Raw genomic sequence first — 288,358 nt, 5'->3', positions numbered from 1 at the left:
AGAATTAGAAAAAATTGATTTTTCGAAGAAAATTTTAAATTTTTTAGGCCTTGTGCAGGACACCTAAATATTTTTTGATTCGGATAAAAATGTTTATGTAAGATGTGGGTCGGTAGGGGCAACTTTTTATCAACATGACAAATTGAATTTGGAAAAAAAATATTTTTTTCGATACACTCTAATGTGCGTATGTATGTATGTGCGTATATGCGTATTTGCCTCACATGACTGAAAAACGGTATGTCCTAGAAAGTTGAAATTTGGTACGTAGACTCCTAGTGGGGTGTATTTGTGCACCTCACCTTATGGTTGCAATCGGATGTTCCTAAGGGGGTCTAAAACACCTTTTGTGGGAGAAAACATTGTTACTATCAATACAAACTCGAGTGGTGTTATAATTTGCTAACACTTGGCGACATATCGCCATTTTTTTGGTTGCCAAGTTTTTGAATCACATTAAAATGTCCAATATTGGGAAAATTTACCTGTATAAAACGTTTTTTTGCTCCAGTTCGCAGCAAACAAGAGGGAAAATATTTAAAGTGTTTCTTTGATTACTCCAAAACATCTATAACTATTGTCCTTAAATTGGCGTAAAAGGAAATGTAATGCACACATCAGCACGTTTTTATACAGAATTACAATGTGATGACTTGAAGCGGAACAAGATGTCTCAAAAATGTAGTATTTGGACTTGCGTTAGTCTGGCTTTGAGGTGCAGATATTATACACACAAAATAATAAAGAGAAACAATGTAAAATAAAAAGTATTAGGCTATCAATAAATTCCGATAAACTATTTTCTTTCAAAGTTCTGGAAAATGTATGCTATTAATGATGTGGGAAAAACATGTGGCCAGTGAAAAGATTAAGCTAAAGATCAGGGTTGCTCAGCTTTTTGTAGCACTCCATCTCAATCATTTATTCAATTCCTGCTCGTATTTCACTCTCAAATGCAATTCATTACCAGCATACGGAAAAAAAAGTTCTTTGTTTAGCAATTAACTTAGGAGAGAGCCCCTTTGGTCTCCAAGTATCCGCTCTTCTCCAGACGGCTGGTCTCACCACCGATTGGAACGCTTGAAGACATTTGAGAAGCAATTCACCTCCTACCCTCTTTTGACACCTGAGCAGCGCTCTTCACTCAGCCCCCCGGAGACCCCCAGACTTTCGTTCCAGAAGACGCCTTTTTCTTCTAATCCCCCCTTTTATCCCATTTTGCTTCTTCTCTGAGCTGCTAACGAACTTGCTTGATTCGGCAGAAAAAGTAGACTGTTAAAAAAACCAAAGTCCTTGTGCTCATCTAACTTCTGAAAGGAGGATTTTTTTTTACATGCATACATGCCTTCTATCTCCTTTTCTCAGTTTTTTGAGAGGTAAAGAAGGGTTTTAAGGGGAAAACGGGAAATGGTAAGTTTAATGATAGATGAGGGTGTTGTTACCCGAAGCTCAATTTACTTGGAGGTGTTACTTTTTTTTTTTTTTTTTGTAAAATTGTAAAAAGTTTTTATTACTTACTGTGGTGAAGATTTTCGTAAGTAATTTCACATAATTACTGCATTTTGAAAATCGCAGAGATTTTATAGTTATATTTTCCTACTTAGTGTGCTGATGCTTTCATAAGTAATTCCATAAAATAACTCGTAACATGAAAATTTTAGGGATTAAATATTAAAGGTTATTTTTTCTTATTGAATGTGGTGTAGACTTTCATAATCAGTTTACTAGAACTACTTTGTACAAAAATTGTAGGGATTGCAGTTCCTTACTTACAGTGGTAAAGATTTCCATAAGTAGTTCCAAGAAATCATTCTTATATGAAAAAAAAGCATTATATTAACATTTAAGATGAAGCTAGGAGAGCTTGCGTACACTTTAACAGAATAGTATAAGGCGCTCTAATTATCCATGTTTTGCTTTATCGTGCTTTATACTTAGTTGTATTTTCTCTTCAAGAGACGTTACTTTTCCAATTTTTAAATTATCTTCTTGTGCAGGGTATGTTTGTGTTTTGTTTAAAAAATTTACGATGTTACCTTTAGTTTGAAATTTAAGATGAATTTAACTAAATTTCATCTTTTTGTTTCCTTTATTCGTTTTCGTTTTCTTTTTAAAAATATCATTTTGCAACTTTTGTTCCGCTACTTTTGTGTAATAATTTTCCATTAATTGGTGATTTTGAAGCCAAATTTTTCATTAATAGAATGATGTTGGTACTGTATCATGGAAAAATCAATGTGCATTTAAAATAAAATTAGGTAACTAATAAGCTAAATTGAAAACTCTTAAATTAAAAGTTTTAATTATTTTCGGATAATTCCGAAAGTACCGGTATTTTACCTCAGTAAATACCGGCGTTATGATATTTTTGTTGATTATAAATTTTCACTGCTATTTTGCTTTAATATGTAACAGTTGTAACAAAACCAAGAGTACGTTTTTGTGCAATCTGGTGACAAACTATACTTATGCTAACATTGTTCGTTTACGGAAGTAGCTTCAAGAGAGACCGTTTAAAACAAAATTATTTTACTGTATTGCCATTCAACGATATTTGGAGAAAATGCATGAACATTCACTCTTTCAGCTGGTTAAACAATGCAAAGTTGCAATATTTTATCGCAATCGCACTGAAAAACCAAGCAGGCTCTTTATCTGCAGACTCGAATACCACTGCTTTTGTACCATAAAATGAAGTCTATACGCACTTACTTAATTCCTCCAAACCCACTCGCGCGCAATTTCTCCACCCGCGCTAACTCAATGTGTTTTAAAAGATGCAATTTAAAAATATAAATAAGATAAAAGAAATCTATGACTATTTACGCTTTCTTCAGTTTTTTTTTCACTTTTCCTTGGCCGAAAAGCAGGTAATTGCAAACCATGATAACAAAAATCCTGATTGAATGTTGGAGAAAAAATGATCATTGTACGTAGAATTTTCCACTTTTTTTGACAGGTGGAAATTAGTGTATTTCAGAGATGGTACAGTTCAACTGCTGGTTGCAATATAAAATAAGTGGCTTAAAATCAATTTATCTCGTCTTGATGCCGATTCATTACATTTAATTCGTGAACGCGCTATGTTTAATTTTTGTTTATTTTAAACTCGTTCATCGTGTACAATTATTTTATCATTTCAATCAGCTTACTTTTTGCAAATAATATCGATAATGGCAATAATAATTATTAGTTTTAAACAAAAAGAAAAACGTAAAAGAAACCCTGAAGTTAGTTAAATATTCTACAACTCTAATTAAAATCATATATAGTGCAATCAGAAAACACAAAACAAATACTTATAGTTAAAACCACTAATTATAAATACTATTGCAATGTCAAAATATTCTAAAGGCATCGAAGTCATACCAATTTTCATTTACAAAAAAATATTTACAGCATTTATTACAGCATGAGCATTGAATAAATTACTAACTCAAAATAAAACTATATTGGTTCAGTCTTTTGTAATAGCATTTATTGTCAAATTCGTTTTCAAAACATTTCGCAAAATAAGAGCACAAAGAGTGGAGATTCAATTACCTAAACTTTTTATTAATATATAATTGCATTTGTCGTTTGAAAATATATTAGAGATTGAAAACAACTCAATTACAGAGCATTGGTATTAATTTAAATTAGCTGAAATGCAATTTCCAAAATTAATTTCCATCCTCCTTTGTAATTTACATTTTTTTCTTATCCTAGCACTATTATTGTTCCAATACAACAACTGAATGTATGAATTTCAATGGTTAACATATATTTGTCATTGGAAGTATTTCCGGAATAGCGGAATATAACTTTGCTCTTTCCCATTGTTTAAAAATTAATAAACAAAGGAAAAATCGATTTCTGAGACAATCAGAGGTTCTACCATTTCAAGCTGTTCTCCTCAAATAAAGGTTTTTGATTAAAACCCATATTCTCAACGGTATGTTACTCTGAAACTTTCGTCTCAGGAAAAAAACCCAGTAAACTTGGCGAAGTCACTCATTCGAAGCATGTTTGCTTAAAATAAATCTTGGTCAAGCATTCCTTTCAACTGCAATCGATTTTATCGCTGTTAAAAACGAAAAATTATTAGTCTTTCGATTTTAAATAAAGATTTACTTTAGTTTTTCAACTTTCATTTTTTTCAGACATGTTTTTCTTATTTAATCCAGCTTTATTATTAGACAAGTTGTTAAAAACTATTTGAGGTTTAACAGTAGCTTTGTGTAATTATCTCTATCTTCTGCTATTTCTTAAAAAGCGATGATCCATGTAAATGCCCGAATTTCAGTTAGTTCCCGAAGATAGCTATAGTGCATTCAGGGAGAATGGATAGCGGAAGTAAACTAAGAGGTTACTGTTTAGACAACATTTGTCACTTACATAAATTACTCATTAGATGCGGACTAGTCGAGATCAGCCAATCAGACAACGTTGTTATCAAGTGCCACGTTGCTTCCACTACCAGTTCAGAAACAGTTGTTTCTCATCATTTAACATTTGTTTCAGTAACATACAAGTTTTGCATAAAAGAATATCCCGATTTTAAAAATGTTCATTTCATAAACTAGTACAATTACCACTATAAACGATACATAAAAATAAAGATAAACTGTCCAAGTTTTTTTGAACGAACTTAACTTAAACTTGCACGTTTTGCACTAGCGCAGCCAGAGATATCTTCCGGAAGGGGTTCTTTGGTCACAAAAGTCCTTACGCGCGTAATATTACTTATACTGTATCTCGGGGGGGGGGGGGGGGTTACACCCTCTCCCTTACTTCGCTGCACTGCTGACGTTCCGCAACGCTGGATTGGTCGTGCATGTGATGATCATTTACCCTTAATGAGTTGGCCAGCCAGATCTCCAAACCTTACCCCATGTGATTTTTTCTGAGGTTTCGTCAAAGACAGTGTTTATACAACACCATTGCCTACAACATTTCAAGAACTGAAAGATCACATAATGTTTAGCATTATGAAAAATTGACAGTGAAACACTCCAAAATTTATGATATAATGTGTGTCCCTTTACGAAAGGCGCTCACATCGAATGTTTGTGAGGGGGGGGGGGGACTTTCACGTTTTATTTTTATGTATTATTTTTGTTGGTGGTGGTAATAGTTGATAGAATATAAATTTTTAAAACCTAAGTATTCTTTTATGCTAGCCCTATATTTTAAAAAGTAGTTCGCTTAATGGTGCATATACGGGCATTTTTATTTTCCATTTGTTTTTAGTTTTCTTTGACTATTTCGTTATAATTATGGTACTTATCGTTTCAAGTAGATTGTTTACATACGATTTTAAAAAAAATATACATAATTTGAAAATTTCTTTACACTTATTAAATTTACAATTTTTAAATCAAAAATGTAAGTTATATGTAAATTATAATTCTTAACTCTTGAAAAATCTACATTATTAGTTAAGATGCTTAAATGTTGAGCTGAAGAGTTTGATGTGAAACCATTCAAACTGTCACATTCAAAGAAGTTGTGTTGTGTTTGCTATTTTTCATTTAATACAATATTTTTCCATCAAAATAATTTTTAGCTTGCTTTTTATAAACATGTTTTGTGTAAATTAGAATTAAAGTACCTAGAAGCAAAAGGCTGTAAGCAGTAACTAAGTTTAAAAAATGAATACATAAAGTTTACAAATAGATTTAAACCATTCATTTGGATTTATTTTTACTCACCTCCGAAAAATTCCCCATTACTGAAAGCGTTTGAAACAAAGTTTCTATACATCAATCGATATCAAGTATTTTCTTTTTCAAGAAAATAATGATTGTCTTTTTCTAAAGTTCGAATATTTTAACGGTTTCAAGTTGCGAAAAAAGCATTTAAATGTCAATCTTGATTCCCCACAGAAACTTTATTTTTTCAATTAAAAATTTTCCCAAATTTCCTCTGAAATGCGTTTTTAAAAGTAGGAATGTCAAACGATTTGAAGGCAAAAGAATTTTTATCTGGCACGTAAATTCGAGTATTTCAGAAAAAGGAATGAGAAAATAAATGAAAATTCATTTACCGATTAAACATTTAACTGATTTGGAATTTTAGAAAACTGTAGTTTGAAAACACTTTTAGTGCGGAAAGAATGTGAGCAATTTTTAACCAGAATCATTTTATTCTTTTCAATGAATCTGTAGAAATTCTTGGAGTTTTATTGAAAATAATACAACAATTGAAAAGGATGGTTTGAGAGCACAAAAATATTTCGATCTTTTCGGAAAGTTAAATAAAATGAAGCTTTGATTTTCGCAACATTTTTCTATCAAATTTTATCTACAAATCAAGCATGAACAATATTTTTACTTAAACAAAATGGGTAAATACTTTCTGTTCTTCCACTGAGAGCATTTTGAATGTATTTTGAAGGATTTATTTTTAAATATTGAAACATTTACTCTTTTTTGGTTGCATAAATTTACGATAAATATTTCGGAAAGGTTATTTATAGGATCAATTGTTTTTTCTTTTTTTTTTTTTTTCGTTTATTACTCACCGAGCAAGTAAAAAAGTTTAAAATTTCCGAAAGGGAAAGTAAACAAAATAGTTTGTTTTGGTTTTAGATTTCAATAAGTATAACTTTAAGGACACGAATAAAAATTTGGAATCAATTTTGCAAACAATTGGTCTTAAATCAAGAAAAACAATGAGGAGGGTTTTTTTTTTTTTTTTTTTTTTTTGTTATTTCAGTTGAAGTAAATTCAGGGTCACTTAGAAAATAGTTTTGACTCCACCTGGAACGAAGTAAGTAAGTAAACGAAGGATTCAGAGACTTCAAACACCCTCCTCTGAAACGGCCCATGCCATAATCTGATAGTTAAACTTTTGAAGATAGTAAAAAAAAAAGACTAAGTATTGTGTAGTATAGGGGAGGGTGGCGCAAAGCGGGTAGGCCTTAGTATGCCCCCCATGGTGTGTTAGTGGCGACGCATACGTATTTCGTGTTTACATGAACACCCCCGAGTTTTTATCAGTCACAGCGAAGCAGCAGTGAAGCGGCATGGCGCAACGAGGCTCAAAAAAAAAAAAAAAAAAGATACATTTCTGAAAAAAAAAACTCTAAAGTTTCTGAACTTGTGATTAGTCGAAGACCAGCTTATTTTTTTGATTGTCAATAATATTACGTTATTTTGACATCATCCACCTACGAACTGCGATGGTCATTTCGTTTGTTTCTTTTTTAAGTTTAGGGTTATAATTAATGAAATAAAAAATGTACTTTCGGGCAAAGTGGGTATAGAATTTAAGCATATATTTATGTATAATTTCATGACTCATAAGCTGACCTAAATTTTCTATTTCAATAAGGTAAGTATAACGTTAAAAATTTATTTTTTAGGATGGCAATTAATTAGTCTATATATTTAATCAGTTATTTCTTTACGTTTGATAAAAAAATGTGCTGACTTTAAGTTAGGTAAGTTCTTTTCATAATGGCATTCGGCTAGTCAACTATTTTAACCATTTAAAACTTCATATTTGATTGGCAAATGTTCCAAATAACAATTAGTTAAGCTTACTCGCTTTGGGCTTCCTAGTATCGCAAAGCGGGTTTTTCAAATGATTGTAAAGTTTGATATTAAATAAATAATAAATTTGAAATAATACTAAAATCACTTTTTATTTTGAAGTTGAAGAACCCTGCTAGGAAATAAAAACAAAATTGTTGCGATTAAAATCCGAAAACTACAATTTTCGAGCTTTCTTCGAAAACCTACGCGTTTTCGACCACCCTCTCCTAAATATTTCACAAAATGAAATATTTAATTTTAAAGAAGTATTGAAAATTGCTCGTTATGCTTGTACACGTTGTTTAGAGATTTCACTACCTTCCCTTCCCTTCTGTGATTCTACTAAGAATTACTTGGGATTTTTGCTGTTTTTCTAGTTCTACCTGTAACTGCAGAACGGATTCCATTATGATAAATGAAAAAATTACCTTTGTGTTACAAAGTAAAAGTAATAGAAGCAACGGAAAAGCTCAAATTTGCAAAGATTTGCGGAAACATAATTTAGGGTTTTGTTAAAAAAAAACTAAATATATTTGTGTAGTTTTAAAAGATAATGCAAAGCATTTTTTCAATGAACATTTACATCATTATTTCCAAATAATTGAAAATAAAAATCAGTATTTAAAACTAACTCACTTTTTCTTAATTTAGGGTATATAATACCTTAAAAAAAGAATGGCATAAATGAGAGCAAAGACAGTTCTGCAAAACACCACCTCATCCATAACGTTACTCGCATTTTACTCGACCGCAGTCTTTTTAATATTTTAAACAAATATTAGAATTAGGGTAAAAAAAATAAAATGTTTATTGTAAGATTCCAAAACAGTCAAATATTTTTGGGGGAAAATACTGGGAGGAATTATCAGCAATATTTAATTAAAAAATAAAGAAGAAGATAGTGACATTGCTAAAAATGTGAGACAATAGAGCGTTCCAAAACCGAATGCCTTCCATTTACGTCACATGGTTGCTTAAAAGCATGGTTTTAGAACTTCGATAGCGGCGGAAATGCGGAAAAGATTACCCGAACCTCTGTAATAATTATTATTGTAGATTGTCTGAAATTTATCTTTTTGATTTCAACAAAACTTTTGCTGGATAATCCAAAAACCCTGTCATTTATTGTGACGTCAACAAAGATAACTTAAAACAACGTTTCAGGTCTCGAACTCCGAAAGTTTCTAAGGGAGAGTCCCGAGCCCCACCTCTTACTATCGCGTCGTCAAAATCACTATGCAATCAACAATTCCGTTTCTCAGACTTGAATTTCTAAAGATATATTAAGGAGATTATCCCCTCCCCTCTTCCCCGTTGATTGCAGATACTCTAACATTTAGTGATTTTTCCAATTTTAATTTCGCCAATATTTCGGGGTGAACCCTGCAATCAATCCTCACCCCTTTTAACATCACAAAAATTCCTATAAAATTACACTTTTAGAGTAACAATTTCGAATGATTTCAGGGGGAGAAAGAACGAACCCCTAATTATGTCTAAATGTTACACCTACATCTAAATTCACAAGGCTAATTCGCATTCTCCGCGTATGTAACATATATTTCTACGCATGTTCTTGTAATATTTCTACCCATGTACTTGTAATATGTTTTGCAAAGGGGCCATGTGCTTAAATTAAAAATATTATGACACTATTTTTTTGAATAATTCCACTAATTATAATGTCCTTATTAATTTTAGGGATCGTACCAATTATTGATAATTGTTAACAGTTACCGAAAATTTGTTATGACCTGGATTTGTGATTTTGAATCTATTTTAAACTAGAAAATCTCCCGTCTAGGTATGACGGGTGAAACTTGCTTCATTCGGACAAAGTAATTGCCTGTTTGGTAATATTTTGAGAGCTAAAATTTAAACTCCAACTACAGTGAATTTACCCTAAACTAAAGCAGACAGCATGAATTGTTGACCACTTTTTCGTATCTACGTGTCTACATTCTACTAACATTTTAGTCTAACAGTTAAACAGTTAGGTTACCGGATCCAGTTTAGCCTTGTCAAAAAAAAAAAAAAAAAAAAAATTAAAATAAAAAACATTTCCTCGCTTGTCAATATTATCAAATTATTACACCACTGCGCAAATTTCATTGTTGGTGACGTCAAAGCATTACGCAATCAGTGAACTGGCTATTACATATATGAGGTTAGAAAAAAATCTCAGGACGGTATCATCAGTAACATATAAAGAAACAGGTGTGTCTCAAACATACGAAGTGTAATTATGAACGATATTGCATGCACTGAAGATTGGCACAAAAAATCATCACATTAAAAACTATGAAGTTTATTTTTCAAAACATTATGTCAGATGAAGGAATGGAGATCGCGTTCTTAAATATTGTGAATTTGAAATTTTAAAATTTCAGTTTTAGTCAATCTTTGACGGTTTTTATGAGAAAGTGACTAGATTGGAAAGGGAAAAACTCAGGGCATCTCCATGAAGAAACTTTCAAAATGTACATTAAAAATAATATTTTTTTGCAGTTTTTGGAGAAGAGGACCATATTACCATCAAATGTGTATTCATTCGATGCACTTATATTTTGCTAGATAACACGTTTTCTAAAGAATAAAAACTGTGATTATTATTCTATAATTATTAATTTCGCTTGCATTGCTTTTATAAAAGATAACAGTCTTATTAGGAAACACTTTTAACTGCATCGTACTATTGAAGCCATTGTCGTCATTTTTCGTCTCCGTGTGAGAAGGATCTATTCTTCCGATTATAAAGTGCCACAGAATAAAATATAAGATTATTTTGCATATGTTCGACTTTTCAAGACATAAAAGTTCCTGAACAAGATTTCAAAAGTAAGTCTGAAAAACATTCAAATAGCTATCTCGAAACAAATAGTTTTACGTCCAAAGTTATCAATTCATTAAAATAAGAAATGAAATCGTTAAAGTAGCAGAATTTGCATATTATTGCTAAAACGTGCGTGGGCGTTACAAGAGGCGTGTCTGCAGCAATATGCAGTTTTTGCTAGTTGACACTGTTATTTCTTATTTTACTCTTTATATACAATGTATTAAGGAAATTTATTTCATTATTTTATAAATTAATTTTAAATTTAAAATATTGTTTATGAAATTGAAATGAAACCGCATTTTTTGTAGTAAATTAAATTGTCATTACCTGAACTTTGTTCGTATTAAAAAATTACAGCATGAAAATCGGAAAATACTAATGGAAAAGGTAAAAATTTTCTTCCCCTGGGGAAGAAGTAAACAACTTTCAAAAATATTCTCTTATCGCCAAGAAATACATGGAAATAAAGAACTGAGGCCTTTTGAAAACTTGTTACTGTATGTTACTCTCAAAGGGAATAGTAGCTAGTTTCCTGTAACAACTGTTTTTGAGAGCATTCGCACAATGGGGTAAAGTTAGTGTCAGGGGACATAAAAGCTAATGGATAAGTCGTGAAACTTGATATGAATTACTTTAGAAAATAGAGCACTAAAGCTCTTTCTCCTGTTGTTTAACTAAATGTAACCACCATTTCTTTAAAGCCCAAACAAGGCTTAAACTATGGTTGTTTCTTTCATTTGAAGAACAGGAAAGTAGTTTTTGGATGTGTTCAAAGTTTTAAGATACTTTGGAATTTTTTTACTGCTTGAAAACCAAACAAGTTGGTTTAAGTGAGAACAATTTCACGTTTTTTAACTTCTGTTTATTCTTTTAATCGTATTACGTAATAACTAAATCTACATTTACTGCAATGATTGTTTACATTTTATTTTATTAATTTAATTGGTGCAATAAATTAAAAAGCGCCTATTTTGTATTCGAGCGTTTAAAGAAATGTAGTTTATTTAAAAAATCCTATATTCTCTCTAACATAGGATTTATCTAAATTAGAAGCTTAGTTACTTGTATTTATGTAAAATTAACCTTAATGTAAAAGAAATTTTTAATTGCATACACAAACTAATACACAACTTCTCTGGTATATTTGTCTCTGCTCGACCGCGCGCGAGTGTGGTGTGTGTGTATTATTTCTTGTACAGATGTTCAAAATACTTACATGCAAGGAAGAAATTTTCACACTTTTGAAAATAATCTACCAGCTAAGAGTTTAAATATTCGCAGAACGATTGCCTTTTGAAATGCTTTTCCAAGCATATTTTTCTACGCTATTAATTATTGAAAGTTATGACATGCTTTTAAATTAACTCTTCGGTTACAAATGCATTCTTTTACCGTATGATTTTTTTTTTTGGAAATTCTAAAAGTGTATTTCGTTTGAGAAGATTAAAACTTAAAAAACGATTCTTTTCTTTTTTTGCTAAGATGGACTTAAAATTACTTCAAAGCTTTAGCATAGAATCGTTCTCAGACTCAGTGAAGCAAGAATGTTTTTTGTAAGAAAAAAAAATCGGAAGTGAAATACGAGTAGTTTCTCATAACTTTTTATTTTGTCTTGCATTTTTATAAGTTCGTATTTTGTAACATTTCAAAAAAAAAAAGAGGGTAAGAAAGGAAAAGAAATATATATACTCCTTTCTTCCATTGCTCTTTTTTTTCTTCTGAATTTTGCATAAGTGTCATTTGATGGAAACTCACGATTGTAAAGTTTCGATGAAACCGATCTTTTTTGAGTTATAATTTATTATCTTTATTTCAGTTATTGAGTAAAAACGTTATTAAAAGTACTGCTGTATAAAAAATAATTTAATTTTCCTTGTATCAAATGGTAGATGTTTTAAGCACGCAAATCAGTCTTACATATTTTGTAAAAGTGAATTGAAAATATTCACATAACTTGATACACAGACACACACTTACATACATACGTACACACACACACACACACACACACACACACACACACACACACACACATATATATATATATATATATATATATATATATATATATATATATATATATATATATATATATATATATATATATATATATATATATATATGTATCGAGTGTCCCTTAGCTATAGTAAATTTTTCAATTTTTCGAAAATTAACATTATATCGCTCCCGGCCTCTTATCTGAATGAAATGAATGAAAAAACAGACTGCACAAAATTTCCCTTCATTTGGACAGTTTCTAGGGGTGCCTCAAGTGCCTTGAAGTTCAACCAGGCCAAGAAATTTAGTACATTTTTTTTCAAAGATACATTTTTCTTCAATAACGCAACAATTCCTAGAGAATAAATACATATTACTATGTTAAATAATTTCTATAGAATCAAAACAAAATGTTATTAAGCGAAAGTTGAGCTTTTGTGAGAATATTATGGTGCTCCTGACTTAATTTTACACCTTTCTGCATTATCATTTACAACAATCATTTTGTCATGTTTTCCAATTACGCATGTATAACCAGAGTCATGTTTCCAAGTTAAAGGAAACATGACTCTGGCTATAGTCTATGTTTCTTGCTGTTGTATCTACCAAAACTGCTCGAATTTCTTTGGTTAAGCAATGTTTTCCAAGTGCTTGATAAGCAGCCATGACTTTTGATCCCCCCGATGATAGTGGGATTTAGGGAACTCCCAAAAATTGCTCCATGCCTTGAAAATTTATTATAATTTCCAAGCTATTGATCCTCTTAACTCCTGTGAATGCTGAGAGCAATTTTCGATTCCAGTGTAACACTAATTCTTGGCAATCGTTAAGGTCAAATTTTTATAGAACTTTTTCATGTCTCTCTTCTCTAAATATTTTTTGAAGGCACTGAAGGCAAATTCGATTTATGATTCAAATGTGCGATTAATGTATTCAAAATATTCACATAATTTGATACACAGACACACAGATGCATGCACGCACACATACCTCAGTATCATGCCCAAACGCTTCTGTGGCAGCGACCAATATGTTAATTTCATGTCTATCAATGATACTTCAGAAAAACGAGAAGTAATAACGCAATATGCCTCATGTTTCTGTTCGAGTCGTAATTCCTGTGCTTGTAATGTCACTGCCGGTCAAAACCGTTAGTTGCCGGTTTTTGCTTATCAATGACAGAAGAACTTACTCTTGTCAAAACTATCATTGCTTGGGTTGCTTAAAAATAAATCATAAGTTTTTTATGCGACAAATTGTCATTTCATTTCCTTACAAGTTCATTTCTTTTGAATAACTTCCTTCTTTCCCCATCAATTATTTTCTCCTCCTTTTGCGCTATTTTTTAGCACTAATCGTGGAGCTCGGAAGTCCTTTTGCTCTAAAGAACTAACAATTTTCTACCCTCTTCATGTTTAATATCTTTCAAAGCATCCGCAGGCACAATGTCGAAGAGACAGTCCATAATTTCAGGTCTGCCTCCTCAAAAAGATCTCTTCTCCCTATTTTTAGATAGAATTCTAGAAAATATTCTGTAACTAATTGTTTGCATCATGGAGTTTAGACTAATTTATCGATTCAATGGTATTTTCTTCTAGAATGAATTCGTGCATTTTTCCAGAAAACAGAAATTTCTTGAACCTCTAACGCTGCACTTTTTTATTGTTATACCTACAGCTTTATATAGTAAAAAAAAAAAAAACCCAAATATTTCCTATTTGACGGTAGTTTCCCTCTAATAATTTGTTTGGAACCCAGAAGATCAATATAAAAATCACTTCTTGATTAGCGTGACATTCGAGATGTTGCTGCAATTTTGCACATTAGATACTCTTTAAGTTTCCGTTACTACAGTTAAAATTACACTCCGTGGACTATGAATATTGAATTTAACTAATATACTTAACTACTTTACGTTTAACAAAATTTGCTCGCACTTAAGCTAAGAAGAATTTAAAACGCTAAGAAAAAAGACCTGGCAGTTTTTTTTCCTCCCTCGGAATAAACTTTAGAACAGAAAGACAAAAACTGGGGTTGCCAAGCATTCGTCTAAGGAGAGGCGTGGATGAATGTGTAAAAATAGTGTAGGAGGGTGAAGAAGAAAGAGGAATAGCTCTCAAAAGGGGAGGACGGATGCATCTCACTGAAAGAATGAAGTGGAGGTTTGGCTAATCTGTTGAACAAATCGTCCATTTTCTCGTTATCCTCGATCGCTCACTCTGTAAGCTTAGATTTCGAAGGGTTCTTTTTTCTTCCATGCATTTTCCGCTCTAAAAAAATTAAAAAACAGAGTTTGTTGAAACATTTAGGGGTTTGCATGTGCATTTCAGTAACTAGTTTAACCAAAATAAAATAATTAATTGATACTTTTCAAGTTTTAAGTTGAACAAAGAAGACAAAAATAGAAATAAAATACATTAAGGGTATGTCCATTGAAAAAAAAAATCAAAGAATGATATACTTTCAATATATTTTTTTTGCTTCTTCCTTATGTTTTTTAAGTCATTTTTCCAGTAGTAATACATGTTTCGCTGCTTGGACGAAATGGCTAACATTTTTTGATTATTTAAAAACAAATAGCTTTGAAGTCGAATAAATACCGTTGAGAATGGAACGTAATAAAAAAAATAATAAAACTACGTTTAACTGCACAAAACTGCGTGCCAGTTGTGGAGAGTACTGTAATGTTCCAGAGATAAAGGAGGAAGTTTCAAATAAGGAGCCAGACTGGGAAACTAACGGTGTAATTTTGGGGGCTTCGATGGTAAGGGAGGTGGGTAATACTGTGGGAAGAGTAAAACATAAGGTGGCTAGGTGTTGTTTATCAGGGTTTCGGGTGAAAGACGTTAATAAGGTTGCTGAAAAGAAGGGGGTATTAAATAAGGAGGATATGGTTACTTTGTGGGTGGGAACAAACGATGTAGACCACGGTAAAAGTGAGGAGTTTTCAAAGAAATTGGAGTCCATGTTGGCCAAAGCAAATAACAGTTCGACAAATGTCCAAGTGGCTGGTTTGCTTCCCAGGTATGGAGTGCAGAGAAGCTGGTTAAATCAACGTGCTAGGTGTATGAACCTGCTACTTAAATCAATTTGTGAAAAGCGTAGTATCAGATGCATTGATGTATGGCGTCATTGTAAACGGGACTGGGTTGCTAGGATAGCCTGCATCTAAACTCTACAGGAATCAAAATGGTTAGTGGTTTAATTTTAGGGGCTTCGGAGTCAAAAAACTAAGTTTAAATAGGGGGCGTGGTTTAAGCATCAATTTACGAGAGGAATAATTTTTTTTTTTTTTTTGGTATTGGTAGAAATGGAAATAACGTGTCGAACAAGAGTAGTAACTTTAAAAACTGTGATTTAGGAAATTTCAAGGTGTTAAATAAAAGCAATTTGGGCATGATTTGAGTTTACTATACCAATGCTCGCAGTATTAGGCACAAGATGGAAGGTTTGAAAAGCATAATTATAGATGAGACGTCGGATGTTATTGGAATTACACATACATGAGCTATCGAATTTGATGTAGATTTATTATATATTGCTGGGTATAATTTATTTAGGCAAGATAGAATAGGCAAAAGAGGTGGTGGGGTTTTATTTTATGTTAGAGACAATTTCATTTACTATGAATTGGTCATAAATGATAAACTTACTGATATTGATATGGTTTAGCTGGAGTTGATGAGCAACACGGGCAAAAAATTGCACTTTGGAAATATTTATAGGTCACCTAATTCAAGCCAGGTACAAGATGAACAGATGTTTCGTATTATTTGTGACATGTCCAGTAATGGATCCGTCATCATAATGGCTGATTTCAGTTTTCCGACTATTGATTGGAAAATTTTTTATCCTAGTAATGGCAGAGAAGAGGCATTTTTAAAAGTAATTGGCGACTGTTTCTTAGCTCAAGTTGTAACTCAGGGGCTCGAAAAGGTGTGATTTTAGAACTAGTTTTCTGTGATGTGGGAAGTTCAGTTCTGGGGTTGTGTATAGGGGATCATACTGAGATAGTGATTATAATAGCATTAGGTTCTGGATTGAATTTGAAGTGTACAAAGTTAAAAATTTTATGCTTGTGCTCAATCAACAGAAACTGATTTTGTTGCACTTAGGCAGAGCTTGAAAGAAGATTTTTCGTCAGGATCGGAAAATAGGGACGTAGATCAGCAGTGGGCGGAGTATAAGGAAAAACTAGCAAAAACGGTTGGGGATTATGTTCCATTTAGGAGAAAAGGTGTTAGTGCAAAAATTTAGCCCATGCGGTTCTCCAGGGAGGTTACAGAAGCTCTGAATTATAAACAAGCGGCTTTTCATCAGTTTAAGGAAACTGGTTAGAATGCAGATAGGCTCCAGTATTGTAAGGGGAGACGAAAATTTAAGTATTCGGTACGGATTTAGGAAAAGGGAGTTGGAGCAAAGGCTAGCAGATAAGATTGATGGGATTCTTAAAAGATTTTTTTGCTTACGCTAATTCTGGGAAAGCTCGAAATAGTCAAATCGGACCATTGGTTGATGAGCATGGAAATTTAATCCAAAACGAGAAAGATATTTCAAATGTTCTTAATGACTTTTTTTCCGGTATGTTTAACGATAACTGTATCTCAACAGTTGACATTAGCAAGACAAAAGCTATTATGCAGCTTGAGGATTTTGTGTTTCCCAGGTAGGAGGTTCTATTTCATTTGAAAAATTAAAGCAACTAAAGCTCCGGAACCAGATAATATTTATTTAAAAATTTTAGTGCAATGCGCAGAGGAATTAGTGCATGTTACGTTAAACATTTTTAATGCTTCATATCATTTAGGGTCAGTTTCAGCGGACTTGAAAATGGCTAACATAACACCGCTCTTCAAGAAAAGGTATAAAAGTAATGCTGGGAATTATAGACCTGTAAGTCTGACTTCAGTGGTTTGTAAGATTTTCGAAGCTTTGATCAAGATTAATATGAATTTCTTAGAGACTAATAGGAAAAACTTTACTTTGAGTTGGAAATTGGCTGACTGGAAGCAAACGAAACGTAGTTTTGACGGGAAATCATTCTAAATGGAGTGATGTTTTAAGCGGGTTCCTCATGGTTCAGTTTTAGGGCCTCTCTTGTTTATTATTTTTATGCATGACATCAATGAGAATATTTCTGGAAGAATGAATTGTTTTGCTGATGATGTAAGAGCTATGGGGATTGTAGAAAATGAAGAACAGGTAAAACATTTTTAAGAGGATTTAGATTATATTACTAAGTGAGCGGATAAGTGGGATATGGCAGCTAATGTAGGGAAATGTGAAGTGCTACACTTAGGTCATTGAAAAAAACGTACGAGTTATCGTTTACAGGGTTCAATCACTAGTCAGGCAGAAAATGTTATTAATATGAGTATCTTAATAAGTCAGGACTTCAAGTTTAGTCAACAGTGCATCATTTCAAGTAACAAAGCCAACAGAATGCTTGGGTTTATCAACAGATCTATTTCAAACAAATCTAAGAAAGTACTTCTGCCTTTATATAGGAGTTTAGTAAGACCCGATTTGGAGTATGCTGTGCAGTTTTGGTCGCCTCATCTGAGGAAAGATATTTTTGTATTGGAAAGGGTTTAAAGAAGGGTAACTAGACTATTAAGGGGATTTTTAGATTTAGATTATGATACCACATTTAATAGCCTTAATATGTATAGCCTGGAGCAAAGGAGGATCAGAAGAATCATGATCGAGTTGTTAAAGTTTATCAAAATGAATGATGTTAATGGATTAAATTTTTGCACCGAAAGCAGGACAAGGGGTCGTTGTTTTAAGCTATTCAAGACTCAGCGTAACCTGGAAATACGGAAAAACTACTACTTTAGTAGGGTTGTGGACACTTCGAACAACTTTCCGGAAGAGGTGGTAACGAGCAAGGACGTGGATTAGGGGGCCATTTATCATCACTGAGGACTAATAAATTGACTAGGACCAGCCTAGCTGGGCCAAAAGCCTGTTGCTGGTCGTAACATTTGTATTTGTATTGTATTTGTATAAAAGCCTTTTGTAGAATGTCTTTTCATCTATCAAATCACTTATTTTGCGATAAAAAATGGGTTCACTGTAACCCCAAAACACGTGTATATAGTAATCTGCAATTTTGTGAAATTAAACGTTTTTTATTTGTTTCTTTATAAGCTATAATAAAATAGTTATAAATATAGCATAATTTTCAAATGGGGTCATATGATTATTTAAACAATTAAATCACTTTATATACATACACACTTTATAAAAACTACAATCATTGGTCTAAAAATGTCTAATTTTTAAGGTGTAGCTACTTTTAGTTCTACAGTTAAATAAGTTCAACGTTGGTGCATTTATTCATGCACGTTTTATTATGTTCAGGAAAAAAGGAAGTAGCATTTTGAAACTTAAGCCTTCTAAAGTTGATGTGAGGGAAGTTTGAAAAGAATATACAGATCTAAAAACCATTAATATGAATAAGAAGAAAACACAAAGCGTTTACTTTATAGATATTTTTCTCTCCTTCCTTTTCTTCAGAAGAAAAATCTTTGCAAATGAGAATGTTTGTAGTTCTAAAGCACTAAATTTGACTGAAATGATTTTTTTCTTCTACTTCAAAGGAACAGAACTTTAAGCATTAAAAAACGCGGAATAAAATACACTCGAAGTCATCAAAGTCTCTTAGTCATTTGTCATTCCTTACATCCCCCACAATCACCAATCACATAAAATACCGGTATCGGGATTTTCTTTCCAATCCCGGAACCTGATTCCCGCCGCGTGAGAAATGGATGGGACTGGTTCTTTCCTCCTGGAGAGTCAGAAAGGGGGAGGGCGGGATATGTCAGGTAAATCCCAGGAATTCGTCAAGGGAGGGGGAAGAACGATTGCAAAAAGATGGGATAGGGAAGAAGAAAAATTCCGGAATAATGGAGATTTTGGAGCGATCTGCGGAACAAATAGTCGGATGTCTCATTAGTCACTATCGCTCAATTCGATAGCTAAGGGAAGAGTAAAAACCATTTGTTTCTAAATTCCACTCCTAGGTTTCGAAGATGTGTATAAAACATTCGATTAAGCAAATTTCCTAAATTAGAGAACGGTACTATTTTATTTTGCTTATTCTCAAAATTTTCCTTGTTTGTTAGTTCTTCTATAGCTTCTTGAATAAGTCCATAGTAGGTGTTTGGAGTACTTACTTCATAATTAAATCTCTTACTTACTTTATAATTAAATCTTTTACCTTTTTACTTTGTCAGGTATTGATAAATGTTTTTCAGGCTGTTCATAGTAGGAATTCAAAATGTATGGAAGAGTAAGGGCACAGTTTTCAACCATATTTAATAAGATCCCTGAACTTTTTATAGTTAAGGGTAAATAATTTAAACTTATAATTAATCTATATGTAATAGCCAAAACCACTGATCGAGTAACGCTCTGACCTAACCAACAATGAAATTCTTCCTTTAAAAAGGTAGTGGTCCTACAACATGTCTTCAAATTTAATAGCTGTAAAATAGTAAAATAAATTTTGCGATCTATTCACACGAAATTTATATTGCTGTGACCAGTAGTTCCTGAGAAATCTTAAATATTATTAATCTTTTTCAAGAGTTCTTCGTATAACACGGTTAATTTGTACAGGGTTTATCGAAGGCATTTATATACAAGGCTTTTTTATTGGTTTTATTTTAAACTACTGTTTTTATTTATTTATTTTTATGTATTTGCATAGCACAATTCACAGCAATATGTACCGTGTTGTATCGAAAACGTGTTTTGTGTTATATCGGAACTGTGTTATACGCAACTCTTAAATAATCTCTTTATAGTATATAAAAATAAGTTTTCAAAGAAATTCTGGAAGGAAGTCTGTGACGGACGTGCGTCCAGGAGACCGCGTTGCCCCTACAGCCTTGAAATTTTGTACAACATTACTTCGAGCCCCGGGGGTCTGCACCTGGGGTTTTGTTTTTTTTTTTTAAACTCGAATTAGTATTTTTTAAATTTTTTTAAGCTCAAATTTCGCGTAAATTGCCTATTATTGTCCATTAAAGAGGTGAAAAATTACTTGCTCATATTTATATTGTATATATTTGGAAAGGGTAGAATTTTCCACGTTCTACGCAATTTGTTTCAATGTTCTAACTTAGATACGGCGGGAGTTATTTGCGTTTTTAGCACGACCGTGTTTAGGCTTATTTAAAATTCAGGCACTGCTTTCTTCATCAAATCTATTAGTAAAATGCGAAAGAATTGTGCTACAGTTTTCTTTTTGACACCATTAAAAAAAGCGGCTTTTTTTACTCCAGATCTAACTCGACCCGTGGTCGAAAAACTAATCTCCAAAGGGAGAAAAAAAGTTACAAGCCGTTAAAAATCAATTTAGAATAATCTCATCTCCTTTAAAATTATTTATGTTTTATTTGGCGTTGACATAGTTACGTCTCTTCGATTCGCATGATTCTTCTTTCTTATTCACAAACTTTAAGGGTTTCGATTTTAACGGAAAATCTTAGACTCAACTCAATTCAAGCCCCGAGCTAAAGAGCCAAATATATTACTAGAGTCCACGAATAGGAAAGCGACTTTTCAAACGTACAAAACTGCAGTTTTTAAATGCTCATGAGCCCCTTAGCCCCTACGGCTCTGCAAGTTGGTACAAGTTATTTTGAAACCCGGGGAAGGGGTGCTTTTTGATCCAAAGTTAGCTCATAATGCGTTTTAAACTGTTTCTTTCTAATTGACGATTTAAATCTTTGCGAATCAAATAAGACTGCGAAGCAATCTTCGGGGGTTTGTGAGCGTTAGCGGCCCTGGGGGCAGAGCTCCTAGTGTAGTAAATTAAAACAATGTGTACCGTAATATATCAAAATCAAGTCTAAAGGTGTAAAATTTGATAATTGCTGAAATTGATTTCGAAAAAAGCATACAAAAAAAGCTATTTAAAAGCCGTCAGCCGGGTTTCTATGTTAAATATGCCCTTGCGGCTTTTTAGACTCGCAATTGGGGGGTCATTTTATTGTCGAATAAAACTAATTTAGTCAAATTTTCATTTCTTTATCTCAAACCCCATTCGAGTTTTTCAAGAAAACCTATTTTTTGGATTTTATTGTTTTTTTCATAGTAAAATTCAAAGCTAATGAATGGTATTTTTTTTTCATTATTCTTGGAAATGAAACACATCAAAACCATAAGATAATTAAGACATTCTTAATGAAGTTACTAGGAATGTGAAAAAAAAAAACTGATTAGAGAGCTTTTAAATAAATATTATTTAATGCTAAATTGTACATAAGACGGTTATATAATTTGTCTATGCTATTGGAATAATTCTTCAGCCTTGATCCAATAAGGACAAACATTTCGTGCATTAAAGTAACTTTATTATAATTTAGACACCGTTTAACTTAGTTATGTTAAACAACTAACAGTTGATATAATAATTTATGATGATTTTTTAAGTAAGTTTAGTCTTCGTTACTGCCTTCATTCACAACGACGTTGAATTTTTCATCAATGAACTGATGACTCAATATTTCGGCAGGCTTTACTATTTTTGCCAAATATATGGCATGAGACTGAAAATATATGTCAAAATCAAATGTCTCAAGCTGTATCATGTAAGCCGAGTTGACGAATAAAAATGTAACGATTAAACTTCATTATGTCAAAATCACACCTAATATTATAAAACTTGGAGTGAGATCACGACATATTATGTCAAAAACATATCGTTAATTTCTTGATTATCAGTCAGATAAGAATGATCTCACTGAGATTTTTCGATATTATTGTGACTGTTCTAATGGTAGGCGAACAGTCGCATTTTGCTCACACATTGCTGCGATCATATAATTTCTGTCTCATGCTCAATATTTGGCAAAAATAGTAAAGCCTGTCGAAATATGGAGTCGTCTCTTCATTGATGAAAAAGTCAATGTCGTTGTGAATGAAGACAGTGACGAAGACTAACCATGCTTAAAAAATCATCATAAATTATTGTATCAGCTGTCAGTTATTTAACATAATTATGTTAAACGGTGTCTAAATTATAATAAAGTTAGTTTATTGCTCGAATTTTTTGTCCTTATTGGATCAAGACTGAAGAATCATTCCCAATATTATGTAACCGTTTTATGTACAATTTAGCATTAAATAATATTTTTTAAAAGCTCTCTAAGATTTTTTTTTTTTTTTTTTACATTCCGAATAACTTTAGGAAGGATATGTCTTAGTTTTCTTATGGTTTTCTTTATGTTTTTGTCTGGTAAGATAGAATTTTCGAAATTAAAAAAAAAATATATTTTCATTTTATTTTTTATTGAGCAGACGATTTTTACTGACATAATCAATTTTTTTTTTTGGCAATAAAAAATATTTAAAACTTGTTTAAACGCAAAATTATGAAAAAAAATCTCTTTTTAATTTTTTTCGTATTGTTTCACCACTTCAAAAAATTCAAAAAAAAAAAAATTCTGAGTGTGAAGGAGTATAAAAGACATTTTCTGACCATATTTGGTGAGTGACACTTTTCAGAAAAGCATTGAAAAAAAAAAAAAACAATAAGTTTTTTTTTCCGTCGCCAAAAATCGGCTTTTCGTTTAAAAATTATGACTATAAGAATTTTTATGTGTTTTATTTCTAAGAAAAAGGAAAAAAAAAAAAATCCCATTCATTAATTTTGAATTTTACTATGAAAAATAAATAATAAAACCGGAAAAACAGGTTGTTTTGAAAAACTCGAATGTGGTTAGAGATAAAGTGCTGAAAATTTAACTAAATAATTTTTATTCGACACCAAAATGATCCCCAAGTGCAAGTCCGAAAAACCGTAAGGGCAGATTTGACATAGAAACCCGGCTACGGTCTTTATGAAAAAAATATCAATAAAACAAAAACAAAGATAGAAAAAGGGAAAAAACAAGAAACAAAAAACTGTATTAACTTAATTTACAAAGAGCAAAACGCATGCTACCAGAAAGGAAACATGATAATTTTTGCAGCAAAAATGTTTGTCTGAGCAACAACAATGAAAAAATACAATAAATATAATTATTCTATTGCTACATTTTGTTTTTCTTTATCGTTTGCAAATGTAGCTCTATGTTCTCTTCTACACTGTTAAAAATGGGTATTCAAAAATAATGAAAATTTACTCATTTTTGAATACTTTCATTACTCAATATAGCTCCGAATCAATAAGGTTCAATTTTGAGAAACTCATTCATGTACTCATTTCATGACTCGTATTTCCCGTATGTTTGTATTTGATGCCACATTTACTCATTTTTGAATCAATTGTATTCAAAAAAAAATGAATACATTCAGAGTTTCATCTTTGAATACATTTTTTTTAACAGTGTATGTTAACTTTACTATCTTGTCATGCAAATACATTGGTCAGTGATGGACGTATCTTAGAAGATATGTACGTGACTGAGCAACATATAGCATTTAAATTCTGTTTCTGGACGCCTTCAAAGTTCAGTTTCACTTAATAGAAGGGTTTTTAATAAACTCTTGGTTCTTCATAAAGTTCATGTAAAGTAAAAGTAATTGTAACAATTGTGTACTGTTTGCAGTGTGTTACGTCCAACAAATAATAATTCTATTGCAATGGAATTTCCCATTATTCCTATTTTTTAAGGTATTTTAACGTCTTTTCAAAGATTTCTTTGTGCATTTACTATAAGCATTTACTTTTTACCTTTGTTGTTTTGTGAGAATTCCGAATTGCTTATAATCCTCCCTTGACCGCTATTAATGTTCCGGTTCATTTTTCAATGTTCCCACATAATGATCATCTCTAATAATATATAAGGCAACACCTCAATCATATTTCTAATCTCTTTCAATGGTTTAATATATTTATTTATTTCATTTCACACAAACTGCCAAACGGCAACACCTCATTATTGAAAAGTAAAAGACGCATGAGATCGTGTTCGATATATTTTTAAAAATATAGAACGACGACTACTTGAGGTGTAACAACGTTATGAGTGATGTTAATAAAGTTAGATTAATTTGTATAATATAATGGAGTCAAAAAGATATACGAAATTAGTGAGTTGGTTTATACCTTCCCGACTTCCTCGTTAAATTAGGTTGGTTTATACCTCATACTTTTGTCATTCCTTAAACTAACTTATTAAGAACGTGCTATCGCACTACTAACGTGCCAAAATGCTATTGCAATTCGGATTGCGAAAACATCTTTAAAATGCAACTTGTCAAACAGCATTCAAATGAAAAGGGCCCGAAAGGCTCATCGCTTTTTTTTTTTTTTAAGTCAGCTTACATAACTGGTGCGTGGTGGCGTAAAAGTAATCTAGTTGATCTGACACGTCATTAAGCTTTCCCAATGGGGTTTTTTTGTGAAATTTTAAAAGTATTTTTTTCCGAAAGAGCATGCTTAGAAACATAGGTTTTTACCATTTCCTAAAAATAATTTGACAATGTTTAATATTTCTTAACGATTACTTTAAACGCTGCGCAGATTAAAATTACTTTTTACGTTTCGGCATATGACATCAGAAGTGATAAAATGTCATTCACTGATGTCATTCGCGCACAGCGCAAATTATCTTAACCGGACAATGCGGTTGACAGCAAAGCGTCAACATTTAGCGCAGCAATGAAGTAGCACGCCAAAGTACATCATTTGTGACGTCATAAAGACACGTTTTTAAACTGTATTATTTTTTCACAATAAAAACTAACAAATAAAATCACATTATAATTATTTTTGCGCGTAATGTAACATTTCAGACTAAATCGACTATTACGTAAAATCTTAATTTTCTCCAACGCTGTTTTTTTTTAGTTTCGTCATTTTTTTTCCGGGTTGCGATATGGTACGAACAAAGCAAACTAGATATGAGACACCATATTTTAAAACTCTTAGAACGACACACATTCAGTTACTCATTTATTAAATGTAAAGGTTCACCATCAACACTGTCATTTTAAAATGAAACTTCCACGTTTGTTTGTGACTTCGCTCGCATCGAAAATGATAAATTCGCCGGTGGTCTACTTTTCGTGATTCATGGAAGAAAGGTCACACGCGTCTCCTATTCGGTCATTAATTTCCCGCTATTCACTATCTCAGCTAACTAGAGATACTTCCCAGTGCCTCACACCTTTTTTCTTCATTTTTCTCCTACATTAGCTATGAAATGTAAGGAAATTACGTCATTAAAGCATGTTTGATTATGAATTCCTTTGTTTATTCATGAAGCAGGTCCATAATTTATTTTTTTACGACGAGCTTCTGTTCGCGGTATGTGAAGGGTAAGATTAGTCAATATTTTCCTGTCTGTGACACGGTCATAGATTTATGGCTTCTTTTTGTTCGCTGTAGTTGTTGTGACGGGTCCTGTTTATCTTCATAACTTCAGTAATTTTTATATATCAGGTTCCTTCACAAAAGCACTCAAAGTATTTCAACGACACTAAAGTTTCTTTTTCAAGATTTAATGACCTCTATTCGGGAGCAACATTATATTATACTCAACGAAAAGAAAGAATGTACGGCTGCTCTTTTAAGTAGTATATAATAAAATTTCCGTCATATTTTGTGTAAAGTTCTTTGTTTACTTTTCTATTAAACATGGGAAAAAGAGTTAATAAATTGGCACTGGTTCTACATATAATGTAATAAAAGTGTTGATAGAAATAAAGTAATAGTTATGTAAAATATTTAAAATAATATGTCCTAAAACAATAGGAGTGATTAGACGTATAGTAGGTACATTATGTTTATGTGATGCTGCTTAAAAAGCTTTTAACAAGTATCTTTTAGGTTAAAAACACCACACTCTCGTTTGGGGATTATCCTAAACAAGAGTGAAACTACAGTCTCTCAAAGCCGCAACGAGCTTATTGGTATTTGCATGTGTTACGTTACGCAAATGTTGCAAAACTGTCTTTAAGGGGAGTCTACCCTAAATACTTTCAAACATCCAGTTTTTTTATTTCTATATATTTTGAAACTCTATTTCAATATTTTTTTAATGATACAAACTTCTTGATCGTGTTCAAATTAGAAGTAAGTTAACTTAAACTTTAAAAAAAAGTGTAAACCTATTTTGATGATGCATGGTTTTTCCCTTTATATTGCAGTATCTCGAAATGGTATTTTTGAAACTAAACGTTCCTTTTTCTCAGAAACGAAATTGTATTAGGGTTTGAAATTTGTACCACCTATTCTATACATCTACTAGTATATACTGAAGTAATTTTTTTTCTAATATTCGAAAAATATTTTTTATAGAGCTTATTTTGTGTTGCAAAATGGCATTTTTTTTTTTTTTTTTGAAAAAAACGCAGTGACTTACACATTTGAATTAAAAAAAAAAAAAAAAAACCTAAGCTTTTTTTCTGTAAATATTTATTTCAGTATAGGGAAAAGGCTCTACTTAAGGTAAGGTACACCGGGGCACATTTACGAGGATTTTTTCCAATGAATTTTCTAATTTTTAGGTTTGAACCAAGGAAATTTAAGGCTTTGCGGTGTTATGAAGCAGTTAATGAAGTCAAAATTTGTATATGCAGTTGTTGCTCAGCTTGTGTTTTTAACAGTAAAAGGAATGTTTTTTTGAGTCCAAGTCGGATGCGTAAACTTCCCCCGAACACGGGGCAAGTTTAAGCATCGAATGAGGCACGTTCACGCATATTAAAAATGATACCAAACAGTAAGTGAAATAGATTTTTAACAAAATTCAAATATTTTATTTCTTTTAAACCCCTTTAAAAATAAGAAAATCACAAATAACTATTTAATGATCATTTTGTAGGCTAAACTAAAATCATAGGACTTACTGCTAATTTCACCCTTGTTAAAGTTTCTTAGCAAAAATTCACGCATATTAAAAATGATACCAAATAGTAAGTGAAATTGATATTTAACCAAATTTAAATATTTTATTTATCTTAAAACACTTTTAATATAGGTAAAGCACAAATAATTAATTAAAGATCATTTTGTAGGCTAAACCAAAATAATAGGATTTATTGCTTATTAAATACAGAAACTATTCAGTCAAATTCTTCATCACTGTTAGATTTTACTAACAAAAATAAAGTATTTTTTTTCGCATACTTGTCATTGGACTGTGTTTTGACATTTAAGACGTTGAACCCTGTCTTGTCCTTTTTTTGATTGGTTATGTGCTTTCAAACAATAGATGCAAACGCAAGTCTCTACTTCATAAACAGAATTTTTCTTTAATTTCCTTTTTACAGAGTGTACTAACTTTTCTCTGTCGCAGGTTTTGGTTTCATACTTTTTCCTATGATATCTACTATTTCTGCTTCAATAGAAACTGGTACATTTTAAAGTAATTTCTCCTTTTTGTTTTGTTCTGCCCATTTTGTTTCTTTCCTTTGTTACTTCTAACTGCTATTCTGAGGGCTTCTTTAATCGGAGTACCATGATCGTGAGCTTCCTTTTTTTTTACTTTCCTAGATCCTAAGCTTTGGTCCTACTTTTTCAAATTAGCTTGTTGGGGTAGTCCATATGTGATCATGTGAAAGGTTTACTGGTAAAAATACTCGAATTATTGATAAGATTTTTCATTATTTTGACATCTAACGTGGTTCGGTTTGAACATAATGTCTTACCATCTTTAAAATAAAGAAAATGTATCAGTGGCTCTAAATAGTGTATAAAGTTAAAGCTGAACAAGCATGACGACATCATTCTATGATTGTAAGCTATAAGATGCGAATCTTTTACTTAATTTAAAATAAATGGTTATTTTTAAAATTAAATAACCTGAAAATATTAAAGGTTTGAAACAGTACAGAGCGAAAAAAGCGTCCGAGGCACGTTTAGAAGTAAGTAACACAGTAAGAACGTGCGTAAATGTCCCCGATGAAAATGCGTAAACGTGCACCGTCGGCAAGTTCGGATTAATTTTTACCGTGTAACAAAATTTAATAACTTTTCTGTCCATACAAATACAATTCTCAGAAAAGTTTAAAATTTTGCTACTTTTTATGTGTTTATTTGTTTTTAGCAAAGTATTATTCTTTTACAATAAGCGTCAAAACGTTCAGAAGAAAATTTACTCGGCTCGGTAGAAAACAGATTTTCCTATCCGCATGCTAAACCGAAGTTCGACTGATGCTCAAAAACTTGTGAGAATATTTGCTAGGAGGCAGCATCAGTCTGCTATGACCGTTGGTTCTAAAGTTATTACTTATTTTTGAAAAAGGTCTCTGCGAAAACGTGCCTCGGTGTACCCCACAGAAAAAAGTTCATAATTGTATCTTTAGTAGATTTTCAGAAAAAGGTACATGAACCTGTGCAAATTAACATTGACGGTAAAGGGGGTAATGACTCCCCTTAACACATCTTTCGTTTAAAGTTTGCACTATTTAAAAAATACTTATGTTTTTTATCAACTGCGAGTGTGTCTCCGTGTTTGCGACTTGTTGTGAAATCATGTTGAACTTTCGTACGAGTGTGCTACAATTTGATTCAAATCAAGGGTGAAGCATGATACTGTTCAACAGGAATCTTTTTTAATGATATATACAAGGGAAACAAAGTATGTTTCACTTTTTTATACTGTTTGGAAGTTTCTGCACATGACTTAGCTTCTTTGACGCTTCTGAAAAGAATTAGGATAGGAAGGATGCATATTTAAAAGTTAGAAAATTCAGTTGTGAACTGGATTGTATGTTCCTAAAGTAAGTTAGACGATTTTTTCACATTAAAAAAAATAATAATAGTTTGATGTCGTCACTAAAACAATAAAGTATACAATACAATATTTTCAGGCTAGAGTTGCTGAGTCTGTTTATTTCAAATCAGTTTCATTTAACTTTTTAAATATTTCAATGCTCTTTACTTATAGATAAAGCTTATATGCAGTCTATTTTTCCCCCATTAATGCCACAGGAATATCGTTTTCATGCATTTCAACATTTAAACTATTTTTTTTTAAAAAAAATACATAAATAAGCGTGGAAGGATTGCAATACAACTTGAAAATCCTCTCAGTCGACTTCTAGAAAGTTTTGTCGTGGGATGCGTCAGAGAGGAATAACTCTTTGCGCACGTATAGATGTAAGAAATGCGATATTTTTTTTATTTTTTTTAAATTTCATTTTTAGGAAAGATTTTCCTACATAACTGCATAGTTGTACTTATGAAGTGAAGTACACAAACGTATGATTGTTTTCACCATGGGCAGAGTGTTTTTGATGCATTTTTTGCGTAGAAAACGGTTTAAAATAAGGTTTTTATACTTACATAACAAAAGCAAATATTCTTCGAATTAAAAAAAAAATCATTCCCGGTAGATCAACGCTGTAATTCGCTTTAATTTTTTTAAATTACGATACTTACTTTTGCAAAGCTGTGGCTTCATAATGACAAAAATAAGCATAAAGTCATTGAAAAAGTAAATAAATACAGCTGATCGTCATAGTCGACACGAAAAATGCAAAATTAGACATATAGTTTTGTTGCATTTAAAGAAAAATTAACTAAAATGTTTCGATAAAAGTTTGAAAGAGATACCTAACTGAAAATGTTTGTTTCTCTTTAAGCGGCATCAGATCGATAAGAGGGATAAGTTCAACTAGTCAAAAACTATTGGTAAAGCCTCCCTCCATCTCTAGACTAGAGTAGTATAAATGTTATAGAGGATGTGGGGCTCACCTTGGCAGAATTCTAAACAACGATAAGAGTTTATGATTCGGGACTCTGTTAATTTCATCTCTTTTTTTTTTTTTTTGAGAAACAATTCGTTTTTTTCCAATGAAAAACAAAATAGAAACCTTTAGTAGTTGGGAGATTTTTTTTTCTCACTTAAAAGTTTTAAAGACTTTAAAGGTTTTCTAATTGTATCTAGCGTAGAAATTTAAATGCCCTTTTCCTATCTTTAAAATTATCTGATTTACATAAATTTCTTTTAAAAAGCATTCTATCACCGATTTGTTGACAGTCTTAATACTCAAAAGTTAACCGACTTCCTAAACATGCGGCGCACACATAATGCATAAAATCTTTAAATGTAAAACTCGTATATAACAGCGACATGTATACAATGCAAACATTTTATTTTTTAATATAAATTCAAGACATAAAAACTCACAAACATATCATTAAATTAAAAAAATATAATAAATATATGTTTCTGCAATTACTGTCTGTCTGATTCTGTCAAAAAAAAAAATCCACATCGAAAAAAAAATGTACGTAAATAAAAAGAAGTAAAATGAAAAAAAAAATAAGAATCTTATGAAATATTGGCTAGAGACTGTTAAAAAATAACACAGTATTAGTGGAACACAACGTTAAAAATTAACAAATTTCGAATTATTCAATTTTTTATAGTTTAAAAAAAATCGTATGTAATATTTAGCAAGTTATGATAATTTTGTAATTGGAAAGAGAGTCCTATAGTAATAATCGTAATAATCGAATGAATTTCAGTTCTGTTGGAATAAACAAAACTCGTTTTTGTTTTTATTTTTCATGTAATAAACAAAAATATTTTTGTGAAAATTAAAAAGTTTTGAGTAGTAACATAATTCCCCCATATAATAAAACTATCGATTCATTTGTACTAGACTTCTTTAAAAGAAACGATGTTAACCAAATTAAATGAATAAAATATTACAATGTAGAAACCATGGCAAAGATATGAAAAACGCTGAGCAAACAGAATTCACTTCAAATTAACTTTAATACTTTTCAGGATGACTCGCTGTGTTGATGACATCGTGTAATTACCAGAAGCAGTTGCCAACCAGCCTCGTTCTAACTTACACCATTAAGAAAACAATTCACTTAAATAATAAAGCATCAGTATAATTAAGCACTTGAAAACTCAAGAAGATAAAAACGTTTAGTCAATAACAGCCCAAGGCAGAAAGCGTAATAATTAGCCATTTCTAACTGCAATCATCATCCCCTCATAGCCAACGGGCAGACATGGGGATTAAACTTGGTAAAGATTTTTTTTCTTTGCTCTTTGCAAATGGGGATTCAGCAGAATAAATAAAAGGGCATTTCGATAATTAACTTAGTCCAAATATTTCGCGATTCGTTGAACTTAATAGCACACAGTATAATGGTTTTCGCATCTATAAATATGTATCATGTTCTTCAAAAGTTAGCAATAATATAAAATCTCAACAATATTGTATGATATTTAAATCTGAATCTGAGATAAAAATATTCTGATTTTGAGATAAAAATATAAAAGCTTTTCCAACATCTCAAATGTAACGTGCAGGAACATACTTTGATCTTAAATGCTTTGTAAAATTTGTATCTCAGAGTCAAAAGAATGTAAGTCACGTCGCCTTAGTTGAAGAAAGATATTTGTGTATTGGAAAGGGTTCAAAGGAGGGTAACTAGACTAGTAAAGGGACTTTTAGATTTAGATTATGGTACCAGACTTTTAATAGGCTTAATATGTATAGCTTGGAGCAAAAGAGGATCAGAGGGGACATGATTCAGTTGTTTAAATTTATCAAAGTAAATGATGTTAATAGATTAAATTTTTGCACCGAAAGCGGGACGACTGGTCATTGTTTTAAGCTATTCAAATCTCAGGCTAACCTGGAAATAAGGATAAACTACTACTTTAGTAGGGTTGTGGGCACTTGGAACAGCCTACCGGAAGAGGTGGTAACGCGCAAGGGCGTGGATAGCTTTAAGAGGGCCATTGATCTTCATTGGGGACAAATAAATTGAGTAGGATCAGCCTAGCTGGGCCAAGAGCCTATTGCTGTTAGTCACATTGATATTTCTTTTTAATTATCATATTTTTATAGGAGAGAGGAAAAACTTTTTTCCGCCCTTGCACTCTTTTAAACCTGGTAAAATATGAAAAAGGATTTGCTTAAAATAATTACGTTCGCACGGTTAGGTTTATACATACAATGCACTAATAAATGAAAAATTGCAATTTTTGAACTTACGTCCTTCTGGCGCTGAGGTACAGAATTAAAAAAAAAAAAAAAATCTCATCATTTTAACCTTTTGTGAATTAGTAAACCATCTCGGATGCACTTATATAGTAAGATGCTGTCCATTAATCACGCCACACATTTTACAACATATTTTAGACCCCCCTTTTTTCCCAAGTGTCACACCACATCCCCCTGCCACATGACATGCTATTCGTTTGGAATTATTTCTTGATGCTCTGTCTCGGAAACCATTAGAAGGGCAAGTCCCTCACTATTTTCCCCACAGTAGGACCTTGGCAGTAGTCCTCATCAATGAACGGGCACGTCAAAAAAAAAAAAAAAAAAAACGTGCGCTTTACTTTTTTAACACACCATGTACTGTACATTTCCGATTATCGGCAGTCGGATTATCCACTGTTTTTTCACAGTTTTTAATTTTTTTAACTGTCAATAAATGTTTTTTAAACTAACGATTGGTTTTGTATGATTTTCAGCTTTTACATATTTATATATATTTTTCTCCACCTATCTCAAGAAGGTTATCTGTTCATGGGTACATGATCTCGTCCCTTGACTTCAGTGTTTTATATTTCGTGTGTTTACTCGGATATCATATATGATTATCCAATAAAATGCCTAGCTACCTAAGTTTTACCTTAGAAAATTTGAGACGCTCACACCTTCCCCAGCGGTTTTTTTACTGGCTATCCAGAGTTCTATCGTATTCTGTAAAGGTACCTCTGTTCTCAATTACTTTTGTATTGTTGTCCAAACATTTAAAATGTATATTTACTCTCTCTCTCTCTCTCTCTCTCTATATATATATATATATATATATATATATATATATATATATATATATATATATATATATATATATATATATATATATATATATATATATATATATATATATATATATATATATATATATATATATATATATATATATATATATATATATATATATATATATATATATATATATATATATATGATGTCATGATGTTTGTTCGGGGTAAACTCCGAAACTACTGAACCGATTTTTATCAAATTTCATACGTATCTGTAATTTGGTCCAACTTAAAAGATAGGATGGTTTTTATAATTTTTTACTGCTAATAAAATGTTTATTATACATTAATAATGTGTATTGATTGTTTGGTTCTGTAAATTTTTACTAGATGGCGTTGTAAGTTGATTCATCCTCAAAAATTTTATTCTTAAGTTAATATTTACAAATGATACTATGTTACGGATATTGATGGTTATCCACAACATCGCCGCAGAAAGGAGGAGTATAGAGGCCACACTTTTCAATCTAAATGTCAAATTCTGCAACGCAAATTGAAATTGAGAAGCAGCGGGTAGTTCCATACTCACCACTGTTTTTAAAAACGTATGAGGCTCATATAACTATCGAGTTTTGCAGTTCTGTGAAATAAAGTAAGTAATTTTGCCAATACGTCAGTAAAGGCTCTAGGTAGATCAAATTTGATGTAAGAAACATGGAAAAAAATGACGAAATAACACGATGAGAGATGAGTAAATTATATTAGCAGCAAAGAAGCTATCTGGCATAATTTCAATTCGCCATTTACGAAAGAGACCCTTCTGTACAGCATCTTGCAGTACGAAACGAAATCTCGAAAACGACCAACGGGTATATTTTACCAAGGTATTTTCTACAAAGAGCACTTCAACCACCAAAAACACTTTTTTTACATTGTGTCAAAAAACTATTATGTTCAGTCGATTCTCAGAATTAAAACTATTTACCAATTTCACACGCTATTTTACATAAACTGTAAAAAAATACGAAATGTCACTTATTATTTCCGTGGAACGTGTCTGGTTTTTATAGGTCCTCAACAATGTCCTTTCCAAATCAAGTATCTGCGTCAAAACGTTTCCTCAATTGCTACAAATATCCTAAATGCAGACTTCTCGCTGTTGTGTAAAATATTTTTACCTCCCAGTTTAAATATCAACTGAGTATATTTATTAAGTGTATCGGCTTCGGTTTGAATTCGTTCCGTCTATAGGATCTAAGCTCCGCATGAGAGTGAATGAGCTTATGGATTCCGTAGCTTTGCAGAAGTCGCTGACGAGTAAGTCTGTCTTACTTTTCGTCATGCTTGCAGTAATACTTTTATAGCTTTCTTGGGAAAGTAGAGCTGTTGTATTAAACTTGCCGAAGTTTTCTCTGCAGGGGGGAGGGGGTGTCCAGAAGCACGACTGACTTATAGCCAGGGAGATTACTGAATACTTCAAAAAGATTTCAGGATAATTTTCAGGATGTTTAATGAATTTTAGTGAGGAATTGACTTCATTACCTTCATCATTGCCCGTCCAGATTGGCTTAACTAACAATGAGAGCAAGTGAGTCTTTGGATTCCGTAATTTTTCAATAGTAACAACAAGTAGAATTCTTTGTGCATACTTGCAAGTCCTTCTTAGCAGTGACTATGGTTGCGATTATTATTTTGGTACTTTCTCAGTGAGATGAAAAATGTGCCTTAGTTACTTAGTTACATTTGTTACTTAGGTTACCTCGGAAGGTTTTAGTGAAATGATTGTTTAGAATCGGAGAGGTTTCGGATTTCCTCAGAAAGATTTCAGGATAATTTTAGGAAGGTTTCTGACTTTAAGTTTAAAACGTCCCTATTTTTTGAAAAAAATGTTACTGGCAGAAATTGGGCCTATTCGCTGCCAATTATTTTTCAGGGCGATTCTTAATTGTTTTAACAGTGTTGAATTAAATCAGAAAATCACGGGAACCACGTAAATAAAGAATACAACATTCATCAATCTCGGGCGTAGGCGAAGACATTGGGACTAAAACTTCATCCAAAACAAAGTGATTTTTTTTTTTTTTTTTGCATTTGTTTTCGGTAAACATTCCCGAACAGACATGATTATTTGCGGACCGTTAATTGTCGAGCGTTTAATATATATCACGATGCATGTCGCAAACTGTATTTATTTGTCGCACACGGTCATTGGGAGTTAACACTTACTAGCGCAGGTTTGACATAACACGAAACAGTATTCGTCAACTATTTAAAACAATTTTGACGACATTATATCTAACACAATCATCATTTCTGTGCGGATCCTATATAAATTTGATGCTTGAACATGTACTCCATAGAGTTAAACAAGCATTCCGAGGTCCAAATTTAGATTTTACACCAGAGATGTGTAATGAAGTTTTAATGTTGATTGAAGATTTACGCATTTCATTTTCAAATTCGTTATTTAGCCATTATGGTGTGCTATCACCAGATCGATTTGCCTCCAACTTAGTTAATACTGATTTGCAACGAGAAAAATCAGTGCAATGACGCTGTCTTAGCTAAAATTATTGCGAAAAATGAGCAATTACTGACCGTTGAAACTGAACAAGGGTATAGAGTTGTCGATGAAAACAAAGCTATAAACATACCAACTGAATTTTTAAATTCTCTGGATACACCAGGATTGCGACCACACGATTTCCTGTTGAAAATTGGTTCACCAATAATTCTTTTTGGCTATATAAACATACCTAGATTATGCAACGGGACACGTTTCTTTATTAAAAGTCAACAATTTTGACGGGAAAGTTTAACGGAGAAATGTTTGTGTTGCCACGTAATCCAATAATAGCTTCATTATTTTCAAACACATTTGGAAGGCTTCAATTTCCAATTCGTTTAGCTTTTTGCAAAGACCATAAATAGATCTCAAGACCAAAAAATGCCTACTTTTAGTTTGGACTTGAAACATACATGTTTCTCTCATGGTCAACTATCTATCGCCTACTCACAAATGGTAAAGTTATCATACCTTTTGCATCAGCAAAAGACAGGTTAAGCAAGATCATTGTGCACAACTTATTGCTTAGATAATTTTCAGTTTTCGAATAATAGAAACAATACTTCCAAGAGTCAATGTTATCTACCTCATTGATAAAATTTCATTTTTATATGTTTTTAACTTAGTGTATTTTGTAAAGAAGTTGATGGTTACAAACTATAGATAAATTGAGATGAATAAGAGTTAGTGTACATTCTAAAAGTGTATGTTGGTTTATGTTTAATTTCCACGTTCTGATATATTACAATCAGTTTCAATATTTACTATTACTTTCAAGTTATTTTGCTTTTATTTTTGGCCGAAGTCATACTTGCAAAATTTACTAAGTGTAAGTACAGTGCTTTAACCATTGAAAATTTAGTTAGTACTTATTAAATTCAATAATTACTTAATTCCGTTTAACACGTACATTACCAATCTCATTTGTTTTAAAATTGGCCAGATTTTTTTAAGCTTTACTAAAAATATTAATTAGATTCTATCAAAATATTGAGCAAAAGAACATTTTAATCTAACTACTTCGCCACAGCAACGCGTGGCTGGGTCAGCTAGTATATATATATATATATATATATATATATATATATATATATATATATATATATATATATATATATATATATATATATATATATATATATATATATATATATATATATATATATATATATATATTCTTTCAAAGTATTGTAAACAAAAGAGTATTTTACTGTAACTTTTTTTTTACTTTTAACAATTCCTGTAACTTGAACTGAGGCGGAACTCTCTCCAGGGCCCTACCCAACTGGTAAACTGCATCTGTGGTAGGTACGGGTTACCCTGGGGTGTAATGTAATGTATAATTTTTATATTCAATGTCAGTAAATGCAATGTAGCAATGTTTTTTGCTTTTATTTTAATGTATGTATGAGAGTTATTTATATTTTTTAGATATTGCATATGGTAGTACTTTTTTTACTTACTATTCGGATTATCCGCGGTACCTTCCTCATAGCGCAACATGTCATGGCGACGTTACAATGACGTCGCTGTGAGTCGCAATGATCACAACTCACTGTGTAACAAGTTTGTGACGTCTTACGGTAGCTAACCTTCTATACACTTGTGAAATGTTTCCTGTTATATCAATGCAATGTCGAAGCAACAAATAAAATGTGGTATGTCGATTTAGGACATTTTGAAAACTTCACTGCAACATCACTTTGTGAAATAGCAGCAAATTGACATTTGTATGTAGCTGCAACCTGCTGATCACTTGCAAATGATGATTTAGTATCGCAAGCAACATTAATAAATGATCCCATATTAGTAATCATAGTTTCTTTTCAGTAGTAATATTTCTCATGCACGAGTTGATATAATACTACGAGAAAAGCAGCCCTTAGTATTATTTCCTAAGGCTAATTATTTTGTCATATAAATCACTGTAATTGTATAACTTTTAGGATATTAGAAACGTAAAACACATAATTTTTGTTTTGTATACATACTTTTTGAGACATTTTTATACATGTGAAAAAAAAAAGAAAATCTTTTGTCACGTAAAAAATTTGAGCTTTTGTACAATCTGAATATATATGCGAATTTCAGTTCAAAAGAAAAAAAATCAATTACATTTATGTTACCATAAATTAATGTCAAAATACTTTATTCTTTCTATTAATTCTTACTTTGCAATTCATTTACTGAATGCATACAGAAGAATTGTTCAAAAAGATTAAAATTCGAAGGGAAATTCGAATGGAAAATTGACGTTTAGAATCGAAAATCTAGCTTTCGTTTTCGTTTTCTCTGTTCAAATAGAAATGCATAAAATGGGGCAAACGTAAAAAAGAAAATTAAATATGAATAGAAAGCTTGAAGATTTTTCTTTTCAGACACTATATCAAGCATCTAGTGCGATAATAATATCTGATGTTTAGTTTCTTAATTCTTTTAGAATAAAACGTAATTGACATTCCTTTCAAGTCGTTTCTAAATGTAAGCTCAGTGGCAATTTATTGTCTTTTGTATTTATTCCCCTGTGTTCATTTAATTACTCATGTGTCAGAAAAATCTGAATTTCACAAATGCTTTCCAAGTATTTTTTTTCTAGTGAATGTTTGTGTGATTTTTTTTTCCTTTTCGAAAAACAATTCGTTTTCAGTTTAGCGTTTATTTTAAAAACGAATTTCTGTTTCTTTTCTTACTGGACAAATAGTTTTGGAAAATATTAAGGTTCTAACGTGTGTGGCTGCCTTTTTGTAATTAAAATACACTTCCTGAATTTTAAAGCTAGCGAATTATTTTCTTATACCCTCCTGCGCTTATTGTTTGCTTAATTAAACTTAAATTATACCTCAATGTAAGCTAGGAAAATGAAAATAAGGTTTTTTTCACATAAATCATTATATCTGGTACAAATGCATGTAGACAGGAATACTGCATTAATTTTCAACGTACATATCTTACATCTTACTTTTAAGGTAATAAAATTAATAACACGAAATAAGAGTATTCCTCTACTAGTTTATACAAAATCGGTTTTGCGCAGACGGGTCACCCAAACAAATTTCTGATACACTGGCAGTTATTTTGATATACTAAACACTAAAAACGCACAAAAAATCCGTCATAACTTTTGAAATTTTTGCAGACTGTTTTATAAATAAAAATGAACTGATGAGTTTAGCAATTTATAACTGACACAGTTTAAAGCGTCATCTAACTTGAAACATTTTATATATATATTTAAAAACTTGTGAATAATACCAGTCAGAAAAGCGACCTCTAAAGATTAAGGTTTATGATGCTTTAAGTGAGTTTCAAAATGTCATACTTATATTGAACGATTTTGTGGTATCTCATAAACAACTTTAATAGTACAAATTGATAACGCTATTGTCATTAACATTTCGAATACTAATCAAGACTAATTGAAGATCAGAAATTCGGTAACTTATTTATTACTAGGCATGTTTTTATTTTAAACATTGAATACAAATTTTAAAGTGCATGCAGGGAATAGTAAAAGGGGGAAAGTCAAATAGTTCAGCTCATATATGCAGTCATTCTATTCTTGAACAATGAAGAATTCTTCGTCCAATATTAATTCTTAATTATTCATTTTATCTCTTAATATTTGATTCCTTCTGTTTTTTCTCCCTTGATTATTTACTCATTAATCAATTAATGTATCTATTTATATATGCATGTATTTTTTTTTTCATTTATTGATTCAATTATTTTTTCATCAATTTTAGCAAACATATTTTTAATTGTACAATATCAACTTGATTTAATAAAAAAATATTTTAATCATTATTTGTTTTGTAACGTCACAATGAAAATTTATAGTTAGCACGCTTTTATGTTATATTAAATCTGAAACATAACAGAATTTGAACCTGAATTACATTTTACCGGTTTAAAAGAGTTAAATGTGAAATATTAGTAAAATTAAGTTTACTAAAAGTAATTCAAACAGCAAAACTTGTATTATTAGTTTTGTACAATTGTTCTGCTCTAAAGTTATTACCCAAATACATTTTTTCCAGATTTTGTAAAACATATAAAGGATTTTGAAAGGAATGACATTCATGATAAAAAAAAAAAATGTTACCTGATTTATGCGAAAGAAGAATTAATTAGAGAAAAGAAAATGAATCCAGTCAAATAAAAAATTGATACATATTTAAGCTGATTCTTTTCTGTTTGTAATAAGAACTTAAAAAATATAAACTGACTGTATTTTTTTTATAAATGCATAACGCTTGAATTAGCTATATTCAAAATTAAATATTTTTTAAGATAATCAGATTCAATAACATTATCTCTTCTGATTTCTAAGTTTCCGAATGAAAAAAAAACATACGAAATGAAATAACAAAGATATAAACCTTTAAATGCTCAAACAAAATAAATAAATAAATAAATAAATAAAATAAATAAAATAAATAAATGAATGGCGAACATTTATCAACCTAGCATCTTAAAAACTAACTAACACTAACGAAAATGTTTTCTGCAAATAGAAAACTGTTTAAATTAAATTTCATTGAACTGTGATAGAGTTTAGTGCGGATGTAAAAAATGACTACTATCAAAGTATAACGAATACTGTAACTAAATTTGTATATATAAACCTGAGGATTATCTATCATCGTTTGTCGTTAAGAACACCCATTGCAAAACTGTTAAGGCTTTTGCAAGCAGTAATTTTTTTTGGTCAATCATAATTAGATAACACTGAAAGGAATAAATGTTAGGAAATGAACCAGATTTCTTTAAAATAAAATATTCTTTTCCGCTCATGACATTCACATGTACTGGTTGTGTGTTCGATTGAAGATATGCCTCATGTTCTTGTGTCGAGGACCAGAGGAATAATTGTCAGACTTAAAGATATTCTATGTTCAGAATTTTTGTTCTAAAATTGGAGATCGTTAAGATATTATGTTTGAAAAAAAAACCTATTACGTATTCTTTTTCTAAATTGTTTTTACTTACTCAGCTGTTTGGAGGGAATTTTATTTCTAAGGTTTCCAAGTAAAATTTCTGAAAATTTAGTTCACATACCGGTCAATGGGAAGGGAATGGCATTCTGGTGTAGGACGTTAATTATATTAAACCAGTATATTTTAAACCTTTAGCTATATCAGAAAATCCTTTAACTATATCGGATGACTTATTATTTTTTCAACTCTCAAGAAATCCTTCTTTAAACTGACATTACAAGAAAAATGTTTGACGAACTTGTTCAGTCAGTAAAATTAGTTTGATGTGATGTCATGTCTTAAAGACAAATGTTCTGACCTCTCTAAAAAAATGAGATTTCTATATCAATTCTGAGTCAGATTTCCGTCTGATTTTTCCTTTGGTTAAATCCAAGAAAAAAAAAAAAACGTTTTGCTATTCCTTTCAAAAATAGAGAACCCAAGCAAAGACATATTTGAAATATTTAGCCTGCAGCAAGTTTCTTCTTCTTACAGTCGAAATGAGAACTATTTTTCAGTTAATTATGTATTTTTCCCATAAATGAAAACCGTATATTTAGGAAAGCTAGCTTACGAAAATAAGGTGAAGTCTGCCATGTAATATCTTATGCACTTATGTGAGCCTTAAAGATAGATAGTAAAATTTTAATTCCCACGAGTTACGGTGTTGCTATGGTTACATAAAAGACAACCAGATGGAATAGAGAATTTGGTATCCAAAGAAGGCAGCTCGAAAGTTGTTGGACACAAAAATATTGTTGAATACTAAGACTAGAAATGTAAGATGATGAACTTGTAGGATCTATTTTTCTCATAATAAATATAAAACTGAATGAAACCAAAGGCGTAGATAAAAGATAAATTATACTAACAAAACCATGTTTTCAAGAGTAAAATTTTTTTTCAACCACCAATACTTAATTCTAATTTGATCATTAGAGATTTTCACCTTTCCTGATAAATGTTTCATTATTATGTTTCATAAGCTTATTTTTTTTATTACCATCTATATTTTATGTTTGTTTATATTTCTACCAAACATGCAAATTGAAATTCAAACTGCAGCAGTTTGATCAGGATATTAAGATCTGATTTGTATTGTGCAAAATATCTTCAATGTTTTAAAAATATGGTTAGCATTATTATTATGTGAGCAAAAAAAAAAAAAAAATAAATAAAGTGAACTTTATTTTTTTTAAACTATCCTTTATTTTCGTACATTTAAAACCAGAATTTTAAAACGTATGATTTTTAAGTAAGTGGAACTTAAAAAGGAAAAAAAAATCTGACAAAAATTTATTATAAAGTGGCTTGGGTGTATGGGATAGTAGAGGATTTAAAAATGTATTATTATATAAAATTCATGATCTGCTAGTTTTTAAAGACATTTAGTACATACATTTCTATTTCCTTTTTTTACATTAGAAGAGTTTAATGTAAAATCAAACACACTTACATTTTAATTCTTTTTTTAAAAATATATTCCGTTCTTATCGGTATCCGTTCTTAACAGTAAATAATTTCATAAATAAAAATATTGCTATGTTTTATTTATTTTAATTTCATACTGACACAATTCAACAATGTATTTCATGTGTGCATTTTATTTTTCACTAAAATATTTAACTTTGCTTGATTTGAATATTTTTTTCCCATTATGAGCATTTTTGATGAAGATGGAAATTAACTGCGTTTATAGATAATACATTTGTTTTTAAAGTCTGAAAGTTTAATCGTGCGGTTTTACTTATTTGAAAACCTTTTTGTAAATATACTAGACATTTCTTTAAATCAAGAATAGCTTGAATAAAACCAATAGCAAACAAAGGGCAAATGAGGAGAATTACTTCTAAACTTAAAAAGATTTGCTTTAAAAATAAAGCTTCTATTAAGAGATAAAATGTATTATACTATATTATTTTTCTTGCTAACAAAAAGAGGCATCTTGTATGCATTGCAACTAAACAAAGATTTAAGCACAAGAAAACATTTAGTGTTTTATGAATAAATACGATATTAAAAATAAGAAAGCACGTATTTTTCAGAGAAAATATCATATGTGCTCCTTATTTTTCTTTCCAGAATCTTCTCTTCCGAGTTAATTACGAAATCCAGAGTAAATAGTTCCATATTTTACTAATGAAGAAACGTAGTAAAACAATTCATATAAATGACAGAATTATGAGTTTTAAGCTTAAAGGAATGGAATTTTAATGTTGTTTATGGAACATGCTTACACAAAGAAGAGCGGTAAAACATTTAATTTTACGAATAACAGTTGTTTTATAATTCTAAGCCTACCAATGGAAAGGTTTCTAAAGCGATAAAACCTATTTCTTTCACCATTAAAAGAATAGGATTCAAGGAATCCAAAATGGGTAATTTAAGAAAAAACTGACTGTTATTAAGACACAATTTTATAATATAGTTCTGGGGCTGTTAAAATGTTGCGTACGCAATTTCAAAGCCCATTTCGCAAACGGTCTGAAATGTTAATGAAGATAAGCTTAGAATATAGTTAAAAATTAAACTTTCAATAACATATTTTAAAAATATATTAGGAAATATAGTGCAAAGAATTTAGTAGTATGGAACTCAGAAAAGGTAATATACGTTGTATGTATTTTTTAAGTGAAATTTTAGGAGCCATTTCGTACTATATATTTTAGTAGAGGAAAAATAATCCTAGAGCATTTCTGATATTAAAAGCATCAATCTGTTTCTTGCGTACTCATTTTTTAAATAGAATTTAATATCCCAACTGCATGCAGTCTCTTGACCAAAAAATGTAAACAGTACCGGCTGATGACGTAATTAATGTAATTCTCGTAAAAAGCACTGAATGTGATTTAGTGATTTTGCTTCAAACAAAACTCAGGCACTCGCTTGTTTAATATGCAAGTTTTCAATATTGTTTCACTGATTGCACATAAATTTACTACATTGAAGTTCATATCAAATAAAAATTAGAGCAATTGATCTGATGATTAAAAAAACAGTGGTTTTAATTCAACATTTAATTGTTTTATGCTGAAAATTTTGGATTTCATTATCAAAGTTGACCCTCTTTGACCTTTGCAGCTTAAAGAAAACACATATTAAATGCGAGTAAAACACTTTTAAAAAATGTAGTCCTTTTTTAAAAAAATCTTTGAACAAATTTTGACAATTTTCATCTCTTTTCCACGCATGATGTCGATTCAATCTTTTTCGGGTTTTAGTATTTATTTTCGTCATGTAATACGCAAGATCATAGTTAGAATTAATTAATTTACAAGTTAGTTTAATAAGCTATTTACTACATTTCTTTAACCACGCTGTTTACACAATCCAAGAACAAAATACAATACCGTACTACATAATATATTCATCTCAGTTTTAAAATATAAATATATTAACTTTAAATTATTAACAAATTATTTCTGAATTAAAAGTACTAGTTTTTTTGTAAAGGTCGAAAAAATCAATAACAATCTACTAAACAAGAAAAAAATACTGAGACAATGTATGATAGTAACTTGAGAATCTAGGCACGTCCATTACTTCAATTACTCCAATAGCTTCATTTTAAGTGTGGAAACATTTTTTCTAAAACATAATCAAGAAATAACTGACGATAGCAACGTAATTTTTATGACCTCCAATAAATAACCCCACTTTCTAATTAAAAAAGTAATTTCTACAATGGAAACAATGATATGCTGTAACACAATAAACACATCATATCTTATTTACGTAATTTCGATCCCAAATAAAATATAATTATCCACAAACAAGAAGATAAAATAAGGAAATAAGATACAAAACTCTGCAATTACTTTCAATCTCGATAACGGCTATATCTGGCCAGCCATCAGTGCTTCATTCATGGAGCAATCTAACCATTCGATTGCGTTAATTACATTAACAGTTTCTCGCGGTACAATCATTAATTGGAAGCCGATACAATAAAGCCGAAAGCATTTTATCAGAAAAGCTAATGAAAACAGCAATGAGACGAGAAAAAATGACCGAACTATATTTCATAAAGAGGAAGAAAGGAAATGTTTTATCTCTTTGTGACTACGATCAGGTGCCGTCGCTAAACTTGTTAGATTAAGTTATAATTGTAGCTGTGACGTTCAAACAATAAGCATTTTTCTGTTCTTGATTGTATCAGTGTAATGTGTTAGTTGAATGTAGGTAGTAGATAGGATTATTGCTAGATATTTATTATTCGATATTTGTAGATAGTTATGAAATATTGTTATGTTATCTCAAATTCTGCGTTCTAAATTTTTTTAAATATTGTTTTTTTTTTTGAAATTTTTAGAAACATTTCATTTCATGTTTTATTGATATTTCAGCTTCTTATATGTACTATGACTAAATTTTGAAAAAAGTTAAATTAAAATATCATTACTCGTATTGCGTTTATGAAACCCGTTCTCATAACAATGAAAAAAACTGGTTTTCTGCAGAAATATTATGTTTACATTTGGAGCAATGAGAAACAAATGGATGTAAGTGGACATTTTTAAGTTTCGAGTAAAACGCGTTTATAGATAACGTTTGCCCTAGGTGGACTTTGATTGATTTTTTTTCCCTAAATATTCTACAGCATTCACTTCTGGTTACTATTTGTACTTGTTATCTCTTTTAATTTTCCCCCTTACATCTCTTTGCTTATCGCTGCTTTATTCGTTGTAAGTAATTGTGCTAAGTCCATCTTGAGTATTTCTGAAATACTGACGGAATTTTTTTTTTCCTTTGCGAAACTTATGTTTACATTTTTGTGCTTTGCATTCAAGGCTACACTGTTTGAGAGTAACTCCGCAGGAAAACGTTATGTTTGTGACTAGTTTTTATTAAATAAATCATGTTTACTTTTGCACCAGAGATTGAGGGCAGATTGAAACACCCCATTTATTTCCCCCCCCCCCATTTCAGCCGCTATAACACCCCATTTATTTTGGGGGGGGGATATAGCGGCTAACAGGTGTTTGAAATTGTATGTGTACATACAGTGTAGTTTTTTAAATTGTTCAAGGTTTTGTAGTGTGTTTTTGCGTATCATGGCATAACATTTGCATTTATGTTAGAATAGCAATGAAAAATATAAATACATTGATTTTATTAGTTTGACGACATGTCATTCTTCTGAAAGGGCGAAAAGTTCCAGTCTCATCTTCTGTATGGCCCAATAAAACTTTAAACTGGTATATCTCCTTGAGTTTTGGTCATGCAAATGTCAAGTTTTTGTGTCAGTAATAGTTATTAATGCATATTATTTATCTAAAAATTAGTTAGGGGACCTAGGGCCCGCATAAAAAGTTAAATTTTGTATTTTTTGACTAATTTTTATTTTTGCTTCAAACTTTCAATATCTTAACTCTGCATCTGATTTTGAACATTTTTGCAATTGGAAGTATGCATCTAGGACTAACGGTTGCGAAAAAAAAGGTCGTGCAGGTTCAAACGGAACCCCCTGAATATGTATATATATAAACTTATTAAAGGGTCTGTGCTGATGACATTTAATTTTCACAGGCAAAAAATAATAGCTTCCAAATAATCGCCTGTTAAACATTCAAAAAGTCAAATAGCTGTTATAAGCGCATAAACAATACAGGAAATGATACCAATTTTGAAATAAATAGTTGAAACAGCGAACGTGTATCTGGATAATGTTATGTGACAGCCAACGCCCGTAGAGGGTTTTGCAAATGCATTAGAATAATCGAAAAAGAGGAATTTCGGAAAAGTTCTCCTCTAATTGCCGACCCAGTGGGTCGTGGCGGGTGTTCATTTTCAAAAGAGAGCAAAGTTTTTACTTATTAATTACACAATTTGGTGAAAGTTTGAGTCTTGCTGACACTTTTGTTGGGATATAATAACCAATTTCATATTTCACTCACAAACGTTTTACAATGATTGTCTTCACAGAAACGTAATGTCGTTGTGTAGTCATTCAAGACAGTTAGGATACACAGTTATTTTGTTTTGGTGTTTTAATACAAAAATGAAGAAAATTGTTAAATTATTTAAGTTGTTCAAGGAAGTTGAAACTTTCTCATAAAACGCGTGATCTTTACTAATAATAAAGCTGAAAGTCTCTCTGTCCGAATCTCTGTCTGTCAGGATCTCTGTGACGCGCATAGCGCCTAGACCATTCGGCCGATTTTCATGAAGTTTGGCACAAAGTTAGTTTGTAGCATGAAGGTGTGCACCTCGAAGCGATTTTTCGAAAATTCGATTTTGTTCTTTTTCTATTTCAATTTTAAGAACATTTTCCGAAGCAAAATTATCATAAGATGGACGAGTAATTTGCCAAGTTAACATAACGTGGAACCGTAACACGGGCAGGCCAATTGGCGAGAAATTCATCATACATGATTTGTAAATATACAGGCGAACCAAAAGACCTTTTAATTTTCTACTACGGGCAAAGCCGTGCGGGTGCCACTAGTAATCAAAAAGAACGTTATTAAAGAAAATTATTACTTGCTTCACCGATATTAAAAATGTCAATACCTCATTTAAGATACCTTTTTTTTTTCCTTTTTTTCCAAAAACATAACCCTTTTTTTAAAGATTATCTTTTAAGACGATAGTTATGTCTAGATTTGGTCGAAAAATGAGGAATACACGTTCTAATAAATTAACATTGACAGTAAATGACACAATGTAAAAAGCACGTCATAGACCAAAGAAGAAAATACCTAACTCAGGCACGTATTTTGGGTGAAGAGGGGGAAGGCAATTGCCCCTTCTCCCGACATGGATTTCAGAAGCATAATGAAAGGAGGCATTTTTTTTACGTATTTTGCTGTTTTTTACGATCAAATGTATTATTGAACTTAAACCTCCTCCCACCCCCTTCCTTGAAAATATTGAAATGACTAACCTGATCTTTGAGGCATAAAATACAAATGAAAACATTGTTTTGAAAACGAAATAAAAATACTAACACAATAGAGCGGAAGCATTTCAACTCAAGATATACCTTGTTGCTAAAAGAGTAGAATTCAAGTTACCCTTTTTGTAAAATTATTAACCATTAATGCTATTTCAAACTAGTATTAAATCGATTCATATTAATATTGCTGAAATACTTAGCACCGTTATATTTTAATCAGTTTTTTCTTTTCCCCATTCTGATTTCATTTTGAAGTGTTAGAAAGCTTTCATTTTAAGCAAGCATTTTCTTACATGAAAAATTGAACTAACTATATTGTGAAAATTTTTAGCACGCACGCGTGAAATCTAACCATACCCATTTTAATTTATCTTCATTTTTAATAATTTGAAGAGAAATGTTGGTTGAAAGCGAACAATCTGTTCTACTTTCTTTGTACTGCATTTTGCTTTTAGGCGAATGAAATTTTGCTGCTGGAGAAATGCGGGATGCATCTGTGTTTCGTTAGCGAATATCATTTAGAAGGAAATGATAGCGCACATATGAGACATTTGGAGCTTAAGGGGTTAAAAATGACTGTTTTCGACAAGGTGTTCAACGCTATTTATCTTTATGAAAAATGATCTTTGATTTCAAACGCAGCAAAAATATCCACTGCACAAAAGAGGAGCCATGAAAGTTAAGTTATAATTTTAACACTAATTGCATTTAAAATTTAAAACAACATTGTTTTGGGATTCATTTCAAATGTTGGAGACTGCTGATACACATACAGATATAAATATAAAATTTATTTTTTATTCACGACAGCATTGAATGTAACACCATTTAAGCAGTTTTCTGTTTCACGCCCATTACCGTATTTTACGTCTAAATATGAACTAAATATATGGTAATGGTGAAGATATGTCTTGATATTTGACTTGTGCATTAAGGTTTTTTTTTCTTTTTAATATATTTCCGCTACCAATTCAAATAAAAAGCGAATCTACTTACTGTTTCAAATTTGGCTCAAAACATTTTAGTTTCACACGTTAAGTTAAATAGAGAAATAACGGAAATATTTAAACTCTCTTTCAATATCAGAAAGACTCAGATTTTTAAAAGTTGATTTTTACTTGCTAAAAACAAAATGAGTAAAAAATAATAATCTTGTGCAAAAGACTTTTGTGGTAGCCCCTTGGGTTGAAAACGGAACTTCATTTTTAAAAATGCATTTCATCAATATTAAAGATGTAAATATCACCTTAATTTTTGAAATAAATGCACATCAATCGGAATTTTCAGTAATACAGCAATCCTATTTCCGCCACATTCAATTTGTTGAAAATAAAATGAAAGCTGTTAATTAGTTTTGACAATAAGAGTATTATTTTCTCTTTTGTGTTTTAACATATATGATGAATTATCAGAAACATGTATAAAAATTCCTTGCTTTTAGCGAATCTTTCATAATGTTGTTTACATGATGACATTTCCTGTCAAAGGAAGTTTGCTTTTTTAAATTCAGTTTTTTGAGTCTACTTTGAATGTCAGTTATAATCAACAGCAAACTCGTCTTGGAAACATTGTTAATTTTTAGTCACTTTTTTTTTAACTAAAAATATTGTGGTAAACTTAAATTAAAAAAAAAAGAAAATGAATGAAAGATTTTGTGGAGGAAAAAAATTGTGAACGATAAATGTCTTTTATCTTACGCTGTTTCTTATCTTTAACTACGTTCCATCTTCCTGATAAATTATCAATAAGTCAAAGTCAGTCAGGCAGGAAAGTATAAAGAAAGCAAAACAGGATTAGATTTTGCTGGAAATATTATTGACATATGCGTTCAAACTAATCTTAAAATGCGAAAACAATTTTAGGGGATTAATACAATTTTTAAAGTACCTTTATTCGTAAAAAAAGTTTCATAAAAGGAGACGTTCGTCAATATTTTTATATATCTTTAAAGTTTCTTTTTTTTGAAAGTCTAGAGAGTTTAGTCACTTTTTTTAACTAAAAATTTTGTGGTAAACTTAAATTAAAAAAAAAGAAAATGAATGAAAAGTTTGGTTATACCTGTATGTTATAATAAAAACAAAAAGGTTCGATATACAAGGCTCCGGCGTTTAATTTGATTTTTTACTTTCATTTTTCTTACAGTTAATTAGTAATTGTTCATGTATTTTATATAACTGATAATTAAGTAAGACAGATCGCTGATAACGGAGTAAGTCAAACATAACCTCTTTTTACATCACACGATTACATTTTACATTTTCTTTAAGATGAAGAATATGATATTTCTTCAATAGAGTTATGATGTTAGGGGAGAACAAGTTTGTATTCAGTACCACAGATAATTATAGTTATTGATGCAATAATAGTGATAAATCTCCTACTCATTAAAACGATAAACTAGCAAAAAATTAAACTCACGAAAATGATAAACTCGTTAAATATTTCGACACTTTTTCCACATGTTTCACTAAAAAGGTATTTTACATAAATGTATTTCTTAGAAACTAATACATGGAGCATTCAGCTGCCTACTGTTAGACAACTGAAAAGAAATTACATAAAATATCTCATTTAATATTTTATTAAAAATACTTCCGATATCAACCGCTACGGATGTGGAACGACACGTCATGCTTTCGAAATCTGCACAAAAAAGTCCATTGATCAGAAAGTTCCAAACTTGCCAAAATAAAACTCACAATAGTAAAAATAAAACTCTCGAAACGAAAGGAAAATCGAATCAAATTCTGTCAGAAAGTGCGTTAGTTTGTCATAATGTGACAAGGAGAAAGTGCTTCGTGAGAAAAATGAATTAATGTCACACAGAACTTGAAGTATAATTCTACATTTTCAATGTATCATGCAGTAGGAGCTATTTTAAGGGCTTTTCGCTCTAGTTAGTTAAGAAAAAGAATGGAAATAGAAAGTCTTTTAGATTGAAAGACATAATTTTTTCCATAATTCGTTTTTGCTCCTGTAAGAAATTCAGTATGACTATTTAATATTTTTCAGTATTTAAACATGGCATGTTTATTTTACGCATATGTATGTACATGATGAAATGCATTTTGAGTCCACGCAGGTTTCTGCTTGTGGCTATAGAAGTGGATTATCTTTAAATTTAAGAGAAATGTACTTTTGCAAATAAACAGTTCATAAAATTATTCTCTTTTCTGCTTTGTAAGGTAATTAAGAGTGCTTAATTTAAAAAAGGGTAATTTAGCATGCACATTTTTAAATAATGAAATTGCGTGCCGAAAAAGGGGTTCAAAAAGGCATCTAACAACGTTATTTATATTTAACTTGTATTAATGTACAAATTCAATCATACATTTCTTAAAACTTCAAGTTTTTTTGTTATTTGATACAAGCAGGTTCTAAGAATCCCATGTAATTAAATATGGTAATTATTTATTTATAAAAAGGAACAATGTACAAACTTTAGAAAGGGATGAAAAAAGCACACGCGTTTCAAAAAAACAAAAACAAAAAAACAAAAAACAAAACAAAACAAAAAAAAAGAAAGAAAAAAAATATGCTGCTATTAAATTACAATTTACAAAAACAATGAATATTCCATGAAATTTTTAACACATTTAAAATCTTAAGACCTTGTAAATTATAATTTATAGCTTAACGAATGGACTGCCAAAAATTTTTGCAAGTAAAAATATTAAAATAAAATTTTATTAATAAAAATATTGCATTTTGTTTCACAGTAACTTGATAATTTTTATTTTCAACAACTATAACATTTTAAATTCTGTTATTAAAGGAGTGAAAACAATTAATAGGCAAAGTTTGCAATTATTTACATTTCAATTATTTCTATCTCGACGAAAAGCAATTTATTTTAATAGCAATTTGCTGTACTCATTTCCATTTCATCAGTTATATTTTCCCTTTATTTGTCTCTTCCCCGGGGTCCATTTTTTTCTTATTCTGCAACCGTCAACCACAAATGACGCTTTTTCATTTGTTTTTCAGATACTTGAGAAAAGATTTATATAAGAGGTGAGGTCCATTCACGTTTCTGTCCTAACAAAAGAAAAAGTTTGGATAGTTGTTATTTTATGAGAGCGGATGATGTTTTCCTCTTGGCAATGATTCAGAGAAACAATGCGGGTTTTTAGAAGGGGTTTATGTTGATTTATTACTCTAAGGCTATGGAAGTAAAAAAAAAAAAAAAACATACACTTTTGTGATGATGGAGATTTAATCGCGCAAAAAGTGTTGATAACAATGAAATGGGGTGATTGCAAAAGCTTTACTTTTGTTACAGGAGACGATATATCACTGTTGTGACGGGTGTGAGAAAAGAAACTGCTAGAGAAACTTTTCAAAAAAATGTATAAGAAACGATTTAGTGTTGTTTTTACGAGATACTTTTTTTTAATACAGAATTATGGTTGGTTTTCGTGAGCAAGTATACTGTATTCCTTGTTTTTATTTTTGCAATTGATACATGTTTTTTGAAAGAAAAAAAATGTAAACGACTAATTTGCAAACGATTATTTTGACAAACACTGTAAAACAGACAGATCTAAGCTATTAAAATTAAAGTATTCCGTTGAATTATGATTGCACGTGCTTTAGTATTGTAATGTGCTCTGTTTGACTTTTTTTACTTGTAGATTATAAGTTTAATCTTCTTGGTTAGTTTTTTCGAGAGTTTTTAAGTTTATTTGCGTCAAGGTTTTTTGCAACTACAAGATACATTTTGTAAACTTTAAATTACAGCATTCATAAAGTATATACATCATTATTTTGTTAAATTCTAAAAATAGGGTCTGACCTAATGAGATTGAAAAATATTAAAATCTAGTACATTCAGTTCAATCAAAATATCTTACTAGTTGAAATAAATTTGAGATCTTTAACATTTTTGTCAGTTCTGCTACTATATGACAAAATAAAAGAGACGCTCAGAAAAGTAGGGAAAATGTCCCGTCATTAATGGACATTCCCTTCATTGTAGTTCATGGCTGCATAGCAGTTTTACTTCATCATGTTATCCATCAAAACCAGGCTTTCTGCCATATGTCTATGATAAGAACACACAGTGATTGCGATGATAGTGAATTGAATATCAAGAGAGGGATTAATATTAGGATTGAGAAGTGCTAAATGAGAATATATATCGGCACAATGATTTAAATCACGCATTTGAACAAAGAAACATCCCTTTTAATTACGTAGTATCCACCAGATTTTCAAGGGAATAGAATGTTGTATAAAAATATAGCAAAATCTCGCCAATCGCATCTACGAGGGCTGTTCAATAACTAATAAGACTAAATTAATTAAAAAAATACAGAAGAGCTTTGTCGTAATTTACATGGTTTTTTTTAAGCATAACTTCTGCGTGAACAAATGCATTTATTCCAAACTTTTGTCCACTTCATAAAACCTGTGAACGTTAAAGTTGTGGGAGCGTTTTCAAAACCGCCTTCTCAGAGTTTAGAAATGCTTTGTTGCTTTAAAAATGTTTTCCTCGTAATGGTTTCAAACAATTAACAGCAAGAAATAACTGATGTAAAATTATTCTGTGATGATAATTGATAATAAGAGCAGAAGTGTAAATCATTGTCTCTGTGATGGACGTTGAAGGTTGTCCCTAACGCTCAATATCTTCCATATTTTGCCTACCTTCCTTAAAAGCTTTATGCCAGCAAAAAGGACTGACGCTTCCATTTTGACAACTGGCTGCGTCTTGTAGGCACTGCCATCAGGCTTGAATTTAATCACGTGATATTCAGGAAAATGAGTCCGTATCCACCAACCAACGGTAGCTTTTGTTACAAGCTACCGATGGTTGGCGGGCAAGCAACAGACATTTTTCATGCCGCAGAAATTAACGTTCAGATGAATGGTTTGCGACAGTAAAATTTGTCTTACTACTTATGGAACAGCTTACTTAAAAATAACAGAAAAATTATTTTTAATTCACCAATGTTCCTTATCGATCTTAACGTATTTCCCAAATTTCAGGGGATGATTTCTAGTTTTCAAAATCTGTAGGTCTTTAGCATCTTTTTTTTTTTTGTTTATTTTCCCTATCATTTTCTACTACAATAATGTCCGCCATTTTCTAAATAACATTAACAATGGTAATTTTTTTCTGTTATTTAACGACGTATGAAATAAAGATAGCATTTATTCGTTTTTGATCTTTAAATTAAAAATGTGTTACTTGAAATTTAATTAATACATTTATAAAAGTTGAAAACCACAAGAAAAAAACATAGAAAAAACAACCTCCGATACATAAAGCATAATAGTAATTAACTTTTTAATTAGTTGATAAAATATTTTGATAACAAATGAGACATCATGATACGTAATCTAAAACTTCGTTAATAAGGTATTTCTTTTAAAACCGATTAATTAGTCTAAGATATCAATTAAAAAATTTCACAAGAAAACCTGTCAAAATATTTGGGATTTAATTAACAATTCCAAAAAATCTTTGCCAAGCGGTAATTCTCTTTGAGTAATTCATTAAAATTTTTGAAAGGAAAACTTAAAATAAAAAGAATAGATTCTAATATTTGAAATTCTAATATTTTCACATGATCGATTTTTGTCACTACTTTCTTCAAGAAATCCAAAGAATTGATTTTTCTTGTAATTAAATTCACAATTTGCAAGGAATGAAGTTAATCACACGCATATAGTTGCATGTAGCTATTTAGAAATTTTTACTACGAAAAATATTATTATAAATTTCAATTTTTATTCAAAACTTATATTGCCGTAATCTTTGGAAGAGCATGCAAGTAAAACATTATATTTAAATGAAATATACAGGGTGTTCCGTTTTAACCTGCAATACCATTATTTTCGCAACCGTTAGTCCTTGATGCATACTTCCAACAGCTAAAATATTCCAAATCAGATGCGAAGTTAAGATATTGAAAGTTTGAATTGAAAAGAAAAATGAGTTGAAAATACAAATTGCCACCATTTCTATAAGCTAGTGTAGCACGTTACATGCTCTTACTTGTCCACTGCTCATATTTTACTAACTTTGGATTTTTTTTTTTTTTTTTGGAACGGCAAAAGTATTTGAAACTGTATTATTACGATTTAAATTTTTAGTTAATTTTATGGAAAAAGTTGCCTTGAAATTATAATTATGTATAAGAATTTTCATGAATTACTGAGATTATTTTTTTCATTGTCATATTTATTTTAAACCAATTGAGGAATTTTCAAAAGTAATTGAGCTGAAGTTGCAACAATATTTGAGATTTTCCATGAATGAACCACTTCGTCAGGTGGTCCATTCGTGGAAACACCTAGTGGTCCAATGATAAAAACTGCGTCATTTGAATATTCTTATAGGTGTTACTGCAGTGACGAATCATTATGAAACATGGGTATGGGTAATTGTACTTGAAAAGGCATTTTAAGTCATTGTTCACGTTTGATTGATTAGTAATTTTCAAAGCAGGTTATAACTAAATGAAAATCTCAATAATTAGTAAGACAATGGCAGAAATCTTTTCTGACCGATTAACAATATGATTAAATAATTTTAGCTACTTGACGACTCTGCAGTTGAGTGTTTTCAGACAAAGGAAGGTACTAAAACTAATTACGCGTCTGCACAAACTCTGATACGGGAAATATCTTCACTGTCTAGTCATGGCATTGGTTCATTGACGGCAACCTTCCCCGACGGTTAAGTGAGCTCAATAGGGCTCAAATAGTCAAATGCTTTTTGTTAAGTATGCAAATATTAAAAAGTCATATTTTAATGCATGGAATCTTGATGTTAGAAAACATTTACACCATGGATGCAATGCATGACAAAAGCTGAAGGTTGGACACATGGAGTCATGCAAATCGTTAAAACTAATGCAAACAAAAAAAAACACTAATGAATTGTTCATTGGCACATTAATTATAAGCTAAACTAAGGCTGTTAAACCAGTGATGAAGAATGAGCAAATGATCCAAATGCTCTTGATTCCAATAACACCACCTGCATTAGTTTGACATCAATCACAAAAGGGTGGGTACTCTTGGTAATCAGAAATCACGAGCATCTTACAAATGTGCACCTCATGGGGTGTGGAAAAGAAATATTGCATTAATATAAGAGTAATAGGCGTAGTTACTACGAACTCACACGATAAAGGAAATAGGGGAAGATCGCCTATATTCGATCACAGCTTTAATTGGACTGGGGGCTTAAAATTTAACTTAGAGATCTGCACTACACTCTACCGGTGGAAATACAAATATTTATGTCTGAAACCTTTGAGGATGAAGTTTCGTCACATTTCGATCTGCATAGCTTAAGTCACTATGTTATTTGTGTTGAAAACGTGTTTGATCTTATTTTGGGAACTTGTGTTTAATAAAATATTATTAAAATTTTCGAACTGAGAAAATTGCTTTTATAGTATTATAAATATTAATTAATGGGGATTGCATCAGTAAATTCACATGCACGATTGGGAAACTTGTTGACAAGGCATAAATAAAAGAATAAATTATGGCATGTTTTCCTTTATTGGACCGAAGATATTTTCCTTTTTTGGACCAGTAGTCAGATTTAAGAATATGTATTTCAGCATGCTTTTTACTAGTCACGTTATAAAATAATTGATTAGTGTAACTTAATCACGTTGTTAGGATTATTTTGAGCATCTTTTAACACTAATGCAGGGATTTTTTTTTTTTCAAGTTCACTTTATAGAAGCTGCGATCGATAAAACTAGGTATTTATCCAATAAGCTTCAATTTCAGTTTTGTTAAATATATTTTTTCAATTTGACTTAAATTTGTGCTTGTTCACGTTACTTGTTTACTGGTTATTTTATTAATTACAAGGATCGGTAGTCCAGTTTAAGAACAGGAAATTGAAACAAATTTTTGATGTTTTTTTATAGAAAATAGTTTAGTGGCGACATTTAAATGCGCTTTTAGGATTTCTTAAAATAAAAATTATGGCTTATTAAAGCATTCACACTGGTTTTTTTTTAAGTAAGTTGCTTAGAAATTTCAACCACGTAAAATACACTTTTTTCCTTTCCCTTTCAGTCAAAAGCTTCATTTCAGTATTTTGTTTATTTTTATTTTATTTTATTTTTAATTCGACTGAAATTTGTGCTCGTTAAACACTTTTTTAAACTGATTTCTTTATTAATCACAAGTTGCGTTAATTTCTATCATTCTTGGTTTTAGAAGATGTCTAAAAAGGGAAATGTGGTTCTTAGGCGGGGAAAAAAATGGAAAGAGCTGTTTGTAGGAATGATGATGTGGGAATATGCTATAAACCTGGCTAACGATAACGGCGTAATAATAATGCTTCCTCTTCCAGCACATACTAAGCTTCGTTCACAGCTCTTAAACGGGGCCTTTTTCAAGCCTCTGTCCACATATTTTGACCGAACCTGTGATACGTGGATGCAAGAACATCCAATGAGATTCATTACCTAATATAAAATAAGCGACCTATTAGGTGACTCTTATGGACAAACTGCAAGTGTGGCTAAGAATTTTGTGAATGGATTCTCTAGAACAAGAGTTTGATCTATTAGTACAATTGTGTTTATTGAAAGCGACTTTGCAGCAACCGAGTCAGAAGTGTGTAGTTCAGATGAGACTACCAAAGTAAACATGCTACATGTTCGGTGTCAGCTGTTCAAGATGCGCGAGAACAATGTACGCATAAAATTAATACAAGTTCCGAGGAACCAGTGGTTAGTTCTTATCAAGTTAAGATCGTCAGTTCTATTGATGATTTTCTTAAGGTGGCCCGCATATTACACATATTACCTTTGCATAAAAAATGGAAGGCTGAAGAAGGAAACCTACTTCTGCATCACCACAGAAAAAGGACACAAAACAGATAAAGGCGCAAAAAAAAAAAAAAAGGAGCAGGAATCGGCTGGAATGACTGAGTTGGCGGTGTCTTTCAGGTATTTCTACTTAAGCCCTGGATACAGGGCGGTAACTTACTGAAAATACCATGCCTTGCCTTCAATCTTCGAGTTGAACCGAACCATTGCTTCGGTCACTGGTCTCGTCAGTACTAATTCTGTATTAGCAACCAGTTTGTTTGGCCCTATTGTCTTCCTTAAGATGTTTTTCACCTTGAGCACTGTCAATTCCTAAGCCGGGCTTATGAGTGCTAATAAGCACGAAACTGTAGTCCTCGACTGGAATGACTGAGTTGTCGTTGTCTTTCATGTACTTTAATGTACTTTTTGTAGATGTAATCGTTGATTTTGTGATGAAACTATGTACCAAAAATGCATGGTTGGATGTTTAAATCTAATGGTTAATCTAAAAGACAACTCCAATGCTTTTTATAAAAAACAATGCAGTGTAGAAAATTCAAATGGCAAATTTAAAAATTTAATTGGAAATTATTAAAAACACGTATCGAAATAATTTCTTTTCGTAGCTGAACATTTGTTGGTGCCAACGTAACTGAGAAAGAACGTGCCAGTGTTTTAACAGCAAGAATTAACTTAAAAATGATAACTAGTCGTGTTTTAATCCCCTTTTTTAGTATTCTTAAATAAATGTTTTTTTTATTTAGGTGATTTAAAATTCACTACTTCGCGATTTACTTACTTCCATCCATAAAAAACTTATCAAAAAAATCTAATATGAAAAGAAAAATGATCTTTTAAGTAAAAACTAAGTACTTTTAATTGAATAATCAAAAATAGATTTTTAGCCAAGGATAAACAGAAAATGAAAATTTATTTTCATATCTTCTGCAAAATTTTGACAGGGATGATTTATCGAAGAGTTGAAAGAAGTAGTTTAAAATTAAACTTAATTATTTTTCCGAAAGTCATCCATCTTTTGACAATCTATAGGATATTTTCTATGTATCTTAAAATGTGTTTAAATAAAAAGATATTGTTTGAGAAAAAATTGAGAAAATGATAACGTTTGTTAATATTAAGTTCCTCGTGAATTTAGGACGTGCAAAATGTATATACCAATTTTTCCATTCAAAATTTCAACTAGATCATTTCTGCAAAACATAAATAAACATATTTTTTTGGTAGTTTATGCTTTTGGACTTTACGTACTAAACTTAAATTGAAAAATTAGGATTCACTTTTTGATGCTTTAAATGATTTATTCAAACACAGACACTGTAAGTAGCACGTGTTATGGGTACTATTTGGTTTAGATTTATGGATACATTCATTGTAATTCAGTATTGCCGAATTCCACGGTAATCTTCTAATCTAACTGTTCACACATGCACAATGTTTGTTTCATTTTTGGGGACCGTTTTATTTTATTTTAAGGAGAGGTTTTTTTATTTAATTGATGCAATAGTGACTGAAATTTTTTATCATATGTAAAAGGATTTTTAGATTTTCAGAAAATAAAGAATCATGTAATGGGAATTTTATTTGCTGCGTAACTCACTTGGGTTGATTAATCATGCCTTATGTTATATAACCCAATTATTTTTCGAAGAAATTAAAGTTTGCGTTAAAAAAAAACTTAGGATTACCATGAGCAGTAATATTCGTGGTAAAAATCCAGTGAAGACAAAAATTGCAAACCATTAACGAGATAGCACCATATTTATCGAGCATTTTTGAGGAGAAAATGAAGCTTCTGCATTTTTTTAATAAATTGTTGTTAAATTTCGAAATCGTTATGCATAGTTAGAAAACAAAGAAGTCACATATAATTGTATATATTTCAGCTGTAATTTCTTAGAATATATATATATATATATATATATATATATATATATATATATATATATATATATATATATATATATATATATATATATATATATATATATATATATATATATATATATATATATGTAAACGAGAGGCCAAAAAAATAAAATTATTAAAATTTGACTTATTTTTCCCTAATTCATAATTTATTCCCTTTTGTCCCGTTCGAAAATCAATACTCATGTTTTTCTTCTTCTAATTTTTGCGAAACGAACATTTGCAGTAAGATTCAAAAGACAAAAAAAAAAAAAAAAAAAAAAAAAAAAAAAAAAACGTGAACCTAAGAAAATTTATTACAATGAAAAAGATGGAAAAAGCTTCTGCATTTGATTCATAAATAGTGGTTTAATGATGAAATCGTCATTAATAGCCAAAAAATAACGAATTTACATTAATTGTATATGTCTCTACTGTAGTTTGTTAGAATATGTATACAAGAGGCCAGAAAAAATAAAATTGTTATCAAAATTTGATTTTTTTCCCTACTCATAATTTATTCCCTTTTGTCCCATTCGAAAATTACTACTCATGTTTTTCTTCTACTTTTTGCGAAACTTACATATGCAGTAAAATTCAAAATGATGCATGAACATAAAAAAATGCATTACAATGGAAAAAAATGGAGAAAAATAATAGCGAAACTATAGTAAAAATGAATACAAAAGGGAGGAAAAAAGAATCATTTGAGAAACCAAAGTATTCTCCTACTTGAGGTAAAACAATGAATGGAGAAAAGAGCAAAAAAAAAAAAAAAAAAAAAGTTCACGTTTGTGTGGTTAGAACATTTGTCTTGTCAGCACAAGTAGGGGAGGTAACGAAAGTTGATCGCTTCTTTTAATGTATCGAAGAAGCAGTTTTTTTTTTCTTTGCTTTCTTATCTCTTCTACTTAGTCATGTATCAAGTTCAGCGTTATCGAGGAGAACTCGAGGATGTGTGATTAATGGAATCCGTAAATGGTGGCCACATGCGATCTGGCTACTTAGAGTTTGCATCTTAGGTAGAAGAATAATACGGGATTTAATGTAACGATGAATGGTCTTTGGATACATATTTGTCTACTTCAGCATATAATTAAATTATTGTGTACTAGCCAACTACCCGCACAGCTTAGCTCGCAGTGTAAAATTAAAAGATCATTTGATTCGCCTGTATATTTAATGAATTTCTCGCCAATATGCTATAGTTAGTTTGTTCCTCCGTGTTATGGTAATTTGCTCGTCCATGAGGTAATTCGCTCAGTAAATTGGGCTTTGAATTGCGATAGAAAAAGAACAAACTTGAATTTTTAAAATTGTTTTGAGGTGCTCATCCCTATGCTACGCAGTAACCTTGTGCCAAATTTCATTAAAATCGGCCGAAAGGTCTACGTGCTATGCACGTAACAGACATCCAGAGATTCCGACATACTGACTTTTAGCTTTATTATTAGTAAAGAAAAGAAAATATTGAAATCATTAGGCATCCAAATCAATGCATTCAAATTAAGTGATAAAAAGGAATTCAAAAGTAAATTGAAAGGAGTTTCTCTAGTAGATTATGTCGTAGCAGTCATAATGTTGAGCAATGACGAACTGCTTATTACAACGAACTGCTATTTTTACATTCCTGTAATTTCTCAGATTACATTAAAGACAATATTAAGTCAATTTCGTTGCTTTTAATATTTAGTGAGAAAGAATAATTTTCGTCTTTACGTGTATTGTTACAAATCGTCTCCCTTCCTTCAAGGTCTGCCTTCATTCAGTAAGATTTTACATTAAAATCATGATTTTTGTTTCGCGAAATCACGTTAAATTCAGGAAAAACACCTATATAGATGAACTTAACAGTAAAATTTCATCCAAATACAAAATTTTAAAAATTCTAATTATCATCAGTAAATATTAATGAATAAATAAAAATCCCCTATAATTGTATACGCTATAAATATAAATCTTATGAAAAGTTGACAGGTGCCGTGTTTCAATATATGCTTAATAAAGAAACTAGCAGTGTATTAAATGACATGTTGAACATAAAGTGGTATACTACATAGCTTAAATTTAATAACTTATTTCAAAAATATATTAAACACTAGTTAGTTTTGTGAAAAATATTTATAAAAATTTATGCGGGCTTTTCTTTCTTTTCAATGTAAATTAAATTTCATGGACAATAACAATTAGATTTTTAACTTATTTTTTATGGTTTAAACCAATTTCAGTGACTGTGTAGTATTCCATTTGTATATTAGTCTATGGTCCGAGAGAAAATATCGTTCAGGTTCGTTTACCAATCTTAGGGACTACGTGAACTTGCTTGAAATCTATTATAAATGATGAACACAATAGAAAAATGCAATGTTCACAAACTGGAACTGTCTCATTAAGTTTTAATATGTAATTGAAATATGAACTATGTTCCGTGGACTGCTAGCACTTACACAAATAAATTTGTCTCCAGATGGCGCTATTAGACGCAATATTTATAATCAAAAAATTAATTAAACAGTTTTTCAACCGTATATTTACTTTTTTACTTGCTTTTTTGTTGCAAAATATATTAATACGTTTTAAATTATTTACTATATTTGTTTTGTGATTAAATACAAAAGGGAAACCGAAAATTGTATTCATCCGCAAGTCTGCGTGCTCTTCATCTCGGGGTTTCGGTTATTACTCTAGCGCAAGCGTAGAAAAACATTGCTAAGTACAAAAACGTTACTGCACAAAAAACATATTTGTAGATCGCCGAATAGCAGAAACCGACGTACAAAATCTTTAGAATATAAACAACAACTCTAATCGATGCCAAGACATGTTTAGGAAAGATAAAATTAAACATTAGCAGACGATAAAATCAAAAATTAAAAAGCATATTTCATTTTCTTATCAATTTGTTTTATACCTTTCTTTTCTAACAATATTGCTTTTTAGCAACAGACGATATTTCAAGTTCATTTTGATGAGTGTTTTACAAGTTCGCATACAACTCTATTTGACATTAACACTAAATACAATTAAATGGTTTTAGTTTACACCACTTTGGGCTTTTTGTTTCATTGGATTACAATCATGGATGATGAATTACCTTTATTTTGTTGTATTCATGTCACGGAAGACACGAATGAAGGTATGATTCTTATTTCAAAAAAAAAAGTTTTGAGAAAATAAGAGAGTACATGCAGAAATGGATAGGTCTAAGTGAATGCAAAGAGAAAGATGCAGCAGAGCAGTTGAAGGAGTTGGAAGGATTTCGTGGAGATGCATGCTATGAAAAATGTTATGAAAATCGCTACTCTTACCACCGAAAATGTTACATGCGATTTACAGATAAAACTAGAATAGAAAGATACGAAAAGAAACCCTGTGAAGGTGAAGTTCAACCACCAAAAATACCGGATCGTCCAAAACGGCCAAGAGTTAAGACTGCTGACCGAAGAAACATTTTCCCCGATCTGTGCCTGATCTGCAGTAAAGAAGAATATTTCTCTGAGAAATGTTCTGGGAAAAAATGCAAGGAAAATGCAAGGTGTGTGCCAGACATTCATTGCAAGTAAGTCTTTACTGGAAAATGCTTTGAAAAAAAATGATCAACGACTTCTTATTCAAATTCAAGATACTGATCTAATTGCAAAAGGAGTAAAATATCATAAGAGTTGCCATAGATCTTACACTAAATTGAGCGTTCAGACCACTTCTAAAATTGACCAGCCAGCAGCATATTCTGCTTTCTGTGACATAGTAGAGAAAGGAATCGTAAGAAATTCTGAAATTCTTTCTATGAACAAACTATCACAGTAATATTTAAGCACTTCAGAAAGTTTAAATACAGAAGAGCAAAATATAAGTAACAGGCAGCTGAAAAGATGGTTACAGAGGGACTTTCCTCAACTAGTGTTTGTGAAGCCAAAGCAACGAAATCTTCCTGAATTAGTTTTGTGCAATAAATATGAGCAACCTGTACTAATTGAAAAAAGTTCATTCTCCAATGACTCAACAGATACCGATGAAGATATAATTGAACCATCAAATGGTTTAACAAATGGCAACAGTACCGAAATTAATATTCTGTATAGAGCAGCATTAATTCTACATAATATAATAAAGAACTCACCGGCTCTTCAATGCACATGACTTCCTACTGCCGAAGATTTAAATGAAGCTTCTGTTGAACACATGATTCATCCAGTGTTATTTAATTTCTTAGCATGGTGTGTTGGTGAAAGCAAAGATTTGGAAACTGTCGAATTTATTAGTGTATCAGAAAAGGTTAAACGTAAACTTTTTTCTATTTCTCAAGATTTGATATATGTTACATCAGCAGGAAGAAAACAGACTCCGAAGCACATATCACTGGCACTGGCAATGAGGCATATAACTGGATCAGCACGTGTAATCAACATTTTAAATGGGTTGGGCCACTGCATTTCACATTCAGCTGTACTTGAGTATGATACTCAACTAGCAGAAATGCAGTTAAACACAACAAATAGTCTTACCATAGGTATTGTTCCAAAAATGTTTGCAACTCTGGTTTGGGATAATATTGACTTTTACGAAGAAACAGTAACTGGACACGGCACTACTCATAGCACTAATCGTATAATTGTACAAACAGATGCACAAGATTCCTCCGAAAATCCACAAATGTATATTAAAACAGGGAAAAAATCGAAGAAAAGGAAAATTGATCCACCAGCAATACATATATCTAACTATTCCATTGGACAACGTTGTTCTCCTCAAATCTCTCAAACCCTCTCATGTAACAATAAACGAGTAAAATTAGATAATGCAAGACTTGCAGATGCTGCTTACATTTTTTCGAAACTCCCTATGAAAGATAAAAAAAATTTTACCGGCTTGGACTGGTTACAATTGCGCATTGAATAACGAAAATATACTTTCTCAATCAACAATACGATATCTCCCTGTGTTAGAAGCAAACCCAACAGAATATTCTACAGTTAATGCTATTCTGGAAAAAAAGCTCGTATTTGTGCCAAAAACTGGAATTACAAGATATTGTTCTAGTATTTGATCAGGCAATTTATTCCAAGGCACAACAAATACGTTGGAAGGAGGAAAAGTTCAAACATTTAGTAATACGTCTTGGTGAATTTCATACTTCACTGTTCTTTCTCTCTGTGATAGGCAAACGCTTCAAGAATGGAGGACTTTGCAATATTATGATTGAGTCTGGAATCATTGCTGAAGGATCAATAAATGGTGTTCTGAGTGGTAAGAACTATAATCGTAGCATACTCTGCCACAAAATAATCTTTGAAGCATTAAGTAGACTTCTATGGTCTGAATTTCTAAATTCATTATCAGTCAAAGAGCAACTTGATTGTTTGAAGATATCTTTTCATCTCTATCAAAGTTTTAAACTGAAAATTTAAAAAAAAAAAAACAGTTTCCTGAAGATTTCCTTCTTACTATGAAGAAGTTTAATGAGTTTGTTGTTGAAAACTGTGAAAACAACATGACATTTGCATTTTGGATATCATACTTGGAGATGGTTGGCTGTCTGTTGATTTTTACGAGCAACAAGAAACGCCGACTGGGATTTATATCTTGTTACTGTTGAAGAATTAATACCTTGGTTTTTCAGTTATGATCATATCAACTATGCTCGTTATTTACCTGTTTATTTACATGAGATGCTGAATTTGCCTGAGACACATCCATATGCACACAATGAACTAAGTTCTGGTAAATTTGTGGCTCAAAGACAAACAAGCTATGGAATTTGTGGCATAACCATGGATCAAGTAATAGAGCAAACAGCTAACCGAGACTCAAAAACAAAAGGTGGGTTGACAGGATTTACCAGAAATCCAGTTGCTGTGCATCATTGGATGCTATCGCACCATTTGAGGGCTCATGTCTCTTCATCTTGTGAGCAACTCGCTGGGAGAACAATAAAGGAGTTCATGAAAAAAGATTTGCAACCCGCACAAATTCAAAAACATGAGGCGATGGTAAATAATGCTATGAATACTATAACTTCGATGATAAATCCCTTTACGTGGAGCGAAGAAGCATTAGTGAATATTTCAAGTGAAGCATATGCACCTAACTCTGTACAATCTGATCTCACTAAATCAAAGTTTATAGGAAAAGAAGCTTATGAAAAATACTGCAGAGAACGTCTTTTTGAAGAATGTGATTCAGTCATATGCTCTCCAATCAAGCTGCAAAAGCTGTTGACATTTTCAGTTTCGAAAAAAACCCCATACATTAAAAGAGCAGTCTGAGAAGAAGTTTCTTAAAAGTTCCACAGATCTTTTAGCTCGCATAATTGTAATGGGACAATCCTCAGAGCTCGACATGAGAAGTATCATGAAGTATAACTTAACTCCACACCCACCTGCAATTGCAAATATTGACGGATGCCTTGTTAAAACAAACAAGGCATCCTTGGTCCAAACGGTACTGGATCTGGCTGACAGTAATGCCGACCTAAGTCAAATTCCAAGAAATGGAGTAATAAAATTGGATGGGATGGCAGTGCTGCAGCAAATGAAAGATATACCAAATACAATGGGAGAATTAGCAGTCACTCTTATCGAATATGTCGTCAATATAAGCATAAAATATAATTGTACAGCTGCACATTTTGTAACAGATACATACCCTCCGATTAGTATTAAAGCAAGTGAAAGAGAAAGAAGAAATTTTGGTAGCGAAATTTTTATTAACATCGGAAACCCTATTTAAAAAACATCGAAACAGTTTAAGAAGTTCCTTGCACATGGTCATAAAAAAGAAGCCCTAGTGAATTTCCTATTCAACCAATGGACATCCTACGATTCTGCTGTCTTTAAAGGCGTGTCCATTTTTCTTTCACATGGACAGGAATGTCACCGTCTAACTCCTACAGAGAGCAAACTAGATGTGAGAGAAGTTACAGAATTAAGGTCTGACCATGAAGAGGCTCACACCAGACTTCTTTTGCACGCTTTTTATGCATCGAAAAACTCTGCTGCTACTGTTTTGATAAAGAGTTCAGACACAAATGTTTTCATTCTTTCCTTAGCAATGAATCAGTATTTTGCAACTGATACCTATTTACTAATGGGCACTTCATGCAGTTTAAAATTAAAGAACAACTCTGTCATTGCTAAGATGTTAGGTAACGATCTTTGCACAGCATTGATCGGGTTACATGTATTTACTGGCTGCGACACATGCAGTGCTTTCAAAGTCAAAGGCAAAAGCAAACCTTTTTCCTTAATGCAGTCTAAACAGAATAGCCTAAAAATGTTTCAAGAACTGGGTTCTTCATGGGAAGTGAATGAGTCGTTGGTTAAAGATCTTCAAGCATTTGTTTGTGCACTGTAGGGATATCCTCATTTGAAGCACATTGATCAAGTTCGTTACCTGATATTTAAGTTAAAATTTAGGCTAGATGTATCATTACCTCCAAATTTTGATTCTCTTCTGTTACACATCAAGAAAAGTAACTATCAAGCAAATATTCATCGCCGATGCTTACAAAATTTAATTAATGCTCCTACTCCATCAGAACATGGTTGGAGTGTAAATGCTGGCAACATCGAAATACAATGGAACACTATTCCAATTGCACCAGATATTATACAAAAACAAATCTCCTGCGCATGCCAGAAAACAAAGTGCTCCTCGAAGAGATGTACATGCAAAATGAAATTTTTTTCATGCACAGAGTTTTGTTCTTGTGACAGCAGATGTGTTAACTCTCAAGAAGAAATCAGTTCTATGCATGAAGACTGGATGGATGAAATAAGTGATTCTGACGATAATACTCAAGAATAAAGGACGAAATTTTCTAGATATGATAATCCATTTATAATTAGTTTTTGATAAATCTAGTATGTATAAAAAGTAGATTTAAATTATAAAATATATGCCTTTTTTGGTCAACTTGCTGGACTATTGGTTTGTTGCTCTCCTGCTGTATGTACTAAAAGAAATTGTAAAAAAATAAATTTTTACTAAGGACGAGGGCAGGGGTGCCCACCCTAAAAGCAAGGGCATATCCCCTCCCCTTAAGTTTCACAAAGATCCCCGAAGAGCAAGAGCCCCCCCCCCCAAGGAGAAAAATACCCCTTAAAACAACCCGCCTCCTAAAAATTTCAATGGCGCAGTTTGCGCCATGACCCCTCCCCTAGGTCCCTAGGTTGACACCCCTGATGAAGGAAATGTTCGGTTCTTGAAAAAAAAATATTTTAAATGTTGTACAAGTATAGTATTTTTATTGTAGTTGCATAATATTTATGATGTATTTAATTCTCGTCTTTAATTAATTAAATTAAAATTTTCACTCATTTTGTCTTGTATTTCTAATGGTCTGTAAAAAAATAGTGAGACACTATTTTTTTGTGAACATTGGGTTTTTTTCATGTGTAGACACTAAGGATTCAGAAAAATATCACTTTTCGTAGTCCCCGAAGTTGGCAAACGAAACTATGTTTTTAAGCATCTTTTATACCTTCGTCCCACAGCCTATATCTAATAAAACTTTAACTATTAAGTAACACAAGTAGTCTATGTCTGTCAAGAAAAGGCTTGGTTTTTATAATAAAGACAATAATGAAAGTAATTTTCAAATATTGGTTTTAATGTTGCAATATTTTGTTTAGGACAAAAATTACTTTCGTTGATCTAAAATTATAAGGTGGTTTTCAGTATTTTCAATAAGTTACCGCCCTATAGCCGGATTTAAGGCATAAATGCACGGGCTAATAAGGCTAATAAGCACGAAACTGCAGTCCTCGGCTGGAAGGACTGAGCTGACGGTGTATTTCATGTATAAGGTGCTGTTGTTAAAATTTTAAATACTAAATTGGACCTATTAATATTCGGTGTAGTTTCTTTTAAGTTAAGCGTACTTTTATTTTAAATGTTTTTACAATTAATCAAGTGCGTACGGGGCAAACTGGATAAGAGAAAGTGAAAAAGTTCATTTCGTTAACTTGTTTAGTCAGTTACTAAATTACTTTCGTATTTATTTATTAAGCTATTAATTCTTTATTTTGGTGCATCAGAGCCAGAAGGGCGTAAGGCCATAAATTGCGATTTTCCGATTATTAATGCGTTGTTTGTAGTAGTCTTTTCCACATCGAGCCATGTGAACATAATTCTTAAGAAAAAATATTTTTTAATTATTTAACAGGGTTTAAAGAGCTCTTGTAACATCCTTTGCATGCGCCATAAAAAAGTGTTTCCTATTTTCTGTGAAATTATCATAGTGTGACTTACGTCCTTCAGGCTCTGAGGTACATATTTAATGATTCACTTATTTATTAATTCATTCAATATATTTATCATTTTTATTTTTTTTATATTATTATGTTTATAATTTATTTATTTATTTGTTTATTGTGTAATTATCTATTCATTTATTCATACCTTCTTTTATTTACTCATTCATTTTATCAAAAAAGTTTTAATAAACAAATATATATATATTTTTCATTTTTACAATTTTTAGTTGCAAATTTACTGCCAAAAACGAAAACTAATGTTTTAATGTAAGTTTTATTAAAAATACGTTTTTCTTTCTTTGTGTACGGTAATAATTAAACTAAGTTTCCAATTTGTTCATTTTGAAAAAGGAAAGTTATCTTAACTTTGCCTTACATTCCCTTTCTTATACATGTAAAATTCTTGTTCGTTTTAATGTCAATGAAATTTCGCTAAACTATTTTCTAATGGTTCACTTTCATGCTTTCAGGCCGAGAACACACGGTGCATGGGTTTATCGGTGACTCCGCCGTTTTGCCCTGCGAAGTCGATCTGCCATCGTGTGGCAACGTCTATTTCATCACGTGGACCAAGAACGTGTCAAATGAATGGAAACGTGAGTTTTTGTACAGCGATGGAGTGGCAAGAGCAATGGGGGACTTTTCTGGCCCAGAAAGGGCAACGTTCACGCTGGATAATCATTCAGCGCACTTAAAATTGCAGGGACTGTCTGTGCAAGACGAAGGGACTTATAAGTGCGATGTTACATACGTCAGAGGAAAGTGTCCATCTTTGTCTTTTACAAGGCTTTACACGCTAAGTAAGTTACTTTTTTTCTTAAAATCCATTCATGTAGTTTAAGCATTTTAGCAGGACTGCGGAGTCGTTGTCGAAGTTTGTCAGATTTTGGGGTAAAGGTGTTGGAGTCGGAGACAATTTAGAGCAATCGGAGTTGACCATTCTCCCTCCGCAATCGCGAGTCCACACTCTGTCTGGCCGAGGGGTCTGACTGATTTTGGGCCAAAGGAATCGGAGTCGGAGTCAAGTATTTTCCTACCATCTCCGCAGCCCTGCATTTTATAATCAGTATTTATTTTCATGGCAGAAAAACATCCGATAATTGGTAGGGATTCAGTAATATATGATTCCCATTGGTACATTGGTATGCATTAACTGAAGACATATTGTCCAGTAGACTGAATACATGTAAAATGAAAAGCTCAGGTATAATCAGAGGTTACTGGATATACATTTAAAACTGCTCGTAAAGAACATGGGTCCTAGAGGTGGCAAAAGGGTTAAAATTAAACATTTCTATCAAAATGCCGTTATTGTGTTTAACTTCGTCGTGAGAGAATTAGCAGATACGTGAGTAAATAAATCATTTAAGAATCAGCACGAGAAACGAAAAGTCCACATTTCAGCTGTGCTTCAAACATTTTGCATTTCAATTTTTTTACAAGGGGGGTTTAGTGCATAATACAGTAAGTTGAATTTCAAATACTTATATAAAGACAAACAAACACACAACCACACACACATAAATGATTTCTGAAGAAGGGCAATTTCCTTTCTTGCCGCTATTTTTAAGTACTCTGGCCAAGTATTGAAGTTCAACGGACAACAAAGTTCATAACTCGTTGCACTTTTCAAAACAAATACCTTACTATGAATATGTTGAATTAATGTAAAAATAGTTTAAAGTTTTTCCAAAGTGTGTTAATCTGAGTGTTTTTTCTTTTTTTCGGAAACGGGTACCTTTCAATTACTGTGTATGAGGCTTAGTAACAAGTAAGTGAAACGTTTCATTTTTACGACGTCATCTTGAGTCTGGCATTCGACTTAAAATTTTGAAATTTTTGATTTTTTTTAGATTTTTTAAATTTTTTTTAAGCATTAGAAATGAAAAAAATAATGACGGGTGGTTATTAAAGAGCAGAACAGGGCCTAAAATATGCCAAGGTTTTTTTTAAAACCATTTTAGACTATGATTTCAGTCAGCGCATTACGCTCAAAGTTTACCAAATCTCTAGAAATGATCGATATTATCAACTTATTGGACTGACTTGGAGTTGTCAACAAGCACACAAGCGTGTAGTCCTGTAATATACAAGCCTTATACATTGATGGAAGACTTGATGACACCCTGTGTCAAACAAAAACAGAAGATGGCAAAATGCATAAGTGAGAATGTTTCAGATACCAAAAATTGATTTTGGAGCATCAGAATACATTGATATGAATTATTGACATGATGTGAAAGTTACGGAGCTACACGTCATTTATCAACGTACGATTTATATAGAATACTAGAAGCTGATATTTTAAATATGATTTCAGAAAGATCTCTTTTTGAGCTTCAATCACTCACTCAAGCGATTGATAGAGCTGTGAAAGTGGTCAGTGCATCTTCCAAATTGCTCTGTGCCCACAAGAACAGATTAACCTTAGTCAAAACAAGGCTGTTTCATAGAAATATCTGACTAATCTACGATACAAAAAAAGAAAAAAAAAACTATTGAACACTAATCTAAGAAATGTAAATGTGTGCTCTCATAGGTTTGGAGAAAGGGAGGGCACGGGTAGGACTCCAAGTGCAACCTCCTCCTCGTGGTGAGTCCGGGTTAGTTCCACATGAGCTTCCAAAGAGTTGCATGCTGTGAGGTTCTAATAAAATAATTAAGAAAAAATTTTGAATACAGTTTAAGTAAACATTGAAAAGAAATATTAAATTATAAAAACGTTGAAAATATCGGAAATTTTGCAAATTTGATGAATTTTGGACGAAATGCGCAGACTGAAACCATAATGTAAAATGGTTTTAAAAAAATCTTTACATATTTTAGGCCTTGTTCTGCCATTTAGTAACCATCCGTAGTCTTTTTTTTTTTTTCTTTTTTTTCATTTTTTATTCTTAAAAAAATGAAAAATTTAAAAAATCCAACATTTCATTATTTAAATTCAAATGCGCAGACTCAACATAATGTCGTAAAAATAAAATAATTCAGAGATTTGATACTAAACCTCGTACACAGTAATTGAAAGGTACCCTTATCCGAAAATCGAGAATTCATTTTCTTCACTCCACACTTCTGTACATACACATTTCCATGTTGAGAAAATATATTTTTTTTATTTCTATTTCTTTACTTGTTTAACAAGATCAAACAATTTTAATGATATAATACGCCCTGAAGAAGTCCACTACAGGAAGAGTTATGTTCAAAACTAGCCCTAGACAATGCATGATATTGCGTGGAGATAACTGCACGTTGTGGCATTTAAAAGACGGTACTAGCAGAAGACATCTTAACTCCATAAAGTTCGAGAGCTGTTAACTTCCCTTGTATAGGCTACCTTATATTTAAACAGAATCCTTGTCCAAATTTGAAATCCTGAAACTAATGTTTTGGGTTGACATAAGCATATATTTTTAAATATTTTTCACTAAGTGTTAATGCAACGGATTTTTTTATCTAATATTTCTTGTTTCATTTGAATACATTTCGTTGTATGGATAAACTCAGGTAGCAGGCGTAACATTTAAGCGTTTTATAAACATTTTAAAATTATTTTAACTAAGTTAAAAACCATTCTGAAATGTTTATGAAACGAATCGTGATACCTGGTAGTGGTTAAAATTTTTCAGTTGCTTCTTAAATGTATTAAACTTAGAAAAAAAAGAAATAATGCTAATATTTCAAAAAAAAACTGGTAAACACTATAAACAGTTCGCAAAGTTACTCGTTATTGATGGAGTAGTTAAAAAAACAACACATATTTAAGTGATTGAATGTTTAAAGGTTTACAGTACGTAAGAATACAATCGAACTGAAACCTGGTACTATTACATGGAATTGTTGAACTGAAAATCTAATGTGTAATGGTAGCTTTTGTTAAGGTCACTCTAGATAGTAGTGAAGCTTATTAGTGATTAGGTTACATTTATTTCGAATTTGACCAGTTCTGGCATTAATTTACTAAAGTTTCGAATAATAAAGTATAAAATGAAATAGGCAATGCTTATTTTCAAAATAAAATAAAAATCACAAACAATTCTTAAAACACACGATTGCGATTATTTTCAGGAAGTTTCTTTTGAGGCATTTAAATTATATTTGCCGAAACAAAATTGTAAATAATTTATAACTGGAAAAAAACTAGCAACGTATCTATACCAATTTCAAAAAAAAAAAGTTTCAACGCACATTATCTCATAAAAGTGATGAAAAAATCCTAGAATGCTCATAAGCAAAGAGCTGAGAGTATCAAGCAAAGAAAAAAAAAGACAAGAGGGAGAATTTATACTGAGATAAAAATTAGATTCTTCCTTGCCAGGGCTTTCGCTCGTAAGAGAAGGGAATGGTATTTTATCTGGATGGAGCTGAGGGAAGCACTCAGTAATCTTATTGTCACTTAACGCAAGATAGAACGACTTTCACTTGTCTTTTACGAAGCTCAACGCCAAGAAGAAGAGACCACACCAGATACATTTACTTATTTATCAGTTTGCTTATCGTTTTTGTACGTGTGCATCCCTTAGACAAATGAAATTTGTGTATAAGTATCAAACATTCTCAGGAAGAAAAAAACACCTTCATGATTTGGAATGATTTTCCAAATAACAAAATTATAAATATTGCCCAAGAGACAATGTGAAACAACTTAGATCAAGTATTCAAGATCCATGATGGTATTAAGTAAATGATGATATTAAGTGCAATTCATTCAAACTTAATTCTTTATTTCCTAGCACTACACATGGTTTCAACTGTAACGTAATCAAAACAAGTTCATGCTATGAAAACTTTTCAATAGTGATTGATTTTTTTAATCTTTTAATGTCGAAAAAAATTCAAAGTACAGTGAAGCACCGTTTATACGTTTCTGAAGGGACTGTGTGAATAAAGCGTACAAATAAAAAAAACGTACAGCAGAATACATTAATATGTATTAATTTCTGCAGGAACCAAATTAAAAAACGTATAAATGATAACAACGTATAAAAGAGAAACGTATAAACGGTGCTTCACTGATGCCATTCGAAACACTTTTTACTCTATTTTTCAGATTATTATTCCTAAAATTTAGTTTACTTTCAACCAAAAGTGTTTTTTCTTTTTTTTTTTGTGTGTGGGGGGGGGGGGGAGGGGAAGTGAAATGGAGGTTTTGCACGATTCTTTTCCAAAGTGAGCAACTTTTTTGTGATTAACTATTGATAGACCTATTTTTTTTATCCTTTGACAGTCCAATATTAATTATTCTGAAACGTTTTTTAGGCTGTTTTAAACTTAAAAGGACTTTAAAGTAAAAAAAAAAATGTTCAAATTTTTTTTTATCATTACTAGCATTCCCAATTCAATCGACAGAACTAAATCTCATAAAAAATCAATTTGTTGCTTATTAATTTAATTATTATTCTTTTTTGCCTGAGGTATTATAAAGGAAGCAGATAACTACACAGTATTGATTTCAAGTGCTTTTAACTTTTGAGTTGTTGATTGTTGGATGCAGAAAGATACTTTTTTTTAAAGGGCTTGATGCACTTGTTGTAAATATCATTTCAGTTAGCTTCAATTTTTGTTCAATTGTCAAATGGTTTTTCAATCTATGTAAAAAATTTAAGTTTAATCATGTTTGTCAGCATTTTGACACAAATAAATACCAAAAAATTGTAGCACAATGGTACAAATGAGAAGAATGCTTTACTTTTGATGTAAAACATCTAAAACCACTCCATCAAAAACTGTATTTTGAAAAACGAAGTTATTAATGTATTATTGTTTTTTAAGAGCAATCTTTAAAAAGAGAACAGATACTTCTCAAAACTGGCAGACATAATTCTTGAGAATGTTTCCCAAAAGGAAAAGTTTTTGACAACCTGAATTTTATCTATGAGATTAAAAGCATTTATTTCTTAAAGCTAGGAATTTAGAAGGTAGTTAAAATTCATTGTAAACTTATTTGAAGACTTTTAGTTAAGTGCTGTTCAGTAATGTTATATAGCTAAAAGTCTTCCTAGACAGAGAAGTCCGAATCCTCCCCCCCTTTTTTTTAAATTGTTGTTTCCAATGTGGAACAAGTTGGCAACATTGCTTGCCTTGATCTACGCATATTTGTTTCTCTTAGGTAACCTTGATCACCGTTTAGTTGGGTTCTTTCAGGAAAAAATGTTTTCCGGAATATCTATGCAAAAAAAAAAAAAACACTTGCAAGAGCATGGTGCAGAATTCAGCCGTGTTACGACATGTACGGTGTTAATACCAATGTCCAATACCCTTAAGACTTAAAGTAACTGTTTGTATAATTTTAACCATAACTTTAGTAATGTAGAAAATAAAAATTGACATTGCGTCCTCTAGACAACGATGTATTATAGCATTGATTCCAAACCTTGAAGCGATCGCCTCCAAGGGGCGTTGGTTCCTCAAAGGAGCGATAAATTCGTGAGGAACGATAGGAAGCAATTAGTATTAAGGCAAAATAATAATTATAAAAAAAAAACTGGTAACATCGAGATTAAAAACGTTTACGAAATCGAAGTAATCGGCTTTCGGTCTGAGAAGACCAATATAATCAAATTAAAAAAAATAAAATTAATTTGAATTTTCACATCTGGAATTCAAATTATGTTTTTCGCGATCACGTGTGTGTTTGTGTCTGTGTGCACGCATGAGTGTGTGAGTATGTGTATGGATGTATACGTGTGGGTGTGTATGCGCGTGTGTGTGTATGGATGCGTGTGTGCGCGTGCGTGTGTGTAGGTGTGTGTATGTATGCGTGTGTATGTGTGCGTGTATGTATGTATGCGTGTGTGTGTGTGTTTGTGTGTATATGTATGCGTGTGTGTGTGTTTGTGTGTATATGTATGCGTGTGTGTGTGTTTGTGTGTATATGTATGCGTGTGTGTGTGTGTTTGTGTGTATATGTATCCGTGTGTGTAGGTGTGGGTTTGTATGCGTGTGTGTGTAGGTGTGTGTGTGCGTGCTTGCATGCGTGTGTGTGTGTAGGAGTGTGTGTACGTGTGTGTGTAGGTGTGAGTGTGCGCGTGTGTGTGTGGGTGTGTATGCAGGTGTGTATGTATGCGTGTGTGTGCAGGATATGAACGCAACCTGGAGACGGTTTTCGCTATTCCAGCCGAGGACTGCAGTTTGTTTGGCTCTTTTGGCTTACTTGAGAGGTTTTCCACCTCCAGCTCAGTCACTTCCTATGCCGGGCTGACGAGTGCTAATAAGCAAGAAACGCAGTCCTTGGCTGGAATGACTGAGCTGGCGATGTATGTCTACCTTAGCCCTGGATATAGGGCGGTAACTTACTGGAAAAAAACAAAAACTATTAACTGATTAAAACTGTTTTTTTTTTTTTTTTTAATTCTACCCTTATATCTTAATAAAACTGTATCATTGCAAAAAGCTGCGTGAAAAAAAATAAATAAAAACAAAAGGTGTACATTTAATAAGTGTCAATTAACAAATTAAAATTAAATTTAAAGTAAGCGCGCTTTATTTCTAAGCTCGCAATTACTTTGGGTTTCTTCTAAAATGGCCATCTTTGATTGCAAATATTTATTTGCAGTTACCAAGCAATTACCCAACTTTCCAATTTTCAACTTTTTCCCAATTTCAAATTATGCATGCAGCGACGATGAGCTGTTCAAATAACGTGCTTCTTTTCATTTGTCGTTCTCATGAAAGGACAGTCCCGCCCATCACCCATGATGAACGCCGAAACTCTCGAAAATAAAAATAGGATGGCCATCAAAAAAGAATTACTTTAACAAGAAAAACATTTTTGACTCTTGAAGAGAGAGGTGTTTCACATGATTAATGGCAGACGTTTACAATGAGAAACAAATTGCATTTTTCTAAATTTGTCCCATGTACGAAACCAAGGGAATATTAATGTCGAGATCTAAATGTAGCAGCACTTCGCTTAATAAACGGTAAGGGAGAGTCGTGGCAAAAATGGAGCAAAGCTAATTTATTCCCTTTTATGTAAAGGTGGGCTCTCCTATCATCAATGGAACTAATTTCTTTCATTTAGGTCGTTTATTTTTTTTTCGTTCAGTTTGAAGGATGCTGTTTGAAACCTTTTCTGAAAGAATATCATTTAATAAAGCTGTTTTGAGTTTTTTTTTTTTTTTTAATACTTTCATTTATGAATCTGTTTATTTAATGCTTTGGTGAAAGGTAATGATGATTGCCATGTGTGAAATATGGAATATTTCGGCAACTCAAGTCTGAGCATGAAACGCTTAAAAGCTTGCTAAATTTGTATGACTGCTTATAAAGGAGTTTCATTCTTTCGGTACAGACTAATTCGCAGATAATACGGAAAGTTTAATTAGTCAAGTTTCCAGGGATTGCTCGGCCATAGATAAAAGTATTAGAAAATTGGATAAAGAATGAAAACTGTATGTGTAAATACAGGGTATCCGAAAAGACCTTGACTCATTAAAAAAAAAAAAAATCATAGAAGATCAGCAAGTTTTCTTATGAATATGCGATTTGTGACAATACTTCACAGGTGCAAGTTTTTTTTTTTTAGTGACATTGTAAAAAAAATAATAATAAATTAACGGGTACTTATAAGAAATCCCTGTATGTATGTGTTCATTTGTGGCAATGTATGCACATAAAAAATCTGAAAATACGTCTTACCTCAGTCCATGCTGGCAAGAGCTTTAGAAGAATTTTAGTACGGTTTAGATGTGGTTTGAACAACAAACGATGTACACATTCAATTCGACTAATGAAAGGTGTTGCTTTCTGTTTGGTGCACTTATTTAACACCTCACATTACGTTTTCCTTTCTTGCAGGAACGGCACAGCGATACCTCTAAGCACATTCCGGAGAAATTCTTAATTTTTTACCTTTTTCTCTTCTTTTGCATTCCTTTTTTGTACAATATCATACAATATTTGAGAACCTGTGAAATATTCTTGTACAAACCACATATGCAAACCACAAGTTGTAGCTTTTCCATTATTTTAAAATTTGTCAGGAACTTTTTTTTTTACAACCTGTAGTACGTTAATTTTTAATTAACGTCAAGAAAACATTTTATTTATCTATCCTTCTACATACATCTATCTCCATATCAATGTATCTGTATAAAAGTGAAAATCGTTGACGGTTTCAACACCAATGCACCACTAAAAACGTAACATACCTCACAACAATATACATATTTTTTAAACCTGAACTGAAATCCTAGGGTTCCATTGTTAAACATTCTTAACAATGAGCTGGATATAAATACTCAGTCTCGCAACTTACAATAATACATTAACACAACGCTTAGTTCCGTCTCTGTTGGATAAAAAGCACTAAAAATACATAAAACATTAGATTTTTTTTCTTATTAATTTCATACATGATTTTAAAAGAAACAGAACCTTATTCGGCACAGAGCCACATTCACATATTTAGGTTATGATATGAATTGTCTTTCTTTTTTTTTTCTTAAAAAAGATATTGTTAATCACTACTAATTGTATAACTTTTTTTAAATTAATTTCCTATTCGACTTAAAAGAAAAGAAAAACTTATACCGCACAGCGCTACTCTCACGCAGGTTGTGAGAGAAAAAAAATGTTTTTTTTTTTTTTTTCACTACACGAAAACGTTTATATTTGATAGCTATTTTTGAAGTTAATAAAAAGTATCTTCCTATATTATATTCAGTATCATAAATGATTATCTTGTGAGATTACGACGTACAAAAAAGGATAATTCTCAAACATAATAAAAATTTTTATTTATTTTAATTTGCAGTTGCAATTTGTTTATTTAATTAATTTATTTCACATAGCGTTTCTGATGTGACTCAACGCATGTGGAACGTGTTCTCATCTTAAATAGCAAGATAACTTAAAACAAGGCTTACAATCAATTTTAAATACATTTAATAAAAGCAAATTATTAATTATGGATAACAATGCAATTTTTTATTAATGTTTATTACATTTAAACCAAGAAAATAAAATAAAATTATTGAAGTAAAGTGAAGCCCTTTAAATATATAAATCGCGTGGCTCAAAGATTTTTGTTTTCTCCTCGAAGTGTTTCGGAAAAGTTTTCATTCCATTGTTATCAAATAGCAAAACTTTAAAATTCTTTTATCGTAGCATGTCCCTATTCACGCGTCGAAAGTAACCACTTCTTTTTATCATGGATGAATTCCAATTTTTCCCGCTAACTTTCCCCGGATCTGCCCTTACAAGAGCAGAAGGGGAACTTTACCCCACTAATCTTTCGTCAAAATATGCTGGTCACGAGTAAAACAATTTCGCATCGTTCAGCAAAAATCGGTACTACGGTACCCAGAAAACTGATCAGGCTTCAGATAATGGAAACAAAACCTCGGCTCCAAAGAACCACTTGTGCGTCGAGAATTCCCGCTTCAACCCTTTTATCGTCTGAGCATTAGGTGTGGAAACGCGATAAGGAAAAGCGGAAAAAGTTCCTTCCGTTCGTCTAGTCAGCTGGTGTAAAACAAAGCAATCTCATTAACCGGAAAAGTGATCAAGCCGAAAGCTTTATATAAAGATGAGCATGGAAACTAATTGCTTAAATTACCCCCACAAGCGAAGCCTCAGGTACCAGTGCCAGTTTCTTTCGTGTAAATAATCAGTAAGACTACGTATTCATAGGCTGTAACTCTGACGGAAATGCAGCGCTAGCAACTTCAAGCCATTCTTTTCGAAGACTGATTCTTCTCCACCCTAATGCGTTGCGTCCCTTTGTTTTTTGAGGTAATCGAGTTACGATTATTCCTTCAAGCGAAAATTCTTTTTCCCGGAGTTGCAAACTTTTTCGATTATATCCTTCAATTATGATTTGCATTTTTAGAAGTGCGATGGGGGAAGAGATGCAAGGAATTGATGAGATTACACTATGTTCGAGGAAAATCTGTGATTGTGAGTTTAATTCTCTTTTCATTTTTCGAAGATATGATGAGATAACCAGAAAGGAATTATTATTCAGCTGTTAAGAAGGAAGTACTTGTTCCAAATCACTTTTTCAATGTAATTGAATTCTATTGAAGGAATATGTTTCCTCCTCTCAATATTTCCCTCGTGGTCTCGAGCGTAATAAAGAGTGAGATAACATGAAGTCGAGGCAAGATTTTTCCTGCAAACACACAAAAGTAATAAATGTAATTTTCTTTATATAAGCTAGAAAAAAAGTTTCGGGTCAGGTGAAAAACATCTGTGCAAAGATTTACCCAGACATTCAAATGACGATTCAACTATTAATTTTATCTTGGCGATTGTCACTTGTTCTACTGATGAATTTAACAAAAGGTTACCTGATAAATAATCTTGAAGGCAATCAGTATTGTTATGAGTTTGCCTAGATTGTTTTTAAAAAAGTGCTATGTACTTTTAAAAATGCAGCAAATTTGTTCACAAGCAAATTTTTAAAAAATACTCAAGTTACTCAATATCACGTATTTAGTCCAACAAACACAAAATACTCAGACGTAAAAGCAACTCTCACCGCACGTAGGCATTTCTAGAGGGTTAAACTATAACTCACTAACACGACAAACTAAAGGTGTAAGCAACTATATTGTTGAACACGCGGGTTACTCGATCATCGGCTATTGTTTATATGAAGATTATCGTTGTTCTATCAGTAGTTGGAAGTGACTGTTGGCGTGTTTTTCAATGATTTTTGATTATGGCCGTCCCAATTTAGAATAACATTAGACTTTGAAAAATGAAAGACATAAAAATAACGTCTTAAAAACAAAATGATAATCTGTATATTAGGGTAGTTTGAAAAAAATGATTTTTTTAATTTTAGAATCACGTTGCCTCTTAAAAGTTATAGTATGATATCCTCAATATGGAAAAAATAAAAATAAAACCTGAGTTGACATCTTCAACTCGCGCACGAGGCTGGAAGTTTGATAAAATATGTAAAAATTGACATTTTCAAAAATTTTATTTTTTTCCTAATTTTATAGTGCAACAATCGTAAATTATCCGTATATAGCATAGTTTGAATCTAAAAAATATTTATAGCTTTTACGCAAGATCTTTAGTTTGCGCATAAACCTTGAATTAGGCTAAAATCGCCTAAAATTTGAAATATACATAAATGCGAGACTAAACATCTTATGTAAAAGCTATGTAATATTTTTAGGTTAAAATTACGCTATATACTAATAATTTATAGTAAAAACATAGTTTAAAATTTTTTGAAAAAAAAAAAAAAAAAACAATTTTTAACATATTTTTTCAAACTTTACGCCTTATGAGAGAACGGAAGATGTTAATTCAGATTTTTTTTTAATTTCTGTCCAATTGAAAATATATAACTACAATTTTTGAGAGGTAACGTAATTCCAAAATAAAAAATCGATTTTTTCGTACCACCCTACTGTATATTTGCACTAGAATCGTAGAGCTGGTAGATTTGACTCCAGGTTGCAAACTAATATGCCTGCTCCACACTCTCCCTGAAAAGCACGAGAGGTTTTTTTTGCCGAGAGATCTGTGACGTCATGGCGAGGGAAGCGTTGAACGAGAGAGCCGTTCACACTCTCGGGCGAGGTGTTTGCGCACGCAGAAGCCGGTGATGTCACGAGCATTCGCGCGCGTTTCAACTGTCAATCCGCTTGTTTATTTACAAAATGGACCACGAAGTAGATGCAGATTTTGCGATGTGCCTGTATTCTTTTTACATACAACTACCTACACATTTACAACACCAAGAAGGCAAAAAAGAAGTCGAGGAAGAAGAGATGGTGGTTGACAAATATGTTTATCCGCTATTTTTATGAAACTGTTTTATGACAACAAATGTGAATTTAAAAATTAAGATTACAACCAAAAATGGCCACAATATTATACAATTTAGTTATAAAAATAAAATATAAAGATCTGTACTCATGATTTTCATAGCATTGAATTACACTGTGCGGCAAAAAAAAAAAAAAAAAAACCCTTCGAAATGCTTCTGACATTTTGTCGGCTGGTTCTTATGTAAAATGACTCCCTGAATCCGAATATGACCTCCGTTTTCCTCCTATACGTCCCAATTTTATTAAAGTCCCCCCCCCCCCCAAGTTTTTAAAAAATTTCCTTAGTTTAAGAGCAAGTATTTTTTTTTTTTTTTTTGGAAGTGAAAGGAGCTTTATATTAACTGCTAATAATAGTTTTGATGGGCAAGAGAAGTTCACAGTTCAAGATTATGGACACCGATCGCAAAAAGGGGGACTTGGGGTGTATACTCCCCCCCCCCCAATATTAGAAAAATATCGAAAAACGATCTTTTTATTCTGCTTTTTTAAAAAAGATGTTTGTAAAAAAAATTTCGGTGCAGAATGAGAGTTATAAGACTCTTCTATGAATGACTCCTATATCCAAAAAAATTTTCGCGATGTAAAAGAAATTAAAAAAAAAAAGTGTCTTGTGCATGTGGCACGTTGTATACGATTGAATCGCAGGTTTTCTTTCGAAAAGACATTCTTCTGGCTGATTCTAAGGTAAAATGACCCCTTGTTTCCAAATACGACCACTTTCCCCCCATCTCGCCCCCCTTTTTAGAACTTCCCATACCCCTCCTCTAATTCAGAGCCATTTTTTTTTTTTAATTTGGAAGGGGAAAAGAGCATTATATTAACAATAAACATTAACCGTAAGAGATGTCCACAGCTCAAAATCTTGTGCATATGTGGCAAAAAGGAAAACATGGGGGCACTCCTCCCCCCCCCCCCAAAAAACACACTGCGCAGCAAAAAAAAAATTTCAAATGATTCTGAGGCTATTCCGCCTGATTCTTCTGCTAATTGACCCCCTGAATCCAAATATGATCTCCGTTTTCCTCCTACACGTACAGATTTTTGTAGAAAATCCCCCCTTTTTGAACTTGGGGGGGGGGCAAGTTTTATTTGTTGCTACATATGCACAAAATTTTGAGCTTTGCACATCTCTAGTCATTCAGGGTAATGTTTACGGTTATTGTAATGCTCTTTTCCCACTCCAAGTTTTAAAAAAATGGCTCTGATTTAAAGAAGGGGTGGGGGAAAATCTAAAAGGGGGGCGAGATGGGGGAAAGGTGGTCGTATTTGGAAACAAGGAGTCATTTTACATAAGAAGCAGCCAGAAGAAATGCGATTCCATGCATCAAACCTTTTGCTTATTTTTATGATCCGTGTGCTTTGCGCTCCAAATTATAGGCTCTGTTTGAAAAATTTCCAAAAATTTCAACTCCAAAGAGTTGTTCCAAACCTAATTATTAGACATGGCGAACTGCGATTTGCTTTCTGAAAACCAAAACAAAGCAAATTCCGCGCGACGGACAGATGGCGCTCTCGCGCCCCTTTGACTCGGGAACAATTTACCGACATTTACTGGAGGCAACGCGAGACATTCGCGAGAGACACCAAGAGGCGCCGAGTTCCCCATCCACACTCTACCCCTTGTCTTGTCTTGTGCTCTCGTTGGAGAGTGTAGAGCCGGCGTTATAATATGCATAAGCGAGTAGTTTTATTAACAGAATCATTTTTAAGTAATAATTGAAATGTCTTTAGCATATTGTGTAGCCCTTCCCAGGAATACGAATGTTAACAAGAAGTATTCCACAAATACTTCCGAGAACATGCATTTTTATTGTTATTTGTGCATTATTAATTTAAGGGTTAAATTGACTTCCGCCGCGGTTCTAGTTACAACTGCTAATAATCAAAAAAAATTTTTACGAATTTTAAAGTCTGGCAAGATCTTGTTCACCTTATGTTATTAAAAGTTATAAAAGGAATGCTTTCTTCAATATCAACTTTTCGCCTGCTGATAAATTAAACACCATTTTGGTCAAATGGACCTACTCTGCAGTTCTAGTGTGAATAAAAGGGAAAAAAATGAAAGACATAGCGAAAGGTAATTCAAATGCACTTTGGGTTACCTTTTGTTAGTGTAAAAAATGTTTTAGTAACATTAACTCTGAACACTAATTAATTTTAAAAGTGGAAAGAGCAAAGAATACAGGCTTCATTCGGAAAGCACACTCAATAAAAATCGTGTACCACAAGCAAGTATTATATTTATATTGTGCTAACTGTGTGTGCAAAAGGTATTAAGAGTTCTTTCTATATTACTACAAATTTAGTAACAAATTATGCAAAACATTTGGTTTTGTGTTGGAAATGCGTTTGGCATTGTAGTATGACGCAAAATTGACTGTTTAAGGTAAGCAAAATATGATGAATGTAGCAATAATGAATGACTTAAATCTAATAAAATATTATAGATAGTCTAGTTTTTTATTTTTACTGATTTCTCAAAATTATAATCAGAAAACAATTTATTCCCTTTTATCTTCTCTGAAGTTGCAACACTGGTTCTTCTACAAACATATTGAGAAATTGTCGAGTGTTTTCACCCTGTGGCGAATAGCTAGTTCGGACGCTATATTTTGGAATAGTATGTTTTGAATAATTTGTAGTTGATATGATACTGTATGAGCAAAACTAGTGTTCCGTAAAGTACCAATAAATATCAAAATGAATTGAGGAAAGTCCATTACTTCTCCATTTATTGTCCCGATGCAGTAAGACGCAATGACTTTCAAGTCCAAGTCTACAGAGCACTTTATTCCGGAATTAGCGATTGCTGCGGTGGTTATCCTGCTTCAATTCAGGTAAAGCTCGTGCAGTGTGCTTACGACGACGCTGGGGATTTGGAGCTATTGTCGAGTGCTCGATGCGTTGCATGGATAATCTAAGGCCAGCGTACAGATGTATCACACTAGTACTCTCTCATCCCCTCCCGGATAGGTCAAACATGCAATGTAGTTAAGATTATGGATTACGCCTAAAACCATAATCTCACTCCAATCAAATCCTTCAATCAAGTTTGGGTTAGATTGCTTGCAGATGTTGAATATGCAGGATCTTGAGGGGGTTTGAACCATGTAGGAATTCATTGGATCGTCACGTGAAATTACAGTTGAATGTGCATTAGTCGTTAGGCTTAGTGGACATTAAACTTCATTATTAAAACAAAATGCGATTACACGTGATCAATCAGTTTTACTTCCATCAACTGTGGATTAAAGGTCACGAAATCGAGCATCAACTGAGGTCAAAAAATTTAACATTATTCCCCAATACGAATCCTAACATCAAAACGTTTAAATTTTTAGCATTATATTTGTATCTTAGAGCTAAAACAAAAAGAGGCTGCAATAAGTATTCAACTTCTGAATTTTTGATCTATTCATAGAAAGGCAGCAAACGTAAAGTTAATTAACCCCAAATTGATGCGTAAATAACGTTATAGTAAGCAATTTTGTTCTTGTTGAAACAAAAATCATTCGTGCATCCATTTTTGTTGAATATTTCAACTATATTAGTTTTGTCGTGTAATCAATTTCAATGTAATACATATTTTTTAAATTTGTTATTATTGCTTTTTGACTTTAAAAAAACAATGCTATATATCTTTAGAAGAATAAATGTGGATTTTTTTTATTTTTAAATGATATTGAAAGGCAGGGTTTTTTGGATAAGGTCTCTAAAATTATCATTAAAATTGAAGTTTTAGACTGCGTATTTTCTTAACATTTATATAGAATGTATATATGCTTACCTTATTCAAAAATTCTTGGTCAAATTTACCACTGAAATTAAACGAAATTTTTGATGAGTAGTATTCAAAGTTCCTACTCAGAAAACAATTAACAGCAAATACAATTACAATGGCTTAACAATGGTTTTTGAATTTTTATTCTACTATAATTAGGAGAAAAGTTACAGTCATTTGAATGTCACAACTTTTCGTTTTTTCGGATTTTTTCAGTTTTTTAACAGCTCTGTGTTTCGTAAAATTTTTAAAGTAAAAATCTAAAAATTGGCAGGATAACTTAACTTGACATATGTGTCCCTCACACCAATTTAAGTTAAAATCGGAGATGGTGAGGTCAAAAAGTGATTGATTTGACACGGAATTGCCCATTGTTTATGAATCAATGCATTTTAACCTTCTCTTTAAATACAAACTCTGGTCATTTTATGTTCTGCCTATCCGAACCTTTCACAAAACCTTTCGAACATCAATTCCCAGTGGAACCGAATCAGATTATTCAAATCGGAGCCAAGCCTCTGCACTGGGAAATCCGTACAACCTTTCCAACTCTCGGAACCGAACTGATAAATCCAATCGCATTTTTTTAAGTTCGCTCTCATGTCCCAATGTGATGGAAATTTGTTTTACATGCGTCCGTCGGTGGCTTAAACGCGGCATTATCCGCTGGAGGCTGCTGTTATCTGGTTTTCGATCTTCTCCCTTTCGATCGTTATCTCCAATACTTCGACAAAAGCTGAAGTTGCATTGTAAGAGAAACGGAGAGAGACAGATGATTTGTTTCAGGCATTTTCCTTCTGGATATCGGAGCGTGTTTATAGCTTTCTACACTCTAGCTTTAATGCCCATTTTCCTCACTTAACGCTTAAGTTAGATGTATTAGAGTAAGCGATATCTAAAAGTCATGATTTTGCACTTTAACAAAAGATGCGTTGACCTTGGAAGGAATATGTACAGATGGTGCATGGGGTTTTTAAGCCGATCACAGTTATTAATTCATGTAAAAAATTATTTTTTTTTCTCCGATATACTATAAGATAGTTGTAGAAACAAATCAACTATATAAACATTCTTCCTTAAAAAAATATTTATAAAACCATTCCAATACTCTTATTTACCAAAATAATTGCACAGACGAATAATTTTGTGTAAAATTAACTAAATTGTTTAACCTAAAACCAGTAGTTGCTGAATTTTAACTATACAAAATGTATCACGTGTATCCAATGAAAAATATTTATTATTGGTAGAGACAATTTATAATTTAATGCAGAAAGAATTGAAAAAATATCGAAACTTGGTAAACATTTTTCCTTACGTGATAAGTATCGTTTCTTGAAAAAAAAAAAAAGACTATTATAATAGATAACTATTTTAATTACCTTTAATAATTTCAAATAATATTAGTAAAAGATAACCAAAGAAGCTATTGATATAACATCTGGCTTTGTAAGGATGAACTTTTATACATAGGTTCTCCATATACCCACTTTAAAGACTTAGTCTGGCTACGAAAAGTGTGGGCTGAAGTAATTCACTTAATAAAATTTTAACTTTGCATAATTTTGTAGTTAATTCTTTTGACATTTTTTTAAATTGTACTCGCTTCAAAATAATTTTTTTGTTTTTTCATTGAAGGCAGAATATAATATGAGATTCAAATATTTGTTTGAAATAAAACAAAAAAAAATATGTCTACTCACTTTAAACCAACTGTATTAGAAATCAGGCTTTGTATGATAATTTTCAAAAAAGGTTTACAGAAAAGTTCTAATTCGTTTTTTTGGTACCAAATTCGAATTTCTTCACGATATATTTTTCCTAGATTAGTAGCAACCAACAACTCATACATTATAGAAGTTCATCGCGCAGATTTTTCTGCATAAATTAGTTTTCGATCCATATAAGATATTTTTTTACATAAATGCAATGTTTTTTTTATATTGATAAAAATACGTTTTCTAATTTAAAAAAAAGGTCTCCTTCCAATCTTAAAAGTTGAGTTGGTTCATTTAAGGATTTTAAGCGGTGTTAAATAATCCATATTATAGCTCCTTAAGACATAAAACCACATGAAGTAACACAAGGCTATTTCGTTCTGGGCTGTAAGGCACTCGAGCACTGAAATTCCGAATTCGAACAAAAGAAAAAATATTCAAGTAAAATAACACCCGAAAGACACAACAAACACGAGAAAAAATCCTCCTTTTGGTTTATTTATTTCGAAAGAAATTACCTCTCTCTATTCTAGAGAAGGACAACAAATAGAAATGCTGCTTTTGGCAAGAAGCCAATTTGACTTTCGAATATCGCTTCAAAAGTGAAACATCTCAACGATTTCGATTCTAGCTTTAAAACTGTCGCTTCCATAAATAATGAATCGCCAAAAAATGTGTTTTTCTCAGTAAGTTGTTAAAAATCTATAGTTATGTTTCGCTCGAACAAGTAAATATTTTTAAGTTGTTGTTTTCCAATAGTTTAGAGGTTTTATATTTCAGGAAAATAAGATTAAGGAACTTGAATTTGAAAAAAGTCACGGATTCAATGAAATAATGGATTAGAAGAAGAATAAAAATAATTTTGGTCGATGATTCTGGACAAATGATTTGATTTTTAACAATGCAAATTTATGTATGACATTAAAAGATTGAATTATAACATAGCGCTCTAATTTTCAAACTATTTCGTCTTAATCAACGTTGTTACAACGTTGAAATGGTACTTAAAATAACAACGTTAAGTTAGATATGTAACTGTTTATTCTATAAAATGAAGATTTAGCTAATTTTTAGCTAGTTTAGTTCTGGTTGGAACTTTTCGTTATTTTTCGCAGTAAATTTGTTCTTTAATTGAAGGGGATTTTTTTCACTTTTTTTCCAGGTCCAAAATTTTCCTTGTGTAATATGTTTTGACTTGATTATTAAAAAAAATTCTGATCAATTGAATAAGTAAATGAAAGAATGTGTGAAAAAAATGAATAGAAAATGAAACAATAAACGAAAAAAGTAATAAATCGGTAAATATATATGTGTAAAATAATTAACGAATGAACAAAATAGTGAATGAGTAAATAAATAAGTGAATAAATGAATAAATAATTGGATTATTAAACGTAGGAGTACTAGTGAATTAATAAATGAATGTGAGAGTGATTTAAAAAATAATTGAATAAATAGACGAAATAAACTTTTTACTTTGCCTCACGTGCAAATGACTAATTTTGAAAAATATTCTAAGTAAAAGTATGCATACAATTAAATTAGTAAATAGTTCACCGTTTAATAACTAAAACGGTGATATTACGAGTTTTATTGTTTTTTTATAACAAAATTTTTTTTGAAGTGCATCAAAATATAACAATATGACTATTAACTTAAAAAAAATGTTTATTGAGCAATCACAATTGCTTATTGTTCTCACTTGGCCGTCCTTTACGTTGTGGTTCCTTTTTCGGCTTGGACCAGGGGCCTGCTGCAGCACCACCGCCCGCCGTACTCTGCAGGCGCGGCGGCTGTCCTTCGGCCCTGAACTATCCGCTTTCCCTGGTCGGAAGCACCCATGTCCTACACACACGCACGCTCACACACATACAAACACACGACTTCACACACATACACTCACATACGCCTACGTGCATACACATAGGTCTACGCACACAAACAAGCCCTACACACACCCACACATAACTATGCATACGTAACCGCCCAGGAGGAGGGCAGGCATGGGGGGGGGGAGACAGGAGCCGTTTCTAGAAACAATAACTCCAATGAATAGGGGCTTGCTTCAGCTCGTGATTGCGAAATACATAATTTGAATTCAAAATGTCAGAATTCAAATTAATTTTTTTTCTTATATTATATTTTCTTTGACATTTGAAAGTAATATTTTCCTGACTTAAATAGTTTACATAGTTAGACTGGAACCTGATAGGTGGTGCGAAAACAAGAGTAAATATTTCAGACCCACATTTGAGTACATTGATTATTAGGGGAAGATGGACCTCACCGTGTTAATTCTTGTAAAATATAGAGATGCGCAGAGTAATTGCGATTTTAAAACAGAAACCAATAGATCAACAACACCAAGTTCGATCGATTTCAGTTAAATATAACAATTATAAGAACAAAAAAAAAAAAAGAAAAGAAAAAACGATAAATAAAATGCAAGCTAACATCAGAAGTTGATATTTCGCTCCTTCTGTTGAACGCTACGTTTATTTGATGTTTTTTCTTCATTTATTTGAGCCAAATTTCTTGAAATCACTTCCTTTCTTCAAAAGAGGTGGTCATACACTCTAATGTTTAGGGTTAACCTTTAAGCGTTTTGATTGAGAAAAAAAGAACTATTTATAATGCTTATTTGAAAACGAGTATTTTTTTTTTTAATTGAACATGGCATTGCTCTTCTTCTGTTCAATAACTAAACCTGAACGTTTCACTGAGGTTTAATAATTTGTTTTTATTCCAGAATATTTCTTTTTTTTTTTTAGGTTGTTCCGATTTTCTTTTTTTTTACTTTTAAAGAACCTGTTTGTTTGTGAGTGATGTTGTGTTGTTGTGTGTTCATATTAATCCACACCTTTTGATGGATACTCACAGTTTCTATTTCATTTCTAGTAGATATTTGCATTTCTTTGAAATTAAAATATAGGAGGAATTTATTAGCAATTTTTAAGGTTTATAAATAGTGCTCAACCGCGCAGTTAGGATGAAAACATTATGGTAAATAAGAATAATAACAGTTTCAAAGTGTTATATTGAAAGGTTTAAAAACATTGATACAGCTAATTTTAATGATAAACTTGTGCTAGATCTGCATTAGTTAAACCACGCAAGTTAGGAGTAAATGAGTTTAAATGAAACTCAATACACCCAAACATGTTTTTATGCGGTGGATAAGAACCGCATAAAAAAAGTCTCACGTACAAAATAACCCAAAAAGTTATCTTTAAACGAAATCAAAATTCACCAAGTGATAATAATTTTGCAGACTCCCGAAAAATTTCCCGAATAAGGAAAGTTTTAGGAAGTCACAGTGACTTCCCATTGGGATGCCCCTGTCATTACTAAAAGATTCTACTTTGCATGCGTTTTATAAATACATTCCGCTTGTTTTACAAATGATTTTCATATACCGCGCAAAAAAAACACCGCATAAAACAGGTTTGGGTGTATATAAAAGACTATATGGAATATAACTCATATATTGAATTTTAAGCTCATTATACAGTGATATTTAACTAACAAAAGATAGTTAAAGTTCAAAAATACTATAAAAAGGACATACAATACAATATAATAAAAGTGTGTGGTATTGCAATTATAAAGATGTCTGTTAAATGATATAAAAACCAAAAAATGCGCACTAAATCGAAAGCATTGAGTAAACCAACACAGACAACGTGAACCAATATGGGCCGTGGGGGGGGGGGGATACAATGAACAGAAAAACTGAAAAACCAAAATAGCTTAATATTCATATAATGGAGTTTACATTGTACTATAAGACATAAAGCGCGAGGGAAAAACTGCACAACTCTAGGGATGTGTATAAGGTCAGAATTGCAACTGAGTTCTTGCCTTGGCATCTGTCCAGCTGCTTGTTTTAGTTTCTGACAAGAACATACAAGAAATTTTTACTCGGGCGTTAAAAATTGCTCATTCGAAGCACTGCAAAAAGTGCAAAAAAAAAAAAAAAAAAAAAAAAAAAAGAAAAAAACTTTCAGGGACAATGGTCTTAAAAGGCCTTTTCTTGACGCATAAATAAATCACTTTTAGCAGATTTGCGGTAAAATTAACTTTTGTCTTTATTTAATTTTTCTGCACTGACAAAAAATTCTGGAACAAAAAAGTTTTGCTTCAGATTAATAAATTCAAATTTGGTTATAAAATGTTTTCTATTTTTCCTAGTTATTCAAGTTTGAAGTACGTGAGGTATTATAACTAAAAAAAAATGTTTGCTAATGAGGGATTTGCAGTTTTCACGATGAATAACGTATGATATCACATTTTAGTGTTTCAAAATGAAAACTGCCTACCATCAGAGTCCATCAGTTGATTTTTTTTCATGCAAAAAATACAACGGATGGAAAAACTACCCTATCTAAAATTCCTTAGAAACTTTTCAAATAAATGTATGTGCTTATTAAAACCTACTCATTCAAAAATAATACTTTCTTTCGTGATTTGTGTATACATGAGTACAACTCTACTAATCTCTTTCATATCACCATTTTTCAGATAGTGTGCTTCTTACTAAACAATACTCAAAAAATTGTGGCATGCACTTCAAACGTATAACACAAATTGCTAATACAAATTTAATACAAATGCGTGAATATTCCAATTTGAACGAGCAGTGATCGTGCCTTTTAGTGGATGGAACAATTCAAACAAGTTTGACGCGTACATGATCTAAATTTTGTTTCCCTCTAAAGCTGGAAATCATACACAGAAGTTTTTTGTTCTTGCAATGGAATTAAAATGAAGACGAAAAAAAATCCTCTATTTTTTAAATAATCATCCAGACACTGAGAACAAAATGTGGTTATTCAGGGACATCGACGTATGGGAAGAAGAGGAAAATGTCTTTAAATAACTAAAATTACAGCATGCATTTTTTTTTCTTTGTCGTTATTTCAATAGTAAAATTTGATACGCAGTTAAGCAACTGAAAGTAGTCTCTTGTTGTTGTTGTCTTGTGCCAGCTCGGCAGACAATTTGAGGTCCGCTGCTTCACTTTTCCAACGATACCGCAAATTGGTGTTAAGTCCAATTTCTACAGCACACATATGCTACAGGGATCCGTTTATAGAGTAAGCAACCCATCACAGCTCAACAACACGCTCACAAAAAGGAAGGACAAGGACACGAGTGAGAAAGTACATCCATGCCTGAGCAGGGATTTGAACTCGGGACCTCCTCATCGCAGTCAAACTCCTCTGGTCACTAAAGAGGGTGGGCGGCAGTAGTCTCTGGTAAATACAAATACATTATGAATGTGCGGTTAATTCACGTTATGTGTATCTTTTCAGGAACAATAACTTTAGTCACAAACACTAAATATATCAAAAATACTTATTTAATTGAAACCAGAGGTGTACACCTAAATTACGAGCACATTAAATAAGTAATAGAAAATTTCAAGGCTTTAATATGTGCAATATAGTTTAATAAAATTATAATATTTTATTGATCTTTAATTTTTTAAAACACAGTGCTTGGTTACATTGCCAGGAGAAAATTGGCAGGCATTCACCGGCATAAATAAATAAATAAAATAAAATAAAATAAATAAAACAAAAATAAATGAATTTTAAAGATTTTGAGGGTCAGCTTTTTAAAGAAGATTAATAAAAAACTATTGGGGAGTGAATTTTTGATTTTGTGTCTGTGAACGGCGGGGGGGGGGGGTATCTTAAGTATGTTATATATGTCAATAACATAAGGAAACTGGATATTCAGATGAAGAATCTCTGTTTAAACATATAAATAAATAAAATAAAATAAAATAAATAAAACAAAAATAAATGAATTTTAAAGATTTTGAGGGTCAGCTTTTTAAAGAAGAGTAGTAAAAAACTGTTGGGGAGTGAATTTTAGATTTTGTGTGTGTGAACGAGGGGGGATATCTTAAGTATGTTATATCTGTCAGGGAAACTGGATATTCAGATAAAGAATCTTTGTTTTAACATATTGCCATTTGAAAAAGTTTTTTTTTAAACTTTTAACACCCGGAAATAGCGAAAAAAAGTTGAGTGTTTAACCATTAGTTTTAATCTTCTTACATGTATGCATACTACATTTAATTCTAAAAAAACAATATATAAATGTGTACGTATTACGAAAAAATACAATTTTTTTGACTTATAAAAGGAAAAATAACAAATTAAAAAATAAAACATAATTGAAATTTTAAGCTCGGTCATCGAACTTTTGATCATTTGCTAGCAACTAAGATCGCTTGAACCCAAAACGGTACAGTGAAATAGTACTAAATGCGCTCACGTTGACATACACACGTGAAGAGTTTCTCTCTCTCTCTCTCTCTTTTTTGTCACATATGCAAACTTTGATTCGAACTTGGTTTTATGTACCTAATTAATTTTATTGAATATTTTTTGGTTCTCTTCTCACGCACTTTCGCACACAATTCACTGTTTTTTTTTTTTCATTTTTAATTCATTTAAAAATATAACTATTAAAACTTTCTGAAATGAACCCAATGTTAAATAATGTACAATTATACAAATTTAAATACAAATACAAATGTGACGACCATCAACAGGCTCTAGGCCCAGCTAAGCTGATCCTTGTCAATCTATTAGTCCCCAATGAAGATCAATGGCCCTCTTAAAGCGATCCAACCCCTTGCTCATTACCACCTCTTCCGGTAAGCAGTTTCAAGTGCCCACAACCCTACTAAGGTAGTAGTTTTTCCTTATTTCCAGGTTAGCTTGAGATTTAAATAGCTTAAAACAATGACCCCTCGTCCTGCTTTCGGTGTAAAATCAACTTTTCGCATGTAAAAATTTAATCCATTAACATCATTCATTTTGATAATTTTAAACAGCTGAGTCGTGTCCCTTCTGATCTTCCTTTGCTCCAGGTTTTACATATTAAGCCTATTAAGTTTGATATCATAATCTAAATCTGAAAGTCCTCTTACTAGTCTAGTTACCCTTCTTTGAACCATTTCCAATACATAAATATCTTTTCTTAGATAAGACTACCAAAACTGCACAGCATACTAGAAATCGGGTCTTATTAAACTCCTATACAAAGGCACGAGAACCTTCTTAGATTTTTTTTCAAATAGATCTATTGATAAACCTAAACTTTCTGTTGACTTTGTTACTTGCAATGCTGCACTGTTGACTAAACTCGAAATCCTGATTTATTAAGATACCCATATCAATACCATTATCTGCCTGACTAATGATTGAACCCTGTAAATGATAACTCGTACGCTTATTACCATGTCCTAAGTGTAGCACTTGACATTTCCCTACATTAACTGCCATACCCCACTTATTCGCCCACTTAGTGATATAATTTACATCATCTTGAAGCTGTTTTAATTGTTCTTTATTTTCTACAATCCCCATAACTTTTGCATCATCAGCAAAACAATTCATGCTTCCAGAAATATTCTCATTGATGTCATTCATAAAAATAATAAACAAGAGAGACACTAAAACGGAACTCTGAGAAACCCCACTTAAAACATGAATCCATTTAGAATGATTTCCCCTCACTTGTCGTGGGTGACACCCGTCACCCACTCTTTGTCGTGCTCCAGTCAGCCAGTTTCTAACCCAAAGTAAAGTTTTTCCTCCTATTCCTACATCAGCTAATTTGCTGAGAAGAGCAACATGCGGTACCTTATCAAAAGCTTTTTGAAAATCAATACAAAAAACATCACACACTTTTTGTTATCTAAAACCAAGGTAACCTTGTCGTAGAAGTGCAATAAATTAGTATCACACGATTTACCTTTCCTGAAACCATACTGCAAACTAGTCAACAGACTATTAGTCTCTAAGAATTGTGAAATGTGTGAAATAATAGGACATTAAAAGCAAAAGTTGACTTCATTAAAACATTATTGTTGTTTTAATTTACGGGAAGGTTTCTTTGAGGTCTGAATTCCTAAAATATTGTTTGATTAAAATATTATTTAATGTAAGCAAGTATTTCAGTTAAAATCATTGTAACAGAGAATTCAAATGCAGAAATAACTGCATTACCTCACTTGAAAGAATTATAAAGAAAAAGAAAAGAGAAGATTGCAAACAATAAATCTTTTTTTTTATTTTGTGTAACTAAACGCTTTGGGCAAAAACATTCAACTTTTAATTTTGAGTAAATGCGTAGGAAAAGTTTTCGCTACTTTACCGGATATTGTTAGTGTTTGTAAAATGTTGGTAGTTTCAAAATTTTTCCTCTCTGGGAAAAACATGCCACGGCAATTCTCGTTCTTTTTTTCTCCCAACACTTTTCGCGAGAACATAACAAATTCTGAACATTACGTTACAGAAAAACCTGAAAACATATTAGAACTCAACCATGTTTCTTTAGTGGCTAGAGAATTCTGGGAAGACATCTAGATATTGAAGTTTTAAATAACTCGTCCGAAAGGCAGGCCCTCAGGCGTCATAACAACAACAACACCGCAGTCAACAAAAATTCTTCCCTCTAGTTTACCTACCAGTCGAAATATTTCCTCGTTTCGGAAAAGAAAAATAAAAGAGCGAAAGAGATAGAAGATGTGTTCTGTCTATTCGAGCATTAGATTTTTTTCTTGGCTCATTTCCAAGGTACATCCAATATTTTTCTTGAAACGTTGAATATTATCATGCAGACACTTAAATTATTATGATGGGATTTGTTTAAAATTATTCGCATTAAGTCTATGTCTTATCTATTTTCACATTTCTAGATAATGTGGAAACTTATATTAATTCTTAGTGTTTCTGACGTACTTTTGTGGTTATTGAAATGAAAAACATCGCAAATAATGCAAAAATACAATTAAAATACAGCATATAGCTAGTTGAAGACTACAATGGAGTGAAAAAATGATCAACGCACAAGAAAAAATTGTGACAGTCGTTATTTTCTCACGGAATTTTGTTAAGTGCTAAGTTTGTCTGCATTGATGAAGAGGCCCCTTTGTAGCCTTGAAATAGGGGCATGCTGTATTTTTTTTGATGACGTGAGTTTCATTTACGTCGTTTTTCATTTCAATCATATTTTAGAACTAAGCTGAACTGAATATTTTCCATCTATACTGTTGTATTGTCAGTAATAAAGAAATTAACACTTAAAAAGCAGCAAGATCAAATTATAAATATATCAGCATTTTTATTATACTATACATTAGTGAACTTTAAACGCCTGAAGAAAATACGTAATACAGTCAACTCTCATACTTCAACGTCACAAAGGATCGAATAAAATCTTCGAGTCATTAGTATTTCGAACTACGGAGAGTTCCCCAAAGCTTCTCAAGAATTTGAGGTCAAATTAAAACTGCGAGATAAAGGAAATTTCGAGTTATACGGCTTCATGTTCTAATTTCTGATTCACACCCACAAATTTTGCACTGTTTCGATTGAAACTAGTTCATTGCTATTATTATTGAGAAATAGTAAAAATATCTACTTCTAAATTGTACGATTTTTTTACATTATGAAGAGCAGGACTGAGAAATTCGAGCTAAAAGAATGTTTTAAATATAAGGCCTCGAACTTTAATTTTAAATGCAAACTCACACATTTTGCACACCCAATTAATGCTTCGAATTAAGGGAATTTTTGAGTTATAAGGCTCTCAGTTTTAATTTTAAATGTGCACTCACATATTTTGCACACTTTAAGTTGAAACTTTTTCACAGCTAGCATTATTGAGAAAGATAGTAAAAATGTGTGCAGATGCCCTAGCAAAGGAAGCACGTGACCAAGATCAACCTCTAACAGCCACCTTCACAGACGTGAATGCTGTTGCCAGGCGAAGGATCTTCGATCAGCTTTTCAGCAAGGCAACAATCCCCGACCTTCACTGCCAAGAAACCTCTCTTCTACAATAGCTAGGCTACGAACTGGATATTTCAAGGACATGAAGATATTACCAACTAATAATAAATCCTATCCCATCTGCAAGCACTGTCCCCATTTATAACTCACCGCGGATCATGTTTTTAATTGTCAGGCCATTATTCGCTCCCTCTTCCAACTTGGAGCCCCACCATTTGAAATCCTGTACAGCCATCGGGTTCCAGAATTAGCAGATCTTGTTATCAAGACTTTTGGAGATATCTAAATCTTTCGCACTCTGCACGTCTTTAGACGCGACAACAACAACATAGTAAAAATACCTACCTCTAAAATGTACAAATTTCTTTCTTCATTAAGATCAAGTTTTAGTCTGTTAAAAAAATAATAGATAAACAGTGTTGTTTCTATAAACTATTTTTTTGTAACAGTTAGAAAATAATGATAATTTAGTTACGTTTTTTAAATGAAATGTTATCCTGCTGAAAGAATAAAAATACTTTTAACAGCGCATTTGAATTTAGCAAAAAATAAGAAAAAAACCGTAGCTATTTCAAGCAGATTCTGCTAATTTTGGTTCTCCATAATGATGACGTTGCCTAACTTCTGAAAGAAATTTACATTTAAACTTCTTACTTCCATCAGTTACTTTCAAAAGTACGCCCAAAAAATCTTCGATATTTGGCAAAATACTAATAAAGAAACCCATTATCATCTGTAGCAAGTAAATTTTCTCCAGTCTCGGCAGAATGATTTATCACTTACCATGCATATTCCTGGTATAGCATTGTTAATTACACCAGTCCAAGGTGGCTTTACAAGATATCTTTAGTTCCATTTCTTTTGCTGATGAAGACAGGTGGTGTTCTTATAACTTAAATTATTACTTTCCACAATCGAAATACTGTGAACGGCGAAGTAATGATTTAGAGCACGCACCGGAGTCATATAATGTTTCTAAAAATAAGAAGCGAAAAATGGGAAACTACCGCGTTCGAGATTGAGACCGATCTTTAGTTTATTTTTGCTTATTCTTCGATACTTTTTTGATGTTTTTTATGTTTCTAGGAGTGGCAACTTTCCGAAGGAAATCGATAACTTGCCGTTCGCTTTTCATTTTTAGCTCAAAGTGTCAGAAGAAAAGCGAATGCGAGTGAGCCATAAAGCAAATAACAAGATTCTAACAAGCGGGTCGTCGTGTTTTTAGCGGTCAAATCTTCTTGCAAAGGGGAGATAATGAGCTGTACTTGCTGAATTCTGGATACGGTTGTTGCACGAAGATGAAAAGAAAAACTATCAGAAATAAGAAAAATAAATCATGTTTCGAAATCTTTGAAGTGTAAATTATGGCTGAGGCAAGGCTGCATATTTGCTTGTAATGGGGGCGAAGAAGATGTGGGAATTAAGAAAGAAAATGGTGCAATGTATTGGTGGGTAGTAGAATTTGCCAATGCATTTATTAGCGCAGTTAATGAAATGGAATTTCTCAAACATCGTTCATACATGTGTAAATATTTTTTTTTTAACTTTATCTTGAAGACTATCCTAAAAATAATAATGAAAAATATTGCTGAACCATGTTTTTTTTTTCCATAACATGCATCGAAATCAAACCAAAAATATCTTTTTTAACTTCTTTTAGACACTATTTAATATATTTTTTCCATAGGGCGTAAACAAAACGTTCAAATATGTAATCAATTTAAAAATAAAAAAAATTCAAATAATTATATTTTCAAACAGTTGAAGCGTAGGGATAAACACACATGACAAATGTAGCATCATTTAGGTAAATCTTGAGGACTGTAAATCGCTACAAATGAACTGAATTCCCTGTAAGTATAATATCGCACATTAAGAGACTAGTTGGATACGAGTGAAAACCAAAGTGTGCAATAATGGGAAATAATTTCGATATTCATTGAAACACTCATGCTATTTCTTTGGGAGTGCGTATTCCTTCGTATTTTCTTCAGCTAAAATTAATCTTACTTTCCACTTCTTAATACGAAATAACTGAAGTTTTGTATTTACTACTTGAATTGAATAAAGTAACAAGATCCCATTTACCAGCTCTTCTGTAACACGTAGGTGTATTTATGCATTTAAAGAACGCATGCGATTCAAATAACGCTTTCAAGGGCTCCAAATCTACTTCAAATATTTTGTCTCCATTTTTTTTTTTCATATTTAAGAGCATATGCAGTACGTATCATGTATAGCACAAAAACGCTAAGTCGAAGAAATTCCAATATTGCACTGGCGCAACTTTTAACAGAACACGTAGGTTTTGTTACAGTCGGGTGTTTGAAAAAATAATCATATTTTGTTAGCAGTTCTCCTTAATTTCCAGCTGATTTTTGTGTAAAGATTTTTTTTTCTCCAAGGCTTAAACCATCTACAATATGCGTATATAATATGCGTTCACGCTAGGCAAGATTTACCAGGTGTTGAGGGCACGAGGTTCCCATACATTTTGGCATTTTAGAGGAAACAATTTAAGATGTTTTGTAATTAAACAATATATCGGTGCTGCTCTTTCTATTTATTTTGAATTTAAAAAAAATAAGTTTCCGAGTTGAAATGCGAATGAAATCGATTTCAATTTTCTCTTTTACAAAAATTAATTCTGTTTAATACAATTTCAACGAAGGTATTTGACTTCTATAACGGTATGATATTAAAAGAGTGCAAAACATTATATACATTAAACATAATTGAATTTGCCTTTTTTGTGTGCATTACAACAGTATAGTAAAACATTTTAAGGAAACACGTATTAGTTTAGTCAGAAGCAAATCATTAAATATATTTTTGGAATAAATTACTGACATTAACTAACATTCACCGACATTTAATAACTTACATTACATAACTAACATTTTCTACTAATCCTGACTGAAAGTATTTTCAAAGAGGAAAATAAGAGATAAAAAAGAAAATAAATGTTTCATTTTCTGAAAAGGTGTGCATCACTTGTGTAAAATAAATTGCATCACACTTTAAATGAATAATTCTTTACATTTTGCAAAAATTCTACAAAGTTTAAACTGATTTTTCACAACTTTAAATGTCAATTCATGTACAAATTTATATTCTATCTCCCTTTAACTATTATTCTACGGATACGTAAATTCAATAAACAATTATTCAATGGGTGAAATAGTTAAGGTAAGATAAACACAATAGAGCCTTTTTTTTTCTCTCTCCTAAAATACCCAATTGATAGCGATGTAAGGAGGGAAAAACATGAATACGGTATTTTATTCACTTAGCGAATAAATAATAGAATCCCTGCTTTCATATTCTATACTTGTTCTGTATTTACGAGCGTTTTGTTAAAAATATCTCGAACGCGTCGTCTGCATATTCATGAGGTTCAGGGCAAATACTACGATTTTGAAAGTCTTTGATATTTATTTTCTTTCTTTCCATTCTGGGCGCTGAGACAAAGTTACGTTTTTCTTTCTTTTCTCGGAATGATGTGGCGCTTTCTTCTTCTTGTCTTTTTTTTTTTTTTTTCATTTTTATCCTCAACCCCATTCACACAGTTTCTCCCTATGGCAAAGAAAAATATTCCTGAACAAGAAAAAAATCAGTTATCTAGCAAAAAGAATCCTTTTTATGTGATTGATGGAGCAACGTCCCTTTGAAAGATACGTTAAGAGTATTAAATGAAACCGTCTGGTTAGGCAACTAATATCTTCTTTTTTTTCTTCTTCTTCACTTTCATAATTTAAAAGAAAATTGATTTTTCCCCCTGCTGCCAGCCTTAAAAAAGTTAATTTCGTTATTTTTTATTATGTATTCGGTTGACGCGCTCTCTCGGAAGCTTGAGGAAAAAGTTATTGCATTGCCATGAAGTAGGGTAGTCATCTATTTATCAGAGTTATTTTTAGGGAATGAAGCTTTGTTATTAAATTTTCAGTAGATTTATTGTTTTAGAGAATACAATGTTTTTATATGTAATTGAGAAATAATGATTGCGGCATCAAGCTTTTTAGTTTTGATATCACTGCTAATTATTGCAAGTTATCAATCATTTATAAATGCCTCAAACGTTTCTTTTCAGACATATTAGTAATATATATATATATATATATATATATATATATATATATATATATATATATATATATATATATATATATATATATATATATATATATATATATATATATACAGAAGACCCTCGTTTTACGTGGGAGTTACGTTCCACGGAAATGTCGTGTAAATCAAAACCGCGTAAACAGAGACCTAATTTTAGTTTTATAATAGCGGTTAGGTTCCGTAGATAAAAAAAATACTTCCTTTAGTGAAGAATATTTGTATAATGAGTTGAATTTGTGCTTATATCGATTTCTATGAACAAAAAGCATTAAGAAATCATAAATTAATTTCGTGTTCTGTTTATAGAAAGGAGCTGGTCTTTTGGTAGTCATTAAGAATTTTTCTCTGCAGTACTTTGTAGAGCATTAACGCATCCATGATCACTTACGTCATTTCCATGATAAAATCTTCCTTCACCAACAAATCAGAAATATCATTTCTATTGTCTAGGAATTCCTCAAATTTTTCAATGTGAGCGTTTTTGGTTGTGTGTCATCGATGTCGGTATCAACGTTGGTTTTTTCTTCCTTTGTCTCTTTTAAAAGCTCTTCCTCCAGTGAGTCTGAACAGTGTGCGTTTAACACTAGAAAGACGGAGGGGCCTGTGTGGCCCCTCGCGTAGTTTGCTGTTTAATAACTCGGATAATTTCTAACATAACGTAATGTAACTTCCTGACTTTTCAATATATGACCTCATTTGAATACTTGTTTAATTATTTAATCATTCGTCTCATAGTACTGTAAATATTGATCCTTATACCTAGAAAGACGGGAGGGGCCACAATGGCCCCTAAGCCATTTTACAACTAAAAAAAATATTTTTTCCCTTTCTCCTAATTGTTGTAGCATAAAAAAACGCCATTCACTCTAGTTTAACCTGTAACTTTCGCTTTATACAGCCAGTTGGATATCCAAATGCTATAAAGAGTACCGACTGCTTACCATCCTAACGGTAGTCATTGCTTTTGGAAAGAAAAACTGATTCAACCTTTTGGCCAGTATAGCGAGAAACACTACGAATAATCGCGTACTAAGTTTTTATTTAGTCATGAAAGAAGGTGTATCGGGCATGTGGTTTCACTCAGAAGAATGTTTTAAATAATTCACCCCAAAAATGGGTAGGGGCCACACTGGCCCCTTCAGTCTTTCTAGGTATACAGAAAATGTCAGTCGTTCTAGTGTTAATAACTTTACTTCTCGAAAGAGCTCTGGAACCAATCGCATGAAATGTTTCCAGTGGCCCAAGCTCGATTATTAGCACGCCAGGATAGTTTATTACTTGTAATCTGCAATCTTTAGGAGTTTGGAGTTTGAAAGAGGGAAAAGTTTTATCTGTTTCCATTGCCACACACACACAATATATATATATATATATATATATATATATATATATATATATATATATATATATATATATATATATATATATATATATATATATATATATATATATATATATATATATATATATATATATATATATATATATATATATATATATATATATATATATATATATATATATATATATATATATGCAACGTAACAGCAAACTGATTTTAAATTGCTAAATACTGGTTATGTTCTTAAAATACCAACTATAAGTTCACACTGAATGGCAATAGGTGTTGTGATTTATAAAATTTATGCCGACTTCCTAGTAAGTAACAGTTTCGTGCTTCCTTTTATTTTCCTTATGCTTATTTTTAAATTTATGATTATTAAAGTGTTGTGTATAATGCAATCTCTATCGTTTATACTTACCTCCAAAGAACCCATAATTACAGCAAATATGTTTTATGTAATTTAAGATTTTATGGTGTTACATCTTTTGTTTACTATATCTAGTCATGTCTTTAAAGCATTAATTGTACAAAATGATGTGGTCTTTTTCGAAATAGATTATTCTCAAGTCCATGATTTTTTTCTTCTGAAATTAAAGTTTAAGTTTTAATTCAATGATTAGCAGCTAATCAATGTTTAAAGCGTTAAATAATTATGCATGCAATAGTACACTGGGAAAATTCCTGATATTGTTAAATGTTTTTGATGCTCTCAGCATTCGAAGAGACAATGAATCAAACTAATGTATCATTTCAAGCAAACTAATGTATCATTAAAACTTAAAAAAAATGTTCTGTCAATTGGTGTAAAGAAAAGCACAGTTCAACGAAATTCTCAGTACGTAAGGATACTTAGGTCTCAAGATATATCTGAATGTAAAAAAATGTTTCAAGTTAAAAACACATGTATACCGTGTGGTTAGAAAATAAATATCTCTATTTAGAATGGGGCATGTGTGTTACTTGAAATAATAAGCATAATGACACAAAATTTGGTGCACTTACTAATCAAGAAGTAAAAAAAAAAAGGAATAATAACTTTAAAAAATTATTACGGACAACCGGCGCTTTTGAACGTATACTGAGTTGTACAAGAGTATATAATTTAAACGTAAAACCAGATGGCATACCTAAATTGTTCAAAAATTATATTTAGATTCCATTCATGCATGGTGATGCCGCTACAGTTCACATGTCCATCGAGCTGGAGTGAGTGTCTCTAAGCTGGACTAGGATAATATAATCTAGGAAGTTCGCATACTCAACATCGCCGTACTCAACATCGCAGTGCAATAAATCAGAAGTGATTTTTTGCACACGTTGTGTTATGTAATCGTTTAGGTTTTTTAGGTTTAGGTCATTTAGGCGATGAAAATTAGATTTTACTACCCCAAAAGCAAAAACTCCGCAGCATCAAATCAGTTTTTCAAGGCTATCTCGCCATATAAAAATAGGGGCTTGTTACTCCAACATTACTAAAATGTTGCCGTAACAACCCTTGTACTGCCCCCCCCCCCAAAAAAAAACGGGATGAGACTCCATCTTACATAAAAACAGTATAAAAGAACACTTTCTTTGCTGCATTTGAGGAACTACGAATATTTGCAACACGAGCTGGTATCATTGTGAAGTAACCGATCATTTAGCAGATTCAGTTAATGCGTAATCTAAAAAAATAACTAAGAATGATTTTAAGAGATGAAAATTGTTACCCTAAGAACAAAAAATGACTGCTCCTACACTTTATAGATGATTATAAGTGTTTAAACTGGAAGCACCATGTATTGGAAAATGCAGAACCGCTTGTTGGTCATTTTTGAGACTATGTTTTTTATTATTATTAAATTTATCTTACACATTCTTGATTAGTAAAGTTACCAATTTTTGTTTAATTCGGGTTATTCATTTAAGCTACAGATAGCTCCATATGGAGCCTTTTTTTAACCACTCGGTGTACACAGGGTGTCCGAAATGCCCTTAACAATTTTTTAAAAAAATCATTAGAAAAGCAAAAAATTGACCTATAAATATGCAGTTCATAAATTATGTTGCTTGAATTAAACGGCTGTCGAATGATAGCGCGTTGCTTTGGTAAGAGCTAGAAAAATCTCGCGTCATTTTGTTTTCTCCTCTTGCAATTTTTTTTATTTATATGTATATATTTTACGTTTTGCAATGATAACCAATTACAATCTTAACAAGGGATAGTGAGAAAATCTTTAAGTTTACTATATGTGTTTCGTGATCCTTTTTTTTAGGAAACATTCTTTCGTGATCTTTCTTATCTAGATCATATTAGAGTGTGACTTGTAAAAATACGAGCGGCGTAAAAACCTATCATTTAAGTAAACTTTCCATGCTCTTTATAAGCGTAGATCTGTTGATGTGGCGCGTTTTTTTGTTTAACGAGAATTTTGAACCATTGTCTTGTATATTTGAAAAACATGCTGCAAAGATTATTATTTTTGCCTGTGGTCTCTTATGTTCAAACAGGCAGGTTGCATCCCTGCTCCATTTGATGGATTTTAAAAATGCAGAAAATTGACGCCGTCCATGTTGTATGATTATGCGGAATATAATTAAGGTGGTTCGAAAAAAATCGAACTTTTTAATTCGGAATCGCGTTGCCTCTCAAAAGTGGTAGTTTGGTATCCCCAATTGGGAAAAAATAATTAAAAAAAATCTAAGTTAGTATCTAAAAGTTTGAAAAAATTTGCTAAAAATTGAATTTTTCAAAAAAGATAGTTAAATTAGTTTTTTGTATTTTTTCATTATGCAGCAGCCATACATTGTCGGTATATAGTTTAGTTTACGCCTAAAAAATATTTTATAGCTTTTACAAAAAATATTTAGTTCGTGCATGTGCCTTAGTTTGCGCACGAGATTAGGACACAATTCAAGGCGTATGCACAAACAAAAGATATTATATAAAAGTTATAAAATATTTTTTTCGGTTCAAACTACGCTAAACACTGACACTTTATGGCTATTGCGTTATTAAAATATGTATAAAAAAAACTATTTTTTTTTATTTTTTGAAAAAATCAATTTTTAGCATGTTTTTTTTTTTAAACTTTCAGCCTTATGAGCGAACTGAAGATGTCAACTTGGATTTTTTTAAATTATTTTTTCCTCAATTGAGGATACGAAATTGCCACGTTTAAGAGGTAACGCAATTCCGAAACAAAAAAATCGATTTTTTTTTTCGAACAACCCCCCCTAATGTAGAAATCCATCAATTACTCGTTTGGCTTAAAGTTTTGGTTGCAAAATTTAACTCCTACTGCAGTTTTGCACCGAAGAAAGTCCATATGTCGCCATGTAGGGAAAAAAACTGGTTGTCAAAATTATCATGGTAAAAATCATCCGCAAAAATTAGTGCTACATGAAAAAAAAGGATGCTATATAAACGGGAGGGGGAGTTGCACTTGGTCTGCGAAAGGTTGTGACTCTAACGCAGCCCAATTGAATAGAAAAAGGAAGAATGTTGTTCAAATAATTTTAAAAGTTTTCTCTGGGGACGTTAACTACTCGTTGGCAACGAAATCATCATCAAATGAAAATAACACTTTTATTGGGTTTTTTTCCCTTCTGAAAAGCAATTTTCTTTATTAATAATAAAGCTGAAAGTCTCTGTCTGGATGTCTGTGACGCATACAGCGCCTAGACCGTTCAGTCGATTTTCATTCCAATTTAAAGAAAATTTTACAGAGCAAATTATCACAACGTGAAAGATTAAATTACGAAATTATCATTACGTGGAACTGTAACATTGGCGAGCAAATGAACATAGCAAATTGGCGAGAAATTCGTCATCCCTTATTTGTAAATATACAGGCAAACCAAATAACCTTTTAATTTTCAACTACGAGCAAAACCGTGCGAGTACCACTATTTAAAAATAAACTTTAGTATAATTACATTAAAACACATGTAACAAAATTTTTTTTTTTTTTTTTTTTTTAATCTTCCTAGTTTTAAGTTCGTCTATAAAATGATCGCACTCGCTTGTGTTTGCTATCGATCCAATGTGTATTTACCCAAAAAGAGAAACTGCGTTTTTACCTTTATTTTTACCGTATTGATCCCGTGGGAGCTTTTGCGGAAAGGTGCGATGTTATCAATCTTCGTAGAGCGGCACGGTGTTTTGGGAGAGGAGGACACTTGGGAAGGGGGGTCCTCGTGTTTTTTGTTCGTTCCACGCTTACCTGGCAATGCGGGACGATCCATCTTCGCGCAGACTAGGGAACGAGTTAATGTTGCTGTTTGTATGTGATGGATGGGCTCTGGTAAAATAGTGATGAATATTTCACTTTAGCAGCTCTTCCTTTCATGTGTCTGTTTGACCGCAGAAAATTGAAAATGTTTTCATGTTAGGGAGATGCTTGTCAAAGTAGCTGACAGCTTCGTTACGGATTTTAATATCTAAACTTTTTTTAAAACACTTTTCAATATGGAGATAGTTTAAGGATTTTATTTATGCCACTACATTTGCCTTATATTTAAAAAAAATGTCTGCATTTCCAACTGAAAAAATATATATGTCTAGATAAGAAAGCTGCACATTTTTAAAAACATTTAAAGTTATGACAAATATTGAAGCATATATAAAATCATGTTAAAATACTCCATATTAAAAATATTTTTCAAAAAGTTTTTCAGATTAAGATCTAATATAACGAAGCTCTCAGATGTTTTAGCAAATTTCTTAGTAATATGTATATATTTTCAGTTTTCTAACTTACAAACAAACACACAAAAAGAAAAGCTGATAAAGTGAACTATTTATCACCTAAGAAACTTTTTTCACAACTGCTTGCAAAGTTCCAAATACATTTAACACACCGTATACAAAGCAATGATAATCAAAGGGGTGTAAGTGACAAAATAAAAAGTGTCGAGGTAACACAAATGGTAGGAGAACATCTCCTCTGTTTTTTTGCAAGAGATCAAACTAATATTCTTAGTAGGTCCTGCCATACAGAATGATTCTGAAAAAAATCCAGTGAACGCCTACCTAGAATCTGAGCATTATGCGTTCTTGTCAAAAAATTAAAAAATCCACTTACATACCTTTGCTTTCCACTGCCACAGATGTTAAATTTATTCACAAATGTGTCTCACAAAATTTGGGAAGTTAAATTCATTTTTAAATTCACTGTACGCTTTTTAAATGTTCAATTCTGATTTCGCCAAGGAATTAAACACAGTCATACTTTAAGAAACAAATCTGTTGGTACCAAATTGTGCAATGAAAATATTTTTTCTGAAAGCGTCTTTTAATCTAACTCTCATGCATGATTTTTTACTCTAAGAACTTTATTTTCTATTATATAGCGTGATTAAAAAGACTACATAGACGTTAACTTGGATGGTCTTACCTTTATTTTTTAAATAAAATTTCCCCCCTCTTTCATAAATTTACCAATTTTTCGACGTAAATGTACATTTTTAAAGAAGTAACCTTCATTAGGATTCATGGCAAACCTAGGGGGAAAAGTCATATATTTGTTACAAATGTCTTACTTAAGGAGTCCTTTTACTGCTCAGATACAAATAAAAACATCATTTAATTCAGTAGTTCTTATTACACTTTTTATTGAAAGCAATCTTGCATAACGTGATTTTCACGTACGTTCCCATAAAGCTAATACGAAATGAACGTTTGTCAGTTTTTATGATCATCTTCAAGGTCTTTTATAGCTCTGTAAGACTTCCAGTGGAGTTTTCATTTCCAAAACTTGACTCTTTTTGCCTGATTTTTTTTTTTTTCAAACATTGAAAGTTATCTTCCTCTTTTTCACCGTTACGCCTAAGTTACTTGCACTCATATTGGGGTTTACATTTTACTTTAATCTAAATTTATGATCTAAGAGAGCCGAGTTTTGAAACCATACACAGTTTTTTAAGGATAAATAAATTATCCTAAAAAGGAATTCGAGCGAGGAGTGGAAGTAAACAGTAATGGAAAATTATAACTTAATGAAAATTTATGGTAAGAGCGGAGATTGTAAATACTCGTATTAAAATATGGTAATTTAATTCTTAGTTTTTTTTACAGTATAAAAAATATAAACTAATTTCATTTATTTGTTTTATAATTTTTTATCGTGGAGTTATTTAGTGCGCGATATTTCAAAATCACGTCATATTCTGTCACTTTGAAAATGTTTGCGCTCACGGTTTCTGAAATGTTCTTTAAGTGCTTCTTACGCACACATGCACATATACATGCAGAACAGTTGATTAAAAGCAATGGCTTAAACTATAACTTAATAATAACATTTCTACTGAATGCATGTTTTTTCACTAATTTTATTTAATTTTATCTAACTTTTTTACTAAAGACACACAGGCCTTTTAAAGACTACATAGAATATAATAATTTCACACAATAAAAACCGAAGTATTTTCTTACACTTAGAAATCGAATTCCCCTCCTTCTTTAATTATCTTTCACCGGATATACGTACAAGAAATGAACAAATGTATTTCAACGAACTGCGTCTGTTTCTCTGTTTCTTGAACTGTTTTCTTAATTTTCAGATTAATGTCAACTAAGAATGCAGTCATAAATACCCTTCTTTAGTGGAGGGATGGGGGATTTCAGCTCTTGCATTTATTTAGAAACTTTTTAATATTGGTAATAGAGCTTAATAGCATGATTATGAATATTAACGAATCCGCTAATGCAAGACATATATTTTGCTACTTGTTTAAAAATATAAATCATTTTGGTTTACAGTGGTAGTTTACGAGCAGAAAAGATCAATACTTAGTTAGTTTTTTTTTAACTAACAGCTTTGTTTTTAAAAACGGTGCGCAGAAGACGTGATAATTAAATTTGTTATTTTTAAGAAATCATTATCTAATACTAAGTACGTTACAATGATCAAATACGTTATTTTGCGTTTTCAATTTTATATTTGAAATATTATGTGAAAGAGGAGAAGATAATCTGAAATTTTTCGGTTATGAAAACTACTGCATAGTGTGTATGGTAAAATTAGTAAAGAGGTCAGCGATTCTTCGTCACTATTAAAATTTGACTACTATACAAACCCATTTTATAATTGGGACGCCAAAGAGCATATATTTTTAAGAGTGTAATGTTTGAAACATAATTTATGAACATTTTATTATTATTTTTAATCTTCTTTAGTCAAATTCCGATTAGATTTATTTGACTAAATATTAAACATAGTCAGCACCCCCCCCCCCCCTTCTTTTTTTTGAGTTTATATAATTATTTATTTGAAGATCAAAGCAAAGTTCAAGCAATGTAATTAAATATCTTTTTCTTTCCAGTTACGCCTTTGGATCCAGAAATGGAAGTCGAAGGCAAGAAAGTCCACAACGGTAGCACAGTTGGCCCATACGCAGAAGGTTCGACGTTCGTGCTCGAGTGTAAGTCTTCCGGTGGTAGGCCTGCACCAGAAGTAACTTGGTGGAACGGCACCAAGCCACTGCCTGTAAAGACAACTGTTCTACCTGAAGGAAATGGGACCTATTTTGTGACGTCAACAGCGAGGTTTGTGCTGTCTCGTTGGGATCTAGGTGGTAAATTGGAATGCCGTGTGCGAAGCAATGCGTCAGCCCATCCTGTTCATCAATGGATTAAATTAGATATCCACGGTAAGAAAAGTATATTCTTTTATCGGCATGTGCTGTAGCTAAATTATTATGATCACTATATACTTCATTAATGTTATTAATTGTAAGGTTTGGCTTGTAGGCGGCATGTACGGGGCGGGAGGTTTGGGGGCGGCAAGGGTTGCAACTGCTCCCTTGCCTCCAAATGTAAAGGAGCCTTGCCCCTTCACTTTTTAGAGTCAAAAAATAATGATCGATTGGAAAAGGAATTTTATAGATAAAACTGATTTATTTCACGACAGTAAAAATAAACGAACTTTTCTAAACTTTTTCCATAAGAATGAAACTCTAAATGGAAGGATAAAGTCTATGGTGGTCATCCGTCCGAACTTTTGATGCCATATTCCTCATTTTTTGATACCATTTAGTCATTTCTATTAAAAACCATTTATTTAGCCCAATTTTACAAAAAAAAAAAAAAGTAATAATAAATAAGCTTTAGGATCCACTTTTTTTCCAACCCCGCCCCCCTCCCCCCGCTCACCTTGTTGATGCATATACAGCCGATATTCCTATATTTTGGCTAAAAATGTCTGAAAATACATTAAAAAAATTCAGTAATGCTTTGGTAGAACGTACTACAATGTGTCCTTTCACTGGTGATATAAGTTTGAATTTAGCTACTATTGTAAAATTAATCTCAGCTACAGTGAAAGGCAAAGGTATCACCAACTCATGGCTATTTCAAAATAAGAGATCCCAACTAGTGATTGCATTACCGGTATACTGAATAGCGGTTTTTCGAGCAGTTTAGCGATTTCGTAATACCAGTATTTGCTGAGGTAAAATACCGGTATATTCGGTATTAATTTATAATAATAAATAAGGCATTATTAAAGAGTTTTCGATTTAACTTGTTAGATATCTTATGTTCTTTTAATTGTGAATTTATTTTTCATTGAGATTTTACAGAAATCAATCTATTGATGTAACGAATTATTAGAATATCAAATTAGTAGAGTATCCTGTAAGGGTAACCAAAAAAACTCCAAAACGTTACTGATTATTTCCGTGGAACGTTTCGGGATTTCACGGCTTTTCAGCAATTAAAAGTTTCCTGCATTGCTTCAAGTTGCAAGAATGCAGGCTCCTCACTGGTGTGAAAAATATTTTTAGCTACCAGTTTAGAGATTACCTTAGTGTATTTATTAAGTGTATCATCTTTAGTTCTATTCCGGCCCATCCTGGTTGACTAAGCTCGCAATGAGAGTGAAAAAGTCCCTGGATAGTAGCAGCTTTGCAAGACAAGAACTGCAGGCATGGGAGATGCTTGATTCTTACTTGCACTTCTGCCTTAACTTTGGCTGTGGCTGAATTGATTTTTCTGGAGCTTTCTTATTTACTCTGGAATGGACTAATAAATTGTATTAAACTTAATGAATTTTTCTTGAAAGCTCTAGACTGGCTTTTCCATATTCTTCAGAAATATTCAAGCATGATTTCAGGAGTGTTACTGATTTTTAGCGGAAAACGTTCCAGGTTTTAACAAGATATGTCACTGGTAGAAATTGGGCACATCAGCTACCCGTTATTTTCCAGGAACGTTTCTGAATCGTTTTTGCAGTGTAATTGGCGAGATAAATTTAATAGTTAAAAGTTACATAGAGGAAAGGCAAAATTAAGTAATAAACATTTTCAGATATTTTCATTATTGTGCATTAAAAAAAAAGGAAAAGAAAACGAATGAAAGAAAGTAACACGATCATATTTGGTTAAGTTCATCGTAAATGTCAAATTAAAGGGTTAATAGAAAGCAAATACAAACAGCAAATACATTTAAACAAGAGGACAGTTAAAATTACTACACATAGCACATAAGAAGCACACACAATTTTTTTGTTCCAAATTCAGCACGCAAGAGACCGAATTATTTGAATCTGAAAGATGAGGTTTATGGCACATTATTGACAGTACCACCGATCTCAGAGACTTCAGAAACAGTGATTTCAACTGCAGGGAATTTGTGCACTAAAATGAGTGCCAATTCAAATGAGTGACAATTCAATCGATGCTATATGTTTTTTTACTATAATTGATTTTTTATTATAGTTTTTTTTTCTTCATTTTATGTTATTCATTATGTAGTATGGCAACAAAACTATGTTTTTGATTATTTTTTGAGAATTGTTCAATACTGGTATTAACACCAGTATTCCGGTATCATTTTTTAAAATTGCTGAATACCAGTTTTGTATTATTGGTCCGGTACTGAAATCTCTTTCAACAACGAAGGTGAAATAGCAGGCACAGGTTACATAAGGTGGCAATTATTATATGCGTCCAATTGCGTCCAAGCTCCGACTAAAGTAATAAAGTGTTTAAAATTTTCGATTTCCTTACGAAAATAAAAAGTAATAAAAATTCAATAGCTGAAATAAAAAAATAAATACTTAACAGTGTTATGTATTCTAATCTTTTATCATTAAACCAATTATCGTAAAAAGCATTGACCGACTGGATATACAATTTAAAAAATATCATCTTCATGATTCGCCTGTAATAATTCCAATGGCTATTCAAATAAATGTGAAAAAAAGAAGAAATACATTTATCCACAAGTTAGGACGTATCTACATAATATACATGACAGAAACACAAGTAATTGAAATTCTCTTTTGAAAAACCTCGCTTTTCTTGGTTTTGAACTAAAATTCGGTCTATTTGGGGATTAATAGCATTAATCAAAGTCAGCAACAAACTCAAAGAAAATTTACAATATTAGTCACTGAAAAGCAAATATACTTAGATATCAAAGTAAACGTTCCACTACAAACAATATCCAGCTTTTCGCAATACTTGTTTAAATTCAACCAAAGTTATTAATGCTAAAGTTGTAAATATAACGTAATAAAAGTACGGAATTCTAAACACAAGCATAAGGAAGTCTTATTAATAATTACATTCTCTCAGACGTTCATGGTAAGTTAAACCACGAGGTATAAAAGAAAAAAAAATGTTTTTCTTAGTGAAAGGTTATGAATAAAATCACAGGTCGTGATATTTTAGAAGATTTGCTTCCTTAAAAAAATTTGGTAGACACGTTATAAATGTCTATTTTAAAATCCTGTAAATGTGATTAACAAGCTAAAATTGTTCAGCATTTTTTTTTTTTTTTTTTTTTTGCGTTTAGTTTTCAAATATTCGTCAGAATGAAACCAACACTATTTGAGAAACATATTTTTTTTTGAATTAAGATGGGGAATAAAATGAAAAAAAATCTTAGCTGCAGGGTAAAAGAAGAAATGTTATCGCGTAGGTGTTACACTCTGTGGCGTAGGTGTTACAATTCCAGTCGCTGATCTTTACACTGGACAAATTACACTATGCTTATTAAAAGCAATATTTGTAATACTCTAAATTGAATTTTTGTAATAATACTTAGGCGTTACAGAAATAACTCAGGTTCTAGGATGAATCACTTTTAAAATCTGCATACATTAAAGTATTTCATTTTGAGGAAAAACTAAAATAATTAATTAAATAGCTCTACTCTAATCCAGGATTTTTTTTTATTTACACAAGTGCTCTCTAAATAAATAAATACATAAAAAACTCGAAACAACGAACTGTTGTTTTTAAGCCTTTTTTGTATTGCCCCATTCAATTATTTAAAAAGTATATACTTGAGTCAAAATGAATGTTGTCATTTGAATATTTTTTTTCTTTTCTTTTCTTTTCTTTCATTTTATTTATTTATTTATTTATTTATTTTTGCAGCTACGAAACGGCGAAGTATCAGTACTGGTTGTACGAAATATTATTAGTTTAAAATGTTTGTTTTAGATCTTCTAAATTTATGTTTTAAAAACAAATACTTATACAAATGTTACACTAACACTAACTTTTCAATAGGCAGTTGTCCGATGTGTTTCCTTTCTAGTCATTTTTATCTAATTTATACAGACCCCATGTATTTCTTTCTGATAGAAACAATCGAATATTTTTAATACATATTCAACATAATTTATAAAATTTGATCTAGTTAAAACGTCATTTCCATTTTAGTTGCTTATATTATCGGCAATTAGTATTATTAAGTATTGAAAGCAGCTGCTAATAGCTAATATTTTTTTCCCAATCCAAGCCTCTTATTTTCCCGAAAGTGTTTAATTTGGAGAAAGGTCTAGGCTAGTTAACTTCATCTGGAACTATTTTAAAGTTACACAACTTTCTTAACGTTACAAATAATTAGTACTGACTGATATGAAAAGATAGTAATTGCTAACTGACTTTTTGCAAATTCATGTGCATAACGTGATAGATGTCATTTTGTGCAGAGCATTTCCAATCATAAACCATCTACCTAACCATAAAAGTATTTTCGCAGTTCTCGACATTTACTGCAAGTTTTGCGGAAAATATATAGTGCGCAACCCAATGCTTCCGGAAATTAAAGCGTCGAACGGCAGGTAGTGGCTGCATTATGAGACCAGAGCTTACGATTTAATTTATGACGAGAACAAGCCGAGAACTAGTGTTTGAGATAAAACCATAAATCTTCTGCTGCTTTTAGCAGGACACTTTGGCCTTAATACACGTTTTAGTACCAAACCACGTCTGTCAGGAGCAGAATATATGCTAAAATGCGCTGATTATATTCCTTTAATTTGGGAGCTAAAGCCATTTCGGTAATGAGACCGATGTCAAAGCACATTGTAAAATGCAATGTTATTTGCGGGAATAAAAAAATGTAAAAACTGAAAAAAAAGCTTATTTGTATTTGATTTAAGGTAGAAAAAAGTTTTGGAGGAATAAATTATTTTTGGGCAGGATTTAGTTAAATAATTCTTTTTTGAATTGTAACTTATACTTAAGTTTATGCTAATGATTAAGTCGCCTGGCCTATACCCAGACGTACTGGGCTCGATACTCGGAAGGAAAGCATCTGATCAGTAACTTAATCAATTCGGTAAAGTATAACAATTAAGGAGAAATCTAAGCTAAATTTTAGATAAGCAGTTTCTAAATATTCTCCCAAAAGAGTATGGTGTTACTATTGAAACTAAATGAATTTGAATACGGTTTTTTTTTTAAGCTGCAAATACAAGAATTAAGTATTATTTAGAATAAAGTAAAGAGACCACACTTCAAATACTTGATTGTTACACTTGAGTGCAGTCCATGTTATAAGAGAGTTTCATTTTTATGAGATTTGGTTCTTTTTGGCTCATTCAGGCTTATTTTCCTTGCTCAGGTTTATTTAAAAAAAAAAAAAAACTTGCATTGGAAGAGTGGGAGTAATTTTTCACAAAATGGTAGATATGAAATGAATTGGTTTTCATGAGATGATAAAACTCCTTGAATTTAGCGCCTAGTAGGAAATACCAAATCTACCGTAAGTTTGATGATTCTCGTGATAATTTTGGTGAGATCTTCAAACTTGAAAATTGTATGATCAAAAATATTATATTTATTCAAATTATCCCATAAGGATTAATAAAATTATTTATTTAACGATGATAATCACGTAAGTAAGGTGAGTGTTCTGTTTAAAATAAAAATGCGCACATTTTTATTTTCATAAATAGGGGAATGTGAGTGTTGTGTATTCAAAGTTAATTGATTAAACGTTAATTGCGCCACCTATCTAGAGATATTTTAAATATGTAGTAACACATGTAGTCTATTCCAGTCAAGAAAGAAATGCCTCTGAAAATCGAAACGTACGATATTACAAGCAATTTTCATAAATTGATACTCAAACTCGAATATTTTGTTGCAAATCCTAAACTTTTTTGATATTATCAAATGATAAAATTCTTGTAATTGATATTTTATATGTTAATTGGGACCTTATAATACTCGGTGCAGCATTTGTTTAGGTAATGTTAAGCTTATTTGTATTTTTAATATTTTTCGCTATTAGTCAAGTACATGGGGGGCAAAGTCGATGGGGCAAAAAAAATAGCTCATTTCATTTACTCATTCAATCATTTACTATATCTTTTACGCATTCATTTATTAACTAACTTATTTACATTCCTTCATTTATTAATTCATCTCTCTTAATTCTTTGTTGCACTTATTTTTTTATTCATTCACTATTTCATTCCCTGATTTATTTTTCCTCATGTAGTAATCAATAAATAAATTAATTTATTAGTTTGTTGTTTCATTATATTTTCGTTTACTAAATAATTTTTTTTTATTTGCTCATTATTGTGTTCAAAATATTTTTCATGATCGAATAGAAACACTTCATTAGAAAAATATTTCATTTTTCACTTTAACCCGTGAAAAAAAAAAAAGTGAAAATTTTTTACTTTTTGTTGAAGGCACAATTTAGCCACCAAAAATGAAAAATAATGTTTCAATGCAAGTTTTACTACACAATACAAAGTGCCTTCTTTATATACTGTAATTTTCAAAACAGATTTCCAATTCGTTCATTTTGAAAAAGGTCAGTCATCTTAATCATTTCACTTTGCCCCACATTTATCTATTTGTTTTATTTTATTCAACGGCATAGTTGAACGCATGCAGGTAATTAATGATCGTTGCTCTCACAATGTGATAGAAAATTCGAACAAAATTCATCTTTAGCAAAAAAAACCCAAGCTTTAATTGAGCTAAAATTTAAAAATGAGTTCGACATTTTTTTTAAATTTTTTTTTTCAAATTATGTGAAAAATGAATGTAAAAATCGAATAGAAAAATAACAAAATCGAATTTAAAAAGAAACGTTTTGAGGTCCTCAGCCTCGTGCTTTCAAACTAAGTTTGTGCTAAATTTCATGAGTCATCCGAATGTTCTGAAATCGACTCACGTAACAGACAGACATCCCGACAACCAAACTTTCTAATTCATAATTAGTAGAGACTCATCACTCATCTACTAACAAGAACATTGAATTAATGCAGTACATTATTGATAACTTTTATTTGTTTTTTGTTTTTTTTCGTGCTGTGTTTTTTTCTCCTACGTGCGATATTAAAATTAATCAAATTATTTATCCTTTTGGTTTCAAATAAAATGAAAAATAAGTGTGAAAATAGAAGTAAAAAATCACAAAATCGAATTGGAAAAAAAAAAAAAAGCTTAGAGGTGCTCCCCTTGTGCTCTAAACTAATTGTGTGCAAAATTTCATGACAGTCGTCCGAATGGTCCTGACTCTACTAGCGTAACCGACGGACATCCCCCGACATAAAAACTTTCTACTTCATAATTTTTAGAGACTGCCATCTACTAACAAGAATATTGAACTAACGCAGTACAGCATTGAGACATTTTGCGTACTTTTTTTTTTTTTGGTGCGCTGTTTTTTTTTCTCCTACAAGTGTCCTTAAATGAATTTAAATAATCACAAGCAACCATAGAGAAATACATAATCAAAAAACAACAAAAAAAATACATTGACCGTCGTTCTTACGTTCGTCAAAATTAATTAACATCTTCAAAAACTTATTTTAATTTTCTCTAATAATTAGCTCATCTTAATTGTGTTGTAAGAATTCCATACTTTAAAGTCAGTCCATGAAACGCAAGTAACACATTTGGAGAAATACTTGAGAAAAGGGGTGCATCATTAACTGATGAGTAAGGAAAATATAGGGCCAAAGGGCAATGTCATTAGTTCGAGTAAGACATACGCTTGAGTGCTTTTCGAATTTCGCCCCTCCCTCAAACATTAAATGAAGACGATGAAGTAATGGAAATTATGTGCACTTGGTGGTTTGCGACGGAACAATACAAACTTCCTCAGACCCTAGAGGGGTTCCATGGAAATTACCTCTCCGCAATAGGATATTCGGTGGCTGAATTTTCAAATCAGTTTTCTAATTACGTTTTAGAAATGTAAGGATGCGTGATGATATTAAGGAAGTTTGAAAAGCTGATTTCAGCTAGCTAACATTGCGTGTTAGTATGGTACGGTTTAAAGCATTTATTCATTTTTAAAATAAAAATAATAATACTATTACGTTTATCTATCGTTTTAATTGAAGTTATAGCATTTTACCAAGTATTCAAAATACACCATAAAAATAATATGAATATTACGTGGTAGATGTTCTGGACATCCACCACATAATAATAGACAACAGACTGAATTTTTTACTGAATTGTATAGGTATAAAATATTGTGGGGACTAAAAAAAAAGTCCGAACTAAACCGAAACTAAAAAAATATAGTTTCGGTTTCTGAAATGAATATACTTTGAAATTGTCGATGTTTCACATGTAAGAAAATTCTAGTCCAATTTTACAAAAAACAAAAGCTCAAGAAAAAAAATGAATAATTAAAATTTAAGAAACTCTTTTTTACAACTGAAGCTATTGGCAACGGCTGTTTTAAAGACATTGGTATCAGATCTATGCGTATGTGTATCTGTTTATTTGAAGGGCACATTGAAAAACATCTTTTTTTTTTTGATGACAAGAAGTGCACTTGCCAGCCGTCCTGGTTTTAAGGTCATGATAGTCTCGATTTTCAGTCAAAATCCTGGTGTCCTGACTGGTCTTCACGTTCCGATAAAAGATAAATTTGATTTCAATTGGCCAAAAAAGTCTAAAAATAATTGATTTTGAAGGAATATTTAGAATGATTTCATTACAATTTGTAGCGCTGACACGTAAAATTACTATCAACTTAGCTTATGAAGATATTTACAATAAGATTAAAACCAAAAAAGACGTCCTAAAAAAAGTCCTAACAGGTGAAAAGTACCTGTAAATATTATTCATATTTTCATTTCTCATGCAAAAGTGATTCTTCTTACCAAAATAAATTATAAATATTAACGCATAAGAAATAAAATATTTAAACGTACCTGCTTGTGCCACTTATTATTACCTCTGGTTTTAGGTTAATCACTATTAACCATTTACTCATATCATTCAGAAAGAACTACCCTCTGAAACGCTATAAACACTAGCCACCAGCCGGAGGTGTGTACTGTGTATCCTTTCGGATACTTGCATTGCTGGGACGGGGGGGGGGGAGGGGCATTCCGGTGTCCCGGTTGAACACTGAAATCTGGAAAGCTTAATTATAAGACAACTGCTTACTTAATATTTTTCTCATTTTAAGAAAAAGAGAAATCTTGTACATAAGAAGAAAATATAGTCATCTTAAAACACAAAAATAGGGTAAATAGTCATCAAAAGAAATATTCAAAGTTTACTTTGGTTTAATGTGAAAAATGTTTGTTCATGCACAGAAAGATGCTTCTTTTGTCTGCCTCAATCCGTGAATGCTGACCTTTTTTTTTATTCAACGTGCTATGGTAGATGAAAATAGCAGGAGATAGTGACACTCAAAAATATTTTTTTTTTTCAGATGCAGTTATAACAAGAATTTGTAAATAAATACGGATTTAGTTACAAAAGTTTTTAACTGAGTAACTCCAATAAACCCTTAGTAACTAAGAGAGGTTGCAGAGCATTTCTCTTACACCTGTTGTATGCCCGTATTGTCTACTCACCAAGTCAAAAGATGCAATATGCAGTCAAGCTTCTTATTAACTCCATTTCGTAAGCAAATTTACTTCGATCAAAAACGTTGAAATTTACAGAAAAAGACAAGTATATTTTACTCTTCTTCGTTGGTTTATTATTATTTTAATAATATTAATTCTTTGCTGAATTTAAAATGAATAAGACTTAGAAAAAAATTGTAAAATACATAACACTGATTTTCAAAAAAAAAATATATATATATATATATATATATCTCAAGTTTATCGCAATTATATTAAAAAATATACTGTGCTAGTCATTCCATTTCTTTTCGCATATCGGGTTTAAAGATTAAAAAAAAAAAAAAAAAAAAAAAAAAAAAAACATGTAACTCATAAAGAAAATTGCTTTATCTTTTTTTTTAATTTTTTAAATTTTTCTGGCGGTGTCAAATTTACTGCCGCATGAAAAAAGTACATTAGTAAATAAGACTAATGTATTTACATTTTTATAAAAATAAAGTTCTTTATTTTATTAATCATAACTCTCAGCTCTCAAGTTTTAATTGCTAAGTTTGCACATCTCATTTACAAAATTATTACAGACACTGATATAATTGCAGCAATTCATATAGTGATGCGACCAAACACTATTGGAAAAAAAAATTCCTTAATATCTAAATGATACTGTTTTCATAATTAAAGCGTGTTTTTCGAGCTAATTCGTTGTGGTATTGCTTGAGTAATATACATTTCCTGTTAAAGAAAAAAATAATAATATTTTCAAAGTAATATTTATGTCCTTCGTGATTTCAAAAACGTCCTTTACACAGTTTTGTTTAAAATTCCTTAAAAAAACTATAAATTTTAAAGATTTAATCTTTTCAGTATAATTTTTCAGCACAAAGCTTCATTGCTCTTATTTATAATAGAGTAACATAAATTACTACCCTACCGTTATAATTAAAACTGCTGCGTAGAGACAATTAAAAAAATAGTTTTACACTAACCGCGCTTTACAAACAGAATTCTAAAAGTTTAGTTTGATAATTTTTTATTGTTTTTTTTTATTAGTGTAGCCAACTATAAAAATGTGTATGTTATATTGCTTTTTTAATTTAATCTTGAAAAGAAACGTTGTCTGAAGGTGCTTATCAAATAAAATTTTTAATGCAATTTCTTTTAGATGCAAAAATATCAAAATAGATGAAATAAATGAAATACAGAAGAAACAGTAAAATATGTTTTTTTAATTAAATTAATGGTACATACCTTGTTAATAAGATACTCAACGCCAGACAAAAATAACATCCATTGATTGACCGCGGAAAAATGAAAGCGAACTAAATTAACTAAGTCAAAAAAAGGGGGGGGGGGCAAAACATAGATCTAATATTTATTTTTACACTTTTATTAGTAATTCGAAAGCAATATTTAAAACTATTATAGATTTTGAGATTTAATCTTACTTTGTAGCGTTCTCCTGTCTGCATCGTTACGTTTTTACTGCAAAAAGTAAATGAATTAAAGTTCTTTATTCATACCCAAGGAATGACGTTTATTTGTTCATTATATGAAAAAACTTAATTAAACTTGTGTTGAGAAACCACGTAACAAGATTTCATCCTAGAAACATGCGAAACTCTAGAATATTTTACTTCTCAGCTTGATCCTTAAGATTCATAAAGTAATTCGATAAGCCATGCTCAGATTCCTTCCTCACATTATAACTAGCGACCCATAAAAGCTCAGAATTAATAATATGTCTTGCTGGTGAGGTAACACTAACTTTACACCGTATTGGGCTTGGTGTACCATGTTAACTTTGTTAATAACGCATCGTTGATTTTGGACCACACGGACGTAATGGCCTTATGCGTACTATTTTGTGACAATTACTAGGCGAATAACAACAGGCTATAAACGAGCACATTAAATTAAAGGAAGTTTGCCTGAGTATCATGAATTTTACCTGGGGGATTCATGTCGGTTTATGTAATGCGTATTATATTTATAGAATGTGGACTTTATTTAATCTATAAGCAAGTAAATGATTGAAATTATAACTAAATTTAGCCACGTGACATATTATTAAATATGATGATCTGATCATTATTGTGTTTAATCCAATTCTCAAACCTCTTCAGTCGGAATTGTAAAATACTTAGCCAAAAAATATTTTTACTTGGTGGACAGTGTAAACAATATCGTATGGACAACATTTCAAGTTTGTAGACGAAAATTTAAAATAGTAAAAATATGTCAATATTCTGGACATATAGGTTTAAAATAAATATTTCATTAAAAAAAAAAAAAACCCCTAGGAAACATGAAACAAAAAAGATTGTAAAATTTTGTCTAAAAAATATAACATAATATGAACATATGAAATGATCAATAAAAGATTAAACATCTCGTAAAAAAATCAGAAAAACACCTCGCCTTTGCGACGAGAAGCCATGGTTGTAAAAATGAGCCAGATCCTAATCTCCCAACCACTGTTTCTCGGTGTTTTGGTTCCGAAATAAAAAAAAGTCCTGCGCAGATAATAATAAGCAGAATGTAAAGAGACAAGTACAAAAAAGGAATTTTAATCAATTATCAAATTATTTGCAAATGTTTAAAATTCGTGTTCTGCATACCGGGCACCAGGCCTCAAGGTTTAATGAATTTGGTGTTTTAAGACTTCTTAAAATTATGATTATAGTTACGTATTCTAAGTAATATTAGACTAAAATTTTTGACAAGTTCTTTTTTATCCTAGATTTCCGTAAAAGTTTCATAAAAGCTGAAAAGAAGGTTTTTTACGTATAAAAACGTATTGATAAAAATAAATTATTAATAAGATGTTTTGAGCAACTGAAGAAATAGAGACAGGGAAATGCGTGTATGTCAGTCTGGAGACCTGATAGACCACTCTGTCACTTGTCACACTTTTTAAATGTGTTTTAAGAAAAAAAAAATATCCGAAAGGTGTAGAACAGGACGTTTTATTTTTACCTTTTTTTTTTGTTTTAGCAATCTTTTGTTTATTTTGAAACGATTCAAAAACCTGCGATGAAGCTAATGGCATTAGATTTAATTTAAACACAAGCCAGCATAATGACGAATTGGTTATGATAGCACCTTGTGTGTTCACGGTAACAGGTTCAACCTCAGTCCCAAAAACCACGCGTCACACCACAAGGTAATTACTTTTACCCCATACATACTGTACTCAAGTGCAAATGAAAATCTTTCAATATTTTCATCTGCTTTTTTTGAAAGATAAAATTTTAACGTCAATTGTAGTTTTGGGTGTATTATATATAAATTTTGGTCATATTTTATTTTTTCTTCTTAAATGGTTCAGGATTGCATTTAGATAATTAAGAGACTCGCATGCCTCCTGTATTCCACAGACTGAGCAGTGTTGGGTTTTTAAGATTTTAAACTGATTTTGTGGAGCTGGATTGTCTACCTACACCAGCCTCAATGGAAATGAGTTCTGTTGTTTGAGACAGTTCCATTGAGATGTTTCCATTAATTTAATCGTCTCTGGGGTAAAAAAAATAAAACCTGACGTCATGCGCTAAAAAACAATTTTAAAGCCTAATTTTCCATGCAGTTATTTTCTCTCAGTATAGTATGAGAACGAATTATATATTTCAATTCGTCCCAAACAAAGGTGCGGATCTAAATTCTAAACAATCAAATATTATTTCCCTCTTTATCAACTAACCCTACATATATTCATATAGGGCTAATTAGCATTTATTATATGGATTATGTTTTTACAATGTATTTTTATCAAAGAAAAATCAAAACTTTTGCACACTTAAATTTTTATTATTGTATTTTTTTTTATAAATTAATGTTAACTCATGTATCTTAAATAAGCAAAGAAAACGTAGTTGCATCTAACACATTTTCATTCTAAAACTATGTATAGTTTCAATTAAAATTTGAAATACATTAATTTTGAGAATGAGTTATACTTCTCTTTTCAAATGGAGCGGCATAAATATACTTTATACGCAATTAAAAGCTCTAGATGACATTATTTCCTTAAGAACTTTTACGATTTATTCAGTAAAAGCCATTTGAATCTACAAATTGTTAGAAAGTTCTTTTTTATAATTTCTTTTAGTTAAAAGCATATTTAAAGCTAGCTTTACGTGTTTCTTAATTGTAATGCTCTTTGTCCCATTAAGTAATAATAATTTTACCAGAAAGATAAACGTAAAAGTATAGGGTAATAAATGTTATTTCTTCCATTTAATTATACTCCCTCCACTTTATGAAGCTAGCAGACTCTATAAATAGGGTTGGTGGATATTCTGAAAGCATTTAATGAATAAAATATTTTGAAAATGTTACATTCTTTCAAACTAAAAAAAGCATATCGCAACGTGCTTGGAATAGTAATAGAGAAACAAAAGAAGATTATTTTAATGAAATATAGGAACTGTTTTTTCTTGATTTTTTTCTTGTAAAAGTACATTGTTCTCGAAAATTTAATTTTAGCAAAAAGCGCTTGATTTTAATACAAGCTATAAATGAACTCCAAAGTGTTTTTTGTACTATTTTTCCTCAAATAGTTTTTTAGTTAGCTATGAAAAATAAGAAAATATTGGTATTTGACGTGATTTTCTTGGAAAACAATATCCTTTTTAAAAAGATACAACGCTTGCGGCTATTTTTGGTTTAAGATTTTAAAGTTTTTCTTGAAATTGATTTTATATGTTTAGGTGATGTTAGGTACGAGTATGATTTAATATAAATCTAATGTCAAAATGTAATTAAATAAAGCATGAAAATGTACCAACCTTGTTGCTATAACACTTTTGTGTGAGAAATGTCAAACTTGACCTCTTTTATTTCACTATGCCCAGATGAAACATTTTTCAAAGGACATTCACTTTATATCCGACAAATTTAAGCGTTTTTTTTTTTACATTATTGTTGATTCCCATGTAAAGATGAGTACCTGAATCCAACGGGGTAGGACGCAAAACGGAGGTAGAAGGTGATCATAAGATCACTTCTACCCCGGTTACTCACTATATATGTTTCATAGATAGCGCCTCCCTCTCTCCCTTTTTTGTTACAGCTTTGCAGTTATTTTATGTGGAGAAAATGGGATCAATTTATAAACCGTTAACAATACCATGAGGGGCAAGAGAGGTGAAAATTTTAGAAACATAAAAAGTTTAAAGAAACATAAGAAAGGAGGGAGTCTCATATGGGTATTCGCACCAAAAACATTTTAAAAATTCTCAAAAAAAAATCGGATTTTTTAACGATTCTTTGACATAGTTTTCGGTGTTAAACCAGAAAATCAGCGGTACTACTCTGACATCATCTCAAAAAAATAAATAAATAAATAAAAATAAAAATAAAAATAAAAATAAAAATAAAAATAAATAAATAGATAAAATAAATAAATAAAAAAAATCTCATTATGAAAATTAAGTCAAAAATCTTATAACAGATACATTTTGCACACGAGCTACATAGTAGGTCTGCTTTAAAAAAAAACCTGTATTATTTAAATGCATCCAAGTTACTTTTAAAGATAGATTCAAAAATAAAAAAAACAAATAATTAAATATCGTTATAATATGGCATTAATGTGTTTTTTTTTCTGGGGCTAAACTGGGCTCTGAACCTTAGGGTGGCCATTTTTGGCACTTTTGTCTTATTCAGATTGCACATTTTGTTTTGTAAAAATTCCAAATATAATTTACTGTATACATTTGTCGTAATATAATAACTCTAAATGAAATATATTTGGTTTAGAATCCGTCGGAAACAGGCTAGAAGAAACTAAACAAATACTAACATTACTAGTTTTTTTCTCGTATAATAAGAAACTGTTTGAGACATAACTGTGCTGGATAAATTGGATAAAATATTATTGGATAAATAATTGTGTTATTGTTATAAAGTTAAATGAAATTAAATGTTAAATGTAATAAGTTAATACACTGAAGAGCCAAAACATTATGACCATTCCTATTTTTTTCAAAGAACTCGTCTGGATGACGTGAAGGCCACGTGATAAAGTGGGATTGGTATATAACTGGAGCTGGAGAAAGTCAGGCTTCATTCGAGCTATTCCTTTTAAGATATTTGGAAAAGGGCAAAAATCTTAGCGAATTTGATAGAGGGCAGATTGTTATGGCCCGAAACTCGAAACAAGTATCTCACAAACTGCAAGACTTGTTGTTCACGATCTGTCGGTGTTAGTACTTATTCAAATTGAAAAAAGGACGGTGAAACCAACAGTAGGCGTAATTAGGTTGGTCAAAAGAGGCACACGTCAACAAATGTAAGGGTCGTTGGAGACTAGGCCGTTTGCTAAAGCAAAATTGGCGGCAGATAGTTGATCAATTGACAGCTCAATGATCAGATCAATGCAGGTGAGAGTGGAAGTGTTTCCAAACTAACAGTTCAGCAAACACTGCTGGATGAGGGACTGTGCAGCAGATGTCCCACTCGTATGTCTCTTTTGACCAATCGTCATCGCCAATTACGCCTACAGTGGGCCCGAGAACATCGAAACTGGTCCTTGGATGACTGGAAAGGAGTTGTCTGGTTCGATGAATCGCGGTTTCTCATCCATCCCGTGAACGGTCGTGTCAGGGTTCGCCTTCTTTCGGGCGAAGAGTTGCTCCCGTCTTGCACCGTTGAACGTTAACAGGCTGGTTAAGGCGGTATTATGGTTTGGGGCACTTTTTTCTGACTGGATGTTAGACCCTTTATTGTGATAGGACATACCATGAAGGCTGTGGACTATCTGAACATCGTGTCAGATCAGGTGTACTCGTACATGGCGTTGGTCTTCCCAACTGGAAATGGCATCTTTCAGCAGGACAATGCCCCATGTCAAAAGCAAAAATTCTGCTGGTGTGGTTCTGCAACATTATGAAGAATTCCAACTAATGCTCTGGCCACCAAATTCATCAGATTTAAATCCTCAGGAGCTCATTTGGTATTTCATGGAAAGGCAGCTCAGAGCTGAAACACCATGTCGAGAAATCTCAACTTTGAGTGACCGCTGCATTAAAACTTGGTACAATTTATCTCCAGACGTCTACCAAGAGCTTGTCGCATCCATGCCAAGGCGAGTCGTAGCTGTTTTGCAAGCCAAAGGTGGCACAACTCTTTAGTGGCTGGGTGGTCACAATGTTTTGCCTCTTCAGTGTATAGAGTAAAACCATAGACATGGAAACCGGTTCGCTCGCGCTCTCTTAACTAGATGGATCATCCTGTGGTAGAAAAGTGATTCCTTTTCAACCAACGATCGTCCGCCATTTGTAGGGCAAGAACTTTCCACCGCGCATCACATAAGCTTACTATCGGTACGTTTTCCGCAATTTTCTGGGATTTTTCTCTTTTAAAATAGTACTTCCAGTGATTTTTAATTTGAAAAAAAAAAAAAAATCCTTAAAATCATTTTTCTGTTCGAAATTAGTTACTGGGCGTAATTTCAAAACAGAAAATAGATTTCGCATCTTCTTAATTTGTAACTCATTCGTCATTCGGAATTATACAAAACATCAAAGTATACTTTTGTCTTTAACGAAAAATTAATTTTTGGGTAACGGATAAGTCAGTTTTAACCACTACGAGGATTTTTTAGGCTGCATCTCGTATCTTGTGTGAATTCTCGCATATCTATACATATCTATACATATAATAAAATAAGATGTTTGTGTGTGTGTGTGTGTGGCGCGCTTCCCGGGAAAACGGTAAGTCCTAAAAAGATGGACTTTGGTATACAGGTACAGTTTTTGCCGAAGATGTGCACCTCGGGCTTCGATTTTTGATATTTTAATTATAAAAAAAGTTATTTAATGTGTTATGTGTTTTTTTTTTTTTGCATTTTTTACCTCACAGACCCCGAACCAACCGCACCACACAAATATTTTTTGTACTGTAGTGTAGAAAATTTAATTTTAAATATGATGAATGAAAAAATTTTGAAGATTGAGCAATTTTTGTATTTTTTATGAATTTTTGAAAAAACCTTTAATTTGCATTTCTTTCTGGGTTTTATTTTTTTTAATATCATCCTGCGAGAAGAAATAAAGCCTCATTTCTAAAAGTTAAGTTGATAATAGTAAAAACATTTCGCCCTCTTCAGAAAAAAAAGTTCTTAAAAACACGCAATAGTTTTTTTTTCTTCTTTTTTTACAATTTTTTTAATGCTGAACACATCATGTCTTTTCACGCATCGGTCGAAAAAAGCGTTCTTCAATCTTTTATGCCTGTGACGTCACTACTTGGATTTCGATTCGATATTTACGATGGAATCTTAATCGCAAGCAATGTTAGTTTATTTTTTAAACTATATAGCTTACTTCTACATTTTATGACGTGATGACCACGTGTTTTTCCGGCAGCGCTTGCTTTTTTTTCTTTCTTTTTTTGTTTTATTTAGGGATTGCATTTATTTCTTTTTCCATCTCTCCCCCCCCCCCCCAAGCTGGATCTTTTGCTGTATGTGTATTACGTTACATTTCCCAATTGTGCGAATTTAATTCAATAAAAACAGCGAGATTTTTTTTTATCTTTGTGAAACGTTACTTTTTGCACACTACGGGGAATTTGAGCTTTTTTTTTTCTTTTTTTGCTCTACTTAAATGAAAAAAAAGCGGTTTTTTGAGTGATCTTTGTTTTTGTCAGGAAATGGGACGGGAAATTAAAATAAATAGAGATGGATAAGAAAATTTCGAGATATATCGTAAAGGTAGATAGCCGCCGAAGGCGGCAATCTTGGCGTAAAGATGTAAATGGCACAAAAAAAAAAGATAGAGGTGGATTGATTAATACTGCTGCCAAATTTATTTAAACAGCCACCGAAGGCGGCAAACTTGAAGTAAAAGGGTAAATGACAAGTTAGCCAAACAGCCGCCATAGGTGGCTACTTGCACAGAAAGACGAATTGCGTAAGAAGGCGAACCAGCTGGTCGCCGCAGGCGGCTAGTATTAAAATAAGATGTTTGTGTGTGTGTGTGTGTGTGTGTGGCGCGCTTCCCGGGAAAACGGTAAGGCCTAGAAAGATGAAATTTGGTATACAGGTGCTGTTTTTGCCGAAGATGTGCACCTCGGGCTTCGATTTTTGATATTTTAATTAGAAAAAAAGTTATTTAATGTTTTATGTTTTTTTTTTTGCATTTTTTACCTCACAGATCCCGAACCAATCGCACCACACGAATATTTTTTGTATTATAGTGTAGGAAATTTAATTTCAAATATGACGAAGGAAAAATTTTTGAAGCTAGAGCAATTTTTGTATTTTTTATGAATTTTTGAAAAAACCTTGAATTTACATTTTTTTCTGGGTTTTATTTTTTTCTAATATCATCCTGCGAGAAGTATCAAAGCCTCATTTCTAAGATTTAAGCTGGTGATAGTAAAAACATTTCGCCCTCTTCAGAAGAAAAACGTTCTTAAAAATAGGCAATATTTTTTTTTTTTCAATTTATTTTAATGCTAACCACATCATGTCTTTCCACGCATCGGTCGAAAAAAGCGTTCTTCAATCTTTTCTGCCTCTGACGTCACCACTTTGATTTCGATTCGATATTCACCTCGGAATCTTAATCGCAACCAATGTTTTTTTTTTTTTTACTATATAGCTTACTTCTACATTTGACGTGATGACTACGTGTTTTTCCGGCAGTGCTTGCTTTTTTTCTTTTCTTTTTTTGGTTTTGTTATATTTAGGGATTGCATTTATTTCTTTATCCCCCCCCCCCACTGAACCGGACGTTTTCCTGTATCTATATTACGTTACACTTCATAGTTGTACGCATTTAATTTTTTAAAGACAGCGAGAGTTTTTTTTTCTTTGTCACTTACTTTACTTTGTTACTTTTTGCACACTACGGGGAATTTTGGAGATAACTTTTTTTTTTGTTCTACTTGAATAAAAAAAAGCGGTTTTTTGAGTGATCATGGTTTTTATTACGAAATGAGCAGGAAGGTTAAAATAAATAGAGATAGATAAGAAAATTTAGAGATAGATCGTAAAGGTAGATAGCCGTCGAAGGCGGCAGTCTTGGCGTAAAAAATGTGAATGGCACAAAAAAAGATAGAGATAGATTGATTAATACTGCTTCCAAATGTATTTAAACAGCCGCCGAAGGCGGCAAACTTGAAGTAAAAAGGTAAATGACAAGTTGGCTAAACAGCCGCCGTAGGTGGCTGCTTGCATAGAAAGTTGAATGGCGTAAAAAGGCGAACCAGCTGGTAGCCGCAGGCGGCTAGTTTTTAAATAAAAGGATTTTAAATTAACTCGGATATATCTGTGAAGTTTACTGCATAAAATTTGCAATTCATGGGTAAATTTATATGTGCTTTTGGTTAGTACATGTGTTTGGTAACATGTTTAATTACTCGTAATCAGAATATGTACTTTAAATTGCAAGAAGTAAAATTTACAAAATATTTTTATTGAACAAAAATGGCATAAGATACATAGATTTGTAAATCTCACACCCACTTTTGGATCAGAATCAATAACAAATAATATGAAATAAAATAATATGTAACACTTGCAACTAAATTTTTGATAAAACACGAAAATTTGCTATTAATTCTCTATAATGTGCAGTTTTTATTGGTGATAACTTTTCACGCTAATTTTTGATTGATCTAAAAGTTTTATGTCCCTAAAAATACAAAAGACTTTGGTTTTCGAGCGGTATCTGCCTGCATGCGTGTAAAAAATGTTATCCATTTCTCACTGAAACTTGCTAAACTTTTCTTAAAACTACGAGAGACCTACAAACTTCATATTTCGGTTACGGAGACACGAAGGCAAAAAATTTACGAATCTAGACACATGCTGTACTTATCTCTTTCCATTGCTACTAAATCATCAATATTTTTTCGTTATTACACTATCGTATGGTTTCCTAGTATCTTTGACACTTAAAGTTGAAGCATTAGTTATCGTTATATTGTTCTAAAAGCTAGTAAATTGCATAAAACTATACGTAATCAGCTTACATATTAACTTGTTAATTGTTCATGTTTTTCTTAAAGCAAAATTAAAATACAGTCGAACCTCCATATATCGAACTTCCACATATTGAAATTTTCTATATATCGAAAACCCAGCAAATTTCTATGTTCATCATATAGAAAAATAGTTTCTATATATCGAAAAAATCCCTATATATCGATTTTTTTTTCGAGACGTTCATAGATTTTTTTTTTCCTCTTTAGACTGTTTGTCTCATGAAAAATGAAGGTTAGAAGAGAAAATTACGTCCACTAAAGGTTACTATAGAACTCATAAGAAATCTGGGGTTGAAAGGTGTGTAGTTACGTCGTTGTTCCGTTCTGAAGTTCTTAAACTCCCTTAAGTTTATTTCAAAACTTAGCTGTAACCAGAAACACTGTAAAATCAGTTTCAAATTATCCGTTTTGTTTGTTGATTATCATTTCTAGTCTTCTTAACTTCAGTAAAAATCAGTCAAGTTAAGTAGATATTTTTTTTTTTTACTTTTCTCTCGATCACATTTGTTAAAACGAAAATCCCCTAACGTTGCGATCAAGTTGAATTGCCGAAGAATATGAAGATATATAGTTGGCGTAAAAATAACATTTCTGTTATTTTTTTAATTATCAACTTTCAATGAATCCGATATTCGTATATATTATAAATTGGGTCACATACACGAAAGTCAGCTTTTATTTTAATGTTTTACGAGACTTTTATGATAAAATAAGATCGTTTCCATATATCGAAATTTCTATAGATCGAATTTTTTTCCGGCAATTTGCTACTTCGATATATGAGGTCCGACTGTATTGGTTTGCAAGTAATTTTATTAGTTGAAGTGTATGCTCCCTATCTTTATCATCATTGCCATGATTGATCTCTTTAAATAATGAAATGCAAGTAAAATTGGCTAGGCCTAAATTGACAATTTTGGTTCTTATTTTGACCACACATTTTTGGTAAACCTTTGTCAATATACTTACGGATACACTTTTCTGTTTCTGAGCGAATTTTAACACTATCCTTAGTCAGTTTCGTCAACCCTCCTTTATTTTTCCTATCAAATAGAGCAGTATGCGTTACAATATTTTTACTCCTGTTGATTATTTAACATTATAGTAGCTCAAACTAAATTCTACGCTTCTAAATACAAACTCACTCTTATCTGTAGAAAGATACATTGCTTCCTTTCTTTGCTCTATTCGTACACTTAAAAGCTGAACACGAAGTCTGCACGATTGAGTTTCATCCACCTGAAAAACGCAGAGAAACGAAATAAATGCTGTTCAACCACCAATATATTTGCCCTCACAATGGCGGCCGAGTCTACTCTTAGGGAGAATCATTTTCTTCTCCGAACTTCGTTAGGCTGATCCATCTAGTTAAGTGAGTGAGAGCAAACCGGTTCCCATGTCTACGAGTAAAACACTTATTAAAAGAAGAATTTTTTACAGTATTTTAACACTTTTATTTTAGGAATTTTAGATATCTAGAGAATTTTCAAGTCTTTTATTTTAAAATTGTTTCTGCTTCAGGAGATAAAATGCATCATGTCTTACTAAATTTATGAAAGTAAAAATACGTCTTATTAATTTCTAGCTTCTTTAAAAAAAATCTGTACACATACTTTTAAGGGAAAATTTAAATAATAATGGTAACAATTGCAATCGTAGTTTAACAAACTTACAGAAATGTAGAATTTTAGATGTAGTATTTTCAATTTTTTTTTTTCCGTAGGTGAAAGAAGACAGGCTTTCGTTTTAGAATTTCCACATCGCAGTGATATCCATAAATGATGTCACGCTTTAAAGGGGACGGAGTTCGCAAGTTTGGGACAGTTTATGACAAGCGAGAGGGAAGGAGTAACAAAAAGTGTAATGTCATGTAGTTTTAAATTAATTTTTTGCTTATGGAAAACATCTTTATATCTGGCAAGGGGAGTGGACAAAATAAGATCAAGTGTGACACTTTGTAACAAAAGGGACGGGGATTTCAAAAGGTGTTTAAAATGTTGAACTAAAGTGCCACATAACTTATGGATATCCTCTTAGAAAATATATTCATTTTGTAAACAGCGAAAATATTTTCATTGCACGTGTCTTTACTTTTTTTTAACACTCATAATATTATTCTGCAGCTACACGTTTTGCTAAACTAATTAGTCAGCACTCATCAGGTATTCGTTTCATTCTTCAAACGTTCAATGTGTCCAAGAAAATTCAAGCATTAATATTCATAACCTGAGATTTTCTGCGTCAGTGATAAAATCGTAATGAAACTACATTCTGGACCTATGATTCCGTAATTAATTAATTTTTTACGCTTGGAATACTTCAGTAGACAACGGTAATTAAGAAATTTTAGGATGCAGTAACCGTGTCGTAGCATCATGATTTAAACAAGGCTGTACAAAACCTTTCTCACACAGATATAGTAAAATTTCTAAGGTGCTCAGGCATATTTTAGTTTGCATAGCGCTTCCAGAAATTGTTAACAATGTTATTAACATTGCGGTAAACGAAATGTAATTAGAGTCAAAAAGCATCCCTGATGATAATGTGCATTGCAATTTAATAGAAAGTATTGTATAAAACGGCAAATAATATTATTTTGGTCGTTATTTTGTTATTAAATATAGATATAACATCAAAACCCCGTAAATTCATAAGTTAATAAAATATGACGTCTCGTTTTTGTAGTTTGAAATACTTGGCTTCTAACTTGGATGTTTATGCATTCACGTATATAATCTTACTCACTATCATTTTAATGTTTTCTAAAAACTGCCTGCTTTCACGATCTTCAAATTTCTCATTAAATATTATGACTGTTATAAAATTAGATAAATTTAAATTAAAAGCTCATCTATGAAAATTTTAAAAACAAGACAATGTGTGTGCTTATTACGCTGAAAGTGGCTCTCTGAAAAGGCAGTAACAGTTTGTTTAATACAAAAGCATTTACCTTCACTTTGCGAGGTGAGTACTATCAGAGGTGCGGACAATCGCTTTTGTGTTAAATTTAATTAAGCTACTATAGTAAAGATAATCTCAGCTTTTTACTAAAAGCTTTACTGCTGTCAGCTATGCAATGGCTTTTCCAAACTGGCAATCTAAAATGAAGAATGCCGCAATGAGATGTTCGGTATGATTTACTCGATAACCTTTTATTGAAGAAATTCGACGTGGGAAAAAGTGGGAACATGAAAACTTTTTTTTTAACTTATGTAATTAAAAAAAAATATCATAGAAAAGTGTCCCAAAGATTGAATTTATTAAAGTCAATCTTCTTATAAATTGCTTTTATGATGCATGCGAATAATATAATGCTTTTGACACGTACGCTTTAAATTCTATTAAACTATTTTGTGTCTTTTTATTTCCAGTAACTGTTGTCAAACTCGCAATCTTTAACGTAATGTTTAGTTGTTAAACAACTATTTAACTGTCTAACTAAATTACATTTTTTATTTTAATTATATAAATTGACTTTAGAAAGATTATGTCAAAATTTTCAGAAATGCTTTTAAAAAAGAATTATAAAAGTCAAAGAGACAATAAACATTAATTTTCTATACATTGAATGCATTATTTCAACATATTTTCACAGATAGTTGTAAAAAAAGAAGTAGAAAATAAAACAAATAAGAACATACATTGTCTTTTTTTTTCTTTTTTACTTCTTTTACTTCCTTCTTTACTTTCTTCCTTTCAAGTCCTTTATTTATCTCTATTTTTGATATAACTTTATGTTGACTTTCCCTGTTGCTTGACCTTCACCTAACATTTTTCACGTCAGTTAAAATTTTAAAAAGAGATTTATCATCGTTAGGGACATCAAAAAAACGTTATTAAAGATTCATGTTTGAACTTTGTTAAAGAAGAATGAAACTTTTCTAAGAATAATGACAAAGGGAAAATAAATGTTTTGTTATTTTCTAAATCAGAGAATCGAAAAGAAAACAATGCGGATTACTAAAAATTTTATTATTTCTTCCATTGACGCTTGTGGCTTTCAATGTCTTCCCTCGTGGCTATTTATCAAGGGGGAAAACAAAACGTTTGAAAACTGGAAAAAGGGAAAACAGAACGAGAACTATTTCAATTTTAATTTTTAGCTTTTTTTCAACTGTTTTAAATTTATTTATGGCATTGCAATTGGTTAAACGTAAAAAACGGAGAATATTTTTAACGAACAATTACCAAAGAAAAAAAAAAGCGTAGTAGTAACTTGGCAATGAGTCAAATAGAGTATCAGTATATATATATATATATATATATATATATATATATATATATATATATATATATATGTATATATATAACGCGTTTGGACTTCTGGTCGTATGTAGGCTTTCATTGAAAATATTTTCTAAAATCAGGCTGTATTGCAACATCTACCAGAACTACTAGAACCATTTCGTGCCACATCTTCATCATTTATCTCCAAATTTTTAAACTTGGCACTTGCATTCCTTTGCTTCTCACTGCCTCAATTTATTGTTTTCTTTTTTGAAAAGTTGCGTTAGTTTTAAATAATGAGACCAGTGGCGTACATAATACCCATGGAACTTCCGCGCAGAGAGGGGGGTGGGTGAAAGTGGTATAAGGGAGCACGCTGTAAAAAGAAAAAAAAACCTATTGTTAAAAAAGTCTTCTGGGGCGCATTTATAAATCTTGTGGGGTGAGGGGCTATGTACAATATTGAGTGAGGCCAAGTTTATTTATTTTAATTGCATGTATGATGTTGATCAATTGACATTATGGTTGCAGATTGCTCTTCAGTTCTAAATTTAATGTCAAGGTATCAAACTGAAGCATGGTTCTTTTTTGCAGAAAATGTCACATTACAATATTGCATGCGAAGTAAAATCGGTTATGTCGATAATCTTCAAGGAATAAAATGAAACAGGCATTTGTTCAAACATCTAATAAAAATGTAACCCTTTTTCTTTAAAAGAAACTATTTCTCTTGAGATAAAAATGAAAGAAATCACGGTATTTTGTGTGTAAGATTTGAGACATTTTTGACAGTCCCTTTGGTAGATGATCAAAAACATTGTACTTATTCCGGAAAAGTTCTTCTAGCTCACCTTCCTTTTTGTATTACATCCGGTTTCTGACAATCTGAAGCAATAAAATCTTATATTTTCCAGATAACTTCAAAACAAGAATTACTTCTTTATAAAGAACGAATGGAAATGGAAAGATAGAAATCTAGTACTATTTCCTTTTTTATTTGTACGTTATATCTTCATCGAAATGTAGCTAAATATATATGTTGCTGAGTGGAAGAAGAGTAAACATAGTTTTCATATTTTCTCCCTTTCCATTTAATTATGATTTAGCACTCACACGCTCATATGTACACAGACGCCTCTCGTAAAACACGGTTCATTCTATGTAGCATCAAAACCGTGTTATATGATACTTGAAAAAAAATAATTAAAAAAAAATAACTCCATTTTTTCACTAATTAATTATGTTCATTTTAAAAATCATGTCATGATCGTGTGAAATTGAAACCGTGTTTTGTATATCATAAGAAACCGTGCTATACGAGATTTAGAAATAATGTGAATCAAGGGATGTGTACCATGTTATTTCGAAACCAAGTATCAAGAAAACAAAATAAAAACTTATTAGAATCATTATCAAACATTTAAGAAATGTATAATATCGTGTAATATCGAAACCGTGTTATAATAACGGTAAATTTGGTACCGTGTAACATCGAAACCATGTTGTAGTAGTACCGTGTTGTACGAGGGACGCGTGAATAGCTTTTTGCCAGTACTTAGTAAAGCTTGTATTATATTCAAAAAACAATCAATGTCGTTAATATACAATCATTACCTAAAATTTGCTGTTATTCAAAAGCGCGAAAGGTTTTCTTTAAATTGAAGCGTTTCATTCAAAACGATATCATAAATAATGTAGGGTTAGTAAGGGGTGAAAGGAAGCGTGGAATAAATAGAAACAAACACTATTTCTACACTTGCAGTATTTTTTAAACTAAACTGTTGGTAAGCGAGTACTAGCAAACAACTTTTTACATAAGTAAAGTTATTTGGCATTAATGTTTTCTTCAGAACACAATTAAGTGCTGTAAAAAAGATTTAGTGACGTATGTAGTGAAAAAAATGCATCTATTGAGAAGAATTAGAAAATAATGTAGGTAATGTGTATTATTGGCTTTAAGCAATCCGTATTTTATGTGTATGTTTTACGTAATGATGCCGTTGTTGCAAGAAAATACAGCTGTCAGTTTAACCTCAATCTATTTTTTTAGGATGATTAAGCTATTTAAGTTTAATTCTTTAATTAAAAAAAACGGTTGAAAAGTTCCATATTTACAAAGTCCAGAAACAAAGAAATTGAAAAAGAAATTCGACAATTAGTGTATATTCTACATAACTGCAATCACTATACATGCAGTTAGATCTGTATGCATGCATGAAAATCTTGCAAATCCTTGGCACATCCTCCACAAGGTAGCGTTTAACCGTCTATATAGAGAGCCGTTTAAGCGTTTAGCCGGCCTAAGATAGCAACTTTTAAATAGAGTTTTGACATTCCATTTGGCCAGACTCTAATATTGCGTTCCTGTAGTTTTATTTGAAAAGCTGGGTTCTTAGCAAAAATATCCGTTCCTATAATACGACGAACATTTGCAATGCGGTTCAGGTCAGGCATATTCTTATTTCTTGCTATGATTTTCGGTCTGAAATCGAAGTTAATATATGAGAAAATATGATCACTTTGTCAATGGTGAAACTCAAGTCATTGTTGAAAAAAAAAAGTTTACCTATGTTTTCTGAAGACAGTGAAATTTTCAGAAACTATAAGAAAACTTGATCCGCCCTCCCCCTTCGCCCTCAGATAAAAACTCTTAAATTATGTATACAAAAAATTACTTAAAATCATTGAAAAAAAATAATAAAAGGTTTTTTTTCTTAAACATATATATTTTTTAAATTTTCGAATGTGTTGCTGACTCAAATTTTTCGGAAACGGCAACTTAAAATTTCGGATCACCAACACTCTTGAAAATAATCTTAACATTTTAAATGATTTTTTAACTACAGAAATCAACGTTTGGGCAATTCCACGACAAATCAATCAAAAAAACAAAAAACAAAAAAAAAAAAAAGGTTTTGACTTCACCATTTCCGATATTAACGAAAATTGGTGTGAGGGACGAATATGACAAGATAAGTAATCCTGCCAATTTTTAGAATTCTACGTAAAAAAATTTACGAAATAAAGGGCCGTTAAAAAACTGAAAAAGTACGAAAAAAACAAAAAGTTGTAGCATACAATTGACTGTAACTTCTGTCCTAATAACAGTAGAATAAAAATTCAAAACCCATTTTTAAGCTAAAGAATATAACTTTCTATTGATATAAAACGTGACTTTCTTACGACATGTTTAATTTTCAAGGTCATTCACTGCAACTTTTAACCTTGAATATCTCAAAATATGCCCCCTTAGAATTTCTTCAAAAAATATATTTTATAGCTCTAACATTATTCTTCCACTACACCAAAACTTAGAGTGGGATCGCAAAGGCAAAGTACTGAAAAAAAATCAGGAATGATCACATCTTTTGCATTTTGGAATTATATGTCAGGTCAGTGACCTCCTTGATTTCCTCCCCATTTCTGATTTTAATGAAATTTCGAGTGAAGGACACATATGGCAAAATAAGTAATCCTGACAATTTTCAGGGTTCTACTTCAAAAATTTTACGAAATACAGGCCTGTTAAAAACTTAACAAGTGAGAAATAAACAGAAAGTTTTGACATGCAAATAACTGTAACTTCTATCCTAATAATAATAGAATAAACCATTGCAAAGCTAAAAAGTAGAGCTTTTTATGGATATAGAACATGTCTTTTTCCCCACAGGTTTAAGTTTCACAGTTTAAGTTCCCCGTGACTTTCGACCTTGAATATCTCAAAATATATCCCTTTAGAATTTCCTGAAAAAAATTTATTTTATAGCTCTAACATTATATTTTTCCAGTACACCAAAGTTGGGATCTCAATCACAAGGTACTGGAAAAAATCAGGAATGTGTACATACTGTTGTTAGATGCTTTACATTATTTCTGTCCTTGTTTTAATTTTTTGGGCGTATTCTTCATAAAGTGTGCATATTTTGACAAATCGTCAGGTTTGGTTAAATAAGAGCTAGAATATGACAGAACTTTTATTTGAGAACCGTAATTTTTCTCTTTTATTAACAAAAGATCTTAGAAATAAAAACAGCAAGTTTTAGCCTAATACAAAGCTTCTCGTATAGTGGCAGTTTTGTTTGTACTTCATGAATAATGCGTCCAAAAATGAAAGTAGTAGAATTTGTAAAATTGGCAGGATTACTTATCTTGTCATATGTATCATTCACACTAAATTTCATTAAAATCGGAAATGGTGAGGTCAAGAAGGTGATTGATCTGACATGGAATTGCCCGTTTGTAAAATAACTTTAAAGTTTATGGAACTACAAAACCGTTTCTACTAGGTTAATGAATACGTGTAAGACTTGGAAACGAATCATTTGTTAATTGGGATACTGAAATGAAGTATATGATTGTTTTTTAGTATATTCCTCAATAATATTTTCACATTTATTGAACGAATATTTACTTTAGTTTTCAAATTTCATTTAAAAATGTAACCTTGATATACTTTTTGTTTCAGCGATCGATTTACATGATACTTTTGAAGCAGAGCACAATATGCGAGTGCTGTTTTTGTTTCAGCTTAGTTTGCAATTAATATTGCTATTCTAACATTGAATTATTTGAAAGCATAATGTGTCATTTTATTTTGTGATGCGTTACTTATATACTCTAAGCTTGCAATTATGATGGCAAATAAAAACTCATATGACTAAAAAAATTAGCACATCGATTTTATATAAGTAAAAATATAATTATTTACTAAAAACTTGCTCATTTACTAAAATTGCGTTAATGGGTTTACAACTGCCCATAGTTCAAACGGTTAAAGAATAATTTATTTTTCATTTAAAAATGAAATTCAAGGTTAAATGATAAAAACCGGTTAAATTCAGCTTTTCCATTTCACCTGTTCTGCACCTGATTTTTTTTCCTACCTTAACAGGCTTTTTATATTTTGAGTCACAACATGTCATTCAAATTCCGAACTTGTGAAATGCAGTATAAAAGAAAATTGAAAATATCTAAACCAAGCTTTTTCCGTTTGAAAACGAAACAAAAAAAGACAAAAGCCAGGATTCATGGTCTTACAGTAAGTGAAAGACTAAACCCTTTTGACAAAGGCTCACGGCAGAAACCTAAAACAGTAGTTCTTAACTCAAACGAGAGAAGGAAAAATTCCTTTTCCTTCTGTTCCTGCTACTTTTACTTCTTGAATCTGACATTTTCTACAGGCAAGAATCTGATATCTATCGATCAGAAAAGATAAGAAAAGTAGATATATATTGTAGAGCATTTATAGAACCTTTGAATAAATCCAAGAATCTAGTTCTCAATTTTGAAAGGTGACACATTTATATTAAAAATAAGTACTTTGCCTTTTTAAGATAGAAAATGTGCATGAAACTTGAAAAAATCTGTGTAAATTTCTTTCAGAGCTGTTGCATATGTTGTATTATGAATTTTTAAGGCATGTATTCATTATAACAAATTCGAACATCTGTAACGTTAAGTAATGCATGTAAGGTATTTAAAGTATATTACATTTTGTATGATATTTGATGAGTCTAAATGAGCTCTTTAGTAAAATTACGAGTTAGTAAATTTATTTCAATAACTAAATTTATTTCTTTAACTGGATTCCTTGCTTCATATTTCATTAATAATACACATATAAGTTTGTTGTGAAAAAGAAAATTATACAAACAAGTTTTCATAGAATTTTATTGCGAACATCGGTTAGGTTAAATTAATTTTTGTTAAAGTTGGTACATTGGAAAAAAAGTGTTTAAACAAATTATTTTTTAATGCAAGTGTTGAGTTTTAATTAATAATACACATATTTAAACCAAAGTTATGTCGTTCTAAATAATACATTCCTTTCACTAATTTTTAACAGTATATCATACTTTATTTCTCCTTTAAAATGCACATATATTTTAATTGTGTTACGGAAGAGGTCTTACGCTTACCAAATCACTAAAAATCTGCGTAAACACTGAAAGAAGTAATTTTGTTTCGAAGCCCTCTTACATAACGAATTTCTGTAACACATTGTAGTCTTGTTACAAAACGAAGTCTTGTAACACAACGAAGTCTTATAACACAAGGAAGTCCTGTAACACTCCGATGCGCATAAGAAAATTTAACTCTTGGGAAAAGCATTTTTTCTGCGAATCTATTAACTTTACGTTATAATCAAAGGAATGCGTAAAAAATAAAAGCTATTGCATGCCTCAGTTTATTTATTTTTTTCATTTTTTTTCTGCCACACTTTAGAATAGTAGTTCTTTCTGTAAATTAACTAATTTAGATAAGCATTAAAACAACCTCAGATCAATAACTTATGCTGGTTAGCTGCAGTGCTACATTCACTAGTAGTTCAAGAAGCATTTGTTTATGCTCTGTACAAGCTGATATCTACTGCATGGGAACAAGAGAAACAAATGTTATACTCTGATAAAATATTTTAACAGTAGTTACAGTGAAATCCCATTACAACGATCTTGGAGAGACCGCAATATTTGTTCGTTCCAACACGAATTACGCTGTAAGGGCATTCAAGTCAAGTAATGGAAATAAATCGGGACTCAAAATTTCTATCATTGAAACGAATATTTCGTTGTATTGATATTCGTTGTAACGATATTTCACTGTAGTATAACTATGTGCCTGTGTATAGGAATTTTTCTTTAGTAAGTTACCGAACACGACATTGTTCATCACAAAATCTCCTTGCAAAAGAAATTTATTTCTAACAAGAATTAGCAAACATATAACCACTTAAAATTTAGTTTTTGCCTTAAATGTTTAAGTAAACGTTGAAATTGTTATTTCTCCCATTTACTGCGATTCCCCGGAAACGATAATGGGTTTATCTTTCGCAGATGGAGTAGCAGTTAGTCTAGCAGCTTTCAAATCTGATTATTTTTACAGGCACACAAGCTTAGTAATCCAATTAACCTCCCAATGTCTAATGCAATTACTTTAGAATATTGACAGTTGATCCAAAAGGAGCTCCTTGTTTGCTTCCTTTCACGGTTTTTGAGTTAACTGGCAAAGATGAATGACTCTCAAAAACAAGAAATTTTTTTTTTTAAAGCTTCGAAGATTTCTTAAAGAATAAAATATTTCAAAACAAGCGTGGTAGCTAGTATTTATCTAAAATTCCTTTATATTTTAAGGGTTTAGAGCATTTTACCTGAAATGTATTCAACACTTATTTTCAGAGCTGCTTCTGAGCTTTTAAACAATTTGCGCATGCATTTGGGAAATAGAAGGCTTGTTTCCATCCAAGAGGTTAATTGAATCATTATACAAAAACGTAATTAATCCAAGTCTATTTTTTTTCTTATTACTTTTTTTAAAATGTTCTTCTTCTTTGAATTGGGTAAATGTATAGGCTCTAATATTCATCACTGCATTTATTTATTTATGTATATTTAGTCATTTAATTTTACTGCGAGAATGTCTCTGTTTTTTGTAATAATTAAAGAAAGTAGTGCCCTGTATCTTCAACCTTATCATTTACACTTGCTTACATCGCATGTCTTATGTGTCTTATTTCTGTTATTTCTTCTTATGCTAGTGTGTATCTTTCGTTTATAGTCAATTATATAGTTTGCATATAAAAGTGGTTAGCTTTTATAGCAAGTAAGCAAGTATCATTACTATAAAAGCTAACCATTCCATTGTTTTACCCCATTATCTATATTCATAATATACAGCTGAAGAGCTTGTTTGTTTAAAAGCGCTAATCTCAGGAACTACTGGTTCGAATTGAAAAAATATTTTTGTGTTGAATAGTGCATTTATTGAAGAAGGCTATAGGATACATTTCACCACGCTATTACTAATAAAGATGGAGCAGCAATAAATTGAAATTAAATCCATAATAACCTTAATGCATTTTTTGTTGCATCAATAAATCGAACTTTTGTTTCCCGAATAGCTTAATTTATAAAGTACTGGGTGAGCTACCCTAGGGTCTTGGGCTCGTGCCCGGATGCGGGCGGGAAGATTTTCAGCTTGTATTATCCGGTTTAAAGATCAATTAATTTATAAATAAAGGGTTTTCAATTATTTTTTCAGCATTATTGGTTGATGATACGGACAATCAAAAAGTCCAAAAGCCGATCGTCAGAGTTTTTCTATTCGTGTTTGTAAAAAAAGCAATAAATAAGATTTCGACAGGGATTGCTTAGGATCAATTGATTACGTTCAAATATAATGATTAGGAATATTTTTAAATTATTCCAACGGATTGCTGCTGTGTTGTCTTGTACGAAAAATCAATGGTGTCAGATATGAAACTGGTTGTTCAGGTTTTGACTGAAAAGCATTTTTTTGAAATGCATTGATAATATTGAGTGTATAATAATGAATGAAGGAATTTGTTCTACATCTGAAACAGCAATATGTTTCCCATTTTATAAAGAAAGAAAATGGAAAAGGAAAAAAGGATGATGTATTTTAGACATACATGACTTAACCATAACTCGCCGTTGTTTAAAAATCATAAAAATCCATGGTTATATCTTCTACAATTATATCATATACGTCTTTGTGAAAAAGTGGAATTTTTCCTTTGAGTAGCAGTATCTTCCATGGGATTGATTGTTTTTTCTCGTTAGGGCACAAAAAGACCGTTGCAAAAAATCAGTAAAATAAGGCGAGATAATCCTAAAAGAAAAAAAAGGGGGGGGGGATAAGGGGCAAAGTGAAATAGCGAGGAAAGTGAAGTGGTCAAATATTTAGTCTACTTTTAGACCTACCTAATAATATTTTAACTGTGTAGCAACACACGTAATCTATTCCAGTCAAGAAAAGAAATGCCTATGAAAATCAAAGAATATGATAATACAAGCAACTTTCAAAAAATATTACTCATATTGTAAGATTTTGTTCAAAGTAAAATACTATTTTTGTTAATAAAAACAAATGAAGTTCTTGCTATTAACATTTTGAATTAGCTCTGATAATCAGAACACTCCAAGTCTTCCATTTTGGGAACTTCTGTAAATAAACTCCTACAAAACTCTTTTAAATTATTTTCTTGACACCTGTTTATTCTGATTGGAAAAAAAACTCTATTAAGCTTCATATTCTATGTTTCTAATTTTCTGAATTCGTATTAATAATTTCTAGAGAATTTTTTTCCTGTGTAATGCAAAAACGAAAATTTTTTGTGAAATTGAAGTTTTTTCCAAAAAAAAAAAATTACGTTATATATATATATATATATATATATATATATATATATATATATATATATATATATATATATATATATATATATGTTTATTTATTTATTTATATCTTTTACTATATTCTTGCAGTCAGACCAGCGTCATTGACAGTGAGAGGTCCAACAACACCTGTGGTCGCTGGAGAAATGGTTTCTTTAACGTGTACTGTAGAAGGCGCTAGGCCTTCTGCAAACATCACTTGGTACAACAGATCAGAAGTCATCGGACCTCAACCTCCCACCAACGTTGATCTGATGAGTGACGGAACATATCGTACAGCCAGTTCCTTGGTCCTTGTAGCTTCTAGGTATGACCATAAAGGAGAGTTCTTCTGCAAAGGGGTTAACGAAGTGCTGAGGAAACGACTTGAGGCCCCTCTGCTGCAGGCAACTACACTAGAAGTGCTGTGTAAGGTTACTTTTTACATAATACAGTAAAGCACCGTTTATACGTTTCTATTTTATACGTTTTTATCAATAATACGTTTTTAAAATTGGTCCCTGCAGAGTCTAACGCACATTAAACTATACCTATTATACGTTTTTTCATTTGTTCGCTTTTTTCATACAGTCCCTTCGAAAACGTAAAAACGGTGCTTCACTGTATATTATTTTAGTTATTATTATTGTTCCCAGAAATTGTCAAGATTAAGCATTCTTTGTACTTCAAAAATTAAGCCTAAATTATCAAAATTTTCTTTCCATGAAAATTACTGTAAAATAGTGTTTTCTAAAATTACCGTGCTAATGTTCCATTGATGGAACTTCCAACCCCTCCCCTCGATCTGAAAAAGACAAACGCATTGTGATCAGAACAGTACACTGCAAATAATCAAACACTTTTTGAACCATTTTTTCACACGGACACTTGTCCCCTTTTTTAGAACACTTATTTCGGAACATTTATTAGAACCGTTGTAAGAAAAATTTTTAAAACATTTTTTGAACACGTACACTTGTCCCCTTTTTTAGAACACTTTTTTGAGACAGTTTTCAAAACACTTCTAGAAACACAGTTCGGAACATATATTTAGTTCAGCATTCTTTTTAGCGCACTTTTTAAGAACTTATAGGATCGCGTTAAAGACACGTTCTTGAACACTTCACTGAACATTTTGTGGCACACATATAGGTACAGCTTCTAGAATGCGTTTTAGAACAATTTCTTCGCACTAATATCATCTGTGGATACCTACCGCACAAGTATAAAATAAGCTTTTAAAAATAATAAATATGCACTGAATTCGTGTTCATTTTGAGACTGCAACCTGCTGATGGTTTTGGCTTTGGATAAATCTAATTATTAATCAGCATAGCTACTATAAAAATTTAAAATACAATGATATTTCCAAAATAATTGAATAGCTTACAGCAGAATTGCACACGAACAATGTTTACTAATAAAAAGGGTGCAGGCAAATGTAGTGCATAATATTACTTAGTACAGAAACTGCATATACATTTAAAATATTAATTTTCATATTTACGTTTTCAAAGCTAATCCATACTGTAAAAAGTAAACAAAAGTTTACAAACAAAGACTCATATAACTTCAGTTTGTTGCTTCATAAATTTCATTTTCAAAAATTTTAATTTTTCAAGATCAAATTAAATTTGCCTTAATTGTTTGAATTCGTGCTACTTTGCTATTCAGTGATCTATTGCTTGGTATCTGATCAATGACCTTAAACATTAGTTGTGTTCTTTTAAAAATGTAAGTGCAGTGGAATTCTTTAATGACTAATCATTTCCTTGAATATTAACTAAAGAGATGAGTGCTGGATCTGGGGGCGAAGGGGGGAGTCGGGACACTTGCCCCCGTGAGACAGCTTTTGGGGGAAAACAAATTTGTCATATTTCCGTGGCGGTGTGGGGGGGGGGTTTGTTGAAACTCAATATAAAACTTAAAGGAAGATGAGTAGGAGCATCAGTTTCAAGATTTGCCCTAGATCGGAAAAATCGTAAATCCGACACTAACAATTATCAATTAACTATTTTTAGTTTTAGCTTCTTGCATAAGGAAGAAAAGTGTTCGCGAAAAACAAAATAAATAAAAAATTACTTAGGCGTCAGTGGATGGCATACACTTTCAGTTTAGTAGCCCCTTTTTACCATTATTAGCCACTTTTTTCAAAACATTCATTTATTTGTTAAATGAGGAAAAAATGTACTGCATTAAAACATGAGCTGTGGAAAAAGGTATTACCGTATGAGATCTAACTACAATTCCATTAATTTGCCTTTTTTCTATCCCCTCCCCCCCTCCCGCCAAAGGTGAGTACAAACCTTTTGTATAAGCATTAAAGTTTGTACTTGTTTTTGAGGGGTGCGGTTTGGATCCTGAAAATAATAATGGCTTTTATTATGGCTTGAAAGGCAATATGTAATACTAAGGTTGGGATTGTTCTTACATCGCAAACTAATTGCTTCAAAATATAAATAATTTGTGTATGAAAAATCATTGGTGCAAAAATTGTGTGGCCGTTTCGGTTCTTAAGACGTGACTGGTTGAGTACTCTTTTTAGCTTCCATCGTATGGCATTTAATCTCCAGATGGCAACTAAATGCCATACATTCAGGTCTAACTCAATCAGACAGTTAATATCAAATTCATTAACTAATGCAGCTAAATTTAAAATACACATGGGATTTATGTTTCAGACTTACGCACATAACACTGAACTGAGTTTATCAAACTTATCTGGTCATTAAACACAATACATTTTAAATGAATTTATTTAACTTTATACGTACACATTAAAAAAATTACATAACAATGCTTGAAACTATCTTGCTTTCTACATCCTGGTAAAACATTACCTAAAAAAATAAGAAAAAGTTTTTTTTTACAAAAATACGCTTAATTACGAGAACATAAGCAATACGTTATACATTTATTTGTAAGCTGTAGGGGAATGTGGGGCAAAGTGAACTAGTGGTGCAAAGTGAAATGATGAAATAATTACTTTTACTGCCAACAGTCTCGTAATATTTTAACTATATAGTAGCACATGTACTCTATTCCAGCCAGGAAAAAATACATCTGGAGTTTAAAATTAATGATAATAATGGCAATTTTCAAAAAAAGGACATTCATATTGTAATATTTTGATGTAGGGGAGACCGGGGCAAGATGACTATGCTAACAATTTTCGAGGTTTATTAATTTATTTTTAAGGATAGTAAAATTAATTTTACATGAGCTGTTAGAATATTTCTTTGTAGTATTAAATATATTGCCATTTAATTTTTCAAATAAAAATAACGAAGGATATTTTTATTTTTTCACAACCCTGACAAATCTTCATCTTACCCCAGTACTGGGGCAAGATGACAACATTGAAAAAGGTTGAGCATGTTTCATTTTTTGAATATGTTACCTGGTTTTACAAATGGTAACTGTGTTTTTACATCTTACTAAGTATCGAATTAAGCGTAATGCATTGTAGTGTACTGTTCAAGTGTTAAGTTTTGCTGCTCACAATAGACACAAATAAAAAATACCATTTTCATGATTGAAACATTCTTCATGCCACCACTCTTGGCTTTTACAGCTCTGGATCCATTCTTCTGTTGGTGGGTCACAAAATTCCACTTTCCAAGCAAGGCATCTTAGAACACTATTCTTGGAATTTGATCCAACTGCATTGCTGGGCATGAATACGGGCCCACAGTAACGGACTTGGGCCTACAGGAACTTGGTCTGAGTTTCTTTTTTTACTCCCTTTTTAGCTTCACGAGCTTATTTTCCCGGTTTTTTTTTAATTCTTTTTTTTTTCTTCCGCTTTTCTCCTTGTTCTGGCATTTTTTTGATGGGTGTGCTTGTAAGAATGTTTGAGCTTCAGTTTTTGTTTTCTCGCATTGCGTTGCTTTAGGCAATGCATTGAAATCAGAAACACTAATATGCTTCTTTGGTGTATCGGAATCAGCATTTGCAATAACTTCTGCTCCGTCTGAAGGGTTTATATGTTGGTTTTCTACTCCCAAGGTCTGAGGATTAGCACTATTATTCTCAGTTTCAGAGCCAATAACGTCATATTCCGCTAAAAAACAAAAAAAAAAAATATGAGACTCGATACTTCATTCTTTAAACCCTTTATCGGCATTTCCAACTGTAGCTGCTTTGAAGTAAACGGTGCTCAAAAGCTCACAATATTTTTTTTTCTGTGGTAGTTTGTCCTTCATGAATGACCATAAAGTTGTCGCATGCTTGGCCATAGTAGGTTTTTAATGGGCAGAAAAATGACGCATCAGGAGCTGGAGACGATGCGATGGGTGGCAACCCAGTCATGATAATGTTTTTTCACTGCAATATAAGATAGCCTGCAATGCTATGTGAGATTTATGATTGTCATAAATCAGCAGAGCAGGAGATTCTTTGCTTGGTTTAATTCATTCAACTAGTCATTTGGTCAACTAGTTTATAAATAGCCCCTGGTCACCCGCTTTCGAACGATACCTCCCTTATTCAGTGCGTCCTTTAGCCCCACAGGAGAAGCGCAAGGTCGCGTGGACAAACACACGGTGTTTACAGGAATTTAATAAAGTGGACAACATAATTAGTTTAATAAATTCCGAAACACGGGCAATAGGCAAGTTCGTCATCTTGCCCTATGTTGCTGCCCATCATCTTGCCCCAGATTGCCTGTTTGAACGGATTCTTCTCCATTGCCATAAAAAAAGGCGATAAATTAACATTTATTCATTGTAATAGATAGTATTTAAACTAAGTTACTCACAAATACTCAAGAGACACGATATATCCTATATGTATATGCAGCAGAGCTTATTTACACATGCATAAAAGTTATACCGTGGCAACGGTAAACAATCAGAGCTCCAGAACTAACACAAATATGGCGATTTCAGCGTCTCTATACTATTGCTGAACGAGCAGTGAATAGGAGAGCCAATAGCATTCAGTTGATGCAGTTACCTAGCTTAAAACGGAAAAATTAAGACATTCGTCATCTTGCCCGGCTCGTCATCTTACCCCGGTCTCCCCTAAGTCAAAAATTGTTTTTGCAAGAATAAAATGATAAAATTATAGTTACTAGCATTTTAAATATTAATTGAGATTTTACGTTTTTCAGTAAATTTTAAGCTTACTTGTATTTCTGATATTGGCAAGGTGAATGGGACAAAGTGAAATAGTTTATTTCGTTTACTCTCTCAATTACACTGTTCGGTAAAAAAAAAAAAAAAAAAAAAAAAAAAAAAAAAAAAAAAAAAAAATAAAATTAAAAAAAAAAAAAAAAACTTCAAAATGTTTCTGACATTTCGTCGGCTGATTATTATGTAAAATGACCCCCTGAATCCAAGTACGACCTCCGTTTTTTCCATATACGTACCAATTTTTTTGTTAAAGACCCCCCAAGTTTTTTTCAATTTACTTTAGTTTTAGAGCATTTTTTTTTGGAGGTGAAAGGAGCTTTACATTAACTACTAACATAGTTTTGGTGGGCAAGAGAGGTTCAAAGTTCAAGATCATGGACACTTCTCACAAAAAGGGAGACTTGAGGGTATATCCCTCCCGAAATATTAGAAAAATCACAAAAAACGATCTTTTTTTTCTGTTTTATTAAAAAAGTTGTTTTGAAAAAAAAATTGGTGTAGAATGAGAGTATAAGACTCCCTTCTATGACTCCTAGGTCCAAAAAAAAAAAAATTCGGACGTAAAAAAATTAACAAAAAAAAAAAAAAAAACTGTCTTATGAATGCCGCACGTTGCATACGAGTTGATTCGCAGGTCCTCATTCAAATAGATATTCTTCTGGCTGATTCTTATGTAAAATGACTTCTTTTTTCCAAATACGACCACCTTTCCCCCATCACGCCCTTCTTTTTAAAACCTTCCCCCCTCCCGATTCAGAGCCATTTATTGTTTTAAATTTGGAGGGGAAAATGAGCATTACAATAACCGTAAACATTATTCTGAATGACTAGAGATGTACAAGGTTCTAAATCTTGTGCATATATAGGAAAGAAAAAAATTGCCCCCCCCCCCGCCAAATAAAAAAGGGTTGCGTGATTTTCTACAAAATCGGTACATGTAGGAGGAAAACGGAGATCATATTTGGATTCAGGGAGTAAATTTGCAGAAGAATCAGGCGGAATAGCCTCAGAAGCATTTGAGAGTAATTTTTCCTGCACAGTGTGTTTGGAGGGGTGCCCCCCCGCCCCCCCCCCCCCTGCGTTCTTTTTTGATACACATGCATAAGATTTTGTGCTTTGCACATCTCTAATCATTCAGAATAATGTTTACGGTTATTGTAATGCTCATTTTCCCCTCCATATTAAAAAATGACGGAGAGAGGAGGAAGGGGCAGGTTCTAAAAAAGGGGGCGTGATGGGGAGAAAGATGGTCTTATTCGGAAGCAATGGGTCATTTTCTATAAAAGTCGGCCAGAGGAATGCCTTTTTGAATGAAGACCTGCGATTCAACTCGTATTCAACGTGCGACATTCACATTTTTTTTTTATTTTTATTTTTTTTACTTCTGAAATTTTTTTGGACATAGGAGTCATAGAAGGGAGACTTATACTCTTATTCTGCACCGACTTATTTTCACAAATATCTTTTTTTAAAAATCAGAATAAAAAGATCGTTTTTCGAGATTTTTCTTTTATTTTGAGAAGGTATACTCCCCCTTCCTCCAAATCCCCCTTTTTGCGATCGGTGTCCATGATCTTGAACTTTGAACTTCTCTTGCCCACCAAAACAATGTTAGCAGTTAATATAAAGCTCCTTTCACCTCAAAAAAAAAAAACTCTTAAACTAAGGAAACTTGAAAAAAAAAAAAACCTTGGCGTCCTTTAAAAAAATTGGTACGTATAGGGAGAAAACGGAGGTCACATTCGGATTCAGGGGGGTCATTCTACATAAGAATCAACGGACGAAATGTCAGAAGCAATTTGAAGAGTTTTTTTTTTTTTTTCGCCGCGCAGTGTTTTTTACAAAATCACTTACGGATTCATTTCTTAATTTATTTACATTCCTTCATTCACTAATTCACTTATTTATTCATGCCTTCACCCATTTTCTTATTCATTCACTATTTTATACGGTCTTTTTTTTCTTCATGTATTAAGTATATTATTTATTTCAGTATTCGTTCATTGTATCACTATCTTTTTATTATTCATTCTACCATTCCTTTCTTCATTCATTTAAACAAATTCATTTTTTAGGAGTGAATAGAAGACTTTTCATTTAGAAAAATATTTTATTTTTCACTCTTTCTATGAAAAAAAATGAAGGAAAAAATTTCCACTTTTATTTTTTTTATTTATTTTTTTTATTTTTAGGGCATAAATTTACTACCAAGAATTAAAAAAAAGTTTCATTGCAATTCTTGTTATAAAATACAATGTTCTTTCTTTGTAAAGTAATTTTCAAAAGAAATTTCCAATTTGTTTATTTGAAAAAAAACTTCACTTTACCCCACATTTTCCTACTATCCTTCTATAATAATAATTTTTCCAAAAAAAGCCCCTATACACCTGTCCTCCTCCTTTCCTCTTTACATCATCAAAGATAGCTAAAATATTTCAGATGCATCAGTTTTTACAATTTTCCGGAGACCCAGAGTTTTCTTCCTCTAATATCACCAAAGATAGCTTTGAACTATACTTAAAAAAAAAAAAAACATTTTCAAAATATTGTGGTTAATAATACCCTTGTTCCTCAAGTTACCTTACCAAAATGTTTTAAACATTTTAGCTTTAAAATAGTTTCAGCTGAAATGAACCCCGGAACGAGCTTAAACATATTTTAAGACTAGATAAAGCTCCGAGGGAGATCTTCCTACAACCCTTTCCAGAACTGTAAAAATGGCTTAAACTTGCGTTACTAATATTGAATTCGGCATTTTTCTCAGAAAAAGGTCTGATATTTCCTATTTTCTCAGTCTGTGGTTACCCTTAATCTATGTTTCAATGTGATAAAACATATAACAACTAAATTACAATTGAAATAGTTTTTACACTGCAACAGACATCACGTTTAGTTATCCAACAATTTTTACTAAGTCTTTCATGGAACTTTTCATGGTTCAAAAAAAAATGTTTTTGTGCTTACGTTATCAGGTTGTACATGTTTTAGAAAGAAATAAAGGGTTTTTGTTCAAAAAATAAAGGATGAAATTTTTTATTGACATGTTTTTTATCACACGGCAAATTAAAAAGTGGGATGAAAGAAAAAACTATTAAGCATTATTTTCTGAACTAACGGTTTTAACTATTTTTGCGTCATGACCCCATATTTAAGAACACGACACAAGGTACATGTATTGTACGTACGCAAAACACACATTTATTTTAGGCACCCTGTTTGCTCTAATTGCTTTAATGCTTTCAGAAATTCGACTAAGATACTTAATAAGATTTTTAGCTAATATTTTGAACTCAGACTATTTATCCGAACAATACTTTGCTTGGCATTTCTGCAAAACATCGATCATGAAGCTCAAATTTCGTGATTTTTTTAAAATGCAACAGATAATAAAATTAATTATCCATAAATAAGATACTAAATGGTACGCAATATTTTATCCTCAAAATTCAAGATAAAATTAATTGATATGAAACATTAGACAATATATTTTGTCAAACATCATTACTTAGAAGAATCTTGATCTCTGGACCTAGGTTCAAATCTCATTCATACTATTGTGGTAGATTTTGATCATACTCAAGTTTAACCTAAACTAAGCCGCAGAACCTCCAGCGATTCATTCTTTTTCGGTTTGTTAAACCAAAAAGTTGTGCACAAGATGATCGATCTTGTGAGATGTTTACAAGCAAAAGTACTAACGTATCAAAAAATTGCTAACCAGAAAAATAGAATCACCTGAAATATTTGTAAAAACAAAAAGTGGATGACAGAACTTATAAAAAGCATTTAGATGAAAGAGATGCTTTTTTTTTAAGATTGAAATTGAACAGAGTAAGAAATGCCCTTCGACCTTCATTAGAAATATTTTTGGGTCATAACCTGTGGTTTAGGAGCCCTTGTAGAAACCTCTAATTCTGATGTTCTTAAAAAATTCTAAATCTAAAGATAAGGACGTGAGCCCTAAATCAATCGTCAAGTTTCAAAATTAGAATCGTAACACGTTAGTCTTAACGTAACCACACAGTTTTAAAACACAGGATTTCATTTTATTTCAAAACTTAAGCGGTATGGTGAACTATTAGTTTATTTAAAGCAAATATATGAAGCTCAGAATACATCGAATTATATTCAGAATACATCAGAACATTTGAAATACATTTTAGCACATATTCAGGCAACTGGAACACTTCAAGAGTTTCAAATGTGTACCGATTATTTGCGGTGTATGAAGGGGTGTTGTAGCGGAAACTAGCAGAGCAACTTCAACTGTTACCCAGCGTCAAAGCAAACTGCACCAAACCAGACTTGCTCGGCATTAAATGCCTCTTAACGATTTTCAGGCCGTTTTCAGTAAACTTTTTCAAGAAAAAGGAGAAAGAGACTGTGCTATATATGTATCCCAGACCTATGATTTTTAAGTAAATCTTTTGGGGTAAGTGTGATGCCATAAGGATTAAATGCACTTGTTCTCGCATAGTACTGAAGAATAATATATCACAATACTGCTGAGGCACTCAATAACCGCAGGAATCACAATATATATAAAAAAGTAACATCTGATGAAAAATAGTTTATTTAGAATTAAAACATATAGTGAAGTAAGTGATTACAATATTGGCTGATTATACAAAGCTGGTAACTGAGTGAGCATTACTGTGCTGGACCGGACTTATCATTTTGCGTAATTTTATATTTATGTGGACATTAAACAGCTTGTTCGATTTTGTTTTCACCTTGTTAAGTGTCTTATAAAAGCTACAGTAATATTTTATCAGTAATAGTTTATCCTTTTGTTGACCATTCAGAATGTAGTTTTTTTATTGGTTTTAAATTAAATGACTGACGCGTTTGCCTGTCGCACATTGCCATTCCACTCGAGCTGGCGTAGTACATTAGATTTTAGCCATCAAACCAACATGACTTTCTGCGTTTTACTTCTTTTTCACCCGACCTCGATTTGTGCGACTGATTTTTGTGTATTTAAAAGAATAAGAACTTGAAAGCATTTCTAGGACATGATATACAAATGTTCAAAATTGTGTCCTAGTGGTGATACACATTTGTGGGGAGAAGGGAGACAAAGAAGTAACCACCCACATTAAAGATGATTTGAATCATAAAATTGCATGGTAGCATTTTTGTATGTTAGTTTTTCCCCATATTTATAATAGTAAATCATCATCGTTTGATGTTTATTACTCACTGGAATATATATACTAAGTAAAACTAACCAAGAGTAGCACGATGACTGAAAAAGAGAAAAATGAACCACTGCAATAATAACCATTCAATTTCCCGCTACTGTGAAGGGCCTGTAACAGCTTTCAATCAAGCTTTCTAATATAACCCTTACATATCACCACAGGCATATATAAAATTTCAAGCGTCCGTCAGTTCCAAATGTGTGCAAAAAAACAGTTAAACCTCTATTCTCAGTTTTTATTTATTTATTTATTTATTTATTTTTTACCCCAGTTCATTTGGCAACCCTTTTTAAAAATGAGTTTTGATTATTTAATTTGCTAAATTGCAAGGGAACTTTTCCATGTGTACTTCAATTTTTGAGAAAATATTTTAATAATCATAAATAATGTGCGAAAAATTGTGCGTTTGTAATCTCATTTACGGTTCGCTGTAGCTCAAAGTTATTTTACAACTTTGAGCGTAAACAAACTATGGAAGTAACTGCCTTTTGCAAATATATTCAGATATGTATCTGCACGTCCACAAACTTTCTTATCTTCCAGCATTTGTTCCGTGTCCTGTCTAATGGCTGGTAGCCGTCATACTGAACACTTTCATTTGCCTACTCGTTCAGCAGAAAACCGTTTGTATACTTGAGAAAACTCTGACAGTTACCCTCCCCCCTTCTCCCAAATAGTCATAAAAATATCATAATCATACAGCAGGTGTTCTGGTGTATTACATATTGATGCATTGATTAAATATTAATATTAATCTTTAAAGACAATATCGTATTATATATCATGTCATCAAAAAAGTCAATTTTATGTTCTAATACAGATTTCCTTTCTGATTTGATTAAAGCTTTACATTTTGATTGCAATCAAGTTTTCTTTAAACAGAATATAAAACTTAATAATAAACTAAATAATTTATGACCTTTTCAAAAGGATATCGATCGTCGTCAAAGTGTTATTTGCGTTAAATTTGTAAAGTAGCATTCTGTAATCTAATACAATGAGGATTGTCCAAATATACCCTTTCTATTTTCATAAATTACTTTATCTAGACAAGAGCTAAATGTAACTATTTTTTTCGATTATCTGTCTTAATTCAGTAATAGCTACTTCGCCTCATTAAAATTTTTCAAAAGATTGAAAAAAAAAAAAAAAATGTGTTGTCAAGACAATGATGATGCAAACACAGGAAATGAAAATTAACCTGTACTTCTATGTGAAAAATATCATTCATAATTGCGAGATAATTTCAACTTATCACTTAATTTAATGCTGAAAGAATCACAATCGATTGATCTTTAAGTTAGGCTGTTTAACACTCGTGTCTTAAATTGATATTAATAACTTCATGGGCTACAATTTTAAGAAAGCAATAAGCGAGAAGAAAATATAGCAATTTTCCTTCAAAAATAATAAATATAAAAATGAAGTCATTTCAGAAGGAACGACTTTCTATGTTTACTGTGACACTTTTGTCATATTCCTTTAAGCAACGGTAAAGAGTTCTGTTTGACTTGGAAGAAACTTTAAAATCAGCTGCCAGTCGAGAAATTAACAAAAATAAAATGTTCCCTAACACTTTCGTCGGAAAGTAATAATCGTCGTTTATTTAATTTTGACGCTTCGCATTCCCGGCGGAGACCTTTTTTTCAAAAGATGACTTTTCTCGAAAATGCTTTCGCCATTCCATTTTCGCGAACCATTGATTCTATTGGAGCGACGTGTTCTTCGAAAAGAGCAATTCCTGTATTTCTTCGGCGGAAGCACTCGGTATGTGACACGTATTATGCGCTAGTCTCATAAATATAGCGGAACATGAAAAATGGCGGGAACGAATTGCGAATTCTTTCACATTATGTCAAGTTAAGGGAGGAAATTAAGAAAATCGCTTCTTCAATTTAATTTATTTTGGATTAAGTATTCATGAACTTTCATATATTCTTAATTCAAAGTGAATTAAATTTACATCGAAGTGAAAATTCGCCGTAATGGAATTTCAGAAGAAAAACTTGTTTAAATTTCTTTGAGGAATTGAATGTTTTTGAAAAAGAAAGACACAGGGAAAAATATTTAAAAATAAATGCAATTACTAAAATTGTATGTTTGAAGTTTTTATATAATTAGGTTTTATAAGAAATATTTTTTTATCTCGTATTTTATTGACTTAAGTCAATTTGAAAAATGCAAAATTTCATTGGAGAGGTCTGTTTTTTTACCAAATCAAATGTATCGCTATTTAGAGAGAGGGAGAAAAGCTAATAAAAATTATTTAAAAAATAAATAAACAACCGTATATTTTACATTTAAAATAATAGGAAGCTGAAAAATACCACTAAAAACTTAGAATTAATCATATTTTTCGATTTAAAAAAAAAACTATTAAAAGTATTTGATACATGTTTTATTTATTCATGCCTAAAAAAAATGCAGTATAAAAGGGTGATTAGACGGTCATGTGTGGAACAGTTTGGGCACAATTTTCCTTATAGTTTCATATATATACAAATTAGTAATGGCTGGAAGTTAAAAGTTTGTTGACCAAGTTAAAATACTTAACTGGTGTGATTTGTTAAGCAAAAAGTAGTGCTCTAGTTTCTTAGAGTTCTTTATTCTAGCAATATACTCTTCGAACCTATTGATGCAAATTTGTTAAATATATATTTTACTATCCTTCAAATTATTTTCTATTGTTAGTTTCAAAACGAAACAAATAGTATGGCATTCCAAAGAAAACCAGAAACCAGACATTTTGTCCCACGCGTGACAACGCTGTACTTCATGTCAGAAACAATATTTTAAAAAGGTAATGAACAAAGTTTTTTATCCTAAGAAACTACACATACACGTGCGATTTCTTAGAAAATAAAACGTTGCCTTTTAAACGTTTTGAAACTAAACATGCACCGTCACATGCGGGTCAAAATGTCTATCTTTTCGTGGAATGGCCCGAAAGTAACCTAAAAATTAAGACACTTGTATGTTGTTGTTGCTTGTCCCACTTGGCAGACAGAAGCATCATACCAAGTCCATGAAGCCGTGCGAACAAAGTCCCTCCAAAAAAGCAGAAGGGTCGGAATACAGCTGATTCAGGTCATAGACAATGCAAGAGAAAATATGGGAGCATTCTGAGTCAAATTGCATTTTGGGCACAAGGGGAAAACCTTAATACCAGCCACATGTCGCTGTGTTTGAGTGTGCTCACTTCTCAGTCGGGCTAGGACGGTTTGATGTTCTCTACTACTTGCCCGAAGTAAAGCAGCACCACGGCGGGATGCTTTGTACCATTCATGTATACTATCAAGGATTTTACAATGAAAGAGTTGGAAATTTCTTTCCAAGAAATGGATTTTAGCAAATCACCTGGCATGGATGGAATCCATGGTCAAATGGTGGCCAACCTAAGTCAGCTAGGTAAAGACTTACTTGATATTTTTAACACTTGTATGTACTTAGACCTGTAGGTTGTAGGAAAGCAGGTTGGTTGTGTAAGTTAAAGAAAAGAAGAGCGGTTCTGTAGTGATTCATCGCAAAACTATGGACAATGTTGCCGTTGGTTCTACACAACAGATATCTCAATAAATATCAATAAGCATGAAGTAAAACACTATGCGATGAAGAAGATATTAATATATTTCTAAGCAGATTTCAATTTATTTCATTACTAGAGTTTGCTATGAAATTAGCATTGGTTAAAAACAATAAACGAGTATATAGCAATTTTCGAAAATATCATTGCAATCAAAAACAAAGGTGCAGGAATAGTCTATATACAGACCCCTCGTATGAAATGTCTTCCTCCAACGGTACTCCGGTTCCTGAGTTATCCGATGTGCAAATCTGTTTAATGCACATATTACATATTAAAGATCAGTGTGTATTATATTATCAGGCATAAAAATTGAAGCTTATCCTAAAACTAACCACTTAAAAATCAATATTCAATCACTCTTGTAGCATATTTTGCGGGTTAAAAAGCATTATATATTCCTAAACCGAGTTACTAAATTTTTATATAAACAATATTGTTTAACAAAAGTCATCATACATGAATGATGTCAACTTCATGATACATTTTAAATGACTCTTTATATTATTTCTTGCGGTTTTGACGATACTCTTTTCAAGTCCATTATGTAACTCAATACTATATAATGCAATGTTACAATACTAAATAATTTTACAAAAATATTTCTGAAAAGTTAATATTAAATTAAAATGCTATATTTTTGATGTCACAAATTCTTTAAATTCGAACAATTTTGAAATAAAGAAATTTATGTATTTCTGATAAACGTTGTTCAAAGCAAAGATGCCTGATTTTTTGCTAGTTGTAGAGGATATGTTCGTTCTAGTAAGAGTTACTTTTAACTAAATAATATAGCCTATAACTTGCACTTCAAATTAAAACATAGAAATGATGCGAACTCAGAGGAGCTGTTTCGGTAAAAAGGACACATTTCATTCTGGAATACGGGACAAACTAATCGATGGCCTAGCATTTCTTCATTGTATGGTGGCATTGTGGTGGTGTCCTCCCAGTTCCGTTGTGGGACAATTAAGTAACAATCCATTATTATTTTTAATTCAGCTACTCGAAATTCAGCAGTACGAAACATTTATCGTGAAAGCACACTATTAGTTTTTCTCTAAATGCAGTAAAATTCAGCAGAATGTTACGAGGCGATTAAGAAGACATTGCTTCACGTTTGCACCTAGGGAACTATCTTGTGTTATCTCAATAGGGTATCTGCTCCAATACAAACGTTCCACAAAACGAACTTTTAAATAATCTGTGATTTTTTTCCAAGTCAGAAACTCCACCAAAAACTAATCTTTTGATTTTTTTATTTATATTAATCCATTTCTTATACATCTTCGTCCGTTTTATAAGAATGTTTTAACGATATATAAGACTCACATCCATTTATGTTAATTATGTTTTTAATTTTTTCCCTGAAGGAAAAAAAACCCTAAAAGCCCCTTTGTGGGTAATTTCGTAAAGAAATTGTGAGACTAATATAACGATGCCTCACCAGGTGTTTTGCTTGAGTTTGTGTCAGATGGCCTGTGTGACGTCATTAATCTAAGATGGCGGCTACACTAGATATTGATAAAATAATTCGGTTTTAACTCATTTTTGAGGCATATTATAATTTTTTCAATTTATTTTACATATTTAATGTTTTAATACCATTATATTTCAAATTTAAAAAACAAACTGACTAGTTAAAAAATATTTTTTTTAGTTATTTTTGATTCTTTATACGGATTTTATGAACTTTTTTAGTAAACAATAACAGTTTAAAATTTTTTTGGAAAGCTTGTAAGATGAAACCAAATTTATTTTTCCAAAAACCTGTAAAAGTATTTGCATGCACGTGTTTTGGGGTTATAAGATTTTTTTTTTTTAATGAAGACAACATTTACAACTTCCGTTACTTAAAATCAGAAACAAAAATAATTTTGTTATTCACATTTTATGTAATCTGAGTTATTAATGATTAATTTCATTATCTAAACTCTGATTTTATTTAAAAATATAGATTTAAAAGACATAAATAATATAGGTATTAATTTTTGAAAAAGGGCTCTAAAGTATTTTTCTTTCGAGTTGTAATTACTAGTCGCCCAATTACTTTCGTTCTCTCATTCTCTTGCTCTAAAGCTTCGTCTGACCCTAAAACATTAAACGGTGCAGAAGACTTTTTATCAATTCAATTGCATTTCATGAATTTATTCTAAAGATTTGGATGCTTTACTTTAAGACGCTTGTAACCTGTCAGGTACCATGATAGCATACACTTGCATAATTTCTTAATTTTAAAGCAAAGAAATAAGGAACGAAAGCTTTTAATGAAGAAATAAATAGTTTCCGAGTTCCTGACCTAACAAAACGTATAAAAAGTAACATGGTATCAACTATATGCATATTAAGCAAAGCAAGCTTAAATATTGGCCATCCATTCGATTCTGTAACCTCAAAATCTTCTTCATTGGGCAATTCCACATCAAATCATAAAAACAAAAATATTTTTGAACAAACCATTTCCAAATTTTTACGACAATAGATGTTAGAGGCACATATGACAAGATAAGTAATACTGCCAATTTTTAGAATTTTACTTCAAAAATTTTACGATATACAGGACTGTTAAAAAACTGAAAAAGAACAAAAACAAAACAAAACAAAAAGTTGTGACATATAAATGACTGTGACTTCTTTCCTAAATATAGGAGAATAAAAATTCAAAAACCAATGTAAAGCCAAAAACTAGAGCTTTTTATTGATATAAAACAAGACTTTCTTTCGACAGGTTTAGGTTTCAAGGTCATTAACGGTGACTTTTGACCTTGAATATCTCAAAACATGTCCTCTTATAATTTCTTCAAAAAAAATATATTTCATAGCTCTGACACTGTTCTTCCATTACACCAAATTTAGACTCAGATCGCCATAGTAAGGCACTGGAAAAAAAACCAGGAATTTTCACATGTTTTACATTGTGAAATTCCATATGTCAGGTCAGTCACCTTCTTGACCTCCTCACCATTTCCGATTTTAATGAAATTTTGTGTGAAGGACAGATATGACAGGACACGTAATCCTGCCAATTTTCAGAATTCTCTTTCAAAAATTTTACGAAATACAGGGCTGTTAAAAACTTAAAAATTGGGAAAAAAACAGAAAGTTGTGACATGTCAATTACTGTAACTTTTATCCTAATGATAGTAGAATAAAAATTTAAACATCATTGCAAAGATTAACCCATTTCAGGCCGAGCATGGAAATTTTACAAAATGTGGTAATATTTTCTTAAAATTGGGTTTAAAATGCATCCATTAAGACACAAAAGAGTTTCTTGCATAAAAAATAATATTTAATTAAAAAATAAAATAAAATAGTGCGTAAACGCACCATTGGCCAAATCAATAAACAAATAGTTCAGTGGAACAATATGATCCTTAGTCGATTTTTTGCATTTTTAAATGAAAATTTCGAAGCATTTTGGATGTAAATGAACTGTGCATTTAAGGCACAAAAAAAAAAAAAAAAGTGTGGTTTTTTTGCACTTTACATCTCCTGCGGGCTTTTTTTTTCGTATTCTTTTATGGTATATGCGATCCTATCAGTCCGTATTTCTTACGGTAGAGATGTGGATGATGGACGACCCTTGTTTGGATGTGTTATTTGTACCGTATTTTCACCAAATAGATTGTCCTTGAATTCAGCTTTTAATAAGGCAATCGCTATGTATGACCTAAAGTCTGTAAGTGGCATTTTTGTGTTATTAGCAATTCTATGTAGCTTCCATGAATTCACTATCACACTATCAATAATATTTGTAAATAATGGCCACCACCATTTTTTGCTTTAAATTCTGATCTGGTAACTTGCTATAGCATTGTCATGCAGGTCAACGCCTCCCATATACTTATTGTACTCCAAAATAAAGTTTGGTTGTGAAATAGAAATTTCCTTTCGTTCACTGCAGCTAAGCGTTTGGCATTTACAATTAATCGGCAAAACGGTCCCATTATTGGTAACAATCGTTGCTACATCATTGTCGTTCTAATTTGATAGCCAATGTATTCGCATCCTTGTTGCATGCAAAATCATAGGAACCCTGAGGGTTTTTTTTCATGTTTTTGGAGTCTTCCAATACACATTCAGCAATGCGTTTTTCGCGAGCTGTTCCAAATGCAAAAAAAAAAAAAAAATCTTTCAAAATTTCGAATAAACTGTAGGAAGAAAAAAAAGTTATCAAAAGATATTTTGTGCATTTCAGGTTTTGGAACAACGTTAAGTAATTTCACAACAACACATGTTACTAATAGCATTTTTTTTGTTCATTACTGCTAGTCTCAGTATTTATGTACGGAATGAATTGGAAAAGGTATCCGTCTGATGAGCACAAACACCAAAGTTTGAATCCAAACCTTACTGGCTTTCCCTTTATAAACATTTTTGATGAATACCTTCCAAAATAAGGCACCATCTCTTCGTCATTTTACAAATTTTGAGAAAAGATTTCAAATTGTAGATACTTTTTTTATATGCAAGAAAAATGAGCATAATTTAGTAAACTTGTCTGTTTCATCAAGGCAAGAGTTATCGGATAAATGGATATTTTGGTTTATGTTTTAAAATCTGATTCGACTCGTGCTTTTCCGAATTATTGGCAGTCCTTTGTCCTTATCTAAAGACCAGTACATATCTACTTGGGGAAGATGATGGTTTCCAGAAAGAATTAGTATGCCTAAAAATATTTTCAAGTCGGTTGCGGAAAATTGGAAATATTGACTAGTATTGTCATTAGCATATTTTTTTGAAAAAAAAAATAGAGAAATCTATTAGGACATATCTTTTAGACACATCTATTAGAAAAATTTGAATGAAATAACAACAATTTGCAAAAAAAAAAAGAAGAAAAGAAAAAAAAAACGTACGATTCCTTGCATAAAAACTAATTTTTTAATTTTTGTTTATTGTTCATGCATTCGGCCAATGGTGAGTTTACGCATCATTAAATTTCAATAACGATTTATAAGATTTTTTATGAAATAATTTTTATTTTTATTTTATCTATAGAATTTACAACTTTAACCTATTATAAGAACGTGTGATTATTCTCAAGCGAATTAATTATACAATTTCAAAAAGTCGAATTTGACAATCGACGTTTCAAGGTAAAAAAGAAGCATATTTTGAAATTTTTTCTAAAGAAAGTGCTTGCTCCAAATGAATTCCTATTCTTTTATAGATGACTTCAAAACCTTTTAAAATAGCATAAAAATTAAATTTGTAAAAAATATACGGAACAGCGTTAATTAAAAATTCTTTACTGAAATGGTGCGTATACGCACCTTTGGCCGAAAATGGATTAAAGAACTAGAGCTGTCTGTACTTCCGAACACAGAACTTTAGCATAATCTATCGAAACTCCTATTTTATGTTAAAAATCAATTACAAATTTGCTTTGGGTATCAAAAAGCTTAGGAAGGCCAGCACCAACTTGCAAAGACATATCTCTAGTGTTTCCAAAAAGTTTCTTTCGAAACTTCGTACGGGGAGAGTATTTCTTTCACAAATGTGTATAAGTCGTTTAGCTTTATTTAGCAGGATATTGTCCCATACCTCAGAAATAGAATTAATTTCGAATTTTGCGTTAGAGCAACATTTCAAAGACTGATCAACTTCGGTTGGAACGTTATCAAGTATCAGCTTCTGCTCAAGTGATCCTGTAAATATAAATTTTTGATGAGATAAAATTGTTTTGCGTAAAATGTTGCAGCTTCAAAAATAGTTCTCATGTTTTTTTTTTTTTCCAATGTCTATTTACAGTGGAAAAAAAAAAAAACATTCATTAGCTAGAGTAATAAAATAGTAACCTTTAAAGATACGCAATGACACTAATTTATTATGTTCGGATTACAAAATATAGCGTCATCAATGGCTTTTTAAATGATATTTTTAATCTATTTTCGTGTTTTATTTTCTTGAATTTTATTTGCAATTTACTAATACTTCTTTTCAAGGTCTGACATTGTTGTAACAGTACCCTGAACAAGAAAGTCACTTAATGCACACAGAAATGTTAAGTCTGCTGCTTCATTAGAAATGTCTTGTAAATTTGTAACTGCACCACGATCGGAATATTTTTGTAAAACATTATATTCATTTTTTGCCCGGCAAGGTTTATGGTGTAAAATGCCCTTTACACGAGGGTCTATTGAATCTGTACAGTCACTTAAAAGTTTCATTTTTGAAAATTTCAATTTTTTTTTTTTTTTTATTGCTGACTTGCAAAATTTGTTTTTATATCCACCAGTGGTTTTCTTACACCCCCTTTTACGAAACAGAAAAAACACTTATTTTTGTCCCCAATGACAATTTTGGATCTCGTTGTGTAGCCCGTACATTGTCTTCATGAATGGAAGTAGAAGACAAAAAATGCACAGTTTATAATTAATTTGTAGCCTTGCTTTTTTTTGAAGATGGGGGAAAAGAAACTTGTAAATGAGTTTCTAGGTGAAGAGACACCGTGAATGAAATCAAATTAACAAGTTCTGGACAAAAAAAAATAACTGTACTCGTAGATTTGTGCAGACGGTTCACCAACGGTCAAAGAGGTCAGGGGTAAGGGTCAGAAAATCGTCTTGCAGGGGACTGTTATATAGGTTATTATGACTTTTGTTAAAAGATTATACAGTCGTACCTCGTTAAACGACCTTATAGGGACCTTAAAGGTGAATTTGTCTCAACAGTAGCTTGCTTTATCCGAAAAACAGTAATATTAATTGAAAATACAGAGGACGGGGATCGCAAATGTAGTTCGCTTTATCATTATTTCTTAAAAAGCGTGTTCGAACTAACGAAGTTCGACTGTACTATTGTTTAGTGATTGTTGCCTGAAAATTAACAGGAGTTTTAACTGCAAAGACTCACCCAAGGTACTTTTAAACTTGCTAATTCTGAATGTGCAAGTTAAAAAGAAAAGATTTATCATTTTTTTTAACGAGTTAATAAACAAATAAATTAAGTATTTTACTTTTAACTTTAAATAAGAAAAGAACATTAAATTCACCAGAAAATTATCACAAAATACACAAAAATTGAGTCATAAAGACCGTAGGAATATTAAACCTTTACCATAAGGAATATATTATAATTGGTCACACAATTCCATCACAAAATTTCCCACCGAATGCAGTATGCCCCCCTACTACTAATAGTGCACTACATTGATTCGGATTACGCACGATGTTTATCTATTTATTTTAAAATTCTGTAAATAATTATAAATTTAAAAATTCCTTAAGTAAAAGAGTAAAATATTATTACCGTTTTTTTTTCAGGTACTTGATTTTTTTAAGATAAAATAAATATTTTCATCGATATACCAGCACATTAAAAAAAAAAAAAAAAAAAAAAAAAAAAAACAAACAAGTATTTCAACATAAATTCCAGATTCAAAACGAAGTTTGGTTACGTGTACTTCTCAGCAGTTCATTTACCACGCATTGAATCTACAATTCCGTAACACGATCACGTGAAGGAAAAATATTGTGAATCATTTCCAACGGAATGAAAATCAGAGCAAAGTAAAGAGTCCATTTCCTTCACTTTAATTACATTTTAGTCCTCCGTCTTATCCAAACGAAAACCTAATTTTCAGTTCAAAAGAGATTTTGTCTATTACGGTGTAAGTGTGCAAGAGATACAGAGAAAAAAAGTATCCTTTTGGCAGAGAATCATACCGCCGCTGTATTCTTTTCCTTTTTACACCAAGGAAATGTATCTGGAAACACGTTTGGAGCCCTGGTCACAAATCATAACCAAACGAAACGTGAGGTCTTTCTTAAAGACTTTCGATACGCTTTAGGATATATGGACGGAAAGAGCTTCAGATCTTTAGATACGTTTTTATTTGTCACATTTTCCTTTGATAGTAGCAACTTCAAGTACTTTCAAAGAGTTAGTGGTTTTTTAAAGAACTTATGGCGGTACTTTAATCACTTTTTTTATTTCATGAAAAAATGAGTTTTATCTGAGTTTGAATTATGAAAATCAAATTTGTGGGGAAAATGCATAACATAAAATATAGAATATATATATATATATATATATATATATATATATATATATATATATATATATATATATATATATATATATATATATATATATATATATATACACAATCCAGTCATATTAATGTGACCATCTGTTAAAAGTCAGAATAACCACCTTTCGCAGAGTGGACTGCTGCGAGACGTGCAGGAAGAGAGTCACTTAGGTCCCTGAAGGTGTTCTCTGGGATGTTGAGCCATGCCGACTCTAATGACGTGGCCAGCTGCGCTAGATTACGCGGTTGGGGATCCATGGCGCGAACAACTCGAACGAGATGGTCCCACAAATGCTCGATTGGGTTTAAGTCAGGTGAGTTTGCTGGCCAGGGGAGGACGGTAAACTCATCCTGGTGCTCTTCGAACCACGCACGTACACTGGCAGCTGTATGGCACCTCTCATTGTCCTGCTGGAAGATGCCATCATCCTGAGGAAAAACAATGTGCATGTAGGGGTGAACATGGTCCGCAAGAACAGATGCGTACTTGTATTGATCCATCGTGCGTTCCACAATGATCAGTGAACCCAGAGAATGCCAGGAAAACATTCCTCAGACCATAATGCTCCCGCCTCCAGCTTGGACCGTTCCGGCAATGGTTGCAGGGTGGTTCCTTTCAGAGGTTTCACGCCTTATACGCCAACGTCCATCTGTCCGATGGAGCATAAAACGCGATTCATCCGAAAACGCTACCTGTCGCCACTCAGTGGACGTCCAGCTGCTGTACTGGCGTGCAAATTCTAACCTTCGTCGTCAATGAACAGCAGTCAGCATAGGTGCACGAAACAGACGTCTGCTTCGGAGGCCCAGACGCAGCAATGTTCGCTGAATAGTAGTTTGGGAGACACTTTTGGTAGCCCCTTGGTTCATTTTGGTGGTCAGTTGCTCAACGGTAGCCCGTCTATCTGCCCGAACGCATCTCCGCAACCGTCGTTCGCCTCTGTCATCTATGGCCCGTGGTGCACCACATTTGCCACGTCGCTGATTTTGGACAGTCCCATTTTGCCATGCACGGTACAATTTTACCACGGCGGCGCGCGAACAGTTCACTAACTCAGCCGTTTCGGAAATGCTTCCACCCTTGGTCCGAAAGCCAATGATCATGCCCTTTTGGACGTCGAATAAATCGCTTCGTTTCTACATTACGACAACGATTGAAATGTTTTCCGAAGCCCTCACACACCCTTTATATACGCTCAACTGCCCTGAAATGCCACCTGCCTTCTGTGATTGGTTATTTAACTCTGACATGGAAAGTACGTGTTGGTCTAATTAATGTGACTGGACTGTATATATATATATATATATGTAAATATATATATATATATATATATATATATATATATATATATGTAAATATATATATATATATATATATATATATATATATATATATATATATATATATATATATATATATATATATATATATATATATATATATATATATATATATATATATATATATATATATATATATATATATATATATATATAAGACAACACCAAAAGCTCATAGATGCGCAACGTCGCAAAAGTAAAAAGCAAAGCAAATTTATAAAATATAGAAGCCAAATAAACATTTTTAAAGAAAATACAAGCAGCAATTAATAGAAAAAGTTGAAAGGTTGAATCCAGAGCTCATCAGCCGTGGATGATTCAATAAATATGGTCAAAATCCTTTTCATGACTAAGTAATGCGGTGATTAAAATGACTTACGGGAGGGGATAGGTTACTTTATTAGATAGTTAATACAAGCAAAGATTCTTGTATTGAACCAAGCCGGTAGTTCAAGCGCGGAGCAGAACTATAGACTTGGCTAAAATGATCGATAATAAATATTTTTTATAGCTTCAGATTTCCTTTTGAAATGAATATTAATTGGTCTCTCTTGGCTGTGAGGCTCTTAATTTAGATTTTTTTTGTATGTGTGTTCAAGTTCAATGACGAATTAACAGCATTTAAATTGCTTGAAGTGGAAATTCATGTTCATTTACATGTAGTTTTACAAAAAAGATAACATTCAATTAAGTAGTGCTGATGATTACACTTGCAGTGAACAATTTAATAAGATATAATACTTAAGTTGTAATAAATTTATTTTTTTGGTGACCATATTCAGTGACACATAAGTAGGGAAAAATTATGTGTCAAACTAAAATACAGTCGAACCCGCTTAATAGAATAGCCATTTTGCCACGAAAGAATATTCTAATAAGCGGGATATTCCATTAATCGGGATTTAAAATAACACGTTACATTGGTTTGGTACGTTGAAATGTCTTATATTAAGCGGGTTATTCTTTTAACCGATATTCTAATAAGCGGGCTTGACTGTATGTAGATTCTATATATCATCTGAAGCAATTAAAGACAGTACCAAAACTTTTGATAGTTTATGCCCGTAAGGAATGTGTGCCAGGAACATTCAAATATGTGATGTGAACATAAAGTTATATGTATATTGAAAATTGTCAGTTGGGGGAGGGAATTGAAAGAGTTATATTTTCTTCTTTTATAGTACACAAGTCAGGTCGAAAAAGGGGGGGGGGGGTTGTCATTTGACCCACCGGGCATCTTATTGTAAGCCGTAAGGCAGCTCATTAAAAAGAGTGCAATCACCACGTCGTACATTTTGGGTGGTACATGCGACTTTACCGGTAGCAATAAGAAACACATCGGGAAAGGGTATTTTAGGATAAAAAGATTTTGTGCGGCATGCAGTTAGTTCTAAAGATGATCAATTAAAAGTCATTTTTAAGGTTTTGCCGGACAAAAAAAAAGGTCAGAAAAGGCCCAAAAGTTTTGGTTTTCAATTATTTCACGGATTGTTCAGTAATTTTACCATGTACGGCATTTGCATATTTTCTTTTCTTTTTATGCATAATTTCTTTTTCTTTTTTTTTTTTTTTGCAGCGCCGTACTAATTTTTTGGTACGGGAGAGAAAACATGGGGATGCCAACTCCTCCCTCCAGACCGAAGGTTGCAGGTCATTTGATCCATCATAATTTTTTAAGATTCTAAAACTTCTTTAAATAACAATATGATTTGATATAATGTCGTACATTTTGGGTGGTACATGCGTCGACAACGGAAGCAGGATGTGATGCTTTGGGAAAGGGTAGTTTAAGGTAAAAGGATTTTGTACGGCATATAATTAATTTTAAAGATGGTCAATTAAAAGTCATTTTTAACTTTTTACCATCCCAAAAAAGCGGGTCAGGAAATGTCCAAAATGTTTGGTTTTTTAATTAATTTACGGACTTTTTCAGTGATTTTACCATGCACGGCATTAGCATAATTCCTTTCCTTTTCACATATAACTTCATTTTTTTTTTTCAATATACCGTACAAATATATTGATACGGGGGTGAAAATATGGGGGTATCAACAGCTCCATTCAGATCGACGGTTGCTGGTTATTTGATCCATCATATTTTTAAAGATTTTATGCCGTACGTTTTTTATAGAACATTTGAACAAAAAAAAGTACTTTCGAGGATGGTGAAATACGGTCAAATATTTTTGTACGGCATATACATAAATTTTAGTGATGATAATAAAATTCAATAAAAACTAAATGCCGCCTGAAAAAAACAGTACCTCTTTTTACACTTACATTACTAGTAAAATCACAGAAATGGCGTCCCAAATGTGCGAGCATTTAAAGACAACTTGTTGTTTTATTACACAAAACAACTATCTTCAAAATTTTCCGACAACTCCATGTATTTCTAAGTAGAGAAATTGCTCGGTGTCGCCGATAATTGAATGCAATAGTTGCACCTAGTTGCAGGTTTTTTATCTAATGATAGTTCCCCGGACTGCATGACGTCAGCGACCTCAGCTATGTATACTCCGTGACGTCATCCATTACATGCGGAAAATCCACCATTACATGTGAGAGGGCGGAGAAAATTGCAAGAAAGTGCAGCAACTCAAGTTGCACCGTGTACTAAGACCATTAGAGATATCTTAAAACATAAAGGCCGAAAACGAATTGCCAAATTCAGTGACTTGTTTATGAATACAAGCAGCCATGTTTTTGTTTTCTTTTACATTTTTTTTAAAGAAAAAATGCAGTTGCTGTTGTAATAGAAGCTAGTCAACTGGTTGTATTGTTAACTTGTCAAATATGACGAAAATATGTGTGGATCTTGAGAAAAAAATCTACTCTGCGCAAATGTGAAGTTAACTGTAAATATTCAATTGAACCATATTACCTTTTAATCTTCTACCCCGGGCAAAACCTTGAGGATATCGCTAGTTCTAAATAAAGTAACTTTAATTAACCAACCTATATAAACAATTTCAATAAATGTATTGATTTCAATTATGATTCGAGCAAAATTGTTGTGGACAATTTCTAGATATTCCGTTGCTTAAAATATTTATCTGGATCAAATTGTTTGGTATATGAAAACATTTTCGTTTTCCTTCGATGTAGTAATGAGATACCTCAGTATCTGTTGTCTTTCAATTATGTAAACACCGTCGAAACCGAGTCATAAATTTTATTTATTTGGCATACTCGATTTCTTTTTTAATGTTTTCTTTCATAGAATGTCCTGTTTTTATACCAGATGCCTACATGAAATACTAAAAAGGTTTTATGCTCCCAAATGGTACATGGAGGTACAAGATATTCTAGAAAGCAATAAATCGAAGCAATACTTTTCAAGTAGTTTTTCTGGGTTATGGTCATATAAAAATGTCATATTTTTCTTGCATCTGGCTTTAAATTTGGAGAAATGTGAAAGAAAAGTTATATGGAAACAAATATTTGCTCAACTATTTTTATGCTTGTAAACCAAACTTCTGGGGCAGGAATTGAATCTTTTTTCGTACTTTATTGCATAAAAAGGGAGCTTATATCATGTTTTATTTCAAAATTTTAAATCCGTTTGAAAGTACTGCATATGTACAGGGACTTCAAAAATGTTAGTACAATTTTTAAGTTGTAATAAAGTTCTGAAATGTCATTTTCAGCAAAAATAGTACTATATGTTGTTTATATGAATACAGCAAATACCGTTTTTTTGCACTGTTAGACTGGCTAAATATATCATTTTATGCTGTTAAATAAACCTTGGTTACCAAGAAAAGTTGTAACTGCGGTTTATCTTTTCAAATTACCAGTTTTAACACTAGAAAGACGGAGGGGCCTGTGTGGCCCCTCACATAGTTTGTTGTTTAATAACTCGGATAATGTCTAACGGAACGTAATGTAACTTCTTGATTTTTCATTCATTATATGACACTATTTGAATGCTGGTTTAATCATTTTATCATACGCCTCATAGTACTGTAATTATTGATCCTTATACCTAGAAAGATGGGAGGGTCCACAGTGGCCCCTAAGCTTTTTTACAATTAAAAAAAATTTTGTTTTCCTTTCTACTAATTGATCTAGCATAAAAAAGGCCATTCTCTCTAGTTTAACCTGTAACTTTTGCTTTATACAGCCAGTTGGATATCCAAATGCTATAAACAGTATTGACTGCTTACCAGCCTAATGGTAGCCATTGCTCTTGAAAAGAAAAATTGGTCCAAGCTTTTGGCTTGTATAGAGAGAAACACTACAAATAATTGCATACTAAGTTTTTATTTAGTCATGAAAGAAGGTGCACTGGGCATGTGGACACACTCAGGAAGAATTTTTAAAATAATTCACCCCAAAAATGGGTAGGGGCCACACTGGTCCCTTCAGTCTTTCTAGGTATACAGAAAATGTCAGTCGTTCTAGTGTTAAATACTTTCTTTTTTCTGAAAAAATAGCTATTTCAAAAAATTTAGAGCAATAAATATATTAATTATTTGTTTATTTATTTATTTTATTTTGCAAGAGAAGAACAACATTTTCATGTTTAATGGATTATTAAAACAAATTTCTTACCAATTGATTTGCATTTTTTTCAATTTAAAATCAATTTTTATTTTTATTTATTTATTTATTTATTTATTTTTTTTTTTGTGAAACGAGTACAGCAGTCAACAGTAAAGCAGTCAATTACAGTGTCCTTTAAGAGACTTCTCTATTTAAGGAACACTTTTTCTGGTTCCAGTCCCTTTGAATAGGTATGCAAGGGACACTCAATTTAAGGGACAGTCAGACAGGAAATGTGCAGCAATGTATGAATAAATACATTCGAATTGAATTTATTGAAATAAAAGTTCATTTTCTTGTCTAAAAATTAACTGGTAAAACTTTCCATTGACATAAATGTGCAAATCAGCAAATATGTGTTTTAAAATTCTTGCTGATATTTACATTTATGCTTTTTTCCCTCAGTAATTTGTTCATATGTGTTCAGCTCCGACGGAGAGTACACCGCTTATGACTATTTCAACAAAACTTGAAGTATAATCACACTGTTGTTTACAATACATTGCATTGTGAATTATGTAACATGAAGGAAATTCATGAAATAAACGACTTCAAAATTATTTCTAGAAATGAGATAACTTTGGTTCTACTACATATTTTTTTCAAAAAATATGAATTTTATTTAGCATGTAGAAAACATTTTCAATATTTAATTTTAAATGTTAATAGTTTAAATTTATTCTAAAACTATAGTAAGTACACATGATGCATCAACTTATACACCTCCAAACAAGGGACACCTCTATTTAAGGGACAAACAGTCCAGTCCCCTTAGTGCCCCTTATTCAGAGGTTCTACTGTACTACAAATTTAAATACAAACATATATTACTCTTACGCCAATAATGTTACTTATTTAAAACAAAAACCCTCAGCAGACCTGTATATTTCTGCAGGATTTTATTTGTAAAACTTTGTAAATGTTACACATTAAATAATTAAAAATAGTAATTTAAATGTATTATCTTAAAAATATTTTAAAACTTGATTTAGAGTAAAAAAATAATCAAGCAGTTTCAAGAAGACTTTTTTTATTAACGCTTTTGTCTGTCGATCAGAAATGGCTCATTGATAACGCTTTATCAACAGTTACGCTTTCTAATAGGGACATAAGGGTGGCCATATTAGAGGCGCCCACTGTATGAAAACGCCATTCTTCCTTACGAGAACAGGCAACTACGGTGTGTGGCTTCAGAACCGTCCAGTATGGGGTTTACGCCGCACCGCGTTCCCGTATACGTGCCGCACTTTGTCTTTCGGGATGCCGTCATAATTAAAACTGAACTTCATTTAACTAAGTAATTTTCAAAGTGTAAAAGGAAAAATTTGATTATCATTCAGGTGAGTATAACAAGAAGGATTAATTACTGAAAAATACAACTTTTAGACTTTATGTACAAAAATATGCTTATGCAGTGGTTAGTGTGATTGTTTTCATTTCATCTTGTCATTTTTTTTTCATTTACGTCTTGTTTGCCATCTTGAAAAGTACTATAAATAATAATTGTTATTTCTCAAAATGTGTAGTTATTTTTATTTTTCTATTAATATCAGTAACACTAATATCATCATTTATGTTTAAAACAAGTACGTGTGATTGAGTTCTCATACATCATAAACTATCTTGTGGCATGTGACATATAACCTACAAAGACAACGTTCTCAGCATAAAATATTTTCAAGTGCGCCAAATCCATTACAACTTACTTTTGAGGATTTTTTTATAGTACAGTAAAAGTTTAAAAGGTATTTTAAAAACTTGTGATCCATCTCTCTAAAAAGTTATTTCCAAATTTTTGTTTTATTTCAACTTAATGTTTTTCATGCCTGAAACACATACAAAAAATGTTCAATACATCTTAAGCGAGATATGTTTTATCTCAAATCTTTAAGTGAATTTCGGAGAAATGTATTAGTGGAAAAGAGAACGCTGAAAACTGTAAAAAAAATATATAGTTCACTTTTTTCTTTCAATGTTGACGTACCAGCAAAACTCCATTTATATCACCGCGGGGGTCACTTTTCTACTAATGGCTTTGATGTATCGATCAAATTGCTTTTGTATCCAAAAAGCAGTTCATTTTTACGCATAAAAGTATCGTTTTTAATATTTTTTATACTAATACTGTTTCTAAAAAAACCTTAAGTATTTTTTACATATTAAGCAATTTCATAGTACAGAGCAAAATAGTGTGTTACTTGTAATTATTTTTCTTGAAGGGCTGCAGTTTTTTTTTCTTTTATAATTTATTTTTTTTAATGTTTTTTAATGTTTAATTATTTTTAGAAGGGTACATGGCATGTATGCTACTATTTGTAAACAAAAACTTAATAATGTGTATTAAGATTATCTAGAAATAATCCAGTGTACTTTTCTGTGTACTTTTCTGGGAGAAATAATCCAGTGTACTTTTCTGTGCATGATAATGTATTATTTGTTTATTATTTTCATTGATCTTAAAGTTTTATTTAGTAGCTCTTTGATTATGATTTCATCCGGTATTTAACGTTAAATTTCTTAAAATTATTTTTCTCTCATTTTTTACTTTATGAATCAAATTGAAATATTTTGTGTAATTCAGTTTTTTCAGAAAAATTATTCTGAGAAGAACAGACAAATACGTGCATAAATGGTTCTTAGTTTTACGAATATCACGAAGAAATGATTTTCGGAATAACGTGAACTTCCAGATGACTGATAAAATAATGCGAACCCTTTGAAAAAAGAGGGAAACTTATTAGTAGTAGGTTGAATCCCCTTTTCACTCAATTAAAGATTTTTTTTTTTTTTTTTTGCAATGCAGGAAAGATTCAAAGATGTCATGAACCTTATCAGATGAAACCATTTTTTTTACATGTCTATAACTCAAAAAAAAAAAAAAAAACAGATTTTTGGGAAAATTGTGGACAGTTTTGACTTCGCAAGTTCCTTCGCACAGCTCATTAATGTGCAAATCACGAGACTGGTGAAGCTAAGCAAAATATCAACTTTTGTCATCATGATTTTCAAACCATGTTGGATGATTTTAACAGTGTTGGTAGAAGCAATGCCGTCTTGATAAAAGATGCGTTTACGTAAAAATAAATTCTGAACATAAGGACGAAGTTGATTTCCTGTAATACAGACATAATGAGAAACTGACACCTTGTCATACAGAATAAACACGCTGCCGAAGAACATGTCTATCTATCACACCACATACCGTATGGAAACCATCTCCATGATTTAGTCTAACGGAGGTAGTAAGGAAAAAGTGCTTTTGTGTGTTTTCTGTGCATAAGTACGCGTTTAGTTGTGTGGCATACGGTGACACTTGATTTATCAGATGACTTGTTGCCAGACCACCACTGAAGTGTTCTGTTTTTGCACGTTTTACGCAATTGACATACCTGAAAAGCATAATCTCATGTCACAGATGGTTAACGAATTGTAGATCTTTCATAAATGCTGTAACCATGAAGCTCACTTTTTATAGTTCTTGCTGAAATGGAGTTCTGAATATTATATTTCCCTTTGATGTTTTATTTGATAAAGATTGTTTTTGCTTTCTAACCACTTTGTGGGTCGACTCTCTTTTATCTATCTTAGAAAGTTTCATTTTTCTTCTTCTACTGTACTTTTCAGACGACACACTGCTACGTTTCGTGTACGCTGTCATAACGGATGACTCAGTACTCTTTGTGTTCCCCAAATGATTCGGATGTTTCCGTCACAGAGAAAGCAGCGCACCGTATTCCAGCAATCATGTGGTTTTCAAACTCTGAAAGGTCACGCGTTGTTTCAGTTTTTCAGAGAGGGGGGTCGAGGAACCGAGTACATTTGACTGATGTTGAGTGATTAATAACTTTGCCTTCATCACCACTAGGTAGCAGATTTGAGTGCAAAGTGATAGGCGTGTTCTTGTTCCCTAAACTAACCATACCACTTTCATAGGTGTTCTTATTACTTCGTCACCCATCTGCAGATGTAAGCATGCAGTGTTGAGATTTTTTGATGATAAAATAAACATCCTGTTTATGTGCGGCATGCTTTAAATAGATATTAAGTTTTATTTTGAACTGCAATTTAGTCAGTTTTAATTGTACCTACTGTATAAACCTATGAAATAATAAAAAACTACTCAAACAGTTAATAAACAAAAACAATAATTTGTGTGCCAATGATGAACGAGCAACGTAAATTAATTCCAAATTTTCAAGAGAATGTAGCATATTGCAGTTATTTTTATGCTCCAATGTAGCCGTTTCCTGAATGAAAATGTTTTAATTGCTCAACAAAAAAGTCCAATGAAAACACAAGTAAGAGTTTTCCATGCATCTCACCAACTATTTTGAATGTTTTTCAAACTTTTGTATAATCTAAAAGATGGTTTAGTTAAAGGAAAAAAAAACAAATTTAACATTAATTACATTATTTCATTGTAAATATGACCCTAAAAATCAATAAATAAAAATACGTGCTCCACTCCATTAGCATATTTCCTTTTTGCCACTCGGGCCCACCTTCTGTTATCTTTCCTTGTCTAACCCTGCGTTAAGAGAAGTGCCATGTAAAGTGACCAAACCTAATATTTGCATCATGCTCCTGCCGACAGAAACCCGTCATCTCCTTTTCAAAGAAACCGCAAGTTTTTCTTCGGTTAGATCAGAAAGAGAAGAACTAGAAGAGAAATAAATGAAAAAAATGTCGAGTTTAAAAGTTGGGAAGTTGGCTCTGAACATTCCAGCACTTATCTTTGACAGTGATCGAGTATTTGTGGTTAGGGCTCAGCTGCGGGAATTGAAAAATGGCGAAGGTATCATCTTTCTATTCTTGCACATCCGTGAGTAAGAAAAAGAGAGATATTTTTGAAGTATTCCCCCTCTCCAATAAAATGGTTATTTTAAGCTTTCAATCATAATAGGCAGTCATGAGTGATTGTGATATTTCATAGTATAACACAAAAGAAAAAAAAAGTATTTTAAAGAAAGGTATATCGTCTATTCAAGCCAGCTAACTTCGTGTAAAAAATGAAACTATATACCCTTCCTTGATTTCCGTAATAGCTTTTGAAAATTCAGTTGGAAGAATGGAGAAAAGAAGTAAAGAAGAATGGAGCTATGAAATATTCAGAACACATTATTTAAATTTCATTCACATTTTTCCATAGTCTCTATATCAACTAAAGCTATAAGGAGAGGCATTTTCGTTTGAGTCATGATTTTTCTTATTCGTTTCTGGAAGTACATTTCTTACATTGGACAGAAAACAACTGCATACTCAAGAGTAGCGTAGTCCTCTTTTAAAAGTGAATGAATCTGCAAAATATGACAGGTAACAACCATGAAATATCAGCTCACCCTAAAAGCATTGCATATGTTTTGTATTTAAAACTTTTCTTTATCTGACGGCGGTTATTTTTTTTTCAAATGAAAATTAATTGTAGTTTTAGAAGCAAATACACCCCATTTATAAAAGCTTGTTGCTTGTAAACTTAAAAGTTATTTGGGATTATCAGGAAGATATGGATACAATAGATCGACACATTTTTAGGATAAAGGTGTTCGTTTTTAAACTGAAGTACACAGTATGCTGTTGCAGGTAAACATGCTTTGCTTCGCCATGAAAAAAACTAGTTAGCACACATCACGATGATTTCAAAATGTAGCAAAAAAAAAAAAAAAAAATAAAGAAAAAGGAAAAGAAAAATATAGATAAAAGGCATGATCCAACGAAGTTCTTTGCACGTCAAAATGTCACGCATTGCTAGTGAAGGCAAGGGGGTAAAACAAAAGTTGACACTTAAGCGTGAACCGCATCAATGTTGCCATTACATACAAGTTACCTGCAGTTGACTTACTACCGAAACAAGAAAGGGGACTAAATCAGAGAAATTAATTCAAGGGTATAACAACCTGCGGGTCGCGACCCCAAATTGATTTTTGAAGCATTTTCCTTTGGTTGCGGTGCTATTCCTCGTTTTAAAATGAATATCTTTTCAGTTCTAAGACCATTGAGCAGGGAAATATTATCATTAAAAAAAAATCTGATTTTAAGTGAGTTTACTTTTATTAATAAAATGCAAGTATGTTTGTTAAATTTTTGATTTGAAAGTTGTCATTGAGTTCTTCTAGAAATTGAGTTGATTGCATTTGCATTAATTTTTGTCAGTTTAAAATTTTGTATTTTCAAAGAATCTTGATATAACACTAATCTGGGGTGAATTAGAAAATTAAGTAATTGCCAGAATTTAGAATGTGTCGGAATTTATGTTAAATATTATATCCGCTATCTTTTCTGGAATTGTTGAAATCATTAACAGGCATAAATAAAAAGTCATAAACATCTTGTGGTATCATGTCGCACAAGCGCAATGTAGAAAATACGGATGTATCATATGGGGTCGCGGGTAGCTCCGAAGGCCAAAAAGGGGGTCCACGTGGAAAAGACTGGGAACACTGATATAATTCTATCGACGCTGCTACTGCCGTTTTGAAGCACATCGTGTGCGAACGATTGTGAAGCTAAAGCTGGAACTTCCAAAGTGTTCCATGTGTTAACTTAAGAACAGCTTTGCTATGCTGTTAATATGTAGCAAATATCAGTTTAACAGGTTTACCGGGAAATTGTATTACTGTGCTGCTGACTAATGAAATCATATTTTCTTTACAATCGGACCACAATTTTACCTTGGTGGAAATAAGGACTACTAGTAAAATTTGGGCCACTGCTAAATAAATCTAGAATTGAGGTAGTGAGAAGCAAAGGGATGTAAGTGTAAAGTTTTACGTTTTGTGTAAAACACGTTTGAAGTTCCGGTCTTTGGTCGGCTTTTACTGAAAAGTTTTTCAAAAGAATGCTGGACAGCAGCACCTACCAGGGATACTAGTACTATGTCTTGCCCCCAAAAAAGGATAGGTTCACTTACCATTTGTACTGGTTATATCTAAATTTCAAATTTTGGCGCTTACATCCCTTGCTTCTCACTGATAAAATTGTGATTTAAAATGCATTTTCCCGAGTAAAAGACCTATACTTGAATCCATACAAGAGATAAATACACTGCTTGACAATTGCTAAGGAACAATTACGTTTTTAGGAATAGTTAAGAATAGATAATGATTAAAGAAACAGAACGAAGTATAAAGTTAGTAGGGAGAATGTGCCTTTATTATAAGTACAAAATAATATTACTGCATCAGCGAAGTAAAAACTTAAAAATAAAAAAAATAATCCTACTAAGATGGTTTTCAAACAACCGGAAAAAAAATGATCTAGGTCAGAATGATGGAGACATGAGTACCTTAATATGATGCATAATTACCAGGGACACTAATGCACATTTTACATATGTTTTCCATACTCCCCACTAATTATTGAGGAGTGCTTGGGGGATGTTTTCCCACTCCTCTCTCAAGGCGGATTTGAGTTCTTGTACTGTTCTGGGAGAGACAGTTCCTCGCGCAACACGTCTGCCAAGAACCTCCGAGGCAAGTTCAATTGTATTTAAGTCGGGAAAATAAACGGCCACTGCAAACGGAGAATATTTTCACTTTGTTGTGTGTGTCCGGTACTTCAATGCTTCTGTGTGGCCGTGTATCGTCGTCTGTAAAGAGAATGTCTGGACCTACAGTCCCCTAAAAAGACGAAGATGTTCAGGGAAAACTTCTCTGCAATACATTTGCGACGTAACGCTTTCTTGTTCAAAAACGTGAAGCAGTGTTCTACCAATGTGCATGATGCCTGCCCACACCATCACGCCTGGGCCGTACCGATCACGTTCACAAACAAATTTTTGTGCATTACGTGTTCCACGCTCTCTCCACAGTAGTTAGTGACCAGAATAACTTGTCGCACTGAAACGAGATTCGTCAGAGAACATCACTCTATACCAATTTTGACGATCCCGACCAACATGTTTTTTACACCAGCGTAATCTCTCCCGACGATGGCGCGGTTGAACTTGGATGCAACGTACGGGCTTTCGTGCATACAAACCAACATTATTTACTCGCCATGAGATGGTTCTTGCAGAAACATGTGTACCGGTAGCGGTTGTAAGATTTGCAGCTATCTGTCCAGGAGTCAAATTTCTGTTCCTTTTTGCTACGAGGGCTACATAGCGATCCTCTGAAAGTGTGCTGTTCCTATTACGAACCCCGGCATGCTTTAGCAAAATATTTCCACTTTCAGCGACCTTCTTTAATCGAGAAATGGCACTTTTTGATACACCCACTGCAGCAGCCACAATGGTGACACTTTGATCTGCTTCTAGTCGTCCAATCGCTCGTCCACGATCGTAGGTACTCAAATGATGTCTTGCTGACATTTTACTCTTAAATATTTCGAGAACCAAACATAATTTCAGAGAAAAACCTTTTTTAACATCCAGCACTATTTTTGTTAAAACCCAAACAGCGTGAATTTTCATACAAATCTTGAATGTGTATGCACTGTCTTTTATACAGATAACAAGTCTTGATCTGCCACGCCACCTGAACTTAATTTATTTCCATTGGCCAGCTGGTTGAGGCACAAATTTGCATAAATCTTTTGTTCCTTAGCAATTGTCAAGCAGTGTATTTAATAATTACCGCTTCTAATTTTTAAAATTTGGATAACGTATTTAAGCAATGATATGTATTTTTTCTTTTTTTTTTCTTTAACAACATTACTTTACAAGTATTGTCTACATTGATCTTTAACTAATTAGTAATTATTTCACTTACATGGTTTTCAAATCAAAAATAAGTGTCGAAAGAACAAAATAATATCAGGTAGTAATATTTATTTATGAAGTATCAAAACGAAATTAAAAAAGATATATTTCATAAGAAAAGTTCCAAAATTGATTATGAGTATGTTTTCACTTATTATACATGAAAAAGAACTAACTAAAAACATCGAAAACTCAGCTACAATATAAGCAAAGAACGCAAAACAAACAAAAAAAAAACGTACAAACATTTAATTTATACTCAAGTATGCTTCGAAATGTTTGCATCTGTTTGATAATGAAAAGTTTTAAAAACGCAAAATCCTGTCGCCGACGAAATACATACTCATTTGATGATGTTAATTTGTTTTATTTCGTATTGATTTTTTTTTCTTCGAGATGCATTCGCACACTAATTAAAGCTGCTTTGATTATTCTCAGATGAATAATAGGAGAATTTTAAGACTATGCTAAACAAGTTCTTTCAATGCTTCATTCTTAATCATGGCATTTTAATAATACTTTCGTGGATAGTCGTGTATATTTTAACAATTGAGAAAAATTTTGTCATTTCACTTGTTCTGCGAATGAAAAAAAAAAAAATCTCTTGGGATTGAGGTATAAATTTAGATTAAGCTCGTTTTTTTTTCTCTTAAGCCCAGACATTTGAGGGAATATATTTGAATTAAATTCTTTGGAACGGAATGAAACCGAATAAGTACGGATGAGTTTCGTGAGCAATTTTTTCGGTTTAATCAAGAAAAGATTTGCATTAAAATAAAGCAATTGGGTTTAAAATATTTAATGAGACAACATAACTTTTGTTTCAAAGAGCAGTAATTCACAATTTCATTGACAGAGCTTCGGATGAGATTTAATTGCAAGTTTTATGTTGAGTTAAAAGTATCAATTTTTTTCACTGTTTTTTTCTGCTTGATTTTTTGAGATTAAAAGAGCTTGATTAAGTCATATAAAACATTATTCTTACAAAAAATGAATAAATTATTTTTAATGCATTTTTATGATCATGTTATAAAAGAAAAACTTATTCAACATCAGTAAAATACCTTTTTCAAACATTCTGAAAATCGAATCATTTCTTTCGGAAAAATTTAACGTACTATTTTTTTAAACTCGGAAATAGATTTATATCAGATCAAATCTGCTTAATTTAAAACAAACACTATTGTTGTGAAGCGTTAGTAGTTTTATCTATTATGCTGAACAATTACCTATTATGCTGAACAAGTTTTGAACATTAAATATACCCTTAAAAAATAAATAAATAAATAAACGCTTTTTTTTTCTTTTTCTTTTTTTCGGCATACATATAGTTACCAAATTTATTTTTCATAGTAACATTTATGGGAAAAAACCTCATTTCGCCACCTATTAGCACTGCACTTGTGTAATCTCCTGGCATAGTTGACTGTTCAACTTTCTCCGTATTGTAAGCGCTTCACTTCGCAGATATATTTATATTAACTTTTTTTCCTAATTTTTGACAGCCATGTGTTTTGCACCTTATGTGTATCGATACTTAAACGTTATTTACTTCATGTTTTGAGGTTAACAAGCATTCAAATTTTTCCTCGTACTCCTTATTAAAAAAATAAAAAATAAATAAAAAAAAACGATGGATCGAGGCTCTACTGCGTCCATATTTAGGGGAGGGTGGCCCAAATCAGGTAGGTCACCCAAAGCGGGTATGTTTTCATATTCCCCCCCCCCCAATGGTGTGTAAGCGGCGATGCATACGTATGGCGTGTTTACATGAACACCCCTGAGTTTTAATCAGTCCCAACGAAGCAGCTGTGAAGCGACATGACGCAACTAGACTTAAAAATTTAAAACAAATGATACACTTCTAAACAAAATTGAAGTTTTGCAACTTGTGATTAGTCGAAGACCAGCTTATTTTTCTTATTGTCAATAATATTACATTATTCTGACACAATCCACCTACAAACTACGATAGTCGTTTAGTTTGGTTCTTTTTTTAAATTTAAGGTTATAACTATTCAAATTAAAAACGTGACTTTGGGCAAAGCGGGTGTAAAATTTAATCATATATTTATTTATAATTTCTTGACATGTGTGCCGACTTAGATTTTATATTTGAATTGAACAAGTATACATTTTATAAGATATTTTTAGGATGGCAAAAATTAGTCTATTAATTTAATTAGTTATTTCTTTATGTTTTATAAACAACTGTGATGACTTTAAATTGGATAAGTAAAATTGTTTTGTTCTCTTTTTTTATAATGGCAGGTAGGCTCTAGTCAGCTATTTTATTCATTTATAACTTCATATTTAATTGGCAAATGTACCAAATCGTAGTTAGTTAAGCTTACCCGATTTGGGCTCCCTGGTTGGGGTAAAGAAGGTTTTTCAAATGCTTGTAAAGTTTGAAAATAAATAAATATTGGGTTTGAAATAATCACTTTTTATTTTGAAGTTCAAGAGAACCCTGCTAGGAAATAAAACCTAAATTGTTGCGATCAAAATCCAAAAAAAAAAAAACTACAATTTTAGAGCGTTTTTTGAAAAACCTACCCAGCTTTGGGCCACCTTTCTTTATATAAAGGGAATATTTCGATCCGTTCTGTCACTAAGAACAAATTATAGCTGGTGTAATTGAAAATAAGCTTTTTTAAAAAGGTGATGCGCTTGCACAAGTTTCTTCATATACGTAAAAAAAACGACTTTGATATTCTTATGCAATGCGTTAACGTATATACCTGAAGTTTTTCTTTCTCTCATTACAGATCCACCTGCTGTTTTCCTCACACCCGATGGAACAGTGACGGTTCAAGAAACATCTATGGTAAACATCACATGTGTGTTTGACGCAAATCCTCCTGACGTTACGGAAATAGTTTGGTACAAAGATGGCAGTCGGTTGCAAAGGGACACAACACAAAGATTAGAAACAAGGCACCCCCTATCTGCAGTACTGGCTCTTTTCAACCTGTCTCGGCAAGATTCTGGTGTATATACGTGTCACGTACGGAACGCATTCGGAAGAGGAAATTCAACTACGGCTTCAGTTCTAAACGTATTATGTAAGTAATTTATTACTCTTTTTAATCCATATCTTTCCAAGAAAGTTATCTTCTACCTATATCTATTTTATTCCGTCTCCTGCTTTGAATTTTTGAAAATATTCAGCCTACGAAAAGCATAATTTGTTTCAGAGCTTCATTTTGTATTGCTAATTGTTGTTGCCCAACAAAATTTATAATCCTGATATGCTTACTTCTGATTTCAATTAGGTATTTTCAAAAAAAAAAGTTAACACAAGCTCCTGCGTCGAGTTGGTGCACACCGCCTTTGCAAAAGTACTTCTTGGGGAATTGCCTCCTTCTTACAACCGCTTACGTCTTAGCAGCAGACTCGCAAAATAACGCGGTTTGCCCATACTGCCTACAGTGGGCTGTGCACAACTACATTGGTGAAAGTACAAAATAGATACCATTGAAGCTTCGCCTTTTTTATTTGCCCCCTAAAGCAGGTTAAGTTAGCGAAATAATTTAAACTTACGTTTCTGGAACATAAAATCCTTTTTTTAAATGCAAGTTGACAAAATCATCACATAAAAAAATTACATACAAAAAGAGCTTCACTTGAGCCACGTGAAACATATGTACTTAGCGCTTGACTTTGTGTCATCGACTAATTTCCGCCTTGGCCACTTGCCGAGCAGTAAATGAACTTTCGAAAGAAAAAAAGACTTTTTTAATTAATAATTAAAAAAATCTTAATAAATTTAAATAAAGTCGTTCAAATACGCAATCTTGGCAAACGCGTAGTTTGAAAAATTACGAGAGTATCGATACCTGGTTCGATAATCACTGTCCTGTCGTTCACCAGGAGCAAGAAAGATACAAAGATGCATGCATAGTTACCACGTGTTTTAATAAGAATAGATCACGATTTTAGCATCAATACAAGGTGTTTAACAATCATTAAATCTTTTCGTGTAAAAACGAATCACAAAAACATATTATACAGTACTTTTCAAGTGTATTTACAAAATTAGTGAATATATTTGTATATCATTAAATAAGTGTATGCCAAAGCTATGAAAAAAAAGGTTTGCTCACACACACACACACACACACACACACACACACACACACACACACACATATATATATATATATATATATATATATATATATATATATATATTGGGAGATCTTGGCAATGCGTGGGATCATGGCTACATAAATGTTAATGCAGCCATGATTATAATCTTTGAACCTTAGTTGTCAAACTCAGCAGATTCTTTCAACTTCCGGATATGCAAAAATACCTAATTTTTTAGATTAACAGCAAAAGAAGTTGCATATTGATAAGAAAAGTTTTTTTATTGATAAAAGTAAGCACACTAATATGTTTACACACATAATATATATAACAATCATTTATAAAACTGTTTAAAGCACAAAAAAGTCCATAGCAAAAAATGAAAAAAAAATGTGTTAAGTGTTAATGTCACATAATGTCTGACACGAGTTAGCTCAAGTACATTTCTTCTGCAGAGAAAAAATGTAGCGTGTAATACAACAGTTACTATTGACATTAGTAGTAAATGGATCAAATATTCGGCATTAAAATGTTTGACAAAGTCAATGATGACATTGATATCTATTACGCTTTGAGTCATTACACACACACATATATACTTATATATTATTTCTGTAGCCTGTTTTTGGTTTCTACGCCAGATTTTCTTCAATTCTTGATCGATTTCTTTGATTTACACCTTATTTTAAAGCTTATGGTGCTGGCTACTGACGAAAAATAGACCCACGGTCTAAAAATTGTTTTTTTCAGCGGAAAAACGTGTTTTAAAGAACCAGAATGAGATTTTCGGTTAAACTTATAACTTTAACTTGCACCATGACCGACAGAGCTGAATAGCTTGATTGACAGAGCTTTCTCCTCGAAACCTGGAGAATGCGTGTTCGGGCCCACGTCCGGAGAATCTGCATCAAAAAAATTAGAGAAATATCGCGCATTACATGAACACTTAATTAAGTGAATAACAAATATGAGGAAATAAAATATATGAGAAGGAAACGCTCCTTGCTGTTATGAAAACTTAATGTGACTTTGCTAAATTACTTCTGAAATGCACGTTTTTTTTTTTTTTTTTTTATTTAAAGCTTTGGTTCTGGTAAGAAAATCAAAGCATAATGTAAGCAAAAATATAAGTAACAGGGTTAAGATTTCAGACTACAGTATAGAATCGTTTTTTGTTCAGAAAAAAATAATAAATCTTATATTGAAATATATGTTCTTCTAATGAGTTTTTGACTCTTTGAACAAATAAAAAAATTACTACCTCAATTTGAGGGGTAAAATATATATTTTTTCTTCTTTTTGCAAAAAAAAAAACCAAATAGCTTATCACATTTTTACTACATTCAAAAAGCTACGCTTAAAAAAGAGCATAGTTCAATTTATTTTATATTTTAACCGTGCTGTTAAATGATGAACACGTGCTGCCATCTAAGTTCTAACGGTTCAAACAGCCTGCTGTAACAAATTGTAAAAATTTTCAAAAATAAAAACATTTATCTTCATTATCTTATCTTATATATTATTCCCCTCTCATTTTAAAACTTATCAGACTGGCTAATGACGAAAAAAAGACTTACGGTCGAAAAATCAAATTTTCGAAAACGCCCATTGCTGTTTCAAAACCTTGTTGCAGCCTGTAGTTCTTATGCATTTTTTTAAAGCAAAGTTCTAATGCAGTTTTCCATTTTTTTACGTTGCTTTCGCAAAAAAAAAAAAAAAAAAATAGCCTGTGTGTGTGTTTATATTTTAATAAAGCTTAAAAGCACTGGACTTAGTTGTTCGGTTAAATTGATTAGTTTTTTCCGGTAGAGCGTTCGGCTATAAACTATCTGAACTTCGGGCAAGTTTGGGCTGTACGACATAATATCAAATTTATATTAGTATTACGCATTACATGTACTCATAACATACAGACGTAATAAAATAAATGCAGTGGGAATGCTACTTGGTGTTTCGACTCCTTTATGCAGGCTACAGTTATCATTCGGATAAGTTGACTGTTTATCCAAGGGTGTTCTTCCTTTTTTTTAAAGCTTTGACTTCATCCAGACCACTAAGCATAATGTAAGAACAAAAAATTATTAGATTTACCTCAAGGGAATCCTTTTTGTGCAGGAAAACATTTTCATTGTAAGCTGAAATGTAGATTTTTCTAATAATAGTGTTCAACCTTTTGTACAAATGAAAAAAAAAAAAAAATACGCCGGCCAAATTGAAACTACGAGTTTCTCCCAGTAAACCTTACTTTTTTATTCGCGCGAATGCGATATAAAACATTAAAATTATTATCAACGTCATTAGTAAGAAATCATTTTCTACTCCTCTGCTTTTGGCTGAAAAAAAAAAAAAAAAAGCATTTTGTCTACGTTCGAAAAATTACTTAAAAAACAGACTCAGTTCAACTGGTTTCGGTTTTGAATTTTAAGTGTTCGATTAAAAGAAAAACAAGTGCGGGCATTTAAGCCGTATAGGTTTAAGAAGCCTGCTATGGGAAATTGTTAAAATTTCAAAAATAAAAACACTTATTTTTTTCAATCGAATTTATTACTTCTCTAGAATGTTTGTTTCAATTGCTACGTGAGATATTCGTCATTCTTTAATCAAATTCCATGTTATACGAATAATTTTGAGTCGTATCATGCTGCCTAATGACAAAACATAGACGCATAATCTGATTACTTTCTTTCGGCAAAAAGTTTTTTTGCTGTTTTTTTTCTACGCATTCCTTCAATGAATAGCATTCGAAAAGGAAGACGCAATTGCTAGGTTTGTTGGAGTGTCGTTCTGTTAATCAGAATGGCGCCAATTCGAATCCGTGCCAATAAATATCTCTTTAATATTTCTTTTTTTCCCGTCAGATGCTCACATGGGCAGGACTGTATTTGCCACAACCTGTTTTTTCACATGCACAATTACTGCTTTTTCACAAGTTCCTACTCAGCCACACTTTTAATGATATTTATGTTTGCATTGAAATTACGTACAACCAAAAGGTGAGCGATGATCAAATTATCACAACGTTATCTTTAACGAGGTTTTGTTACCGATGTCTTCAAATTACATGCCTTTTCTTGTGCGCTTACTTTTTCCGTGTACTTTTTTTCGGTTCTTTTTCATAAAGTTCTTCCTTTGAAATTTTTAAAGAACGAAATGCCTTATGAAACGATTTGAAGAACAGTGCGGAGTTCCGCACGGGTCAACTAGTATATATATATATATATATATATATTTAATATATATATATATATATATATATATATATATATATATATATATATATATATATATATATATATATGTATATATATATATATATATATATATATATATATATATATATATATATATATATATATATATATATATATATATATATATATATATATATATATATATATATATATTTATATATATATATATATATATATATATATATATATATATATATATATATATATATATATATATATATATATATATATATATATATATATATATATATATATATATATATATATATATATATATATATATATATATATATATATATATATATATATATATATATATATATATATATATATATATATATATATATATTTATATATATATTGTATACAAAACAACTAATGGCATAAGTAGTTAAGATTACAGTCTTTCCATGAAAAGTTACTTATAGCTTTGTTAGTCACAATTTTAACTATTAACTATTGTTCCTTATATTGTATTAAAACAAAAAAAAAATGTTTGAAAGATCTTAAAGTTTCCTCTATTTTGTTTCCAGATCCCCAAGTTGTTCGGATGAGAATTTCTTCTGGCGTCGTATCCGAAGGGGGAGAAAATTCTGCGGTAACTCTGACATGCGAAGCCATAGACGGAAATCCCAGGAATTTCACTTCTGTTCGATGGTACCGCAATGGAGATATGGTGAACGAGACATCTGATCACGTGTTACATATAAAACATACAACTAGACATCACGGTGGAAATTATTCCTGCGAAGGATTAAATGCTGCAGGCTGGAGTTTGAGACCAAAATCCGAAGAGCTAATAGTACACTGTGAGTTTTCCATTTTCAAATGAAGTTGAAGAAGGTTAATAATAAATTGAAATAGCAACACATTAATTTGACAAAGCCATATATTTAACCGTACACCTCATATTCATGCATAAATGAATGATATCATTATTTTTACTTTAGCATTCAAGCGAATACTTGAGAAAGATGGATATCACATTAAGGCGCATTTATTACGAAAAAAACCCAACTTTTTTTGAGAACTTTTAATACTTATTTCAGTTTAAAGAATATTTCATATTTCAATAAGCTTTGGTATGCATTGATGGATTAAGAAATTCAATGTATGAAACACATTGTAAGTTTCTTGCACATTTATCATAAACAGTGATATAATATGAGAATACACATTTGTGCTTTGTATACAGATTTGTTAACGTGTTTTGCTCTGTATGTTTATTGTTCCTAATTCAATATTCCATAAACAGCTTTTCTGTAGCTTCCCCCGACGTGAGAGACGATTTATAAGATTGGCTACCGTAACGTATAGTGGGTACAATGTTGTGCGAAAACCCAAGTCAGAGTCTTGTAACCACGACAATCAAAATACCTCATATTAATTAATTAAAAAAAGTTTAGGTGTGAAAATCAAGTGGCTGGGAAATTTAGATTTAAACCACAACATTTTACGAACTATGTTATTTTTAAATATTTGAAATTAGTCGCCACAAGTTAAATTATACATTTCATGAAACTAAATAATCACCCATAATTGATTTCGCGTCAGGATAAGTCCACATGACCACAAAAGAATCTGCACAAGAGTTTAGATGAGTAAATAATGAAGTTTATTTCCACAAAGTTCACGAATGTCACACTTTTGCCTCATTTGCCGTGCATTGCCTTGCAGGCGTTTACAGTGGCGAAACATCACCCGCGTTGTATAATTACATACTTCCACTTATAACATTGCCATCAATTCACAAATACCGAGCACACAGCCACCACGCAATTTCACGTACGTTTAGGCAGGCATAACTGCAGCGTTCAAAGATCACGGCCAAATTCGAAAAACCCGGCCAGACATTGCTTCGTTGGCAGCGGGAACCAAATCTTCACTAAAGAAATTTCAACAAGCCCAGCTCTCATCTTATCAGCATGGGGAAAATGCCTCGAATCCCTCTCAAAATTCAAGAGAAAAATGCGGCAGTCCACTAATCCGTTATTGTTGAAAAATAAACGTTAACCGAATGCACAAATCATAGCTCTTAGACAAGATCACACCATATTCGGCAGCCAATAATACGAGAAAAAAACCCAAGCTCCACACACGTCATATCGTCTTTTCTGACGTCACTACAATCGCCTTCGCCTCAGACAGAGGTGATATGAGAAAAAGCTCCGAAGAGAAACGAAACAAAAACACTGAATAAAAAGAAATTATTCTAATGTAGAATTACACCACACAACTGTCTTAAGCACCATTTTTTTCAGTCACTCCTGGAGCTTCCACCATTCTTCAGCAGCAAGACATAGCGGTGAAGGGTCGAGCGGTTACTTTAGAATGTCGTGTTCTTGACCTCGGTCATCCAGTATCAAGTATGTTCGAATGGCACAAAGGGGGTGTTCCACTGAACGAAACAGGATCTCTGTTGCAGCTGAAGCCTGTGATGGTGTCCACTCAAGGCAATTATTCTTGTGCTGCTGTGAATGACATTGGACCAGGACCACCATCTTACTTCTCATTAACAGCCGTAGGTTTGTGATTTTAGCTTTCTTTATCTGTAGTTTATCTGCTGTTATTTTTACTGTTACTTTTTCCATTGTTTATTGTAATTGTAGAATTAACACTGTTACACTTGAACGAAATGGTTCATAATAAAATCTGACTCACGACTAAAATTTCATTACTTTTAAAGCAAAAAAATTGCTTTAGAAATAATAAAGTTTAAGTAGTGAGGTACATTATTAGTTATTTAGAACAATTTTGGTCACGTGCAACAACGGTAGTTGTACAAATACACTAAGCAGCGGCTACAAAGACACTCCGAAAGCGGGAATAAAACCCTGAGAAGCAATTTTTCATTCAACTTTCTTAAACTTAAATAAATTAACAAAACGAAATTAATAGTAATATGAATAAACCTCAAGTAATCAAAAAATTTAATTATTTTCAAACTGGCCGCCGTTGCAGTTGTACAGAAGCGCTACCGCTTATTGAAATTTTCAGCTATTGGCAGCAAGTCTTTTTCTCTTATCTTTAATCTATCCTATTGATACCAAAGAAATTGATTTAGAGAGCTCAAACTTTTCTGTGATATAGGGCAGATCCTAGATTCCGAAACTGGTCCATATACTTATAACCTAGCGAGTAGGATGTCCGATCTACTGACATCATGTCAGGAAAATTCATCTTGCAGTTTTTGACTTGCGCTCTTGTCTTTGTTTAAAAGTAAGTTGGTGCGAATTTTCTAAAAGGAACGTTCAGTCTACATTGCCAAAATGCTCATTGGTTCACAAAAGTACAACAACTTCTAAAATGTCCCGCTGGTACACTTTTTGATTGATTTTAATTCCCTCATCCACAAAAACCAGATATTTTTCCTGCCGCTTGTGCAAAGTCCGCCACACACCAAGACCAACTTCGGATTTTGGCGATGTTCAGCATTTGCCAAGGTGCATGGAGTGTCTACAAACGAAATTCAGTCGTTCTGAGCTGATTTAACAGTGAAGAGCTGCTCATCAGTGAAAGTCTCTCCCCGGCGGCCCGTCTTAAAAGTTTTAGGCATATTTGGAGCAGCACGAGTCTGGTTTTTAAGTAAAGACTGAAATTTTCTGAACTTGTAAAGCTTCTGTCTGAGCTCTGTTTTTACCCTTAGTCTTACTGTTCTGTCTCATATAACTGTATCACCGACGACCTATCTTATGGAAACCCGGGGATTTAATTAAACTTGTTTTTTGTTGGCGCCTTACGATTAACAGAAGAAACGTTGCTGAGAACATTGTGCGTTTTTGTACACTTTCTGGACGTCGACTATCATATTCAGGCTCCTTGAAACGCCATATTACATCAAACAATGTTTGCTGAGGTACATCAAGCAAACTGCTTTAAAATAGCAGATCTTTTGCTTGACATTGTAAGAATTCCAAAAAAAGAAACTTAAACTACGAGGGGGAATATAAATTTATTTCTAACTGAGGAGAGAGAAAAAAGAAATATACACTCATTTTAAAAAATAGATAGAATTTTATTCGATGATGCAAACTCTGTACGAGTTTTATTTTTTTTTTTTTTTGCCGCACCCTGTACACAAGAGAGCGTCGAAAATACTTCTCTTTCAAAATTCAACATTTTCAGTTGATAAAAATTTACCTCTACAGACTCAAATACTCGAAAAATAAAATTTCAAATTAAAAAAAAAAAATGTTTAGGTATGCCGAACAAGTATTCGTTTTTAATTGTAGAAGTTAACTGAATTTCTACAAGATGGTTTGTAGACTTTCATTACTGATCAGTAATAGGAGTGTCTCACGAAAAAGAAAAAACTAATACGATCATTTTACAAGATATCTTCAATCACTCTTTTAAACATCTTCAACAAAAAATACTATGTTCAGTATATTTTTTAAACATAAACATAAATATAACGATGTTTAACATCGTTTTCTTGCTATGAAAGTGGAAAGCAAAAATTTTCAATGACAGCAATTTAGTTTCGAAATAAAAACAATGCTTAATTTTTTAAAGTTTCTCTGGATTAAAATCAAAATTGTGCATGTTTTTAAACTATTATACTGAATTCTGCAGAAACGATGTTTACCACTACTTTAGAAAATTGCTCAGATCCAAATCGTCACGATAACTATGTGTAAATATTAAAATTACAGATTAGTATAATAACTATTATTATAATTTAATGATTAAGAATGACTTTGTTTACATTTGAAATGGTTAAATTTGAAGAGATGGCATTTTTTTGAAAATAAAAGTTTTCCCGAGACATATGCAACTCATGAAACAATAACGCAGGAAAAAAATAAAACGTTTACGCTTTTTTGCATTAAGACTGCTTCGTATTGTTTATTTTCTTTGTTTTAACAGTTGTTTTTTTATGAATTTAAGTCACATACTAATTCTTGCTAATTCATTCTGAAAAAAATAAACAAAAGTTTTTTTTTAATGAATAGAAGAGAAGTGCAATGTCCTTTACAAATATAAATAAGTTGATTGAACATATAGTTCAAAGCTTAAGTTATTTCATTTAAAATTGAATTAATCCGCCTTAATTTGCATTTTTTTGAATATTTAACTTTTTTGAGAATTTTAATTGCTTGATTAAAAACCTTCATTGTAGCACGTAAATAGTAATTTAAATTATAAGCTTAGCATAGTAGATCTTGTTAAACGGTTGCAATATGTTTGTTTTAACTCCACAAAATAATGAAGTACAAAATAATGAAGTACATGAATAAAATTTTAATTATAATGTCCCAATCTTACGAAAAATGATAGATTTAAAAATAGCCTATCTTCTAATAGCAAAGAGCAAAAACGAACAACAGTACTGTTATGTTACTTTAATTTTAACTTTGAATCTAATTGTATGCATTTTAATGATCATAAGGTAGAATGAAAGTAATTAATATATAATTAAGATGTGGAAGAAGGATCATTAAGGAGTTTCTACTCTGTTTTTTTTGCAGCAGTATTTGTATTAATGGTAAAATTTGCGTTTGATCAACAGCTGCAACAAAATTATGAAACACACTGCTAATGATAAATTTATGCTTTGAGTTTTTTTTTATGGTCATTCTTTTACATATGTAATTAATGATGTTATGTAATGACTAATTTAAATTTTAAGCCCATTTTTGTATGTTTAAGAATTCGACAATGTTTAAAAATGAATCAAGTACAATTAAAGCCGAAAATTCAATTTATTATTTCAATTATTGTACATAGTTGATCTCAGTTTAACCAAATAATGCTTCAGGAAGAATGTTAAATTTAGATGTTAAGATGGATTACGATTGGTGTTGTACAAACGGCCGTAGTGTATTCTGTTATTAATTGAAAAGCATAGATTTTCTTACTTTATTTTCACCTTTTTATGGATTACACATATAAAATCTACTGCATATATTGGGAGAGAAAAAAACGATTTTTCAGTGCTTGATGCTTCTTACATTGACTCTTGTGATGATGTTAACAAATCCTTCATGTCGTTGTATAAATATTTTTCTACTGACAAGATATAGAACCCCCTCCCCCCGCCCCCACATCCTTAAGAAGCCCAACTGAGTAAAACTAGCACTTATTAACATTTTTAATTCACACTGTTGGCCTCCGTAGAAGGTCCTTAAGATTTTGTTGCAGGGGGTCCAAAATTTGTAGAACCGGGTCTGGAAGTAACCAGTGAACTTGCACGTAACATTTTATCCTCAAATTTGAATTCAAAATGGAGTGAATTACATATTAGGAAAAAAAATTTTTTTTTTTTGTTATCAACTTTCGGAGCATAGTAATTTTTTTTTCTCCCCAAGATATCGCAAAATTTTCCAGGCACTATAGAACAATAAAAAATACCAACCTTTTACTGTACGAGTCTCGAATATTTCCAATTTAATTAAACTTATTAAAATCATCACCCTCATGGAAAATAAGTACAATAATTAGTAACTTTAATAAACTAAAACTGCATTTCATTTATCTGTACATACTCTGCTTACCTATTTTTATATACCACGATATAGAAAAAATAACATATCAAAGTGTTTCATCTGTATATATAAAATAGTTTGTCCTGACTGACAATCAACGCACAGTCAAAACTACTGAGACTGGAAAACTGAAATTTGGAACACAGGTTTATTTCATAACATAAGCAAGTGCTAAGAAAGGAATTTTGGAAATTTCAATTTTAAGGAAGTGTAACGGGATGGGGAAGGTAGCACACTTATATCCGAAATTTTCAAGAACGGTCTCGAGTTCAGGGTCGAACCAGGTATTAAAAAAATCCAAATTTTACGAGGGCCACGAATATCCCAGCCTCAACCACGTAGGACGCTAGTTAACGAAAACATTAATTAACATTCAATTTCACGTCCCCTCGAACATACGTCTGTGCCAAGAAATGGTCCCATTTTTTCTGGCTTTGTACCCTTGGAAAGCCCATTAAATATAATCATTTCAAACATATAGGCAACGACTAAAGCCGCGGACATCGAAAAATGATTACAAAAAAAGTTGTAAGCGTTTGAATTAAAAAACTTAATTTATTTCAAAAAGAAATTTCTTCCTCCATTTTCTGCGCGAGATTAATTTTAGCTTGAAAGAAAAGCTGAACAATATTATTTGTTGCCATTTCTTGCTGAAATATCAAGAAATAAATTGTCTTGCAATCTGATTTTAATACATTGAGACTTTGTCCTGTGTGTGACAGGGCATTTAAAATATACTTCCCTTTTAATTAGGTTTTCGCAAGTCTATGTTTTCGTGTACATTTATAATGGATGTGTAGTCTTTAAAAATATCCGACTCTTACTGGTTTTGTTAACGTTATTTTGAAGAGTGAAGGATATGTTTGTTTTAATGGCGATATTGGGAAATATTTCTCGAATTTGAAAGAGTGTTTTTTATACTATTAGATGCATTAAAATGAATATATTCAAATCTATTCCAGACGAGGATTTTACAGGGCGGTCGACGCTCTTTGAAAACTGTTACCTTTATTATATTGGAGATACGATTTCTTTCCGTTAAAGGTACGTTACGGCACATTATTAATCTTGGCGATTGTTTTTGTTTAGCTTATTATCAGCATGTTTGATTAAAAACTAAACCTACGTAGAAACTACTAATTTCTCAAAACCATGTACTATTTTGTCACTGTTCCATTTTTTTTTTTTTTTTGAACAAAAAACTAGACTTGAAACAAAACTAATAAGTAATTTTCCAAATAATTAAACCAAGCCATTTAAAGTAAAAAAGTTCGCCAAATTGACCACCCAATTAAAATAATTCGCCAAATAGACATTAAATGTTCCTTTACCGTGTAAGATTTTTTGCTAAATGAATATTTTGAGTCATAAATAAATGCGAGCGTTCCATTAAAATAGAATCTGAAAAAGAAGGAGCTTACACGAGGACGATGTAAGCATATTTAAAAAAAAATCTTACATTTTACGGGACACGGAACTTCCTTTTCGTTCTAGATGTACTCAGGCCCCTAGCGGCTCTAAGATGTACCGTGTTTTTAATTACGTTGTTTTTCTGCTGAGGAAAATTCGTTTAAACGTTTTCGTTAGATAGATTGGATCGCTTAATGGTAAAAGTTCGCTTCGCTTGCTAATTGAATGGGTTACTGTAGCGAAGTCACTTGGCGAGTTTGACTGTAAATAATAGAGTTATGCGGTTATTTTACAATGTGAAAGCTTCTGTTAATGTAATTTTATGACTTTCTTGTCTATTTGACAAAATATTTAAATTGCAAGTAAATGTTTTTAGGATTTTAAAGGGGTATTGTCGCATTTTAGAAAAAGTAAATGATTATTTTACATGAGAGGGGAGAGCAATACGGTATCGGGATCACATGGCGAGTTTGGCGATAAACAATCGGTTTGCCAAACTATTTATTTTTGAAAGCTACTGTTAATGTAATTTGATCTCTTTTTTGTTTATTTGGAAATACATTTTAAACAACAGAAAAAGCCCCATTACTGGCTAAAGGGCATGCTTACAGTAACGTGGTTGCTTGGCGCTCTAAGCGATGGATAAACTATGCAGTTGGAGGATTATTTTAAGTTTAAAGCTACCGTTAATTCCAATTTAATGTTTTAACGAGTAGCTATGAATTCCAAAGAAACTTTAATAGGTCTTTTTGAAAAGGAGTGTACGCATTTTAGTTAAAGAAAAATGATAATTTCACATCGAGGGAGGGAGCGTTTTTTTTTTATTCCGCCGAGTTTTTTTAAATTCTTAGCACTGGCATCGCCGTGCGGGTACTACTAATTATATATACAGTTAATAAATTTTATATATTTTCTTTAGTTGAACCATAACTTTATACACTAAGCTATTTTTGATCTAGTATAAAAATTTATGTTAAACATTGAAGTTCTTTAACAAACTCTTAGGTATACCCTTATGCGTTAGAAGTATGGATTCCTAATTGCCAAAACTATACTAACTGAAACATTTTGCATTAAAAAGATGCGTTATGAAGCGCATTTATTTTGCTAATTGATTTTTTAGAGGAATTCAACTTAGAATTCTTCGAAACTAAGAAAAAAAAAATACTTAAAATTTTTCAGTTATAACTAACTTCCAATAAATTTAGAACAAAATCATGCAGAAAAGACATAAATTTAAATTGAACTAAGCTTTTCTGGTGTAATTATAAGAAATACAGAGAGGCTACGTAAACGGTAATATCAGCGGTTGAAGCATCGTTTCTTCAGAAGGCTTTCAAAGTAATTTATTATTCCGCGAACTAAAAATCCACTATTTTCCCCCAGACGGGTATTAAGGATTGCAATTTCCATGCATTTCGGAGATCTTGCAAAACCGCAAATAAACATTTCCTAATATTTATCGTGATCATAAACGATCTCTGAATATGAATGGGTAAGGATATTATGGCAAATTACGCGTTCAGTTGTAATACGTGACGCATTAATCCATGCAGATTAATCTTGAAGGATTAAAGGCTTACGTTTTCCGGCCCAAAGGATTCGAAACGTTGTCAGAAATTGCATCAAACTCATTTACATCGTCATTTGCATCCCCCTCTCCTTTTGCTGCAGCCGATGTATTAGTACTTATTCTGCGAATTTGTCATCAGGTGCTTTCCCGGATACAGCTTTGTCCACCAGCGGCTTCTTTGTGACTTTAAAGTATTTAGTGCTTCTACTTCTTTCTAGTTTCTAGTGCTTGGAAAAAAAAAACCTAGGAAATAAATCTTTTATTTTTGATTACCTATGTCACACACGTTTGTTTCCTAACATTTACTATAGGTCGGTTTCCTTGAATAAGCCTCCATTTTGTCCCACACGTGAGAAATATTCATTGTTCTTTGATCCTGATTTGAATTTAATAAAAAATCTTTTTACTTACAGAACAATCTCTTATTGAATCAGTATTATTTTTTACATAGGTTGTATTCATGTCAGCCAGTTACCATGCTTTTAAAAATTGTTCTAAAATCACTCAATATGTATTTTGGAAATGCAATTATACCATGAAATTCAGCTTAAAAAGTGCAATAATCGAGGAGAAAATATCTTTTTAAAAATAAATATTTTATGGTTTATGTTTCAAAATACTTATCATTTTGTTCTGTGAATGTCAGTCAGTTACCCATGGAATTGCCTATATATATATATTAGGGTGTCCCAAAAAAATGAAAGTCGTTTTTTTAAAACGCATACCCTCTTATTTTTTTCCTTTTATATCAAAACCGTTGGAAAAAAATTTTCATGCAATTTGAAGCACGGTAACCCGTGCCGACTTGCGCCTAAAGGCCTAAACGTGTAAATAGCACGTGTATTCATATAAGCAAGCGAATGCTGGTGACGCGATACTTTGCAAAGCTCAAAACAGCTGTAAATAGTGCACAGAAAACAAATGAAAGCAGAAAAACATATGTTGGGGGGGGGAGGGGGGCTTATCCGTAGTAATTTGCAAACCGTTAAACATGTCAGGACGAATACATTCCGGTCAGCGAGCGCAGTATAGTCCTTCCATAGGGAACGAAACATGGCAGTGGAATTGCAAAGTTTGAAAAAAAGGGATATTTTTAATAGGAGTCGTAAAACAACAAACTACGGGCTTAAAACTTCCCTCTAACGGACAAGTTCTGTCGGTTTTGTTTTATAACATTCGAGAAGTAAATTTAACCATCAGTGAAAGTGCAAATATCGTTATTCGGAAATGCATCATCTTTTGGGAAAAGGCACGCGTTCCTACCAAATCGTTGCTAAATTGTGTGAATAAACTTAAAAACCTGTATCAAATCTAGAGAGAATTACAAAAAAATGCAGAGAAACTGCAAGAAGTATTCAGGCAGCGCCAACAAGAATTTTCAAGTAATTTAAACAATTTATTCAATATTGCACTTCGGTTAAGCAAAATAGAGGAAGATGGGACTGTTGCCTGCTTTGAGTGCTCAAAAATCAAAAGAAGATCGCTTATCTATAGTTATTTTATATGGATGTGACGGAACAACTCATTGCTGAGTCTAAACTGGATAACTCCACCGGAAAAGAACAAACAAAGGCTGTTTGAAAGGCAGTTTTATATTGGAATCTCGAAGACAAAGTTAAGTTGTGATATTACAGCTTCCAGAACAGGTCCTTTAAGTGGTTCTTGCGCTATTCTTGAGCAAAAATTTGATAGAGAAATGCTTTCCTTTGCTTGCCGCCATCACATATATGAACTGATCTATCTCACTTAAATACAGTGCTATGGAGGAGCTGCGGAGTTGTTCCGAACTGTACCCTAACTTGGAAAATTTACTTGACTTTTACCGTGCTGAACTTACTAATATTACGCTCAGGGATGACTATCAAGAGTTGACAGAACTGCCTATCATATTTTTAGGTGGAGATACAGAAAATGAATTTAAAATAAGACCACCGGGAGTCATGCACAAAGCTCGATGGATGGCTCGAGCGATTTACTTCCTAAAACTATTATATTTAGTTCACAACTAAAATTAGATACGAAGGAAAATGAAGCATTGTTTGATGTCTGCTTTTTTGTAGTGACAATATACGTGAAACCATGGCTTCAATGCATTTTGACAGTCAAAGCACCCAAAAAAGATTTGTGCTTTTTGATAAAAGTGTACGAAAATGTGGACCCAATTATCTCAAAAGCTGCTCTACAAAAATTCACCCAGCTTTTATGGTATGGTCAATAATATTTCATTCCTTTATGTGAAAAAGACTGTCTCAAAGCTTAGTGCAGTAAACGATGCAGCTGAAAGAGCGGTAAAAATGATGCAGAACTTTCATGGTTTGCTAACAGCTGATGAGGAACAAAAACATGAGTATGTTCTATTCTGACTGCAAAAAGCAAACATTGAATTAAAAATATGTACAGTAATGTTTCTTTTAGTCTAATATTGTTGTAAATATCTGCTTTAAATAAATTGATGTCGCGTGTAGTAATGAATTATGCAGTTAGCAATTTTTCCACTGTAGTCGCCTTACAGGATTTTAGGTCCAACTTTGACCTCAAGTCGGCACGGGTTCCCGTTATTTAATTGCAATGGAACTTTTTTCTCATGTTTCTGAGGTGAAATGGAAAAAATTTGGAGGGTATGCGTATTCGATTTCACAAATTTTTTTTTCGCCATTATATCTTGGGACACCCTAATATATATATATATATATATATATATATATATATATATATATATATATATATATATATAGATAGATAGATAGATAGATAGATAGATAGATAGATAGATAGATAGATATAAAAAATTATTGTCAATGAAGTTGTTATGTGTGGCACAAAATAATCATTTTCCATTTTATTGACCCTATAGGTTTGAAATATTCGGTATGTAATACAAAGAACAAATCGTTATTTTTCTAGCAGAATGCTGACTTATTCCAACTATGAAGATTACTTTTTACTACCAATACCTCAATACCTTAAATGAGCAGCAAAAGTACGTGTTGAAATTACTAGAAGTACTAACTTAAAACGTAACAAAGTCGCAATGATAGCCAGTTGTTATCAACATTGAAATGGAGCCGACACATCATTTATATCTTGCATACGTTATATATTATTGCTTATAACTTTTTAGGCTTTTATAAATCAAATTACTTTTTAACCGTAAGATGTAACAATCGTAATATTAATCTAAATATATGTTTTAACTCGTTACTATAGCATTTGTTTAAGGAAAAGCAACGTTACATAACTACACTGTCTTTTTAATAACATTAACGGAATTATATCGATTATTTTGCAATAAGGTCTGATTGAAAATGTTCCTACATTTTTTTTTTCATTATGCAAGCACTCAACCACTCATGTATGTTTTGTTAATAATATATTTTAATCATTGAAAAAAAAAAACACTTACATTTAAGTATGCGCTAAAATTGCTAAATTGATTTACCACTATTATTTATGAACTTGAAGATGCATTTCATTTACTCGCTCACCGTACTTTCCGAGATATGTTTCTTTTTTCTTTCCAATTCATGCAAAAATAAACGTTTTTCTCAATTTACCAAGCAATGTTTTCGAAGTTTAAAGTAAAAATTAGAGCTAAACCATGTTTTTCAATTTTTTTTTATATTATAACCTTGAACATGCGCTCTTCGTAAATAATTTTCTATCCTCCTATGAAGTAAATCAATGTTTTATTCATTACACAGTGATACAAGTTCATAAATGCAAATCAAGAAATACGTCCTGGAATCAGAAGCGTTTTAAGAAGACTTATTAATTTTGAAATTCCATTCCCAGTTAATTTGTTACGATTAATTTAAAGGAACATAAAATTGCTAAAAGTTTGCAATGCAGCTTTAGTAAATCAAACGCACCGTTTTATCCTGCCTCCAAAAAAATTAATTCTACTGTATTTACAGCACCTCCTGCCTTTGTAAAGAAGTTACCCGAACGGGGAGGTGTACTCAGAAATACATCTAACGTTCAATTATCCTGCCACGTGGAATGCCATCCCCTGTGTGAATTGGAATGGCTGAGGAACAATGAGAGTCTTCGGGATTCGATTGTGTTCGAAAGCAAAGTAGTTCATCACCGACCGGATCCACGGCGTAACCTCTTCAGCTCCATCAGCTCCATTTTGACATGGAATATGAGCCTCCTCCCTGCGAACAGCTTTGATTTTGCCACTTTCACTTGTAGGAGTTCCGGAAATGAAATTGGAGCTGGAGTTTCAAGTACCATGGCTTTCAGAGTTGAATGTAAGAAGATCTATAATCAAATAACGATTCCAATAATTTTTATTTTTGTAATATGGTATTATGACCAACAAATAAAGATTAAAATGCGCTTTAATTTTAAGAAATTTAAATTATTAAAAACTGTAACATTAAGTACAGGTTGTCTGACCACGGATTGTATATGGAAAAGCAAACATCCGATTTACATGCGGAAATGGACACATCTATTAGTTTTTAGGGATGTCAGCGTTTTGAAGATGTATGTTGGCCTCTGAGTTAAGCAGAGTTTCATTTAAATACGGAACACGCGCATCAAGTTTTTACTTTTCCTCCTATTCCAGATAGATTCGTCTTAACAGGAAATTTGCCAATTTCATACAATCCGTGGTTGGACAATCAACAAAAACAATTTTTGTAAATTTAGTGTTCTATTAAGCTTTAAAAATTATTTAATATTCCAAATCATTCTTGAAACTCAAAAATTAATTATTTGTTTTCTGTTTATTTGAAACAATAACTTCAGCTGATTAATTGTGTAAATTTTGAAATATCTTCAAAGTTTTCTGGTCTAAAACACTTTTTTTTCGTCTCTATAAACGTTCATGTTAACGATTTAATTTTTTTTAAATGTGTATTTCATAGTTTTCACTGTATACTTGAACAAGATCGATGGGGAAAAAATAAAACTAGTTCATTAGCAATTTCTATTTCAGTTACATAGTGGATTTTGTTTGTTAAATATTAATCCTAATAGCTATTGTCTTGCTTTGTTTCATTTTTTAATTTGACACAATCAGTTTTAATTTTTTTAAGTGTGAGTTACAAACATGTCACCATAATAAACGTATATGTTAAGGATTTAATTTTTTTTAAATGTGTATTTCTTACTTTTCACTGTATACTTGAACAAGATCGATAGAAAAATAAATGAAACTAATTCATTAGCTACTTCTATTTCAATTACAGAGTAGATTTTGTTTGTTAAATATTAGTCCTAATATCTATTGTCTTGCTTCGTTGCATTTTTAAATTTTACACAATCAGTTTAGATTTTTTTAAGTGTAAGTTACAAACATGTCACCATAATAATTGTTTGACTTCTATTTTAAGCACTAACACGAATACGTTCTAGCGAATAGTAAATCTTCTGCAGGAAGGATCAACTATATGCATATATTATGCATATTAATCAACTAATGCATATATTTAAAAAACAAAAACGAGTTGATGTGTGCATCACATGACTTCCTTTTACGCCAATTTAATGATTATAGCGCCTTGGAGTAAGCAAGGAAACACTAAATATTTTAAACCCTAGCTTCTTGCGAACCGAAACAAAAAACGTTTTGCACAGATTTATTTCCCCATTATTGGCAATTTTGATGTGATTCAGTGGTTAAATCTTTAAATATCACCAACATTGGCCGAATGAAACCAGATTTAAAAATTTAGATTTAAAAAAAATTATAACACTATTTGACTTAGCATTGAGATTAACCATGACTTCCACTCAAAAATATGTAAAAGACAAACTTAGGAACATCCGAATGCAACCAAAATGGAAGGTGCACAACTAGATCCCACTAGGAGTCTACGTACCAAATTTCAATTTTCTAGGACATACCGTTTTTGAGTAATGCGAGATACATACGCACAATCGCACACACGCACATACATACGTACATATGGACATCACGAGAAAACTCGTTGTTATTAACTCGGAGATCGTCAAAATGGATATTTCGTGGGTCTGTACATTCCTAGGCCTATGGTACATGTGTGGATGTATCCGACGTGTGGACGGGTCGGAAAAAAAAAACATTCATTCGGATGTGAATAAAATGGAAATTAAGGCCGATTTTTAAGTGAACAGTTTTTCGCGAATACAATACCTTTTATGCAAAATGAAGTAAATACAGCAGAACATTCTGACGGGGGAAATATTCTTCTTAATAGAGAACGTAAGATCGTTTAGTTCCATTCATTTAACCAAAAGTTATAACCATCAACAAAAACGATCAAGTACACGATGTCTCTTATATGTGTAGTGATTATCTACTAAGTTTTTTAGTTCATTAAAATGTGTGATTTAATTTTTGAATTCAAAGGTTTATCTTTGTGTATTTTTCAAAAGGAACAACTTTTTTATTTTAACCTCCGTTATAAACTTGTATTATTAAATTTCAAACACAATACATTTAAGAAATTGATTAAAACAAACTGACTGGAATCGACAGCTAAACGACAAGTGAATAGAAACTGAAAATACTTTTTCAATAAAAACCATATGCAAAGATCAAACTTTCTCTGTTTTGATTTTAAAGTAGTGTTATTACTTCCTTTTACAAAAAAAGAAGTATTGTATTCGCGAAAAAAATTTCACACAAAAATCAACCTTATTTCCATTTTACTCACCCAGCGAATGAATGTTGAGGTTTTTTTTTTTTTTTTCGATTTGACCACACGTGGATAAGTGCCTAAGAACTTATAGACATGCGAAATATCCATTTTAACTATTCTCGAGTTAATTACAACGAGTTTTCTCGTGACGTCTGTATGTACGCAAGTGCGTATGTATGTCGCATAACTCAAGAAGAATATGTCCTAGAAAGTTGAAATTTGGTACGTAGACTCCTCGTGGGGTCTGGCTATGCCCCTTCCATTTTGGTTGCATTCGGATGTTCTTAAGTTTGTCTTTTACACCTTTTTGGGGGGAAATCATTGATAATTTCGATGTAAACTCAAGTGGGGTTATAATTTTGGCGGACGACAAATTTGGCGATTTTTTTTTTTTTTAAATCTGGTTTCAATTTGGCTAGTGTTGGTGATATTTAGAGAGTAATCTATTGGATTACATCAAAAATGCTAATAATGGGGAATTAACATTAAATTGGAGTAAAAGGAAGTCATGTAATGCACACATCAGCTCGTTTAAAATAAAATCCTTATTTAATAAATTGCAAATCGAAAGATTTTCGTTTTTAATCTTACAAATGTGTGCTTTTAGAACAACTCTCATTTTTTCTTGAAAAATAAAGAAACAAAATATATTATGCTGTTTACATTACTTTATGGTAAATTCTGCTGCAGTCGTTAAAAACCTTCATCCGTAAATTGTTATCGCAATAAATGGCGCAAAGAAAGTCGTAAACGTGTCTAGAGCTTTTTAAAAGGAGTGGAATTTTAGTTTGGTTGAATGATTTTTTCTGGAAAAAAAGCATCTAGAAAAGAATTTTTGCAGGTAAAAATGAATTTTCTTTTGTGAATCTGTGAAAATAATTACCTAAGCAAACAGAAATGATATTTTGAATAAAAAATGTGTAACTCTTCCAAATACCTTTTTATTCTTACATCATTTGCAATCATCACTAGAAATGGTGGGTGGATATAATTTTTTAAAGTTAAAAAGAAAGATATATTACATTAATTGTTAAAAATAGGGCCCAGTAATTGAATAAACAACAGGACTCAGAAAATAAAAATAATATATATATATATATATATATATATATATATATATATATATATATATATAAATGATCCTATATTTTTTTAAACAAGTTATTTATATGATTATTATGTATTCTCTAAAATATGTCCGATAATAAATATTTAGCAGTAGATAAAGATATATAAATCAGTCAAACTGCGCTAAATATTTATAGTAAATACTAAACGAATATTTTTCTTTTTTTTTTTTTTAATAAAAATATGATGTGGGACACTACATTTGGTACTTTTATGTCAATCAAATATATTTTAAGTATTCGAAAAAAATATTGTGGTTATGTACAATCATTCAAGTTTATATTATCTATTACGCTATTTTTTGGATTTTAAATTGTTTACGAATTCTTAGAGCTTTTAGTACCTTCATAAATTCAAGAAAATATAGAAAAGATACTTCCACGTTAACTATTTTTCCCTTGATGGCGACTGAAATCTTAAAATGAAATCACATATCTAAATGTAATGTCTAACGAGGACTCAGTGTGGTGACCGGAGCAGAATCTTCCCAACGTAGTCCATGCTAAAATGGATACCTCAATCCAGGGTGTAAGGCACCTTGCTGATGCTTGGATGGCATCTGGGTTGGATGATGTCTGAAACGGTTCCCTCGAAGAACAGGGCCAAACCTCGTTGTATTTTGCCTTTTACTCGTACAAGGTGGTTGTGCGGGTGTTGACCTTTTACCACCTCACAGTTTTCCAGCTCCTGTGGAGATAGAAGCTGGCTTGAAGGAGAAAACCAGCAACCTTGCAGCTGGAGGAGGTTGGGGTGTGGGTCTGAAACCAACCGAACGAGAAAGGGGTAAGGTCTGCAACCCACCGAGATTCGGCAGTAAAGGGGCAGGTAGTACTCATTTTTTGCAGAAGAATGCAACAGACGCGGGGCGGGAGTGAGGGAGGCTGGTACAGGAGGCGAAAGCAACTGGGCCCGGTCTTTCCCGAGATTGCAGAGAAACTAAAGGTCGGAGGTTTCAATTCCTTCCCCTGCACAAACTGCTGCAGAAGGAGAGAACTAGCAACCTTGCTGCTGGAGGAGGTGAGAGGTGCAAGTCTGCAACCCACCGACCAGGAGTGTGAGGGTGCACGTCCGCAACCCACCGACTCTGCAGTAGGGAGGCAGGGAGTACTCATTTGTGCGCAAAAATACAACAGGCGCTGACGCAGGCAGGAGAGGAGGACGCTGGTATGGGAGGCGAAAGTCACTGGGCCAACCATTCCTGAGAAAGAAGGGGAATCCAAATGTCTTCAGTCGGAGGTTTCCACTCCTCCCCCTGCACAAACTGTTCTATCTTAACGAGTATGGGCAAGTCAGGTCACAGTCCCACTATCTGATTTTGTTTAAGATGGCTTAAGTAAGAGAAACCATCCCGTTGGAGAGGTTTTTCTCACGATGATATTGAACATATTCCCTGCTTGTCATCCTAACAAGGACAGACCTGGTTCTCTCTGTGGATCATATGCCAAAAATACTGGCCTTTTAGCTAAAATAGTGTTGGGAAGGCTTTTGGTCTTCTTACTGGTATATACACCATAAAGCAGCACCGTGCTATAATGGGTATCAGTAATGATCCAATTTGCATAGGTTACCTCTTTAATGAGGAAACTATTACTCACACCCCTGTGTGATTCCGAAGTTTTTTTTGCCTATGGGTTTGAACATCTTGGTCATCGTTTGCTTGAACCGTGGGAGATTCACGATATTCCTATTGGGTTTTTGCTGAATTTTAACTTCAGCTGCTTGTCTGTTTTAGGACTTCTGTTTGGGGACTAGTACAATAGACCTTTGGTCGCAGTGCTTTGTACGGTTGAACCCCACTTTCTTTAATTTCAACGTCTAACGAGAATAAAGATGCAACATAAAAGTACTCAGAAGATCTTCTTAAATTTACTAGACATATATTATGTACAGTGAGATGAAGATAATTTTTAATAAGTGTGCCTCACCCCCCCCCCTTCTGAACCGATACTAGAGAGGTAGTTTTATGGACATTCGTAAAGGTTTCACAACTAATGTTTAATATTGGTTCTTGTGAAATAACAATGTTGCCGAACAGGTCAACACTGATTTCAATAACTCATTTTGGGCTCTTAATTTCTCCGATAAGTGGAAGGAAAACGATTCGCGACAAAAAAATTGTCTGTATATTACCGAAAAGTTTGTCACCAATAGACTCCTGTTATGACATCCGAATGCAAGATAAAGAGGATGTACAAACTATAGACTCACAATTTCAAACTTCTACGCCGACCATTTGTGAACACGTATATACACGGCGGGATATGTGCACACGCGAAAAAATATTAAACAATGCATTTGGAGCCCTCGAAACCGTTCGTTTTTACATCTGCACGTACGGACGTGCCGAAAAAAGGAGGTTGATCTCGTTAAAAGATTATTAAATTGGAAATTTATATTTTATAGCGAGTAAGAAAATGCTCGTGAATACAATACTTACTTCACTTCCCGCAAAGAAGTAAAAAAAGGGCATTTATGCCGGTACATTTTATCTACTCTTATGTTAATAAATACAGGGTGCAATTGAAAAGTAACCGAACTTTTGCTTGAACAACAGTTTTAGTAAACTTTGTGACAAATGCACTTAATATTCTTCGAAATACATCTCTTGGGCTTTAATATACCTTCGGTAGCGTTCCTTCCACTGTTCAAAGACTTTTTTAAAAACACATCTTCCAAGAGGGCATTTAGATTGTCGGTTACACTTTTTTTGAATGCCCGCTGTCGACTGGAAACATCTTCTCTACAGGTTTCTTTTAATGAGTGGTAACAAAAAGAAGTTCGAGAGAGACATGTCTGGAATTCCAGCACTTCACGACCCCTTTGCAAACGTGTATCCTTTTGCTCGGAGGTCAAAACCTTGAGAACCAATTCACATCTTTGCATGCTGAATTCTTCGGCCACAAGTTTTTGAAAGCTGTAGTAAGTTAGATTTAACTTTTCACGCATCCCCCCGGATTCTAGCCCGACTATCAGAGTTCAAGAATTCACGAATCCTGTTGACTTTATTGTCAGTTTTTGAATGCGGATTTCTCCCTGCGCGTTGCTCGTCTTCGGCGTCCTCCTGCCGTCTTTGGACGTCTCGTGCCATTCATAAATTTATGTCAGGGACAGAACACTATTTCCGAAATCTTCCTTAAACAGGTAATGGGATTGGGTGAAGATTTTTTTTTTTTTGTTTTACGGAAAACTTGTTTGCGTAACGCTAATTAATCTCATTAGTTACATTTTTTACCACTCGGAAAACGTAATCGACTTCAAAAAGAACCTTCGCGCGTAGGACGATATTTACTCAACCGCTGCTCGGAGCGAATTGACTCGTGTTGGATCTCAAAGAGCAAGATCAGACGCACGTTTTCCCTCAAAACACATTGTTTTTTGACGCCTGGAAACCGCGTGGTGGCAAAAGTTCGGTTACTTTTCAATTGCACCCTGTACGTCATATGTATTTTTCTTTGTCTCTTACAACGGAAGAAAATTATTTCAATAATGTTTAGATATTTTAATTCGTTTAAGATATGAAAAAATCCTAAAGCGGGAGGCTAAAATTTTCAATAAGAAAAAAAAAGTTGAATATATATCGCAAAACTATCTTATTCTAATGCTTAAAGTCTTTTGTAGAGTTTATGACTGTTTCATATGTAAAAAACATGCAGAATAGATATGACATTATTTTAGTCAGACTCTGAAATCTTCCACTTTTTTTTTCAAACAATTGTTACATATGTTATTGTCACACCGTTTTCCAACATTTAAAATTCGTGAAGAAATCGTAAACCATATCATTCTTTTTCATTTTGAAAATGGTATACATTTGCCGAAGTCTGCGTATTGTTTCTCTGTAATCGATCGGAGTAGAATAAAGACGGCATTGACTTTATATTTTAAAAATTGATGAATCAGAGCATTGTAATTTTTGTAAAATTATTTAAGCAAGGCATTCATAAGTTTAGCAGGTTATCCAGAAGAAAGCATGCGTAAATGATGTGATAGTTTTTGTAAGAAGCTCACAATTCTGATTTCCCTTTTTCTTCATTCCCTAACATTTAAAAGGAGACCTTTTTACTTTGAAACCAAAAATTCCTCGAAGTATATAACATTTGAAATAAGTCATGGCCATTTAATGTTTCGTTGACGTAAATTTAAAAAAAAAAAAGATAAAAAGAAATCCGTCATGTTAACCGATTCACTGCTATGTACTATTACATAAAAACAATCCATACATTGTCACATTTAAGTTTACCGAAACGTAATTTTTAATAGGCGAAATCATATAATAGAAACGTAAAAGCGACAAAAGAGATTCTTTAATGTTACAAACAAGGTTTTACATGCACGATGAACAAGTTGTCTTACACGCACGAAAGACATGCTTCCGTGAAAAAGCATTGGATATGAATGCCAAAGTGAAATATTTTGAGATAACCAGATGAAATGTTAAGAGAACCTCTCCTATAATTTACGACAGGTTATGGTGCAAATAGCACTGGTGGTTGCTGCTATACAGCATGATTTTAAAAAATAAATAAATGAAAGCCTATTTAAGATTTAAAGTTTTAACGGAACTTACTAGAAAATTGAAAAAGAAAAAAAAAAAGTTCACTTACATTCCTTTACTTTTAACCGATCTGACTCTGAGATCTGAACATACTCTCTTTCTCACATCCCTCAAACATCCATGCGGAACAGTCTGTCAGGAGAACTTGTTTATAAAAAATGTCCCTACTGTGCATCTATCTTTTACGAGTGTTTTTCTAATTCGCGCCTTATCGAAGATTAGGAAACGCACTTATCTTCAATTGTGTTTCTGCAGATCCGCCGGAGAATATCCAGATTTCTGCTGTGCGACTAGAAGTGATGGAAGGCGAGATCTTGGATGACTTAGTGTGCAGTGCCTCGGCCCATCCATTAGCCGATTACGCGTGGAAAATCGGTGGGAGATATGTGGCCCATGGACCAGTCCTGTCTTTCAACTCTTCTTTATCCAGAGCGATGGGAGGAAATTATACCTGCGTGGTTTCGAATCAACATGGGCACTGCAAGAGCCACTGTGTCTATCACTGTTTTGCGTAAGTCATTTGAATATCTTTTGTCACACATGAACCATTTTTTCATGTCTTATATATATATATATATATATATATATATATATATATATATATATATATATATATATATATATATATATATATATATATATATATATATATATATATATATATATATATATATATATATATATATATATATATATATATATATATATATATATATATATATAAAGTGAGACATATGTTCTATAATTACTTTAAAAAAACATCATTTTAAGATATGCTTGTTTCCAGATGGTGTCGAGGTTTGTGAAGTTTTAAATAGCATGATTGCTTTTCAGTTAAAAAGAAAAAAAAAACGATGCTGGTAGCGATGTAAGTAAATGAAATCAGAAAAATGAAGCAGCACTTAAAACACACATAAAATAAAAATGAATACCAATAAATTTAAATTACATTACACTCTGACGTATGAAGCACTCCTATGTTTTACCCGAAACTATGATTTATAATTAAATTCGATATTATTATTTTTAAATATTTATGTGTATTCGCTGCGTAACGCACATCTGGTTTAGGTGAAGAATCCAAATATCTGCTTGTTTGATAATGCAGTAGTATGTAGTAGTAGTAGAAAAGTAGAAGAAGACGCAAATTATCCCGTTTTCAGGATATCAGATATTGAAAATTATTACATTCATAAAAAGTGTCCTTTTCTTAAAGAAAAACATCATTTAATTGCGTGTTATATGCATTATTTTAGCTGCTTAATTAACGTTTTTCATATCTACAGCAAGTTCGAAGTGCCAGAAACGCCAAGTGCAAAGCGCTGCGCACGTATGAAAAGTCTAAAATTTTTGCACGAGATAATATCTTTTTCCCTGATGGCAAATTGAAAATTCCAGATGGAGGAGAGGGGAATTACTTTTATTCTAAGTACAAATCATTGAACCAACATCTCTAGGCACTAAAATGTGGGTCAATTGTACTGCCTTGAAAGATGTAGGGGAATGTTGCCGTCAATGAACCGTTTTCGTGACTGGACTTCGAAGATATTTTCCCCATCAGAGTTTTCTCAGGCACTAAATCAGTTTTAGTGTCTTCTTTGGTCTCAAAACTGTCCAACGCATAATCTTCAAGGAGCTTGAATCAATATATCATATTGTTAAACTACCAAATAACATTTCTACTGTTAACTTACTAATTATTGACACTTACATTTTGTTTTTACTTGCTTTGAATATTACTGAACAACTAAATTGGATCATTGATTTGAAAGAGTGCATTTTCAAGTACAATTCCCCATATTTAAACATCCATCATGAATCGTCACAACTATGTGACAACTATGAGAACATTCAAAATGACGCAGTAGCTACCATTGAAACACTAGGTGTTTCTATGAATGAACCAGCTTACAAAATGGCTCATTTATGGAATCTTACAAATGTTATTAAAATTTCAGCTTAATTATCTTTAACAATTGATCAATCTTTTTTAATAAAAGTGATAATGATAAAAAAAAAGGTTTTAAAAAAGGGTTTTGGAAATTCCCCTCAGCAATTTCATTTTCAACTTAAAAACTTATGTAATTGATTAAGCATTTATTAAACTAAATTTAAATACAGCTTATGTACGTTTGTTGTTCGAGAAAAATACTAAAAATAGGTAAAATAAAGCCAGTGGGTAACAGAGGGAATGCAACGTGCTATAGCAAAATCCTTGTCATCAAGTAAAATCTGTGTGGATCAAAATTTTTGAACTTGATTGAAACAGGACGATCTTTTGTTCAAAAGAGGCCCCATGAAATTTTAGCTAAGAAGAGTAAGTCACATGTTAGAAAATATCAAGTGGTGAGCGAAATGTGGTGAAAACAGCTTTGTTGTGTGACTCCTGAGGGGGTTTTATGTTTCACTTGTGATAAAAAATATTCAAAATAAATTCTCTTTTTGAATAACTTACTGTTATATCTCCTTTATTAACTATTTATATTTTACTGTTTGATTTTCATATTTAGAATGTTGTCCATCAATGAAAACTCAATGATCCATTCATAACAACTGGTTTCCATGAATGGATTGCTCGATAAAAAATAATATTTAATTTTCATTCTTTATTGAATACATTTAACAGAAAAGCGAATAATTTTTTAAAGAGAAATATACTGAGTAATTATTCCTATCGTCAGTATAAAGTTTGACTCTAAGTTACTTTCTAAAAAAGGTCGAAAGTTTATATGGTTCATTTACGGCAACCTTCCCCTAATATATGTTATCAATCGGACTTCAGAATCTTTTGCCTCTGACTATCGGATATAATTTTAAAATTTTTGACAAAAAGTGAATATTTGTCTTTTGCTTTTATTAAATTCCATTTGATTGGTTAGATGTCATGTTATCAATACACATTTTTTGTCTTTCCCTTTAGAAATAATAATGCATTTCTAAAATTAATTTCATTTGCGTCGTTTCTTGGCCTTGATTGCGTTTAAAGCCGAGAGTTGATATTAATAACATTCTGACCCACGAGGTGGAATATTTTTGTCTGATCATCGGAAGCACTAGTCTAGTGCGTCTTATCTTTCTAGGTAGTACAATTTTCGAAAATTCTAGTACGCAGCTCTTCCGGTCCATTTAGTTCTATATTTTTCAAATATTAGAGGAAAAATGTCATTTTTCCCATAATCTTGAACTTACAACTAGGCGTCGGAGACAAAAGACTGAAGACTAAAATTTCAGATTTTTCTTTTAGTGGTATGAGTACGCTAACTTTTAAACAGTCAGATGGTCTGACCATTGGAACTTCGTACCCATCCTAAAAACACCCATACGCTTTTATTTTTCCCTTTGTCTTCAAATTGGTGAAAACGGATACGTGTACTGGTCAATGCAATTGGAAATACTGGTAGTTCAACTAGTAAAATTACATGCAACAGCATATGCATTTCTTTCATTTCCCATTTTGCCATGTTGAAGACAAAAGAGAAAGAGAAGGCTCATCAGTGTATCTTTGCGGAACTTTGTGCAGTGCTTCCAAATGAACACTTCAAACTTCCCTCACTAAGCTGAATGCTCGTGCAACTTAGAATAATCATTGGCAAACTAAGCATATTTCTCGCCAAGTAAAATTAAAATTTAACACTTAAGTTCCATTCCGTCTACACGTGTCATCAAAAACTAAATATTTGCTAAATAAAGACAACGATCATAAAATCTCGCTAAACATCCTCATTCGAATGTTTTCCAAATATAGGTAGAGCAAATTAAATACTCCATCTTGTTTCTGTTCTAGCGAAAAACGGAGTAATACGGAAATTAAATCATGCAAAAAACTAGTTTTTGTATTGTAGCACATTCCAATTAAATGCCAAAAAAAGAATAGTTACTTTGTTAAAAAAAGTGAACTTAAGCTCTTAGTCTAATTTAATGGAGAATGCTAAAAACATTCCAAACTATAAAAACAAATTTGATACTTTGCAGGAGTACATACATTTTAAATAATTTAACACATTTTTTGTAAATTCTAAATATCTCCTGATTTATTTATGTTTAATTCAACTCTCTTCAATTTTAAATCTAAAGGACTTCTTAATGCTTTTTTTGTATTTTTTTCAATGTATGTAAATTTACTTTCATTATTCATTAAAAAAGAGCGGAACCGTCCACAATACTTTCAAACTTTAAAAATAATTTATAAATATTACATAGAAAATCTTACGTTTTTCCGCACATTCCAAACTTTCTTTCCTACTTTCAAAATCCTCCTCTTGCTTAGAATTTAATTTTGAATTACATTCCTCCCATAAAATACTAAAAGACGTTACTAGGTTACTCCCAAACAACTCAAAAGAATAACGCCACGTTTGTTTTTAAGCTTCAACTATTGTAAGACAACAAAAGAACAGAAAGTTTATGTGCATTTCTTTTCGTCCGGACGAAAAATATTTCCCCTCTGGAAAGAAATAGGTTGCGCTCCATAGTGCCCCGATCAATACTTCAATTTCAACTTTTCTTCTTTGCTTCGCTTAATATGGAAAAGCTCGAGATGGAAAGCGACTAATTACTGTTTAAAAGTGAACAGAAAATTTTCATTTTCTTCAGCTTTTTAAAGTGGTTTGAGAAGTTTGTTCAGAAAAATTCCTCATCCTCTGCTCAAATTTAAACTTTGGAGTTTTAAAGTTTCCGAAAACAGATTTATAGTTTGTCTTTCCTGCTGCGAACAATTTTAATATGCATAAAGTTGTATTCATGTGTAATGTTTTCCTTTGTATCTGGAAACATATTTCTTTACTTTACATTTTAAATGCATATATACATCTTAAAACACATTATTTTGCATGTAAGACAGTCTCAGACATATAAAGAAATATTTGTTCCAGCAAAAGTATTTTATCTTTGACCTTACCGCATTTATTTTACACTAGTGGTACCCGCACGGCTAGGCCCGTAATAGAAAAATTAAAAGGTCTTTTGGTTCGGCTGTATATTTACAAATGTATAGTGAATTTTCTCGCCAGTTGGCGTGTACCCATGTAACGGTTCCATGTTATGATAATTTCCTATCCCGCCTATTGGTTTGTGCCCATGTTACGGGTTCCACGTTATGATAATTTCGTAAATTACACGTCCATGTTATAATATTTTTGTTCTTAAAATTGTAATAGAAAAAGAACCACATCGAATTTTCGAAAAATCTCTTCAAGGTGCACACCCCCATGTATTTGGCACAAACTAACTTAGTGCCAAATTTCATGAAAATCGGCCGAACGGTCTAGGCGCTATGCGCGTCACGGAGATCCAGACATCCAGACATCCTACACTGTTAAAAATTCAGGAAGATTTTCTGGTAATTGTTACTGTAAAATTGCATCGCCGACGCATCGCTGATTTTTACGGTAATTTATGCCGGAGAAATAAGCGATCCCAGCGCCAATTGGTTGCTGCGGCCTACCGAGGATACCGTAAAATTTTACAGTAACATTTGATTTTTACGGTAATAGTTACTGGCAACATGGATGCCAGTAACAATTACCGTAAATTTTCCGGAAAATTTTTAACAGTGTACAGACATCCTCCGGACAGGAGACTTTCAACTTTATTATTAGTAAAGATAAAGACTAGCAAGTTTTAGTTATATGCAGGGATTAACTCCAATGACAAAAGGGAAGGAGCCCTAGTCTTTGAAAGTGATTTTAATTCGTAAATGATTTAAATTTCTTCTAATATGGGGGAAAAAAGCCCAATAAGATTGAAATTAAGGGCGGAAACTGTGCTTCCGTGAGCTTCCATAAACAATAAGCCCTTTTTATATGCGCAATGTAAAATAAGTTCTTGGAAAGATATATTAATAAATGACGTGTGTTTCAATAAAATTTTGCAAAAAAAAAAGTTAAAAAAATGCTGTTCTGAAGTAAGTAAGTTGTAAGATGCTGTGATAAAGATACTTGTTTTTAAACATTAAAATGACAAGAAATTCCATGTAACTTTTAGTAAAGGCTCAACAATTCATCTAAAATATTTAACTCATTTAATCTAATTTGCAACACTTTATACGACAAAACATGTTTTCTTGTAATATAATATAAATTTTTCTAATATCGAAGATGGCGATAAACGTGCTTAAAATACTAAGAATTTTGAATAAAAACACATAAACAGAAGACGATGGTAGTTTTAACTAAAAAATAATTTTTTTCTGGGGAAGCTCCGTAATTGTACGAAATAAATATATTTTCACTTTTTCATGAAAAAATACACTACTTCCGTGGACAGGTAAACGGAAGTATCTGCAGCAATGAGTTTTCGAAATATTTGAAGAAACGTGTTTTGAATTTAATACTAACACTAGGAAAATGTTGCAATTAGACGTTGTTTCCCCCACCCAACTAATTACTATTATTAACATGTTATGTAGTTGCTTTAAGAGTTTGAAAAACTAATATCATTTTGAACTGATTTCCAAGGAAGTTTTTTAACACTTTTAGAGCTGAGCAGTCGATTATACTAGTCAGCACCAAAGATGCATCCGGCACAAAAATAGCTTTTTCCGAAGTAATTTGCCTCGCTAAACACGAAAATCACCATAAAAAGTTTAAATTAGCTCTAGTTTTTAAGGTACAGAGCCAACTAGTCAATTATCAGTAACGTTCTTTTTTCCTGGCAGATAGAAATACCCATTTGAATCAATGTACTCTAAACTTCGACGCTAGTTGGGATAGAAAATATCAGCACATGAAAACTGAAATAGACTACGAGAAATTTAAATTCTGGGAAGCGAAATGCCCAAAATCAGGCAAATTTGGAATTCTAGGTAGATCCACCCATTTCTGTTTCCACCCATGCTTATTCTGCTTGAATAATGCAGAACTTCGTGAAAGCTGTGAACAAAGACAATTTTCCAATACCTTAGAGGGAAATTTCCAAGATATATTGAAGTAAAGGAGATAATTTTTAAAGGCCCCTCAAATACACGCAAGAATGAAAATCAGTGTTTTTGAGGAAAAAAAATGCGAGGGGAGAATAAAATAATCAGGCAGCCTTTAATGGTACATTACAACTAAGCAGACAAGCAACAATTCTAAGCAGCATATAAGACGAGAACAGTTGGTCAAACAATCCTTGCGGAAGTTCTGTGACCATTGATGAATGATGTATTTCTAACCTCTATTTTGTTCACTTCTTTCAGGATATTTTGTTTAAAAACTAAACTTATAAGTGCATGTGGACATGCTTTACCAAGATATCTTTACAATGGAACGCAGATATCAGTGTCATTGAGCTGAGTTGATGCTCCCCAAATGCAGCTGAAATATTACAAGAGATGGTCCTTCTTTGACGTACAAACAGAAATCGAAAATTAAGCGTTACAGCAATAAGCCAAAATCAACCACTGCATTATATAATAAAACAGGACCTATTCTATAATATTTATTGCACAGTTTTTTCCTTCTTAACATTACCTTTAGATCAATGTATGGTTGCTGTGCATCTTTCTCCAGTGGACTTTTATGTATCTTGAAAACGGAACTAATAAAGAAAATCCAATATCACTTTCGTTTTTCTCAACCCAAAATTAGTAGGAATTGACTATTTAAAACCAGTATGCAGACAAAAAGTTCATTTTTGTTGACTAGTGTAATTCCATTAAAACATATTACGAGTAATTTCCAAATGATTAACTAAAAAATGAGATATTTGCATATTGTTAAAAATTATTTTAATAATATGTTTGACCTTTTTTTTTTTCGCCCTAATATCGAAGTTTCTCAGTTAGAAAAAACACATCCCTTATTTATTAATTTTTGCACATAAAATCCATCTTATTATATAACTTTTGAATTCTTATAAAAATGCCTATGTTAAACTGGAACAAAATCCAAGAATATTAAAAAAAATGAAGAAAAAAACCCATACAAAATAGTTAAACTTCGCGAGTTTTATTTTATATTCCTCCTGAAACATTTTCTAACTATAACAACGCTAAAGCCTAAAACACCGTCAAACGTTTAATTTTACTCTTGATTTGCATAAAACTAATTTACCTATTCCTTCGGGAGACCTAGTACTTTCTCTCTCCTCCAAACCATTAATTTACTAGGCCTTCAACTTTTGATTGCATTATTTGAATTATTTTCAAGGCGTTTAAATGAAAAAGGAGCAAAATTGTGAATTTGAGTTTTTTAAGTTAATAAATGGGATAAGAGTATTTTTTCTCGTCTTCAGTTTCCGTGACAGCTGTCAAATTATAGTTTAGAAAACTACGCTAATTACGTTTTTGTTAGGTAATGTAGCTTTCTAGAATAATTTATAGTAAGTAATGGGGGAGTGAAAAGCTTGTCTTGTTGGCTCGTATGAAACTAAGATTAATCGAAGTAATTTAGTGATCTTTCACATCAAGAGTTTCCACGGATCTTTAATTTGTAAAAAAAGGAAAAATGTTTAACTGCGGAAGAAAAATTGGTTGCTCGTTTTTGATGATTTATTGTTTTCACCCCTAAAAATACCATTGCGTTGTTGTTGCTTTTTAAATTACAATTGAATTTGTTGTTGTTGTTTTTTTCCACTTTATTTTTAAGCAACTTCTTGATCATTTAAGTAAGAATATTTATTTTTAAAATATTTAATATTCAATAATAATAAATAACAAAATCAGACAGAAACATAATTATGATTTTTGGGAGTTTTTCTTTTTTTTTTAAATTGTGGCAGAATTTCACTCAATTTTTCGTTAAAAAAAAAATTCCTATTGATAGGTATAAAACACTCAATTTAGAGCTTTTTTTTTCACTTTGCTCACAAATAACAATACAAAATTCTCACACCAACGCAACAGTTCAAATCATCAGGAAGAAAAAATGTATTCTCATTTGCTGGTCAAATTTTATTTATCAGTACCCGTTGCCCCTCAGGACAATATTTAAATTTAAATTCCAAAAATCTTGTATTTAAACGTGTTAAACAAAATTTATATGAAAAAAGTCATGTAGACTTAGAACACAGTAAAATACTTAAATTCATACAAGCACTAATAAAATAGAAAAAAAAAATGCCACAAATAAAAATTGCGCTAAAAAAACAGCAATTTATTCAACTACACAAAAGTAAAAAGTAGTGTATGATTTCAACAAAGTAGTGCATTCTAACAATGATTGCTTTCTATTTACAGTTGTAAAAATTATTTAAGCTAGGTGTCGTCCATCTGTTTTTAGTGGAGAGGGGAATCGAACTGAGTTTATGTATGTTGCACAACTTCATAAACAGAAAAAAATATTGCTTAATTTTGTTTTCAGTAAAATGTTGAATGTTCTTTTGTTTTGAATGAAATAGTTTACTTAGTGACCGGTGACGTACATTTACCCATTGAAGAAGAGTTAGCTAATAGAAGTGTGCAGCTATTGAGAAAATATTGAAGTATTTTTCAAGCCTATCTTGATCTGGTGGAGATTGTCTCGAATTGGAATAGGAATTTATTTCTAAAATTTTAAATTTGGCTGGAATTTTTAGACTGAATTTGATAATAGAAATTCGAAACTTAATATTTTGTCTCAACAATACTTATTGTTCTTTTACACTGAAAACAAATGTGATGTTCCTAAATAACTCCATTCACTGATAAAAATAATATTTTCGTATGCCTTGGGGGTACCTAATAATCACAGAATTTAACTTTCTATGTGGCAACGGGGTCATATTTATCTCACTTAGCAACCAATTTTCATTGGTTTGTCCCAGGAGACTAATTTTAATGCTTATTTAAAAGGGAATGTCCGTTAGTTAAACGAGGAGGGAAAACTCTATTCGTATTAGAAATAATATGAAATTGAAAATATTCTTAAAGGTAGAAACAAATCACTTTTATAGAAAACAAATTAGTTTAAATTTATATGTTTACTTTTCCGCAAATAATCATATCAATTACATTTTATTCAACAAATATTTAAAAAATTTAAACTGTTTTGGACATTTACAAGTGATTTCATTTTAGTTATGATTGCAAAATAATGAAAGTTGACGGAAACTTCTAATCTGTCCTTCAAGTCTTTACCATAGAAAATAAAAATCTGTGAATATCCTGTGCACTTTGGCCATCCCAGTAAACGTCAATAAATCGAATTAGTATCTCCCCTAGCAGAAAGTTCACTCCTTCGTGTTCAGAGTGCACCAGCTGGTTGGGAGTGAGGTTCGGCTTACAAGAGTTTTGGGACTTGATCACAAGAGCTTACGCATTACGAAGTTTTCCCGGCTAGATTTCTTTATGCATGAAAAATAAGTAAGTTAAAAAGAAGTTCTTTTTAAGTTTGAAAGCTCTAATTTATTTATTTTCTTACTGAGTGGGGAACGAATTTTTTTTTTCTTTTGTAAAATGCTTCTTAGATAAGTTTTTAGTTTTTTTTAATATGTTATCCGATTTTTAAAATGTCTATGTTGGCAGGAGGAGAGTTTTCATTTGAAACGTACTGGTATTTTAAAGGAATTTTTCATGATTGTATTTCTTCGAAATTTAGTTAGCACTTACAATTCCTTTTTGAATTAATACTATAACATTATTTAAAATAATTATAGTTATTTTAATTTATTTTTTGTGAAAAAAATATAGTTTCCGTTATCTTTTAAATTATTTAAATTTAATTAATTACTAAAGATTTTGTAATTATCACAATTAAAATACTTAATTAACAAACTAATTTTGGCTCAAATATACTCTAAGTTTGGTCTGTGAATTCTACTTATTTCTTTCACATGCATTAATTAATTTTCCGAACAAGTTCTATTATTAAGAAACATTAGAATCATAAGTATTTTCAATGTGGGAATGATTTGTACGATGTTCTAAATATATGAGGCACTAAAAAAATATATAAGAACATTGTTTTGTAAACTATATTCTTAAGCCAGTCTGGGTATAATTTCAGGGGGAAAAATTAAATTAGTCTTCTTGAAACCGCGTAATAATAATATCAGTGCATGCAGGAAGAATAAAATATAAACCACTATGTAAAATAAGTCAAATATTACACATGATTTCGGTAGCCCAAGATTCCGTCTCAATTATTTGCAATGTTATTCAGCTAACTATGTTAAACGCCATTGTAAGATGCTTTTCAAAAACATTAAAATAGAGGCGTGAAAAGCAAGAGAATGTAAGTGGCAAAATTAAAAATTTTGAGTCAACCTGTACAAATAGTACGAGAACCTCTCTTCTGCGTTGGTGCAAGGGATCGTACTAGTAGTCCTGGTAGGTTCTCCTATATAGCATGATTTAGAGAGAAAAAATCAACGAAAGTCTACCTATATACTTCAAATGCATTTTTCTCGAATATTAAAAAGTCCAGTTTATCCCTTTTCTTCTCACTGCCAAAATAGTACTTATACTTTTAGTAAGAAAATACAATAAAGGATTCTTTTTAAAGTAGAATTAGTAATGCGTAGCAGTTAATTGGTAATTAAACAATTAGATAAATCGCAAAGTTGAGTGCGTTTTTTTAATTAATTAATTAATTTTAGATTAATAATTTATTTATTTGCTTGCATTTCGTCATCAATTGTATTTTAGCTATACTGAGCAAGCTAGCTTATTTGGTTTGGTAAAACAAAATTGAAAAACAACTTGTAATTGCAACATTTTCCTATTTTGAGTACGAAATACAAGACGAGTTCCATCAAATATCTCGACAACATATTAATGAATATCACTAGCGCATCACAAATTAACTTTTAAAGTTCTTTTTCCAAAATAAGTTCTTGTAAGTGAATAAACTATTGTATTAGGATTGGCAATAATGTTAAGTGTGAGGCTCAAATCATATCCCTCCCCCCAAAACCCCTTTGCTGCGCCACTGATACAGATACTGCCCTTTACATTTCTACGACAGCAAAAGTTACTGCAATGAATTTTTACAAAAAATGTTGGGCAAAAATAACAACAAATCTTCCGAAGGTAGTACATTTTCTTACTTACGTTATCTTTTTAAGGACGTATTAGCCTCAATCGAACTTCGAACTAAGTTTTTGACAGTTGCCTTTCATTTTCAACAACATATCCAGTCTAAATGATTAAATCGCATCGTATTTTGGAATAATTCTATTAATTTTCAACTCTCAGCACAAGAAATGTTTTAATCATTTATTCTTAAGTCAAAATTTAATTTCTACGAAATTTCAAGCATTCCTTAAATATATCACCCGAATAAAAGTATCCCCTGTACATTCCTTTGCTTGAAGTTCAACGTTTTAATGTCAAGCCTACTAGGCATTATAATGTTGAGTGCCGAAATAAAAGACAAGATTAAAATTTATGTCGGCGTATTTCCCGAAGAGCGGCAGGAGACATTATTTCGAAACTGAGCGTAAAATGTTTGTTTCTTCCCATATGAATAATACCAAATGAGGCGCGTTTCTCGTAAAATGTAAATCTTTCTGTGATCAATGTTGCTACGAGAGAGGCGGTATTTGTCATTATTTACCCTTCAGTAAACTCCATTAACATTCCGAAGTTATAATCGACAAAACTTCTTTGCAGTCTGTGTCATGCTGACACGAAAAATTATGTGAAAGGGAAGTACAAACATCCCTCCAGTTACATTCGAAATGGATATGATAAACTTTAAAATTTTGATGATTATGTCTGCGTTACAAATCGTAAATTTTATTTAATTACGGAGCGAGTCATGGAATTGGAAATGCAAATCGAGATTCGTACATGATAAACGTACGGTACATGGAATCTATGTTTAGCTGTCTATTGGAAGCTGTTTATTTTCCATATTTTTTTTTAAATCTGTACCTTTTTAAAAATTGGTTTGTTTCAAAACTCTAATATAAAGTAATTAAAAACAAGCTAACACGGAAACATTGTTAGCACCATTTTACGCGTGTATGCAATAAAATGAAAGTACCTAGAAATTAATATGCTACTTTGTTATAATTTAACTTTATTTTTGAATGAGATACTAAATAACAAAATTGTCGAAATATCGCGTAAATTTTAAAAACCAATTTTATTTAACTAATTTATCAGTATAATCTGGAAACAGTATATTACGTTTTATAATGTACAGTGTTAGTTTTAGTGAACATTTTATTTAGGCATGTCATTAAGTGCTGCAGGAACATATAAGACATGTGCTTTTGTGCTTTTGCCTACTGAAATCTATAGTTGAAAAATCAGCAGCGGCGCAAAACTGATAAACCCTTATGAGCAAAACCAAAACGGGCTTTTGTGGCAAAGAGGTAAAACTCTTGTTACCCACTTTGCAACCTATTTGTAAGACTCACGCTGTGGGTTCTGACACCACTCAGGTGTCTTGGGTTTTATTTTTTTCTCTTAGTGCAATAAAAATGTGTTGTTTGTAAATAAAAATATATTAATCATTGTTGTATAGTGGTTGTAAAAAAGCATAAATTTAATTAATATTAAATAAACGAATGATTAAAAGCAAAAGCGGTAAAGAAGACAAAAAAGAAGGGGTTTCTATCATGATTTGTTTAGAACTGTAATAAAGAAATTTCAAGTATTGTAACCTACTATTTTTCTTTGTACTTTCAATTTAAAACATATATAAATGTATTATAACTTGAGAAGGAACGAAACATGTATATCGTTACTCAAATATGCTGTCATCAATGCGTAATGTCTGTGGTAGTGAAGTGGCCTGATTTAATTTATAGTTGTAACTGAGTTATGGCTGTGAATGATTTTATTGATCGTCAACTTCAAAAATTATGTTTAAAAGTATTATCGATGGTGTTTAAAGAATAAAATTATTTTTCACTTTTTAGAGCAATTTTGAAGTCGGTTCTATCTTTTTTTTTTTTCAAAATTTTTTTATTTTATTCTTTTTAGTGTAAATGTATTTCAGAAATATTAAGAAGTTACTATAACGAAATTGTACCTTATTTTTTTCATAAAAATGTTCTATACTAAAAAAATAAAAACACGCCTTAAACTTTAAGCGATTGACAATAAAAATTTATCTTTGTTCCTCGCTGGAATTCATTTGTGTTTTAATTTAATTATAACCATTTAAATATTACGTTTTCCCTAACTAATTTAAATTTTACAGCTTAGTTTCTTTTTGTGCAATCCTGTATCTCCTTACTCAACCCAAATCCTCTGTTATTGGCATACTTGATAACGATAAAAATACTACTATAGTTGAAGCAAACCTAACCTAGTAGCATTGTGAAAGCTAAGCAGATCCTAATCACTGCATAAACCTCGCTTCCACGTTAGGTTTACCCCCACTGTAGAGCAATGACACTGAAGAAACTTGATGCTTGCTTCAGAGAATCCTCCATTCGAAATTATCACCATAATTACTATTAATATTATTGTTGTATGGCACCAAATTGTTGAAACAATGGGTTTTATGTTTAATCATTTAATAGGGAAATTGCATGAAATTTACTGTTTTTTGACCATAACTTTTTTCTAACGAACAAATATGGTCAAACAACGTAATGGGACCTAAGTTGAGCCATCCCCTATCCATTAAAAGAAGAATCATCAAAATCGGTCCACTAGGTGAGACGCTGTTAGTGGACAAACCAAAAAAACATACGTACGGTATGAACTGATAACCGCCTCCTTTTTGAAGTCGGTTAAAAATGAGTACCCGTTCAAGAATGTAAACAAGCTTAGTTTTTGCTAATGTGTAAACTTTTAAGCAATTTCTCTGTAAGTATACAGGAAATTATGGTGTAACCTTACTCAGAAGTTAGTGAGACGTTACGCTATAGTTGCATTACCATGATGTAATCCAAACAAGCGATATATAACTTTACATCAGATATATCAGTTATGAGCAGTTGCGGCAACTAAGTTGGCAGCGATTTTATATAGTAAGATTAATCAAAATTTCTTGCATTGAGTACACATTCATCATTTACTTCGATTAACCTAACTGTAAAACTCCAAATTTCAAATTTACACCGAAATAGTTGTAAAAATTTAGCATAATTTCTTTACGTTATTCCTTAAGAAAAAAAAAGAATTGAACTGCTATTTTAATTAAAAGTGTGACTCGTGAAAGTATCATGTTACACAAGCGCTTCCTTAATAAAAAGCAAAACAAAATGAAAATGTTAAACGTGCTTATAATACCGATCTTAGTACCATAACTGAAATTTTGTTTGGCAAAATAACATTTTTGAAATACAACTAATTTTATCCGAATTATCAGGAGATTCGGATCAAAGTGAACCGAATAAACGAGATTCTACTGCAATAAAAAAAAAACTGTTTGTTGCCAAATAACCTTTAATGCCAGTTTTGTGGAACTTAAACACAAACATAAATAGTTTGAAACTAAAATAAGGAAGAAACAACGCCAAATAGAACAGATGGCAGATGACAGCAAACACGTGTTTCAGTGTTACAAGGAGCGCCTCTTTTAATGCAAATACATAAGCTCATTTCATTTGCATTGAAAAAGGCGCATTATATATATATATATATATATATATATATATATATATATATATATATATATATATATATATATATCGACAATAGTAGTATGAAGTACTCTTGTGAATGTAGTATTAAACTCGATCTTTCGATCTCATTTTATGGCAAGTGAGCTAGGTGCATGTAGTGCTAAATTTATGCATACCTTTCAAAGAAAGCAAACTCTCTTATGAAGTTTGGGAAAATGAAGTTTAAGAAAATGCAGAACGGCTAGTAACTTTCAAACACCTCTTCATCTGGGAAGGAAATTTATTATACGCACTCTTCAGCAGGATCCCATCAGTGATATATGTTGTTTGAGAAGACAATGAATATTGATGAACTTTTCAAGACAATATTCCCTGCTGTCAGGTCTAGGACAATGTGCTGAGCATTTGATAAAATATGCAAATGTATGCCTTCAGCCAAGCTAGATAAATATTGATCACAGACTTTGCTTAAGATTTCAGCAGAGGGGCTAAATTCTTCAAGTAGCTTAAATGAACTACTGATCATAAAACAATTTTTTTTTCTTCAAATGTTTTTTTTTTAATTTTTAATTTATTTTTTTTAACTCTTTAAAACCTTGAATTACATTCCGCAATCTATCAACTAGTTTTTGCGAATAGTTTTGAAATGCATAATTCTTACACTTGTTTCTTGTTTTAAATGGTTTTATTATTCAATTTATGTATCAAACTTTACTATTTAAAACCATTAAAAATAAATTTTAAACTTTTGGTATACAAATCTTATTATTAAACTTTTTTGCCATCGCTATGATACCGACTACAGTTAATAAGATTTTAATGATCTTGTTGATGATAATAAAGAATATGTTATTCGTAATAGTTTTAAAGTTAACGCAGAAGTTAACAAAAATGCTCTTGAATAACTTTATTAAGCATCGAAGATGAATACAATGGATTCACTTTAGTTTGTTTTTTTTTTATGATAAATATTTTATGTAATTCAAAGTTTAAAAATTTTAGAAAACAAATGACGATTTTGATGAAAATAAAAATTGTTTATAAATATTACTTACACTAAAAATAAACACTAATTTATTGTAACTGAAATCTAACGGTAATGTTCGTAATGGTTTTGGTTAAAAGAAAAAATTGTCTTGAAATTATGCAGGACGTATTATTCAATCATATAGAAAAATATGTGTCAATTTGAACCAATGAGTTTTCTCTTTTCTTCCTTATAAAAACACAAGCAAACACACACACACACACATCGATCACAAGTCAAGTATAGATCAAACACAATTTGTCAACACGCGACAACATATAAAATGTGGGGCAAAAGTTAATGAAGCAAAATGCATCGATTTTTTTTTTTTTGGTAACTGGAGGTCCCGGGGGGTGAGGGGTGCAAAATGAAACATCGAAATTTCTAGAGGAATTGTTTTTTACGTATTTTTGTCGTTTTTTGGGGAGGGGGTCTATTTCTAAGGAATTACACTATAGCTTTTGGGGGGGGGGCTTTGCTCTTAGGGGGATGTATACTTAAATAAGTCTTGCCACTCATAGTTCCATGCACAGCTCACTGTATCACTATTTTAAATTTACTTGCGTTTTTTAACTTGATGAAATTTTAATTAATGCTTTTCGTAGTGTTTATTGTTGAAGACTCGCAACAATCAGATGGTACTAAAATTGAGATTCAGTATATAAAACACTACATTAACTTAATTGGATAAAATGTGCTAAAAATCATGTAAAATATTTAGTGAACTGTTCTGTTATTACTTAATCAAAACTCTGACTTTGTGGTGTACATTCTATGAAAAATGTAAAAAAAGAAAAATTATATAAATAAAACTGCTGTTTTTTCTATAAATATACATACATGGTCCAATCCAAAAGTAATCCAATGCGAACGTTTGGGATGGAAACCGGAAGCAACATTTGATTTATTTGCGTTACTCTGACGAACTATCCAAATCGTCTCGACACGCACCACCATATAGGGGTTACTGTTAAAGCTGATGGCATCGCTCCGAAATCTGGGAGGCAACTGACCTGCGTTGCTCTATAAAGCCAATAACCCCCACTACCGTCGCTTTCAAGCGGAGCTAGCTGCAGGGTGTGAATGTGTCAGTATAATGCGAGGAATTACTTTTGGATCGGACCATGTATATGTCCGTGTGTGTTTATCAAGGACATTTTGTTAACGTGCTTAGCTTATTAATTTTTAATTGTTATTCGACAAGTTTTTTTTCTAATAAACTATGAATTTTCCTTTTTATGTCCTTTTACAAAAAAGGAAGTATTGTATTCGCGAAAAAAAATTCACTCAAAAATCGGCCTTAATTTCCATTTTGCTCACCCCTGAATGAATGTTGAGCTTTTTTTCAAACCGACCACACGTGGATAAGGGCCTAAGAACGTATAGACCACCGAAATATCCATTTTGACAATCCCCGAGTTAATTACAACGAGTTTTCTCGTGACGTCCGTATGTGCGTATTTGCGTATGTGTCGCATAACTAAGAAGTTGAAATTTGGTATGTAGACTCCAAGTAGGGTCTAGTTGTGCACCTCTCCTTTTGGTTGCATTCGGTTGATTTTAAAGGGGTATTTTGCAACCTTTTGGAAGGAAATCAGGGCTAATTTCGATGCAAACTCAAGTAATGTTATAATTTGGCGGACACTTCGCGATATATCTTTTGGTCTCCGAGTTTTGTGGCCAACTTGACGACAAATTTGGCGATTTTTTTTAAAAATCTGGTTTTAATGTGGCCACTGTTGGTGATATTTGGAGAGTTAACTATTGAATCATATTAACATTACCAATAATGGGGATAAATAACATTAAATAGTTGTAAAAGGAAGAGTTATGTGATGCACACATCAACTCGTTTCTTTTTTAAAACTTCGCGCACAAAAAAAATGCATTGTATTATGAAATTTTTATTTTAATAATAATAAAATCATTACTTACAGATCGTCCTTTCTGTACCATGTGGAAGGATTACACCGACGAAGGCAGCGTAGTCCTTAGTTGCAGATCTTCAGCAAATCCGGCTGCTTTTAACTTCTCTTGGTTTCGAAATAATGAATCAATCTTTAGTGAGCCAAGAGAGTCCAGCAGACAAGAAAGCATTATCGCTTTATCGGGTGCCAATCCTAATGTCTACGGAAAATATTCATGCGTTGCTGCCAACGAAATCGGAGCATCCGATCCATGTTCTCTGGACCTCACCGCTCTGCCTTGTAAGTAATGATGTTTTTTTTTTTTTTTTTTTTTTTTTTTTCTTTGAGACGTATTCCCGAAACGAAGCTATATATTTAAAACTAGGGTTGGAACTTTAATCGTGGGTGTGAATTATTTAAATTTGATTCAAAAGTGAAACGACACCAAGTCAAAAAGCATAACCACCAGCATTTTGAACATGGCGAAACGCGAAATAAATTACATTCCATTCAACCCTCGCCGAAAGTTTCGAGTATACAAAACTCTTCTAAAGAAAAGGACAATTAAATCCACCTTCGTATTAAATATCCCTGATTTACTTACAGACAGCACATGAAATGGCAATGAAACAGTATTACATATATACTGTAATTGTCCCTTTTTAATCATTTTCGTTAAAAATTCTTTGATTTTTTTTTTTTAAATCTTGGAAGGAATTGTCAGGGGAAACAATCCATTTGAATTGGTTTCCCTTCTTTAGGATATGTGAATTTTTCTTTACTTTTGTGTTCGTCTTTATATGCTTGTCGTTCTATCTTTTTTTTTTTTTTTTTGCTATATATGTTTTTATGCTGATCAAAATTATTTATCAATTTATTTAAAACTTTGTTTATACGTTTAACATGGCTACACTTTTCAAAATTCTAGAAGGTTTTGTTCTTTCCTCTTGCAACAAGTTCACTTTTTTAACCTCTTTTTATATTTACTAGCAGCCGTTTGGCGCAGTATAGCCAATTAAAGCTTTTTGTAAAAAAAAAAAGATCCAACGAAAGATTTCTTTTACGAAATCTTTTAGCTCTTTCCTTATTTTTCAGAGATATGCAACCAAAGTATCAGTCCTAATAGATAGTTCCCACCACAACATTTTTAATTCAAAAGAGCTATTACTATGCTCGATTACTATATCATTTAGCTATTTCAAAATTTACTTAAATGGTTGACCTTATATTTAGGCGTCAATTTTTTCGATTCTATTACGAATTAATATATGATAAACTAATATTTCACTATAAATCAAACAATTGCAAGAATGAACTGTGAAAAAAATTGATTATGTGACTACCGCATACAAAATGACTACCGCATGGAAAGAGTATGAATTACTTTACTGAAGCATAATGCAAGTCGATTCTTCAGATACTTCAAAGCATAAAACTATCTACAGAAATATTTTTCTTTGTATTCAGTCACAGGTTTTTGAATACGAAATTGTTACTGGATATTAAAAAAAAAAAAAAAAAACTGTTTGTTCATTCTATCTTAAGAACAGGAGTGGTGTTAAGACAGGAATGGTGTAATTCACTATCTGATTTTTTTATGCATCAATTAGATTATCATTGCTCGGTTTTAAAACTATGGTAATAAAAAAAGTACAACAATAAATAACACAAATATAACATATTTTGCTGACTACAGAATGTTTATGTTAAATTTTCATTTCAAATTTTCGATATTCAACCAAAGTAGACGAATCATCAAGAACCCGGGATGAAATCCAGAGCTCTGCAATTCCTACTTTATGCTGCTTATGATGAATCACTAAACATTTTGCTCAAATCAAGCAATATGTCTGCTCTCACCACCGAAGGATGATGCATCATTTTCTTTGCACGGAGAATCAAACTTTAAAGACGTCTGGTTTACTTTTACGTGTGGGGGCATTGGGTACAATGAATCTGAACATTGAAGACTCACAGAAAAAAAAAAAAAAAAACTCCAATCCTAAAGAAATGAGTTTGCTTTTACTGTATGCATGATAGATTCATTTTCATTGCAGAAAACTTCGCATGCTGGTTTACGTGTGTAACTATGTTTATACAGCAAACTCATTGAAAAATATCTTCCTCGAGGAATATCAACCATAAATCTTGTTTCCCCTTTGTGTGGTCTGTCATTTTCCTGGTCGTTGCAAGGGACGTTTCTTTATTTATGGGCATTGATTTAGATGTTTTTCCTTCCTCAGAAGGAAGGATGGTCGACGTAAAATAATCGCACATGGAGTAATCGATGTATATGCGCAGGCCACAAATCATTGATATGAAAAGATTTTTCTGACGGTTTCGTGAATTTAAGAAGGTCCGGGAAATATGTTTTTTCCAGTATTTTTTGACGCAACGCAGGAGTGAGAGAAGCAAACTATTCCCTGATTTTGTAGGTAGATTGTGGGGAAGTTCTTTTTTTATGACCTTCGTAAAATAAAACTCTTGCCGTCCGGTGGGGGATGCAGTGGAATTTAATAGAAAACGTTCGGTCTTCCCCACGTTTGGAAGAAAATCGTGGCCGTTTTCCAAATACATTTAGGCCGCTTCGGCCAATGGAAAGATTTGCTTAAATCGAATTCTAAAAAAGATTTTCTTTATTGGGGAAAAAGCTTTGTGACGTCGTTTATGATGCTCTACAGATTTGAAACAAAGCAGAAGCCTGGCTTTGAATCAAGTGATCAATAGGATATGTTTATAGTGTAATGTGTAAATGCTTATGGTTTTTTTTTTTTTTAAACTCATCGTGATTAAAAATTACATTCATCTTTACATATACATTTCTTCTGCACGCGGTTTTGTCACTGAACTCCTAACTTGAACCGATTTCAGTGAAATTTTGTGTATCTGATTAAGTTGATAAGAGAATGGTTAATAATCCCAATTGGATCCAATAGAAATTTTTTTTATTCAAAATATATAACTATTGTATGTTTTTTTTTTTTTTTTTTTTTTTGCTGTTATTACAATAAAATTCTTACGCATTGAAAATGCGCGCTTATTCAGAATACTAGTTTTATTCATTGAAATTTCGTTAAAAATTGGTTTTTATTTTTATTTATTTTTTCAACTACTAACAAGTTATATCATTCCTTTTCCTAAAAACAGAAATTTCGTTTAGGCAGCAGATTTTTTTCCTTTTTAGCAGTAATTGAGTGTATATCATAGTAGGGTAGACCAGGGCACATTACGAGGATTTTTTTCAATGAGTCAAAATTTGTATATTCAATTGTTGCTCAGCTTGTGTTTTAAAAAGTAAAAAAAAAATGTTTTTTGAGTTCAAGTCGGCTGCGTAAACTTGTCGCGAACATGGGGCAAGTTTACGTATCGAGTGGGGCACGTTCACGCATATTAAAAATGATACCAAATAGTAAGTAAAATTGATATTTAAAAAATTTAAATATTTTATTTATCTTAAAACACTTTTAAAATAAGAAAATCACAAATAATTAAAAATCTTTTTATAGGTTAAACTAAAATCATAGGACTCATTGCTTATTAAATACAGAAACTATTTAGTCATATTCGTCGTCACTGTTAGATTTTACTAACAAAAATAAAGTATTTCTTTTCGAAACTTGTCATGGGACTGCGTTTCGACATCTAAGACGTTGAACCCTGTCTTGTTCTCTTTTCGATTGTTTGTGTGTTTTCAAGCAATAGATGTAAGCGCAATTCTCTACTTCGTAAACATAATCGTTTATAAATTTTCTTTTTACAGAAGGCACCAACATTTCCCTGTCGCAGGTTTTGGTTTTATACTTTTTTCTTTGATATCTTCCAATTCTGCTTCAATAGAAACTTCTAAATTTTAAAGTAATTTCTCCTCTTTGTTTTTTTCCCACCCATTTTGTTTCTCCTCTTTGTAGCTTTTAACTGCTCTTGTCTGAGGGCTTCTTTCATCAGAGAATCATTTAGGATTGTGAGCATCCTCTTTTTTTCCTTTCCTGGTTCCTAAGCTTTGGTCCTACTTTTTCAAATGGTCTCAGTTGGGGTAGTTCATATGTGATGATGTGGAAGGCTTACTGGGAAAAATACTTGGATTATTGATAAACCTTTTCATTATTTTGACATCTAACTTGGTTCTGTTTGAACATAATGTCTTACCACCTTTAAAAGAAAGAAAATGTATCCGAAGCTGAATAGTATATGAAGTTAAAGTTAGACAAGCATGGAGACATTACTTTATGATTGTAAGCTAGAAAATACGAATCATTTACTTAATTTAAAATGAATGGTTATTTTTAAAATTAAATAACCTACAAATATTAAGGGGTTGAAACAGTACAGAGAGAAAAAAAAAGTAAATAACAGTAGTAAGACACAGCAAGAACGTGCGTAAACGTGCCCCGATGAAAATGAGTAAACGTGACTCGTCGGCAAGTTTGGATTCATTTTTACCGCGCAAAAACACTTAATAACTTTTCTGTCCATACACAGACAATTCTCAAAAAAGGGTTCAAGGGTTAAAATTCTGATCTTTTTATGTGTTTATTTGTTTTTAGCAAAGCATTATTTATTCACAATAAGCTTCAAAACGTTCAACACGAAATTTACTCAACTTAGTAGAAAACAGATTTTCCTATCTGCATGCTAAATCGAAGCTCGACTGATGCTCAAAAACTTGTGAGAATATTTTCAAGGGAGCAGCATCAAACTTTGCTATGACTGTTGACTCTGCAGTTATAATTCGTTTTGAAAATAGGATCTGCCTAAACGTACCCAATGCGTAAACGTGCCCCGGTCTACCCTATGCATTAATTTCGTTTTTATCCGTACTACTTTGATAAAACAAATATTATTTTAATAAGTATAAATTTATTACCATCGAAAAAGGTACATATTTTTGTTTTCAGTTTAGTATATTTGTTTAAAAAGCTAGCTTGATGAATGCATAAGGTGTAGGAAATGGGAATAAAAATAATTTGTAAAGTGTAAATACATGGCTTTGTTCATAAATCATGCAAAGTGTGTTCTTAATTTTTACGAATGATTTTCTGAAAATGCTAAAATATAAGCATCTATACTTTGCAAATAATCAGTAATTGAAGTTCTTAAAGCACATTGAATGTGCACTGGTGTCAAAGTTTGAGACGAATCGGCATGAGGCCTTAAAAATTTTACGTCAGATATGGAAAGGCGAAGTGTAGGAAGGAGACTGTCTTAGTTGATATTTTTAAAATAGTAATATTTTCTTAGTCGTGTCTCCTGCGAGGAAACTTGGCGGTTTTCCTGCTTCTTCATCATCGTGCGTCAAATTTTCGAAAAAAAATTTACTCATATCGAACAACAAAATCGCAGGTTTTACAAAAAATATCGGTTTCACACTACGACGGTAGACACTGCAATTATTTTCCGACAGTTTGACTGCATGCAATCGTAGAAATCATATGACTATTTTCTAATCCTCTTTGGTACAAATTTCGAAACAGGACTTTCGACCCGGGTCGATCTGAAGTAGTTGAAAGACATAATATTATTAGGATAAAACTTTTGCAGCAGTATCGCACTTTACTTTTTAAAATAAAAGAGAAAAAAAATCACTTTGTACAACGAGTAAAATAAGTTAAACCTAAATAGAAAACAAATAATTAAAAATATATGTTTATATAATAATAATATTTAATTATGAAAAAGTATTTTAAAGTGGTTTGCATATTCTTAAGAGAAAACTACTGCTTTCAAAAGTTGTGTGTGTGTGTGTGTGTGTTTCTTTTTCTTTCTTTTTTTATTTTTAACATTTATCTATTATTTTATTTTAAATTTAAAACACAGAATTTAGGTAAAGGGGTGGTTTAAGAAAATTGATAAAGAAAATGGGCAGTTTATATAACCAAGACACTAATTTTGCTCTATAAAACATGGGCGCGACATATTTAGTTCCCTAAACATAAACAATAAATTATTATTTATGTTTTTTTTTTTTTTTTGTTTTTTTTTTTGTCTTAAAACTTTTTTAACCAGAACACTTCCGCCAGGAATCTTCCATAAATCTTGCGCCATTTCAGTTGCATCGGTATACTGAGCTTTACTTAGAACAGTTCTTACATGATTTACGTACTCTTCGCAAACGATTCATAACCCGTATCTCCGGTAATGGGTTAAGAGAGTTCTGAGCAGATGCTCTCAACGATCGAGCCATCTGGTAGCAATGACTCGAAGCAACGATTCCTAACGGAAGTTTATCATTCTAATAAAAGAGAAGCATGTTGGCATCTTTTGGGTATATCTTAACACTTAGAGTGATGGAAGGGGAGGAGGAAAAACAAGTACTGGTTCAAAACATGAGGAATAATCAGATGATTTATTAGTGATGTAATTCACTGGTACATTGTAAAACCAATTTTCTTGGCTGAACATCAAGCATTATTGAGATAATTTCCTGTAATTTCAACCTTGTAATTATTCTCAAGACTAGTAAATAAAAGTAAGAAAAGTATTTTTCCCAGAATCTCTCTCTCACTTTCTCCATCGCTCTCGTTCTCTCTCTCTGTGTATTTCTCTCTATTATATATATATATATATATATATATATATATATATATATATATATATATATATATATATATATATATATATATATATATATATATATATATATATATAATCTTTTTTTCTCTACCTCTATTATCTTTCTCTCTCCATTATCTCTCTTTCTTAACTATTCGAATCACTTGGAACCAGACTTTATTCGAAAAATAAAAATTTCGGATGATTGGATTTTCTTTAACAAAGGGAGGGGGGGAGGTGAAGTTTAATTAATTACTGTTTATATGTTTAATAATGGGGGTAAAATACTGATTTCAAAGAAAAACTGAATTTTAATTACTTAAATAACAATCTGCCTGCATAACTAATTGCTTAAATGAAAAGCAATATTTTTAGATGTTAAGCGTCCTTACACACAAAAACTGCCTGCTCGTTAGAATCCAGTAATAAAATCGCCTTATGAAACGGTGAGTTATAACCCCAGTAATACGGAATAAACCACCAGAAATTTATTACAAAAAATAGTTATTTCTACATCATTGAATTCTTGTGAAATATTAGTTTCTTAGTTTAAAAGCATTTATGTGTCGTAAAATATAAATAATGAAAAATTTGGAAAAAAAAATGTTACAAAATTGAAACAACGTTAAGCGAAGATATGTTTTGTATCGCAAAACTTAACGCTTTGTTGATTTACTGAAAAAGTGCATTTTTAGTACAAAATTTCAACAAATAACTATTAATATTTATTCATTGAGTCAGTGTATATATTTTAAAGTATATACAGGAGGTAAACAATAAATCAAAATAACGTTTTCGCCTGAGGCGAAAATTTTAAAGCCGAAGAAAATGTGAAATAAAAATCAGTACCCTCTTCTTGTTGTTGAACAAGAATGTCATTTTTTTCTACGCCTTGGGCAGCAAGAATTCACGTCTTTGACATGTTTTCTCATCCAAGTGATTTCAGCAAATTTTATTATATTTTTTTCCAGCCTTTTGGATTGATGTTTTTGAGCACCTACATGTTCCCTGCAGGATTATTTGAATCGATGCCTTTCGTGAGATGCCTTTCAAATTTTATTTAAAGATTTTTTTTAAAAATAAATTTCTGATTTTGGGAAGAACGAAAAACTAATTTATACAAGTGTTTTTTATTATTTTTTTATATTGACAGCAATAAGAGTTATTTGGCACGGAAGAATTTACGAGGTTTCTGGGTAATGAAAAAACTAAAACACTAAATAATAAAAATTGCCAACTTTGAATTGTATACAGTTCAAATTACATAGAATGAAGATAGTGTAACGGTACTTGTGTAAGTATTGAATGTACAAGGTAATATTTTTTTAGTAAAAGAAACATGTATACAACGATTTTGGAAAATTATATCCTAAAGTTATTTGTTTGAATATTTATACTGAGAAGTGGTGGCATTTTACAATTAAATATTTTATTACTATCTGATAAGGACAGTAGTAAAAAATGCTATATTTTTTCTATTTAATTCAATTATATTTATTTATTAATTGCTAAATCATAAACCCATACATTTGATTATGCATCAACGCAAATTTATTTTTAGAATGAATATCTTATACTGGCGGTTTATCACTTTAGTAATTATTTTAAAATTATCTTTATAATTTAATATCCTATGCTGGACAAATTGCACTGGTTAAGGTATGTGTATTTTAATGAGCAAATGCATATGCTATCACTTGATACATTTATAAATAATAATTCCAAGGTATGGTTAGATTTTGTGTTAAAAATATGTATAAATACTAATCATTAAAAAATATTCTTTATCTTTAAGATACCGGAAAATAAAGACTTTTGCGTTTTGAATAGAAACTCTCTTTCAATCTAAAACTTGCTTCAATTAAAAAAAAAATAATAATAAAATGCGAGTCATGATATAATGCCAGGTTGCTGCACAAATGTTCTAAGCAGGGTTGCCCGACGTCCTAGATTTCAAGGGACAGTCCGGAATTTGAAAAATTATCCCGCGTCCCGGGGAACTTCCATACGGGACGGCTAAAGTCCCGTATTCTAGCTGACAACAATATTTATCAATTATACAACTGAACCACACTTTATTATAAGGGAAAAAATTAAGTTAAACAAAAAATGTGAAAAAATGAGCAATAAGAAGCTCATGTGGCATCAAACGCAAAAATTATATTCCTTTTGGTTTGGTTTGTTTGTTTTTGTTTTGGCGGCAGACCATTAGGAACCGAATGGTTGCTTCTTCTTTGCTCATTGACTCATGTTGGAAATATATATCTGCGCATGCGTCGTCAATCGCAATGAAAACGAGTTGTATACTTTGATAGGCGACATGTTGTGAGGTTTAATGCTTTGTTGCTATTGAATGTTTCAGATTTATCATAAATAAAAGTTTAAAAAATATCCCCGCCCCCCTTTTTCACTCCTAGAAGCCTGTCCCGTATTTACTATTCTTATTTCTGGCAACCCTGGTTGCAAGAGTGATGTTAATACTGCAGCTAAATAAAAATATTTTAATGATTAATTAAATTATGATTTCTATGGTTCTTGTGTGTGTGTGCATACATATATACATACATAAATAAGGTTCGATTTTATTGGTTAAAATTAGATTTTTACTAGCTGATTCTGTAAATTTACTGCACTTGAGCGGGCAATTACTGACGAATATCGCGTCTTTAGCTGCTGCTGAAAATAATTTGAATTGTGGTAAATAAAACAGAAAAAGGATTAATTATTGTTAATCCTGATACAGTTATTGGCGGGTCGAGAAGTTTCTTTCCTGTGCTTTTTTTCATGTGAAACTAAACAGAACTAGTAAAAATTTACACTAACTAGTCAACTTCGGTCAGTTCACCCTTCAACATAAGTTTAAGTTAAACATTAAGCTTAGTTATTGCAATTCTATACATCGTTTTTAATTTTTCATCCAGCTAATTTTCTTTAATTACTTACTAATCATTACAAAGTAAGCTTAAATGTCCTTTCTCTGGAAGCAAACAAAAAAGTAAAGTTTGTGCTGCGTAATTGCAGAATATAATTTGATTCACGTACTTCGGAGTTAGAAGGATAATAAAAATTCAATAAAAATTGTTTTGACTTGGCCAATTATGAATAGGCAGAATTTACAATGAATTTTTTGTGGCAAATACTTAGCTTCATGGAGATTAACTCTTTATTGAAGTAAAAATATTCAGTGTTTCATTGTAGCCTCAAAACACAGGGATAATTTTTTTTTTTGGTAATTTGTGCTTTACAAATTTGGATTTTTAAAGTTGACCAAAGTAACATACCTTTATAATCGTGTTTTGCAAAATTGCAATGAACTGTTTGTATCAAAAGTGGAAAAGCAAATCATATTGAAACTTCGTAACCATAAGTTTTTCTCATGTGTTACAAGAAGAATAACTTAAAAACATTAAACACATCTTTTTGATAATCACAGTTCTGTTTTATCAAAAATGATATCATTAGCGCGGTCCGTAAAAATGTCTGCTAACCTGTTGTAATTAACCTTTGGATTGTTAATTCTTTTCACAAAAGTAAAATTCCGACACTTTGGTTTTGCTGAGTAAACTAAGTAAAACTTTATTAAAATTATTTTTCTCATAATACATGAGAAAAATTGTAATAAATGTTGCAATATTAGTATATCTACATCTACTACTCTATCCAAACAATTAATAAAGTGTTTCTATCGAATAGTAAGTAAAACAACAAATTATAACAGCACTGTGCAACAATGATTATACTTCTCATGCGTTACAAGAAAAATAATATTGAAACTTTTTTTGAATTTTCTCAAAAATCCATAGTGTTGGGATTTTGCTATTTTGGAAAAATATTAGTAATACAAAAATTTATTAAGATAAATTAGCAGAAATTTTAAGTTGCAACTCTAATGATACCATTTTTCAATAAAACTGGTGAATAATTGCAACAAAATAACAAGTGCAAAAGGAAAAAGGAGATTTTGAATATACTGAAGGAAAATAATTAAACTAACTCAAATTCAAATCTGATGTTTCCTATTCAGTTGCTTTGAACAATCTTATCTAGCATCTGCAATTGGAGTACATTTTTAATAAATCTAAAGATAATGCAGATTATATTTTCTTAATGAATCTCCTGTTGTTCTTGAACAAACTCAATTAAATCCAAAAATCTTGTTTTTCTTAAGGAAATTAAGATTATGAATAAAAAAGGAAAAAGCGAGCGCAAAAAGGAGAATTGTTCTTTAAAACTTCCCAATTAAAGACATCTAAATATCCTCTCAACGTAAAAGCCTTCTTCATTATCGTTGCTATTGCTTTGCATTCAGTGACGGTTAAGAAAGTTACTGGGTTTGAACAATTAACTTACGTACCTGATTCCTGTTAATGAGATACAGCACTGATGCCACCGTCATTCTACTAATGAACAGACAGCAGATAATTAAGGGTTGTTCTAAAGCACGAATCCAGTTTTTTTTTCTTTCAATTCATGTTTATTTTTACTATTTTTTCCTTCAGAAGTGAAAAATTTACCCGCTTCAAATTTCGTCATTTCTGAAGAAAACTTGTTTCTTTATGGGTATTGTTTCCGGTCCTATTAGTGACTAGACAAAGGTAGTATCCAATTAAATTAATTAGAGATATATGGAGCTGGAAAATTTTGTACTTATATATTTCTGTCCTTAAAATGTATTTATTCGGTATAGTACCAATCTTCTTAATGTTTTTTAAATGTAACTTTTTGAATAAAAAAATGTTATTAAGTATCGTGAATTTTTAAACACATGAATAAAAAATAGCTCTTTATTTTCGTGGTTTTACTTGAGCGTGAATGAACTTCCGTCCATATATTTTTTCTTCGATGAATTTTTAAGAATACACGTTTAAGTGATAGATACTGTATTAATAGGTTAATGTAAGCAATAGTTTACAGATGCGCAGAAAAAATTCAGTTAATTTGTCCATCTGATGCGGCTGTTAAAAGGGTATTCTATTCTAGAAATTCAAAAAAAAAAAAACCTTCATATTCTCGAAATTTAGACCTTTAAGAATAAGTTTTTTTAAGAGGATTTATGGAAACTCAAATTATTTTTAGAGTTTCAGTTAATTTGCTAACATAAACTCTTTTGCTGAAATGAGACTGCAAATTTTTAAACGCCTTCTTCTCAAAACTAGTTTTTTTCAATACGGCTGACAACATATCTCAAGTTATAATACACTGATTTAATTTAAATTTAATACAGACTTTCTTAGTGCTATCCAAATTGTTTCCACGTAGGGGTTTTGTAATTTTGGTGTTATTATTTTTAAAAATATATATATAAAAATTCAAAAAAGGAGCCAAAAATAAACTTTTTTTTTTTTCGAAAAGATGCCATTTTTGAGAAAAAAAATCTTTTCAAATTGGTTAAATCCAGACAATTCAACATTCTTATTTAATAAGAATTAATCTTAACTTCATGTTGTTAGATTACCTGGAGGATTGGAATCACGTCAACCAGATGTCCTCATTTTTTTACGAGTCCCCACTTTGCCAGCCTCCGCCAACTTCAATTTTGGAATATTTTTTTTCAACTAGTATGCATTGTTATACTTTTAAAGTATCAATAAAAAATGATTAAATTGATAACGAAAATAGCTACTACGTTTTGTTTTCCTATTACGCTCGTAAAAAATCACCTTAAAATCAAGCTCCTATCCTAGAATACCCCCTTAAAACCAAAAAAAGTTTTAATTGCGAAATGTAAAACAATTGAGTGTGTGTTTTCCATGTTTGGAGTATATTTAAAAGTAAAAAAAAAAATGTTTAATAGGTGAAAACCTGTAGGTCTGAAATATTTTAATTTTCTAGCGGTGCATAGATCTTGGAAATATATAACAATGCTTCAATATAATCACTATACTGGCTTGGACAGGTAAGCAGCAGTATCTGAAGAAATGAGTTTTAGATATTTTTAAAGAAACGTGTTTTGGTATCAATACTAACGATTGGGAAAATAGTTCGGGAAACGTTAGATTGACATTTTTTTCGCGCTTTTTTTCCGACGGAAACCAAATAAGCAAGCTTGTACAACAACGCTAACGTACAACATATGATAAAATGCAAAATAATTAAAAGTAAAAAAAAATGCAATCACTGTCAATAAAAATTGCAATACCTGCCCATGGCAGTATGCAACTTTAAACTAGTTCACCTAACTATGTACGCACATTCTCATACATATATTAGAGAATTCACTGATGGAGTAAAGCTCTGACATCCTCGACAAGGAGCCATAGCATTAAAAAATTGATAATATTTTTTTGGTAATGTTTGACAAGCAGGGAGGTGCTTTATTTCGACAAGGCTGAACTGGATCCGGTAACTTATATGTTTAACTAGTAAGACTGTAATTGTAAAATATTGAAGAAACGAAAAAGCAGTCAACAATGAAAGCTATCTACTGGTATTTAGCGTTATTCCACTGGGGGTAATGATTAAAAGTTTATGATTAAGAGTTATGATTAAATTTCAACAATCAAAATATTACCAAACAGGCAATTGCTTCGTTCAAATGTAGAAGCAATTTTCATCCTTTGTACCTTGACGGGCGGTATTCTTGTAACAAATATTTATTAATGGCATAAACAACTGTTACAAACCTAAATGTTAAATGTAGATCATTTGTACCTTAAGCTTTGCTTTTAGTAAGTTTTGTATGCTTCAATTGTGGGATTAACATTTAATAAATTACATACCGTTCCTAATCATAAAAACTAACGAATGGAGTTTAGACTTTCGGAACACACATGGGAAACATAGTCCAACAGGTTTGTCGCAAAAGCATTAATACTGATTGTTGATTTATCGTTATGTTTGGTTTGTTCTGTTTCGATTCTTTGATGTTATGCTTAGTCAAAATGAATTAGTGTTTATAACATATTAACACGCTCGAGGATAGCAAATAACGATACACATTGTCTGATGAAAGTATCTTTCCTATTCTGTAAGCCGATTAACTTCCTCCAAAATCTAGTTTTCCTGTTTATCATATTACATCACATGTTAGGGTAAACACATCAATTGAATAACAAAGGTATTATTAGAAATATGTGATTGAATTTAAACCTTATTTATTATTTTCTCTCGGCGATAATTTATAGATACTCGTTCGTCACAAGGTAAAGTGAAATTTCATTTCAATCATTGAAAAGCATAGCGATGGCCATTCAGCCAATGTATCAAACATACATAGTTAATGCTCCAAATTCCCGTTTTGTAATACTAAGTCAGACATTTTGAGTACACTAAAAAAAGAGAGAAAATACTATGGTCCAGTAGCGAGTCTCAACCGGTGGCCCGGCATCCTGTCCGCAGAGAAATTTGACCAGTCCACACACATTTTCACTCGTTCACGTTAAAAAAAAGTAGTAATAATAATAATAATAATAATAATAACATCCTCTGCAAACGTCATCTTAGAGTTGAGTATTATAATTAATTTTAGGTTTTATCTGCCAATTTTATAATTTTTGTATAATTATTACAATCATTTCTTAACTTGATCTTGTTATTAAAATGCTTTCATAACTTCTTTAATGCAAAATAAAGTTTAATTTATTAAGTAATAGTTTTTAATTTATTATTAGGTTTCTGTAAAAAAGAATAAAAATAACCGTTCGCATTTTTTTTTCGCACGTGTTTAATGGTCTTCGAGATGAAAGCCTTTCCTATTTTTTATATTAAGTAAAAAAAAGAAAAAAACTTAATTGTAAAGCTCCATAAAGACAATAAAAATATCATAAAGTAGAGCATTCTCTTGAAGTAACCCAGCCAATATTTTTTTTTTTTTTTTTTGATATAACCTCGTTACTAATAAGTAGGAGAAACTAAAGCTATTAAAAAATAACACTAACTGTACATTTAAACGTGGTAACAGTATTAGAAAAAGGTCTGAAACACGTAAATACATTGCAGCAAAGGTAGTTAATGACTTCATGTAATTAGATGTTATTATAACATTGGAGTGGTGCATCAAATTGCTTCAAACGCGAGCATTGGATTTACATATATGAATTCTGGGGGAAAATCACTACGCCTTGCACTGGTTTAAAAATTGCTAAGTTAATTATATCCTACGAGGAGCTGACACAACTTTGTTTGCACTTAAAGCGGAATTTAACACAGTGATAAAAGTTGTTTTTAAAATACGAAGTATGGTTAAAAAAGGATTCTCTAAATTGTCCGTACATATACCTGGTTGCTATCTAAAATAAAAATGACAATTAAGTAGTAAGTTACTGCCCTTAATCCAAGCCTAAGATTCATGAGTCGGGAATAATGAGCGCGTAGAATGGTGCGACAAACTTTTTTTAATAATCCATTTCTAATAGCGCGGAAAACGTGCGCATTGACATCCTAATAAAGGGAAATATTATTTAAAAATTTATAAATTATTTTTAAAATCGTGCAAGAGCCCTCAAGTTGAGAAAAAATAGAAAAAATCGGCAATTTTTAAAAGCGTATGTTTATTTTTTTTCATAAAATAATTTACTTAATTTCTAATAGTATTAAAAATATACTTTGTAGTTACCGAAATGCATAGAAAAACTTGAGGGCACATTGTCGATCATTTGACATCGCTCAGAAAGCCCTAAAATACGGTTTTAAAAGTAAAAGTTGTATTATTTCAAAAATTCTTAAGCTGACATAAAGCTATAAAAATATACTATTAAACTTATGTTTTAATGTTTTACATACATTTCTCTTATGCTGAAATGACCCCTGGACTCACCACATGCAGGACCGTCATTTCAATTTTTTTCTAAGGGTAGGGAAGGGGATCAAAGAGGTGCAAATTCAATGGAAGTTTCTATGGAAAATAGCAAAAATCACGCCCTTCTAAATGTAAATACATTTATTTTCCAAGCCGGGGTAGGGGGCTGTGAACCCCCACCCCTGATTACCTAAATAACGAGCTTAATCAGGTGGCAGTGGCAGCAAGACGGTCCAACTCACCACCCTACCTAATCAACCAAAATCAAATATTCAAGTTATGACAGCGCTTTGACTTTCAATGCAGTTCAAAGTCTTTTATTGCAATTTTTGACAACAATGGTAGTGATATTAGCTTACACTTGAGCCGATCAATAAGTTTAGGATAATCTGCGGCTTAAAAATTAATTAAAAAGCTTGAAGAATCTAACGTGACGTATTACTGGTGGCTCATTTCAGACATTAAGTATTTTCCTGTAGCCTAATTCTAGAATGTCCCGTGTGTAGTCCATTACATTATAATCTCTGGATGACAAAAGAACGATGTATGAATGACGGGATCAAGAATTTCTTTTAATGTTATTCGGCAAATGTCTTCTTCTTTGAATGACCTTTAGTATATGCTTCGGACCGTCTTTCATGGTGTAATGCATCTTAATATTAACCCAAACATAAGCGTAGGTCTTTGCTATATTTTTTTCAGTATCTAGATTACGCTTGTTCGAATAATTTGGAAAATATAAAGCCCTAACACCCACTTAGCACAGTAAAATGTTGGGATGGAGTCTGGGATTCTTAACAGCTAATTCTGGATCATTTGTTGAAATTTTTATGTGCTCGAAGTATGGGAATTTCAATGAATAGGTGACATTTCCACGTCATACTCAGTCAGTAGAGACATAAGCAAAACTTGTGACAGACACTGGTGAAAAAGTTTGCGAGTATGTAAACTCAGGTGGTTTTATTAAGTAGACAACATTCAGATCAAGCTCTTTGATGAAAAAATTAACACTAAGTCAGAGTTTAAAGAACTTCAACAGAAAAATCACACAAAAAATTGGGTAGGGTGTTGGGGGGGGGGGGGGAGAACTCGACTTGCTGCAACCTCCGCGTGGTGAGTCCAGAGTCATTTTAACGTAATGGAAAATTAAATAAAGCATTAAAACGGGTGTTTAATATTCATTGAAAGCCAAAGTCCTGCGATAACATGAATAACTAATAACACACTCAATTGGTAGAGATATAAGCGAAACTTGTGACAGAGGATGTAGGAAAATGTCGCAAGCGTAAAAAACGAGAACGTTTTCATAGTAAATAAAAATCAGATTTAAGAACATTTGATACGAATTCAGAATTTAAAAATCATCAGCATATTGAATCGCATTCAAATTGGTAGATTGATTGGGTGGGGAGGGGGGGGGGATTCATTGCCCCCTCTTTCACAACGGCTTTGAAAAATAAATGTATTTATATTTGTGTGGGCGTGATTTTTGCTGTTTTCCGTTGAAATTTCCATTTCCCCCACCCCTTCGGAAAAAAATTTGAAATGACGGGCCTGCACGTGGTGAGTTCTGAGTCATTTCAACGCAAGATAAAATGTATGTAAAACATCAAAAGGAATGTGAAATAGTATATTTTTATAGCTTTATGTATGAATTTTTTAAATAATATAACTTTTACTATAGAAATGGTATTTTAAGGCTTTCTGCGCGAATTCAAATGATTCACAGAGAAATTAGTGATTTTTTTTCTATTTTTTTCTCAACTTGGGGGCTTTTGCACGATTTCTAACATAATTTCTATATTTTTTTCCGTTATTAGGATGCCAATGCGCTAATTTTCCGTACTATTCGAAATTGATTAGAAAAAAGAGATTGATTAGATTAAATTAGAAAAGTTTTTGACCCACCTAATGAACAGCCATTCTGGAAAAAGATATCATCTTAAGTGTAGATAAGGGACGAAACTGTAATTATAGCTTAATACCAAAACTTTGCATTCATTTGAAGAATTGAGCCGCACCATTGCTGCAGACTCTCGCTTGTGTGCGATTTATTTCAGCTACCATTTTGCTGGCACTCTCAGCTTCAATGACATGGCATCTGCCTCCAGCTCGGTTATTCAATGTTCTATACCGAATATAATTTGACAAGAATGAAACTAGTATCTGGATGTGACAACCGAGTTGTCGGTATATTGCCTTATCCATAGTTTCAGGGCAGTAACTAATGGCTTACTAAACAAGTTTTGCCTTCAATTTACAAGTTGAACATTTGCGGTTAGAATACAGTGTGAGTGCTTATTATAATTAAAAAAAACTATAGTATTATTAATTCAACAAATGATATAATTTCTTGCTGCATAAATAATTTTATTTTCAGTGATTTCTTTATGTGTTATGGTTTGATTTTTTAAACCATGCGGTTTGTTTGTTAATGTTCCTTTAGTCGATGTACTAATCTTTTTATTACGTTCTCTTTGTATAATATTCAGCAAAATAAAGAGTCCAAAAATGTGAACTTAAATGTATGTCAAATTTGAATTTTTAGAGAATTGGAGTAACCAAATAGGCAGTAGAAAAATTTCCAAAAAAAAAAAGAAAGAAAGAAAGAAAATGATCATTTATTTAAATAGCAAAATTGCGCTTCATTGACTCAAGTTCTTAGTGGCCATGGGAACTTTGAGAGCTACATCTTTAGGTTTGGCATTTTACCTAGAGCGCGTTGCAGCTGTGGTGCTGGTGAGCAGAGTGTAGAACATATTCTTCTTTACTGAAGTTTGCATGCAGGCCCCAGGTCAGTCTTCAGGAAGAATTTGGATAGCCTTTCCGTTCGCTGGCCTCCTGTTCTCTCGGATCTTTTTATAAGATCCGAGACTTTTGTCTTCTTTGTTGATTTTACTAACAATTTATTTTTTTAAGCATTGAAGTTAACTTATTTTTGTTTTTTCTACTAATTATCTGTAAGCCTCGTGGCATACTTTGTGGTACACGATGAGTTTTCAAACTTTAAATTAAAAAAAAAATCCAATCATTTATCACAATACTTAAGTTTGTCAGTAACAAATTCAATATTTTTTTCTACTATTTTTAATCATGAAGTTAAAAAAAAAATCTGTACTTGCTTTTCTCTAACATTAGGACCACAGTCAATAAAGTTCTATGTTAATTTTATTATATTTTTTTATATTTTTTTGTTTTATTTATTTATTTAATTATTTTTGGACGTCGGAAAGAGTAAAAACGATCTCACTCTTGAATTCAGGATGAACAATTGACCAAAACTTGCCAAAATTAACAGATTTGAAAAAAAAAAAGCCCATTCATTACTTTGGTTGGAAAGTGCTAAGATATATCGAAAAATTACGGACATGGGAAAGATAAGAAATACCTGAACGCTTTAAATCCGTTCAAAAATGAGTGTTTTTTTTTTAATCCGTTACGAAGAGATTTTTAGCAGTCCATCACTGATAACAAAATTGAAGACGTTATGTTACGTAGTAGTTTTTGTTACATAGGTGCTATACAAATATAATAAAACTCTATCAAACTTCCTTCGTAATAACATCCGCTAACATACAATTATAATATAGTCAAGCCCACTTATTAAAGTATCGGTTAAAAGAAGATCCTGCTCAATGTCCTTCATTTTCTAAGCATCAAATCGTAGTACATAATTCGTTATTTTGATCCCGGATAATAAAATATCCCGCTTATTATAATGTTTTTTCATGGCAATTGGTTACTCCATTATGCAGGCTCGATTGAAGTTATTTTTATAATTTTTTGGATTGTTCTTAAATTCTATTTCTGTAATGATTACAAGCTAACGACTAGGAAAAATAGTTTTAGTTAACATAGTAATTAAAATTTTTCCGAAAGGGGATAAAATAAGGTTCTTGATCAAGCAAATCCTAATTCATAATTGATAAAAACAACTTCAAGGTCGATAAGAAACATAAATAAAATAAAATATTAGTATATATTTCATACATGCGTATAAACGCATTTTAAACAGTTATCAAAAATGCTTTGGATTTAATACGATAATAAAAACTGCATTTTAAAATTCTACCCCATGTTGTTAAATATTTTCTATTTATTTACTAATCCAATGCAGTTTTATATTGTAATGCTCGACTGAACAATAAATGACTGAAACCTATGTGCTCCTATTCCAAGATCATTAGGTAACCTACTTGATAGTCATTACGGTAAATGCTATAAGGTTGTTCTTGGATAATTGGACACTGTATCATTCAACATTATTATCTATTCTAAAGGATATACAAGAGAGATATCATAGATACCCATTGGAAAACTGACAATTGAAACTGCTTTAAAGATTTAAAATAATTTGAAAACATGTGCAACAATTGTAATTTTTACCTTCAGAGTACCTAATGTAAAAATTAACGAAAATATGTTTAATTTCTAATGACAGTGTTTCTTTGTACCGACACTTAAAAATTACATTTAACCAAATAAGTTCATTTAAAATTAAAGATAAATAACGTTTTGTTACGAGTTTAATTTATTATACTTTCTCGTGGTTTTTTTCTCCTTTGAAACATCTTGCAATGTTTTTATAGTAATATTCGTGTTTCAAATTTACCTAACTGTATGCCCATATTTTGCTTCAAAGGTACAATGCTTTATGAAATTCAAGTTAAAACTCGTATCATAATAAAATATATTGATAATGAAAAGTGCATTTTAGTTGGCGATGAACATATTAAAATAATATGTTTAAAATATAAATCAACAATAAATCAAAGAAAAAAAATATTATGTTTTGACATCGTAATTAATTTCTAACCACTTCACATTTTAATTAGTTAAAACTTTTTAGAGAATATTTCTTTTTAATACAATCTTTTAAACAAAATAAATACATAAAAAAAGGTTGGTTTCTAGGCGAACTGAAAAGCACGTTTTACAAATGGAAAAAAATGCTGTCAAAATGATAACAATTTATGTTATTATTTTATTGCTCTCAATTTCAAATTCGCGAAAATTTATCAATTCTAAGAATTTTTTTTCCATTCAAATACATTTTCGCTGTAGCGCAATGCTTCCGTTTATTCTTTAGTTAAGTCGGTGAAACGTGGTGAAAAAGCAGTAATACCTGCTCAAGTAATACTGGCTTATAATATAGTGTGGCATCTTCAGTCCTGTGCCCTTTTTGATGCCGCGCGTCCATTGTGCGACGGGGATGCCCGACCGTACTCTGTGGAACTGACGGACAGCTATTCTTCTTCTACGCCTTTGTGCCTTTGTTGGAATACCGCTTCTAAATAAAGGACTAGACTGTCTGGCACCACTTCGGACAGTTTTAAAACCAGGTGTGACGAGTTTGCCTGACCGCCCTGGACGGTGTCCGACTTTGTCGTTGCCGAAAAACCGCAGACGGGGAGGTGTGCTCCATGTTAATGAGGCGCCGGTCGACCAACGAATCCGGGCCCTGGTTTCTTCTACAAAAACAACGTAGCAGTGTTCGTCACCAAGTTTCCACCAATGGGATATTTTAAGGGGGCTTAGTGGACAAGCCCCGTTTCTTCGAAAAAGACCTCGATCCACACTTTTGAAAAAGCAGATTGCTCTAGGACTTGAGAGAAACAGGTGCCCTTAGGCATTTCTCCGGTTTCGTTGGAAACCGTGATTTTTTTTTCGTGACCACCACTGAGGCAACTGTGTTTGCCTGAATTTGTAACCCCATCAATGTAACGATTTTTATTTTTTTTTCTGTAAATAAATTTTTTTTTTCGTTAATTTTAAAAAGGGGTTTAGTCCTTCCTTGTTCGTGGTGTGATTTGATTTAATGAAAAGATTGGAATTGTTAATCTTTACATCTGTGACTCACGACGTCACAATAGTTTAAGAGTTTGGTTATAGGTTAAGAGTTAGATGCGTTTGAATTCAAGTAGAAAATTAGCTAAAACCTTAACGACTTGATTTTAATATACAGCTCAAATTATTTAGTTACAATGGATTTAAGTTATTAAAAATATTAACACTTCAACTTTTACACAGAACATATCATCTGTGAGTGCTTTATTGTTTGTATATTAAGATTGTTACTTAGTTACTAATTAATTATTTTCCTTGACTACAGTTTTTGTGTTGTTCATAACTGTAATGCTTGTAAAGTTATAAATATTTTCATTAGTGTGAACATAAAAAGTAAATACCATGGCACATTATTGGAACTCGACAAGATAGGATCCTCGCCTCGGTTCTTTTTTACAGTAGGTAGAAGATGCTTTCAAATTGTAATTAATTTGTATTCATTCAACTAAAATCAGAATCGAAACAATACAATGAAAAATATTTATGTATATTTTTTTGACAAAATGTAAACCCCGCTAAAATAGTAAAATACAGGACAGCATTATTGGGATATTCACAAGTTGGAACAAGTGTGATAAAAACCTCCACTGTAAATCTCTTCCATGACGCAAAAAAATATCATATAATGGAACACACACGATGTATTTGTACCAATAATTAGCTTAATAAATATATAAAGAAAAATTCTGAAATTGCAGTAAAATTAATCAAAACTTTAGTACATTAAAGAAAAAAAATCAAACAATATTTTTAAAAAAAATGTTACCAATGGCAGACGGACACTGTTGGAAGATATTATAACGACTTAATTGTGTTATTTTGGTCAAAAATAAGCAACTATGTTATCATATAAAATCATGAAACTAAAATTTCACTCTCATTTGCTTGGTGCAGTGCATGTCACACAAGCTGCGTAAGCCTGTCGGAAGCAGGAACTTGTCAGCAACACTATTACTTGGGAATAATTTCGAAAGTCTCAGCCTAATGACACCCAGGTGATCATTTAATGACCGCTCCTCAGATCAACTGTTCGACAATCTGTAGAGAAAGCCATTACAACGCCTTGAGGATATCGGAACTGTCTTTAGCCATAAAGAGGGAGACCATCATTAAAGCCCGATTTTAGCAATTTTTTCAAAGGCACTGCAGTAATAAATGATGTTGCTTCGCCTATAAATGTAACAGATAATCACGTTTACCATGTCTTTCTGTGTTTACACATGGTTACAACACCAAAGCTTGCGCTAAAAATTTAAACAAATTATATATATATATATATATATATATATATATATATATATATATATATATATATATATATATATATATATATATATATATATATATATATATATATATATATATACACGAATGTTTTTGTGAAATAGTCCTTAGACTAAGAATAAATAAGTACAGTAAGGTAGCTTGAATTTGTACTGCCATATTTTCTTGTTTGAGTCGAAATGACCATAATGATCTCTATAGGTAGTTAAAGTTCAGTTGCTCTAGTGAGTTAATACATAGTCACGACTCATACAATATTTGTAACTAGGGACCCGCCATGTTTCACATAGGCTGCTTCATCTAAATTTGTTTATGTTATAAATCTTATAATGATTCACTTTAAACTTAATCTTGAGTGCAATTAGTAATTAAAAAAAAGATCCTAATTATTTGTGTTCATAAAAAAGAAAATTAAAAAAAAACATTAGAACCGTATATAGAAATAAACCATTTTAGTGTTGTACAAATAAAGGTTTTTAGTAAGTAAAAGAACATAATACTAATCATTTGTTCTACGTTCAGTCCACATCATTATTTTTTAATGGGGGGGGGAGAAGACAAACTGCAAGCGATGGAACTTTTAGCCGAAGCAAAAAAAAAAATGAAAGGAAAAAAAAAAGTACAACATTTTGCAAATGCTGGCTTTTAGAGCATATGAGTGGTAATTGATGTAAATCTAAAAGCTAAACTCTCGTTTTTCTTCAGATTTTGATGAATTATGATCATAATAACTTTCCCCAAAGACACACTTAGGCATGAATTTCATTTACATTATATTTTATCTAAAGTACTTTGCGATGTATTTACAAACACTTGGTGTCAATTTCATTAAACAAGTAAAGCTTGTTTAAGTGAAAAAAAAATGATTTTCTGATATCTAAACAATGCTAAGTTACATCTAAGCAGCTATCGCTAGCAGCTAAGTTACTGCTTGCGATAAATAATGTTTCATAAACATATACAAAGTAAAACAAGTAGTTATGCACTGAAAGTTTTGACGTTTCTTTTTTTCATATATACTTCCTAGTTTTGGTTTCTAAATAGGAAAAAAAAATAAATAAATCATAAAAGGGGGTGGGGTTTCCCCTTGCCCCCCCCCCCAAATCGCCCGCCACTGCAGTTAAGCACAAAGCGGGAAATATATCATGAAAAAATAAAAACTTTGTCGCGTTAAGATATTATTAGACATACTGACACCAGAGAATAACTGATTTCATCCATTTTCTTAAGTGATGTTTTTAAAAATTTTTGTTGAAAGTAAAAAGAAAAGACAATGTGAAAAAGAAACCGAAGAAAAGTGAAGGTAATATGAAACAGCCCAATAGCTCATTTTTGTAGATGAAAGCTTACATTTTTTTTTCTTTAAAGAAAGCACAATGGCTATTGTTTATTGCATAATTACTTCTTTCATGACACAGTTCAAGCTTAATAAACAATTAATTTATTTTTGCATTAATAGCAAGGGTCGAAATACTCAAGGAAAATAATAACTCGTATATAGCTCATTATAGTGCTTTAAATGCTGGCGACACACATCAGATTCAGATTTAATGCTGCTGATCTCGGTACTGACTTCAGACATTTTCTGATCTCCCGGAGGCGTTGTAATGACTTCTCTTGCAAAGTGCAGCGCAGTTGATCTGAGGAATGGTCATTAAGTGGTCACTGGGGCGTCATTAAGTTGCGGCTTACTAAATTACGCTCTGACAATCGTATAGCTCAGAAATCGTAGTTTTTGGGATACTATCAATAACTGGCTTAACTGTTATCTATATTGCATTCATAATTGTTACTTAATTGTTAAATAATTAATAACTTTTTGTTTGATGTATTGGATTTAGTTTTAAGAGAATGTAAAATTTTCTTATGACTCTTATACATCTGCAAAAAAAAAAAAAAAAAAATGTTATTTTGAACCTCTATTTTACCAAATGCATATATAAGTATGTTTTGCTCACTTGGTTCGAGAAACTAACTTAAAACTGTAACAAACTTTAACTAGTTGTGGCTATTAATATTTTACAAGGGAATTCCGCTTTCTTCTTGCCTCACACACTAACAATCTTCTGCCTCCTAAGGCGAATCTATCCAGTCAATTTGTGGTGACCAATTTGACTGAAAGAAGGTTGAGGACAAAATAATGTTAATTGACGCATTATTAGTATATCTCTTTAAAGTTGAACAAAGAGAAGATTCGACAAAATCAGTTCCTCCAAAAATTACGAGTTTTTTGGTACCTCGTTCGGCTCTCAACGTCTGCTCAGAATTTGGTAGTATAGATTTGTTCATTTTCTATATAAAAAGTTAAGAAAAAAGCATTTCGAGGAGTTGGATATGCATACTAAAGAAAAGTAATAATATTTGAAAAGGACCAATGAGTAATGACGCAAATAAAAGTATTTACAGTGGTTAAAGGTGGTCGCAACAGTAAAACATACATTCCCCCCTTTTTTTAAAATTTTTCTAGGTCTATCTATCGCATCTACTTATGTGCCTTTAAACAATTCGTTTTCGTTTCATTTAATCGAAGAACTGTTGCCCGTGTTTATCTATTTTAATATAGATAAAATATATTTAATTATAGATAAGTATAGAACATCACAATTATTTTACTATTGTGTACTTTTTTTTTTGGGTCGTGAGTCAAGGAGCGAAATGTATCACAAGAAAGCCATTTTAGACATATAATCTATATATATATAAATGGAGTTTGGTAAATTTGTTCCCTAAGATCTCAGAAACTACCCGGCAGATTTGGCTGAAACTTTCACCGTTTGTTCTTTTTGGTACTGGGGAGGTTTGTAGACCAGTTCGAAAAAAATCCGATTGATAGTTCCTTTTTTATTCTAATTTGTCCAAATTTTCACATAAATGCCTCACTATGACGGTGAAAAAATACGTGCACATATTAAAGTTATGTGTCCATCGAAAGCGCTTATTTTTCTGCTGAAGATGGCATCTGTTAGAAAGTTCTAAGTTGTATGAAAAACGAGTTATGAGCTTTTTTTTGTTCCATGTTCGAAGGCTTTTCTCAACCCAATTCATTATTTAGTGTATCATCTCAACTCCCAGTTCATAAGAATTGTTGAATGTTTTTGTGTTTCATCTGACTGTTTGAGGCTTTTCTCAAGTCAAACATGAAAGTAACGTTTTTTCCCCAAGATTGGCTAATAATAACTAGATTTGGTTGATTATTTTCTATTTAAACGGAACTTTAGTGTAATCAATGGGTTTTTTTAATTATTATTTGTGCTGATTGGATTTTTTAATCATTATCCAATCTAACAGCAGAAAACTAGCCAAAATTTATGCAGAAAGATTTCAGTAGCGGATGCATTTGGCAGTTTTTGAAGTCAAAGACTACGTAATAAAGTTTGTCAGCTTTCACCATCTAAACAAAATATCGTCAATCAAAGAATCTTTAAAAACTTTTTTTACTGTAAAATAATCTAGCAACTAAATTAGTCAAATTCATAAACAGCACAAAAACTTCCACTAATGTGACTTTGTGCACAAATTCAAACCATCGCCAAATTTTACTACTTATTTTGGAAACATTTCAGATGAAATTGTTTAGCGCCATTTTATGGTGACCAAAAGTATCTTAGCATATGGCGACAATATCTCTTTAACAAAAATTAGTAACATACCGTTTTACAAAGTAAAGAGGGGGAGCATTATTCAAGGCATCCCAAAACGATTCCCGCAAATTCGGTAACATTTTAAATCGCACCAAGAACCCACAATAATTGAAAATTTCCAAAATAACGAAAGCAAGTTTAAGGGTATCACGGGCGCGCGGCTACATTTTTTAAACAGTTCGTTCTTCAATAGCCATACAGAGAAGGTAAGACTCCATGTAAACAAAAAATAAGTATTAACTGATAAATCGTTTTAAACATGTGAAGTTTAATTTCATATTTCGGAAATTCTTCAAATTTGTAAACGCTTAAATTTCGTGTTTTCGTTTCTAAATGAATACTATTTTGCTCTTTTTACTTACTGCTACTTTAGTTTTATGATTAAGAGAGAAGCTAGATTTTAAATCACGTCAAAAAGGTGTGTTTTAAGTTATTTCACTTAAAACAGAAAACAAATGCAAGTAACGATTGTTTCTCATAATTATTGCTAACCCAGGCAACGCCGGGTATTTTTGCTAGTCCTATATAAAAATAGATACAGACTTGGAATAAATATCCTTAAATTTACTCATGAATCGCTAATTTACATGAATCGCAAAACTAATATCGTAAATAAGCGCTGTTAGTTTTCGTTTCTTGTGTGACTAATTGTTTCAAATTTGTAAATATTTTCGAAGGTGTAGGAAAAGCTTGCAGGTATCCTGTTCTGCTGTCCTTTAGTTGCAAATAAATAAAAAGTAACTCACTAAATGGTTCAGATTTGAATGTTCCCGCAGTTGCTTTAAAAAATACAGTGCAGTTTTATTTATCGTTACATCAGCTGCACTTTTTTTATATCTGATCCATCCTGAATATACAGAGCTAAAGAGTGACAAACACCCTTACAATTTAGTTTTCCGTTGCGATTGTGGAAAGAACAATAAATAAGTTTAAAGTAAGCGAAAAAAATCTTTTAGTTAAGGTCAAACCAAATAAATTAAAAATCATCACTGTTATTGAATTACTCATATTTATTTTTGCATACTTTAAAGTATTATTGATTTTTTTTCCAGTCTCCAATACTTCATTTTAGCTAAATTATAATGTCTTTACTTTAAAAGATATCGCGAAATTTATTTCATTTTCTAAAACTAGACAATAGAATTTTTTTTTTTTAATTTTCTTCTATAACGAAGTATTATCACTTCACGAAACAAAAGAAACTTTATTTTTATTCCGTGAGCCAAAGAAAGAATAATCATAAATTATCCGAGTCGCCTTTAATTCGAAAGTATTTGCGGTGGCATCAATCTAAATAATTAAATTTTGCTCGAAACAACTCAGAGATTGTACGTTCAGAGATAGCCTTGAAATTCATACGGAATCTTTTAGCTCAAAGCGAAAGAAATGCATTTCCAGCAAAGGAATTAGCTCCGTTTCTAACTAAATGGGTTGAATTCTTGGCACTGAGCCGCTTGCCTATTTCCCCGCTTTAATCAAGTCTTGTGATCGACGTCGTAAAAGAACTTTGGGCAATGAATAGGGGATTGCACATATCTTTGGAACAAAATCTTTTGCTTAATTAATGAACCGCTTCTTAATTTTGTTCTTCGTGCGGAGTTCTCAGGATTGTTCCAATGCATTCCAGTACGGTTGTCTTATTTTCGAATCGATGATAAATGACATTTGTTGTTGAAAGCGTAAGATAAAACTTTGAGCTTTTGTGACAATTATTTCTATTTAACAACATATGATATCAGACAAAAAAATCTACAAAAATTATTTACAAATAAAAAAAAATGCTTATCTAAAAATAAAGTTATTATAAAGTTATTACAGCGTTCTTTAAATATATTTTCCGTACTTATATATGTTCGAGTAAGAACATTTAAAAACACGTTACTTAAAACAATGTCAACACCATTCCTTAATATATAAAAATATCAATTGTGATAAAAGGAAAAATCTGGTCTCAGAGTCATAAGGAAGTAACTGACATAATAGTAATTTTAAAGGATAAAGGAAAACCTTTTTTTTCTGGAGCGTGCAAAGGATGGGACGTGCGTTATTTTCATCCTGTTTTTTTATTTTTTTATTTTTATTTTATTTTTTTTATTTTTTAAGAATTACGTCTACATGGCTGGATGTGGAATGGATTTCTACACACAATGTATTATTAAACGGAACATCGCAATTCTTCGACTTACGTTAGTCTGGCTCTGAGTTGCTGAAGTAACGTACTTAAAGAAAAAAGTTTAGTGCAATAAATAAGTTATGTTTCTTCATATTGCTTTACGGCACTTTAATGATTCACAACAGGCTATTGTATTGCAATGAAATAAATGGCTACTAATATGTCTTGTATCTAATTTAAGATAAAAAACTAAATGCATAAATCTATAATTATAAAAAGTTACATTATTAGCCACTATCATAGAACTGGAAATACTAATTATTAATAATATATATATAAACATGTATCAGTGTTAGTGTGAGTGCGGTTTTTAACGAGTAAGTAAGTTTATTTAAAGAGCTTTATATGATTTACTTTTCGTGCAAAAGCTGAAAAAAAATTCTGTGTTCTCGTGGTAATTAGCTTGATTCTCAAATTCAACTTGCGTTGAAAAAGCTATTTCCGCCAAATATTATTAAACGTAAAAGAAAACGATCGTTTTTAAAATATCTCATTTGTACATTTGCATAAAACGTATTACTTTTTTTTTAGATCATAAATAAATAAACGATTAAAACTGTCTAAAGTGTGACTGTGAGCGAAACATTTTGTAATTTACCCAAAATTATATCATTAATGCACAATTAAATAGCATTTTAAAATAATATGAAAAGTCTTAATAATTGTTACGTAATGTTTATCTGTAAATTTATATTAGGAAATTATCCTTAGTTTATCTGTTATTGGGAAGTCTAGAGAGAATTATTTCTTTTAACACTAAAATTAGCCCTTTTTAATGACTAGAAATATTTGAAAATAGTTTATAAAAAGATAGGGCAGGGTGTCCCAAAGCGGGTAGGCCTTTGTATCGGTAGGCCATCGTGTGTAAGCGGTGATTTATACGTACGTCGTGTTTACATGAACACTGCGAGTTTTAATCAGTCTCAGTGAAAGGATTCAACTTTAAAAAAAAATATACATTTCTTTTAAAAAAATGAAGTTTTGTAACTTGTGATTAGAGTCGAAGACCAGCTTATTTTTTTAATTGTCAATAATGTTACGTTATTCTTACAACATTCACCTACAAACTACGATAGTCATTTCGTTTGTTTCTTTTTTAAATTTAGGGTTATAATAATTGAAATAAAAAACGTTGCCTGTGAGAAAAGTGAGTCGGGCAAAGCGGGTATAGAATTTAGTCATGTACTCATTTATAATTTCTGGACTCGTGAGCTGAATTGGATTTTCTTTTTCAATAGGATAGGTATAACTTTAAAAAGTTATTTTTAGGATGGCAATTATTCAATCTATTAATTAAAATCAGTTATTTCTATATGTTTTAAAAACAAATGTGCTGACTTTAAATTGGATAAGTACAACTGTTTCTTATTTTTTAAAAATAATGACAGGTAGGTAGTCAGCTATTTTAATCATTTATAACTTCATATTTGATTGGCAAATGTACCAAACCACATTTAGTTAAACTTAAAAGCAAGGCTCACTGATAGGACAAACGAGGGATTTCAAATGTTTTTAAAGATTAATAATAAATAAATATTGCGTCTGAAAAAATACAAAAATCACTTTTTATTTTGAAGTTTAAGAACCCTGCTAAGAAACAAAACGAAAATTGGTGCGCTAAAAATCCAAAAACTACAATTTTCGAATATTCTTTGAAAACCTGCCGGCTTTGCCCCCCCCCCCCCCCTCCCTTACATCACGCTTAGTGTCAGCATTTAAAGCGTTTGAGGGTTCTTCATTTTCCAAAATTAGAAACTTGAGTAAAAATGTCGCGTAAAAGTGAAATAAAAAAAAATCGTTAAAAAAAAGAACTTTCTGTGAGTTGCACATCCTCCATGACCTTAAACATTCCGTGCCAAATTTGTTGCCTATTTGATGAAAAAGTATAACGAAGAAAAATTTTATACTTAAAATAAAATAAATACCAGTAAACAGAAATGTTCGAGAAGATACGTTTTTCTAAAGACACAAAATACTGCAAAAGACCTAAAATGGCCAGCAAAACTCACAATAATTTCTAAACCTATAAACAATACATAAGAGCTTTGTCAAGTATTACCGAGTAAGAAGGCTTCTTAAAGTCACATTATCACTTGCTTATAGCAGAGAGAAAAAACTTTCTTCTGGTGCCTACAAAGGTTGAAACTAACTTTTTTTAGCACTGGTAAATAAATATAATGTAATTTGATTCATACAACTATGCTTTTAAGACTCAATGCGGTTTGCAATTCTACATACGTGAAGTTATAGATTTAAAAAATTGTAAATTTTGGACTTGTTCTGGCGCTGAGTTACAGAACATACACGTTGATTTTTACTTCCTTTTACAAAATAGGAAGTATTGTATTCTCGAAAAAAAAATTACTTTAAAATCGACCTTAATTTCCATTTTGCTCGCCCCCGACTTTTTTTTTTTACTCGACCACACGTAGATAAATGCTGAAGAACGTATAGACACGCGAAATAACCATTTTAACGATTCCCGAAATAATTACAACGAGTTTTCTCATGACGTCTGTATGTGCGTATGTGCGTATATTTGTTGCATAACTCAAGAACTGAATGTCCTAGAAAGTTGAAATTTGGTACGTAGACTTCTAGTGAGGTCTAGTTGTGCACCTCCCCTTTTGGTTGCATTCGGGTGTTTCTAAAGGGGTCTTTTGCCCCTTTTCGGGGGGAAATCAGTGTTAATTTCGAGGTACACTCAAGTGTTGTTATAATTTGACTGACACTTGGCGATATATAGGCAGTCTTTTGGACTCCAAGTTTTGTCGCTAACTTATCGACAAATTTTTGCGATTATTTTTTAAAATTTGATTTCAATTTGGTCACTGTTGGTGATATTTAGAGAGTAAACTATTAAATCAGATTAAAACTGTCAATTATGAGAAAATGACATTAAATTGGAGTAAAAAGAAGTCATGTGATGCACAAGGCAGTTCGTTTTATGTGATGAACTCTAACGGCTGTTTCTATTTCATTTTAGCCCCGGCCGGTTGGGTGCAGCTTTTACTTCAGGAAGAAAACTTGCTGATCGTTGCTGGGGTGGCTGGAGCGATAGGAATACTTCTTATAATTATGCTTACCACTGCTGTTGCTGTTGTTTTAAGAAGACGAATGAAAGGTAATGCGAATTAACTTTTATGTTGGTGCACTAAAAATCAAAAGGTAAATGTAATAGTCAGCGACAGTTACATGTTTTCATCAGATTGTCCTTTTTGGAAATTGGTAAATCGTAAATAAAAAAAGAAACAATAATTAATAAGTGCAAGTTTACTTAGACATAGTCACTTCAGAGCAACAGTAAGATATTTAAGTCTGAAAAGAACAGTAAGATGTCCTAATGCTAATTTCCGACCACATGTTAAGAGATTTGATTTTAGTAACTGCCTTTTAACTTTTTTTTTTTTTTTGATTTTTTTAGTTTGTAATTCAAAAAAAAAAAGTTTAGTTAAGATAGAGAGTAAGTTTCATGCAACAAAGAAAATGTAAGTTTTATTTGACGCCCCAAATACTTTTTATCTGAGAAACCCCAGAAATATTTGGGATTTGAAACCCGGAAGAATCGTTAAAACGTACTTTCATATTTAGTCTTCTTATTTAATTTGATTCTTACGAAAACATTTAACCTATTTTAAATTGCAACGAATACGAAAAAAAAAACTTAGTATTATTTTTTAGGTTAAATACATGGAATTTCTTGAAATATATGTTTTTCGTTTGTTGACTCCATATTAAGATCCGTATACGTATAACGAAAAACAGAGTGTACCATTTTTTAAAAGTAATTCTTTAGTTTTTATTAATACTGCTGCACATATGAACAAAACTGACTTATGGAATTCAAGTTATATTTTTTTTTCATCGTGGAAATCAAATTGTTAAAGTTCTTTCGTGTTTTTTTCTTTAAAAAAATACTTTGTAAGGTGTAAACATTATTGCACTTTAAAAATACTCCAAACAACATTTGATCTAAAAAGGAAAAACAATGTTACATTAATATCACCTATGTTACAGGACATATGTATTGCATTTTTTTCCTATTTAAAAAGATAATACTACTTAAAAAAAATCAACGAAACCGCAGTGTGATGCTTAAAAACTTTGAATAAAGTGAACAAACAAAAGCCTATGTTTCAGAGCTCAAATACTTTCCTTGCTGATTGGAATCATAATCTTCATTGCGTGAAAAGAAAAATGGGATTCATAGCCAAATTGGAAGAATTACGTGGACAAAATGGATATTTTTCTAAACTATGTTCATCCACCATTGTAGCTGCAGTTTATTACATTAAGTTATTAAATCTCTTTTAAAATTGTATGACTCGATTAAGAAAATATAACAAGCAAGTTATTTTCCGTGAGTAAAGGTCATGGGTCAAAGTCTCGTATAGGACACCAAAACAGTTCAGGATATTTGTGGCTAGTATGCATCATTGCTAAGTCTGGTTTCTTGAGACAAATCAGGAAAAGATATAGACTGAATTTGCCTACAAATAACCAAAATATCTGTTGAGAAACTAAAATGTTGTCAAAACATTACCTCTTAAAAACGTCAGTTTCTGTTTTTTTTTTTTTTTTTTTTTAATTTATCTATTAATTTTATTTATTTTTACTTATTGATTTTTTTTTTGCTATAAAAGTAAACATTAAAAACTAATATGTAAAAATCTGTTGTTCCCGTTTTTGTTTGCAACTTATCTATAGTGTTTAACTTAATTAATTCCGTACTTTAAATTTCATTTTAGAAAAGAACCGTGAACGCAACCGTGTTGAAACAATGAAGAAACGAAATTTTAAACAGTTAAAATTACTCATATAGCACTAGTTAGAAAATGTTAAAAATAAATTTATTTCATGAATACTATACGATGTAAGCTATCAACTTTTTTCAGCAAATAAATACTGTATAAACAGTGAGTTATATACTCCTATTTCAAAATTTAAAAGCTCATAGCTGAATTAATATCTAGAATGCATTTTATCTTCCTAAAAAATTAGACTTACTTTCGATATATTTAATGCAGTGAGCCCTAGATAAATGTACCGCATTTAGTTAAAAATGCAAACCATGTTTATAGTAATTTATTTCTCTTTCCCGATCACGCGGTGGAAAATGAGACAAAAATTTGAGAATCATTCTTAATAAATGAATTATTAAATGACGTCAACTACACAAAAATCGAAAACGATATGTTTTACTTTTAATACTAACCTAGTTAATATAAAAATACGGCTTTTTATTTCGGATTTTAGTCAGACATATTATTTATTTCTTCTCTTTTTTAATCTGCGAAATGTACGTCGTAGAATTTTATGCTTACAGGTTTTTTTTCTTCCTTAATGCAGTGTCTTGCAAACGACTTTTCTTAGTAAATTTCTGCGTTAGTTGTATTTTAAAATAACTCAAGAGATTTTCTTCTTAATCTTAGAAGACCTGTATAATTATCCATAACGTAAAAAGTGAAACGTTTTTTAATTTCTTTCAGCAAACAGCAAGGAAGCATTACAAGAGAGACATCAGTAAGTTTATTTTTTACAATTAAATTCTTTTATCCGTTGACATAATAGCCATAGTCACGCAAAGAAGATATTAACTTCGTTTCGTAGTCTGTAAAAACAATTTGAATCAAAAGGCTATTTTTTTCTTTCCTCACTAATAGACAATTCAAAATTCTTTATATTTCTCAAAACGTTATTTTCTCTTCTTTTATGCGGTGAGTTTAAGAAGTTAATTTATAAATTTAAGATTTTGTGGTGATTTTTTTTGTGTTTAACATTTTAAAAGAAAAAAAAAAGAACAAGAAGGAAATTTATACGAATAGCATTAAAACCTTTATCCAAGGTGCATCATAGCAAAAAAAAAAAAAGAAGTAAATTTGATGATCAAACCATTAGGATAATTAATGTTGCTGGAATATTTATTAGGCTACATCAAGGCAATTATTGATGAAATACACAATTAACAATGCATTGGAAACATAAAAAATATCGCGAACTAAAAATGCATTTTCATATTAATAACATTTTTCTTTTTTTGCTATAAATATAATTTTCATATTTTAACGAGAATTAATTGTTTCATGTTTTGCAGTTCTTTCAAGATATCTTTTGAAACTAATAAATTTATTTGAGTACGTTGAACATACCTTATTTCAGTTAAATTTTTGTTTTATCAGCACAATAAACGCATGACAAACTAATGTTAGTTACAACTAATAATTTTTTAAAATAGTAGAGATTAAAAACTATTCTCCATAATAATAGTTTTGATTTTTTTTCGAGTGTTTTGATGCATTGGTTCTGAGTATTTTCTAGAAAAACGAACAATTATTGTCTCGTAAATTAAATTTTAAATTCACGTTACATTTTGTACTGAAATGTTTGCTATGCGTTTGCTAAACTTTTTTTTAATTGGAAAAAACAAATGTGATTGCATGCCAAAATTGTTTAGTGTTTTTCTAAGTTTATGAAGCATATCTGTCTGGTGTGTCCTATGACTGTTGTTTAAAAATTGCATTTTTATCAGAAAATTCTATTGGAAAGCCACTCTTTTCCGTCCCTTGCATTCAAATTGTATAAATGAAAATTAATGAACGGCAAAAATAGACGGTACATGTGTTAAAAAATCTAAAATCCGTCTAATTGATCTGGGAATTTTTTTGGAAAAAGCATCCGCACAATAAGCGAGACTAAAGCAGTGTGAAATAAAAAAAAATAGTTCAATTTTAATTTCCGGCTTTCTTTATGTTTCTAACTTGGAAAGTGTTCTCTTTTTCTTTTCCATAGCCCTGAAAATGGAGACAGAGCAGCTGACTGCACGCCGATTGGAGCTTCACCGCTATTGTCTGGCCATAGACAAGACGACAGTCCTTTGTTGAGAAAAAAATGTCCTGGTAGGTACTGAAAAGAACATCTTCTTTCTTTTTTTTCTCTAAAAAAAACCTCGAGGGAAAATGTGCGAATCGATCTTTTCTGGAACTTTACTTTCATATGCATAAAACTACATTGTAATGCTATAATTCAATTAAATATTTTATTGGATCGGCTGATATTTTAAACATGGAGGGAGGAAGGGGTTTGTTAGTAACGAATTAATAAAAGAAATGTTTAATGTTATGTACATATCTGTGTATATCTTTATATATACTTTTTTAAAGCTATTATCTTCTTTGGAGTAAATACTTAAGGCATAATACTGTTTGCAACTGCTTCCCACTGAATCAGATTTAATAAGTAGTTGAGAATAAGAAATTTGTAGTTGACAATGGGAGATCGAAATTTTGGTTTAAAAAAATGGTAGTATTTTGCAAGAATACAAAGAATTATATTTCTTTCTAAAGCACTTTTTTGTTGGTAATGTTTTCCTAGGAAGGTGGGAGAGGGGTATGATTTTAAAATTTTAAAGATTAAATTGACGATTATTTTGTATTATTTTCACCCTTAAAAATGTTTTATTAAAGTGAACATTTTTATGCGAAAGCTTTGAACTTCTGAGTCGCTACCTTTTTGTGTCACGGAAGTGACGTAGTTGTCTTTTGTCGGAAGAAACATCGCACATGCTCTTTTCTCGCGTTATTTCTTTCTCGTTGTTCTTGGTTGTGTGTACTGCATCGAGGCGGCGTTGCGATTATGGAGCACGGCTGTTTGTTTGTAACAGAACATCCATTGAAACATGCATGTATAACCAAATCATTTTGAATATTGCTTATTAAACTGTTTTTTTCATTAAAATGTTCAATAATGTTGTGAATATGTTTGAAACATATTGTCCCGGACTGGTTCCAGGATCCGATGAATTCGAAGCTTAGCCCTCTGTCGATTTAGCAGCTGTGTGATTGTTAGGTAGATTTTTTTATGTAACAGTATTTGTAACTTGACGAATACCACGATGGAAAAAAAAAAAAACTAATGTCATAACTTCAAATGTGTTGTTTGATTGATGTTTTACTGTTTCAGTTAGTAGAAGGAGAAGATTTCATTATTTATGTTTAAAACAAATTAGGAACGGAGTTGTATTCTTAAGGGGAAATATTTCCCGAGAAGCTATTATTTAAGAAATAAGTTACAGTAACTCTTCGTTACCTCGTCCCTCGTTATATCACTAATTTGGTCAAATCGTCCGTTTTTTCTAACAAAAAATAAAATATTTATTTATTTATTTATTTACTTTTTTAATATCTCTTAGAAAAAATATTTTCTTCTCCGTTAGAGCAATGAACAACACTGGCATATTTTTTATATACATAGTTCGTTACAGTCCTAAGCTTCCACTTTCAACTAGTATTCCATCATATTTTTTTTTTCATTTTAAAGAAATTTTTTAGACTAAATTTCTTTTGGTTTTATTAAGCAAAATAGCCATAATATAATAACAAACTAATATTTTTGTAGAACATGCAATTGATTTTTACCGTCATTAAATTGTTACTTTTTATGGCCTGGGATAGATTCCGTTTCTGGATATATCATGCTTTTTTGTTGTTCTCCGACAAGCGCAACATAACGATGGGTTTCGTTACAGTACTTTTCGAGATTTCAATGGAAGATAGTTTGAACTCAACGTTTCATTAGTTGTTTTTGCGAAATAGCTGCCAGCGACTATAGTGCATTTACAAGTACTTGAAACAAATCTGGATCCTAAGTGCTCTTGGTACCAAAATAGAGCATCGGATGGTCTCTCCTTTAGATGAGCTCTAGAACGAGTCACTGGTTTATTGAGTTCGTTAAAACTGACAGGCAATACGACCCTTCCCCCAATTAACACTTCCCTGGAATACAAATGTTTCATTTCTATCGTGTCTTTGTCGACAAACTACAGTTCCTTTTTCTTTCTTTTTTTTTTCTTTATTTTTTTCTTTCTTTCTTTTTTCCTTTCTTTTTTCTTTCTTTCTTTCTTTCTCTTTTTCTTTCCTTCTTTTTTCTGAAAAATAGGTCACTACATTTAAACGGTATTTGAATATAAAATTAAGTATTAACATTTTCAAGGAATTCAGTGGCAAACTTGAAACTTTTGTTATTAGCAGTTTTGGTTTTTATTATATATATTTTTAGAAAGGTATGTAACAAACTGTTTCTGAACTATTAATATGAAGAATGCAGCTTAGATTTTGCGTATCCATGTAAAATCGTAATTTTAAAGCTTATTTGTGTTACTTATAGTTTTAATTGCGTGTTAAAGGTACACATTTTCTGTCATGCAGTGAGATGACTTAGATGACAGCCATAAATTTATTGAGACATTATAATTAAATTTGTAGCGCAATATAGTAAATTTTTGGCTGTAATAAGATTTCTGCTTGTTCAATACGTTATTTTATTTCATTCATTACTTGAATACAATTATGAAATTTTGACATAGTATAGATTTATAAAATGAGGAACTATAAAATAATAAAATATTCTGTACTCCCCCCCCCCCCTTTTTTTTGTAGGCATAACACGCTGCTTTACTGAGATAAAAATCATAACGTATGCATCAACTGGAAACGGAACAAATTAAACAAATTGCTGTCGAAAACTAGTTTTAGTGCATATAAAACCATATTCATTGTGTAAAGTGAATATTAATTGAACAAATTATACTGAACATCTAAAAATACATGATGAAACTTTTAATTCATAAAAGAAACTACAATGAAGTTAAATTTAAAAAAAGTGATAGCAGTATTGATTAAAAGAGAGACACGTGAAGTTTGGCTAATCAAAAAGAGTAGAAGCATAAGAAGTTTTTTCTTTGAACAGGTATAGAAACAAGATAACAAATTTAAGCTCGTCAGCTGGCCAAAATAGCTTTATAAACTTGAACGTCACGTGGTGAGTGTTTGAGATGATGATGTAAAAGCTTCAAAAGCAGTTGGGCAAAGAACTGAATTTCCAACTATTTAGAAAATAAGTGAAATTAATATTTTAAACATGATAAATAGAAAGCAACGATGGACAAGTAATTTAACCTTTTGTCATTCTTTTAAACTTATTATTTACAAAAAAATAATAATAAATAACTATCATTTGACGATGGGTGGCACATCCAGTTATTTATTTGTATTTGAAAAATTCTTCCCCCTTTTAAATATTTGTCTGAACATCCAAGAATAACTATCTTGCTTTTCAGGGGGAAAATTGTATGATAGGTCAGCCTGTCTTCTGGATGGGTTCTAGGACAAGTCACTGCCGTAGAAAGCAAAATATCTTAACTAGTCAGCTCACTTTTTCCCTCATTCCCCTACAATTTAATCGCACCTGTTAACTTGAATATCTGTATGTAGGGACACATCAGTAAAGTACGATACAATGGGAAAATAATTAAAATTACATGTGAGCTCCGAAAATTTTGATGTAGAAAAATAAATGAAACATATGAAGAAAAATAACTCATTGTGTAAAAACATTAACGTTAATGAGATCTGTGTCCATACTTGTACGGAAAAATTAAATAATATGTATTCGGCCTACATGTATATTATACTACATTGGAATTAACTGAAAAAATAGTTAAGCTCGAACCAAAAGAATACTTTCCCGCCCATAAACATCAACTTGAAACACTAACTACGCACGGTGAAGATGCAAAAAATAAATAAATAAATAAACAAAAATATAAATAAATAAATAAATAAAAATAATAATAACATAACGATTTAAGAAGATAAAATAAGTTGGGGGGGGGGGAAGCAAGAAAATTGCGTAGCAAATGTATTTGATCTGCTTTTGTAAATATTGATCTATTAAAAAAGATTCGTCAATACGAACAAGTTTGCATTTGGAGTAATTTTCTGCACGCTTTCAAACATTTAAAGATGCACGGAAGTCGGAGAAGCGTTGGGAAATCTTTCTTGGTTATTGTTATCCAATTTCGAAAGAAGTTATATTTCATCACCCAGAAGACACCTCGAAGACTAGTTGGTGGAAGCGTAGTGAAATATTGTCCCCAATTCTGCACGACAGGTAGCGTGATGATCTATATGCTCCGCTTCTTACTTGATTGAAGACTAAGCAATTGTTAGTTTGATTAATTGGGAAATTATAATTTCCGATCTCTTCCTGGAACAATAGGTTATGATTCAACGTAATATCGTTTGTCTATCGATTCTGTTGACAATGAAGTTCACCCGAGCGTCATTATTCAATGACAGGGTTTTGAAATGCATATATCAATCGATTTACATTGATGAAAATATTTTGTAAAACCAAGCCCATATTTTAATTATGAAATTGGAGGTCTAGCACTGAGGAAGAAATATTGCTTGCCCCATCGTTTATCCTGCTGTAATTACTAAACTCTATCCTTAGCCGAAAATTAGTTTGCTTTTATATTGTAGCAATGCAATAGTTTTAAACACTAATGCAGCTCAAATTGTTGGAAGTTGGAATATTTTATTTTTTGTTTGTTCTAAAACTAATGTGATGCCTCCCCTTTTTACATGCCACTAATTACTTTAATTAGAAGATCGAAATTATTGTAACAACCAAAAAAAAAACACGACAATAATTATGCAGACATGTTTTTCGTGTATTTTAAAATAATACCCCGAAGTTCCTGCAAATTTCCGGGTTCAGCTAACCACCTTACCGGAATACCTGCGTCGCCAGAGCTTTTGGTGGGGAAAAAGAGAGAGGACTCTGCAGGTTTTGAACCCCATGGGATTTGGTTAAATAATTTTAAAAATCATTTGGCAGAAATTTATTAAACTGATAAGCCAAATTAAACAGTGTCGAACGTAATTTGTATTGTTTTCATAAGAATGATACAGATGCGATTTTATAAATGCTAATTATCATCTCAGAAATATTACAACTCTTTAAATGTAAATGTACTTAATGAAGATGTTTACTTGTAGATCACGAATTTGTATATCACGACCCTACCATGGAGAAAGTAAACGGTCTTTATCGGGCTCAACAGGGAAGAAAACTTGTCGGATGACAAAAAATGAGTCGACCTGAAATAAGGACCACCCTCATGTAAAAGGTATTTCTATATATGTTGTTTCTTATATTACTATATAATTACAAATATGAAAAAAATACATTGACTGGGAAATAAAAACTAAGATAAACCCTTCTGACAGCTAATATTATACCATGGGTTTGAAATAATATAGATTAGAGCGTGTTATAGTTTGACTAAGTGTTTACGTGTTTAAAGTATTTACTTATTTTAGAGTATGTTTTACTTTTATTTGTTTATTTATTCTTTAGTTTTTGTGTAATTTCCGTGTAATGTCATTTGAAATTATGTTAGTAAGTTAAAGATATTTCTAAAAAAAGATTTCTTTTCTTATATATAATTTTCTAAATAATACATTTTTATCTTTATTTTATTTTGTTTCCAGCATTGTGGAACGTACTGCCGCGGGTAGGTAAACGGATGCATCTTCAGAAATGAGTTTTCGAGATATTTGAAAAAAAAAAAGTGTTTATAACTCAATACTAACAATTGGGAAATGATGAGATTAGACGGTGTTTTCAGACTTTTTTTTTTCAGCAGAAACCAAATAAGAAAGCTTTTACAATTTAGCTAACATACAATACATGACAAAATACAAAAAATAACCCCTGATTTTTTACTGACTTTTTCCTGTAGACGGCTGAAAACTCTTCGCACTTAAAAGAATAAATGACAGCTTCATATTAGCAATAAAAAAATAACTTGCGACTTTTAAACATTCGATACTCAAACCATTATTTATAACTATAAGGTAACGTTCAGTGCAACCCCTGTTTTTAGAATTTCCAGACCAACATAGTTATCGATTTTGTACACTTGTTTACCTACTCATGAAGTTGGAAAAAATAAATAAATAACGCAGGTTTAGTCGCGTTTCGTTTGAGTATAATGATATGATTCGCATACTTAAAAAACAACACTTTAACTGTCAAACATCCATTTCCCGTATCTTGTCCAGTACTTGTGTTTAGATTTCCTCACTAATGATCGAAAGTGCCGCTGTATCATTAAACATTGAAAAGGAAGTCGTAAAACGTGTCATACTTACGCGATACTCTTTGAGACTGAAGCAATACGAAATGACATGACTGCGTGAGTCGTTGCTCGCAAGCTGAGAGTCAGAAAATCATAGAGGACATTAAAACCTTTTATTACACCATTGTACTATGAATATTAAGCACCTTAATAGCGCGAAAGTATCGTTATATGGTTTTATAGGTTTTGAGGCAATAGTGTTGAGTAATGGAAAAATTATTTTGACGAAATATAAATGATGCAACTGAATATTTAAGGAGAAGTGAAGGTTTTTAGTGATAATTGGTACCGTTATATGATTTTTTATGAACAAAAACTAAATTATGAGATGGCAAAATTTGATTGCAATTTTTTGTCTCTTTCTTTCCGTCAATAAATCTTAGGTATTGTTTTAGCGTTTTTTATAAAATATGAAATTAAAAAAAAATATTGCAGACAAATCAGCATCATAGTAAATGTAACGCAAATAATGTTTAGTAAAACCTAATTCCAGCTATTTTGTAAAAGCACAAATGTTCCCAAATTCTTTCAAATTTTATTTTTTAAGTGAGTTTTCTAAAGCGAAAAACAAGAAAATTTAATCAGATCAGAAACTATAGTACATACTTGATCAAAAATTTAAGAAGAAAACATTTTGGTACTCGATAATAAAAAGAAAAAAGAAAAAAACAAATGATATTTTTAAAAACTACTCGCTTTGCCAAAGTTTCAATATACTGCGTTATATAATGGTCTATATGCATGAGTAGAAAGGTTTTTTTTTAATTCAGAAATCATAAATTGCAATTGTCTATTTTACAAAAAAAAAAATCTATGTCGAAACATGTTGCTTAATATGTAGTGTTTAATGCGCAATGGAAAGCGTATTGAAATTGACAGAAAATAATATGTTTTATGGTATTTTTCACATGTTAATAAAATAATATGTTTTTATACTACAGCGGTTTTTTGCATTAGTGGTCTACGTTAAAGTGAACAAAATCAAAACACAATTTTAAAATTTAACGCACATCTAACAAATTAAAACAGCGACGGTCAACATTACTAAGAACACGTGAAATGCTGATCATATAAAAGCTTAATTTAGTTCATGATTACTCGAAAATATTTTAAAGAAAATGAGCAAACAGTTTTTTATAACAATTTTGTTATTATTAATGTTAAAATAGACTTATACTTTAACTAATTTATACTCTAAATATTTTTGCGTTCCATGTGTACTCAACTGAAGATTTATTTATTTTTTCTGCATTGAAAGCAGGGGGTTGGGGTACTATTTTACAAAACATAGCATAGCTTAAAGAATGGGTTTTGTAAAGAACACTAGTTTTTACAATACATAATCCAGTGAATGAATTGTATTTCAAATGAATCATTTAAAATGCAATACTATGTGAAATGTAACACTGTTATGAATTGTAAACGGAAGTGAAAGCACAGCGAAGCACCGTTTATATGTTTTTGAAGGGACTGCATGAGAAAAGCGAATAAATAAGTAAATAAATAAAATGTATAGGGGAAGTTCGCTTATATATATATATATATATAGGGTAAACCTACCCAATTTAGTGATACTAAGGATTCAAACAGTATAATCGATAATTTTTTCTGAATTTATTGACTTGATATTTTTTCCATACACAAAGTAAACTTTATTCTCAATTATTAAACCATCAAACAGAATTAATACATGATAATATAATGTAATTTAATTATTTTCCAAAAAAGTATCACATGTACCTAAATTCGTGATAGTCTACCTTATTCCGTGAGTCAGTGTACCTAACTTCGTGGTAATGACTTAATCACTGTCACTGTCATTTTCTTCATTACGTGCACATACACTACACATGAACACTGTTGGTGGATTTTTTGAGTCAACTGCCTGGCAACTTTCAGGATACCAATTTAAACAAAAACAACATTGGATCCATGGGCTCTTGTTATGTCCTTTGTAGTAACTTTCATTACAGTTGGGGCAGAACCATTCATCTTCAGCTTCACCTTTGCTCTTATTGGTGTTCTTTTTGGCTTTAACCAAACTGCTGGTACTGGCACTGACACAGGATTTGGTAGTGTCACTAGTACTGGAACTGGTACAGGCGGTGGAAGTATTACCACATGATTTCTCCCCTGGAAGATGAACTGCAGCTGATGGATCACGCCTCTTCCTTGCAGGTTTTGGAGCACGTGCTGTAAAATCAGGTAGTTTTAACACATCATCGATGCCTTCCTTTGTAGCAGGTGCATTGCTGACTGACAGGGAATTTTCATCCATACACCTGTTATCCACGTTTGTTGTCAGGGCTTCATCAGGAATTTTCATCTTGTTTAGTGGGAAAACACCAGCCTTGCAGAATGCAGAAATGATATTTTCTCTGCTGAATGCTTCCAGAAAAGCGGGACTGAACATCCCATGGAAATCGAATCTTCCTGGTCTTCTCAGCGGATTACCTTCTTGAAACTGCCTCAGGTGTTTCTGCCAAGCCAATTTCAAAGGCCGGTATACTGCTACATCCAAAGGCTGTAGCAAATGACTTGTGTGGCTTGGAAATGTTACAATTATGATATCATTCTCTGAAGCCATTGCAATGACTTCAGGAGTTATGTGACTCGCATGTGAATCCATTAATAGCGCCACAGGCCTTGCTGAGGAAATCCCCTGGACAAATTTTTGAAACCACATCAGAAATAACTCTGAGTTTATCCAGCCACTCTGAGACACTGCAACTGTTACATTTGGAAGCGCCCCAATTTTCAAACCATCAATCATTCTAGCGCCTTTAAAGATCAGTAGAGTAGGTCCAAATTCACCTGCGGCATTGATGCAAGGTAAAACGGTGTGAGTTTCAGCCTTGTCAGCAATTACTCGATTATAGACGAACCTCTTGCCTATTCTTGTAACAACTCGTCCAGACTTCACAACGTAGCACAGCCCCGTTTCGTCGCAGTTCCAAATTTGTTGAGGTTTGATGCCTTCTGGAAACTTTTCATAAACCTCAGAGAGTTTGTCGTAGAAATCATTGAGTAACACCCTATTAGAATTGTTTGCCCGATATTGGGACAAATTTTCGGGTGTTCTTAGGCCTAAATTGTATCTGCGACGAAACTCACGCCACCACTTCCAACTGGCACATTTTTTCTTGTCGCTGAATGGAAACGGTTTGTTGTTTGAAGCACACTCCTTCTCAGCAAGGGAGTATGCTATGTGCCTGATTCGACTGACCGTCAAACCAAACCCAAGCTCCTGCATATTAATGACAAATTTCACTAACGAAGTTTCAGTTGCTGGGCCTAGAGCAAACGGTCTCCCCACTTTTCTCACGTCCACACTGTCACTGTCACCTTCACAGCGTGTTATGTAGTCTTTCAAGGTGCTCCATGGGATGAAAAATTTTTTTGCAGACTTGTACACTGACCAATTTTCATCCACTACCTTCCTCACTGCGAGTTGAAGTGTTTCCTTTGAGTATTTCTTCCGTTTGTTCCCACCTTTCTCTTTTTTCCCACCGGCTAGCTTGCTGTAAATAGGCGCCATCTGTCTGAAAGTAGCAAAATTTCATAAGAAATAACTGTGTTTTTGTAAGCCTCCGTTACGATTATTACACACAAAAACAAGAAACTAATATAAATACCACATTCATTACAGTATTAATTTAAATATTAGTGTAAGAAATATTAATTTTCTTAAGAGATTACATATAAAAACTTACATTAATTATTGCAAGGAGTCACACCACGTGCACACTGTTCTCTTCTAACTGACAAAATGGCTACACAATAAACCAGTTGCCGGAGACCTCCAAAGCTTTGCCTGGGTTTGGACAACACCCTGCCATCTATGAGGAACATGTCAAATTAAGTGTACACAACCTACCTAACTCCGTGGTAAAATAAATGTTTCGTATCACAGAGTAAGGTATGTCACGAAATAAGGTAGGTTCACCCTATATATATATATATATATATATATATATATATATATATATATATATATATATATATATATATATATATATATATATATATATATATATATATATATATATATATATATATATATATATTGGACCACTGCTTAAATTGGACCGGGAGCTTAAAATCTATCGTAGAGTTCTGTGCTGCACACTGCCGGTGGAAATACAAAGGTTTGTGTCTCAAACCTTTGAAGATAAAGTTTCGTCACATTTCGATCTGCCTAGCTTGAGTTACGACGTGATTTGTGTTGAAAACGTGTTTGATCTTATTTTGAGAACTTGTTTCTAGTAGAATAATACAATAATTTGTTAACTGAGAAAATTGCTTTTATAGTATTATAAACAGTATTTAATGGAGATTGCAGCAATGTATTTACATGCACGTTTGGAAAACTTGTTAACAAGGAATACATAAAAGAATAAAAAACGGCGTGTTTTCCTTTATTGGACCGAAAAAATGTTTCTGTATCGGACCGGGGGTTCAGTTTCACTTATCACGTTATAAAATAAGTTTTTAGTGCAATTTAATAACGTAATTTTTATTATTTTGAGTATATTTAAACACTAATTAAGGAAATTCCTCTTTTACTTTTTTTTTCAAGCATATTTTTTAGAAGCTGCCCCCCACAAAACTTAGTGTTCATTCAGTAAGATTCAATTTCACTTTTGTTAAATATAGATTTTCAATTTGACTGAAATTTGTGCTTGTTCACGTTACTTGTTGACTGGTTGATTACAAGGACCGGTAGTCCAGTTTAAAAACATAAAATTCATACAAACTTTAAAAAAATTTTTAGAAAAAAATTTAGTCATGACATTTAAATTCGCATTTAAGACTATTTAAAATATTAATTATAAGGCTTATTAAAGCATTCACACTGGTGTTTTTAAGTAAGTTGCTTAGAAGCTTCAACCTCATAAAATATTTTTTTTTCTTTTCTTTTTGCCAGAAGCTTCAATTTCAGTTTTGTTAGATAAAAAGTCTTTGTTTTTTTCAAATTTGGCTCAAATTTATGCTCGTTTACCTTTTTTTAAGTTATTTTTTTATTAATTACAAACTACGCTAATTTATAATATTCTTGGTTTAAGAAGATGTCTAAAAGGGGAAATGTGGTTCATAGGCGGGGAAAATACTGGAAAAGCCTTAGTGGTTTGTAGTGATGATTGTATGAGGCTATGAAATAAACTTGGCTAACGATAACGGTGTAATAATGCTTTCTCTTCCAGCACACACTAAGAATCGTTTACAGCCCTTAGACGAGACCGTTTTCAATCATCTGTCCACATATTTCAATCGAACTTGGGATACGTGGATGCGAGAACATCCAATAAAATTCATTATCCAATATAAAATAAGAGGGGTGACTCTTATGGACAAACTGCAAGCGTGGCCAATATGATGTGAATGAATTATCTAGAACAGGAGTTTGGCCTGTTAGTATAATTGTGTTTAATGACAGCGACTTTGCAACAACCGAGTCAGACGTTTGTAGTCCAGATGGCCAAAATAAAATGCTATATGTTCGGTGTCAGCTGTTCAAGATGCACAAGAACAATGTACGGATAAAATTAACACAAGTTCCGAGGAATCAGTGGTTAGTAAACAAAAAGGACTAGTTACAAAAAGCACAGAACAAAAAGGCCGCAATAGAAGGAGCAAAAAAACCACACAAAACAACCGGACTTGCAATATGTGCTATAGAGATGAAGTGCAAAGCATGATTTGGTTTATGAAATGCCATCAGTGGTTCATCTACACTGCGCCAAGTTAGCCCAAAGCAAAGGAAATTCTATTGCAAATTTTGTTAAACGACTTTAGAGTTCAAATGTAAGTATTTATATTATTTACTGTTACGGTCCAATTTAGGAAGCGCATGGTTCAATATAGGCGCATATATTCCTAAATTGGGCTTCTGCAACTTTGTCAAAAATAATTTTTTAAAAAAATTATCATCATATTTACAGAAAATGTAAGTACCTATGGCGGTCCTTAATTAAATTTGGCTTCATATGCCATATTTTTTATTTTTGTTTTGTTTCTCATTTAGCGACACGGGTCTCTTGTTCTTAGGGGGTCCAATATAGGCGGTCTTCCCTTAGAAGGTGTACGTTATTATGTATTAGACTCTTCAGGGACCACTTTAACATGAGAATAATTGGTAAAAACGTGTAAAAGAGAAACTTATTAACGGCGTTTTAATTTACATTAGAAGGAAGCAAGACATTTAAGAATGACTGTTAAAAATAACTCAATAAAAAAATAAAAAAAGAAACTCGATAGAGTCAAAAAAGAAGAAGAAAAAAAAGGAAACAGGTTTCCAGGAAAACAAACACCTTGCAAGCCATTGAAACATATCATTTAAGCTCCATTAAAGAAAATAAGAGGAGAAATCAAACATTAAAATCCTTCAACACAGTTTTGCACATTCTTTTCAATAAATATCGTTCGAAAGATTTAAAACGAATTCATTTCAGAAGCGAAAAAATCCCCATGGCATTCTTCGATATTGATGCCATAAAAGATTTACCAATGCTTCCAAAAGCTTAAGACTCCCTTGGCGAAACTAACATTCGAATGCAACCTGTGGACATCTACTAAATTTATGATCATATTAGCAATTTTTTTTTCCGGGCAAAGAAAATTTTTGAAGTGAAAAGCCCCAGGTTTTCTTTTATTCGCAGCGAGCATTGCTAGTGAAATGTGTTCAGTCGTAAAGTTTTGTTCTTTGGAGATCTTTTATGACCGAATAAAAAGTTTGCTTCTTTATAACTGCTTCTACACTTTACGAGCCATGTTGACTGAGAGTGTCATGTCCTGCAGCCCTATGACTGCGACTGGGGGCACTGAATGTCAAACATTCTCGTCATCGCCGGTGCAGCAATTCATATATCTTGCAGAGTTCTGCGACGGAAATAAAAGATTTTTCCCGCAATGTGTTGAATGGAGTGTACGAATTCTTGATGCAAGGTAGGAGTAGGTTTCTAATTGATTTTTGTAAACTGTTTTGTTCGGGCAGGTCGGAAAAAGGTTTTACAGCAGGAAATGCATGTGAGTTTAAGTGGATACTCGAAGTTTAACTTTATTACTTGAACGGTAAGTTATGTCACTGCCTTAAACTTAGACTAATACAAAATAGGTTAGGAGCATTTTTTTTTGACTATTTTTATTGGATTCTTGAACGGAAATGAAGTAGGGTGAATTATTAGTTGAAGGCAACCAACCAGTTATGGACATGTTTGTCTTGTATGGTAATTTTAAGTGTGTAACAGATATATCAGGAATACCATCAGCGAATTCTCAAAAAAATATCTTTCAAGAACACCCTTTACTACATTTCCTTCAAACGTAAGTTTTATCTATGTTTGGAAAAAAAATATTTGCCTTTAAGTTTTTTTAATAGTTTCTTTAATAAGGGTCTGTCATTGTTGTTTCTTATCAGATCTCAGTTTTATTGGTATGTCCTCATTCCTTAGCTCTTTTGTGTATTAAGTAGATAATTAGTCATAGATTATATTACTCATGATAATCATCAAACTGTGTAACATTTTAACAGCCACATCTGTCCATCTGTATATTTAAACTTCCTTTAACAAACTAAAAGTTACAATGAAATGCATATGTAAGGATACATTGGAGTGAACGAAACACATTTATTTTTCTACTATAGTACAATGAAAAAGCATTTCATTTTTCCTTCCCTAACATTTTCGAGATATTGATTAATATCATTTCAGCATTTAAATGCAAAAACAAGAAAAAAATATTTTTCACAAATGTCTTTGTCTCAGACTTGGTAGGAGATATTTAACCTGAATGTTTAGACTGTTTTCAAAACTTAGTTTTATTTATTTTTTCTCCATCAAATCATGTAAAATTTTAAAACTAATAACTAATGTGTTTAACCGCATGATAATTTATTTTTACTTTATAATTCATTTCAGGTATCTAAACGATAAGGACCAAGCGAGCTACGGGTAACGGAGCCGTATCTACAACCGTATATCTCTGTACGCGAATTTGCCGTTAGCATACCTGAAGTCCAGAACTCAAGCTTCCCACGCGCTAATATTTGACCAGAACAAGCAAACATTGTTAATAATCACCTTATCAAAGACAACCTTTTATTAGATTTGCTCTACTGGTTATCTACCATTATGCACGACGTTTTGAATGTATGGACAAAACGTGCGAAAAAGAAATCTGCGTTGTTACTGTTACACGTGTGAAAAAGCGAGCTTCTTTGTGAAATAAAACGGCCGCACGTTGTTTATGTTTCTGTGTACGTGATGCTGTGCGTGTCAGATTTAGCAAATATTTTACCATGTGTTTACAAAATGTGCCACACGTGTTTGGATGTTTAGTGTATCACGCAAATTCCAACTGCATTTAAGCTTTGTTATGAAATGCCGAAATGTTTGAAAATAATTTTGTGGAATTGCTGAATTAAAATGCATATTTTGCTTTAAACAGTTATATTTTGCTATGATCGAAAATACTTTGAATGGAGTAATTAAGGAAACGGCAAAATATGAATAAAAAAGCAGAAGTAGCAATAACTTATAGTTTATAAGAGGCAATAAGTATTTTTTTCTTTTTCTTTTGAAAGATAATTCTGAGTTTAGTATATATTCTTTGTACGCAGTACAATTATGGATCTCAACAGAACTAATGTGTGCTGTGTACGGACGATATAATGGATGTATTGCTGATAGCAGGACAGACAACAGTAGTATGGCAAAACACCAGTAGTGGCCAGTGCTTAAGTCGTGACCACTTGATGGTTTACTTTTGAAAAAATAGGATTCCAGGTCTCCGAATGGATTCAAAAGTGCATCAAACGTACAGGAGATATTACCTCCTGCAGATTTGAATCCATTGGGAAAGCTGGAATTCTCTTTTTTCAAATATAAACCTTCAAGTGGTCACTATTGAAGCACTGCGCACTACTGGTGTGTTTACCTTGTTTGCCACAATCTTAGTTTTTGTTTAGTAATTCATATTTGAGTTATTGTCATATTTTTACAGATTCCTATTCATATTTACGTAATTTTACTTAATTAAATCTTATTGATTCTCTCTGAAGGACTTCAAGTAAATTAAATATTCGAAAAACAAATAAGAATATATTATGCTTTATAGTTTTAAGACTTAAAAATAGAAATTTTGGAAGATGTTATGACAATTAAAAAATCATGATTTATAAATAAAATAATCTATCTACGTTATCTCTTAAAAATTGCATTTGAAAATTAATTACTTTACATACAATTTATTCGTATTGTACAAGATGAACTGAATTTTTAATTAAACCGTCATAAAAACTTGTAACGTTCCTTGATACCTAACTCCAGAATATTTAATTAACCCTAAATTAAACTGTACAACTTTTTTTTTTGCAGTGTTTAGCTCAAAATAGATCTATTTTAATAAATATGTGAATTATGCAGATTTGTAAACTTTATAATTGATTTGCTTATGGCAAAGAAAAATGCGAGTTGACACATGATAGGTTTAAGTTTTAAAACTTTCAATACATTTTTATTGCTTTTCTTTAAAATTTTATTTAGATACATTTCTTATTGATATAGTGTCTTAGCAATAAATGTATGTTGCAATTTAAAACACGCCACTGAGTATTTATGCAATAACTGTATATACTATATTCAAGAAATATGAATATTTTCCTTTAAAAAGTGATATTGTTTGCAATTTGTTAAATGAAAAGCTGTATATAATTATTGAGTGTATGGCATAGTTGACTCTAGATGAAATTTATTTTTTATTATGGAAGACGAAGTTATTATTTAGGTAACTAACAATTATTTAACATTTTTAATGTTTTTTTTAAATTTATTTTTTTAATTTGGGACTATTTAGCCACATAACCCAATTTCTTTCGATTACTTTTCCTCCAGTTAAGTTACTCAATCTCATTTGCTTGCTAATGCTTGCAGTTTTTCCCCTTTCAAGTATGATATTTATATATTTGTCCAAAAGTATTTAAACATTTCATACGATTTAAAATTACTTTCGTTCATCAACTAATACTTTTCCTATAAATCAACAATAGCGTAAATTACTTTTAAGTCTGATACAGCTGCTCTTTAAAACAGGTTAAAAGTTTCGGTTAATTGTTCAGACTTTCAGTGCGAAATGTTAAATAAGTTCCATATTAAATTTAACCACGCGTAAAAATGCAAATGTAAAAATGCGTCTTAAGCATACAGATTTTGCATGAAGTTCTTTCTGTTAATACAAATTACTTGTGAAGATAAATGCATCTTTTTATTTTTGTTGGAAAATTCAGACTAACATTTTGTAACCGTCCGAGAAATAATGTTACATAAAATTATTAGTTTTAATTGTATCTTTATTTTATTATAGAACAAATAGAACTTAGAAATCATGTTATTTTTGTTTTCCTTATAGCCAAAGTGAAGTGTAAAAACTGATATCTACAACAATTTAAATTACTTGTTTTTCGGTCCAATTAGAGAACATGCAGCAAAATGAAGTGTACTTTTTCTTCTCCAGTTGTGTTCCGATTTTTTCATCAAAAGTGTAGTCTAAATAGATTTTTCCATTGATACATTTTAAATGTAAAGCCCAATTCCCTGATAAATTTATTCCTCTTTTTTAAAAATATATCATTTGATAAAAAAATCTCAATAAACACCAGAATTATATATTTTGTTTCTGTTTACTTCTGCGGCTTATCTGGTTTGAAAGTTGGAGAACTGCAATCCATCCCAAAACTGAGATACAATTTGATGTTTATTTCCATCTTAGTTTTTAATGTCTGGATTGCAACATTACTGTCCATCTTGACAGGATCGAAAATGCTCCTACTTTTGTAGTCATTTCCCTGTACTTGAACTCATATCGAACATATATTTTCATTACCATATAAAAATGCTTTTTGTTCCGTTCTTTTCAAGAACAAGTTTTGTTCTTTTCAATAGTTTAACCGTGACCTCGGTGATCTTTATTACTTTTTCTTAATTTTTTATAACTTCAACTTTATCTGGGCAAAAAACACTGAATTCGCTATTGTTGATAATTTCATTAATCGCTCGTTGATTACGCAGCTATTCATTTTTTGAACTCGTGATGCATATGTTGACATTATTTTATACAAATGCAATGTGGATGGTATCATTCAACAATATGTCTAGAGTTTTCTATGCTTTTAGTTTTGCTCTAGAGTTTTCTACGCCTTTAATTTTGTAGCACTGAATTTCCAGCTGATTCTAATTGTTTATATAGTGTATCGCACTCGCTCTGTGTGGCACATTTTTCGCATATGTTGATACACGAAGCAAAATCCTAGAACCAATCTTCTTACAAGACGGACGGAGCCACAAAGCTTCTTGCGGTGCATACGATTTAAAACACAAATGAACATCTAAGAAGTGTGCTAGAAGTTCTCTGGACAACTCCGTTGGATCACAGATGTTTCACCCTTTGTGGATGCGATAAAAATAAAGAAAAAGAAAGCCAAAAACTTTATCGATTTCCTTGGCATTCTTCTCCTTCTGCTGTATCTGTTCGTTACAGCGCTGGCCTCCGGCCTTTGCAAGACCAATCAATAATTTTCTTATTTTTTCGCTGCTGTTTGTTCACAAGTTACGATCAATTGAGCGGCAAAGAGTGATATTAAGAATGTCCAAAAATGGCACGTTTGCCGATTGAATGTGCTTTTTTGGGCTAATAAAGCGCTTGTACTGAACGATGACGAATAAATATTGTTTTATGTTCAATAGTTACTTATTTCCTTTCTGTTTGTCAATGATTTCGACTGTTTTGCGGATGGAGAAAATAACTGATTCAGACTTTTTTGTATTGTTGGGATTTATTTAGGTATTTATTTTCGGTACTAACGTTATTGAGTTTTGCTCAAGGCAGATACATTTTACTTTGATGCATGAATTGAAACATCCCAGTTTTTTAAAAACGTGTACAAAGTGAATTAAAATGCAAAAAGTGCTGGAAAATTCATTAAGTGATCTTAACAAAGAAAGCATTTAAAAAAAAAATATGTTTCTAAACTTTGTAATAAAAAGTATTAAGTTTTATAGCAGCAGTGAAATATTACCGTAATCCTTTGAAGTGGGTGTATGCACGAAGGAGATAACTATATAAAAAAAACAGAGGAAAAAAATGTGCTTTTTTTTTTCTTCATTTTTAAACAAAGGAACACCTTTGTTCAGAAAAGTTCAGAAATTAAAAAAAACCTCAAAAACGTTGAGTACAATATGAAGTTGCAAGAATTGCAAATATGTTCTGGGGGTTGCAAATAATTTCTTTTTAGCTCAGAAATATGTGAGCCTATAGAAAGATAATCGGCGATTTTAATTTTATGTCCTTCAAAAGAATTTTCAAGAGTTAAGAATTAAAACATCAAAAAGGGGGACTAATCTAATGTGAACTATTTCTTCTTTCGTTTTAACAGTTTCTAGAATTTTCAGTTTTTAAAAAAAAGGAACTAAAAGTAAAGTGTCAAACTTTTGATTAAAGACCTTCTAATCTAACATTTCAGTGCAATTTGTTGTTGTTTTTCATTTTTATACGAAACGTCAGAGGACTAAATTTGACATTCAGCTTCATTGAAGTTTATGTGTTGAAAAAAAGTCTATAAAGTTAGACATTTCGTTAGACGTGTTCTATAAAGTTAGACATTTTTTCACATTTTTTTCGTTCAATTTTTTTAATGCTTGTTATTGTTTTTTAATGTGCTTATTAATTTATTTCATTTTGCTCTTCGTGTAACATGGACATAAAAATGGCAACAACATTTATCTACACTGGCCAAAAATTTGTTTTAATCTCAAATACAAGCGAATGCTTCACATTTTAGAATGAAATATTTTGTATTACTCGGCATTTTTACAATGGCCCCTGTAGCCCAAATGTGAATAATTGATACCACGTTAAACGAGGTTGGAAAAATGGTACATATAAGAGCCACATTTCTTAGTTTTACTACTTATTAAACAAAAATTTAAAAAAAACCTGATCAAACGTTTAATTAATCTAGGTGCGCCTTGGATTTTGTTTCATAAAATTCTTAAAGTATGACCACGAAGAGCCTCCGCCCCTCCTTGCTTCAGACTTCTAGAGCAGAATACGTCAACTTGGAACTTATAAAACATTTTAATTGTATATGGCTAAGGCATATGTATCATTGGACATGTCACATCTTACATGAGTGGTTGGATCTTGGTTTTAAATCTTTTAGCAGCCATTGGTTACAGACAACACTTCATGTACTTAATTTAAATTGAAACAGGGTTGCCGTAAAAATTGCTAAGCTTGTCATTTTTACTTTCTCGTCAACTCAATGCAGTTATTGCTGCAGTTAAAACATTTCAAGTCTAAATAATCTCATCACGAAAATATACTAGGAGTGCATTTTTTTTTTCATATCGCCAAAATGCTGCTGAACTCGAAAATATGGCGCGCGTCCTTTCTTCCTTCTCTACCTATTTCAAAAAATGGACTCATTCAATCAATTAATAGACAGTGTGACTTGTTCGCGGTCGGACTATACCTGTAGTAAGAATAATCATCACGCACATTTTAAATATTTTTTTTTACCTACGTAGTTTCTAAAAGTGTTTAACATATTCTTGAGTTTAAAACAATGTACAATTTTGCAGATTATTTATGTATTTGTATTAAAGATGAAGTTGAGTCTAAATGAGTAAATTATTATTATTGTTTTTTTAATCTTAACAATATTTACTGCCATGGTGTGATAAAATTTTGAACCATATCGTATTTGAACATTTGGAAGATGACAGCATTAAAAGGAACAAACTCGCTTATACAGAAACATTAAAATGTATGCACATACAATGTTATTGGTAAAGATTACAAACACGTCTTTAAACTATAATAACTACTTGGAACAGTTAAATAATAAAACAATAACGGTTAATCCAAGATAGAGTAACCTAGGCTGTGGAGTCGGAGTCGGAATCGAAGAGTCGGAGCCGGACTCATTTTGCGTTGGAGTCGGAGTCGTTCGAAAATGTGCCGATTCCGACTCCGGGTGTCTTTTTTTTCTTTAGTTTTCAGACTCTCCTTGCATTTTTTATTAAACTGACTACCAATTGGTTTAATTACTTGTATGAGAGCCTACTAATAGCAAAATAACTGTCATTGGCTCCAATCGACTTGCTTCTTTATCAAACTCTCTATAATAGCCACTGTCTTCGCCATCCCCTAGTTTGCTTTTTTTTTTTTTTTTGAAACTTTCTTTAATTAATAACAACTGTCTGGTTATTTTCCGAAATTATAAAAGTTTTTTTTTTTTCTAAGCAGTTTTTTTTTTTCAGCCAGCTTAAAAGCAGGCTGAAAAAAAGGATACAACCTTTTTTTTTAAATAATTTAATGAAGTTTAATATTTTGTAACAATTATTTTAATCGGTATGCAGATTCAATTTCAATTTTTACACATCTGCATATGGCATCACAAGCAATGAAATGACATTCAATGAAGACATTAGAGCTACTGGCAACGCGGTTGACGGCAAGGCGTTAATATTCATTGTGCCAATGGAGTAGCGTGACAAAATACGTCACTTATAGAGTCATTAAGACCGCTTCTTTCTCCCAACATCTGGCATTAAAAAATAATAATAACCGTTAAAAAAGAAAAAGTTTTTTTTAGGTTTTATGTTTTTTTGTGCTTATTCTCTAAACTTCAGTGACTAAAAGTAGCATTTTTTTTTTTTTTGGGGGGGGGGGGGTATAGTTTCATTGTAGATTACTTTTTAATTCAATACGTAAATTAATGCAATATCTTGTGTGTTTTCTGCGGTAAGTAAAGAAAATATATGCAAACTTTTTTTTATGTGATAAATCCTGGATCAAAATTTAATCAAAGCAATTTTTAAACCAAAGCTTGTTCTCTAATAAAACTATTCCTTGCAATTCAATTCAGCTTACATATTTACTAGCTGTACCCGCACGGTGATGCCTGTGCTAAGAATTAAAAAGAAGTAGATTGAATTAAAAAAAAAAAACCACCCCCCTGTTTTTATGTCAAATTAAGTACACAAATATGTAACATAAAGTAGATACAACGAAACATCCGACAGAAGTGACCGCACTGCAGAAACCCACACAATTAGCAAGCTTACAGAACTACCGCCGGAAAAGAATTACGATTAAAAATCACAGTACATCTAGGACAAAAAAGGACATCCCGTATCCCGTACGAAAAAGGAGTCAACTCCCCAACAGAAAAACAACAGAATTAAAAAACGTAGTACATCTAGTACAAAATGCAAATCCTGCACCCCGTATGAAAAATATAACTATAGAGAAGCTATCGTCTGAGAAAAGGAAAAAAAAACCCCTCTAGAATTAAAAAGAAATACCTCCCTCCCCCCCCCACCCGTCTGATACCAAATAATCAGTAATCTTATTTTTTAACTAAAATGCGTGAACACTCTCTGAAAACCTAAATGCAATCTTTTGAAACCTTTATCTTTACTAAAAATAAAGCTGAAAGTCTGTCAGAATCTCTGTGACGCGCATAGCGCCTAGACCGTTTGGCCGATTTTCATGAAATTTGGCACAAAGTCAGTTTGTAGCATGGGGGTGCGCACCTCGAAGAGATTTTTCAAAAATTCGATTTTGTTCTTTTTCTATTCCAATTTTAAGAACAAAATTCTCATAAGATGGACATGAAAAAAAACGAAATTATCATTACGTGAAACCATAACCAAGCCAATTGGCGAGAAAATTCACCATACATTATATGTAAATATACAGGCGAACCGAAAGACCTTTTAATTTTCTATTACGGGCAAAGCCGTGCAAGTACCACTAGTCTAAAGTATTTTGTAAAATAAATAAATAATCTGCAACTGCATTGTTTATCGCTTAATTCGCCAAGCGACTTTCAATTTAAAAGAAAATCAATTAACATTCGCACAATGAATTTAACAAAAATGACAACAGCGCAATATCTAAATCAAAAAATCACCGGTTCTACTATTCGAGCGCAACCGTACACCGAAGATGACGTCACTGCAGAAAAAAAATCAAGTTCAGCCTTGAAATTTGGCTCAATTGGGATCGTAATTAGAATCGCTTATATCTCCTGTGAAGAATCGCTTGTTTCCCTAAGTGAGAGAAATGGAACGAACATCATTTTGTTCGAAAAGGAAAGCTCTTTCCAACGACATATAATGTTAGGGATGGGGGATTTCTTACCCTTAATTAGGCAAAAAACTTGAAATTTCAGCTTAATTAATTAATTATGAAAAAACTAATTAGAAATTTGGAATTCGGGCTTCGAGGTGCAGACCCCCGGGGTACGTTCGATTTTTGTGCCAAGTTTCAGGACTGTAGGTGCTATGGGGTCTTCTAGCCATCGGGTACAAAGAAACAAAGAAAGAAACACCGTCACTTTAATATATATAGATTACCATGCGCAGCAGTGCAATTCAGAATCGTTTTCCGCAACATTTTGCATTATGCAAATACAATCATGAATCCTCCACAAACCAGAGATATCTTTACTTAGCATTCATAACAGTTTCCTATCATTTCTACTTTTACAAATATGGTCTGGAATCGATAAAAAAAAAACAAAACAAAACTCATGCATCATACAAAATGGCCGCCGTCTGAAACGAAAACGCTAAAAGCGTAGTTTCCCTGTCTGAAAAATGATCCCATGCCAGTGTAATACATGGACGCAAACAAACCGAAATGTAAAGTAATCACCTTTTGCTATTCGGACCGTCTCGACTGAAAACAGAACCAATTTGTTTCGCTTTCATTCAAATGGGAGTGAAAGGGGAGGGTCGGAAAAGCTGCATTCTAACCCTGTTTCGTCTTCTCAATCTTTTTTGTGTCACCATGTAACGAATTTACATTTGTTTAAAAGAAGACACTCAATGGGAATGAAGAGGAGGACAAAAATAAAACAGATTCTGGTCGATATTGCGTTAGTGACGCTATTTTTCTCCCGTAAAACGTTTTGCCTCGCATTTGTGACAAGGGATGCAAACACGATTGTTTTGAGAGGCTTACAGTCGGAGTAACTACTTTAGAATAAATTTGATTGTGGCTTGATATAGGATCAGGGAATCTTTTCCGTTGGTTTTAGTTATGTTTCTAGCACAAAAATCTGTTTTTCACTGCTAGAGAGATTTGGGTGGAGTTAATTTCTAGATTTTTTTATAATTAATTTATTATTATTATTATTATTACTTTTGTTGCGTTGCAACTTTCAAACATAGTATTTAAAACTTGACTTTTAAGGGAATAATACAAACTTGTTAATATTAAAAAAAAACCTATATTTTAAATTGGAGAGCAGATCTTATATTTGAGACAACTGTTTATTTTTTCTGCTATTATTTTGGCTACATATCGATTTAGCAACATCACTGCTATGATTATATTTAAAAAATACGATATTAAGATTTTTGTGGTGGATGTCAAGTTTGACATACACTGTAAAAAAATCTAAAACGTTACTGATTATATCATTGCAACGTTCCAGGAGTTCAGTTTTTTCTCCACTTCCTGACAAAATTAAGTATCTTTGTCACAAAGTTTCCTGAATTGCCACAAGTTGCATGAATCCAGACTTCTAACTGTTGTGAAAAATATTTTTCGCTACCAGTATAAAGATTAACTGAATATATTTAATAGGAGTATCGGCTTCAGCTCGATTACGGCTCAGCCAGGTTGAGTAATCTCTCAATGCGAGTAAATAAGTCTCTGGATTACGTAGTTTTTTCAATAATTGCAGGCTATTTAGATTCTAGGTACTTGCTTACAATTATTTCTTTGCTTTGGCCATGATTTCAATAATGCCTGTGGAGCCTTTCTTGGTAAAGTATGAAGATTCCAAGCTATTATATTAAATCAACCAAAGTTTTCTCTCAAGGTTCCAGAGACACGAATGGCTGTAACTGAGGGAGATTACTGAATTCTTCAAAAATATTCCAGAAAAACTCCAGGAAGGTTACTGAATTTTAACAGAAATTAATACTGTTTTTTTTTTTTTTTTTTGCAAGAATTGTTGTTTGCAGAAATTTGGCACATCAGCTCCCATTTTTTCCGTCACTTTTTGCTCCAGCGTTTCTGAATTGTTTTTACAGTATAGCATGAGAAAATGTAAATGACGGAAGTGCTGTCAATAATACAGTAGAGTCTCGATAATCCGAGTCTCGAAAGTTCGAGGTTCCGCTTAATCCGAGGGGCTTCATTTATAGTTATATTTTTTAGTAGCTCAAAAATTTGATTTTTATTAAAATCTGCGAATAGAAATATTTTGCTGCTGTAACTTATTTAATAGGTACAGTAAATGATAAAAATACATTAAGAGTTCGGTTACGTTTTAGTTGCCTTGCACACATAAATACGAGAAAAACTTAAATTTGCATTTATTTCAGACGCTATTTAAATACAATTTATATTGAAGTTTGAGTGATAAATGTTTTGTAAAGACAATTCTTCATTTTCTTTATACTAGGAAATAAAAATTGATCCTCCGTATGTCTCCCGAGTAGTGTAAATTTGAAATCTGGCAAGGAATTTTCCGGATAATCCGAGTTTTTAGAAATCCGAGGTGAAGTGAACCCCAATTACCTCGGATTTTCAAGACTATACTGTATATTCACTAATGATGGTTATTTATTATTAATACTGAGAGTCTGACTATTTTTTTGAAGTTTTTATATTTTCTCTCATTCAATCTGAAATTCATCATAGAGACACTATATCCTACTAATTTTTTGAACAGATAGTGGTTTTTACGGTATTGGAAAAGTTTCCTTCTTTAAATAAACTATTAAGTACAATCCATAAAATCGTAGTTTACCCTTTCTGATTTTTAACAAAATAAAAAATCATTAAAATTCTCTTATTTTAGCTAATTACTAATTTACTTTAAAACCAGTAGTTTACTGCAGTTTCTGGTTTATTGCGTGCGCGTCTGAACTTCCCCTAGGGGTTTTACCTGTTGCCATAGGACAGTAAGCAATTCAGTCTATTCATTTATATAATTTCTAAAAATGATGCTTCCGATTTAATTTCTTTGAGACTTAAATAAAAACAATAATGTTACGGGCTTAAATGCAACAACTTATGCATTTTCGTCCGTTGCTAAGAGAAAAATGAAAAAAAAAAAGTTAAGCTCGCTTTATAAGTACAATAAGAAACTCAACCTTTTTCATCATTTGTTTTAAAATATGTCATATATTGCTTAATTTTTACAGAAACGAGCTGATGTGTGAATCACATGACTTCCTTTTACTCCAATTTCATGTCATTTTCCCATTATTGGTAATTTTAATGTGATTTAATAGTTTACTCTGTAAATATTTCCTACAGTGGCCAAATTGAAACCAGATTTAAAACTTAAAAAAAATCGCCAAATTTGTCACCAAGTTAGCGACAAAACTTGGCGATCAAAAGACTGGCGATATATCGCCAAGTGTTCGCCAAATTATAACACCACTTGAGTTTACATCAAAATTATCAATGATTTCCCCCAAAAGGGGGCAAAAGACCCCCTTAAGAACATCTGAATGCAACCAAAAGG

At 31.7% G+C, this 288,358-nt stretch overlaps 2 protein-coding genes across 2 annotated transcripts; one reads left to right on the top strand and one right to left on the bottom strand.

Moving 5' to 3' along the window:
* The first annotated feature begins 68,957 nt into the window (after positions 1 to 68,957).
* Positions 68,958 to 267,771, top strand: LOC129234102 (hemicentin-1-like). Its single transcript, XM_054867997.1, has 13 exons — positions 68,958 to 69,297; positions 109,390 to 109,716; positions 143,657 to 143,974; positions 182,864 to 183,160; positions 187,972 to 188,247; positions 189,700 to 189,963; positions 200,824 to 201,162; positions 209,480 to 209,728; positions 227,618 to 227,887; positions 258,805 to 258,942; positions 261,308 to 261,341; positions 262,608 to 262,714; positions 267,659 to 267,771. Exons 1-13 carry the CDS (start codon positions 68,958 to 68,960, stop codon positions 267,742 to 267,744), a joined length of 3,045 nt encoding a protein of 1,014 aa, XP_054723972.1. The 3' UTR covers positions 267,745 to 267,771.
* Positions 267,772 to 270,604: 2,833 nt separating this feature from the next.
* LOC129234057 (uncharacterized) lies at positions 270,605 to 272,341 on the bottom strand. Its single transcript, XM_054867987.1, has one exon. The coding sequence runs from the start codon at positions 272,339 to 272,341 to the stop codon at positions 270,605 to 270,607; it is 1,737 nt and encodes a 578-aa protein (XP_054723962.1).
* Positions 272,342 to 288,358: the final 16,017 nt, after the last annotated feature.

This window comes from Uloborus diversus, chromosome 1 (assembly GCF_026930045.1).
Source record: "Uloborus diversus isolate 005 chromosome 1, Udiv.v.3.1, whole genome shotgun sequence".
NCBI classification, from domain to species: domain Eukaryota; kingdom Metazoa; phylum Arthropoda; class Arachnida; order Araneae; family Uloboridae; genus Uloborus; species Uloborus diversus.
The sequence above is the reverse complement of the archived record's forward strand: the minus strand, read 5'-3'. Positions and strand labels throughout refer to the sequence as shown.

Coding starts and splice junctions, on each gene's coding strand:
- LOC129234102 (XM_054867997.1), top strand. CDS start 68,958: ATGCTTTCAGGCCGAGAACACACGGTGCATGGGTTTATCGGTGACTCC. Junction 209,729..227,617: donor GAGCCACTGTGTCTATCACT/GTTTTGCGTAAG, acceptor CATTACTTACAG/ATCGTCCTTTCTGTACCATG. Junction 258,943..261,307: donor TTTAAGAAGACGAATGAAAG/GTAATGCGAATT, acceptor AATTTCTTTCAG/CAAACAGCAAGGAAGCATTA.
- LOC129234057 (XM_054867987.1), bottom strand. CDS start 272,341: ATGGCGCCTATTTACAGCAAGCTAGCCGGTGGGAAAAAAGAGAAAGGT.